General features: G+C 42.2%; 20 protein-coding genes across 28 annotated transcripts; 8 read left to right on the forward strand and 12 right to left on the reverse strand.

The window, feature by feature from the left end:
• Positions 1-7,279: 7,279 nt before the first annotated feature.
• LOC138602839 (uncharacterized) lies at positions 7,280-13,006 on the reverse strand. Its single transcript, XM_069674421.1, has 12 exons — positions 12,896-13,006; positions 12,627-12,733; positions 12,370-12,507; positions 12,161-12,272; positions 11,970-12,045; positions 11,464-11,532; positions 11,311-11,394; positions 11,130-11,216; positions 10,967-11,017; positions 9,303-9,392; positions 8,950-9,049; positions 7,280-8,864 (listed from the first exon to the last, which is right to left on the reverse strand). Exons 1-12 carry the CDS (start codon positions 12,987-12,989, stop codon positions 8,814-8,816), a joined length of 1,059 nt encoding a protein of 352 aa, XP_069530522.1. The 5' UTR covers positions 12,990-13,006; the 3' UTR covers positions 7,280-8,813.
• A 12,070-nt stretch (positions 13,007-25,076) lies between these two features.
• ppap2d (phosphatidic acid phosphatase type 2D) lies at positions 25,077-41,805 on the reverse strand. The gene is made up of 6 exons (XM_069674734.1): positions 40,990-41,805; positions 29,253-29,410; positions 28,823-29,112; positions 28,650-28,707; positions 26,841-27,017; positions 25,077-26,624 (listed from the first exon to the last, which is right to left on the reverse strand). The coding sequence occupies exons 1-6, from the start codon at positions 41,195-41,197 to the stop codon at positions 26,520-26,522; spliced, it is 996 nt and encodes a 331-aa protein (XP_069530835.1). The 5' UTR covers positions 41,198-41,805; the 3' UTR covers positions 25,077-26,519.
• Positions 41,806-53,822: 12,017 nt separating this feature from the next.
• Positions 53,823-57,633, reverse strand: tnfsf14 (TNF superfamily member 14). Of its 2 annotated transcripts, XM_069674685.1 has the most exons (5): positions 57,566-57,633; positions 57,211-57,430; positions 54,944-54,977; positions 54,790-54,858; positions 53,823-54,655 (listed from the first exon to the last, which is right to left on the reverse strand). In XM_069674685.1, the coding sequence occupies exons 2-5, from the start codon at positions 57,406-57,408 to the stop codon at positions 54,255-54,257; spliced, it is 702 nt and encodes a 233-aa protein (XP_069530786.1). In that variant the 5' UTR covers positions 57,409-57,430; positions 57,566-57,633; the 3' UTR covers positions 53,823-54,254. The 2 variants fall into 2 exon arrangements, with proteins under 2 accessions (XP_069530786.1, XP_069530784.1); XM_069674683.1 differs by lacking the exon at positions 57,566-57,633 and having other exon boundaries at positions 57,211-57,493.
• Positions 57,634-59,858: 2,225 nt separating this feature from the next.
• tmed1a (transmembrane p24 trafficking protein 1a) lies at positions 59,859-61,932 on the forward strand. The gene is made up of 4 exons (XM_069674921.1): positions 59,859-60,056; positions 61,056-61,153; positions 61,381-61,567; positions 61,711-61,932. The coding sequence occupies exons 1-4, from the start codon at positions 59,880-59,882 to the stop codon at positions 61,930-61,932; spliced, it is 684 nt and encodes a 227-aa protein (XP_069531022.1). The 5' UTR covers positions 59,859-59,879.
• Positions 61,933-62,609: 677 nt separating this feature from the next.
• Positions 62,610-92,120, reverse strand: dnm2a (dynamin 2a). Of its 4 annotated transcripts, none has more exons than XM_069674573.1 (21): positions 91,650-92,120; positions 85,665-85,738; positions 85,302-85,451; positions 83,780-83,983; positions 83,502-83,600; positions 83,264-83,424; positions 83,022-83,164; positions 80,904-81,039; positions 80,728-80,795; positions 79,997-80,135; positions 77,983-78,069; positions 76,706-76,776; positions 74,461-74,512; positions 73,459-73,470; positions 71,181-71,291; positions 69,442-69,551; positions 69,182-69,293; positions 68,354-68,518; positions 67,756-67,979; positions 67,156-67,419; positions 62,610-63,634 (listed from the first exon to the last, which is right to left on the reverse strand). In XM_069674573.1, the coding sequence occupies exons 1-21, from the start codon at positions 91,808-91,810 to the stop codon at positions 63,604-63,606; spliced, it is 2,574 nt and encodes an 857-aa protein (XP_069530674.1). In that variant the 5' UTR covers positions 91,811-92,120; the 3' UTR covers positions 62,610-63,603. The 4 variants fall into 4 exon arrangements, with proteins under 4 accessions (XP_069530674.1, XP_069530672.1, XP_069530675.1 ...); XM_069674571.1 differs by lacking the exon at positions 62,610-63,634 and adding an exon at positions 66,764-66,859; XM_069674574.1 differs by lacking the exons at positions 62,610-63,634; positions 73,459-73,470; positions 79,997-80,135 and adding exons at positions 66,764-66,859; positions 79,167-79,305.
• Positions 92,121-92,340: 220 nt separating this feature from the next.
• qtrt1 (queuine tRNA-ribosyltransferase 1) lies at positions 92,341-96,932 on the forward strand. The gene is made up of 8 exons (XM_069674634.1): positions 92,341-92,613; positions 92,744-92,812; positions 92,958-93,096; positions 93,198-93,392; positions 93,885-94,099; positions 94,196-94,305; positions 94,406-94,490; positions 95,506-96,932. The coding sequence occupies exons 1-8, from the start codon at positions 92,341-92,343 to the stop codon at positions 95,656-95,658; spliced, it is 1,239 nt and encodes a 412-aa protein (XP_069530735.1). The 3' UTR covers positions 95,659-96,932.
• Positions 96,933-97,745: 813 nt separating this feature from the next.
• kcnt2b (potassium sodium-activated channel subfamily T member 2b) lies at positions 97,746-137,746 on the forward strand. The gene is made up of 28 exons (XM_069674358.1): positions 97,746-98,003; positions 108,751-108,830; positions 109,862-109,964; positions 111,080-111,128; positions 111,578-111,637; positions 112,378-112,452; positions 112,680-112,763; positions 113,167-113,261; positions 113,886-114,066; positions 116,999-117,163; positions 118,040-118,176; positions 119,546-119,609; positions 121,441-121,549; positions 126,403-126,511; positions 127,755-127,907; positions 127,988-128,241; positions 128,673-128,997; positions 129,075-129,180; positions 129,265-129,437; positions 129,959-130,030; positions 130,242-130,376; positions 130,975-131,086; positions 131,775-131,876; positions 131,984-132,067; positions 132,143-132,271; positions 134,204-134,549; positions 135,596-135,680; positions 135,768-137,746. The coding sequence occupies exons 1-28, from the start codon at positions 97,915-97,917 to the stop codon at positions 135,883-135,885; spliced, it is 3,594 nt and encodes a 1,197-aa protein (XP_069530459.1). The 5' UTR covers positions 97,746-97,914; the 3' UTR covers positions 135,886-137,746.
• Positions 137,747-138,394: 648 nt separating this feature from the next.
• LOC138603206 (C-signal-like) lies at positions 138,395-140,510 on the forward strand. Its single transcript, XM_069674908.1, has 6 exons — positions 138,395-138,613; positions 138,702-138,756; positions 138,886-139,073; positions 139,176-139,337; positions 139,424-139,528; positions 140,282-140,510. Exons 1-6 carry the CDS (start codon positions 138,473-138,475, stop codon positions 140,393-140,395), a joined length of 765 nt encoding a protein of 254 aa, XP_069531009.1. The 5' UTR covers positions 138,395-138,472; the 3' UTR covers positions 140,396-140,510.
• LOC138603204 (E3 ubiquitin-protein ligase TRIM35-like) lies at positions 139,588-143,304 on the reverse strand. The gene is made up of 6 exons (XM_069674907.1): positions 142,641-143,304; positions 142,307-142,402; positions 141,503-141,733; positions 141,407-141,429; positions 141,196-141,314; positions 139,588-141,120 (listed from the first exon to the last, which is right to left on the reverse strand). Exons 1-6 carry the CDS (start codon positions 143,175-143,177, stop codon positions 140,561-140,563), a joined length of 1,566 nt encoding a protein of 521 aa, XP_069531008.1. The 5' UTR covers positions 143,178-143,304; the 3' UTR covers positions 139,588-140,560.
• Positions 143,305-145,013: 1,709 nt separating this feature from the next.
• Positions 145,014-149,250, reverse strand: gipc1 (GIPC PDZ domain containing family, member 1). The gene is made up of 7 exons (XM_069674235.1): positions 149,030-149,250; positions 148,027-148,590; positions 147,733-147,918; positions 147,386-147,566; positions 146,925-147,037; positions 146,750-146,831; positions 145,014-146,663 (listed from the first exon to the last, which is right to left on the reverse strand). Exons 2-7 carry the CDS (start codon positions 148,324-148,326, stop codon positions 146,512-146,514), a joined length of 1,014 nt encoding a protein of 337 aa, XP_069530336.1. The 5' UTR covers positions 148,327-148,590; positions 149,030-149,250; the 3' UTR covers positions 145,014-146,511.
• A 1,377-nt stretch (positions 149,251-150,627) lies between these two features.
• Positions 150,628-154,982, reverse strand: dnajb1a (DnaJ heat shock protein family (Hsp40) member B1a). The gene is made up of 3 exons (XM_069674690.1): positions 154,437-154,982; positions 153,103-153,686; positions 150,628-153,008 (listed from the first exon to the last, which is right to left on the reverse strand). Exons 1-3 carry the CDS (start codon positions 154,645-154,647, stop codon positions 152,778-152,780), a joined length of 1,026 nt encoding a protein of 341 aa, XP_069530791.1. The 5' UTR covers positions 154,648-154,982; the 3' UTR covers positions 150,628-152,777.
• Positions 154,983-156,964: 1,982 nt separating this feature from the next.
• tecra (trans-2,3-enoyl-CoA reductase a) lies at positions 156,965-163,931 on the forward strand. Its single transcript, XM_069674404.1, has 11 exons — positions 156,965-157,320; positions 157,994-158,045; positions 158,127-158,171; positions 158,277-158,380; positions 160,706-160,821; positions 161,012-161,117; positions 161,209-161,281; positions 161,360-161,403; positions 161,493-161,550; positions 161,643-161,731; positions 162,854-163,931. The coding sequence occupies exons 1-11, from the start codon at positions 157,153-157,155 to the stop codon at positions 163,025-163,027; spliced, it is 1,029 nt and encodes a 342-aa protein (XP_069530505.1). The 5' UTR covers positions 156,965-157,152; the 3' UTR covers positions 163,028-163,931.
• A 208-nt stretch (positions 163,932-164,139) lies between these two features.
• Positions 164,140-171,959, reverse strand: samd1a (sterile alpha motif domain containing 1a). Of its 2 annotated transcripts, none has more exons than XM_069674566.1 (7): positions 171,514-171,959; positions 168,630-168,984; positions 168,028-168,167; positions 167,847-167,907; positions 166,085-166,166; positions 165,693-165,807; positions 164,140-165,426 (listed from the first exon to the last, which is right to left on the reverse strand). In XM_069674566.1, the coding sequence occupies exons 1-7, from the start codon at positions 171,874-171,876 to the stop codon at positions 165,280-165,282; spliced, it is 1,263 nt and encodes a 420-aa protein (XP_069530667.1). In that variant the 5' UTR covers positions 171,877-171,959; the 3' UTR covers positions 164,140-165,279. The 2 variants fall into 2 exon arrangements, with proteins under 2 accessions (XP_069530667.1, XP_069530666.1); XM_069674565.1 differs by having other exon boundaries at positions 167,847-167,910.
• Positions 171,960-173,091: 1,132 nt separating this feature from the next.
• On the reverse strand, positions 173,092-191,690 carry prkacaa (protein kinase, cAMP-dependent, catalytic, alpha, genome duplicate a). Of its 3 annotated transcripts, none has more exons than XM_069673992.1 (10): positions 190,913-191,690; positions 181,776-181,837; positions 181,245-181,373; positions 180,619-180,717; positions 180,450-180,532; positions 180,239-180,365; positions 180,044-180,139; positions 179,754-179,876; positions 178,012-178,176; positions 173,092-176,173 (listed from the first exon to the last, which is right to left on the reverse strand). In XM_069673992.1, exons 1-10 carry the CDS (start codon positions 190,956-190,958, stop codon positions 176,048-176,050), a joined length of 1,056 nt encoding a protein of 351 aa, XP_069530093.1. In that variant the 5' UTR covers positions 190,959-191,690; the 3' UTR covers positions 173,092-176,047. The 3 variants fall into 3 exon arrangements, with proteins under 3 accessions (XP_069530093.1, XP_069530091.1, XP_069530092.1); XM_069673990.1 differs by lacking the exon at positions 190,913-191,690 and adding an exon at positions 188,684-188,807; XM_069673991.1 differs by lacking the exon at positions 190,913-191,690 and adding an exon at positions 185,219-185,342.
• Positions 191,691-192,323: 633 nt separating this feature from the next.
• asf1ba (anti-silencing function 1Ba histone chaperone) lies at positions 192,324-197,473 on the reverse strand. The gene is made up of 4 exons (XM_069674494.1): positions 197,116-197,473; positions 196,180-196,295; positions 194,852-195,028; positions 192,324-193,142 (listed from the first exon to the last, which is right to left on the reverse strand). The coding sequence occupies exons 1-4, from the start codon at positions 197,222-197,224 to the stop codon at positions 192,951-192,953; spliced, it is 594 nt and encodes a 197-aa protein (XP_069530595.1). The 5' UTR covers positions 197,225-197,473; the 3' UTR covers positions 192,324-192,950.
• A 1,042-nt stretch (positions 197,474-198,515) lies between these two features.
• crb3a (crumbs homolog 3a) lies at positions 198,516-203,981 on the forward strand. Of its 2 annotated transcripts, none has more exons than XM_069674738.1 (5): positions 198,516-198,759; positions 198,962-199,069; positions 199,359-199,565; positions 202,952-202,992; positions 203,081-203,981. In XM_069674738.1, the coding sequence occupies exons 3-5, from the start codon at positions 199,475-199,477 to the stop codon at positions 203,291-203,293; spliced, it is 345 nt and encodes a 114-aa protein (XP_069530839.1). In that variant the 5' UTR covers positions 198,516-198,759; positions 198,962-199,069; positions 199,359-199,474; the 3' UTR covers positions 203,294-203,981. The 2 variants fall into 2 exon arrangements, with proteins under 2 accessions (XP_069530839.1, XP_069530840.1); XM_069674739.1 differs by having other exon boundaries at positions 198,962-199,050.
• A 1,663-nt stretch (positions 203,982-205,644) lies between these two features.
• tubb4bl (tubulin, beta 4B class IVb-like) lies at positions 205,645-208,513 on the reverse strand. The gene is made up of 4 exons (XM_069674023.1): positions 208,367-208,513; positions 207,388-207,496; positions 207,148-207,258; positions 205,645-207,025 (listed from the first exon to the last, which is right to left on the reverse strand). Exons 1-4 carry the CDS (start codon positions 208,421-208,423, stop codon positions 205,968-205,970), a joined length of 1,335 nt encoding a protein of 444 aa, XP_069530124.1. The 5' UTR covers positions 208,424-208,513; the 3' UTR covers positions 205,645-205,967.
• A 2,257-nt stretch (positions 208,514-210,770) lies between these two features.
• Positions 210,771-213,963, forward strand: LOC138602853 (nuclear factor 7, brain). Its single transcript, XM_069674452.1, has 6 exons — positions 210,771-211,361; positions 211,629-211,724; positions 211,811-212,041; positions 212,128-212,150; positions 212,232-212,350; positions 212,453-213,963. The coding sequence occupies exons 1-6, from the start codon at positions 210,969-210,971 to the stop codon at positions 212,989-212,991; spliced, it is 1,401 nt and encodes a 466-aa protein (XP_069530553.1). The 5' UTR covers positions 210,771-210,968; the 3' UTR covers positions 212,992-213,963.
• A 117-nt stretch (positions 213,964-214,080) lies between these two features.
• On the reverse strand, positions 214,081-215,040 carry LOC138603222 (G-protein coupled receptor 183-like). The gene has a single exon (XM_069674922.1). The coding sequence runs from the start codon at positions 215,038-215,040 to the stop codon at positions 214,081-214,083; it is 960 nt and encodes a 319-aa protein (XP_069531023.1).
• A 53,356-nt stretch (positions 215,041-268,396) lies between these two features.
• On the forward strand, positions 268,397-277,085 carry gcgra (glucagon receptor a). The gene is made up of 13 exons (XM_069674538.1): positions 268,397-268,450; positions 268,898-268,994; positions 270,098-270,205; positions 270,313-270,407; positions 270,508-270,602; positions 271,670-271,859; positions 273,184-273,343; positions 273,509-273,569; positions 274,120-274,189; positions 275,767-275,855; positions 275,960-276,104; positions 276,559-276,600; positions 276,696-277,085. Exons 1-13 carry the CDS (start codon positions 268,397-268,399, stop codon positions 277,050-277,052), a joined length of 1,563 nt encoding a protein of 520 aa, XP_069530639.1. The 3' UTR covers positions 277,053-277,085.
• The last annotated feature ends 6,725 nt before the right edge of the window (positions 277,086-283,810 follow it).

The following is a 283,810-nucleotide window of genomic DNA, read 5'->3' on the forward strand; positions in this document are numbered from 1 at the left end:
TGCAGTAGGGCTGGGTATCAATAAGGATTTCTCAATTCCATTCGATTCCGATTCACAAGGTCCCGATTCAATATCAATTTGGTTAGGGGTATTTCAGTTAAAATATTAATGCACGTCTAACCTGGTGCATTATCAAAATTTTTAATGTTTACAATAAGAATTGACAGACACGAAGCAGTCAACACAATATTAACAATTTTATGAATTAGACAGCTTATGAACTTTTTTTCCAGTTTCAGATCTTTAGTCTGTACATCTGTCTCATGGTTTTGATTAAACTAACTGGACTTCAAGTTGCACAAGATTTGGCCACGAGATCTCAGCACAAAGAACAAAACCATATTGTATATAAACATAGTAACATAAACATCAGTGCAAAACTAACTTACATATTTATGGACGCACGCACGATAAAAAGAGTCCGTCTGCGATCGCTGATGTCTCCTTAGTAGGTGCAGTAAACAAGTCCGGGCATGTCTCCCTCACTGCCGTGTTTCGGGGGAATGAGCTGAGTCGTGCTGCGTTCGGGAGCGCTCAGATACGTGAGTAATCAGACACGTTTTTACACATATTTTTAAAGATCGATCTCGGGATTTATTAATCGATATTGGGTCATTCAAATGAGAATCGATTCGAATCAGGCAAATTGATTTTCAAAGCCAGGCCTAATCTGAAGATTATGGCTTGGAAATGACAAATGGCGTCGGAAGTCATTTTTCTGCCGATATTTTTCACCGATAAAACAACGCTTTAATTATGCCTACACGCTTGATGATTCCCTAAAAAAGATTGATGTAATGCTACGACATTAACTGCACAAGTGTGTGTGTACTGACTGCTCAAGGTAATCAACAATATACTAATAAAGACTAAAAAGTTACAGAAACTTGCGCTAATGAATAGAAGTTAAACAACTTTCACAACTCAGAACTAACAGTTACCTCACATTCTCGTCATTTTACCGGACTTAACAACATCAAACAAAGCTGACAGCTAACAGAGAGTAACATAAACATCAGTGCAAAACTAACTTACATAGTCACGGACGCACACACGATAAAAAGAGTCTGTCGGCGATCACTGACGTCTCCGTAGTAGGTGCAGTAAACAAATCCGGGCATGTCTCTCTCACTGCTGTGTTTCTGGGGGATGCTGCATTCAGGTGCACTCATAAACGTGAGTTATCAGACACCTCTTCCGTCAAGCATAAAGAAGGGTGCAAGATGTCTGCTTTATGGCAGTTTTTGGCCTCTACTATAACTCTTGTTGTAGTGGACAAAAACTGCCATAAAGCAGGCATGATATAAATTCCACTACGAGGGAGACTTGATGTTCTCTGCAATTAGGTGGAAAAAAACATGTGCCTAATATATCGGTATTGAATTCAGCAAAAAGGGTTGGAAAATATCGACTTTTCGGATATCGGCAAAAAATCCAATATCATGCATCCCTATTCTGAATGGCTGAAAGTTTCCAGAGTGCGTGTGTGGGCTGTGCACCAGACTTTTGTATGTGCACTAACATTTAAAAGGCTATTTTTTTGTGACTTGAATGCACATAAGACGAGGTGGATGCTCATCTCATCTAAAAGAGCTGCCATTACTTCTCCGCCTCAAATGGAAATTATTCTGTGGTGTTCAGGTACAAAGAGGACGGGAGGCATCAGCCTCAAGAGAGATAACCATATACCATGAAAATGACAAGCTGGGATGACCGATCGGGAGGAACATGTTTCCAATATGCCACCTTATGCGAGCGATACATTTGAGAAATTAGCTGTCAAGAGAGAGCCGCTCAAGAGGCTCCTTTCATCCAGCTGAAATCTGTCTGACCTTTAAAAAAACGGAGAGTTCTGCGTTATATTTATAGGTATTTGTTATGGTTTATTTATCAGTTTTTATGTATGTTTTTGGAATATTTATTCACATTGATTTATTTATGCATTGTTTAGTGTTTTTTTTTTTTGACTGTCTCCCTCGTAAACCTGTGCCTAGTGAAACAGTGGGATGTGTGGACTGAACGTGAGCAGAAAATAGATGCTTCCTCTGCAGTGTGACATTTGGCTAAGGCCTGACTGTCCCACTTCTAAGGGGAAACCCAAAGGACTGCTTTTAGCTGCGGCTCCTGGGGCTGAAAGCGAGAGAGGGGGTTAAAGACAGATAAGGGAGAAGGGATTACAAGGATTTGCCGCCATTTATTCTTGTTATTTAAATCACTTTTGTGAGTAACATTGTCTGGGCCGTAGAGCACGATGAGGCTCAGAAAGAAGGCCCCGGTATCACTACTTGAGTCATAGGGGGAACATGTGCAATACTGGTTTGATGGTACCTGACTCAGATTCACAGCTGAACCTGGGAGCTGTCTGTGTTTACAAATGAAAGGACAATATGCACACGTGTTCTGCTCTGCTGCAGCGTTTGACAAGGTGAGGCGCGGATCTTATGGCTCAGTGGCGGGGCATCGTACCGAGGCAGCACTCACTGGTCAACTGAGGACAACTGAATGTATTTTAACAAGCAGGACAGAAGATAAAACAATCCACTCCAGGGTGGAAGTGTTAATGCGAAACACAAGACGGCCATCATCATCTCAATCCTCATCACCATCATCATTAACTCCATCCCTCCCTCATTGTATTTGACATAATGTGCTGATGCTGATCTGCAGTGCTCAGCTGGGACCCGCCCCAGGGAGGAACGCTGTTTAGACAGACACTCCCCATGAGAGGAGGAATGTGCGTCACCTTGGGCCTGCTTCTGTGTTTTCCAGCACCTCCCAGCTCCTTTTCTTTTCCTCCCTCACCCCGCATCTCATCCCCATTTTAATATCAATCTCAATGGACTCCATTAGCGCAGCACTTCTTTGAGAATGTTAATTTGTTTTGTCAAAAGCTTTGTTTATCCCAGATTAATATCTCAATAAACAGAGGAGTGCTGCACTGTTGTAAATGATAGTGATTATACAGTAGAAGGTCTGCAGCTCATGCTGTTGGAAGGAGGCGCACACAATGGGAGTTTCTCCACCATTCAAATCCCTCTAAACCCCTGATTACAATAATAACACCGTGGGTGCTAATTTACTGCAGTGAACTCGCCCTCACTTTCCTTTCTGCTCTCTTCTTTCTGTCTCTGTTTGCAAAGAGTGAACGCAATTCCCATTCCATGCCGTGGCAGGCCTGACAGTGTTTATATGGGAAGTTGTTTAAAAGGTGGGATGCCTAACCTTTGACCTAGTGCTGTCTCACCCCTGCAGCTCAGTGTCAGTGGAGAGGGAGCTGCTGCATTGTTCAGTCTATCATTAGACAGCAGAGGTCCCAGCAGGCCTACAGTCCGCTTACTCGCAGTTGACCCTTTCACACACAGACTTTTTTTTTCTCTTTTCCAGTGATTTCAGTGACGCATATCACACCAGGAGGGCAGAGGGAGAGGAGGGGCAGGATACTGGCGTGTGAGTTCAACAGCAGAGGGTCTTTATGTCTGCAAAGGGGGTCCCAAGAGGTGGCCGGGCAGGGACAACATGAGCTGAGATGTCACGGATGTCACTAATTCACAGCTATGGGCAGTGAGAGAGAGAGAGAGGCTGCTGGTGAGGGGGGTTTGCAGAGAGGCTGTGCAGAGCTGGATGTGGAGATAAGGAGATGAATGTGCTACTTTGTGTCGGAGGGCTTTCTGTTGGTGGTTTGCAGTCCAGAGGTTATCACTTTATTGTTGCAGTTCATCAAGCTGGCGTGACAGATCTCAAGTTTATTCATAGAATAAAACCCGTTGTAGAGAAAGAAAGATGGTATGACTGATGTTTGGTCTAATGGATGCTTCCTTAAAATGTGAAATGATTAAATGGAGATTTTTAGAGTGCTAAAAATGCAACAGGATTTTCCTATAGAGATGATAAAGTAGTATTATTTTGTTATTGCTCTATTGTTACATGTCCACATGACTGCTATACAGTACTATAGAGTAGTTTTAAGAGTATAGCAGGGTATGGCATAAACCCAGAGAGGATTGTGCTGTATCATTTTTTTTGTTGAATATGCGTCTGTGGAGCTGTGCCTGAAACTTAGGCAGGCAGCCATCTTTGTTGCACAGGGTGGGACCGAAAACAGAGGGGCTTCTGGGTAGGATGGGGCCCATTCTATACAGAGATCCCAAGGTCCAAAATGAAAACAAACATATCTTTTGACACAGATGATACATCAGCTTGTGTAGTTTTATATCTTAAAGGGGAGAAAGACGTGGATCTGCTGTTTGCTTGTATCTTTCTTGATAAATTCAGATGCAGGATGAACCTGTAGGCATGCTTTCTGACATTTTCTTTCTTGTCCTTTCGCTGGTCGCACTGTCTCTGAGAGCAGGGATAGGTTGGATTGTGCCTGCATGTGTCTGTCCATAGCTATAGTGATGGTTCATGGGACCGGCCAGGAAATGTTGACAGTGGGTCATCAGAGGAAGAATAGCTGGTGTGAATGAGATATTCTGAGTATAAACCATGTGCTGGATTAATGACTGTATATAAAGATGGACGACACGTCTCCATCGGCTCTCATTGTACTAAATTGATGCCAAAATAGCCCCGCTAGAGGTGCTGCCATCTTGTGACGGTGACGTCATTTGGAGCCAGAGCTGCGCAGTAGAGGTCGTGTATTTTGATTTTATAGTTTGACTCATGTCCCATCTGTTAACATGGAGGAGGCGGGCTTTATGGCCTATACTGCAGCCAGTCAGCAGGGGGCGCTCAAAATGTTTTGACTTCACTTTTAGAGAGCTGTCATGTCGTCCATCTTTTTATACAGTCTATGAGCTTGATTAAAAAGCTTGGTACTGTAGAACCTGGTCAGTATTGGACATCCCTTTAATGCTTTATGGGAATAAATGATTGTGTATTGGTGGTTTTACACAGCAGGCTGTAGGCATTACGATGAGTACTGACTTCCTGCCATGTGGGGTTCTACATATAGCACCATTTCCAGAGCTGTCTGTGATTTTCCATCAAAAGGATAATTTATCATGTACCACTGAGACATGTGTAAACTAAGGGTTAATAACACCTTGATTCTGTTTTCTTTAAGCAATGATGTTCATATGTTATATTTGATTGCTTTGACAGCTGTGTGGGCCAAAGGGGATGATTTTATTTTTGTGAGTGTTTGCGTCATCGCAGGTCAGAGCGACCTTGTATCAGCACATATTAATAAAAAAAACATTGAAAGTATATGCCATTAATGCTTCGGGGTTTCTCTGGGAACGTCTTAAAGGGGCTCAGTTGTGGCGTGTGTGTGTGTGTGTGTGTGTTGATGTACAGCGTAATTGGTTGTGTGCTTATGCATGTGCCAGGGTGATAAAAGCATAGCAGCACAAAGAAATTATTAATAATCTTTCGCTTTGTCGTTTGCATATAAACCTCAGTATATTAACCTCGTGACTCAGACTGGAAATGAAAAGACATCTTAAAGCACTTATACAGTGGTTATGTTTTATTCATCGGCTGTCTTGCAGGTTACGACAGCGCTGTGCTGCTCATCTGTGTACCATGGGAAGCAGGGGACTGAAGCCAAGCAACCCAGCCCCTTCCTGAGTCAGCTCCCCCTTGAACCACACACTGTATGCATATGCAGATTTGACCTGCGGGTTGGGATGATGATTGTGTCAAACGCTGGTCTGTGTCCAAAGCACACTACACAAAGTGATCAGAGAGATGCAGGAAATAGCAAAGCTGTCAGTTTGGGAGACAAAACCCAGAGTCCCAGAAGTCTCAGTGTTTGTACAGGAACTAGTGAGAGCTTTACAGGAAGGATGAGAGGGCTGGTCCAACGCTTATGTTGGTAAAAGAAAGGCTTTGTTTCGCTACAGTGACCCTAAGTCAGTAACCAAGGCCAGCTAAAGCGATCCCTTCAACCATCTCATATGTGTCTCTTTGCTACACGCAGACCTGTGGGTGTACTTGCTCAGCTGGATTCAGCTTTACAAAGCATCAGTCAAGGTTAATTAATCATACAGTGAGGTGTGATCCCCGATGTTAACGCTTAAAAGCTGCCATGTGAATAAAGCTTACCGACTTCAATGCAACACCGTTTGCATGCAGCTGACTGTAAAGCCTCGACAGCACGCAGCAGTAGGCGACCTTTAATACACTCCAGAGTAACCATAAACATTGTGATCAACCGGAGATCAGTTAGGGATAACACACGAGTGCAGCCCAGCTAGCTCGCCTTAAGCCATCTTATCCCTGATGCGGTGTGATCTGTGTTCATCTCCTGCTGAGTTTTGTTTCCTTGACTGCTCGTAGCACCGTCCACAGCCGAGTTATTGGTAACTAATTAGCCGATAGCTAATTATTGTGTGCATCAGAGCATAGAGGATTCCTTCATAATTACAGCCTCTCCCATGTATTTTTTGTCCCCATGTCATGCGGTACACTGTACACGTATAACGACACGTGATGACTCACCCCCTACCCATCCACCCATCTGCCCAGCCCCCGCCTCACTCCTGTCCCCTCAGTGAAGCTCCCTGAGCGGGGAGGCTCTGAGGCCTTGACCATTCAATCACCCTCTTTTCACCGGCGGTTCAGTAACACTTTCACACACTGACATACCAAACATGAGCAACAAGGCCTCTAACCCCTTATACACTCTCCTCCTGGTACTCAGTCCATCTGAGAGGTAAAAAAAAGGGGGGGTTTTCTCAAGGTCATTGCACATTTAAGGAAGCAAAAATAGAAGCAGACATCAAATATCCGGGACTCACAGCAACTCTCAGCAGATCCCACGAGATGTATTAAATTCAGCCAAACCCATGTGTGTTTTTGTGAAACTGTAATTACATACATCCATTCTCAGAGGACGTCAATCTTTTAAGTACTGTACCGTACATATAACACTTAAATTACCCAGTGATGTGATTAATGAATCAAATCACTGCATTAGAAAATACAGACGGAATCACAGACACTGATTGCATTAAAAGAACACAATAGTCAATCAACAAGACTCTAACGGGGGCTGTAATTTATTGAAATTATTTATCCCCGCCCCACAGTAGTAAATAACATAAATAGAGTGTATAAATATAAGATATTTATTTTGTAGGTGTAAGTTAAATAATCTTTTTAAGTTATTACTTTTATGAATAAATAACCTTTAGTTAGGTTTGTATCTCTCAACAAAAGTAGTAAGAGGTGTAATTATGTTGCCTGTTACCTCACTATTGAGACTGATGTCTCTATACTGCCCCCTTGTGGATCTCCAGGTAAAGTGTTGCCTCCACAAAAAAAGGTAAACATATTCAGGATGGAGTAAATATTTTATTTCCAGTTTCATGTAAATTAATCCTGATTTCCTTACAAACCTACAGTTGCTATGAGTATATATTCAAATATAAAATAAAAGCAATGCAAATGAGTACAGAAGCAACAAAATAAAAATACACAATTAAAATAATCTCTTTAACACAAGATGAGATATTTAAGCAGAAATATAAATCAGGTGATAATAATAAAAGTTGCTTCTGCAGCCATAATAGAAAATGGAAAAAAGGTACATAATAGGTGCTTTTCGACCAAAAGTAACAGGAAATTTTAGTTCCATGAACTTCTCTTCGAGGGACTAAATGGTTCCTGTGACCCATTTTTGTCTGCATTTCCACAGCGGCCCAAAGTCCTGGGAAGATTATGCAAATCAGGCCAATGACGTATGGAGAAGCAATAATAATACCTGCACTTCACCACCGGTCAAGTAGGTGGCGGTAAGAAGAAGATGAAGGCCATACAACAAAGGTGACGCCATAAAACGCGACGAACAGGCAGGTATTATCATTTGTGCTACACTACAGTTAGCCTGTTAGCATGGAGGAGATTCAACTGCTGTTTTTGACTGCGCTTTATTGTATTGATAACAGTTGAATGATAACGATGGTAACAGTGAGTTTGCAGCTGCGGGTGAAATAAACGATGCGATTACTCGACCAATCAGAATCGATCGGCACTGCTGGCCCCGCCCTGACATTTCCTGGACCTTTGGAAAGTACTACCCCCCGAGCAGGAACTTTTTTTGTCAATTACCCCGGAACCCCGGTTCCTGCTATCGAAACGCACAGAGTTCCTTAAAAGGTTCCTAGTTCCTGGGGAAAGTTCCTGCTGTCGAAAAGCACCTTATGTAAGTAACAATATAAGTAACATATAATGTATGCATTTTAATGTTATAATGCATAACAAAAAAACATATTATTGCTACAAGGTATAATATAATAGGTTATTCATATGATATTTATTTCTTACTTTATAAACTATACATTATGATATAATAATATTCATTAATATTAAGCCTCACAACTGTGTATGTGGTACTTTTCTGACTGGTTCACCCATCCTTTGGTCAAGCTGTGCACTTTATATTCTCACTCACAAACATCCCATGTGTTTGTTTTTCTTCTTTTCTATGAGAACAGTGCTTTCCTTTCCATTGATCAACCTTTGATACGATAACTGTCACATAATGGAACAGTTTGGCCAAACATAAAAACATGTAGAGACCAGTCAACAGACAGTCTGTGTGACTGGTCATGAATCAATGAATATTCTGCATAATACAGAGACACCAGTTTCCACTGGGATTGTCCAAACTTCTTTCATCAGAGTTATTTAAAGACGTTGGAATGATGTTAAACTATGAAGGGTTTTTAAAAGATGTATCTTAGAATTTTCTGAAAAAGCTTGTCATAAAAAAACATCCCAAAGGACTGCCAGTAAAAGCACCACATACCAACACTGTGAGAACACTTTATGTTATATATAATATAGGTTATCATTATAATTATAAATCAGTTTTTTTTATACTGTAGTTCTTCGGGCGCTGAATCCACTCCAGTGTCCTGCAACAAACACAAAAATTGCTAATTTAAACAGAAACAACGTATAAACACAAAAGAGATTGTACTCACACGTCTTCCCACTTACCGGTGCAGGAGACTTCCTGCAGACCTGGTCGGGATTGAGGCCGCCTTTTCTCACCAAATCTGCAGCTTCACCTGTCATGTCAGAAGGTTGGATGGCAGCTCTGGAGACAGAAAGAGCAAGAAAAACAGCAAAGATTGGTTCATGTTCATTTCCCGAGCAGACCTCAGACAACTTGTGAAATTGAGACCGGCCCCTCAGGAGGGAGGGGGGGCAGTTCATAAAGTTACTACTGACAGCTGACCAAACAGCAGCAACAATAATGTAACAAGGTATGAAGGAGACTGGAAACAACAGAGATTACTCTTTAGGCACAGTCATGTGAGCAGAGAGACAGGGGACAGAGGATGTCTCACCTCTGAACGGGCAGCAGCGGCTCTCTTTCTTTCTCATCATCTTCAGGACCACGATCACCGTGAGTTCGGCCGTTCTGCTTTTCCATCAACCTGGAGAGGAATTCACAGAATCATCAGTGTGCAGGCGGGCAGACGAAAACCAAGGGTCAGTAAGTTATGTCAATTAATGTGCAGCCGGAAAATTACAGTAGATCCTGTCCAGTTTTGTTTCTGCTTTGCGGCTTTTCTTGATTGTTGTATTTTTTAAGATTGCAGTTCTTTTGCACCTTTGACAAAATTAGAAGTGGATTTTGTTTGTTTTGAAATCAATACATAGTGATTTTAATTACTTACACTAATGACTTGACTCTTTAACTGAAATATTTGTAATACATTGTTTCAACTGTCAGATTGAGTATGTGAAAATGTGGCTCTAAAGTTTGGGTTTGGGCAGGTTTGCGTCTGGTTTAAATTGCTCTATCATTTGTTTTTACAAGTTGTTGCCGCTTATTTTCATCTCACCTAATCATGTGTTTATTTTCATTATATATATGCTGTATATATATATTTTTTAATTTATTTTTTTTACTTCTCTTTATTATATTGTATTCTCATATGCAAACATCCAAATCAAAAGCTTAAGTAACCTGCTTTAAAATGAATAACTTATGAATTACTTATGAAGAACTTTATTTAGAAGACATACACACGTATTATACAAATTCATCCTTTATAGGACATATTATGACACACTGTTACCATTAAGGATGGGTATCAAGAACCGATAGTTTTGGTACCGGTACGTGATTGGTCAGTACTGAAAGTACCAATAAGCTCATGGACAAACGTTGCTCCTATCGGTATTTAACGTGAACATTCCGTCTTATTTAATGTTATTAAATCGTCAACCTAGTAATGAGGAAGCCGCTGGCGTCAGGCAACGATGTTGCATTGTTGAGGTTCTTAGGAGAAAGTCTAGTAAGTCTATACGTCAGACAGAGCAAAGCATTCGAAGGTTTGGGACCAATTTTAATGCTGGTGCATCTTTGTGCGATTAATGTATATTATAATATAAATAAGCCTGTAGTTATTCAATCACTGTTATTAGCACTTCTAATTTATGTTCCAATTTCATCAATAGTCAGCGTCAGTCAAGAAGCCCCAGCTTCATCAGCAGTGTTAGCAGAAGTCAGACACCCAAGTTAACCATTCTCCATCGCTGAACAAGGGTGAATGACACAGGTAAAAATGCAGACTGTCGCAGAGCTGTTGCCAAGTTTCCTGTAAAACATTTACTTCTCTACAGTGGTTTAGTCCAGTTGGTTTAGGTACGCTAGTGTGTGATAGCTCGCATAAGTGTGAATTTTGAGTTGCCACGACCGCCAGAAAACTATATTTGTATGACTGTAACTGTTGCTGCTGTTAATGTTAACTGTTGTTACTGTCGGGACATGACCACAGCCCTTAACCCCAGTTACAACCCCCCATCCAGAGGCACATTATGAGACGCCTTAATAAATAGACGCCGTTGTCTTTTGGTGTCATGCACTCCTACTAGATCATTCCTCAAGTTCCTGAGGCGTTGTTAGATATTAATACTGATTGTTTTTATTATATTATATTAATTAATAACAAGTATTAATAATAAACATATATACATCATCCATCTAATACTCGAAGCTTACCTGTGCATGTCTCGTTGATTAGAGGGTCCATCAGGAACACTGATTTCTTCACTGCAAAACAAATACAAGAGTGACTTTTAATCTCATTTCCTTCCTGCTCACGTTAAAGGGACACTTCACCTAAAAAAACATGACAGACGTAAGCAAAAAACAGCTCTCCTACTCTTTAGACGGCTGGGTTCCCTCTTTGCAGACGTTGCAGTCCAGACCTGGTGCTTGAGGAGTCTCCGCACCAGCTTGAGGATCAGTGCTATAGGGACAAAGGCAGCATTTAGCAGGTTTAACAGACTTTTAGCTGTTATAAAAACAGGTCAGAGTGGATCTTGTTGACATGGCAACCAAACCTTGGTACCACACTCTTGAGGGTGGTATCTTGCTTATTTTCAACACCTCCATTTGGACCAACAGCTGATTGCAATTCACTCATCCTATAATGACAAAGAAAAGATGAGCATGTGCTCGACTTCAATGACGATAGCTTCTGAATGTTTGCTCACCCGATACTGTTGTGATTCTGGTCCAGATCATGAACTGTGACCTCCTGAACTTCAACTCCTTCATGTTGTCTTAAAGGGAAAATAAAACATGAAGTTACATTACGCAACACTGAAAATGTGTTCCCGGAAACACGGGAGCTTCCGTGTTGGTACTCTGGCTAGCTTCTCCAAACAGGGGCCGTGCTGACCGTCATCTACTGTATGTAGTGTACATATTATTGTACCTCATACGACCCCAATTCAAAAATCTTTTTTAACAATTGCGCAACTTTTCCTCCTGTAAAAAGCTCGAGGAAAAGTTGGTCCTATCTCTCTATGTTGATGTGACAGAAGTGCATTAATGTGTGCTCAAATGCACAGTGCCAGTAGTTGCTCTGGCCTCGCCCGGCTCTATCTGGGAATTTCCCTTCAGACACAAAAGTGAAGAACTTCCTGAAGCAGGAAACAAAGAACAAGCAAAGGCCTAAAAGGACGGTGAATGTTTGAGCAAACAGATTAGAACTCACTTTTTTCGGGCTTTGAAGTAACACCAACAAAACACCCCGATACAGATGAGCACAAACACAAAAAGTGATACACCGACTGTGGGACAGAAAATATGCAAACATGTTACCATCAGATGTTCATTTGAGGTGTGTTACAGCAAACTAACTCTATTACAAACAACAGTATTGTCAGAAATGTAAGTGTGACTCACTGATGAGGCCCCATGGAGTATTCAGCACTTCCTCTCTCTGTTTTGTACAACAGGTCATTGGCTTGCCAATAACATTATAAGTCAAACGGCTCTCTTTCACATGTACCTTTCCCTGAAAAGCAAAATTAGAGTGTGTGAGAACAGTGTGTACAAAAAAACCCAAGAATTGTTTTTATCACATTAATATAAGAATAATATCAGACACTCACATTAGGAGATTCTTCAGAGGTAATGCACTTCATTTGCAGGCCTTGGCAGTGTCTCGTGAAGAATGAATCGTTGTTGATGTTTATCCCTTCCTCGGGCGGATCAAACTTTATGCCAATCTTAGCAAAAGCAATGAGAGTCTGTTGGGGGGAAAATTACTTTAGTGGAGGTAAGACGGTAAAACCATAAAACTTTTGTTAACATTATTTCATAAAGCAAAACCGCTACAGCTACAGACTTTAAAGGCAAATCAAAGTACCTCATTTCCATAGACATAAATCTGACTTCCGGCATGGCAGCCATGGGAGAACTCGAATCCTTCTGCAGTCTTAATGTCGGCGCAGGATATGTCCCTCTGACGGGTTTCTATGAGGTTTTGGAGTTAAACAAAGTATCAATAATAAACATTTTGGCTCTATTTAAACATCCAAAAACAAGCATTTTGACAGTTAAGCAGTCTCAAGCAGAAGGTAAAGAGAAAACCCAAAACAGGAAAGAAATACATATTAACAACACCCCATTCCTTACCTATCATTGCGCCAAGACAGGATGATATAGTCACCGTCAGAATCAGACCAATTTCAACCTTCATTTTGTCGAAAGAAATAACAACCTTCCTCATGTGAACCTCAGTGCACACTAAAACCAGGAAGTTGTTAAGTAAGGTAGTAGAGTACAAAAGCGCATGCGTACTATCTGCTATTGTAGTTTGCAATTTTAACACCAGGGGAGGCTCTCGTCCCACAGGTCAGACACACACATTGAACACCCTGCCATGACTGTTGAAGAGATACAACTGTACCACAGGGCTTTTATTAAATCTAAATGAAATGCAAATGGAGGTAAGATAGTGTATGTAAATGGACTATGTTACAAAAGGCTGTAGTAACGCACATTCTCTGTACAAAGGCACGCAAACAGATGTGTCATTAGATAAGCACGACATGCAGCATTGGATCAACTCTGTTTTGTGGCAGGATTTATTTTATCGCTCAGGTGGAGGAATTTGTTTTCATCCATGTAGGATTTGTGTTGTGTACATCCTCCTGTTAGAGGATGGCAGTGAACCTAACGTCTATCCATTAGAGAGCAGAGGGACAACAGAGGCCTCCGAGTGCTCAAAGAGGCCTCTGTCATTTTCCTTTCACTCACTCACACGCACGCACACACACACACACACACACACACACACACACACACACACACACACACACACACACACACACACACAGAGCAAGGATAAAGCAGAAGCCGCCCTGGTGCAGCACGCTTCATTTACACTGCATCTTCTCTGGTCCATCGAGAAAACACAGACCGTAGTCTGTGTCACTCAATATGGGCCCCTCTCTATCTCTTCAAGTCGGTCTACTTCCTCTCCTGCATCTCTCTCTCCCTCGCTGCCTCTCCTTTGCCCTCCCCTGTCCCTCTCACATCTCAATTCTCCACCAGCGAACATACTCTCAAGTTTCCATCTTAAACATAATTAGCTCATTGGCTCAGATGTGGGATTGGATAAAGTGACATTGAGGGAAAGAAGATTTACTTATTAGCCAGTTTGGTGTGGCTAACCAGTTTAACGTTGCATCATTCTTGATTGCTTCATCGCTCCTTGACAAGACCCTTCTGGGAAAAGATGACAGCATCACAACACAGTTAATGGACTTCGCTCAGGTCCCCTGGTGGGAAGCCGCGTGGAAGAGGACTTGTCCAATCATCAGATCCATTTTCCATAGATATCAAATAACAGCGAGCGGCTGAGATACCCGACCATCCCTCTTCACATCCACAGAGCCCCTACATAAACACAGCAGAGCAGCGATGACGCAGGAGAGGATGAAGACACACACAAAGATATGAACAGGCATGTCCTACAGCTTACACTCCCACAAACACTGTGTCCACTGCTCGGGACTGATGGAAGAAGTAAATTCCAAACAGTTTAAACAGGACGTCAAGTAAATAATTACTCTCCCCATCTGTCTCAATTCTTCCATTCCTGTTCTGTCATAAGAGCAGCGATGAGAGATAAACAGCTCTCTTCCCGTCTCACTGCCGACCCCTCAAGCCCTCATTCCCTATCCATGTGGATGAAGGAAGACCATAAGGTTGACATTTATGGCCCTGGTAGTTGGAAAGTTTCTTATTAACCAAAATAACCTCATACAGCATGTACACTTACTTTTCACGAAACCTGAGTTGAAAACAAAAACTGGGTGCACCATTCAGGGTGTGTGAGTTGTGGAGTCAGAGCCGAGGCAAAGCGACACCCTGGGAATCCTGAGTGGCTCGGAATGAATAGTGCTGGCTCCTCACTGCCCTGCTTGGCTTGGAGTTTGCTTAGCGCCACATCGGTTTCAAAATACACCCAGCAGAAAGTGGAGCGCATATACAGGCCGGGAGTGACTTCTATTAAGAGAACACTATCATGTTCACACCCGGAAAGTGAGTATTTCTCAATAGATAACACACATTTTCACATATTTACATTGACTCCCTGAACACTAACCAACCGCCAAAAGGAGAGGTGAGTTTCAAGAACAGCTAATCGTGCTGAGACTGTTACACACACTTTGGTCGGTCCGGTCTGCTCGGTGTGAGGCATGAAACCCCAACAGGCCCAGGTTGGATATCACTATGGGACGTCTAGGGGAGACCGGGGAGTGTTGTAACACTGGGTCAGTTGTAATACTGCCAGTTTGACCAGTTTGATCAGAAAAGAGCTGCGGTGATGACATCCGTATCATACACTGTAACTTCCTTTCTGAGCTAACAGGGGAAGTGGCATGTGTCTGTGAGCAGAATTGTGGGTTTTGCGACCAAGAAACTGATTTTCAGTTAAGAAAGTCAATTATTTTTTGCCTCGTGTCACCGTACCGCTCACACAATGATTTGGCCATTACGCTATGCAGGGTGATGAACCATGATTGGTTGGGAGTTCAGATGAATGGCTGTCAGGGGGCGGGACTGAGTGACAAGATGACAGTGACTGGCGGTGCCTCGGAGAGCAGCGAGTGGCGCTCAGGACATGGCCCCTTTCTTCTGTTTGGTGGATTATGTTTGTTATTTGTCTTCGTCGCACAATTAATGAACTGAAACAGGTGGAACGCCGTGAGAAAGCAGGAGCTGGCCAAGTGCCAGGAGATGAGGCTGGGAAGAAGCTACCGTCGGTGAGCATCGCACGTGGAGCTCTGGTCCACCGGTGGCTAGGTTAGACAGGTAAGTCCACTCCCCGGTATTTACCTGTTGCATCTCGTAATTAATATATGTACAGCGCTGCGCTCTGGACACCCCTAGACCGGCAACCGAACCAGGTTTTACAAATTGAAGCGGATTTCGCAGAGCTGGCCGGTGACCGTGACACCTAGCATTCATTGTGTTGTAGATACAATGGGTTCACTTACATAAACTGATGTAGCAGTTTCTCTAGTATAATTTTATGCATAGCATTCATGCTAACTTCAAACCCACATGCTTCAAACCCACATGCTAAAACAGTTAGCTCTGTAATGGCTGCTTGGGGTGGGAATAGTTGTAACAGTCCATTTGCCTCAACTGTAACAGTGATTAAACCCATATGTGAAACGTACACATTAAAGAATACAGCCCACACGTCCACAGGCAGAAATAAGTGTTTTTGTCAATTTAAATTATTCACCTTATTATATGCACATGTTTTCTGTCTGTCTGTTTAAATTGTTTTAAATGTATTCAAAACGGTTTATTCTTTATTCTTCAATGAAGTTGGAGCAGTAGTGAGGCAGGTTGTCACAATGGACCTCTTTGTATTTGACATTAACCCACATAATCTGTGATTGTGTCGTAGAAGTTCGAGTGAGTTTTATTTGTAGTAGACAAATATGGGTGGGATGTTTTAAACTTTGAGCGATCTAGCACAAACAACCTGCTGAGTTACAGATCAAACAACAAGTGTTACTTCCATCCCCGGTCTCCCCTACTGCTGCTGCAAACACAGGAAGCGCACAAACACCAACGCAAACTAACGTACTTACTCACATATAGATCAATATCTACTCTCGATCACACTATGTGGTCACATTATGCCACTTATAAAGGTACATTTGATTACAGTAGATGATCAAGTCTGAGAGGTGGCATAGGAATATATGAATGCATGAGCCTCACACAATATCATGTACACCCCCACCCCATCTTCTCCTCCTACACGCATGTTAAAGCCCCTTCCATAGTGGCCAAATCTCCCCCTCATTTCAGAAACCACATCTCCCCTTAGCAGAGCTTGGTTAGCCTGGGCACAGCAACCTGATCCTGCTGAGAAAGTCTTATAAAAGGAAGCAAATAAAACAAGCCAATCAGAAACACCTCTCCTCCACAGAGCCAAACATGAAAGATCTGGAAGTTTTCCTTCTAACAGACCAGCCCCTGCCTCAGGGCCCGTTGGTGTTTGGATATAAAGGCTCGGTGAGGCTGCATTATTAACCATAACATACAAACAGCCACGTCAGAGCTCAGTGCAGTGTGATGCACAGCACACATTCACATGGTGCTGAAGCACATGTTGTGCAATAACTTGGACAGCCTCTATTAATCTGTTTTCCAGCTAAATCTCCTGAGAGGGATCTCTGTCAGAAAACAAACCTCTCTGTTTGAAGCGCGGCCTCCAGTTCAACTTGTTCAACTTCTGCCTTTCTCTCCTTTTCACTCTCCTCCTCACTCTGTTTCTCTCCCTCTTTCCTTCTCAATCCACTTTCCCTCTCCTGTCATCTCACCATCATTCTCCCCCTGTGTTTCTTTCTATACTCCCTTCATTTCTTCTCTCCCCCCTTTGATTCATTGCTGGCGTAAGTCTCAGTATTTGGCTGGGCGAACCCAGGGTGAGCGTGTCTTGTTACAGCAGTCCAGGGCCCGCTGATAAAGCCCTGCATTGTGAAGGATAATCCCTCAGAAACAATCAGATTTTTATACCGTGCCCTCTGCTGTTTCTATAGCCTTACACTTAAATATGCACACAGCAGGCACACACACATACAACTCAACTCACACACGCAACCATTTGTTTTGACACACAAACAAGGGCATGTGCAAGCACCGGCATGCAATGCACACTAAGTGGACTCATGTGAAAGTATGCAAGAAATTCAAAATCAAATTACCCCATTTGGTAATTTTTTTTTAGAAGCTGCTCTCTCTGCAGACTGTCAGTCATCCTCTGCAGAGTCCAGGATTGTCTCTTTTAAAGCTATGAGTGATGTGCATGCAGTTTTACAGGACAGGGATTCATAAATGGGGAGTTTCTGCAGGGCTGTAAAATGTCAGTTAAGTCAGTATGTCTATCACTGTCATGTTTTGTTAAGGCAGCCCTTCTGTAGCCGCTGACACTCGACTGAGCTCTATTGTTAAATAAACAAAGCCTCGTGTTTGGTTGTGCTGCGGATCAGTGAGGCGATCAGGCGCTCACCTGAAAAAAATTGGAGTGGAACAGAGCAGCAGAGCGGCACACAGCAAGAGATGTACACTTTTTACACGCATAAAAGCTTTATTAAAACCAATGCAAAAAGCTGCTTATAGGACATATTTACTCAGCAGACATTTGGATATGTAATAGCACAAAATGCATAGGTCAAATAAGTAATAAATGGCTGCATGCCATTTAGGTGTGTCAGGTACAGGGCCCTGGTACCTTACCTGGAGGCCCGACTTGAGTGGAGCCGTAATAGTTGAAATACATTCCTTTCTTTTTTCATTTTTGAGACGAGGTTACTGACTTTTTTTTCTTCATTGTGCATGCTCCAGCCAAACACAGCTGTTTGGCGTCTAGACAGGTAGATACCTGTGTGGTTCCAGGTCGTCTCTCTGTCACTGCCATCATTCCTCATCTTCCAACAGGAGGCTTCCCTCACGGATTTTTCCCTGCCGTCACCTGTCACCGCGACCGAGGGGAAAGAGAAACCTAATTACAGGACAGAGGCAAACACAACTCGCCCCCCAACGTTAGCACTAATAACGACGGTAGCCTGCAGCTGTGAATGTCAGACTGACATTGTTCGACATTACACCAACTGAGCGTAAACAATGCGTCGTAAAAGTAGTCCACCTGTTGCTCAGCGGCACAAGAGAATCTTTTGACGATGTACTAAAACAAAAGAAGAAAAGACAACATGGGCATCAATTATTACAGATGATACCTGCTACTTACTGTACCAAACCCCCTGCCATCTAACTACCACTTACACAAGCTCTCCTAGGTGAGTGATGGTAGCAGATCAGCATTACACACAAATTACTCACTACTTCCCCTCATTCATAACAAGGAATTACAGGAATATTGTCAGGAGTCTGCTGTGTGCACACTCATTAAACCTTTGGCTTCAAGCTAGCATCACACATACAGTAACTAAAGTGCAGATGAAAGAATGTATACACACACAGTGAAGAGAGAGAGAGAGAGAGAGAGAGAGGCCTGCACTGTATTTAACAGTTTCCTGCAGATTCGTTTCATCGGCTCTCTGATGCTCTGCGATGTTGCGAGTGTGACCTCAGCACCGCAGGTTTTTTAATTCTACGTGTTATTCCAGCTGGTTCCCGGGGAGGACTGTAATTAGGAACGCCATCCTCACTATCACACTCTGTCCCACACTTACTCTTACATGCTCATACTCACACACACACACACACACACACACACACACACACACACACACTTATACTCTTCCATATTTACACTGGCCAACGGCGTTATATATCCTGAAAGATAAACAATAAGAAAAAAAATGTCCCACTACTTTTCCACTACATGTCGCATTCACCCTTTTACACACACATTCATACACATGCCAGAGGCTGCTATGCAAAGTGCCAATCTCCAACAGGATCTAGTCATTCATGCGTTGCCTTCGGGAGCAATTTGGGAGTTCAGTGTCTTGCCCAAGGACACTTCGATGTGTTGACTGTAGCAGTCCGGGGTCAAACCGCCGACCTTCCAAGTGAGAGACAACTGACTTTACCGCTGAGCCACAGTTGCTAACATAAGCCACCGTGAGATATTCATCCTACGAGACTAAGTGAGACATAGTAAAAAACATGAGTGTCATAGTGGATCATTTTAATTGTTTTTTTGTTGTTGTTTTTGTCAAAATGTTTTGATAATCAGCCAATCAGGAGCTGAGATTTTAAACCACCTTGTGAATCAAACTACCCTCCTTTTTAATGAATCGCTCGCTGCATGCATCCTTCTCTTTATATCATACTCACACATAAAAACACAATGGTATGCCCTGTCGCTTATTCTACTCTCATTGTTCATCACACAATCATTCCGTCTTTACACACATTAGTATACTGTCTGCAAAAAAAACTCAACTTCAACTTTAAAGCCCTGAGGGAAAATTTGTTTTGCAGCCACGTAAAACCAGTAAACATTTAGAAAGCACAGGCACAGACTGAGGCACAAAAAACAGTAATAGATCAAGTGACAACAGGACGTAGAGAGAATGTAAAACCATTTTTAGAACCATCATTAAAACCATAAATAGTAATAAACCAGGAGTGAGCAGGAAATTGCTTCATCTACTGGGTCAGCTTTAGAAGTTTATTGCCTGAGTGATAAAATAATTTCTCCTCCTGTTGGACTTTGCCGGCTGGTAATCTAAAACTCCTGCCAGAGGCCAGGAGCTGAAATTCACCATGTAGAGGAAGTTGAGGACTCTGTAAGATGTCTCCAGCCTTATGTTGCTCTCTAAGAGAGGGTGTGACACGGATCAATTTTATACCAATGATCTCACTGGCAACTTCAATGATCCATTGTTATCTGTTCTTGTCCCCTAATGACAGGTAACCAAACAAGAAAATCATGGCAAAGGCGAGGGCCGATCTACCGTCTACCATGGAGGTGTAGAAGAGAGTCATCAATCTGCTGCACAGCCCAAACCAGTTGAGTTTCCTGAGGAAGTGCCGTCTTTGTTGTGTTTTTTTTCAGACTGCTTCTGTATTTTCTTTGAAAGTGAGCTTGTTATCAATCACAATACCCAGGTACTTATAACACTGGACTTGTTTGACAATCTCAACCTCAGTTTTAATTGGTGAATATGACTCGCCCACCACTGGGCCAAGTGCTGTGTCCCTCCCCTGTAACAGGCTGACTTGAGTGTGTCATCTGCAAAGAGAATGTGTCTTCCTGGCTGCGAACCTCTGCAGTCGTCAGTGTAGAAAATGTACAAGATAGGAGAAAGGACACAGCCCGGTGGCGAACCAGTGGAGGAGAGCAACACGTCAGGCAAAGACACATTAACCCTGACACCAGTGAGTCAAAATATAGATCCTCCTGGTCAAATATTACTCCAATACAAGTGAAAGTTGCACAGTCAAATTATTACTTGAGTTAAAGTACTGGAGTACTTGCTTTTAAAAACTACTATTATTACAGTGTTAAAAAAAATCTCAAAACGTTGCATTTTCACAACGCATGGGCGCAGTCAAGAATACATGGTTGAATCGTCCTCCTTCTCTGTCGTAGCCATCATTACCACCACTAAAGGAGAAATCTAAAAACAATGTATGTGCATGTGACCTTCAAGGTGACAGCATCATCAATCTCTATTCTCTCTATCTCACCAACTCTGTCATTCTCTTCCTCTCCTGCTCTTTTCCAACTAGTGCATATATGTAATCCCAGTTACGCACACAATAATCCTCTTTTATAAACAACATCAATCTTGTGTGTGGGAGAGTACATTGGTGTATATGACAGATTATAACGGTATGTGCGCGGGTTAGTCTGATTTATAGTCAAACGACCTCCTGAATACGCATGCAGATGTGTATGCATGTTTGTGCATGATCACAAAACGACACAGATTAAACACACACTCTGATGCTTATACACAAATTAAGACACATGCATACACAGACCGAACATGTTTAATACACACAAGAGATGTTTTCTTAAGACGTGTATCGCTTGTGAGATCATCTCCTCAGAGTTATAGAGGAGCACTGAGGTCAGCTGTATACATCCCACTTTATGAGGTTCACTTGAGTTATATACTGTAGTTTGCTTTGGTGATGAATGGAGTGTTTTCATGATTCCCCCACTTGTAATAGCATGGGATGAGTGTCATGTCATTATTGTATTAACATTACGCCTGAGTGTGTGTGTGTTGCGGGAGGCTTGTTGACCTTGGAGGCCTGGATCATCCTCCCTCCTCCGTCAGTGACACCTCACTGGTCCGGGCTATTGTTTTTATTAGCATGGTCTTGTTTTCGCATTCCAGTTTGCGATGAGTAGCCTGCAAGTTATGGAACAAACATGAACGCACACACTAGAGTTATCTCCTGTTCAGACCACAAAATATAAACAAAGTGGTTTAATATCTCTATCCACGACGAGTCTCGTCTAGGCCCTGGCAGATAAGCTTGTGCTATTGAAGAATGTCATGTCAAAAGTCTCACTCGCTTGTTACGATTCTACTATTTAATTAAATACGCTTACAGCTGCTTTGTTTTACAGCTGACTGACACAGAGGAAGAGAAAGAGAAGCTGCAGGTAGCTAAGGTCACCCCAACCTGAAACATGCAGCTTGACACTAAATGGCATACAACACATTATGGCGCCAGGTCTTATCAGGTAACCTTTCTGAACACTTCTCCCCCTCCCCTCAGACAGCAATACGACCTCTAAGATGGTAAATAGTGGCTTATGGGTATGTTTTCTGCTCAATTTCCTCTGTGTCATGGCTGTCCTTAAAAGGCCAGTGAGAAAGTTCTTCAGGCAGAGACATTGTGACTTTTCAACAGAGTGCATGTATTATTCTATAAATTAGTGCTCCTGTAAGATGAGATTTGAAAGTTGTTTCCTTTTTCTGAGGTAATTAAGATCTTTCACATAATTTGATTTAAGGGTTAACATTATATTTACATGGTCTCTGTTACTTTGACTCTGAAAGGTAACTATTTGACACGGTGCACTCTGTCTGTAAGGTTACTGATGATTAAGATTGGCGTAGTGATATTGTTTTACAACAGTGAAGCCATGTATCACAGAACATTTAAGGTGTACCAAGACACACCGAAGCCCCCGTGCTTTTACTTCACCCACATCCCGAAGGTATATTCAATTAAAGCAGCAATTTGCCCCTGGAAAAAGCCACTGCCAGTCAAAGCTGGGGTTCTTTGTAATCAATAGAAGCAATAATATTTGAAATGGGTGCTATACCCGCAGAGAAAGTTATGCAAACAGCCCGTGGGTTCGCCCATTCTACATTCCTACAACACCAAACGTGCATTGCGCCCCTCCCTCTGAAAGGAGCCCAGCGAGAGATGCTGGAGTGAAATACTACAGTTTTTGCTGCAACGGCTCAGAGCGGTACAGAATATGAAATACGCAGATAAATATACTGGTGAATCTTCGGGTCTGCAGTCTACATTTCAAACTAGAATTCATGCAGGCTTCAAAAATATACTTCAAAACACTGCAGCCTCAGCTGACTGGCAGAGTACGTGTGCTGGAGGACAAAAACAGCGCCTTGATTTGCTCAGTGATGCTATCTTCATCAGATAGCACAATGACACTGTCCTCATCAGATAGTATGTGTATGTATGTGTGCATATGTGCTGGATTGATAATATAGGAATGCTTACATGTACAGAAATGCACAAACACATTTGGACATTTGTCAGTGAGTCTATGTGACGAGTTGATCCCCTTGTAGATCAGTTGTTGCGTTGATATCATTGCCAACATGGCTCAGTACATCGTAATCCCTGGAGAGCAAAAAGAGAAGGAGATTCATCTAACCAAGAACATACAAACGAATGTGTTTCACAGACTCATATCAGCACACAATATGCCCACTGGCAGTCCTAATGGCTGCAGCTAGTGCATTCACTGACTTTCATTACTGTGGGAGATATAGAAGCATGCATAGCAGTGAAAGCTGGGGGAGCAAGCTTGAACTTGAGCATACTAAAGAGCCCATTAATCCTTTTTAATTCTATTAAGAATTGGACTGCAGCTGGATAAGAGACCAGCAGAGTTCCGGAGACTGTGTCTTTAATGCCTTAGAAACCCACAGCGAAAAAAAGCACTTACTTAACAAAAATTCATTTGCAAGGAAATTTCTTTTCCGCACGGATGAATCAATTCACAGCAGTGAGCAGCTTTGTAAATAAAGATATGGTGAATTTGTGAGGAGCTCGGGAAGAGTTTTACATATCCATCAAAAGGCCTGTTTCATTAAGCAGGGGCAGGGTTTCTTAAATGGAATTTGGCTGAGCTGCAAACGCCTTGAATGATGTTATCAATGTCAGACAAAAACATGTATGATACAAGTGTCCTTTCCTCAGACAGGAAGAGATATGCAGGTGAGCTACGTGCTTTCCGCAGCACACCTGATTTAGATCACCACTGCGTAGCGTCCGCTCTTGTATTTTTGCACCTGTTCAATTTCACAACGACCATAATCTTATCCAGGAATTCCCAAAAATAAATATGAGGAAGGAGGAAGAAAGAGAAAGTAAGGATGGTTTCCTTTCACAGTAAAATATCCGGACAGTAATGGTTTTCACCTGTTCAGATAAGCCTTCAAACACCCCCCATTTTTAATGACCACAGTGCCCCGCTCCTGCTCCTCCTGTGTGCACAGTCACAGCAGTGTAAACAGTGAAGCCCTCCTGCCTGAACCTCAGTAATCTGAACATATAGAATGTGCCTCTGCTTGTCGACCCCTATTCATTCCTATTAGGGCAAAGGGTTAGTGAGGAGGATGCCGGTCACAGTGTAAACCAGATGTCATGTTTGACAGGCTGTGTAAGCTCTGCTCAGCGGAGGAGCCTGCCTCTGGCCTGGCTCGGCTCACACACCTAAACACAAGACAATAACAAGGAGGGAGGCAGACGCAGATAGACAAGAACCTGTCACACAAGCGCCTCCATCAACGTTGCTCAGGAATGAAACGTGTCTCCTTAGCGACAGTATTATGAAACAAAACAGGCCTGAAAACCACCATCACATTCCTCCCCACCCTGACACCCCACGCCCATCACCCTCACTCTCTCCCATATCTACCGCCCCTTCTGTTCTGCCAGCGGCTCCATTACTCCCTCCCTTCATTACTGGGCCTGCTTCCTGCTCGTCTGTCCCCCTTACCTCAGCGTTATGCTCAAACCCATTACCGTAGCTCTCCCTCTTTCTGATCTGGGTTAGCTTTTTATTCTCCCCCCTTATCCTGGAAGTGGATCGGGGAGAGAGAAAGAAGAAAGGAAAGAAAATGCCTCAGACGCCCCAACCTGTATCTGGCTAAGCATCTCCATGGTAGCATGACCCCCTGAAACAGCTCATCATGCTCCAGTGCACTCAAAAAGGACTGAGAGCGAGGAAGGGGCAGAGCGAGGATGGGTGTAAAGGGGAGAGAGAGGGAGGTGTATTGAAAGAAGCTAAGGGAGCTATGGAGAGGAGGCTTTCAAACACAAGAGGTTAAATCACTTATCATTTCTGTGTTTACGTTTTTGTTCGGCACAGTTTTCCTTGCCTCCTCGCAGCGTCTGCTATCCTGTGTCTAAAATAATAATGGCTGCGTGCTGGCTGACTTAACTGTGCTTGCGAGTAGCCAGAGACGGCAGAGATGACATAAATATTGTGACATTGAGATTAAGAATGTGTGTGTCTGGTAGGTATGAGACGGGCTGCGGTGCATTCCACTTTTCCGACTCTAAAAAAAAACATAGAGGACAGAAAAACATTCAACATTCATTTTATTGGTTTGGTTTTTTGAGTACAGTGGTTATTTCTGCCTTTCTGGCATTCACAGACGACACAAACAAATTATAACAATAACTGGGAACACAAAAAATATAGCTTTCTGATAATATCTGTGGCTCAGTCTAGTAGTTACAACAGATACAATAGTAACTCTCCGTACCTGATCGACACAAACGTAAATACAAACACTTAATAAACATGTAAAAACTGTCCAAAACTGGAACTAATACTTTTGAAATTCTGTGTAGTTTATAAAATGACATAGCTATTTACATTCAATTTGAATAATTATCATTTCAAGAAAAAAAAGACAAACAAACAAACAAACGTTTATGAGTCTGCCATTAACAAAAATAAACACTGATTATTCAAACGTGTGATAAAATATAAAATATTGATTACAATTAGAAGGTTCCATTATGTACGTTCAAGTGCTATTAATAAAGATACGCAGGAGGGCCGCTGGGGCTCTCCTGTCAGAGTGGCATAAATCAAGGTGCAGCTCAGAGATTCGGGGGGCAAAGGTCAAAGGTTACAAAATTCAGTCAAGCCTCCACCTCTGAGACACTGTCAAAGTGGTTAGTACAGAAAAGTGGTCGTGATGTGGAGGGTCAGAGTCCTCCACGTCACTACCTGGGTTACACAAAAAGAGAGTTAACATTGTACAACAGCACAAATACTGTGTTTTTCTCTGCTTACATACAGATTATTAAGTCATAGTGATTTAGGCAGTCTGATTAGAGCAGCGGCGCATCCGGCCACTAAAGGTAAAGATGGTTAGAAATGAAGCCAGTGCTTGTTCCTTATCACTTCCAGTTCTGTCACTTGGTACAGAGCTGTCTTTACATCTGAGGTCTGAGAGTCTCAGTTCACAGCTGCTGGGGGATGTTTTCCAAGAAGAGCAGGGGGTCAAAAACAAAGAGGAGGCTGGCGTTTTCTCCTCTCCAACCCAAGACAAAAGAGTTCAGCTTTAAAAGCTAACTAAATGCACTGACCAAATGCCTCTATCACAGAAATAAACAGGTTCAAACTGGAAACTATCTACATTAGCAGCTTCTAACAATCCTCTTGAAAAATAGACATTTTATTTTTTATATATAAAAAAATATCTGTATATTTCTATGCAGTTCTTTTCACTGGACGGCTTTGACTTACAGTCAAATGTGCTTCTTGTGTTTCACGTGTGTGAGTGTGTGAACATGTTAGGTTACTGTGTAAGTGTAAATGTTTGCTTGTGTGTCACTATGCCCGAAAGAACAAGCATGTGTTAGATTGTACTCTTTAATCGTATCCTTCTCTTAGATTGATTCCCTTTCTCTCTTGTCTCTCCTCCTCATGTGTGCTATCTGACATTCTCCCCGTCTCCCTGCAGTCCATCTTCTCTTATCTTCTGATTCCTGGAATGATTGCACGTGCCTGCTAACAGACCGTTTGCTGGCTGGACAGCGGGCTCTCCAGGGAAATGCTAGTGGGAGACAGGTCTGGACGGGCGCAGGGCTTAAACATGGAGGAGATGTAAAAGGCCTGCAGACACAGACAAAAAACATGTCAGGAAATATACACAGACCACACATGCTGTCAATCATTCATTGTTTATATGCAGAGATCACAGTGAGGAAAATGAAGGCGAGAGCCTATTGTTTAAGCTAAATCAGTCGACAGGGAGCAGAGAGAACAGATCCTGTGAAGACAGAGATAACTGTTTTTTAAGACTGTTTAGACAACAGTGACTCCACATACCACCCAGTATGCAGTGAGCCCTCCTTGGATGAAGCCTGTGAGGACGTCAGTCGGATGGTGACGGTAGTCGGAGATGCGGGTCAGGCCGGTGTAGATAGCGATCATCACTAAGAGAAACTGTATTAGTGGGCGCAACAGCCGAGCTCCTCTCCATGACAACCGCGCCTGCAGGTAGAACTGCAAGAAAGAAGATAAATATTGTAATCATGTTAGTGAAAGGGAAAAGTGAAAATGTACATGCTGGAGCTTGCGTTGCAGAAATATAAACAGATCATGAAAGTATTATAATTCAAGCTCTATGACACAGACGGAGCTCTTCCAGTAAAACACTGACTTCCACTCAGTCTGTTACCCAGAGGGGAAAGACGAGCTTGGCATGAGTCCATTAACACTATCCAAACCCCATTTCCTCCTTTTGTCCATCCTCCTCTCCTGCAGCCACGCTGCTGCAGCGCAGAGTGGATATTTGTGTCTGTAAAAATGGGGTCACAGGGCGAGCGCGATGCAGCCTTATGAGGTGGCAGGAGGTCTGTCTGGACCCGTCGAACACTGGGGAGCACGTGTCCTACATTCCTGCAGTGAGGCCGACCCTCGCTGGTCCTTCTCTCTCCCCTCTCCTCTCCCGTCTGAGAGCAGGTGTCACTGTTCCTGCCTTAAACACTAGCAGCTGGCCACGGTCCGGGTGGCATGTAGCTACAGGTTTGACGCAATCTCTCCAGGCTGTCTACAGTCTGCTGAAACACTAGCTCGCAGCAAACTTGCATGCCAGTCTGTGTGTGTGAAGAAACAATGAAGTGGGATGCGGAGAGGAGGGTAACACACTGAGGCCACTTTTTCTCCCCCTCAGTGCTCTATCCTTTCATTCCTCTATCCAATCTCCTTCTCATCCTTGTTTTTGTCTCTCTGCTGAGAGGAGCTGCTTTTCATTTGAATTGTATAGAGCACAAGTGCAAATAAGGACGGCAGTGATTTTCTTTAATCCTGCCTTTAAATTTTACACAGGAACATCCTTACTTTACTCCCTCCTTTATAGTCGCACACAATTCAATATTTAAGTTACCAACAACTATAATATGAGGCTTAAAGATGAATATGGACATTTAATGGTTAATAATGTGCTTTTGTCTCCCTCTAACTGTCGTTCCTTTCCCACAATGCACCATGAGCACTGGGCAGTGCAGTGTGACAGAAAGAGGAGGATGAAGAGATGGGGGAGGCTTTGGTGGGGGGGGGGTTGAAAGGGGTTTTCTTACTGAAAGAAGCCTGTCGATCTCTCAGCAGGCATATTCAGCCCTCCTCCCCCTCCTCCAAATGAGACCCACAACAAGGCCTCCTCTGTCTGTGGAGTCTCTTCATCTATTCATGTTCCCCCGTGGAAAACATTCTCCCTCATTCTCTAACTCCCCCCCTCCCCTCTCCCCTCCGCCCCCTCCTTTCCTCTCTGTCTCTCTCGCTCTTTCAGTTTGAAGCAGGATGCCTTTGGAGGCTCGCTGCACTCAAAGATCTCCTCCTTCATGATCAGGAAGTGTGAATGTATTTAACAGCACATGTCTCTGTGTGTGTGTGTTTGCGCATGTTTAATTAGCTTATCTAGCTCAGAGTTGCACAGAGTGTTCCTGGCCTCCAGGGAATGGTGTTGTGTCTGATAGCTGAACTGACAGTGAGAGTTGTAATATTCCCCCAACACTGTAAACACATCGTGGAATACTGTAATTACACAACACAAGCTCAGGTGAAAGTGAAGGTCACATTCCAGATGGTTGTATGTGTTTGCATGCGTGTGTGTGTTTAACAGTTGGTTTGACTTACTGCCAGGTAGAGCATGGTGTACATTGCGAAGGAAGCATGGCCGGAAAAAAAAGACTTCCTGAAAGAGAAGGTCAATAAAAGACGCTGAAGGTTACACATTAACTATATGAGCCAAGCACCTTTAGTAAACAAAGCAAATCCTTTCTTAGGAGGAAACACTCATGCACACACACCTTGCTTCCTCCACCATCTTCATAGGAGTATGTTTGTCGCAGTCGACCCGTGGCACGTAGCTGCCGGGAGTGCAGTTGATGGACGCATATGTGATGTTACAGACGGACAGGAAGTTGGGCCGCAGACGCCCCACACTTAGCTTGGCCATATTGGTGAGAGACATACCCACGCAGCAACCAAACATGAAGCTTCCCAGCTCCTTGTACAGGCACGACACGTAGCAGTTTCGAACAAAAGCCCGGGAGTGAACACCTCGGAAACGCACGCGATAACATTCACCCAGAGCGATCTGAGAAGGATACAAGACAAGAGAAACTGGTTAAGTCATACAGTACAGCTGAGCAAACACTGAAACTGTTATAGAATGTTTGTTTAACTAAAACATATACGCTCCAACATATAAGTTGAGTGTAGCTATGAATGACTTGCCGTTAGCCCAGTGATGATTATACCCCCAGCAATGAGCAGGCTGTCGGGGATGGCCTCTTTATCCACGTAGGGATAAGTGATGCTGGAGTCTCCGCAGAAGAAGCCCCGCTGGTAGGGAGCCACCGCCTTCAGCTCACACGCAAAGAATGGGATGGAGGCTGATGAGATGTGGGAGAGAAAGGGAGGGGATGAGGGCAAAAATCAAAAGATGGTTTGATGAATGTCTGTGGGCGTGTGGTCTGTGCAACAACAATAACAAAAAGAGAGAGAGAGGTCGACAGAGTAAGATTTAGAGATACTCCTGTCTCACGGGAGCATGAGGGGCGCAGCTTTTAAAGGTGTCAGTCATCTGGTGGCATGATTTCTAGAATCCTGGGGGATGAAGCATTCCACACATAGCTGCTTCTGGCAGAGGATCAGGAGCAGGGGAGATGACGGACAGAGGAAGACAAACAGACGGGGAGATGGGCATGACAGTGGAGGATTAAGATGAGGCAGGAGGAAAAAGATATGGGAGGGTTTTGTTATACAGAAATTTTAATTAGGCCCGAAAGATGGGAATAAACTCAGTGTAGGAAAGGCGAGGTCTTCCAGTGAAAAGCAGTGACACAGAGTTCAATCTATCTTATCTTAGATTAATTATTGTCCTACATGTGTTTCCGACTGGTAACTTATTATAAGTTATCTGTATCAGGTTAAAGGGTGTCAAGGTCTGGCACACTTAAGCAAACAAACCACATCATGCCATGTGGTTAGAGTTCATTGGTTACATTTTAATAATGACAAAATCATGTGATTTTATCCCCAAAAACAGGGGCTAAGCCGCACAGCTTTTCATTTGAAGGGTACTTAAAACTAATGGCCAACAGCCCCGCATAAGCCTGCTCCATTTCTTTCCCCCTTATCCCATGTCCCCTTGTCACCCCATGGAATGCAGCGAGGACATGGGACTAATCATTAACCTCTGTGCCTCTTCCTGTCATCCCAGGCCTGCTGGTTGTTTGGAACGCACCCAGTCCAAAACACTGCTCCTGCCAGGGAATCTCTCAGACTACGTGCCTGTATGCACAAGCAGCACACTCGAAATCAGGCGAAAAAGGAACGACCAAAAAACACACTAACATGTCCTGAAGCACGATAAATGTACAATTCGTGACTGACAAAGTGCAGGTAATGAAAACCTAACCTACTAAACATATTCATGTGCACTTTCAGATATATATACACTGGCTTTGTTTCAGTTTCAGCCATGAGACCTGTACAGTCTAATAATAAAACTCAGCCCCGCTGACCTGATTAACAACGATAACAAGGGAAACATTCTATAGGTTCGAGACTATCGGCAGAAAAACACGTGAACTCTTCACAAACGTGACTACAGCAGAGATAGCTAGACTAGATTGAGAACGTAATACTGTAGTCAAAAGCTTGCGTTAATGACCTCTGAAGTTAGAGTCATGCTGCCCTGACAGAAAGACACAACATAGATAAAAACAGCCCACTCACATATATTTTAAGAGGAGCTTTAGGGAGGGAACCATGTTGCAGGCAGATAGCAGGAGCTGTGACGCCAACAAAGAGAGGGAGATAGGAAACACCTCTTATCTGACCCCGATCTCTCACTCTTCTCATTCGGTCGCCACGTTTGCAGGCTTCTATACAAACACACACCTAAGTAGCTCAGCCATGGACTGATGTACCACAAACAGGTCGCTAACAGGTGCATCATAACCAATAATCTTATATTGTAAGAATCTTTCGTGTAGTGTATAATATATCTGGTAATATTGAAAAAGTGTTCTTAATGTTATATATATATTACATAACATATCTTGAGGAGTATCAGGTTATCCTGATTAGTTCATATCAGCACAGATTGTTGCATTATTAGGTACATACTCAGAATGTCTCTTTGTCATTCAAATCTAAAAATAAATATCCTGAACGTTTCCGGGTTCCTTCCTGCCACCTGCATAAAACGCACTCTCCTGACCTCCTAATCCTAATCTCCATATCTGTGTGTATCATACATGTGTCATCTAGTTCATGTCTGAGTGAGTGTGGACTTTTTGTCTGTGGTAATAATGCACTTTGAAATATGTTTCAACTGAGAAAAACATTACCCAGCAAACATTCACGAGTGGCAGCTTGATGGCCTGACAAGTCTGATTGTTTGCATGAATTTGCATGTGTATGTTTGTGTGTGCGCATGTGTTTGTACAATGTGTGTACACAAGAGAAGGAGGGGTGGAATGATTGTGCCGCAGAGAAGTAAGTGTTTGTGAGTATGATGAAGTGAAGTCACTTTGTTCGGAGTACACTGCAGTTAACATTTTAATTTTGATATTATAAATTACACTTAATAATGACGTCACTCTTAGTCTCCTGATTAGTTGGGGTTTGCGGAAACAATCGCAAGCGGCGCCGAGTTAGTGACGCGTTTTCCATCACCTCGTAGTGGTTGGTCTGCCAGAGAGGGTAGGCGGAGCGAAGCAGCTGCTTACACTCTGCAAGTGTTGTGAGTAAACAGTAATCTACTATGGCTGAACAAACGAAGAAAAGTTTGATGACTACAGAACAACATAAACAAGTAAAAATCCAAAGAAAAAGAAACAAATTCGACGCTCAGATGAAACAAACAGTCTAAAAAGGAAAGCGGCTGCCAGCGAGGAAAATCAAGAGTTACAACCGTTACAATCAGAGCCAACTGTGGACATCACAAATGCGACACTGTTTGGATATCTGGGAAGTGTGCGAAAGAGAACTGAGATCTTCGAGATTGCCACTTTAAATTAACGTCCTCGGCTCAGGTTAATTTGGTGCTTTCCATACCATCTATAAAGAAACTTCTTGTGTCCACATCAGTTTCCACAATAAAGCCAGTCCTCTGTCAATAATCAATATTTTCCTGCTTTGACAGAGAGGTAAGGACAGATTCTCCATTAAGAACAGAACACTCTGCTGTTGGTGTAGGAACATGTTCTTCTTAAAGGATGGTCTTTAATACTTGAAGAGGTCTAATGGGAAACATGTTGCTGAGCCAGATTGCAGCACATTTTATGACCGCCGGGCTTCACACGCTGATGGCTTGCATTGTTTTCCAACTTTTTCATGACGTCCACGGACAGACTTGGCATTAAAACTCAGAACCAAAGTTCACTTCACTGTGGCAAAGCTGTTTGCTAAACTTCTCAATAAGATAAATCCACCCAAAATAACCGCAACCTGAGTTATGTCACAAATTCTCAGAGTTTTGCAATAGGTAAAGAACAACGCGATAGTGCCAGAAACCACGTGCAAACTAATGTCCTATATAAATTACAAGCTCCTGTTTCACAGTCAACCTCCATGCTTTACAACTACATTAAAACTGTTTTCACAACAAGACACAAAAACCCTTCAGAGACCTTCGCATCATCTGTCAGGCAGCTGTGAGCAAACCTCTGCACCTGGCCAAGACGTGCTCAAAAGAGAGCCGGGGCCAGGAAAGCCTGCGAGGGGACCGAAAAGGAGGCGGAGGAGTGGGCTGGCTAACACAGCCGGGCCAAAATGTGCTGCTCGCTGGGTCTGACACTCAAAGCAGGAATGCTTTCAAATAGTCAAAAGGGATAGAAAGAAAGAAGGGAGGGGGGGAGAAGAGAGGGAGGGAGGAAGGAGAAGAGGAGGAATGAGAGCAGAGGGGATATGTGCCTCGCTCTGAGAAACTCTTCTGGTTCTAATTTACACATCTATGACCACAGCCCAGAATGAGCTCACTGTGAGAAGAGAACAACAACAACTCAGAGCAAAAGTGAAAAAGACTTGTGTATAGAGTGAAAAGGGCCGAGTACAAAAAGGAGAGCAGATGGTAGTTATTCATCGATGTGCTTCATGGTCATGTTGCTAAACATCTGCTGATCAATACAGTCAGACTGACAACTCGGCTAAAATGCGTGGCCTGAAGGCTAGAAAATTGACATATGGGGATGAGGGCAGTAAAATCGGGGTGAGAGAAAACTGGAGCGATGGAGCCAAGAGAGATGCAGCATGGGTTTCTCTACGAAGAACAGCAGACGGAGGCGATTAGTGGTGGTTCTGGAATGTGAGGGTCAGAGATCTGGGCTCTGCTGGGACCCGCTCTGTAAACACGACCCCACCTCAACCAGCAGAATATCCCCTCCAACACACATGCAGACTCGCATATGCAGAAAAAACCACACTGGGATGCAAACAAACCACATAGACTAACAGACAACCAAACAATCCCACCCAAAACCCACCAGCACCTCAAAGAAAAACGAACCAACCAAATAAACCACACTAAAGCCAAACAAGCCCAAAGACATGCATTGGGGCGAACGCACGCTGACTATCACAGACCTCAATGAACTCATGTGCATGCAGCCTGTGCAGCCTCATAGATTAGGATGACACTCAGCCTAAAGCTATATCAAAGCCCCAGTAATGGGCATCAGCCTCATCGCATCAATAATATTTGACTGTCCAGGCCTTGTTCTACTTTTTCCCTTCAATAGGACAGACAATAAGTGACCTGTCAACACAGGTCCATCTGGCCTGCAGCTCCGGACTGGGCAGCGCCTGGGCTGCAACCCAGCTTGTTACAGCACCCTTCAGGGGTGGTCCGTCCACCCTCGCTGGGCCCCCCACCAGCTCGCATGTGCCAATGTTTCCTAACGAAAGTTTAAGCTGCTTGTTTGCCTTTTGAGTCAACCTTGCAAAAAAAATAATAAGCTGGTGAACCGAACTGCGAAGTGTCGTAATTTGAATCTTTGCAAGCATGATAATCCGCGGTTACGACATTACAAGAAGCAGTGCGACTGCCTGCCTGACATGCTCAGAAAACAGCAGTCTGCATTTGGGCAGGATGGGCTTGTTCAATTATTCATGCAGTGATGACTTTCACTGCACAGAGCTGTCTCCATAAGCTAGCCTTGATTTGTTCTCTCATATAATCACTATTTAGTTTGAGTCAGGTACTTTAAGGGCAAAGCCAAGTCTTTAATGTTCCACCTGATAGCAAAAAAAGTCTTTGTTTGGGGACGCAGTCTGGGAAGAGACTATATGCACAAGCACACACACACACACTGTTGTACTGAAGGGCAGGTAACACTTAAACAAGAGGTGAAGTCATTCGTACCAAGGCTGTGATTATCATCCTTGGTGGCCCCAATCCAGGTAGTGAAGAATTTGGATAAGGGGGATAAGGGTGAGTGGTTGCCCCTTACTCTGAGACATCCATTTCTTTTCTCCTAATTGGCTGGATTGCTCTGATCGCCTGATCTGTTTGGTCTGCCCTGATGGCGGCACAAAGAAATGAATCAGTGAAGAACAAAGAGACACTGAGGAGCCACAACAGTCCTAGTATCAGCTAGCATCAACATCTGCTGCTGCAGGACTGCAAACAATATCTTTAAGGAGACACCCACTGCACTGTGTTGATATCAAATTCAGGTGATCCAAGCTCATATGTTGGTCCTACATATGGTGCATGTATCCACTTTATATACAGTGGGCAAAAACAGGGCATCCAGAGCAAAACAAACAGCGAGCTGCAAGTGCTCTGCTCACCAAAGATGCTATTATTTATTTAAGCTTTTGATGCACAAACTAATAATCTCACACAGAGCAAAGGGCAATGTTTCTGTACCTGTACCCTCCACCATACACAAGGAGAGCTCTTGCTTGCTCCCTCCATTGGTAATGTTACTGCTGGCCAGTGGAGACATGCTTCCCACAGCTGCTTCTGTTCTCTCCACACTTCACTGACCTGCTTCCTGGAGCCCGGCTCTGGAGTTCAGGGCATGAGCGGTGAGGTCTAAAGTGGGCTGTCTGTCTGCTCTGTCTGATTCAGCAGGAACATAAAGGACCCGCCACTCTGGTATGCACCTTGGAAACTTTTAAAGCAGCTCTCTGGTGGGTTTTGCGGTGTGAAGGTAAGGGCGTGCGCTGTGAGGTGAGCGCTGGGTTGAAAGTACAATGCGAGAACAACACGGGGTTGTGGCGAGACAGCAGGGGAGGTATTTGGCATGGGGCGGCCTGGTTGTGCTGGTGCTGTAAGTATGGAAAGAGTGGAGGGCTGCTGGGTTGTTTTGTCTGTCTGGTTTTGGTTTGCACAAAGTTGGAACAACTTCAGAGTGAATCTTGAGAGGACGAAGGGAGGGAAGGCTCCAGCAGGTGAAAAGTGACACAATGATAAAATAGTCCTGATGATAAGTTAGCATGCCATGGCGCCAAGGGGGGGCTCGCTAAGTCTCCTAATGGGGGGACAGAGAGAAGACGACGAGTCATTAGTTCTGACAGATGCAAAGTATGCGCTACAGGCTGTAGTGGGACTCAGGTAGATACTTTGATAGGAAACCTTGCCAAAGCCATTCTAGCTAATGAGCATTGAGTATTATAGTAGCGCACACATCTTTATTCAATCATTACAGCTAATACTATGGACAACCTCGGGCACTTATGGAACCGTCATCAAGGAGAAGATTACAGCTGCCTCATTAAAAGTACATTTGAAGCTATTTGCTGAACAGTTCCTATCCCTCTCAGAGACACTTCCTCACGAGGACAAGAGCAGACAGCTGTGGATAAGTTCCCTCAGGCGCCCCAGGGTCTGACTTCTGACCCCTACTGTAAATCCTCAACCCCTTCCCTTCTCCTTTTCCACACCTCACTCCACTCTCCCACCCCGGGGCTGTTCACTCGTTCAAGCTCTCACTTGCCCCTCAGCCTCCAGGCAACTGAGACATTTCTTAGGGCTTGAGCTGGCTCTGCTGTGCTAATGGCTGAAGGAAGACGTATTGACAGCAGAGTACATGTGCCTAATACGTCCAAGGAAGGGTGCAGCTAATGGATTCCTGAACCTCTGCAGTAATGTCAAATGGGAAGGAGATACATTACTAACGAGGGAGAGTACGCAAAATCACTTCTTCCACCGGCTAATGATTTGTCTGAGCCATTTTTAATGGCTCTCCATCTGTCAGCGGCAGAGTGACGCCAGCGTGTTCCATAACTTCAGAGCGAGTGTGATCAGGGCCTAAAGCGCGCAGCAAAAACAGGACCGGCAAATTTGTCAACAAACAGCACGCACATGGCAGCCGTAGTAGGGTGTCCGCATAAGCAGCTATGATGACGCATACATACAAAAACACCCACACCCACACTTTTACTCATAAACACACACACACACACACACATAGGAGACAATTTAATATCCCCGGCTCTATGTGCACCGACATGCTGTGACGTGCTGTCCTCTCGCTGTCTCACTCACTTGGCAGCTTTCTCTGCCAAAAGAAAAGAAGCAGGAATCCTCTAACATAAACCCGCCATCCGCCCAAAACACACATGCAGACATAAAACACACACACGCACTCACACACCTATTACATTGCTGGAACACCTTCAGTCCTAAAATAGAGTTCGCCTGGAGAAAAGAGGAGGAAAAAAAGGGGACAAGGGGACAAAAGCAGAGATTAGCCGGAAAGAGGGGGCCCTTTTCGGATTCAGATCACTGAGGTAGATACAAGTCCTCTGGTCCTGGCATGCTGCTTCACGTCTAGAACAAAAACACACCATCACACAGAATAGTGATCAACGGATTGCAGCTTGTCTCTCTTTCTACGACTGACTAAAATCATTTGTGATATATATCTACAGTTTGAATCACTCTCCTGTTTGGAATTATTTCAACACAGCCTGTGAACGTGTGAAACTATTTCCCAATTAACCTCTACACAAAGGTCAAGCCTAGGCACTCATAAAGTTCCTCTCAGCTGTATAAGCTAATGGCGGGTTTTCAAGTGCCAATTCCAATTGTTTCCCAATGACTCTTAAGAGAGTCAATAACTGGCTTTATTGGGGTGATGACAGAGTCAGGACCACCTGCGCAGGAGGGAGGCCTGTCCCTGCATGCTCAGCAGATATGACAAACAGCAGACACCTCCTGACCTCTGGGTGGCTGGACGTTTGATGTTAGACGAAGCCACGGGGCACAGATTCTGTCAGCTCTCTGCAGGTTAGACCCCTACAGTCGCAGCTGGAATGCATGCACGCATAAAGACACACAAGCAGACACTTGCAATCTGCAGCTTCCATGCAACCCGCTGACACTGAGCTGAACCAGAACGATCCGTCTCTGCGAAGCATGTGCATGTCAGGACAGCCAGATAAACAGCAGTGACTTATTACTGTAGTACACTGTCAGACGGGCCCCATGTTGAGCAAGAGTAGGTAACATGAGTCAAAGCCTCAGTTAATGTCTCGAATATGCCAGCATTCCAAATAAATTAAAGCTCATTCATTATATCACACTGTACTACATTTGTGTCATATTGTGAAGTTACACATGAGACGGTGCAATCCTCAGATCATGGTGGAATCCCTCTTCAGCTGATAACAGAATGACGACGGGACGCTTCAGGGGAAATTCCACACGGATATAAGTGAATGAGCCCCTTTGCAGGAGGAATAATGCCGGCGGGTCAACTGTCTGAGCCACTCTGATGATGCCATTTTTTTGGGGGGGAAAATTGAGTTACTCATAGATAAGAGTGTTAAGCTAAATGAAGGGCCCAATTCATTTCTAATAAGTGAGGCATTCACTGCAGAATGCCCGCAGATGAGTCAAGATCAGGCCTCTGCAGATAACTGAGCCATGATGGTTAACAGGGCAGAGGCAGACAGGAAGCAGCCAGTTATCTGTTAGTAATCTAATAACTCAGGCAGGGGCAGGAATTGGTGTAACAATACGTGATATTGTGGTAGTATTGCACAGAGTATAAGGACTTAATCATCACATGCATTGTTTAAAGTGGTTTTAAAAGAGTCTCAGTTTAATGCTGATGTCTCTGTGTGACCTAATAAAGCAAACCAGATCACAGGTGAGAAGGCTGGCCATCACTATAAGGTTATTCCTCATGCCTGTCGCCACTGTCACCTGGTCTTTTACGGCATGTAGACCGACGAGACAGTATTGTTATGTTCCATGGAAAAGTTTTGCAGCAAGTAGTTCTTTAGCAAGATTAAAGGCGGCACGAGGAGATTTTTCTTTCGAGAAACCTCTGCATGCAGGGCCAGATCAGAAAAGAGATAAAAAAAGAGAATTGATTATAGAACTAAAATGCAAAAATGGACGTTGATAGACTACAGGCGAAAATAACCTTGGTTGGAAACCAATCCTGATTTCATCCTCCTAAGTAGGTATGTAATCTTTCTATTGTACTCATGAATGACTTGCTAAACTTTGCTATGGAGGTCATAGGTAATTTGACTGTAAATCAAGTGTCTCATTACATAGCAATCCTGTTGCTACAGACTTTTATCTTGCTGTTAGCTTATCGTTATGAAGACGTAGCAAGCTAATAACAACAGCTTTATCAACAATATCTGTTAGCTGTAGGCTACACTAGGTGTATAACCAGTACTAAAAAAGTTTCCCTCTGTCATATTAATCTCAATCTCATAGCTACACATCCTTCATCCAGCTGTTTTAAAAAAACAATCACTCTTTCTTTCACTCACTTCTTAAACAAATATACATGCTAGTAGCTCGAACAATATCTGACATTTGTTTTGTCCACATGAGTCACCAGATAAAAGTCCTTCATGCTCTTTTAACAGGTTGTAAAAATGTCAACATCAATCAAATCAAATGAGGACTTTGGATTATAGCAAGGTGATTCCCTTTATTTAGCAAAGTATATTCAGTCACAAGACTCACTTACTCATAATCCTCTCAGCTGTGTCCAGCTTGAGGCTCAGTGGCTCAGTGAGTGCTGTAATCTAGTAAGATGGAGATAAGAGCGGCCACCGGCCAGGCCATGAAATTTTGTGAGAAAGCATGTGGCGTGCTCAGCGTGTGTCTAAAGAGGAGAACTGAGAGACACTATTTCCTCTGTCGCGGTGACTGATTCTGTGTCACTGCTAGCCACTTCCTAAACACAAAACAAAGCTGCTGAGTGAACAGCTAATAGCATACCTGCAGGGGTCAAGAATAACACGACAATGAAACTAACTGCCTCACACTGTTGTTTTTTTACTGCCAGGCTCCTTCTTCTGCTTTAACTGCCAACCAGGCTGAGACCTGTCCGTCTGCCTAGACGAGTTCCACCTCTCGTGTTTGCTCCTGGTCCAAATAACCGCTCACTCGCACAACACCGATGCTCCCTTCCCTCTTATAGTCATGTGAGATTACGACATAGAACTTCACTAAATATTACAATTCAGCACAAAGCAGGTGCAAGAGTGAACCTGAGAACCTCCAGTAGTGTTTCAGAGGACGATTACATCACATGATTATACATTACATACAGAAGAGGTGGAAAGTAGTTAAGACATTTTACTCCAGGAAAGTAAAAGTCCAGGATAAATACCAGTACTGGCATTTTACTGGAGTATTCCAAATTAAGTCAGACATTTACACCACAACATCTAAGAGAGAAAATAGTTCATTTTCTGCTCTACATTCCTCTCACAACTTCAGACAGTGGATTCTTGACTGATTCAAATTACACATATAAACATTAAATCATTATCTCCTTAAATATGATGCATTACATTAAAGTTATCTTTTTTTGGATTGCTTTCAAGTATTATTGCTTTACTTTTTTTATGTAATATTTTGACATTTTTGACAGTTTGTATGTTGGTTTTGCCACTTCTGAAAACTTTCTTTCAACGAAAGGTTCACTATCACTTTCAAAACAAGGTATTAACTAAGGGAACAATGAGAGAAGGGGAACTGTATTTATTTCCTTTCTGAACTGGTAATTTAACCTATAAAAGTGACTTTTTTTCTGCTCCAAACTGAATCAAAACATGTTTAATCACACAGAGGTCTCTGAAATAGGCCTACATGTTTGCACTGCTACTCTTCGTTCTATGTTTAAGAGGTGACTGCTGGCCGATGCACAAAATAAGAAAGGTCATCGTTGCATTTTGTGAAAGTTGGCACTCTAATTTAAACATGTGTCAAATACAACAAGTGAGTGATTATAACAGTAATCGGAAATAGCTTCTTAAATAACTTCTAAATGGAGTCTTAAATAGAAAAACTTTATAGAGAAATTTTTGACCACTCCTTTATTATTGTGCTGACTGTGGCCCCTATGTTGTTATTTTGTATAGAATTATAAGCCTGTGCAGCCTCCCAGCTGAGCACTGTTAATTATTTGTGGCTGAAACTCGGTGATCCTGCAGTGAGAGATGCTAAATCGTTCAGTGAACAGCGGTCACTTTCGGCACGACAACACAAGCACGGGGCATGTTTTTATCCCAATTCCCACGTTCTTCTCCAGGGAACTTTGGGGTTTCCATGGGAACTGATGAATTCCCGGGACAACTCCACTCCTGCCAGCTGAGCCCCCCTCCACCCTCCCTCCCTTCTGCCCCCACGTGCACAGAAAGTTTTTCTGCCTTTTTGACCAGTTTCAGTTTGACTTGTGGAAAAATGCTTTGCAGCTTCGTTTACTTTAACAAAACCTCATCCAGTGTTTTTTTCCAACCGAAAACCAGCTTCGTTTAACCTCCTTCTGACCTCTAAGAAGTTAATACTAAGCTGTTGACATATATATGCAACTAAAAGACAAGGTGACAGAGGTGTGTGGGTCCTTCCAAATATCAATAGTTGATTTAAAGCTTTATAAAGGGGGTTAATTGATTTTTATTGCATTTAAATTAGAGTAATGGTTGCTGAACATGAAAACTTTTAATTTAATTGAAGTAAATACACCCATCTTACCGACAAAAAGACATATTACATCCAAACCGACGAGCATCCTCCTCTTGGTGCAAAGCGATTTTTCCTCCTCAGGTTGGGCGAGGAAATGATTCCCAGCACCGTTCTCTTTCCCTTCTCCGGCCCCTCCAGTATCTGCCAGCCGAAGCTGGAGCTCTGCGTCCCGGGGCAGTGTGCTGCTGTTGGTACCGGTGGAATTGAACTTTTGCATGTCTTTAGCGAAACAACCTAATGACAAATTGTTCAAAAAAGTAGTTGCAACGACTTTGTTTTGTCGTGGCTAGCTGGTGTATGATGAAAATTCCCGAAACTTTTCAGTCCATCCGTCCTCGGTGCAACAAATCCATGTCAACGAAAGTTTGACAGCAGCAGACCCCGGTCAACCAGCCAACTGCTAGTTACTGAGGTAACGTTATACGCCTGACAGTAAAAAACTAAATAGAAAAGAAAATGAGAGATGGGCGCTAACTTGAAATAGGAGGGGAAACTAACATCCGAGTTAAATCCAACTCAGTTCTTACTGAGGGGGAGCGCGTTGTTCTCTGAGCTCTCAACGTTCTGAACGAACCAGCATTCACGTTTTTGTTAAACAAACATGAATGAACAACAAAACGTTTTCAAAATAAAGCGCTCTCATTGGAGAACGTTGGTCCCGCTGTTGGTCGAGTTATTACGACACATTTATTTTGGTAGTAAAATCGCACAGTTTCCGGTGTTATTCAGTTTAACTTGACGCAAATACAGTCCTGAAAAGCCTCCGCGGCAAATCCCAATAAAATCAATGTGTAACGATGAGACTGGAGCTCACAACATGTTCCATCCACCTGACCTGACAGCTGTGTAACGACTGCCCCTCTTCACTGAGATGTCTCATGGCCCATTAAACAGTCCCACCCATGTAAAGACACGTCCCACATACAGTTCCAGCCCTTCTTTAGAGTAATAACGCATATGTAAAGGGATTTAAAGTTTCTGTGCAGAAAATGAACATCTTTAAACAAAGCTTTCAATTGTCTAATATCGATAATATCGGTGGTGGTGATTTCATTTTTCCAACTCAACAAAAAACGTAATTTTATCGTACGTAATCGAGGCCTAGGCTATTTATTGCACCGTCAGTGCCCTTACACGTGCAAGACTGCCTGGATATTTAATTTTTCCACAATATTGACAGTTGTCTGCTGCTAATGTAGTAAACAGATAAATGGGCCTATAGGCTACAGACAAATCACAATATGAACACATGATTAAGTATTTCCCCTCAGGAAGCTCATTACAGACTTACATTTATTATAGTTAATTAAATGCATGTTGCACATTATTTTATTTGTGAAATTAATCAACTGTATATGTCATTTGATTGACCTACTGATTGATCTTCAGTGATGCCTTGTTCACTGTGTGTGAAGGCCTGTGGGTAAGAGTTTTTCTGCCACCTAGTGTAAAGACAGAGGCACAGCAATCTTTTTTTGTGTTAATGACAAATATTTTTGAGCTTTTACTCAATTTGGAAACAGATGGCGTTACAGTATAGTGAAAGCCAAGAGTATGGAGGCCAAGCATGGCAATTTTTTAGATCACAATTTAATTATCTTTTCTTGAGAATACAAACTTGTCACTATATCACATGTTCACAAAAACAAAAGGTTGTTTCCTCTTTTAACTATTTATATTATCAGAGCTATGTCAGCACAAAGATGGTGTTATGACCATAAACTGAAAAAAATACACATCATGGAGTATACATTATTGTCAACGCATAAGACTGCACTACAATGTAGGTCTTACACAGACTGTTCAGTTAAAGTCCCCCTCCAGTGAAAATCAAGTGTTTAACCTTGTAAACATACTCCATGTGGTATTTTTCATGTGCTACAGGACATATCAGGGACAACATAAGCAAGTCAAGTCAAGTCAAGTTTTCAGATCGTAGAGCCCTGGCAGGTATATAAGGAGTGATTAGAGGTGATACGTATGATGGTGCAAATCCGTGTTATATTTTGTAGGTTAACAGCCAGTGTAATGAAATAAGAACCAGGGTTATATGATCAAGTTTGAACTAGTTGTAATTTTCTAGTAGTTGATTTTGGTAGGCCGGAGAAAAGTGTATTACAATAGTCAAGTCTAGATGAGATAAAAGCAGGAATAAGTGTTTCAGCATCAGCCATGGAGAATGTGACGGACCTTGGAAATGTTTTGTAGGTGGAAATATGCAGTAATATTGTTGACATGTTCTTCAAATGAGAGATTTGGATGAAATAGGACACAGAGGTTTCTATACGAGTACTTCCTGAAATTACTGAGCCAAACCTGTTCAGAGTGAGATCACAGAAATTTGTTCTAATCTGGTTCGGACCAATAATTATCATTTCTGTTTTCTCTGCATTTAGAAGAAGGAAGTTAGCTGACATCCATTGTTTGATTTCGGGGACTACGCTGATTCAGGAATTTTCAATGAGGGCGAAGGAGGATTTTTACAAGGTAATTAAACATATTTTGCAGAAAAAAACATATCAGACACAATTTATTATTTCAAATTTTTATATGTCTTAAAACATGACAAGCTGCTCTTTAAGAATCCCATCATGACAGTGATCTTGAAGGCTAAACTCAACTGTGATCACTTGAACCAGAAGCTCATTTTTAATCATTATTCTGTGATATGGAGAAATAAAGTTATTTCCTCATTACAAAGTGTCTTATCTTGAGGAATCCGCCTTGTATTCTCTCAAGATAATCAAACAATTGACTTCTGATCCAGACATAACAGCATTAACAAAAATCATTGCAACCACAGCTGCTTTTGGCTTCCGTACAAGTGTGATAAACTATATTACAATTAGTTTTATAGCCTAACAGTTCCTATTCTCCAATATAATGTCTCTCTATTTTGTGCATTATTGATTAACATCCACTAGATGGTGGTAAATCATAATTTAGTAGCAATATCAGAGAAAGGTAACAGAGCAGTCATTAGGAAGTGAGTCTAAAATGGCTGAAGTGGCAAAGATCCTCCTCTATTGTTTGCTGTCACTTTGTAATAATGCATATTAAAGGGCAGCGAGATGAGGTCTTCAACCAATGGTGTAGTAATACTCTAAATATCCCTGTGTTCTGTTTAGTAAATTATAGTATAATATCATATTAGTATCATCACCTCCAGACGATTCGAACTGATTGCTGTCCTTCTTTGTCACCGTTTCCGCCATTTATTTAGCCCATTATTTATCAGGTATATCCACACTCATCCACTCTACATAATAAAGTTGGATCAAAGGTCAATTTAACTCATTTTCAGAACAACGTTTCCTCTGTGCATCTTCAGTGAGACTATGATTCATTCAGGGTAAAACCATTTGTCTTGGCTTTTGTTTGGAAAGTGTTGCGTCACATGAAAATGCAGAAGAAGGCCACAAACACCACTGAAACAGTTTTATTTCCCTCTGCCTTTCAATCATGTCTGTCATCACAGGAAAGAGAAACCAGGAATTTCTCACTGTTTAGTCAATGTGCACATGACTAAACAGTGGGAAAGAGAAACCAGGAATTTCTCACTGTTTAGTCAATGTGCACACGACCGGACGCTGCTGACTTTCTGCTTTTCGGATTCAATTCAAATTATGCAATTATCTGCCGTTATTTAATGAGACAATCTTACTATTCTACAGTGCACATAAAGCTTTTTAACCTCTGTCACTTAAAGTCCAGTCAAGGCAAATTTATTTATAAAGCACATTTAAAAAGAGCAGCAGCTGACCAAAGTGCTGTTCGGTGCCTAAAAGAAACTATGCATCAAAACCACAGCAATTGTATGGAAAGACGAGACGGAACAAACAACAACAACAAAAAGCAGGCCGCCTTTTCAGGACGAGGGGACTCAAACGCTAACATACAAAGTAAGTCTTGAGGTGAGCCTTGAAAGACTCAACAGAGGGGGCAGACCTGATCTATGATGGAAGGCTATTCCATCAGTCGAGGTGCCTTGGCTGAGAAAGCGCGGTCAACTCTAAGTTTAAAATTACAATGGGGGACTGAAGGAAGGCCGGTGTCACATGATCTAAGGGGCCTGGAGGTTTTGTATAGGTTTGTTTTAAAGCAGCGCAACCTTTAACATCATTCATGAAGCAGACTGGAAGACAGTGAAGAGAGGCTGGAATGGAACAAATATGATCCCTCTTTCTCGAACCGGGCAGCAGCCTGGCTGCAGCATTTCGGACCAGTCGCAGACGGGACAGGGACGACTGGACGATCCCTGTATAAGTATATTTTAACTTTGAAACGGTTCTGCTGGTTTCCACAACTGCTTTTGCCTGGGACTCAAATGTAAAAGTAGTGTCAAAAAAAGTTATTGTAAGTGGAGAGGTGACCTATTGGGGGCCAGTTTATGGCATCTATATGAGGCCAAAAAAACACAACATTAATTTTGCTGTGGTTCGGTTGCAGAAAGTTAACGGCCATCCAGGTTACTTACTAGTAACTAGTCACTAACATTTTTGGGCATGTTGATTGTGCTAGTCAAACAACCACAACAAGACCCACAAGGTCAACCACTCGGGGGGGGAGTACAGAATCGTTGTTGTAGTAGTTTTCTGTGTAATCTTGTGTGTGTTTTCGAGGAGGGGAAGTGTATTTTGTTTTACGGACCTGCCCAGTGACTACAGGTGGAAATTAGCAATTTGCTAAAATCCGATGCAATACATCTCTCCTTGTTTTATGTAAGATTAATGTTCTATGTACATCGTCCCTGCAAACATTTTGAAACATTACCTACCATAGCAGGCATCGATAGGTTGCCATTTCAGTCTGATGACACATACCTTAACCCGAGGCCATCCTGTTTTGCTGCCATAAACTTTCCCCAAGCAGCACAAGTAGCCTCCATTCGAGTGAAAGTGAAACCACATCACTGACCTCAACCAGAATTCATGAGCAGGTGGCAATTATTTTCAAGAAGCAGAAATAGTAAACAAGACATCATGACATTTTGTGTGTTCCACTTGTAATTTGACTGTGACACTTTGTTTGTTTGATGCATATGTTCTACCATCCTGCTGTGACAGATCTGTTATCAGATATAGATAAGAAAGTGCTGATTCTTTAAATTTAGTATGAACCCGGTAAATAAGTACAGGTTTGTAGCATTACAAAGTAGTATAAGGAAGGGATTAGCTTTTACACAGTAAGGGTGTAATTTTCCCCCATGGGGACAATGGGTTCTTAAATGTAAGCACCCATTCATTTAAACCTTGTTTAGTTTTTTATTTTTGGATATTAAAGTCTGTAATTGAGAAAAATGCTCCATATTTAATCTTTGTGTTTGATGCTGAATAATGAATTAGATTCCTGCTTATTTGCTCTAATCAACCCTTACTCACATTATTAACATGTAATTAAAACTACCCCGACACTCTATAAAGTCTAAATAAGGAACTGCGTGATTCATTTTATAAAGAACTCACTCCCTCCTTCCTTCCTAATGAGTTGTGTTCCTCTCTTTATGGTGAGTAGGAGAGAAGGGCCAGTCCCAGGATGTAGAAACAACCTGGGCCTGCTGTGTTTCCCTAAAGGGGGAAGTACCATCTGGATTGGTCTATAGATACTCAGGGCACGGCAGATCGCAAGCAGTTATCAAAACTCCCTCATCACATGCACACATTGAGCTCAGGAAGCAGACACACACAAACAAACACACGCACACACACACACAGCTTTGCTGCACAGCAGGAAACTCAGGACGTGTACAGCCGTCAGCTCTTAACATCTGTCTTCCTTCACTCCCCAAGCTCAGGCGGCTCTGAGCTCTGCCTTTCGGACTGACGATGCCCCAATCTGCACAGCATTCCCTCATCCAGATCATACTGTTGTGGATCACCATCCTCACCATCGTCCAGGTTGTGTTCATCGCTCTCTTCTTCACGGCTGGACATCACGGCCTGGTAAGAAAAATATACTCACATTGAGTTTAGAGTATACAGGATGAATGTCAGCAGCGGTATATAATAACACCTGTGCAGTACATGTGTTCTTTCTTGTGGTTTAGGCAGTAGCACAGCTGGTGAGAAAGACACCCATGTCTGTGGCTTGTGCTCCCCTATTGACAAGTTTAGTAACCTTTACCTAAGAAATGACGGGAAATATTTTGCATTATGATTATTAAGAAAAGGTGTTTAAAGTCAGTTGTAGTAAGAATTATCCGAACCATTTACAGAGCGTGAAATACTTTTTAGGTCATCCTTTATTCAACTGCACTTTTGCTTTTGTAATATTTATTAAGAGTGAATCTTCTGTGATTCTGTTTCCTTCCCCAGTCTCAGAACAAAAGCTCTGTAGCACCAGAAGCAATGCTATCCACGGCAAACAGAACTTCGGTAAGAAAGCAACAGCTTCTCTTTGTGCGTCTCCCCTTGACCTCACTGTGTTCTGTTTCTCATTATATCGACATGTAGATTATGGTGAAAGGTCATGCTGTTTCTGTGAATATTCAAGACACACAAACCTTGCACACAGAGCAGATCTAACTTAAAGTCTGAGAATTTGATGTCAGACAGTGTAACCGCTCTCCTCACGTATGGGAGGAAGCACATTGACGTCAAAGCCACATTCGGGGAAATGCAGCTTAAGTAATCTGTTGTCTCTTCAGTTTTCTTTCTAAAGATAGTACTTTTGTTCTCGCTTTTAGGATGGGGTTGTCAGTGAAATCGCCATATTTAAAACTTCCTTCTAAAAATGACATCCATGTGGCTGGATTGTGTTTCACTGTGGGAGCCATGCAAGCACATCACATGTTATATAGTTTATTAAAACCTGGAGATTAATTGATCTTTCCTTCCTTCTGCAGTCGATTTCTGAGAATGGGCTTCTCCAGGGAAAAGGCAAAATGCTCACCTTTAAGGGTACTGGAGGTAAAACCATTCTATTATTAGAGTTGTAGTAATAATATTTCCTTTCTCAGAATGTATGACTAAGGGAGTATTTATAAACTGTTAAAAATACAGACAATGATCTGGTCGGAGGAAACATGTAATTCCAGCAACCACAATTTCCTCACATATAATTTCATCACTACTAGCAGTGTCATTTAACACATTGTACTCAAAAAAACAAACAACTCTCTCTGTCTCCAACAGGCAACAGGACAGTTAAATGGGAACCAAAGAATCCAAGTAAAAACCTGATCTCAGCAGAAGAAGAAGTCTTGACCATAGAGAAAGATGGATATTACTTCCTAAATCTTCAGATCACACTGAAGGGTTGTAAAGATTCTCCTTTACCTAAAAATCTAACGGAGCCCATTGTCACAGTGATGTGGAAGAACAAGACAGTTCTCCTAAAGGGTTCGATTAATAAAAACACCTGCAGCACCGGCCTTCTCGCCAGGGTGACAGAGCTGTCTGCAGGGGGCACTCTGGTGGTCAACATCAACATGGAAACCCCTAATATTGACGAAGAGGAATATTCGACCCACTTGGATATCATCTACATATCTAGTTCTTTCTAATTCATCTATTCAGATGCTAAGAAGGGAGCGTGTTTTTGTTGTTCTCTCTTGTGACCAAACAGACCCGTCTCTGTCTTTGGATCAACAGATCAGCAAATCCCTTTACCAATCTGGAGAGCTGGACTCAACAATAAAGGACTGTCCTTTACCCACAGGCTGAAAAAAACCCAATTTCCTTTAAATTTGGCTCTACTAAAGAAAGTAAATCCACCATCAAACTGTATTTTCAATGTCTGAATGTTTTGGCCAGTAAAATAAATACACTGTATACCGGACGAAAGCTGAACGCATCACTACACATCTGTTTCCTGTGCTGTTGTGTTTACGGAAGACATTTTTAAAGTCAAACTTTAAATCTCAGTTATATAACTAACTGAATAACGGCCAGCGTATTGTAGTTTTGGGGGGATTTTCATATGTTGCCAATTGGATTGTTCTCTTGTGCTTCTGAAAACGCTGTGATCAGGGAGCACATTTCATTGAACAAATGTTACTTGATTGTTTAAATTGTATTATGTGTCTGAGTTTCTTTCATTTGAAATGTTTTCCGCAAACAGCAAGAATGTATTTTTCTGAAGTGTCATTTGCACAGCTCCTATTTGCTAAGTGCTGATTTATTTCTTGATATGTTATGAAGTTTTTGAATATTATATTTATTTATTGTTTTGGCCTTTAATATATACAGTTTACAATACGTGTATATATTTATTATAAAGTAAAAACATTTTATGGAGAGGTCGGCAAATACCCAATGAATGTACGTCACCGTGTGACTGTGTATGTCATTGTGTGGCATACACAATTTATACTGTGTCACTAGGATGAATGTGTTTTCTTTATTAACTGTTGCAATATTATAAAGCTGAAATTGTAACTCAACAATAGAGTTGGTATGTGCTTTTCTGAAAAGTCTAAAAATGTGGAAATTATTTATTTGTTTAGACAGATAAATGGAATACTTTCAAAATCCTTCTTAAGAAATTGAATTCACTTATATGTTAATCATATCAAAACAAGTACCGCCATCACATGAATCAGTTTTCCCTTTTTCATTTTCTGAATTTAAAATGGAAAGTGAAATGACCTGACAGACACAACCTGAAAATCCTGTTTTAGTATGCGTATGACATATAATGAGACATGAAATCACAGCTCGTGGTGGTTTATGCGGAAAGTTTCATATTACAGATCAGACAGACATCAGGCAGACATTTGGTTTTGTCAATGATTTGCAGCTGTTTTTAATGAATCGAGGAATTGCATGTTCGACTGTTGATGAGTGTACCATTTGCTCCTTTTGCTTGGTTTGAGCGTTGTAGTCAATACAATTGATCATACCATACCAATTGATGGACTTGAGAAATGGGTGGGTCTCTCGGGCACAGTACTTGACTGGTTTGGTTCATACTTGTGACATACTTGTGTTAGTCTTGATGAGTCTGTTGCAGCAACATTGAATATGGCGTTCCTCAGGGAAGTATTCTAGGTCCTATTCTCTTTTCACTTTATATGATCCCTCTGGCCAAAAGTAATTAAAGTCATAATAATGTTTGATAAATTATTGTTACGCTGATGACACACAACTATACATCTCTGTCTCATCTGACCACAGTGCTTTAAATTCTCTTTTTAACTGTCTTGAATATATTCACCTTTGGATGAGTAAATACTTTTCTAAGTTACAGATTTGGGAGTCATTTTAGACTCTGATCTTTTTAGACTGGGAAGGTTGCAGAAATATAATTTTTTCATGTTAAGAATATTGACCAATTTTACTCATCTACAAGGCCTTATATAATTTTGCATCTTCTTATATCACTGACTGCCATTCATTTTATATCCCGACTTGAACTCTCAGATCTTCCACTGCTTTCTTTTAGAAGCGCAGAGTATTAATATTTTAATTTGGTTCTAATTGTTATTGTGTGTTTGTGATCGTGTTTTGTTAAGTACTTTGGACTGCATCTCTGCATGAAAGGTGCTATACAAATAAACGTATCATTATGATTATCCTTATTGTTATCATCATTATTGTTATTTGTTGTATCATCATTGTTAAGTGTAACTATGCACTCAAAAACACATTGCATTTGTCCTTAGAACCTTTATTAATAAAGTGTCTTTAAGTCTGACTATATCCCCACAACTGTTGCTTTTTGAAAAAAAATAATAATAATAAATTCTATATTTTCTTCAGACTATTGTTTTGTTTGATGTGTTTAAAAGCCCAAATATGGAGCTAAACAGAGCAAATGAAATCACAATGATGAATAAGTGCTTTTGATAGTGAGTCACTTTCGAGACCCTGGTTAAAAAGTGAAAGTGACAGGTCATAAGTTAACAGTGGGACCCCAATGATAATGAGTCACTAATAGAAAGAGTCAGCGGGACCCTCCCAGCAGTATGCTGTCGAAGAATACTCCCCCCTTGACAAGGAGAATAAAATTCAGGGCCTTACACAAAAATCCAACATCATATCAGCTTATCTATACAATAGTGATACAGCACAAAAAAGGTCACAGGAACATGATATTAGTCATCAGAGCAAAGACAAAGATTTTCCAATTTACTGAGGTTTAATCTGAAAACTCTACTTTCCAACTCTTCACCGCGGAACCCAGAGCTCTTGCCGCTCCCTGTATTAGCTGTTACAACAAATGCTTTCGATTACACTGAAGAGAGATCCAAGATGTTGACTGCAAATGCAGATCACAGACATAACCACTTACCACCCACTCTGTCTCTTTTATTAGATGATATCTGTGTGTGGTGGTTTGTTCCAGCTCTTGCTTTCCACTGCCTAATTTGTAGGTTGTGAATCCTCATAAAGATCTGGGGCAGTTTCTGTGAAAACCCTCATCATGTCTTTCCATCATTTCCACCTAAATGTCACTGAGACAGTGTGAGACATGCAGTCAGCAAATAACATGCTCTTTTAGGCCCTCCTTTTATTTTGTAGTGACAGTCAGTTAATCAATGTTTTTTTGGAGGAGCATAAATCTAGCCACTGGACTGCATTACTTGACTCAAAATGTCATGTATGTAACAGAAAGGTATGTATTAGCAAGAGAACCAGACTCATACACACTTGCTGTTCAAAAGCGCGATACAGGAGGTCAATCCTACCTACCTCAATCAGACTCTACCACATATCTGCCTATGCCAAACCTTCAGACACTGAACTACTTATTTTTTGCACTCACCACTCTGCCTTTTGTGTTGGTTATGCCACCAGGTGCAATTTGGGGTTCAGTGTCTTGCCCAAGGACATGTAGCCTGAGGGAGCTGGGGATCGAACCTCAGGCCTTCCGATTGACAGATGACCGACTCTACCACTGAGCCACAGCCGCCAGTGTATTGGATTACATTAGATTTTTCAGGTGTACCTAATGAAGTGGCCGGTGAGTTTATATTTATATCTATTATGTTGTGATATCTTATATTTTATATTATAATATATCCTATCCCATGTGGTGGCCCATGTTGACCCCTGTCCACCGCTGAAAGCGCCTACAGTGAGCTTCAGATCTGTACCACGGAGCAGTGGAAGACCTGGTCTGGTCTGATGAATTACAATTTCTTTTAAATTTATGTGATGGCGGGGTGCGTGTGCGTCGCTTACGCTGACATGGCACCAGGATGCACTGTGGGACGACGGTAAGCTGGCGGAGGCAGTGTGATACTTTGGGCAATGTTTTGGTGTCCTGCCATCCATGTGGATGTTACTTTGACACGTACCACCTACATTATTGAAGACCAAGTACACCCCTTCATGGAAACGGTATTCCCTAATGGCAGTGTCCTGGTTCAGCATGATAATGTGCCCAGCCACACAGCAACAATGGTTCAGGAATGGTTTGAGAAAGACGACGAGTTCAAGGTGTTGACTTGGCCTCCAGATTCCTCAGATTTCAATGCAATCGAGCATCTGTGGATCCATGGAGGCCCTACGTATCTATCCATCTATCTATCCATCTATCTATCTATCTATCTATCAATCTATCTATCTATCTGTCTGTCTGTCTATATATCTAAAGTGTCTTTTGTACAGTGTCTTCCCACCTGCTATACAGACCAACACAAGGTGCCAGTATTTAGCTGTGGTCTGTCTGCTAATAGCATGACTACCTTTCAGTTTTGCTTTGCAAATTAAAAAAACCCATCACTTTAGGTCTCACATGCTGTTTCATGGTAAGAAAAATGTGTAAAAAAAAAAACCCTGTTCTTTATTAATGGAACATTTTGTTTTCATATGTGGAAGTATGAGTAACGTGTGTGATCATAACCGATTGTAGTGCATTCTCGCCCACACAAGTTCACAGTTGAAGTCAAATGTAGACTTTAGAACTTGAATTAAGAGAAAAAAAGTCTGAATCCAAAGCGGTTAAAGCTTCCATTCCTCTGCTCCTACAGTCTGTCACAGCTCACAGGTCAGCCAGCACTGGAAACAGAATGACTCACACATGCATCGAGAAGCATTCATGAAAGTACAAAGATACCGTATCGAACATTATAGCCGAGGTCATATCACCCATGATTTGACGTATTTGTTCACACATTCACTTTACATACTACAGCTCGTTATACAGGCATGAACTCGTAGCACATGCCTGAGGGAATAGAAATTTGAGGTTTACTTTTCCTACACTCCCACCTGTATACACACACACACACACACACACACACACACACGCTGCTCCCCGTCTCTGGGGTTGGAAAGTGAGTCAGGCAGACTGCTTCTGACATTGCCTCCCCACCAGCGGCCCCCACTACCACTTCCTTTTCAGTTTACAAATATACAGTCCTGTGGGTGTTTTCGAGAGCCGCTTCTTCGAACAGACCCAGCTGAAGAGAAAGCGCAACAGTGACTGCATGACAGACGCAAGGGAGAGGAAAAAAAAAGCTTCTGACTTGTTGCTTGGGCATGCATGCTTGCCACCATCTAGCATTACAGTTAACTAGTATGCTGAGTGAAAAGTGTAGAATGCACATGTTACAGTAAACACCTGCTGTTCTCTTGAGGGTTTGGAGGGACATTTGACATATTGAAACTTTAGCGAGGGTATTTTTTTTCTCAGTGTGGTGTTATATAAAAAGCAATATGAATACTGTGTGTCGTGCGGTTGGACTGTGTGGGTGAAAAACATTGCTGCTGCTGAGACCACTCTGCAAAGGCTCCACCGCGTTCACCTGACTCAGCAGGAAGTGCACACAGGAGCTCACTTCAGCTGCGTGACGGCATGACGAAAAGGCCTGAGAAAACCAGCCACACGACTTTAAAATCACTACATGTTTATTGAATTGCTTTTAATACTTTATTATACATAAATACAGCACGGTTAAAGCAGTTATATCATTCAATCTATCATTAGAGGAATAAATAAATACATGGATTATGTGTTACAGCAAGAAGACAGTCACAGTTTTTAATTCTAACATCTGCGTTTATACTCAGCGACAATATGAGGATCAGGGTATAAAAATAATTTGTGCAACATTCAAAGGAGTAAGTGCACAAGAAAGCAAGTGAAAAAAAAGTAGCTGATTTGAAAGTACGGTGTGAAACAATGTTACACCACCAAACGTGTCAAAGCCACAAATGCTAGTCTGGCCTTCAAAAACTCCAAGGTGCAACAATTTTTCACACCTTCCTCTCTTTCCGGTGTCTGACCTTCTTTTTTTTATTACAGAGATAATGAATAATCCCTGAGACAATGTACTTTTATTAATTCTCACTCCAATCCCTGAGAAATATCAATTTCAGCTTTATTTATATCATATAGGCACCGAAGATGTTCTCACAGTATTTGTATCTTGCAATTTGGGAGGTATTGCTCACTTTGACAAAAAGGGCGTCATTTTCGTAGAGGTGAAACACTCCCCCCAGGTAACTGTTGGATCTGTTATCTTTGATCTCCTTTCCTTTGGAGATGTCTGCGTTTGCCCTGGACACCAGAAGGGCGATGCTTTTACCTTTGTATCGATTCGTTTTCACATGAACTGAGTGGTTAAACGCATGATTGTCAAAGAAGGAAACCTTGGTATAGACATAGTAATAACCCTCCCTCTGAATGATAATGCTTCCGTCTTTGTAGTCCATCTCATAGAGGAGAGGGTCCGCAGCCGTGCTCCATGCCATGATCTGTTTTTTATGATGTGCATCTTGTCCATCTGTGAAAAAACAGGGACAAAATTAAGAAAAAGAAGAAAGTAATAAACAATTATAGTAAAAAAGGCGATTATAAATAATTAATTTATAATTGAGCTGTATTTGGTAATGGAAAGGAAAAAAACAGTGATCTCACCTGTCAGGTGTGCAACCGGTTTGGAAGGAAGAACGTCACGTCTGGGTATTTTAGTGGGAGTATCCTTATCTGTGTGAGGAGGACCAGACATCATGTCTCTGATGTAGGTTAAAGAACAAGAATTTTCAATTGGATAAAAAGTGCTGAGACTTACCTGCAATCTGCATGGAGGATGATGCTGAGGTGTCCTGCAATAGACATAAAAAGGGTTTTATGGCAAAAGTAAAACAGGTGACCAGCAATCAACAAGCACTACTGGTGAGTAGTCGACAAAGTTATGAAAATAACTACTGTTCTATAACTGTATGCTTATCTTTCAAACATTCTGCACATTAATAAAGTTGTAATCTCGAAGATCTCAGTTCTGTTCTCTTGGGCATGCATGTTTGCATGCTTGCAACCATCTAGCATTACAGTTAACTAGTAAGCTGAGTTAAGAGTGTGGAATGCACATGTTGCAGTAAACACCTGTTGTTCTCTTGACGATTTGGAGGTTTATTTGTCATATCAAGTTTTACTTTTTACCCAGTAGGGACACATTTTGGTTAACGCAGATTCACATACCTGCAAGTGGCGTTCTCGCAACACTTGCAGAGACTGGAAAATGCGGCACTTACTAGGCGCCGGTTGTGATTCTTTCCGTGAAAGTCACCACAGACACCCAGTCCGTAATACTACAAGTGTGAAGGCTTATGTGGGCCATAGGCTCAATCACCAATGTGTTACCTCATTTGATGATAGATATTGACTTGACAGACATTTATTTAAATGAAAATGTTGGAGATTATTACTTTAAATTGTGTTTAAAGTAACAATGCCAAAAATCTCACATAGGTGCTTTTGAGCACCACCCACTGGCAATAACTTGTTGTCAAAGGAGCACACTTCCCAATTTAACCAGACGTCTACGGCTGGCTCCCTTTGTCATGGTTCTAACTCTTGATTTTCCTTGCGTTCGTTTGTAGACTGTTTGCCTTCATCTGAGCGTCGAACTTGTTTCTTTTTCTTTGGATTTTCACTTATTTTTGAAGTTGTATCTGTAGTCATCAATCTTTTCTTTGTTTGTTCAGCTATAGTAGATTACTGTCTCCTCGCAATGCGTCACTGTGCGCCGCTTGTGATTTTTTCTGCAAATGTCACCAGTCCATAAAAATACCATATACTGCAAATGCAAAGGCTTTCGTCAGTGGGCCAAAGGCTCAGTCACCATTGTGTTAAATAATTCGGCGATAGATAGTGACTTAACAGACATTTATTTAAATGAAAATGTTCGAGACTGTTGCTTTAAGGACGTATTTTTTCATGAGGTTATCTTTCTGCAGAACAAAGTAGGACAGGTCTTCAGACGGCAGCACAAACTCATGCAGTAGGAAATAAGACCACTTCCGTTTCTCCACCGTCCCTTGATTGTCGAGTACATACTCTGTTTGCTGAACAGAGAAAGCAATGCCCCCCTCCCTCCTTCCCCTATGTAGCCTTGTGACAGCTGGCCTATCAAATAATGACAGGAAACTGAGTCACAGTGAATTAAAGCTGTGGCCATCCACCATCATGGAAAATAAAGTGCAACTTTTGCCCCAATGGGACGTCAATGGATTTCTCCGTAAATGGGACGGACTATCATCTACTTCTCCATATCTGCCCCTTTCTTCCCGTTAATAGTAAATTATTTCCTCATCAGCAGTTTTCAGAGAAAAAAAAATCTTGTGATTGTTGTACATGCCAGTATTATAATGAGGGGGTTTACTGATGCCCGTGAGACAGCTGTACAGGCAGTTTCAGGCAGGTAGCATGTGACTCTGAGAATGGCACACTATACATTAATATACGTGACAATGATGGTAACTGTCCTTGTGTTTCGACATTTGCTTACTAAAGCTCACAATGTAGAACATTTTAAATTGTTTGGTAATTTTTTTAAGAGCAACATATGCCGTGTGCTTTAATATGTCATGAAGGTCACGTATTTGAATTTTGTCATGAGATTTACCTCATCGACATCTAAATGTAGTCAACTTTTGTAGAATATTAGCAGCAGTGCAGAATAATTCTTCAGAATGAATAAAAGAAAGACTGAAACAATGTTTAAAATATAAAAGAATATAAAAGTATTTAAATTAAGATCATCATTCAAAAAATCAAGATGTTACTGAGAGACCCAGAAGAATCCAGACTTCAAAAGAAAATTAAAGGTGACATTTACGCGGGAGGGTTGTAGAGATGGTGACGGAAAGGAAAAGGGGAAAAACCCAAGAACACCAAAAGTGAAAATAAAGTGTTAAAGCTGAATGAAATCTAAAGAGGAAACTGAGATTTTAAAGGAAACTATACAAAACAGTGAGTCCGAGTTGATAAGGAATCACAGGATATTATTGTAACAGTTCACAGGTGCACAGACTCAGAGAGGAGTTCTATACTTACAGATTCAGATTTGTAGAGGCGGTAGATTAAGAAGGCTTCAATGACCATGCCGCACAACGCCAGGCTCACCAGCAGGAACAGCAGGGTCTGTGCCACCCCGGTGCGCTGTCGTCTCTGGCTCAGCCTTGGTGGCACTGGAGGCCGGGTGGTGGTATGGGTGTCCACGGTATACACAGAAGGATATCCAGCTTCAGGCATAGCTACAGTGCTTTCTCTTTAACTGAAAAAAGAAAAAGAAATGTGAGATGAGCTCTGCAGAAGTTGTCAGAGGGTGTTGCTTAAGAGGGGCTGTGGAGACAACAGAGGCAAGAGAGACAGAGACGGATGACAAAGTAACAAAAATGGGTGGGCTTACATGTGGTTGGTTCAAGTGCTGTAAGCTCACTAGTAGTCAGATGAAGAATAGACTCAGACATAGAAATCTTGAAATGTATCACTGAAGCACATTCTAAAGAGCCCCCGGTGTGCACTCAGTCACTGCAAACACCTAAATGATACTACATGGCATGTGAACTTTCCAACGCAGCTGCAGAACCTGACAATCGAAAAAGCTCCAAGTTACAAAAGCTCAAGGTAGAAGGCGATGTTCCCTTCGTGGAGACCAAGCACAATATATTCCTACCCCCCTCGCACACCCACACCCACCCCCATCCCCACTTTGCTGTAACAGCAATGTTGAAATATCTCCATTCAAACTTCCTCTCACATGCATTCTCGCTGTGGCTTGACACGTTGTCTGACAGCAACAAACGTGTTCAAGTTAAACATACGAATCTTCTCACTTTGTCATCAACGTTTACCTGCGTGCTTTGTTGTGGGGGGGTACAGCAAAGTTGTGAGGCATAAGCAGGTGAAAAAATTGTACTGAACATCTCATTATGCATAAGGTGGTCCAGTGGTTAGTGCTGTCGCCTCACAGCTAGAAGGTCCCAGGTTCAAATCCTAGTTCAAACTAGGCCTTGCTAGGTGTGCATACTCGGACTTCCTCCAACAATCCAAAGACATGCTCATTAGGTTTATTGGTGACTCTAAATTGCTCGTAAGTGTGAGCGTGAAAGGTTGTATTGATATTTTTCTACTGTCAAGGAATTCCCTCTTTCTTTATGTGTACTTCAATGAGCTACTTGCGAATATCTGCATGATCTGTATATGTATGCTTTTAACAATATTGTCGTTCTTAACATACCGTGAACATGAGCTCCACTCTTGTTGGGGTCGCTGTGGCTCAATGGAGTCGGTCGTCTCTCAAGGTGGGAGGTTGGGAGTGCGATCTCTGACTGCTACAGTCCACATGTTGAAGTGTCCAAGACACTGAATCCCAAAATGCTCCCGCATAGCCTTAGGTGAATGAATGTGCATGAATATTTAGATCCTGATGGGAGAATGGCACTTTACATTGCAGCGTGAATGTGACATGTAGTGTAAAAGCGCTTTGAGTGGTTGGAAGACTAGAAAAGCACTATATAAAAGCAGTCCATTTACCACTTCACATAAAAAATAAGGAATTACTGTAATGGGTGTTTATGTAAACTCTTAATAATAGAACAAAACTCTGGCCTGTGTATTGCATAACCACTGCATCATTCAGGATGATTACTACATTTCCTCATTAGTTGTTGCTTAATGTCTCACCAGTAAATCATGGATAAATCACAGTTACTTTATTATGTGTGATGTACATGTATAAAAGCAGAACAGCAACTGCTCACATGATGCTGTTTTATTGAACTGGTCACATGCAAACTTCTAAATAGCTCTGAATACAGTCTGTATGACATGTCACAACTCTGAATATCAATATTTCCTTTCTTTCTTTCTTCCTATGTTGCACATACGTACCTACATCCATACTGGTCTTGGTATATATACTGTATGTATATATAAATATACAGTATATATATACTACTTTACTCTATCCTCTATACTATACATTTATATGGTTATATAATGTTGCACAGATATCTATCTATCTATCTATATCTATCTATCTATCTATCTATCTAACTATCTATCTATCTATCTATCTACCTATCTATCTATCTATCTATCTATCTATCTATCTATCTATCTATCTATCTTTAACCTTAAACATGTCCGTCCACCCTCCCCTGATTTCTCAACAGACACCAAGTGCATCAATTTCTCTTTATGCAATTCACTTCCCTTTCAAATGCCTCTCAGGACGTCCATTAATAAAGGCCTGATTTCTGAATGCTTTTACCCATAGCTCCACCTACTGATTGGAAAAAGACATGACAGTTGCAACATTTTTAAAAGGGAATTAATAATGCTCAAGAAAAATAATAAAATATTCCAATTCAAGTCAATACATGAGCTCTGATATGAAACAAACATATATATTCTCTGGCTGTGCAGGCCTTAATCCTGGAGGCACTATGAGGCCCAGTATGATAGAGTAAACACTGCATGATCACTTTGCACCTTGTCACCCCTCCTTACATTTGCATGTGGCCTAAGTCCAAACTGCAGAGCGCCTGGTCGGCACAGACAATGGCTCCACTCATTCAGCTTTAATCCAGGAACCAGTTACTGTCTGTGGGATTATGAGAGGGAGCTATTTTACTGTAAAGCTGACATATTGTACATGTGTGACATAGAGCAAAGTCTTTCAAAGTTGGTGAAAGTGGACTACGCACTGTAAGCTCAGGATGATGAATGTGCCGGCAGAGCTCTGTTTGCTGGCGTGTTTGACTCTGACTGTTGGCTTGACTTTGGGTTTGGGGCCAAACCAAGACGTAGTATTTACATTTCTATTACCTGCTGGCAGCACGGACTGTTTTTACCAAACCACCGAGTGGAACAGCAGCATGGAAGTTGAATACCAGGTAAATATAATCTATTTCTCTCTGTCTATGTTTGATACAGTGACAATGTAAGGATATAGTGTTGTGTTTAAAGATGTTTGTGGCTTTATTAAAGCTTGTGAATAATGTCTAACTGAAAAACAAGTGAACAGGCTTCTGGACTTTGGTCTGGAATGGAGAGAGATAAGAAAACTACTGCTCCTGTTGCAGAAGATACCTGTCATCAGGTGGTGCAAAGGGGAGAGAAACTTAATGATAAACCTGGCTCAATACAAGTTATTTATGCATCTTAAATAGGAACAAGCATGCTTTTACATAACACTATCTATACATCCAAAAAACACATGCATGCCTAATTCAATATAGAAATAAGTAATTTTGCCATCATTTTAAACTCCTGCAAACAATATTAAATCAAATTCAATAGCACAATTGCTGTCCTATGAGCTTTTTGCAATGTTTTATTGACCTCAGCACTTTATGGCCATGACCTTTGTATTGCTTCAGCTCCTACCATCACACCCCACCACATCATAACACAACCGCTCCCTCTGGTAGCTGCAGCTGTAAGTGTAAAGTAATTGAATTGGCTCTAAATGTGTTGAATCAGAGAGGAACTTTGCAGGATAAATGGCTCCTCACTGGTACAGTTGACACGAGATACGACAGCCACAGTGAAAGATGTATTTATTTGCAGACTTATGAATGTGTGTATTTTTACAAAGAATGAGAGACTGAACCTGACAGGTAGATTGGTGTGATAAAAGCAGAACCATGAGATGGTCACTGAATCTTTATCTGCCTAATTAGTATCCCTGTAGCATGTGATGTGAGCTGGCTTGTTGCTCAGTGTACTATCAGGGCTTTAATTTGAATTCCACACAGCCATTACCCAGATAGTCTTATGAAAGATGGAGCTGTGTGAGCTCCAAGTCTAGTGTGAAAACATGCAGAACACAGTACAAATGTAACTTAAAGTATCTTGCATCACTGACCTCAATCCTTGCGTTTATTTTGCAGGTGATAGCAGGGTCAGGTCTGGATGTTGGCTTCAGCCTCATCTCACCCAGCGGATACCGGCTGGTCTCTGACTTCAGGAGATCAGATGGCATCCATATGTGAGTCACTGAAATTCTTTACAGAAACCCCCGCTTTTTATGCGTCCTCAATCCCTCTTCTGCTCTTCCCAGAAATTCCCCAAATTACAAAAACAATGGACTTTATTTCAGATCTGCACTTCCTGTTTACGCTATACGTTGCTGTGTCATTATCGTAAGTGGTTTTAACCATGATGTTGTTGAGTCACCACTTTCCAAATACTGACACCAAACTGTTCCTCTTGCAGGGTGCATCCCACAGAGGATGGAGACTACAAGTTGTGTTTTGACAACAGCTTCAGTAAAGTGTCACTGAAGATGGTGTTCTTCAAGGTGATCAGTAATAATCAGAACAGCGCAGGCGGAGGCCGCGATCAGTGGCCGGATGTAGCCGGAACAGAGAGCCTGGTGGAGTACAAACTAGAGGACATAAGGGTGAGCGGGAAAAACAAAGAGCCACTTCCTCTGCTGCAGCCATGAATCCCCTTCAGACAAAACTTTAATCACCTGATGTCATTCTTTTTGATTTCTACACATCCCGATCTGACTTTCATCTCCTCCTTTGCTTCCTCTTCCAGGCGAGAATGGACTCTGTGTACCGGCACCTGGAGAGGAGCCGTCAGGTCCAGACTGTGCTGCGGGCCTTTGAGGCGAGGGACCGCTACCTACTGGAGGACAACCTGTGGCGGGTGTCCTTCTGGTCCTGCCTCGGTCTGCTTGTAATGCTCACAGTCGCTGTCACCCAAATCTACACACTGCGACGCCTCTTTGATGACACCAAGCACAAAGTTTACAGATAGTCAAACCAAAACATTAACCAGCATGTGTTCACGTGACACTGACATCTGTCACTGAGCTGAATTTAAAGGGATAGTTCGAACTTTTGACACTTCATGCACTGAGAACTTTTTTTTTAATTGCAGCCACAGCGGCTGTTTCGAACCGTTTTAATGTTTAAGGCAGTGGTTCTCAACTGGTCTAACCTCAGGACCCACCACCACCTCCTTAATGACAATTCGTGACTGTAATTTCAGAAAACATCACACTATATCACAAAACACAACAGTGTAATGTTGAACCAAAATGACCAGCAGGTGGCAGTGCATCAGAGGAAATTATTCCCTCTAACATTAATTCAACTAAAAGCATTTTTTTTAACAGAAATAAACTTAAATAATGCAACATAAGTGCAACTACGGTAGGGCTCATTAAGTTTCCTAAATGTAACTGTAGCTGGGATTACCAAATCAGTGGAAGGAAAGTGAATCAACTACGCTACTAGTGAAAGCTCGTCATTGGAAACTCTGAAAAATAAAAGCGCAGCACATATTCGCGACACACTTTCGGGTCCCGACCCACCAGTTGAGAACAACGGGTTTAAGACATACATAAAGTATTCGTTTATGGACACACAAAATACTTGTTGCACTGATACTTGTAAATAATGTAATGTGTAAGCTTAGAAAACCACAGCTGGTCTCACTTGAATGTTATTTTATTGAAGTTTCGATGCTACATTTCACATGACATTTATAACCCTAGGCTACGTTTTATCAAATTAAAAGCCAACAACCAAAAAACACACCCAAATATAAAATAATCTTGCCTCCTGAGAATGTACTGTAACTTTGTTTTAACTAAGTTTAAAACATCTCATCTAAAGTCTTTAGTTTACTACAAAAAAGACACGTTTTCACATTGTCATAACTGCAGTCTCCCTGATCCATTTCTCCATCTGGAGGTCAAATAGGCAGAAAACAGAGAAGTCGTGCAGATGGTAAGTGAGCTTTGGCTGAGTCTTTGGAATCTGTGCTGTTATGTAGATGCTTTGCAGCTATTTGTTTCATGCAATTGCACTTGGTGGTAAAAACATACATAGTGCAGAAGGCAACCTACTGTGCATTTCAGTCACAGGCACTATATCTTTCTGACGCTATGCTGAAACTTCCCAGGGATGCTTAGCTTCATCATTCAACATGTTGGTCAGTTCTGTAGCCGTCCTTCACCATTTAAAAGGCATTATAGTAGATATAAAACATGTTTAACTGTCTTTGACATGTAACTTTGTTCCGTAACTTTTAAAGTGTTCAATCATGCGTTTGGTTCAAATAAATAATTAAGTCATCTGGGAGATTTTGCAGTTTACACTAAACTAAGGAAAATATCAGCATTAGGTTTGCGTTTAATTCAATTTCACACTATTACAAATTGGTTTTAGCCATCTATGAAAATGCTTAAATATTTTAGTGCTCAGGGCTATTTTAGACATCACAATGGAGAAAATAACTTACTTACTCTGACGCTTCAAAAACTAAAGAAGGCAGTTTGTAGGTTTCACTGACAGTATCACACAGGCTTGTAACAGAAGCTTTCCTTTTAGAGTGAACTGAAAATAAGATATGTAGTTCTCCTGCAGTCCTGCTGCTGCAGCGGATTGAAGTCATTTCATGTTCACTTCAGGCTGGTCGAGGTCACCACTGGTTTCGACGTGGGGGCGGGCGCCTGTTCAGGAAGAATCAACCAACATTAATCTCTTGACCGTGTGACATGCTCTTTGACAGGTAATAACACGACAGGATCCAGTCACGGGAACAGCAAGGTCATTTGTAATACGGCAGTCTCTGTGGGTAAAAAGAGATCATCCTTCATTCTCATCAGGGGATATAAAAGACAAACCTGGAGTCATGTGAAAAGTACTTTTAACAATCTTGTTCTGCTGGGAATTTTTACTTTAAATCTGAACAGGGGTAAACTCTATTTATAGTGCCTATATAAAACATACTCTCTCAAGGAAGTTTCCATGTTTAATCATCCTGCAACTATGCATCAAACTAGACCTGCTTTTCTTCTGTTGAGTAGTGCGAAAAAAAGCGTGAATTCTTTTATAAGCAATGTAAATGTTGATCCAACTAATTCATACACAAAAATAAAAGGCTACTACTATTATTTCATTGGGGTTTTTTGTTCATCACTTAACACTTTAGGAAAAACGGCATGTGTCGACGGTAAAGCCCCCGTTTTGTGCAGGCAGCCTGCCAGTAGAGCGTTACCATGGAAACACTTGCGGGCTCATGTCTGTCTGTATTGGTTTAGATGAAGAGAGGGAAGAAAGTGAGGGGAGGCAAAATCAGAAGGGGTGCTACATTATCTGAAAGAGAGAGAGGGAGAAGAGAGAAAGTGGATCAAACAGGACACAAGGAGACACCAACCACCAGAGCCAGTCCCTTTATTGTACACAACACCTCTTTATTTACTCGCCATACTAAATCAGTTCATGTTTATTCAAATCATTAATTGCTACAGAGGCACTTGACAAGGGTTTGCAAAACAAAAAGAAAAAAGATTTTTGCAGGTTGGTTTCCAACCCCTTCTACCAGATTCAGGCAGGGGAGGGAAAGAGGAAGGAGGCAGGGATCATCCATTAGGTAGAGATGCAGCACGACCTAATGTTACAGGGGATTTACAGTCTGGGCTTCTCAAGGGCAGGCTGACGTGACAGGCACAAGGGATTGTTTTTTAACAAACTTAAGCCAATAAGAAGTTTTCTCACATGAAGTACTGATGTTTGTCTTTTGTGGAAGATCTACTGTGAATGGTCTTTAATCTAAAAGGTCTTCCAGGAGATTATTCAGCTCCTTTCTGCACTGTCACTGAAAGCCAGACCTTCAGAGAAATACAGGGGAAGAAAAAGCACACTCTGTCTCTGAGTCTGTGATGTGGGACAGTTTTTGATTTTTTTCTTTTAAGTTTCTTATCTTCAGGGTGGCTGATTACGTTTCTCTCCTCTGTAGTGAGAAGAAAGACAATTCTTGACAGCCTCTCTAGACAGGGTGTGCTTTCATACACCACAATTCCCACCACCTGTTCACCACCACTACTGATCAAACCAAAAACAGAAAAACATCCTAGGCGCCCAACGTCACTCCCTGCTTTGAAAAAGTTGTTTTGAAATTGGTCAAATACCCTCAAAGAGCAATCAAGATATTCATTATTATCAAAAAAAAATCACAGCTGTGTAGGTAACTTCCAGCCCCACGTGCCCTCCCAACATACAACACATTTAGACATCTAATCCCTGTAGCAGAACCCCCAACAAACAGTCCAGGAGAAGCTGAGGAGCCGAGTTGTACAGAGCTGACACATTTGCAACCAAAAACATGAAAAGAATTGACAAATGCCCAGGTTATAAATAATGCACCAGGAGATGACCAATCTCATTTTCCCTACACCTGAGTCTAACCTATGCAGGACAGTGTTAGTGCTTCTTTTAAAGGGACGACTATGTATTTTAACACGTTGGGCTTTGAGTATAATCATAAGCATGTTTTTGTCATTAACCCTGCAATTAAAATGAGTTACAAGTGCTAACTCTCCAGAATAGGCAAGCTATATACAATGAGATTTTAATGCATGGAAGCAAAAGTGGTAGTAATCATAGAATGTCCATGACAGCTAAGCCCAGATAGAGATGTGCCAACTCCTAAATGCTTAATACCATCTTTATACTCTAAATCACAGATACATCTTCGTCTACACACCCCACCACTGAGTTTGATCCTCTCTGAGAGGATTCTGTGCTGTGTGCTCCGCTCTATAGGAATCGGCTAATCCAGGAATGAACAGGAATAAAGTCTACCTGAAAGATGAGGGACCCAATGGAGTTCAACTGAGACTAACGGGATTACACGTCTTTATCAACTTCTCTCGAATAAGTGGAGAGAAAGCATCCCACAAAGTGCACACAGCCTTCAGTCTATCTCCCTCTCTCGGGTTTTTGTGCATAGTGTTCTGGTTAACGGGTGACAACACCCATGTTATGTTGTTCTAAGGATCGGTGGTTAGAAGTGCTTGAAATGTAACGGTCAATCTGTCTGGAATTGTTTCGTCTTCGAGAATAATTCACAAGAGTGGGGTGCTGAAGCAACTCTCTTCGTTTCACACAACCCTGCGTCCCCTGTGTTTAGGATTTAATTTATAAAGCTACATTTATGACGCTCGTTTAAAAGGACAAAGTCACTCAAATAAAAGAACACAAGGGGGGAAATTGTAATCGACATCTCCAAAATAACAACAGTAACAATAGGCTATTGTTTTTCCAGTATGAAATCAGTTAGGAAATGAAAACCCAGTAAAACATTAAGAACGGGTTAAGTGTGTATATTACAGATCGAGGCTGGGGCATCAAAGCCAATGTAAAAAAGGTGGAAGGAGGGGAGAGGAAAGAAAGCCTGTAACAGTTAATAAGTTATTGATCGAGCTTCTGTCCGGAACTATGTCAGAAGAAATAAACTAGTTGTTTCGATAAGAGCGCTTAAACTGAAATTGAAACACCGTACCCTACTGATAGAAGCTAAATGCATCTCAGAAATCTGCTGCCTTGTATCTGTATTGAACAATTTCCACAGCAGTCAAATGTAATATTCAAGTGGTTAAGGGCTTTCTGTCGCTCATGTGCACTGATAAAGACGGTATTAGCAGCTTATTACATTGCTTGAAGAGACATATTAATACGGCTGGACAATGCACATTATGCACCACTAAAAGTCGGCCCCTCCCCTCTCGAGCCCCTACCCCCCCCCCCCCCCCCCGGCCTTTAGTGTGCAGATACACACACCCACACACAAACACACGCTTAAGTGGGCTTGGCCACGGGTCTAGTCTAGCAGGGAGGGCTCAGCAGGGCGGATAATGGTGGGCCGGTGAGAAGGAGCGCCAGGGGGTCTTCGGCTGCAACGGGGAGAAAAGATACAGAACAAGGGGTGAGACATGCTCACGTAGAGACAGCAGAGAAACCAAAACAACCCGACAGAGGTGGAAAAAGGTGGAGGTGAGAGAAAAACAAACAGAGATGAACATTAAATATAGAGATGTGAAGACTGGTGAGAGATAGGACTGTTAAACGATGCCTGTGACACTTTAGAGGCAGAGGATCATGTGATGTTAGTGCAAAAAATCATAAATACAGTGGAACAAAAATTGGACAATTTACACACACAAGGTATTAGTATAACAGGAAGTCGTACCTGGGCACACCGGGAGGGACGCGGGCTGGCCGGGAGGGGATCTGTGGGGGCGCACTGAAGGGATCCTGGCTGCTGTTATAGGCATTGATGGATGGGCCCGGGCGAGAGGGGATTGGTGGCGCACCAAAGGCAGGAGATGGGTTAAGAGGAGCTCCAAAGGCAGGGGAAGGGTTCAGAGGTGGTCCCGGTGTTGGGCCCCGAACAGCAGGTGGACGGCTGGGGGGCGGGGCTGTAGAAGGGGGCGGCCTGCGCTGAGGGGTTGGGCTGAGGAGGATATGATTAAATGAAATGGACATCTTAATAATCACATGAAGATCTCATTTATTCTCCTGTAGAGGTGAGGAACAGGTGAGGGACTTTATCTGAGCCCTGTCGAGAAGAAATTCAATACTTGCTTGATGCTCTTTATTAAATAAGATTTCTATGTCAAATAACTTTCTTAAATCAGGAAAGTCAGCAACAATAAGAGCAGGAAAGGATTTGCTCACTTTATTGCTGTTTCTGATCTCATACATTTATAAAAGGTTCCTGTGTGAAATAGGAGGTGCTAACGGATGCTGTATTTTCCAGCTGTTACACTTGCAGCTGAACTTAGCTCACCTGGCTTCTTGCATCCAGGTGTCATTCACGGGCGGGGGTACTGGCGTGGAGATGGTGCTTGCGCTAATGTCGCCAATTATGTGCAACGCCTCCTTGAGCGCATGATACATGCGCAACATTTCGTCTCTGCGCTGGGCCTGATCAGCCGACTCCTCCATGAGGCTGTTCTGGTCCCCAGACGAGTAGAGGTAGGCCAGCAGCTCCGAGTGGATGAAATCCTTCGCCTGAATGCAAGTTATTATTCAATTAAAAATCAGATGGTGGCAACTTTCATCTATTGACAGTGAGAATGGTTAAATGTGGAGCAGCAGAAGCCAAAAGTGAAATGATCAGAGGGTTTATAAACTGTAAAAATGTGTATTTATATTTGAGTTTAGGGGCAACATCAATTATAAACTAGAAATATTTGATCCTTAATAAGTAAATAAACAAGAAAAATAAATAATATTCTGCACAGCTCTTTGCTGAAAATGCAGGTCAAACACAGCGCCCAGTGTTAAGACTCAGATGATCTCTTTTATTTTACGTCTTTGTCAGACTCTGCTGACACCATGTTTGTTTATGGATTGTATCTGCTGCTGGGGACTTTTGGACTCACACTGTTGATCATGAGATGCATGATGGTCTTGGGCACGAGGTCTCTGGTGGATTTGTTGATGATGCCAATGTACGAATCCACCAGGTTGCGGATGGTTTCCACCTGCCGCTCCAGCTGAGGGTCCATAGAGAATGTGTCTGCGGGGGCCGCGTCTTCATTATCCGTCTGTTGTTGTAGTTGTAGAAACAAACAAACAACAAAGATGAAGTAAATACATACCATAAACACATTTTTATAGTTGCTCTGTAGAAATAGCAATTAAGACCATTGTCTTTATGTGCGAACACAGAAATATGGAGGCAGGTGTGCTAACCCCCACTTTGATATCAATACTTCACCGATCTCGGATCCCATCGGCTATAGTCTGGCGGCGATATAGCCTCTGGGGACATGCCGGGGCATGTAGCTGACGGTTAGTGATAAACTACTTCCTTTACCACGTGCTGCATTATTTTACAGAAAAATAAACTCTTGCGATTTGCTTGTAATTAACTGGTCTTACTTCTGCTGAAATTTCAACATCATGATGCAGATAAGTAAAAAGTAAAAATGAAGCTTTGTCAGGTCTGTCCTCAAGAGGAGAAGAAAACTACTTTTAAAATGCTCGTTTATTGAACGGAGGTCGGATCGATCATTCCTGATGCTTTCGAGGATTCTTACATTCCGTCTGCTTCTGCTCTCTACACAGACTGCTGATACGTGATTGGTCAATATTATTCGGACTAGAAGCGTACCACAAACAGAAACCAGAACACTTGCCGTCCCAGAAATCCACGTCCCTGTAAATAGAGATTACTACTTCACAAACAGAAAGCCCCACTCACGTACCTGGTCCTTCTCCGGATAAACTCCTGCCCTTAGAAAGGACGCTTTCCAGCTATCGACATCCTCTTGAGAATCGCAAGCCAGTTCTATTTGGCGAAGATCCTTGTACACGTTCCTGTAAGGATACACAAAACATGTGTTTTTGAGTAGTGTAGGCCTACCCAGTACCACAAGGACAGGCATGCACAAAAAAACACAAAGAAAAGGTGCAAATCAAATCAGTCGGATTCACATGCATCTTCACTTTAGAGCGTAACCCTGACCTCTGTTCTGTGTTGAAGATTGCAAAGATGTGCTTTGTTGACATGAATCCTTTCTCGACATCTCGGATTTTCAGGTTATCCAGAGGAAGCATATACTTCTTTTCCTTCTCCTATAATAAGACAGAAATATGTATTTACAGCAAAACTGAAACAACAGAGAGAAGTCAAATCTTCATGAAGGAAGCATCGTATACATTTTGATAATGAGATGACAACAGAGGACAGGAGGGCTAACACTTCTCCACCTATGAGCAGACAACATGCAACGCGTTTCCTCGGCATGGACCACCAGCAGGCTGGTGACATGCAGAAATGCATGATGAGGAGGAGAAGGAGAGAAAATGGAGGAAGAGGGGGAGGAAGAAAAGGAGGAGCATGATGGAGTTTTGGGGGGGATGGGGTGCCAGCTTTCACTGTTGAGCAGAGACATCTGGAAGCATTTACGTCTGCACTAACACAGAGAGTGGCGCAGGCCCAACAGTTACATCACTCACAGTTCCTTACAAACCCCCGCCCCCCACCACACACTCGAAAACACACAAACACACACAATGCTTAACTGCACGTGCAGAGACAAACAAACATGTGAAAGCATGAACAACACGCGCACACACATCAAAGGATTTGTGTGTGCTAAAAACACGCGTACAGATATGAGCATTTACACAAACACTTAAAAGACACCAGAGAACTCATGTGAATTGCATACACACATGCACACTTGTACACACACAATCACACCCCCCCTCCGGCCCCCGTAACCCAGTACGATTTCCTGCAAATTCCAAAGTCAGATCCCGGCTGGAACATTTCAGCCCGCCTGCCACGTCAGTTTGCCTCCACCATCCTCCCTCTCTCGCTCTCTTTCTGTCTCTTTGCTTTTTCGCAAAAGGCAACCGACATGAACATGCACCGTTTCTAGTTGGTGTTTGGTCGGACTGAGGCCGGTGGACTATAGCTCTTAAGCTGTGCTTGTACTCGTATCTTATAAGGGTCTTTTATCTCACATATGGAATTGATACGATTAAGGCCTTGGAAGGAAAATCAAGCGGTGAGTAACTACATTGCTATTTATGCATTTTATGCACTAAAAGTCATTGTAGACAATTTATTTCTTTATCAGCATTCTGTTTAATATTGAAACTTCAACCATCAGTGCACTGACACGTCGCTTGTACTGCATAAGTCCTTGAATGCAACTTTTGAAACAGTCTATAATATAAACAAACTGTAGAGCAGAGTTTGCTGGGTGTGAACATACTGTAGGATTTTTTAACCACTAAAGAATGCAGTCCAGCTGAGTCTACGTTTATTTGCCTGAATTGGTTGAAAGTTTTATTTTGAAGTTTAGTATAACTTGTATTTTAAAGAATAAACGTTCATCAAGTTTCTTATATATCGGCCAATTCCGTGTTTGATATGTGCAATTGTTTCAGTGAGGTAATGTTTGCTTTCTGTGCCCTTTGTCCTACTGTCCTAGGGTAGCAACCTGCAGTCGATGTGACCTCAGGGTCTTTCCTCCCATCAAAGTCCTCCTCACCCCCCCGCCTGCCCAGTGTTCAGACTACCTGTTCATCAGGCTACAGCTGAACAGTAGTCTGCACATTGGTTAGGCTGGGCTGGGACGCACACACCTCCAAACTTCATCTTCATTGTACTGCATGCCCGTCTGCTATGTCTTCTAATCTTAGCTAGCCGTATCCCCCATATGTCTAGTAAAGAACAGAAAGTCCTCTCACCTCCTCATCTTTGTACCAGGACAGGGTCTCCGCGGTCAGGACAAACCAGTACTCCTTGGAGCCTCCCTTCATGATGCTGATGTTGATGGTTAACCAGCCTTTCCGAATCACCTGTGCAGCGAGGAGATGTGGCGGAGAGAAAAGGGTGGTAGGGAGAGGGGGGTACCAGGAGGATGGAGGAAAACAGCTTCATTATTCAGGCTTATGCACTGGTGACGCGACGGCCCCTTTAGTGTTGCACCAATAATACTGGGATGTAATTGACACTAATAAAATCCTACGCGCTTACCTGCAAGGTAACTGCATTACTTAATATTCAATACTGTTGTGTCCTGGGTCTAATATGAACTAAATAAGCACTAAAATTAAAGCTCTAGCACAGATTTAATTCAAAACTTACTGGAGAAAAATGTCAACTGTTTACAAAAGCATCAAAAGGTTTAGTTGAAAATGCTGAAAACCGGATGTAGTCCTTGTTCTTTCTCACTCGGCAGAAGAGAAATCTTTAAACCAACAAACCGGTCCAGATGGTGTCCGGACCAAGCTATCTACGACAACGGGGTCAAAGAGCAAAGGTCGGCGGTGGTATGTTACTGTCAGTGGGTCAGTAAAAGCTAGCCTATGTACTGGCTGTTTAAAAAACAAAGCAGGATTAGTGGAGTTAAATTGACTCGGATACGCAGAGTAAAAACCTGGTTAGGTAAAAGAAGGGACGGGAGTGCGAGAGTCAGGAGAAATTATTACAATGAAAAAGATGAAACACTGAGGGAAGTTTCTCTAAAGATCTAAAGATGGAGAGGAAGAAAACACATCAGACCGAGAGGCCGAGTAAAGAGAATCACTCTGTGGAGGATAAACCATGCATTTTATATCTTAGCTGCAATGTCTCAATGTTTCCCATAGGACTAATTTCAAATGGAGGAGACTATCTGTGAAAATTGTGCTCCTAAATCAAGTAAAGCTAAGGGGAAGAGAGCCAGCTTGAGGCCTCCTGTACTCCCTCTCCATCCAGTAGGGGACTGGAGTGAGTTATGGAAAAAAAAGTTATATTAGTTCAAAAGCGCCAACACAAACATAGGAGAGGAGGCAATTACATAGGAGCTTAACTGGTAGTTTGCCTTGGCGAGGAAATAACTTTTCAGAACAAAGAAGTTTTAAATTCCCCGAATCAAAGTGAGCTGGAGATGTTCACTAAGTTTACGTTAAAAGAGCGGAAACGATGAGATGTGAGGATGTTACAGATGAGATGCTTTGATGCTGCGTTATTTCACAGTAGTAGTCACCTGTCAATGTTCAATTTCGCCCAATAATAGAGATGCGAGTGGTTTTTAATGATTAGAATGAAAAATTTCAAAGTGTCAAGATTGTTGTTTGTAAAAAAAATGAAGAGGTTTTAAATTTTGATTGAATCATTGAAATGCATCCCAAAGCCATGACCGGTCACCGCTAAACACACGATATTGATCCGCTCTGATTAAAGAAAAATCACTTAGAGAAGTGGAGACAGGTTCTTGTTTTGGATATGAAAGGAGTTTCAGAACGGAAACACTCTGACATGCATTTCATCTTTTCACGAGAAATGAATAAAAATTCAAGAATAACAAAATGTACTGAATTGTGTGTTACTGATTTGCTTCCCCCTCCCTCCCATGTTTTTGTCCCCGGTGATGTTTAGGATGATTCTCACAAGGCAAACTTTTGAGTCACCATGCATGAGGCGGCAGCAGAGGTATAAACCTGGAGACATGAGAACTGATGGCATCCGCAGTCAGTGGTGGAAGATTCTCTCGCTCTGCGGCACTTTATAGCACACAGTGTTATAAAGTGCAACAATCTTTTGTGGGGGTAAAATTACTTTTATTTAAAATGTTAGTAGCAACCCAAATGTACAGAATTAAAGACAATTACAGTCTTATTAAAATGAGACCAAAATTACAAGAGCGAACCTGCCGTGTGTTACTTTAGAGACAGTTCCAAATTACTGGTAACTGTGTGCTGATGCTAGAACTGATAGCAATTTGATCAGTCGTGCGACTCTACCTTTTCCTCGTGGACCTCTCCAAGTCCGCCAAGCTGCAGAGGGGTAAAACAACTCAATAAGGTGAAAGGTATCGAGTCCTGTATTTGCAGGAAACCGTTTATCCTGTTATCGCACAGCAGTTTGTCTTTACCACCCTGACCATATAGGCTGACCTGTGTGTGATGGCCTCAGTTCTTCTGTATGGTCTACCCCTGCTGCCCCCTGGCAGGGTGTGGTTTAAATCTGTGGGGTACTTACCAGAATCTCACCCTGCAGTAATAGGAAGGGGAGGGGGAAATTAAAGCAAAGGGGGGATAGTGTAAAATCAAAGCCAAAAGAAATGAGAGTGCAAGCGAGCAAAGATGAGGGACAGACAGGAGGAAGGTGGGAGGGAAAGAGGAGCCAGAATGAGAGAAGGGGATTTAAGAAGAATGAAAGAGTAGAGAATGAGTTGGGGAAAAAAAGGGTGGAATGGTGAGAGTGAAGGTTTCCAAGGGAGAAAAAACAGAGAGCAGGAATCCATGAGACAACAAGAGAAAGAAGACAGCCAGGAGAGAGAGAAGGAGAGAGAGACAGAGCAAGAGAGTTACATGCAATTAGAATTACTTCAAGTACATCACAATTTGGTTATGTCATATTTGTTGCTCAGTTGACGGGTGCGAGGTCCATGCACATTCTGAATTTCAATACAAAAAATGCTTGTGAGTTAATGGGGAGGCAACAAAACAACCATCAAAAGTCTGTTATTAATTGTTGCTTTGGTGGAGAACAACATGCCTGGGTAACATGCAAATAGCAATTATTAATAGCCATGGAAACCAATATTTCAGAAAAGCGGAGGAAGCAGGGTCTTCTTTGGGTTCAACTCTGTCCTCACTGAAACTGAGACCTCTGAATATGATCAGCAATATTATAATACTAGTGTTTCAGGATTTTACAAAAACACATGAAATTCAGCCAGCTAAATATCAGCCTGAATAAAACAGAAGGAGAACCCGCTTTATAACATTGTGGACAAAGACCAGCAAGTTCAATGTGAGAAGTAGGAAAGACTGGGTACAGTCAGTAGTTACGATGATGTACAGTGGAGGGATCGTTGACAGTTACATGTCGAGATAGATTAATGGCTAGGGGATAAAAATCATTGCTGGTGGGAGGTATATTCACATCATTGATTAATAGACTAGTAATAGGAGGTATCAGTCAAGGGAAATGAAATCTGTGATTGATGAAAAAGCAGGAGCTGAGAGATGTACGTACCTGGTTGGGGATGGCCCTCTTCTTGTTTGCAGCCGTGTTCCGTTGCTGGGCGCTGTCATTACACGAAGATGGACAGGGAATACAATAAATACTGATGACAGCACACTAAAACCATTTAAAATTAACGTGCTTAATTAAAATGTAATGTTACATAGAGTATGTTCCAATAATTCATTTCCAACATTACTTTTTATACTGTTATAGTCTTTAGTACAGAATCCCCTGAGAGGCAAGTGAGAAAATAATCTGGTGATCAATTTCTGTGTCTGACCAAATAGTTTTCTCTGCTATGTTTTCGACTGAGAACAGGCTACAAAATGTTTTTCCATTTTTCTATCTGTTGAAACAAATATGTGGACAGGTGCAAAAAAATGCATTTGGTGTAATACTCATATAGGCCACAAGAGGCTGAAGTACTTAATTTGACCAGAGCACTAAACGAGAAAATCACCCCTGGAATAAGCTGTCAGTCAAAGCTGGTGTTCTTTTTTTTTTTTTTTTAAGTGGTATTATTATATTTTTGGCTTTTTGCCTTTATTTATAGGACAGCTGAAGAGAGACAGGAATCGTGGGGAGCAGAGAGTGGGGGATGACATGCACCAAATGATCGGCAGACCGGGAGTCGAGCCTGGGATCAGTGCGTCGAGGACTGTGGTCTCTATACATGGGACGCCTGCTTTACCAACTGAGCCAAACCAGCGCCCCAAAGCTGGTGTTCTCTGCAATCAATAGAAGCAATCCTATTTGAAATTGGCGCCATAGCTGTGGAGAAAGTTGTACCAACAGCTCGTGGTTTCGCTCATTCTATTCCTACAACACCCAGCATGCATTGCGCCCCTCCCTCTGAAAGGAACGACCAGTGCGAGAGACCCATTGGAGAAGCAGATAGCGTCCACCGAAGGCACAGAGCGAGACTGCATTTTTTTCCTGCCATAACGTCATTAGCTCCCCATAATAGCACGATAGGACTGAGGTTGAAAATTGGCGAACTGGCCCTTTAACGTTTTCCTACAGTTGAGTTTAAATTCCTCCATGCAGTCTTAACACAAGGAACATACTGTTTATTGTTTACTAGCTAATTATGTAGCATTACTAGCATTTGTATTGGATACATTTCTACTATAAAACTTCACTTGTTACACTGATAAAAAAAACAACTGAAGGAACCCTCTCAGGGCTTCCGTACTTATAATGTAACTCTACTGTCTGGATAAGATAAATATGATACGCACATAAAATAAAAGGAAGTGGATGGACATGGAGGGTCAAACTCTCTCACACGCACACACCATACACACAATACTACATCCTTTCTGTTAGCCCACCTGTTGTTGCTGTACCCTTGGGGGCTACCATCATCCAGCCTTCTGTAGTCAAGACTGAAATTGACGTCATGAGAACCGTTAAATAGCCCTCTGTGGCCTCCAACACATTACCGCAATCTATTTGCCATGCAGAGGCTAGGCAGTAAACCCTCACACGCACACACACACGGGGGCTTGCTTTGTTATTCGATCAACAGCACGACCCACACATCGGGGGGGGGAGCTTCACTCGACTACATGTTACTGTGAGTGCTACACTAGGGACTACGTGAATTTAACCATGACTTCTTAACCACTAAGAGACACACTACAAAGAAATGAAAAGTAACAGATGCTTTGCAGTGTGCGAATGAGTTTTCAGTGCACAACAGCAGCTACAAGTAAATGCAGTAAATGTTTCCATTGCTCTGTCTGATGGTACAGTAAGCATTCTTTATACTGACAGTCAAACAGCCAACAGCAGACAGGAAGTTCATCTGTCAAGCAATCAAGCACGCTTGATTGACTTTGTTTGGAGGGAAGGTAGTAATGGTGCATGCACGGAGGAGAGGTGGGCAACTAGTGCAACCTTGATCATTATGGCATCCACCTCCCCTACTGGGAGACACATGCTCTGATGGGGCTGGATCACTAATTGGCATGCTACATCACACTGATGCACCGCAGCTCACAACATGTGGCTCATTAAAAGCAACACTCAGATTCAGCTACAGTGAAGTGCTGGTGATTCTGTAGAATTTATCAAATGGCAGTGAGGGACCACATTTATGTCGTTTACTTTGTAAATACACAGAATCACGTGTTCCATCAGATAACAGGCAACACACTGTTAATTGATAATAATAACTGTAGTGAGACGGTTTACCGGCAACAAGCTCTAGGTTTGGCTAGAGACGGTTAGGGAGAGGAGGGGAACTTACTTAGCAAAGCCTATGAAGTCCTCATGGTTGGTGTTGATGTAGGACAGTTCAATGTCAATCAGCAGCAGGACCTTGATGAGAGGCGGAAAATCAGGATTAGGATGGAGAGATCTCAATTTAACTTACAGAGAGCACAAAGAAAGGGGTGCTCTCTTCTGGTATTTCACTCTCGTGCACTGAACTAGAGATAGACCGATTTTTTCAGGGCCGATACCGATTATTAGTAATCAAGGAGGCCGATAACCGATATTTGGAGCTGATATTCATTTGCAGCAAAAGTGAAAATATTGGCGTCAAAATTTTGAATAATACGAACTCCAACACTTAACTTTGTTTAAATGCCTTTAAGCATATGTTTATTAAACAAACAAACAAAAAGCGCAGGGAGTTCCCAGGGTCAGCAGCATCTCTTATAAAGTGAACTGAAAATTTAAATAAATAAATAAATAACTTCCTGAAGTTTTATTAAGTAAATTTAACAAAGTTGAATAAAATTTGCAAAGAAATGAACTTTTTCTCCTCTCCGCCGTGTGTGCAGCTTTCACTGCTGATTGGCTGTGTAACCAATCAGTGCTGTGGGTGGGACAATGCTGGAGACAGAGTAGTGACTGCAGACAGAGAGGAGCGGCTGCATCAGAGCCCAAAAAAAAAAAGGCCAATGCCAATATGCATCAAAATGCCGAATATCGGCGCCGATAATCGGTCTATCCCTACACTGAACAAAAACAATCCCTGACAGATTAAATCAAAACCTAAGAGTTTACAAAGCCATACCAATATGGTACTTCAGACTTATAATATATATACTTATTACTTGGTGGATTGAGTCAAAACTTTATGTTTGATTTACATCCTTGGTGGAAGAAATTCCACAGCTCAATATATCACAGGACACATTTCTATCACAGGATTTTTGTGCGTTGACGTACAGGCAGTGGTGCCAATCAAGGTAACACTCATGCCTCTGTCAACAAAGAACTGCTTTCATAATATGATGCATAATGGTGCTTAGCTTAGGTGTAATAATAACAATGACTAAATGATGCAGTAAGTCAGAAAATAAGTTAACATCTGTGATTGATTGCATTTTGTTTCTTCTCTGTTGCCAACTTATCTTATGTCACATGGAACTCCCCCTCCTCCTTTACACAATAACTGGCTAAGCCAAGCTATGACACATAAATTGCAGCTTGTACTGTATTTTTTCATGTAAATGAAAGCTCGCTTGTCGTGCTCCAGAGCCACTGCTCTATATAGTTTAAATCCTAACAACTCACCTGGTCCTTCGTCTTCCCTTCTCTTTCTCTGACATGGGTGGTCACAATCCTCTCAGTCTCCTCTCTCAGTCTGGGGTAAGAATTGAGCTGAAAGGCAACACAACACAAAAACTGCAGCTCTGAACGGAGACGCACAAAGTCACACACTTACATCTGAGCTTGAGCTTAGTGAGACTTACCACAAAGTATCAGAGAGAAACAGGGGTGAGAAGTAGTGAGAGTAATTAAAGAACAAAGAAAAGGGAAAGAGATAGTCAAGTGACATTTTAGTGCCACACGTATCCAAACAACCAGAGAAGAACGCACAGGTATAAACAGACTTTAAACACAGTCACTGTCTGTTCTGCAAAGTGATTATTGCTCAGCCAGAGATGACCTCGTGAATAAAGAACCAATCGGATAATGCTGTCATGCAATGGAATTTGATCAGCAGCCAGATGTTTTATGTTTTTAGAACAAGATGTGTTAAAACATTCAAGACATCATCTCTAGCTTTAAATATTAGTGAAGCCTGAATGAGAAGGGAAAGTGACAGAATGAGGTAAACCCGATCGACGGAGGGAAAGGATGGCTGGGTCTCGGTTTGCGTTTCCAATCATTTTCTTGTGTGCAGGGTTTTCCTCTTACCACAAGATGGCAGTGGAGCACAGTTGCTATGGAAACGCTTTATTCAAGCTGCAACCAGGTTATTCCTACCATCTCTCCCCCTGACATTAGCTGCTTTCCATTCGGTTCAGCAGATAGCGGGTTGTCAGTCTAAATGCGGGTCAGCAGGGGAGCTCAGCTGGGCTCTGCTCTGCCCTGACTGACAGACCAGGCTGGGTCTCGGGCAGGGAGAGAGGGAGGCAGTAATGGGGAGGTGGGTACAAAACTTAAATGAGCTGATGCTGAGGTCAAACAGCAGGTGGAAGCTGGCTGGTGGACACTTTGAATTGTCCTTGCAATATCAGACATGGGTTGCAAGTCAATGCTCAGTCTGAATGGTATGGAGAAGTGAGAGGGGAGCAGGGATGGGACGATACACATATTTGAAGCACCGGGCACAGTGATGTAGTGGCAAGGATGGAGGGTGGGTGAGGGCATTTCACTGGGTGACAATTTCACTGGGATGTCAGAGATAGACATTTAGAGAAAAAAGGAATCTCTCTTCATGCCATCGCCCCAGAGGTCATGTCCCTGGTTACCTTAACAGCACACTTCATGACGAGCGCGGTGAGCTCGGACACCACAAGGTCCACACATTTGAGGCTGGGTTCTTTGAGTTTGAGGATCTGCTTTTTGACTATCGCCTCGAAAGCCAGGTCAGGGGTGAAGAGCCCCGTCCTGAAAGGTCATGGGTTGCATTTTGTGTCGGTGACAGAGAAAGAGAGAGAGAAATAACAGAGAGGGGTAGGCAGAAATTATGGACAGAGAAAAAGAGGACAGACAGGAGAGAGAAAAGAAGAAATAAAAAGAGAAAAGGTCTTTGTTCAGTTAGTCATTTCTAGTTGTTAACAAACAAATCAAGCAGCGGAGAAGGACAAGCCACAGGTGTTTCACAGCCTCTTTCCTAACAAGCTACTTCCTCCTACACTGAGTCAATATGGTAGAGAGTCAATGTGGAAGTCATGTCCAACTCTTAACCAAATTACAGCTTTTACCAACCCATATCTTGCTGGCTATGTGTATCGAGCTGTGAGACCTGCAGCTTGTCCAGGAGGAACCTGAGATGCTCAGACAGTCCCCGAAACATCTCATATATCCACGGCGACACGTCACCCGTCACAACACTCCACAACACGACAGCACTGCCTGCACACAGGGCTAACAGGGCTGGGCTGGGCTGAGGGCAAACTGCACAGACAGATTCTATTTTTTTTTTTTAAACAAGAGCTAAACTGATGAGTAGAGACTTCTCTCGATATTTTAGGCAGCTGCTGCCTAATAGTCTGTGTCAGCGTACTCTCTGCCATACCCATGGTTGCCCCAGCCCCATGTCTTGGCTGGGTCGGGAGATGCTGGACACCTGCAGTACCTTGTTGGAGCACTGCCTGACTGTGTTGATGAGCTCCTGAATGACCAGATCGATACATTTGAGACAGGGCGTTTTCAGCTTAACGATCTGCTTTTTCACGATGACCTCAAACGCCAGGTCTGGAGTGAACAGCCCCGTTCTGAGGATGCACAGAGAGACAGAGGCACAGCGGCAGACAGATGGGACAGTTAACGGACACGTAGGCTAATAACGGATGAATAGACGGATGATTAGGTACACAAAAAGACAAACACCTGACTGGAGACGTCTGAAGTTACGGACCCATAGAAAGACATTGAGAATTAACACAAGGACGGCTAAAACAGGGGTAAGAAAGAGCCAAGGAAGGCCAGGAGGAAACAGAATAAAACACACAACCACAAATGAGATTTGACAGGCAGAAGAGTATCAGTAGGAAGAAACATGACATTATTAGCACAGAAGGATAAGATACATGTTACACAGACCTTCATAATTATTGAATGCTTCAGCTAACAGACAGAAAGGGAGTGGGTGGTGTTGCGGTGAGGAGATAAGAGGATTGGTAGAGTAGTGAAGGAAAGTACAATAGTGGAAATACATAGCACATATAACAAAAAACACTTCCCTTCTTTGAAATATAATTTGAAGACTGTTTTTGCTTGATTGTTAAGGTTTAGTTGCAGTAGAATAACAGCTCTGTGGGTGGCCCGTAAAGAAGTCATGTATGTTTTTGTTTCAGCTCCACTTGCCTGACACCATGGACGTTCTTGATTGCATGACTGATTTCTCGCCTTAGCTCCTTCTCATCAAACACGATCTGAGGGGAGAAGATGAAAATAATGCTTCATAACTCCCATGTAGATAAAGAGCCAAAACACAGTGTCAGTAATATCAGACATATTAAACATGTTCATGGCGCACTAACCTTGACCAGTTCGAAAGGGAAGCGTTCATGGAAGATACGGTTGATTTTGGCGCCACCCGACAGCTCATTGGTGTCCACCTGGTCCCCGGAGCCCTCGATGCACTTCTCAAAGTCCACACCGAACTGCTGCACCATTCTGATGAGCAAACAAGACATGCAGTCAGTGACAGTAATCTTCTTGCAGTAGTAGAACGTCCCAGTTATGAATACATTTCACCCATGCATGCAAAATAATGTGGTATCTAGGTTTACTGCAGTGGTGTAACAGAACATAGTGGATCCAGGATCAGTGAGAATCACACTTTATAGTTTCACACGCTTGTGATTTGCTGATACTATGCTAATTTAACACAGTTATAGTGTGACTGCTGCTTTGTCTAGAGGCAGAGTTGAAAGAAAAAATGGAAGTAAAAACTATGTTGTGTTTCTAGGTGAAGTGCATTGATGTGAACGGTTCTGCAACCAGGAAGGACCTCAACATAAATTGGTCATTAACGGAAAAGTTGCTGCAACACGAGGTAGTAACATTAGTTTTAGGTGGGATACTTGTTTGCTACTTACTCCTGTGTGTCAGAGATCCACTTTATTATTAAACAGGCCAGTCAATTTATATTGTATATGTGAGATGTGTGCAGCCCTTTATACAGAGATAAGACATAATATGTTAATATTTCATGGACGGTATAATTATTACTTTGTTTCAGACAGGCCCCACGTTTGGGTCTTGATCACCATGTCCCCATTTATGTTGGCGGCCCAAGCTGTTGGGTGCTTGTGATGACAAACGATTGCTTAACATTAGAACCTTTATTCCATAGCCTACAGCAATCTGTAGCTGTTAACCATATAACACAAACTCAGTTGAACAGAGTTGTGTCGGGTCCACAAACTTAAGACATAATCCCAAAAAGAAATGGCACCGATTGTTGTTTTGCCTGACTAACACAACGCTTTTGTGTCAGGTGTAGCAGATACAAATAAACATACACTGTTATGTGAAAACCCTATGATTGTATGTGAAATTACACTTGTAATGCGCTATAGGATTTCTGTTTAGTTTTTGTTATGTTGATAGACTGGGGTTGGTCACACAGATACTGGTATTGGAAAGATAAATAAAGGGTAAAGGGTAAATTGTAAATAAAAAGGTGGTTCAAATTTGTCTGACGGCTTGCATACATTTATGAAAAAGTGGTCATAGAAAATTCATAATACCAGACAGTGCGTGGATGGAGTTGCAATAAGATCATTCGAGTAACCCATCTTATCTCTGCAGCCCCTTCTCTTATACAGTTAATGTGTGATGCTTTGAAAGTGCTAACCTCTAGACAACAATATGTTTTAGCTTCCTTACTGTAATGTTTGGTGTATAAGACGCACTTTTAATACTTTTTTTTCATCTAAAAAGTGGGCTGTGTCCTATGGTGCAATCAATATACCAGTAGAAAATGCAGAGAGAGGTACGTCACTGTGTTACGGTAGTTTACCCTGACAATCTGGTTGTTCAGTGATGACCTCACATCTCTGCAACTGTTTGCAGGTCCAAGCCGCTACAACACCTCCTATTTACAATATGCCGCAGTGCTGTTTTGTGTTTTCCTGTTTTATCCATTGCAACCGCCACCCTCACAGCAGTCAACGTTACCGTAGGCTGCTAGCTACAGCACCGGTACCAAACTCGAAATGAAAACAGATGGTAGGCTGTAATTCGTGTGTGTTTTGAATGAGTTTTAAATATAAATAAATAGTAATAGTGTTGAAATAACTTGCATACATAAGTATGTTTTTTATTAAATAGCTATAGAAAACCTTTTTTCCTTTGGGATACCCCCCAAAAACAGACTCCGTCTTATAATCCGGCGTAACTTATATTCAGGATTTTACGGTAATTGGCTCTCATCTACTCATCAAGCTATACAGGGCGATAACTTCTAGGCATAAAATGAATACTATCATCCTTCCCTATTGAGACCATTGAGTCACTTGCAATTATCTGCCCTCAGTTACAGTTGTGGTGCAGCAGGTATCAAACATGGCTCTGCAAATTAAATCACCCCAAGCTATCTACTGTAAATAGTGACTGGATTTTTATGAACAGCAATATTTATGGGCACTTACTGCAATAAGGCCTTGGTCTTGCGTGTTGGGTCATCTGGACGAAAGTTCTTGTACTCCTCCACCTCCTTCTCCAGAGAGAGGAGCTGGCTCTGCAGCTTACTGCGCAGACCGGGCAGGGTGTCCCTGATGTGGTTGGTCAATTGCTAATGACACACAAAGACAGTGCTGTTATTTCAGAGAATCAACAGCATGGCTGGAAGATTATTATATTTTACAATTTAAAAGGGAGAGTGACAGCAGACCTGGTTGAGTGTCTTTTGTAGATGCGCTGTGCCCATACGCTCTGCTATATGTCTGTAGGCAGGGTGAGACAGGAAGAACTTCCTCTCTGCAGCCAGAGCAGCACGAATGTCCTTCTTCCCATCAATGTCTTTCTGACTGCGGTTAACCACACCAATGTAGCCTGCACACGACAGCAAACATAGTCACTCTCATGTCAGTAGTGAAGCCAGGGATTTATATCTGTGTGTAAATTCTCACCTCGACGCAGTGGCAACAGTTTATTTTCCAGGATGTCCTTTGCGTCCGTCCCCTCATCCATCAGGTCCAGTTTTGTTATAACACCAATGGTACGCATACCTGCACAAAGGCAAAATGTGTGACTACTTTAATTCAACAGATCTGTTTTATACTACATGACTTATGTAATAATACTATGAGGACTAAGAGTCTAAAAACATTTTCCTTGCAGAGGCCTGACAGTTGTTTTTTAAGGATGGATTTTTGATGTCTGAACTTCCACAACGCTACATGCTCACCCTGTGGATCCACCTCCTTGGCGATCTTTAGAGCGTCCGAGTTGGCCAGGTCAGTGTTAGCAGGGGTGACGGCCAGGATCAGGCAGCTCTCCTTGGTGATGAACTGCATCAGCATGTCCCTGATCTGGTGCTCGATGTCTACGGGCTGATCTCCAACAGCAACCTTAGTCATTCCCGGGAGGTCGATGAGGGTCAGGTTCAGCACTGAGTCACATGAACAGAAGTCATAACAATGAAGGGAAGAATGTAGATTTATAATGAAACAGGCCTAAAAATATTAATACACAACAGTGACTTATGGAGTCATTATTGGTATGTTTTCTTCAGACAACCAGATGTACATAGAATAAGGGAGTCCCGCCAATAAATGACGGGTTTAACATTAATAAATATGGATCTAAATGCCGGTCTTGTCATTGAAGATGAAGAAATAGTTTATTCATATGCAGCCGATGGACCACAGGCTTATAATTATGAGCCTGTTAGGCGTAAAAGAGACCAGGAGCAGGCCAGGATTAGGAAAAAAACGGCCGCAGGAGAGACATTTAGTTGTAGTGCGACGAGAGCCAGTGGGGAACTGGGCAGGTGCCGTGATATCTAATGTTGTGTTCACATCACACGATTGTAAATAGGGATGAACGATATTGGATTTTTTGCTGATATCTGATATGCCGATATTTTCCAACCCTTTATGCCGATTGCTGATTTCGATACCAATATATTAGGCACATGTTTTTTTCCACCTAATTGCAGAGAACATCAAGTCTCTTTTTTAGGGAATCATTGAGCATTTAGGCATAATTAAAGTGTTGGAAGATATCAGCAGAAAGAGGACATTGTATTTTATGTTTGACTACGGAAATAATATCTACATAATACCAAAAGACTGCTCAGGCTCACTACCACTTCTGCATGTTGAGCTAAGGCAGAGTCGGACACGGCAAGTCCCTCTTGTGACGTAATATGACGCGATGTTGAAAAAAAAAGAAGCAGTTTTTTAGCAGCTTTATTGAAAACGGCCACTTTTTCCTCTAAATTTGTGCCTTTATGTCTTGTAAATAATATGATATTAAGGATTAACCTTTTCCACAGCTTCTTTTTAGATTGAGTATTAATGTAGTAAATAATTTAACCTGCAATTTGCTCCTTAAAAAAAGACACATGACCGGTCCCACTAAGAGTTAAACAGATGTTTGTCACAGCCTTTCAGTGATGTTGTTAGAAACACTGTAGAACATTATTAGCTTTTAGCTTTTTGATGCTTGACTTAAACACCTTTTCCTATGTCTTAAAAGGCTCTCTGGAAAACTCATTTTATAGACAGCAAGCAGAAAAACTGTTTTCAATAATCCTTTTATTATGAACTAATGCATCCAGAGATATTAAAGGGTAGATACCCACCATACAAACTGTATAAGAAAATCATATCCTGGTTTTTGAGTCTTAAAACATGCATATTTAATTTACAAAGCAGAGGAGCAGCAAGTGTTCAGAGGATGTGTGCTGCACAATAAGACTTTACCGTTCGGGGAGTAGACCCTGAGGTTAATTGGGATGGGGGAGATGCCTTTGTTGGAGCCCGTTATCCTCTCGGTCTCTGCCTCAATTTCCGACCGCACCTCATCAAAATCCACAAACTTCTTCCCTTTGCAGTGCAGGAATTCAGCATATTCTACACACAGGGGCAAAGTGACGTACATAAAGAGGAGGGTCGAGAAAGAGGACAAAGAGAGGGAAAGGAGAGAGATACAGAGAATATCAAATTAAAAAAAATGAAGGGTACGAATAGTGAGTCTAGCTCGAGGCACTGCGACAGAGAGGCCATTTGCAGAGCCGCGATGAAAGTGGATGGTGAGGGGGCTGTGCACAGGACGGAAACACTCACCTGCTTTATTGTTGACCAGCTGCAAAATGAGAGGTCTGCGGGTAACAATGCCTGATCCACGTGGAAGAAAGTCCCTGAGAGAGAGAGAGACAGAGACAAGAGGAAGAGAAAATTCAACAGGTGGGCAGGTCGGGTTAAACAGGGGTGGTTTAGGACAGAGAGAGGAAAAGAAGGAAAGAACGTTTAATGATTCACTACACTCAAAGTCCACTTCCTTGCAGCATGACCTCTGTTAAATTGATGCACACAGGGGAATTTCACGCCTCCAATTAGTCTTGCAGCAAATCGAATGTGACAGTCATTTTCTGTCATCTTTAAAGCTTTAGGGATCAATCCACGAACACCCAGTCTGCTGTCACCAGGATGATCTGGACTAAAATAAAATTCCATTCACAGATGTTATCGCTGTTCAATTCAGTTCACTTTTAATTTATGAATTTAAAAAAGTCTCTGATGAACAAAACAGATGGTAATGCTGCTCAGCAAACACTGAATAATGGAACAACCCTTACGACACTGACTGCACAGTTGGTGATTTTACAAGGATATTAATCGACTTTGATACCACATCTTAACGCCTCCATTCAAATGACCTGTATTTTGATGTGACATCTCAAACAAAACCGACCAAACCACAAGAATATGTGCACATTGAGCAGGTTAAATTCCTAAACACATTTTATTCTCTCTGCTTTAGCCCTGGAGCTTTTCCTCAACAGTGACGCAGAACAGCCCAGTACGACAATGCCAGTTAACATTAAGAAGATAGCCTTTAGTCCTCTCTAGCTTTTCACATTTTAAATACACAGCAGAATACAAACTCAAACCAGTCCATCAATGACAAAACTGATCATTTCTATGTATTTAGTCAGATGAAGCGATTTACTCTGCCTTTTGTTTACATTTTCCAGGGCAAAAATTTTAAGTGATCGATACATATGACTGTTAAAGAAAAAAACTGCACTTAAGCATGTACAGGACAAAATCAGCAAAGAAATAAGTGGTACGTCTTTGTCCACAGGGGGCGCCAAAATCGACACAAACTGAAAGTTCCTCACAGGAGCTTCAAACAACATCAGGACCATGAAAGATTGCAGTTTTGCTGTTTAAAAAGAGGGCGACAAGATTTAGTGTTTCACAACAACCATTGTCTCTCTGAAGTTCTTCAGTGGACACAAGAGAGGGAGATTTACTTATTTTCTTTTTCAGTAATGACCGAAACTAAGAAAGAACGTTCTATGTCTATGTTTTACAGTGTAATGCCAGGCCAAACAACAATGATAGCAATCGTATTGCATCCATTGAGGGTTAATAGTTTACAACAATGAAAAATCACACAGGATTTGGACGACAACTCTCGGCCCACACGCAAGATCGGGTGTCTGAATTTCTCTTGGGAAGGAAAAAAATGGTATCAGAACATCTATTGAAAAGTTGTTCCTCCTGAATAATCTCACTACTCTATTTACTGCCTATTTAAAGGACAGGCCCAGCCCATGATTTCAGCTGGCTGCAGCTTTGTGAGCATAGGCTATGTCAATACAAGAGATACTGCCCACCATAACAACTAACCACAGTAGACTCGACAGTGTCTTGCTTTGTTCACCGCATCTACAAACTCGCAATATGCTACAGCAAATTGCACAATGTATTGCACTACAAGCATAAGATAACAGTAAACAAGCATCATCATAATGCTATTGGTTCAACAGTGTGTTATTAAAACACAGGCGGGAAGAATCAATGAGAACCTTTTCTCACAGTCCGCTTGTCTGTTTCTCTTAAAGTGACCGTGTACCTGAGCACAGCCAAAGCTGCTTAGTCAGCCCTCCCACAGATGAGGCTCCCCCACCCAGTCTTCTTTACTCTCCTCCCAATTCTGAAGGCCTCTCTGCAGCTCTGCAAACATACTACATCTGGTGGCAATCACCAGCCTAAGTCCTGAAACAATCATAGCAGAGCTGAGCATGTCACTGACCAACATTCTCCTTTTCTTCCCTACTGCCAGACCTAGTGGCCTGAGGGGGACTATATGGCAGTGCTCAGCCTGCCTGCTGACTTCAGACTGGAAGCAATGCTTCAGACACAGGACAGGAGAAGAGAGAGGAGCTATGATACTACATACTGACTCCTAGACAGCGGTCCTGTGGTGAAACAGTGGGAACATTCTGGATGTTCCTAACATCAGCAAAAATCCACAGGTCTGTGGGTCAGCAGTGTTGCTGTGTCATGCACATAATGTGAAGCATGCAGGCATTTGTCCACATGGCGGACAGTATAGAAAGGTCTGGATGAGAAACGGGAGTTTGGGGAGGGAGGAGATAAAAAAACATGTGGCTATAGGCTGAGGGGAGGAATAAACACTGGATTTAACTTATGGCAAAAGTTCAGAACAAGTACCTCAAAAGACAGACCAAGATATCGTTTGCTCAAAAGTGCTATCCTGAGAAGATATATCACCAGTGCAGAAATGAACCATTCAGTCTTAATAGCCAGAATTGGATTAGCAGCAATGGCATATTGAATAGAAGCAAGAGGCCAGGATTCCATTATTGATGCGCTGTAAATGATAAACGAGGCAGAGCAGATTGTGTATCATTTCATGCATTATGGATGGCCAAGCAAAGAGCATCAGTCTGCGAGCCTCCCTCCCTCTAACACAAGAGAAAGCAAAAGCGAGCGAGAGTGGGGCAGTGCGAGAACAGGAGCGCCAACTCCCCTCCCCCTGCCCGCCTGCCCCGGCAGCCTCTGCCTCTTACAAACAGGCAGAGCAACTCTGAGGAGCCTTAGCCCACAGCTGATCTCCTCCTCTTCAAATGTGCAGAGGACTGGCAGGGTTCATTTTCAAACTCGGAAACCAGCGTGTGAAACTCTGAGGTCATGGAACGCTCTCATGGCAGGGTATAGTACACAAAAAAAGTGTTTGTGGTTTGTTGGGACTCCTCCCAAGGGTCTATGGTGTGGCAATGAACATATAATTATGGAAACCCGCATTCCCGCACTAGTCTGTCGCTGTGGGTACCAAGAGGCATCATTGGGCAGCAAATCCCTTTCAAGCAAAACCAAAATCCAACTGCTTAGTGGAAAATCCCTTCACTCGCTGCCACTTGGCTGTCTGTGGCTCTGTGTACTTTTTCTTCACAGTGATGTCTGCTTTGCTACACACGATCCAGCATCCAGAATGGTGGCCATTTTTGTCCAAATGCCTTTCTATATATTATAGCCACCATCCCAGTGATGAAACAGAGATGGTTTAACATTAACACTCGTGAAATATGTTTAAATGATGCGACTAACATTGTCATATTTTGTCTTACACTTTAAATACTCTCTGTAGAGTACTTGCCACAAATCTGATAAAAGAAACACCACCCAGACCAGCTTGCAGCACTAGATATGACGTCTTGACTCCCTACTGGGACAATGACATAACAACACACTAATGGGAGACCTGCAAAAAGTAAGGTCCTGCATTAGGTTTCTGTGATACAAAGTTATACAAGCTCACACACCCTACAGAGCAGACAACAGACAGAAGACACTAACATTCACAGAAACATGAGGTTGATGAGCCAGAGTGATTTGATTAGCTTCTGTCCAGCAAAGTATGCAGACCGGCCGGGCCAATGTGATCTGGTCTCCAGTGACAAATTTGAAGGGGAAATCAAATCAACAAGATGGGCTGAAAAGCACAGAGAGAAATCACAATCTCACCTGACAACTAAGAGACACTGTAAAAATGGTCTAGCTCTAATTTCCCTATATCATTAGAACCAGGAAATGTAAATAAGAAACAGCTCAACCACAAACAAACATATTCACATGACTAAACACAACAGAAAAAGGAGGAGCATTTCCTTTCAGTGTGTGATCTTGTCTTTTTGACACTTTTCTTTTTGTAAGGGCTTTGTAAAAGGGAAAGAGGGTTTTATTTTTCATGCAAGTGGAAACAGGGCTTAAGCCAGCCTTTCACACACAACATGGACCTCACGAAGGAAAACCAGAGACTGATGGTATAGTAGCTCAGTGCTCTTGGTTAAAGCTGGCATGAAGCGACCTTGCAACTTATTATCCTACAACATTAATTGTTTGATGTAAAAGATAACAAAAACACATGATTTAGATTGACTCCCTCCTGAGCTCAAACAAGCCCTTAGTTAAACAATGAGTCATCTCAACATGAACACGACGGTTGCTATAGTGATATGCGACACCTCCCCTGCGGTTCCTGGCTGAAGTTAGACTTGACCTTGTAAGTGTGAGTTTGACCCGTAGCTATAAGTTCACCTGCACAGTGCACAGCAGCAACAAGCAGCTGACGTTCTTCTATTGTCAGGATAAAAAAAAAGTAAAGCACACCAGTCGCATAACAGGATGCATGTCGACGTGTGTTACTTCAGTGTTGGTGCAAAGCACTTGTGTAACTTTACAGCAACCAGGCATATGTCAGTCCTGTCTACAGGCAGAAAAGGGAAGGCCTGCACAAACAGTGGAAGTAGGTCGCCATGTAAATTCTTGTGTTAATTACAGCTGATATGTGTCAAGTTCTCCCTTCAAAGTCAGACTCATCTGTATTAATGTGCATGGAATCGTAGTCTAGTCTGCATGTATGTTCTTGTCTGAGAGCAGTTACGTCACTCTCCTCCTAGTGTGTTTATAACCAAAGGCCTGTCTGCATGCCATCTTACTAGCCGACGTACTTCCTATTTTCTGATGGCAGGCCTGCATGCATGTCTATGATCGTGCGATCCCTGTGAGGGTTGGGTTACACACATAACCACATACACCGATTGTTGCTCTATGGGTTGGAAACCTGCTAAACAAGCTGCTTTGGGGAAGGCTTGCTTTGTTGCTATATCTGCAGGGTGATCTCCTTGATGTGGGAGAAGACAACAAAACCAGCCTGGTGAGGACGACAGGATCAACCTGTTGAGGAGCATTGTAGCTTAACCTTAACACCACAGAAAGACTAGAGAGACTTTAAATGTATTTCTCTAATTTGCTTAAATTGGTAACAAAAGATGAAGATGGTGATGGGAGTGGTGTCTGCTACAGATGTGAGCTTGGGTTGTTTGACAAATGGTTTGAGGTCATGGACAGTGAATCATCAAAATGCAATGGGACTCATTCAGCTGCAACTATCCAAGCCCTAAGGAAAAGATGAGGCTCACTCCGCCTCTGCTGTTAAACTGACCAATGACATTTTTGTACTCCCACATTTGAAAGAATAAACATACTTATCTAATTATAAACTCTTTTGTGACACAATAAAACTCAAATTAACAGCTGTGAGGAACAGGCAGAAATAATTTCTGGTAAATTCAAATGCTTTAGCAACTTCTTGGTGTGGCATGGAAATATAAATGAAACCACACGAAGCATTCCTATTCAGAACTTAGGTCAAACAGACAGATGGCAAAATCAGACACTTGTAATTCACTGTAATTTACTGAAATACAGTGTGCCAATGTACACTTTACAAGAACAAACTTGAGTTATATTGTTATTTCCTGAAAGGTCTCAGTTTGTGAGGCTGAAAGTGTCAAGCTGTAAACACAGTACAAAAGATATTTACAGACAGTTTTAGAAGGCATATACTGTGCGTGTATTGACAATGATCAACAGCATATTCTAACTTCTGTATCCATCATGGTTTTAGTATTGACAAATGTTAGACAAGAGTTAAGGGTGCACACAAACGGCCTACTGGTTTGCCACTTAAAGGGATTATTACGTGGAGAAGTTAAACCTGCAGTCCATTTATTCCATTAGGGTAGTTTTACGTCAAAGGCGTAACTTACTATTGACGTTGCGTAGTGGAAGAATGACTAACGTTCTCTTAGCTATACGGCGAATAGCGTTCATAACTAATAGTTGAACTGCTGTACAATGCAAAACAACAGTTTGAGGATAACACACCAAGTAAAAAAACAGTTAATTAAGTAGTTAATATAATGGTTACCTTAACTAACGACAATCACTTACCTGCCAACAAAATTTTCCAAGACTGAGCTTTTCCCAGCGCTCTGTCCTCCGACCACAGCAATCTGAGGAAGGTCTAAATTGCAACTTTGGCCAATGGAGCTGAAAGCGTCTTGAAGCTTGTTGATCAGGGGAATCAGGTCTTCCATGCCCCGGTTCCCCATTGCTTCGTTAGCTCAGAGAGCCCCTTCAACACAACGAAAACCAGAGGCTACCGCTGGAGTTAGCCGCGCTAACTATGTAGGTAACGCTAGCTTAGCAGCAAGGTGCTCTCGGGTTACTCTGAAGTGTTGAGTTCCGCCGCTTCAACAGCTTGGGCTTTAATTTTCTTCGTGAACAGTTATGCGGTTACCGGCTATGCAATTTACAGTATTATGATTTCGTGCTATTTTTAAGCGATTTAACTAAATACTCAGCCAGTCGAATCGGACGGAAAACTCGCAAAACAAAACTTCCTCTACTCGAACACCATCCGGTCCGGGCAGACGACATCCGAAGGAAACCGGTGAGTATAGACCCGCCTCTTCTTTGCAAAACTAAACAGTCTATTGGTTTATTTTGCTGCCTTTCCAAATAACTCATATTCCGATTGGATATCTAAAAGGCGTGTTCTTAACTCTAAACAAATCGTTCGTCTCTGATTGGTCAACACGGTTATCAGTTAGAGCCGCTCACGTCACATGTTCATTGCAACATGGCTGCCACCACAGAATGTGGGGCTGAAAACAACATGTCCATTAAGAAAGCTCTCTGCGCAGCTTCTCCCCTTACTTTGCGAATCATTGCTGAATGTCCAGTGACAAAAGCGAGAGCTTGTGATTTAATTCTGCCACACTGTGCCGTCAGCACCCCTGTTTTCATGCCTGTCGGTACCCAGGGGACTCTGAAGGGAATCACTGTGGATCAGCTGGAGGGTCTTGGATGTCAGATTTGTCTTGGAAACACATATCACCTGGGAATGAGACCGGTAGGCAATACTACTATAATAGCAGTTCTTCTTGTCTTCTGAATTATTTGACTTTATATGAATGACAATAAGAATCCATTAGAACTTCTTCTTTAAACTTGTCTTTCCATTTTTACTCTACTGCCCACAGGGACCTGATTTAATCGAAAAGGCCAATGGGTTGCATGGGTTCATGAATTGGAGGAGGAATCTTTTAACTGTGAGTATAGCTTGAGGGAGATCGTTGTAGCTCGTAAATGAATCCATCTATGAAAAAAGGAGTTGAATGCATGAGTTAATATTTTGCATTAAAAGTATGAGATGTAAGTGGTTTTGGTGAAATCTCGTGTCTCCTCTGTTCACAGGACAGCGGGGGGTTTCAGATGGTGTCTCTTGTTGAACTCTCAGAGGTCACTGAGGAAGGGGTAAAGTTCAAGTCCCCCTACGATGGCAAAGAGATCCTGCTAAGTCCTGAGAAATCTATCAGCATACAGAACAGTCTGGGTCAGTACGGATAATGGTTTGAATCAGGATTGAGAGACTTTGGCCTTCCCCTCAATTGTAACTAAAAAACATTCTTTATGTCTTTTTCTGTGTTCTTCCAGGGTCAGACATCATGATGCAGCTGGATGATGTGGTCAGTAGTACTGTGACAGGACCTCGGGTGGAGGAGGCCATGCACAGATCTATTCGCTGGCTTGACCGCTGCATCGCAGCCAATAAAAATCCAGACAAACAGAACCTTTTTGCAATCATCCAGGGAGGGCTGAATGCAGAGCTGCGCAAGGCCTGTCTAGATGGTAAATAAAATCTTCTGCTCTGTCTTAATTACTTTTCTTTCCCCACATACCACGCAGTGACAAGCATGCCTGAGAATTTATTTGGATAAAGGCTAAAAACATGTCTCAGAACATGTTGAAAATCCAGTTTGTGAAAGGGATTTGGAAAGTGGCCATTCTAAACAGAACATTTAAATTTCATGTTTCTTTACTCCATTTTGTCATGAATGTAAACAGGCTTTTACATACTGATCCGATGAGAATGTTAAGTAAATTGAGCAGGTGGCTTGCAGCTTAAACAGCTTGAAGGCTTGTTCAAAGTGTCAAAATGTGACAAGAAATCCAGTAATACAACATGCTTACTTCAAAGTGAGGAACATAAATATTACAGCTGTCTGCATTTTGGCAAGGATAACAGAAATACATGTACTTAATGTAATTCCAGGTATGTAAACATGTTCTTAATGGTTTGACTGTGATAAAGGTGATTGATATCTTATCCCCCTCCTGTAGAAATGACTCAGCGTGATGTTCCTGGTTTTGCTATCGGGGGCTTGAGCGGAGGAGAGGAGAAGGACGACTTCTGGCGGATGGTGACGCTGAGCACCGATCATCTGCCACGAGAAAAGCCTCGCTACCTCATGGGTGTGGGGTATGCTGTGGACTTGGTGGTGTGTGTAGCTCTGGGATGTGATATGTTTGACTGCGTATTTCCCACCCGCACTGCAGTAAGCTCACATACTATAAATTACCTTTTATAAGCAGTTATAATTCAGTATGATATCAACTGTGTCTCTAAAAGAAATCATGTGTCTCTCCCTCAGAGGTTTGGCTCTGCCTTGGTGCCTTGGGGATCTCTCCAGGTAAAGCAAAAGCAGTATGCTAAGGACCTCCAGCCCATAGACCCAGACTGCCAGTGTCCCACCTGCAAGAGGTAAGAAGAAGAATAATTGTGTGCGCTTGGAGGTTTGCCTAACATGATAAGTGATTTTTAAGAAGAAGGTTGTAAGTAATATTACTGTTTTCTGTTTCAGACATAGTCGGGCTTACCTCCATGCTCTGTTTAAGAGTGACACTGCAGCCATGCATCACATCACAATCCACAACATTGCCTACCAGGTCAGTATTAGAAATGCGTAAATTGCTCCCTGTGATTTACTGGCGATCAGTCCAGGGTGTACCCCGCCTCTTACCAAATAACAGCAAGGACTGGCTCCAGCCCCCAGTGACCCTGAACAGGATAAACGGTATAGATAATGGATGGATGGAAATGTTTAGATATAATTAACAAAAACATTTTACTGTTTAACGAAATAAAGAAAAATCTGAAGTTATTTTTATGAAGTAGCATGCTTTTAAAGTTTTTTCGTTGCACTAATTTAACTTGCCACCTTCATTAATTTAATATGGATTATATCTTAAACAAATGTAAATAAGAAATTCAACATGGGGCCGAAGCTATATAGATGGAACATGCTAAATTATTGGTATGATTTTACTGCTAAAACACTGAAGCTGAATATAAATGTTATTAATTATATTAATATCTTAATCAAAAGTGTTTTTACAGTCCATTAGTTTCCTCTGCAGTCCTGCTACAGAAAGATATCAACCTGAGCCACATGCTACATAATTTGTTTCAGAGTCAAATTGCTCTGACAGAAATCTGACACGAGTTATTAACCTTAACAAATCTATGTGATATGATCCAGAGTGTGTCCTCGCCTTTTTTATTAAATCCTTCAGCCCTTTTTACCTCAAAGTGGCATTAACTTGCTTTGCTTCTCTGGCATTATCAAAACAATAAAGGGTCTCCTCTCCTGACAGATGTGTCCCAAAACATTATGTTCATGTTTATGTAGCATGACAGATAATTACTGATTATGCAACATATTAATTGAATTATGTCTTTTCCGATTTACTCACACAAGCTTGGGGCTTTGGGAAGGTCAACGTTGTTGGGCAGTCACTTGACCACTTTGATCCATAGTAAAATGCCAAGACAAGTATTTAATAATTGTGAAACATTTACACAGAATTTTGCAACGGTTAATAGCAGCATGTAACCATTGTTACTGTAACCTCTGAGGATGGTAACCTGTACACTCACTATTTTTTTTTATTCTCTTTGCAGCTCACCCTAATGAGCTCTGTCAGACAGAGCATTGTGGAAGGCCGTTTCCCTGAGTTTATACGGACGTTCATGAAGCGAATGTTTCCTTCTCGTGACCAGTACCCCGGCTGGGCCGTGGACGCTCTCGCCTCCGTCAACATTACTTTGGAATAGAGCTTTGAAGGCAACCGCTCTGCTCTAAATGGACAGAATATCAGTGACTGAGAGATCTTTTTAATAACCTGTTTTTATATTTCCTACTCCTTGTTTATATTTATGTGTTGCCAGTTTTGTCGGCAATGAGGAAAATGGCTTTTGAACCGAGGGATAAAGCCAGATTGTCTTTTGCATCAACCTGCTGTACTCGCTCTCTGCAGATTATCCTCGGAAAACACATTATGATAAAGTGAGGCTGAATGGGGTTCAAATGAGGTTTAAAACACATGAACTGTCTCCTCTGATATGCTCAGACACTTTTTTGTTGTTACCATGGCTACACAGCTAGGCCCACCCACTTGTAATGAAATGTTATGCCTTCCTGACAACCTTTTTGTAACGTGTTGTGCCCCAGGGCATTACAGTGAGGTTTCTGTTTTTTTAAAGGCACACGATTAACAAATGTGTTTGTATGCTGCTGTTTTAACCTACATCGTAACGGACTAGTAGTTATCAGCTAACTGTTTGAACAGACGCATGTTGAATGTAGCTCACTGCTGATGGGTGCTTGTGTCATGTTGACCACAAGAGGGCAAAATAGACAAAACCAGGGTCTGGCTTTTAAACGGGATAATACAGGATGCTGTGTAAGTTTATACCACAGTTCAGTCTCTAAGTGAAAATTTTAATTAAACAAAGATGAGGTATGAAGAGCTGGAATATAGATTAGCACAAAAACATTGATATCAAAATAATTCATAAACAAAGTCGGCACCCGTTGCAAGCCATTCTTATTTATTGTCATTCTCCTATTTCTCATTAGTTAAATAGGTAATAATCCTTTTTGACCCGCTGAGGCAGGGTTTTGTTTGGGGCTTATAGAGGTGCTGCGGCTTTATCAAGGCTCAATTGTGGGTGATTAATATTAATAATTGGAAGTTAATTTGCATAACACCTGTTGTCTGTGGCTTTGAGTCAACAGTCCTCTTAAGCACCACATTTGAATTTCATTAGAGCCTTTGTTGTGACCACAGGCACTACAAGATTTAACCTGCGACATAAAATGAGTGGCAGCCTACTAATATCGAGTACATGAAAGACAGTGTTGGTTCGGTGCACGATAAGAGCTGCTTACAAGTGCTTTTACCCCAATTTACTAATATACGTTTGTTACAGTAACTTAAATGTTCAGAGGGGGGTTGTGCCATGATAATAATGACTTTTTGTATTTTTATATTATACAGGCTACATTTAGAGGAACTTTTAGTTTTGAGTCTTTTTGTTGTTTAATAATTGTGTTGCTTTTAAATAAAAGATTCTGGTTCCTTTGTGCTCGTGAGAGGGGATGTTTTTTCTGTCTTCCTTTCACTTTGTCCTTTTGGTTAAATTTAGTATGCTTGGTGAGAGAACAGCTCTCAGAGCTTAGTTGGCAAGCTTGCACAAAATAAATTGGATGTGCTCTCATGTCTTTTTCAGCAAAGACCATTCCAAACATGTTCTATGTGCCTCCTTAGCTGGCTCTGAGAAGTTCTATAAGCACCTAATATTGAATAGAACCAAACTGTAGCTCTCCATTCAAAAAAATAAAATAAAAGCATCGTTACAGTCACGAGTTGCGCGCAGCTCTCCTCAGAAGTAGGGTAGACATATATGGGGTCACGTGGATATGTGTACAGTTATATTTTCATTCAGATTTAGAGTTAATCTAAATATGCTCTCAAAGCTGTGCGATTTTTTTGAAGACCGCTATTTACTATTTTTTGTGACTGTGTGAGAGAGAGAGAGAAAGGGAGGGAGGGAGGGAGAGAGAGAGAGAATTGATTTTTTTAATTGTTGCTTTGTGGTTATTCCTGATATAAGCAGTACAGTAGTCCCCACCAGTAGGTGACACATTGGCATCCAGTGCGTCCATGCGTAGCTCAGGCAGGTAGGATGCTCGTGCAGAGAGAGACAACCAGTTGCTCCCCAGCTGTCACAGTAAAAGTGGAACCTCCCCAACGCGCCGACGGATGAACATCCTCGACCTGTTGCCTCTGCGAGAAGAAAAGTACATCTGCGTTGTGACGGGTGCCAAGGAAGAAAGTAGATTTTTCTGTTTTTGTGGGAGGTCGTAGAAGATGCCATGAGGTGTATCAATGTGCTCGTTATTTATCTACGTTTTGAATAGCAGAAGGAAGAGGAGCGGAGTTGGTTTTGGGGGATCTACCTCCTCTGTGTGGAGAAGCATTTGTCGGTGAAATCTTTCTCCGTCTCTGAGCTTTGTGGAGGAGGACCATGGTCGAACTGGAGAAGGAGGTGCTCCCGCTGCCTCCTCGGTACCGGTTCCGAGACCTGTTGCTCGGGGACTGGCAAACCGACGACAGGTAAGGATGCAGCGACTTGCATCGTTTACGCACGGCGCACTGAATCCGTTGCGCAACTGTGCGCCATGAGAGCATCACACCACAACGTCTAGAAGTAGCATTTCCTCTCTGTGATCTTGTTAATTAAAGTGCATGAATGTGTTGGGAGTATTTTACTGCCAGCTTTGCAATAATTGTTATGGATGCTGCAACAGGTTTCCTCGTTGCCCTGTGTGCTAATATAATGGTAGTAATAGTAAATATACTCTAATGAAACATATAAGAGAGTTAATAGTTACTCAGGAATGTTTCATTTATTTTCATTTCATGCCTCTTGGTGGCATCAACCGAGGGAATGAAGAATGATCTAGAAGGAGGGCTGTTTCAATGTTTCTATTTATGTTGCTCCTCATGCCATAATTCCTGGGATTTACAGAGAACCGCCTGCCACCTGGACAGGCGATTTTAAATGGATGCTCTCACTAACTGGCAATTAACCTTTGCCTACACTCCATTTTGCAGAGCAGTAGATCTGACGCGCTATATTATATGCATTACTTGATTTGAGTATTTCATTAAGCCACCTAATGGAAAACCTTAACCTCTATTTCACGCATGGTTTCTTTTTGTTGCTAGGTGGAAAGGAAGACCAAAAACACTCACTTGACTTAGCTGTTTTCAGTCTGATAATCGGGGAAACTTTCAACTGAAAGCATGAAGAGATCAATCCAAGAGTGGTCAATAACAGAAATGACTGAAGGCTCTGCTGAATGCTACCATAAGGGCATGTCAATAACAATTAGCAGAATATTAAGACGATGTGAAAACATCGATTATAACGTGCATCTGTTCCCTACAGATCATACTTAACACAGCTGGGTCCAAAATGGGCCTGCTCACTCTGGGCGTGCTCCTCTGGCCTTCTGTAATTCGTTGGCTATTACCCTAAGGTCTAATGTCTCTGGTCCAGAGTGCAGTTTGACCTCAGTCACCTGATTACAGGGGTTCAGTGACAGGGGGGTTGCTGCTTCTTTCCTGGAAGGAACAAAATGACTCCTTTATAGTCCTGGAACCGTATCGTCTAAAAGAGGAGATGAAAAAACAAAAGCAATTGACAAAAGCATTCACCAAATAACTACAGAAATGTGTATACTTGCAGTGTGGTTGTGAGAGGTTCGGTCGGTTTGAAGCTTTGCCTTGAGTTTTCTTCAAAGATATCCTGGTGTCCATCACTTTAAGGGCTCGAGCAGGTTCTGAGATTGAAATATAACTCTGTGTGGGCTGTGTGTTACATTTGTTTTGTCATAGTGCAGAGCAGTAATGACCAGCGCGCACATGCTCTTGGTTTAGCGTCCTAATTACGAGCTAGCAGAGAACAAATTTGATCCTTTGTGTCATGCGTGCGCTCTTGATATTTGTGAGGAAGTGAGAGTGCGACTGACAAGAGGGTCAAGTTGTTGATCTCTGTGCCCAGAGAGTACTAAATGGACTGATTAGAAGGAAAGAAGGAGATTTGATTGATAGAGACAGAAAGCCTAATTATGCCTGCCATGGTCTATTAATGGAAGAGAAGTAGCCTATAAGCAACATCCTCAAAGAACCAGGTGCACGATGAGCTCCTTACAGTAGGACCACAACCAAGAACAAGCACCCACTAATCCAAATGTCAACATGTGCACGCATAACATGACCCTGACACATTGGTTGCACTCTGGGAAAACATCATTGAGCCCTATCCTCCATCACCCTCTGTTGGCCTCCTCCCTCTCCACCTCTCCTCTTAGCATGCATCCCTCTCGGTGTGTGTGTGCGTTTGTCCATACGTGGCCCTCTTTTACCATCCCCTGCTCCTTGACATCTTACCTTTGATTGAAGTGCTTCCAATACCATGTTTTCCCCCCCGTTTCAAGAGCTCTCCTGTTACTCAGTGGAATACATTTGGCTGTAGCTGTTGAAAGGCTCTCAGCCGAGGCAATTTTCAGCACAGACGTTTAAAGATGGGAATTGATTTGATAATTTATTTTACACACAGGGATCTCCTATCCTCTTGATTGCACTATTATCACCTGTAGAGCCTCTTTTTACTTCTTGATTGTTTGACCTGTGTCTTTGGGGTGCTGTAGTTGGAGATCGCAGTGGCGTCCCTGGCCTTTAAGTATATATTCATAAATGTTGTTAACATTTCTAAAACTTTAGACTTTTTCTTTGACAACCCACAATTGGCTGAAATCGATTTTTTGTGAAATTGGAACAAACACAATATAGATGTGGCTCAGTTTTGCCTGTGGAGCAGAAACTAGCTTTCACTCCCAGACCGAATTTAAAGAGGGGTCTCAAAGTTAGGTAACCACTGCAAACTGTTTTTTTATCTGTGTACTTCCCATAAGGGATAACCGTATTTAAAGATGTTATCTCGAAGATTTCATTAACGTTCTCTTTGGCGGCACCATTGGCGATAAACGGGAATTGGAGGACAGTTCCCACTTTAACCAGATGTCCACGCTTGGCTCCCTTTGTGACAGTTGTAACTCTTGGTTTTCCTCGCTGACGGTCTCTTTCCTTTTTAGACTGTTTGCCTTCATCTGAGCGTCAAATTTGTTTCTTTTTCTTTGGATTTTCACTTATTGTTGAAGTTGTATCTGTAGTCATCGATCTTTTCTTTGTTTGTTCAGCCATAGTAGATTACTGTTTACTCGCAACACTTCCAGAGACGGGAAAAAGCAGCCGCTTAGCTCCGCCTACCCTCTCTGGCAGACCAACCACTGCTGGGTGATGGAAAACGCGTCACTAACTGGGCGCCGCTCGTGATTTTTTTCCGCAAATGTCGCCGCAGACACCCAGTCCATTATACTATAAACTGCAAATGCAAAGGCTTTCATCAGCGGGCCATAGGCTCAATCACCATTGTGTTACCTCATTCGGCGACAGATAGTAACTTAACAGACATTTATTTACAAGAAAATCTTTAACACTTTAAGGTGTTGCCTGATAATTGATTATAAGGGGTTTATGTGTAGATTACTAACATTACTGTTGTGATTACACCGACACCATTTAAATGCAGAGTATAGGATAGGATAGGAAGTATAGGATTATGGCAACAGTAAAAGCGATAATGAGCTTTGAAATGTATGCTTTCGGTTGCCTGGTTGTTCATATTAGCAGCAGTCTTTAACTTTCTTTCTCTCTACATTTTTCTAATTTCTAAATAATGCACTTTCTGGCTTAATATACAGCAATTATGTTCATGCATTGCAGAGCAATTTTCCTTTCCGCTCAGAGTACGCTCATAACAGCCTATAAACACACAAAAATCGAAGCTCCGCTTGTTTAATTTGTTGGAAGTAAAATGAAATACAACAAAGTCTCCGTTGCACCACAATAGAAAACCTCAGCGGGAGCTTCCCTCCGAGGCCAGGATTATCATACAAATGACAGCCTTTTGTCCTTAGAACAATCTTTTATTGGCTGTCGCCTCCACATTTTCTCTCACTCAATCTTTGTCTGAGTCTTCTCTCCAACATCCTTTCCCCCCTGTTCTCCCACTCCCTCTCCCTTAATTCCTCCAGTCAAGCCTTAATCTTGCAAGGCCGATGTCGAGCATGATCCATCAATATAGTCAATATTCATACCAGACTTCACTGTAAGGTGCACGCTGACGTTCCTTAGAAGTTCAGACATTTCATTTATGAGACACTTTAGGAGCCGTTTATTATACGTCATGTCTGTTGAGCCGGAGCTTGCATAAAGGGGAGTTATTAGCAATGCACATAGCTTGTATGGTGAGAAGAGTCACTCAATGAAAAGGTGACTGGATGAAAGAAAAGGGGTGATGAGGGAGCATGCAGACCTCATAACTTATTCCCTGACCTGTAAGCATGTTCTCATAGCCACATAATGTAACTGCTGAACAGTGAAGTCGCCTTTAAAACACACAGTTGCTAATGGAAATAAATAGTAGGGCTGCAGAGTGATTGAGGAAAATGGGAGCCTGGAGTAAGGATGACTAACAAACCAAAGCATCAGGTTTCCTATCAATTAGAAAAAGCTTTTATCATGTTCATTAATATTGGCAAAGAGGAAAGGTTTCCGGAAGGCCTGAACGTTAAAGATAGGTCTGTATTGAAGAAAAAAAGGGCATTGTGGGAGGATAGAGGGCTCATATACAGTCTGAGCATGATCCTGCTGAGAGAATATTGTGCACAAAGTGCTGGGTGAACACGAGCCGCCGCCCTCTCTGTGAGGTGGTTGTGTACAGTACAGAGAAAGACGTAACCTGAAGGCAAAGTGAGAGACACTTCAGTTTGCTCAAACAATCAGAGTGTATTACATTTGATTCCTTGATCCTTGTACTCAGGCAACTCCTGCATCCTGTGGCTAGGTAAAGATGATATTAACAGTATATACAGTGAAAGATATTGAATATATGTTCAAGCTTTTCCATTCTCTTTTTCATTGTTAAGCAACAGCCCAAGGCTGCAGAGAGGACAGAGAGAGAACAGAGTCCAATTGTGTCATCATCTAGACCCACTGGCCTTTATATTTAGACCCCTTTTTTGACCACCAAACTAGATATTGAATTCCCTAACCCCCCCTTTCAGTTACATGTGCGCTGTCAACACTTAAGAGCCTTCCTGCAGCAGATACTAACACAGCCATGGGGCTGACTAGCATGTGTCTGAGCTTCTCTGCTCTCTAGCAGTGTTCAGTGTTGCTGAAAGGCCTCGTGTTATCAGAATGGGGGCAGGGAGCTGCTGTGCCACTCTGTTGTAGGGATCAAAAACACAGTTGTCCACTGATCCCAGCTCCCCTATTCCCAAACTGTTAGTTTAATTCAGCGCTGGATTTTCAAACCCATGCAGCCCCGCCACGACAGGAGAGGCCGAGGAGATGACTCCTCTCGTGTTTCACTCGGTTAGCGACGCACATGTCATTGAAGACAGCTTTGAAACAGATTGATATCTCACGATTAGATCAAATGTTTAATGTCTATGCACATCTGTTGCTAATGAAATCTGAAGGGACAGGGAGATAGGATGTCATGGGATGGCTTTTGATAGACTTGCACATCAAAGCCATATTTTGTTTCACGCTGAGGGAAGGATGGAGTGTGTGTGTGTGTGTGGGGAGGGAGCTGTTTGTAAGCAAATCACGGACCTCAGTGATGTGTTTTGTGTGAATTCAACAGCTTAGAAGAGCTGAAAAACTGTTGTGTTCTGTTCCTCCATCAAGTTAACAAAAGAGACTATGTGAATATGTCAACAGATCCTCCCAGAAGCAATAAATAGTGAATGATGGTTTCAGGAAAGGATGAGGCAAGGCTGGGTTACGTCAGGCAGCAGGGGAGGGGGGAACGGTTGGAGCACTTCCGCCGATGATGTATGGAAAGTTTGAATGCATGGGAACCCAGGGGTCGTTCAGGAAATTGCTCAGAGTACAGGCAGCATTGCACGCTCTCTATATACTGTGGGGTATGTTGCACATTTCTTGTAAATGATGTCTGTCATTCCCCTGCTATGCTTTGCCAAGGCTCGTGGGGTAGACGGAGACCGCTGGAGGCTACAGACATATGTACATATATACGCCGCAGTGTAAACTGGTGCTGGCGTAGACTGGTTGACTTTTACACAGATGAAAAAGTTAAGTAGATAAGTAGGCTCTTTAAAGGTCTCAGTCATTATTAAGTTATTAAGGAAGCACTTTCTAGCCTCATTGTGGTATTAAAATCAATTTCATGCCAGCAACGAGTGGTATTAAGAAATTTGACATTCTTTTCATGCGACTCTGAAGTCAGCATGAACTCGTATATTATTAGTTTTAAAAGAAAAATGTGCCTTTTCACACAAGAGATAGATCGTTCTATAGCAGGCATGTGGTAACATATTCTCCTTTTACATGCATTTTCTTCGCCACCTGCCATTAACATGCTCTTATGTGTGTGTCGTGTATATGGGTCAGGGACAGTCTGTCCTGCCGACCACTGGCTGGATGAAGTAGAGTACACCTTGTCTCTGTTAAGCTGTTAGAGCGGCCCCATGGTGATGTGCAATTTATTTTCCTCTTGTTATCCTGTTGAATTTCTTCTGCCCTCATTTGTAGTCTGCGTATAAGATTGTTGTGTGTCTTTTTCCGCTTTTTCCATTTGTTGTTGTTCTCTAAGCTGCGCCTTCTTTTCTCAGAGAATCCTCCTCACATCCAAGGTTTACGGCCATCATTATTTCTCCTTTAAGTGGTTCTCATGTTATTTCCAATGACAGCTTCTTTTAAAAAAATAACACTTCCTCTGGTGTTTGTCTGCTAATTATATTTGCAATTTGCAATGAAATAAATGCGAGGACAGTCATTTTCCACGGTGGTCCACATTACATGATGCAGACGTGGCAGGCGGCCACTTATGTATCCATATTTATGATTGATTTTTCTCGCTCTCACAGCATGTCTCAGTATTAATTGTGGATTTTTTTTATTTCCAAATGCATGATCCAATTATACATTTGCATTTTTTCTTGCTTTCTGTTCATTAAAACAGAATAAACCTTAATATCATTGATTTGTCCGCGAAGCCTACAGGGTGGAATTTTTCACTTGTTTACCTTACTTTTTGTTTTTCCCCCTCGCTGACATGCCTACTGTTTCTGAGATGTGTGCGGAGGCCGTGATGAGCCGATGCTGCACTGTTGTGCGCATATGGATTTGGGTTTCTTTAGTCTCTTCCACTGTGTCATTAGATGGCCAGTGCTGTGTCATTATAGAGCACAGGCATGGGTGGAAGCAGCAGGAGAACAAGTTCATCTCTCTCTCTCTCCCTCTCTCTATCTCTTAGAGATCCTCCTCCGCATGTCCCCTTCTGTCTTTCTGTCCTTCTGTCTGGGTCTATTTAACAGTCTGTATTTGTGTCTGCTCTCTCTCTGTCACACTTCAACTCTCAGAGTGTAAATGCAAATGCCGAGATGTAAATTCTGCCCCCAGGCTCAGGTTTGAAATGTTATGCCATGCCCCCTTTCTTCCTCGTCTGTTGTTTCCAGCTGTATTTGCTTTAATAAAGCCCATGAGTACATCTTAGATGCCTGAGTAAAAATGATTAATTTAGTGAACCTATATTTGAATAATGAACCCGAGCTGAGAGAAAAAGAGGGGACCTCTTGAGGGTTCTTCTCATAGTGAATTTTAGGCGATAAACTGAAATGGTTGTTCCTTAATACAGCAACATATTTTCTGTGCACCGCGTCCCAGAGCACTCTCTCTCAACAATAATCTCATCATTTACTTTCCCTGTGATTTTTGGAGACCCCCTGAGGGGCTGATATGTGGCTATTGCCCAGAGGTGCCGTCGTGATGTGCTTGTGCTTCTTTTGTTTTGAAATGGTGCTCTTTATGAGTTTTTAATGTGTTTTTCTCCCACATCCTCCCCTCAGATTAAAGAAACCGCCTCTCAATCTATCCCACAGCTCAACTCTTTATTGGGCCATATTTCCACTTTACTTTTCATCCTTGGTTGTACACTCAAGTGGAAAATCTCTCGTTTAGAGAGGCGCATCAAGGGCAAAATGACCTCAGAAATGATCCCTCTCCTGTGTAGCAGATTCTCCTCTTGGAGTTTGAAGAGGCTTTAAGCACTTTGATGAATGGAGAAACACACGATTGGATGGATATAGGAATGTATGTCTTTGGACAATAAAAAACAGCCAATAAGAAACTGGAGACTTGGCCAAGGATAGAAAAACAAACATAGTCATAGTCAGTCAGGGAGGCGCCGTGATGGATTTAGTTGTAAAAGAAGACATTAGCGTGTGAGGTTGGGAACGTTAAAGCTTCAAGTTTCTTTATGAGGATGATCAAAACCTGCCAAATTGGAGCTCTGCAGAAGACCGTGTAAAAATGTCACCCATTGGTTTCTGGATGAGCATTTATGAAGCCACAGGTTCTGAATGTGGGTAGGCCATCTTGGTTTTTAGAGCCACAAGTGACCATATTCAAATGAGACATTGATACCTGAAAGGTCCAGGTTAGCCATACAGCCATATCTTTAAATACATAACTTTAAGCCTTAATTTATATTATGGACAGTTAAGTTGGATAGAAATGTGCTCCCTTTACAGTCAAATGGGAAAATTCGAAGACATTGTAAACATGTTTATTTCTAGAGCAAATGGGGATTGATTTTCTCTTGGAGGCATATATGTATGTATAATTATGCTTTTGAATAGACACAGGAGACCATAGTGCAGGCAGGATGAGCCGTTCTTTTGAATGGATCTCGGAAAGGAACAGAGCCATAAGATCCCTTCGTAGAACCCTGATTCCACTATACAACACATAATGAACTTCATTATGTTGGATACATTTTTATTGCTTTATGATAAATATGCGCAAGAAGAGTGCATGTGCATACTAATGGGGCGACGCCTGCGAGCTAGTTCAGGCAGACAACTAGAGCTGCACTGATTTAATAATTGATATACGTCACTTCCACATCACCTGACAAACTCTTCCTCCCAATTGGCGGTCTATTTAAGCTGCAAGATTTCCTGTCTCTCCCTCTGCTCTGTCATTGCCATCGCTGCCCTGCACCAGTACTGCGCTCCTACTTTCAGCCCCACCACCACCCCAGCATCCACCTGTAGGCTCCGAATAGGGGGTTTAAGATAGTATCTCATCACTCCTCAATTTCTGCATGTAAAATAAATCAGCGAGGAGTGATGAGGTCGGAGCCCAGACGCCAAACAATGTTCTGCTGCAATAAACATTTCAAACTAAAACAACGTTAGTTGTCTGACTGAAATAAAAAAGAAAAAAAAATCTACTTTCTGATGTTTTCCGAGTGTGATATCTGCGAGTGGAAGGTTGTATCGTTCTGAAATGTTGAGTGACTCCTTTGGTGCTGCCAAAATTTCCATCCCAATCCCAGTCTTGGATGTAAAAAAATTCCCACCCATAATTTTTTTAACTTCCTGTAAAATCTTTCCAACTACATGTTTTCTTAGTATGGAAATAAATCCTCATCACTCCTTCCTGCCTGAAAGTACTGCCTGTACTTACCTTCCTTTCATTTTCATTGAGTTTGCCTGTCAGTGTTAAACATTTGAAACCAATTTCAATCAGGACCTTTTGAAACTTCTCTCTGAAACTCAATTAGATGAATTTTGTAAATAAATGACAACAAGCCGATCTGTGTACAACTTCTAAACTCCTGTTTTTCTTTATCTCGATGACTATTTCTTTAGAAACTGGTTATAATGGTTCCCTGTGCTTAGTGTCACCAAGATATTGACTGTTTGATGGCTTTATGCATGAAATAACTCATGCAGTCATATGGTCGATTAACCAGGTTCGACTCACCACACGCACGCACACACACACACCAAATCTTTCTTTGCTTTCAGTCTAAGACTGAAAATGCAGTCTCTGCAATCTCTCCAACAATTCCACGAAAATCATTTTCTAATCAGCAGCTGCAGTTACACGCCCCTGGGCTTTCGTGACCCCGGGGAAACGTCTGCATATCTGCATGTTCTTCTGTTTTCCATCATGCTTGCAAAAGCCTTATTGTTAGCCAGCTGTTCTGAGCAAAGGGAGCCGTCGACGAGCCGGAGCGAGCTATCGGCTTCGATGGCTGAACACACTTCACAAGTATGTGTTTGCTCACATCTGCTCATGAGGGAGGGAGGGCAAAGACAACGAATCCCATGTTGCCATAGCAACAAAGAGGAAACTTACCCCCCACCCCCCCCCAAATGTTGCTGGGAAAGTGTGCTGTAGGTTTTGATGTGTGTCTGTGTGTGTCTGACCATGTATAGAGTCACCCTGGAACCCTGGGAAGACGCTCCTCCAACACACACACACACACACACACACACATACGCACACAGCATCCCTTCCTCTTCCTGCAGACAGGAGAATAGATTGCAGTGTTCTGCCTCTCTTTCATCTGTCTGTGTGTTGTGAGGAGACCACCAGCGAGCAAGGCCTGGCGTTTTTCATCCGCGACCTGAGTCATCCACTTTTCCCTCCATAGGATGAAAGGAGAGCTACTGAGAATTCTCCCCCGAGGTGGTCAGACAGGAAATACAGTCACCCCCAGTCTGTCTGGCCGCCTGTACACATGTAAGAGGTGTCTGAAGAGGGTTTCTTTGTCATTTTCATCATGTCTCTCCATGTGCGTCCATGTCAGATGGGCATGTGAATGGTCTAATAATCCTAATGACCCGTGCTGCAGTCCTGTATTTTAGGCCTGTGTGCGTACAGTAACTGCTTGTGTGTTGGCGTGCGTGTGTGTGTGTCCCTCTAACAGGAGGGTGCCAGAATAGAAAGGGAGAAAGAGCAGTAATTATGGCCTCCCATGTTCAGCAGAAACATCAGAGGGAAGTAATTTGTTGCTCTATATTTAATCAGTGGAGATAACGAGACTGACTGCGGCTGTCTGGGACTATGGGCAGAAGCAGAATCACCATTTCCTCAAAAACCCATTAGTCTTTAATGCAACCAGACCCCGTGTCTTATTTCCATACTCTCCACTGTTCAAGTAATCATTATCACCCTTGCTATCTCCAAATTGTGCCCTTTTTAACCATTTTCCCCGCACCTTTAATCTCTTCCCTTTAATCTGTCTCCGCTTGTTTCCTCGATTCTGTCTTTTGACTCCAAAAAGTATAGCACTCATCTCTTCAATCACCTGCAGCGCCTCCTCATCCTTTTTTTTTTCCACCTTGCACCCTCCTTACTTCTTTATCTCTTTTTGTCTATGCCTGTGTCTCCGTCCCTCTCTTAGGGTGCAGGTAGAGTTCTATGTGAATGAGAACACTTTCAAGGAGCGCCTCAAGCTGTTCTTCATCAAAAACCAAAGATCCAGTGAGTTGGCTTTGTTTGGGATCTCGTTTTCTCTTTGTAATGAGCTGGGTGAATTTCCTGTCAGCTGCCTGTTTCCTTTTCACATCAGTTCCCCTCATCTTGTGATTGAAGAGACATGCTTCATTTTGTCGTATGATGTCATTCTTGCCCTGCATTTCATCACCTGTTGTTCTTCTTGTCCACTTTTTGTGACTGTGTAGCAATTTGAATCATTTGTGGACTCATGTGTTTTTATACATTTCTCCTGCATGCATAAAGTCTTTTAAAATAGATGTTATGAAAAACTTCAGAATCGATTATATAAGGGTCTATTTTGTACATAAAAATGAGTCCAAATCCTTTTCATTAAGGGTCAGATCAATGCTTAAAGTTGTAATCTCAAAGTTCCCAGTTTCGTTCTCTTTGGCGGCACCTATGGCGACAAAACAGTAATTGCCGGAGCACACTTCCCAGATATCCAGTGTTGCATGTGTTACGTTTGGATTTTCACTTTGAAGTTGTATTTGTAGTCATCCATCTTTTCTTTGTTGGTTCAGCCATAGTAGATTACTGTTTACCCGCAACACTTCCAGAGACTGGAAAAGCAGCCGCTTAGCTCCACCTACCCTCTCTGGCAGACCAACCAGTGCTGGGTGATGGAAAACGCGTCACTAACTGGGCGCCGCTTGTGATTTGTTTCCGCGAATTCGCCACAGACACCAAGTCTGTAATACTGCAAATGCAAAGGCCTTGCAATCTGTGCTTGCATTTGGCGATCGATAATTACTTAACACACATTTATTTAAATTAAAATCTTCGAGATTATCATTTTAAGCATATGAGCATTAGCATACCATCATTTTAAAATAAACTGGGATGTAAGAATCTTAAGATATATAGGCAAAATAAAATGCAATACATTTTCTGTTATATTAAGCAAAGTATTGTCCAACATTTCACGTTTGTTTTGTGACTAATTAAGATAAAGATTATAGAGAATGTGTCAGCTGCCAGTGCTTGTTGTAATTGACCGTCTTCTCTCTGCATTGCAGGTCTGCGCGTGCGAATGTTTAACTTTGCTCTGAAAGTGCTCAGCTGCCTCCTCTACATTGTCAGAGTCTTATTGGACAACCCGCAAGAGCAAAGACAGGACTGGTGAGAGCAGTGGTGATAACATGATCTTAATGAGTTGAACCAAAGTCTTTGTGACTGTGGAGGCCTGATAGCAGGAACAAGTGCAACAGGTCAATAGATGAGATAAGGGTGTGTATAGAGTATCCAGTAAAGGGATTGAATGAGAGGGTGGAGATGCAATCAGGAGAGTGAACTGATATTAGCACTAAGCTGGGGGTCAGTCCAGTTTCATTGTTGGTTTTGTGTTTTATTTTTTTCCCCTGGCAGTGTGAGTGGAGTGAACTGCACCCGACAAAACACATCATCCCGTCCCTGGAGCGAGTTTGACTGGTAAGTATGTGAGTCTCTTATTAGAAGTGACGGCTCCTCCCTGCAGAAAAGGACCCTAACACTGCACCACCTGAAGGACTAGCATCCGCGGTGACGGCTAACTGGTCGGAAACATTGTGCAACCCAATCAATGCAACTTCACTTAACTGATACAATTCGCTATGGTGATATTGAACATTTTAGATCCACATTCATTTGTCACAATCCAACTGCATGGATTACCTGTCAACGTAATATGTATGTAGTGCCTGTGCCGCCTAATCAACGGCGATCTAGTGGAGATAAAGCATGTAATATACAACAGCAGAGGGAGGGAGAGAAACCAGGAAGTGTAGGAAGACTTGAGGCGATGCCGATGTCTCCTGCTCAGGGATCTATTGATCTAATTGGTGGCTGGTGACACTGGCTAAGCTCTGGCTCCACATGAATAAGGAGCCTGACAGAGTGAGCTCAGGAAGGGGATGGGCCGCCTCCTGCTCCAGGCATCAGACTCGCAGGAGCAAATCAGAGCACAGGCAGGCAAGCGGCCATGATAAGCCCCAGGGTGTCTTTAGGGAAAAAAAAAAAAAAAGAATAATTCTGTAAATTTCCATTTGTCAGTGTGAATATAACTTTTCTCCTACGTTATTAATCGGCAGCTATGAATGTCACTGTTGTAAACAGCATAATTAAATTTAATGTAGTGACATGGACTGTGTGATAACGGTTCATGTTGAGTGGGCAAAAATAATTTTGATATTTAATCGCATCCGTCTAATTTTTGTGCCGTTTTATCTCCCTCTCTTTCCCTTTCTTACACTCTGCAGGAAACTGATCATCTGGGTGGATAGACCGCTACCGCTGTGGGCACTGCAGGTCAGATAGATCAGTGCTTCTGTGCAAACAAGACCTCACACTGTTTACACACACATATCTGCACACATGAACGCACTCCCACACAGCGGCACGTCACGATTTCCGCATCCATTTCATTGGTTCGTCAGCTTTTAATTTAAGTCACATGATTTCAGTGCCTCAGATCCATTTCTCTGGCACAAGTATTTACACTCACAGTAAGACTACACACACACACGCGCACACACACATGCACAGTCAGACACCAGACTGTCTATTGCTTCAGTTAAACCTGTTCCCTTTCAAGCTCAATCATCAGCACGCCTTCTGATTCCACCCACGCTCTGCTCTTCCATCCCTGCGACTCGTAATTTCTCTAAGCTCTCCGAATATCTTCACTCCTCTGTGTGTGTCTGCTCCCCCTGTTTGTCTGCGTCTCTCATTTTCTCTACTCTCTCCGTTTTTTGCAGGTGCTCGTGGCTTTCATCAGCTTTTCAGAAACTATGTTGCTTGTGTATCTCAGCTACAAGGTGAGTCACTCATCGTGGCCCCCAGCGGTCCATCTGAGGCCTTTCTGTGGCTATGATGTCAACACGTGTGGCGTGTGTGTGACGTACCTGTGTGTGATATGCTTGAGGGAGGTGTTTGTCCACTTTGCTCTTCTCTGTGTGTTCATTCTACTAAACTAAAGTTACCTATGTCCCCTGATGCTGCTCCTTTGCTTTCGTATTTGCAAAGCATCCCAGCGGGGCTTGAGGCTTCCTCAGCTCCGTCCTGTTATTGACACATCAGACGGACTTTAGGGGGAGGCCCCTGTGTTGCTGTTGTGGGGGGCCAATCCATCAACGGGTTGCCCTGCCTTTGATGTACCTGACTCTATAAGCCCATAAAGGCTCCCTCTGCAGATTACTCTGGAGGCTAGAGGCCTTAGCATTTAGAGTTGACTGATTCCTGTGGACATACCCTGTGCCTGTCCACCTACACTAGTCAGGTCAGTCATATGCAGGTGGCAGACACATAAAACGACCATGGCTGACATCTTAATTGCACGGCAAAGCTTAGAGGAAACTGAGTAATGCTTCCTCCTCTCTCAAAGGCCACAAGGGAGTCGTATAACCCTTATACATACCGATCTATTATATCTATTTTGCAGAAGCTTGGTTAATTTGTCCCCTTCCACTCTCCGCAATCGGCCCTGTTATGCTGTAATCCCCTGAGGTCGCCATGACAATGGAGTTTCCTGACCCCTCTGTGTGGTTTTTGTTTCCAGGGCAACGTTTGGGAGCAAGTCTTACGTGTCCCCTTCATTCTGGAGATGATCAGCGCCATCCCCTTCATGATCACTGTAAGTGGGGGGATATTCATTGCAGAGCGCCGACAGCGCTCAAGCGCCGCCGTCCTATCCTCCCCACTTGAATGCACACATTTAGCGTCTGCTACAGAGAGGGTATCACAGCAGGCACATGCTCACACACACATACACTTTCCCCATGAGAAATCCTGTGACATACGGAAAAAAAATATCACGAGACAGAGAAGCAAGCAGACTGAAGCCTCTTCTCCTCTTGACAGGTGATTTTGCCCTCCTTCAGAAATCTCTTCATCCCTGTATTTCTCAACTGCTGGCTGGCCAAACACGCTTTGGAGAACATGATAGTGAGTGAAGCACTATCTCCTTATCCAATTATTTCATTACTTCCATCTCAGCAGCTCGGTTGTGTTACTCTTTTGGCATGCCATTGCCCCTCTCTGTCTGAGCTCACCAGCTTTATCTGCCACAAAGGTAAATCAGTCACAAAACATTTAAGCACTTTAGGATTGGCATCAAAGCTTTTCACATTCCCTGCCTCCATCTGTCCTGTGACATCCAGATAACTAAGCTTGCTCCACATTTCTTAATAAACTGTCTCCATCTCATATATTCCCACACTTTTTAAATGCATTCCACTTTGTTGCTGTCTTTCTTTTTTTCTATACATCAACTGCACCGCATCCTCGTTTCACACGTTAATGAAGCAGCACTTAGTCTGTTGTCGTTTTCATACCTGTCTCTATGCAGAATGATCTCCACAGGGCGATCCAGCGGACTCACTCAGCCATGTTTAACCAGGTGGTGATACTCATCAGCACGCTGGTCTGCCTCATGTTTACGTGGTGGGTACCTGCGCTGCTGATACTGAACTGAGTGGGGGGGATACAAAGAAAAATAAAGAGGGGAAAAGAGATATTAAAAGGAGATTGGGCAGGAAGTGAAAGCTGTCAGAGCCTTGCAAAAGAATAAAAAAAAATCCTCCTGGGGCTAAGAGAGAAAAAGAGAGCAGAGAGGTAATTGGTGACTGTGTGAGTGAGATAGTGCTCTGAAATGACAACTGGCGATTGCTTCAGTGCAGTGGAGGATGTGTCAGCTCGCTGCATATCTGGTGTGAAAGCCTGAGTTAATCAAGAAGATCCTCCACACAGCATGAAATAAGCTCTCCGGTCATTCCAGGGTTGACATTTGCCTGTTGACTCATCCATCCCTTTAAGAACATGATAAACGCACAGCTTGCACACCGATATACACAACTGTCTCTATAAAGGTGGCCAACTCAAGCATGCATCTGCCCCCAGTCTCCACACGCACAAAGTCACACATATAATAACAGGTGTGAAATACAGCTCTACATGTATAATGGCCCCCGCAGGCTCCTGTACCAGCATGTGAAGTCTCTTTCTCACTGATGTTTACTTGCTCTTCTTTCCCTCTCCGTTTCCTCCCACCCTGCCGACCTCCGTTAGCATCTGCGGTATCCAACACCTCGAACGAGCGGGGAACAACCTGACCCTGTTTGACTCGCTCTACTTCTGCGTGGTCACTTTCTCCACGGTGGGCTTCGGAGACGTCACCCCGCAAATCTGGCCCTCGCAGCTCTTGGTGGTCATCATGATCTTTGTGGCACTCATTGTTCTTCCAATCCAGGTGAGAAACAAAATGGTGATAACCTCTAAAACAATCGCAGAGAGCAGCTGCAAAGTTTGAATGCAACAGAAAATATATAACATCATAGAAAGTGAGTTTTAAAGTGGTTCCAAAAACGAATCGATTTGAAGACTGAGCTTCTGACGGCAAAGACCTGTCTCACATTTTATTTTCAATTTAATGTTTAAGGAGGCCGACAGGGCTCTGCATGGCTATCCTTCATTTTATAAGGAGGTGGAAAAATCTCTGATAAACACAGCACAGACGCGCCTTTAAAGTGGTAATCTCCAAGATCTCAGTTTTGTTCTCTTTGGTAGCACTCACGCCGATAAACGGCAATTGCGTGTTGTTTGTTACGTTTGTAACTCTTGATTTTCCTCGGTCACTTCTCTTTTTAGACTGTTTGCCTTCATCTGAGCGTCCAATTGTGTATTTTTTCTTTGGATTTTCACTTATTTTTAAGTTGTATCTGTGTGGTTTTTCTTTGTTTGTTCAGCCATAGTAGATTGCTGTTTACTTGCAAGCCCCTTTTACACTCCTGGTTCAAGGCGGGATTATTACGCCTCTGTTACGTTCCGTCTTCTGTGTAGCACGCACAGAGGCGTAATGGTGGGGCGAAGTCGCTCTGCCTCTGAGCCGGCATCGGAGGTAGTAACCGAGGCGAAACGACGTCTGCGTAAATTATGTAGCCGGCAGGGTGGAACAACGCTGTGTGTGTGTATTTGAAGCACACGCTGTTTGTTGACACCTCGCGCACGATTTGCTTGGTCCAATGTGAAATGACAAAGGTGGCATGAGGATGGAGCTTCGTTGCGGCGCTGAGGCGGAACAGCAGTGTACAAAGGGCTTTAGACGCCCAGTCCATAATAATGCTAGATAGATAGGGACTTAAATGACATTTAATTAAATGAAAATCTTCGAGATTATTACTTTGAAGTAACATGAATATTCTTTAGATCATTTATAAAATTGACAGACAGAGGATAGACATGCAAAAAAAAGTGTTTGTCAGTATTTTCCCTGTTAAGGCTAATAATCTGTATATTTCCCCTCTTGCTCACTAATGTGATGACTCATTGCATCCTACGTAGATTTACAACACTATTTTTACTCGGAGAACAGAGAGAGTGTCTTTCTTACTTGCTCAATTCCCCAAATCCCTCTCCTGTCATTTAGCTGCTCCACAGAGGGAACTTCAGGAACAACATACACACGCGCACACGCTCTCCATTTGTGCAGGGAGTGATAAAAAAACAGTGCCGAACATATCAGTTGCATGGTTCCTCATATTTGTGCAAACCCTCTATCCCTGAGGTTGCTGGCGTACCTGTGTGTCGCCCCAGAAGATGTGAAAGTGCTAATCGTAGGAATTTCCTCTGTGTGCTGTAACCGCAGGCGGAGAAGAGTCTCTCTGGGCAGGAAATCACACTCACACATGACTTGGTTTACTGACATTTCTGTTTTGTTGTAAATTGGATTTCATTCGTGCTGACGCTAAAAGCCTTTTTGCTTTTCGTTTTTTATACATGTCACATAAGCAGTAGGCGTAGGGCTGCATCCTACGCACGTCTGATCAACTAAACACGTTAGTAATGTTTTGTTTTTCCGATCAGGAAAAAAAAACAGGTAGCACATCTCTTCCCCAAACATTCTCAACAAGACACAACCATGCGGATACTTTTGCTGAACTTGCAGCAGCTGACTCATAAAGAAATGGCGACCTTCGAATCAACAACATGGGTGTCATGTCATCCTCCCCTCTCTCTCTCTCTCCCATTCTTTCATCCATAAATACCCCTTGACATTTTGAAACCAGCCCCCCTTTGCCCCAGCACCACTCCACCCTGTGTGTGCGTGTGTGTGGGCCCGTCTCTGACGGCTCTGACTCCTGCCATGAGCAGTCTCCAGGCTGCAAAAGGGAGCTACAGGGCACATCAGGATTCAGCTACTGAATTTTTCTTACAGCTCCATCTATAGGTTTTAGTTTTAGCCTTTAAAGGATATCTGTATGCAAATAAGACTAAGGTTTTTGCATCACAAATCTACCACAGTTGGTGCCATCGAGTACTAGCTGTATGCAACTGATGGCTGAGTAACAGCATGGGCTGTTGCCTCACAGCTAGAAGGCTCCTAGTTTGAACCCCGGTTCGGACGAGGTGGGCCTTTCTATGCAGAGTTTGCATGTTCTCGCTTTGCATCACCACAGTCCAAAGACATGCTCGTCAGGTTACTTGGTGACTCTATATTGCCCGTAGGTGTGGGTGTGAGTGTCTCTATGTTTCGGAGAGACACTGTGATTGATCAGTCCATGGTGTACCTCGCTTCTCACTCAGCTGAGACTGCTGAGATCGGCTCCAGCTCCCCCCCAGAGACCCTGAACAGAATAAGCGGTATAGACAATGAATGGATTGAACCAGCATGATCGCAGCTCCCAGAGTATCCCAGAGAAAACGGGCAGAAAACATGAAATGTGTCTATTAAGTTCTGTTGACGTGGCCGAGCTTTATGTATAGAAACATTATCAGCTGTGTCTTTGTGACTGTGGCTGCTAAGGAGCATCAGTACATCCATCTGTCAACTCTTTAGTATCAGCTTTATGTCACACAAATCAAGAAGATTCTTTGAAAACAAATGGAACTAAAGAGGAATTTTTACCTTCAGGTTAAATGAGGTTAACAGGTTTTATCTATGTAGCTCGAGATGATTATTTATACGTTCTCAGGCCTTTCTTATCATGTTCCACTCAGCCACCATCCTGAACCAAATCTCTTCTTTCCTTAATTCCCCCCTAACACTTTCCCTAATCACACGGAAACATTAGACAGTACATGGCATCATTTCTTTTCATATACCACCTGGCTCCTCCCTGTACTCCTGCTAACTTAATCCAATTTCCATCTGTTGAATGTGATGGATGTCATCCTGAATGTAGTTCGAGCAGCTGGCCTTTCTGTGGATGGAGCGACAGAAGTCTGGGGGGAACTACAGCCGCTACAGGGCACAGACGGAGAAGCACGTGGTACTGTGTGTCAGCTGTCTCAAGATCGACCTCCTCATGGACTTCCTCAATGAGTTCTTCGCACACCCCCGACTGCAGGTCTCTCCAAATGGTTTTAAGTAGGACTAAAGGGGGGGTGTGGGGGTCTTTTGTTTGCATGTGTTTGTTGTCTGTAATCCTCTTCAGGAGCCAGAGCAGCTGAGGTTAAAGCAGAGGATTTATTCAGCAATACCGTGGATCAAACTGCTGTGTTATTCATTTTAGAGCAGATGTGTGTGTTTGTTTGAGGGTGCATCCATGTGTGCATATCTCTTTGTTCAATGTTATTATGTGTGTGTGTAGGGAGCGCTCTTTTTTACAGAATCGCAGTTTAAGATGTCATCATTAAAGCAGGATTTTTATGACATCAAGCTAGTTTGGGCCCAGTATGCAATAAAATACGTACTGTGAGTGTAATTTCAAAGCTTAAGCCTCCAGTGCACATACAGCATGTCAACAGATTTGCTCTAAGTGTTCTGGTTGTATCAGTTCCAACATGCCCTCAATTACTTGTTTGGCAACACCACGAAAAGGCCCCAAACCTGGTGAGCCCTACCTGCCATCCACGTTGGCTTCATTACTCCTCTGCAGTGTTGCCTAATCATCTACATGGTTGGAGCCAGCCCACTCCTTTCCTTTCCCTGGGTTGCCAGCTATGCACTGAGCATGGGCCCAGTTAATTTCGTTAGACAAATAGACACAGACATAAAATAAATAAGACACCTGAAGGATGAGGGTTATGTCCTTTCTGCATATAAAGCGATTCCACAAAGTGCATCAAAGTTCGGAGCTGGTTACAGACTGAATGAGTTCTGTTGAATATGAACACAGTAGATGCAAAGTAAGCATGTGCCTTAACACACGTCTCAACCTTTACGGTTAAACCCTCTTCAGCCCCAATACAAATTGCGTGTTTATGTTTGTTTGTGTGTGTAGGACTACTATGTGGTGATCCTTTGCCCTGCGGAGATGGATGTCCAGGTTAGGAGGGTGCTTCATGTTCCTCTGTGGGCCCAGAGAGTCATCTACCTGCAGGGTTCGGCCCTCAAAGACCAGGACCTGATGAGGGCCAAGTGAGTCACTCTGAGCCTATCTATCTATCTATCTATCTATCTATCTATCTATCTATCTATCTATCTATCTATCTATCCATCAAGCCATCCAGCCATCAAGCCATCAAGCCATCCAGCCATCCAGCCATCCAAAGTATCCATCCATCCATCCATCCATCCGACAATCCATTAATCTAATAATCCTTCCAGCAGTCCATCCGTCCATCCATCCCTCTGGTTATTCATTCATGTAATCATCCATCCATCCATCCATCCATCCATCCATCCAAAGTATGTCTCCGTCCGTCCGTCCGTCCATCCATCCATCCATCCATCCATCCAGCAATCCAGCAATCCATCCATCCATCCATCCATCCATCCATCCATCCATCCATCCATCAATTTAAAGTATCCATCCAGCAATCCATCCATCCATCCATCCATCCACCAATCCATCCAGCAATCCATCCAGCAATCCATCCATCCATCCATCCATCCGGCAATCCATTCACTTAATCATCCATCCAGCAATCCATCCATCCATCCATCCATCCATCCATCCACCAATCCATCCAGCAATCCATCCAGCAATCCATCCATCCATCCATCCATCCAGCAATAGAGTAATCTGCCATCAAGAAATCCATTGATCAATACATCTATTAATTCATCAATCAATTTATCCATTAATCCATCCACCTGTCCATACATTTATCCATCCATTAATCCGTGCATCCATCAATCAATTATTCAATCCAGTAATCCAGTAATCCAGTAATCCATCAATCCATCAATCCATCTTTCCATCCTTCCATCCAACCATGCATCCAAAAATCAATCCAACAATCAATCAATCAATCCAATCCATCATCCATCTGTTAGAGCTTTATTATCACACACTAATTCTGCACAAACGAAGCCCTGAAACCCCCCAGAACAGACCCATGTGAAATGAAACCCATGTAGGAGCTGCAGCTCATAATTAACAACTGAAGCACCCACAGCCTTGGAATAACTGCTGTAATTACGATTTGAATCTTATTGCTTATTGTTTACCTCCCAGCTTGTGATAAAACAGCTGCAGCACCTTGGGCTTGTTTTGTCACAGAGAAAAAATAGGAACAAATGCCTGTATGCTTAATCTCCCTGTCCCTGCGCCTCCTACTATCTCATCCATAAATGGCGTGGGCTTGAAAGACACGTTGGTTTGTTTGTTGTTCTATTGTCCTGCTTTTTTCTCTTTTGTCCTCTCACTCAATAACATGACAACACCCTCTTTCTTGTGCCTTGTCTCCTCACCGCTTCCTGATTTTCTCTCTCTCTCTCTCTCTGTATTTATTTATCTATCTCTCTCGCTCCCATGGCCACGTGCTCTACTAACTGCCTGCAGGATGGACGATGCTGAGGCCTGCTTTATCCTCAGTAACCGGTTTGAAGTGGACCGCATTGCTGCTGTACGTTCCTCACTGCTCCCCTGTATCGTCATGACTCCTCACACTACAAAACATCCACATTAAGGCTTGTTGCTAGATAATAAGATTTAAAATGTATCTTTTTTTTTTAAACCAAATGAAAACGTCTTTTTGAGAACATTGTGTCATAAAAAACTAATTAAGCAGCATTCAATGGAAACAGGATGATTTAGCTCACTGCATTGAGCTGAGTTTTTGTGCTTGTTTTTTGTGGTTGGGGACTTTTTATAATTTTCCACTTTAACGTCAATTTCAAAGTAAAAAACAACTGAAGCTGTGAGTAGAGGAAAGCCAGGCTTGACACAAAAAAGTTCTGGCATATGTGCAAACACTTAACTTTACAGGTGTTGTGTCATACAGCCGCACATGCAATGACAATGTTTCATCAACACTCGAATGAACAGACTGGAAATTTATGAAAAGCAAATTAATCTCCAGTAGTTTTGTCAGCAGGAAACACCAAACAACTTTATGTTATATAAAATGGAAGTGACAAGTTACCCTGACTGCGTCACATGTGTATGAAGTTAACCAAAACTGTAGCTGCAATGACTATCTGACTGAGAACAGAGAGAACACAATGACTTACTATATTTTCGCAATTACGGAAACCCTAAGCGGACATGCATCCATACATTTTATTTACTGTTTTCTCAAGATCTCGACTTATTTTTCTCATTAACTCTGGATAGCAAAGCTTGTTTTCTCCTGATAACGAGATTATTATCCGGTGATCTAGAAAACAAAACAACAGCCTGGTCACTGTGATATTACAGACCAGGATATGTCATGCTGCCATCGCCAGCACTAATAGGGTAATTTAAGCCTGTTTCGATGTTCATTTTGCGCTTTTGCAACTCTGGGGATACGAGTTATGATCATCTGACGTTACGGTGGAGCAGCGTTGTAATCTCGAGATAACAGGATAAATAAGTCAACATCTCGAAATTACTCGTCATCACGGGAAAACGGAGTAAATAAAATGTATGCTTAGTGCTTCCATATGTAATAGATTACCTGTTTCATTAGTTATTAATGAATATTTGCTGGTTCCAGCAACTCACACGTGAGTATTTCCTGCTTTTTGAAGTAATTTGAAGACGTCAATTTGGCCTATAAAGTGTAACGAGCGTTCTTCATAATTTGTTTGATATTTTAGAGACTCAATAATTAACCTTGTAGATAATCACTGGATCAGTTGCATCTCTGAACAGCACAAAAACATTTTCTTTTGAAAGATGACATCTTAAGAAGTAAGCCTGTTAGCTATGGTGACAGGGCTTTATAGACTACAGTGTCAGGAGAGCATTCAGGCTGCCACTTAGGTCTATTTTGATGGATCACAATAAAATGTGTCCACAGAGGATGAATCCTATTAACTATGCTGATTTTACATGCTGAACCACCACGAGACGAACCATTTAGATAGAATAGATTAGCCCTGAAGAGAAACTACAACACTATCTTAATTATCCCTTTATTTTTCATCTCCATCGTCAGGTTAAAATGAAACATCTTTTATACAGTGTATGACGAATACCTGCAAACATACTAGCAGGAACTTAAAACTGTAAATATGGTGATAAGAGCTATCTAGCAATCACAGGGACAGTTTTATTCCCTTCTTTTTTTGCCACATGTTGTGCAGCCTTGAATACTTCTCCATATGTCAGAATTTCATTACTCTGAAATGCTCATGCAATACCTCTGTGCAAAGGATTATTAGAGAGGGGCTACAATCTGATGCTGCTAATGATGGGATTCTACCTCTCACCATCCATCTCGCTCCACGCTTTCATCCCTTTTTCCTCAGGATCATCAGACCATCCTGCGAGCCTGGGCAGTGAAAGACTTCGCTCCAAATTGCCCGCTGTATGTCCAGATTCTCAAGCCAGAGAACAAGTTTCACGTCAAATTTGCAGGTGGGCAGGGAGTGGGAAATCAAATACACTGGTTGCCATTTGAGGTGTCAGCTGAAGGAGTGTGTGTCGGTCGTTTTTTTTGGATGCGACTACTGTTATTCGATCACTTCAGGATGCAGGAAATAAAAGGATGACATCTACAGAAAAAAACTAAATCTTCACGGCTCAGTTTGACAGGTGATTTTGTGCAGCTTGTGCCTGGCATTGTGTTTTCACTAGCCACTGTAGACGATTGGTTGAATTGAGAAGCGTTTTGTTATGCCATTAAAGTGTTGCACTGGGATGACGTGGGAAACTGAGCTGCCCTGTCTGCGCTGCACCTGAGTTTGTCAGCTTGATTTGTAAGCCTGAAAATAGTCTCCCTCAGCGGCGTGCCTTTGCTGCAGCAGCGCAGCTCTCTGTCCTCCCAGCTCAGAGGGAAGTGCTGGACAGATTGGCTCGGCTTGGCTGTAAGCCCACTGAGGGTTTTCTGTGAGTTTTTACATTGCCTTTTGGAGAGTGTCCCTTCTTCTCTTGCCAGTCTTGCCAGTCAATCATCCAGAGTGAAGGAAGAGGAAACCAAACTCTCTCTCACCCTTTCCTCTCCCTCTCTCTCCCTCTCTCACATGTCTCTGCCTACAGCCCTTGAGAACGTCAAACTCAATTCTAGCTCGCCGCCCTCATCCCAGCTGTCTCTATCAATGATTAATGTTTTACTTTGCTACCTTTGGCAAAGAAAATCCCCTTCTTTTGATGAGTTCTGTTCTTACGCTAACTTGGCAGACGAGCTCTCCCCGCAGGCGATCCTCCTATGCCCCTGCAGTGCTGTTTAAACACCTCGCTGCTACAGCCAGACTGAGCCCTTTGTGATTTGCAGAGCGGGGATTGAGATGAATTCATGTTCATCCATGATAACATCCATTCTGTTTTATGAGTATCAGGTAGCTCCCCTTCCTGTCGTCGGAGTCAGACAGCTGTAATATGTATATGAAATGGTTCGATGCGTTATCTTTGTACTGACATAGTGTTGGAAAGGTTTGACAGTCACTTTTGCTGACTCTAATGTCCCTCTAAGGCTGAAGTCACCATGGGTACACTTAGAGAAATCAGTATGCAGTCACACGGGCATTAATGTAATGCATTCGCCATGTTTTGACACAACTTAAAATATACTCACTAAGTGCTAGTGTGGGAGGCGTAATGAGCAAGAGATACAAGATTTAATTTGATCTGCAGGAAAAGCTTAATAACAGCCAAGCGTTCATTAGGAGAGATCTGTCGGTATGATGCGGCAGCAGGGCAGGAAACCCTGAGTTGTCCGAGTAACCAAACAGAATTGGTTACAGAGTGTCGATTCATTATCTCCCCAGTTTATGTTTTGAACCACAATTGCCGGTCGCCCCCGCTGCTCTCGACTCATTGTAGCCGCACCGTGTTGATAGCAGCTGACTTATTCAAACAATAATGCCCTACTGATTTAATTAGCTCAACCGATGGACCCGTGGTCAGGTTGTAATTGTACTCCTGCAGAGGGTGCATGTAACCACACATACGCAAACAAGCCTGCCGACGCTGGGTTACACCTTCAATACCAGCCTGTGATAGGAAACAACACAACAGGTACAAAAACACAGATTCTTCTGAGTGAGGGCGACAGAAAGAGACAGAGAGTGTGTGTGCGTGTGCGTGTTCTCGGTGTGTATAGGTCAGTAATTGGTTTCTCTCCTGATCGGGGTCCACGCACTTGAAGGACAGAGAGCAGGATGGAGGGGCCGTGGTGAATGGTAAGGGAAGAAGAAGATGGGAAGTGAAGGGATCACAGTGGTGAAGAGAGGTTCAGGTCCACCAGTGGGTACGTTTGCGCCTCGTGAGTTAGTAATGTAAGAGGGAGGCGGAGATGGTGTAACATGTGTGTAATGAACTCTGCTGCTGCGTAGATGCATCACAAATGTTTTTGTGTCTGCCTCTGCGGGCTTTTAGATGCTCATTGCTCTATAAACACTTCAAAGAAACTCACTGGCTGAATAGGAAGAGACTGCTCAGTGTGCTTCTGTGTGAGCTGCATAATGATGTACTGTTCTGCCAAAGGAACATTGCTACCTCAACAGGAGATCCACAATCAGCTGTTTTAATTGTTGTGTTTCTCACCTGCTCGACTCCAGGCACAAACAGACTCGACTTATTTACTGCGTTTGTCTTTCAGCTGGCCTCCTGTTCCTCAGTCTGGCAGCCGATCGAGTCTTATACATCATGTCGGGCGCTGACGTTTCTCACCAGTTACTGCTTAGCGCACAGCCATGTTGTGCTGCTAAGAGCAAACATTGTTGGTAAACAAGGCAGCTCTCATACGCCTGCGTGCTCATCAGTGAAGATAATGCAATCACGATTAGACAGCAGGAGGAAAGGATGCTCACTGGGTCTGATTCATTGATTGGCTTACTACAAACAAGAATCCCTCTATTGGTTTTTCAAAGAGGAGGCTGTGTGGCAACAGGTTAAAGACTCGACTGTCATGTGTGTTTGTTCACTTTGGTCTGTTTGGCTCACAGGCAGCAGGGCTGCATTAAGTGTTTGATGCTGTGAGTGAAAGGCTGTTTAATAAGGCGTGCTGCACTGGCTTATTGCCAGGTCTTTTCCACCCTTCCCAAAAACGGAGCAGTGGGCCGCAGCAGCGACATCAAATTGACCCCACGGGAGTAAACAAGGAATGTGTGGCAGCGGGAGCAAGAGGATGATGGAGGATTTCTGACACAGCTGTTAGTTGTTCTGTTTGATTCATTCATGTTAGACAAACATCAAGTTACATTTAGATATTTTCCAAACTACAACAGAGACATATTTGTTTGTGTGCTTGTGTCTTTTATTGGTAAGCCGTGGACACATTTACACAGTCTAATTGATTAATGCATCATACATTATGTGTGTTTGTAAGAGCCAGAGAGCATCTTCAACAACAGTATTTATTCTGAAAATATTTTCAGCAGAAAGTAGGTCCTGTAATGATTCATGTAATAAGGGTGTTCTTTCCTACCGACAGCGAAATTAACTATTACGATAAAGAGATGAATGAATGATCCCGGTGTGAGAAAACAACCTTTGTTTTGTTTTTGCTTTATGGTCCTTGAGGACAAATGATTGCAAGCGCGGACCTTGAATCATTTCCCTGATAATTGATTGGCAGAAAATTAAATGACAACAGTTTATTAGACCCCATCGAAGCTGTTCGAGTTGAGTTCACACAAACCCCAGAATGCTGGCGATGTAAGGATGGGGAGGGTACACTGACTCATATTTTTTGGAGCTGCCCTGAAATACAAAACAGGTCTGAAATTCACACAAATCACAGGGTGTGATGTGCCTTATTCTACCAGTCTGTATATTCTCTGTATACATCCCTCAAGCACCTCTCTTCCCCTGAATGGGTTCAGACTGCACTGATGCTGCGATGAAAGCTTATTGTCTCAGAATGGAAGGCCCCCTTTACTCCCCTTGTAAATCTTTGGCAGTTAAGTAGACTAGCCTTGAAGGAATGCGTGTCATATGGAGTCATGGCTGTATGCATACACTCGGCTCTTAGTCTCTTCTCTCCTCTCTTCCCTCACGAATATGAGGGAGCAGGGGGAGTTAGAGCGTACAGCCCGGACAGGGCACCTCACCCTGGCTCTGCCTTCCCCGTCTTCTATCTAACACGCCTCTATCTACAATCTCTTTATTTGTCTTTATTGTGTTTAATTAAAAATCATTATTGTATCTGCGCTGTCAATACCTGGAGCTTGCTTGACGTTGAAGTTGCTGCTTGGGTTGCAGTGACCACTGAGGGTCATGTGGGATGAGGACAAAAGGGGGAGGGGCTTCGTCACTGAGCATTAGGACACAAGTACCTTGTGTTTAATTCAAATTCATGTACAGGGGGCGGCTGTGGCTCAGTGGTAGAGTCGGTCGTCTTTCAATAGGAAGGTCGGAGGTTCGAAGTGTCCTTGGGCAAGACCCTGAACAAATTGCTCCCAAATTGCATAGCCAATGGGTATGAATGTGATACTTAACGTAGCAGCCTCTGCCATCAGTGTATGAATGTGTGCGTGAATGTGACATGTAGTGTAAAAGCAGCTTTCAGAGGTCGCAAGGACTAGAAAAGCGCTATTTAAGTACATGTACAGAGTGGAATCTCCACCATTAGAGGTACAGACTGAGGTGTATTAATGGGGTCTCTATAAATCTCAGATGCTCTCTCTACCTTTTGTTTGTGTGGCTGTGGAACCGCAAACTCCTTTAATTTGTCACTGTGTTTGTTATTGCAGAGCCTTTTTATTTTGTAGGGGTGTCTAAACTGTTCTGTATGCAAGTAACCTTCTTGTTGATGCCAGAAAATGAATAAAATGTAAATCAATCCCCCCAAAAACGTAATAAATGAATAAATTAAAAGATTTTCATTATGAAATTGTATACGCTTTTTGGTTCAAGCTTTTTGAATGTGAACAATTTCGCTTGATTGATATCAGCTAAATTAAATATACTGAGGTTTTTTAATGTTGGTTAAACAAAAGAAGCAATTTGTATTATTGTTGTTTTTGCACCTCAAGTGAAATTGTATTCTCTCTGTCATATCGAGGGAAGCATAAACTGAGATCATCTGTGATTCAGTTAATCTTAAACCCTGATCCCTTTATGTTGGTAACACGTGGATTAATGGGAGGACACCATCAACCTTGTCTGTCACTCACTTACACACGCTGTCAAGGGCCTGGAGAAACACCTTTGACTTCCCTGCAGGGCTCTCAGTGCTGAAGATTTTATGAAGCTTTGAGTGTGTTTATGTTTTGCTGATGCATGTGTGGCCTTGGTCACTATGTTCCTCTCGTTGCCTGCTCCTGCAGATCATGTGGTGTGTGAAGAGGAGTTTAAGTACGCCATGCTGGCTTTAAACTGTGTGTGCCCCGGTACCTCGACTCTCATCACTCTATTGATCCACTCCTCCAGAGGACAGTGAGTTCACTTCTTTCTCCCTATTCCTTTTGCTCTTTGATTCTTCTCTGTAGGGTTCTACAGTTCTAACAAATATACAGCAGAAGTAGTGCTTGGCAGTGAGCTGCCTCATGATTACTTTTTTGTTTTTGTTTGTCCAGAACGGCACCCCAAGAGGCCTTCAAGCAACGTGTAGGAGCCTTTCAAGCCCTCAACAGGTAAGAAGCGTCCGACCTGTCATCTCACCCAGGAGTTCATTTATAAAGAACTCTAACTACGCTAACTTCTGATGTTCAAACTGCATGTTTTATGGATTTGAGATATTCCAGAAGTCACGGTAAACATCAGTGAACCGTACACAGCATGTCATGTGTGTGAAGCTTTATACAAATCTATACGAGAGCGGCAGGGAAAAAAAGACTCCTTGTTTGAGTTGGTGGTTCAATCATAGCTTTCACTTGCTGGTCGATGCGACAGTTTGGTGTCAGTTTATCATCTGATGCAGGAGCGACCACGAGCAGAACAAGAAGTTTATATGGGCAAATTGTTCAATGCACACTATCTTAGTCAGGCAGAACTTCAGCAACTGTCTACTTTTCTTTGGTTGGATCTCTAATTAGGACTGTCATCTGAAAGCCACAGTCTGTGATCCGTACATTAGCAGGGCGTTGACAGCATCTCATTTATTTTATGTGGGAATACATGTAATTGGTTGTTTAAGAAATACTCTGTGGCTTGCGTCTGACGAGTTAAACAATCAAACTCAGGTACTTAAGTACGCTTCTATATCTGGAGCTGCTGCCATTTGGTTTATCGTCTGTGACGAAGCTACAGGAGATTTGTCCTCCTTCTCCCATGCCTTGCTCTTCGTTCCAGCAAACTGCTAATTTACTATAACACTTGCTTATATAATGCAGTCTTTGTAAACAGGCTACCCACATTCACACTTCCCCCACAACCTCGCTTTCTGTTATCACCTTTTAGCCTCCACGTCTTAAGCCGTATCCCCCTGAGAGAAATGCTGTCCACTTAGCTGTGTGAATGTGTACATCTGGGACCTATTGTTCAAACAGACTGGGTGTCCTTGCGTACATTCATGCGCTGATTGAAGCATTGACCAGAGAGAGATGTAAGATGTCACCTCTGAAACCTTGAGCGGACAATCTTCAGATGTTGCCCTGGCATTGAGCTGGATGCTTTGTATTAAATGTTTTAAAGGTCAATCTTTCCCCACGTGGCCAATCAATCCCCTTTTCTGTCTCAGGGAGGGCGGCGCGTGTTCCGCGGACCAATGGCACAGAACCTACCGGCGGTGCTCGGCCAATGAGGTGCATCACATCCGCCTGGAGGAAAGTAAATTCTTCGGGGAATACCAGGGCAAGAGTTTCACCTTTGCCTCCTTTCATGCTCACAAAAAGTAAGTCAAAAGGACAAAGAGATAAGAAATTAACACACACGCACCAACCTGCTGAGCTGACCTTGTCTCCACGGCTGCAGGTATGGAGTATGTTTAATCGGAGTACGCAGATTGGACACCACCAACATCCTGCTGAACCCTGGTCCCTGCCACATCATGGGGGGCTCTGACACATGCTTTTACATCAACATCTCCAAAGAGGAGAACTCGGCGTTCGTCAGGGGCCAGAGGGAGCCAACGTGGGGCGGCACGGGAGGAAATACCAGGGGAGTTCACCAAACCATTTACCACGGGCTCACCCGCCTGCCAGTCCACAGTATCATCGCCAGCATGGGTCGGTGACATGGACACGGCACAAAGGCTGTGTAACATTTACACACTGACCTTCTGTTCGCAGTTTCTATGTTGGTCAAACATGCAAACGTGTTATTAAACTGTTTTAGACAGCATCACAGTCACAGCTGTCAGAATTATGCATTTCTCACATTTAAAACATATCTGGGTGATAAAAATATTCATAGCTTTCACACAGAATTATCATGTATCTGATTGGAAGTCACATGCGTGATAAGAGCAACTGAAATGTCAGATACTGGGGGTTTTACAAACACACCACCTGGTGGACGACAAAGAAACTGTCCAGCTCACGGGTTTTAATGCTCTCACTGCAGTATGTTTTATCAAGGATCTCTGCAAACATATCACACCTAGTGTTTGAACCTTTAGCCTGATCTCTGCCAGTCACCGTGGCTGTGTGTGTTTCAGGCACAGTCGCCATCGACCTGCAGGACTCCAGCGACAGCAGCCCAGAAGGCCAGGACCAGGGCAGCACCGGGCTGAACAGTGGAAGAGGTAGCAGGAGCAGCTCCCGGACGGAGATGAGTGGTGCTAACACTTTGGCCCTGCCGGTGATGGGAGAGTCAGCCGAGGAGAGGCGGCACAGCATCGCCCCCGTCCTTGAGCTGGTGGACGGCGTCAGCAACCCGGCCTTTGACCTGCTGGGAGACCAATCAGAGGACGAGGGAGGAGAAGAGGGAAAGGAGGACAGCGACAAGGATGAGAGCGCCCACTGGTGGGGTCGACACTGCGAGTAAGTGATGAAAATGCCTGTTTTTTGTTCATGATCAAGTGAATTTGTTCAGAGGTAACTGTGGGATTGTGCGACAGGTGGGTGAAGGGATACCCGCTGAACTCTCCATACATCGGCAGCTCACCTACGCTGTGCCACCTTCTGCAAGAAAAGATGCCTTTCTGCTGCCTGCGCATGGATAAGGTAAGGGATTAAAGTGGCTTGCTATCTTTATAAAACGTGTTGACGTTGCTGTAATACTCCATGGCCACATTCCTTCTCTCCTAGGCTTGTCACCACACCCTTTTTGAGGACGCCCGCTCCTATGGCTTCAAAAACAAATTGATCATAGTGTCCGCGGAGAGTGCAGGAAATGGTCTGTACAACTTTATCGTGCCTCTACGGGCCTACTACCGACCCAGGAAGGAGCTCAACCCAATCGTACTGCTGCTGGAGAGCATGTAAGGAAACGTCTGTTATTTGGTGTGATAAGTTGGCCCTGCAAGTAAATGCAGTGTCAACCTGAACTACATTATATGGTCGTGTTGCTCTGAATTCATGCTGTGAGCAAGGCCGCGATGCTACAAATCAAGGCTGCACAGGATGGTAAAATTGGTCCCTCCTGAAATAGCCAGCAGAGGAGGAAAAAGGAGCTATTTAAGGTCACTGTAAACATGATTTGTGAAATGCCGAATGCTTTCGGGACAAAGCGCTCCACAATCCTGTGTCGTGTTTTGTGGCCTGTACACAAAAGCAGTCAGCCAAATGAGAGTTGAATCCAATAAAAAGGCAATAAAATGCTGAGTCACTCCCGTGTTGTGCGGTTATTTTCAGCTTTATCCGCAGGCAGGATTGCCTGTGTTGTGTTTCTCAGGCTGAGTGAAAGGTCTCTGTCTCTGTGGGGACGGGAGCCCTTCATCATGTCACGTATAAATCTCTACTGGTGAGAACCTCAAGTCTATTTGTGTTTTGATTGGTTCAGACCTGAAGCAGACTTCCTGGAGGCAATCTGCTGGTTCCCCATGGTGTTCTACACAGTGGGCTCCATCGACAAGTAAGACAGACCAAAGCCCACTGGCTGGTTCCATTATTTATATTCCCCCTTTCCATCTTTTACTATTTCCTTAATCTTTTTTTCATCTATGTGCTTTTGCACCTCTCAGATTGCTTAGTTTAGTCTTTGATTTATTTTTGCTGCCCCTCAACACTGATCTTCTTCTTATTATTTCTGCCTACTCATGCTTCTCTCTCACTCTCTCACTCAGCCTGGATAGTCTGCTGCGATGTGGAGTGACGTTCGCTGACACCATGGTGGTTGTCGACAAGGAGAGCTCCATGATTGCAGAGGAGGACTACATGGCTGATGCAAAGACCATCGTCAATGTCCAGACCCTCTTCAGGTCTGCTTTGCACAAACTTACTCTGCAATCTCACACTCTAGCTGGTGTGAGAGATGTGTTAAGTCACTATCTGTCGCCGAATGAGGTAACACAATGGTGATATTGAGCCTATGGCCCACTGATGAAAGCCTTTACATTTGCAGTATATAGTACTATTGTGGACTGGGTGTCTGTGGCGACATCCACGGAAAAAATCACAAGCGCCTAGTAATGCGTTTTCCGTCAACCAGCAGTGGTTGGTCTGCCAGAGAGGGTAGGCGGAGCTAAGCGGCTGCATTCCCGGTCTCAGCAAGTGTTGGAGTAAACAGTAATCTACTATGGCTGAACAAACAAAGAAAAGATCGATGACTACAGATACAACTTCAAAAATAAGTGAAAATCCAAAGAAAAAGAAACAAATTTGACGCTCAGATGAAGGCAAACAGTCTAAAAAGGAAAGCGACTGTCAGCGAGGAAAATCAAGAGTTACAACTGGCCTTAGACGTATGCGCCCACAATTGCCTTTTGTCGCCATGAGGTGCCGCCAAAAAAAACCATATATCTTTAAAGTCTGTCGGTTTTGACCAATTATTTTCCGTCCTTTGCTTCTTCCTCCCAGACTGTTTCCAGCTCTGAGTATCATCACGGAGCTCACCCACCCAGCCAACATGCGCTTTATGCAGTTCAAAGTCAAAGACCACTACTCTCTGGCTCTCTCCAAGCTGGAAAAGGTAAAAAGCTTCAAACCTCCAAACCGCCTCTTTCTTTCTCTCTCGTTTCCTTCAACCCAGACTTCAGAGGTCATAGAGAAAAACAATGAGCAGACACTGCAGGCTGTGTTGCATTATGACGGCCACCCTTGTTTAGTATTCTCAGTGATTTTAGAAACGCATTCGATGAATCACAGCTAATGTCTCCTCCATCACAGCTGCTGCGAGTGAACATTTACAAATGATTAAAGCCTCGCGTGTGTTTTTTTTTGTTCTTTTCGCCAAATAGCTGCTTCTGTTTTTCTAACAACTGATGTTGCCAATGTTGCCCCCCTGTGTGGCAGCTAATGAATTCGCCTTTTGGGCATCAATTACATTTATCAACAAATTAGTAAAGAGATAAGCATTATTATGAGATAGCAATTTGTAGCAGAGCTGCCTCACAGCTGGAGGGACCTCTTGTTCATTTCAATCCTTTATTTATTAATTTTTTTGGGAACATGCAATTTATGTGTTTTCTCCTGATATTTTCTGTTAAATTATCTTCACCTACTTTAGAAAAACATGAACGTGCATGCAGGACCGGATGCTTAACTTTGTGAATAAATAAGATTTCACATGTTGCAGGTTGTGCATCACAAGTGTGCAAGGACCAGTGTAATTGGGGGAAATGTTTGCTTGTGTGTGTCTGCATGTGTTTGGTCTGCAGAAGGAAAGGGAGAAGGGCTCCAACCTGGTGTTCATGTTCCGCCTGCCCTTCGCTGCAGGGAAGGTTTTCAGTGTCAGTATGCTGGATACTCTCCTCTACCAGGTATTTTTTTTTTAACACAAACCCAGCAAGAGTCCTGTAACTCAATAAAGCAATATCCATCACATTTAATAAGCTTCAGTTAAATTCTTGCTGTGCTCTCCTGCCAGTCATTTGTGAAGGACTACATGATCTCCATCGCCAGGCTGCTGCTGGGTTTAGACTCCATGCCGGGCTCAGGTTTCCTTTGTGCTGTAAGTGTCCAAAAACACAGCGTAAAGTCAGTTTATGCTGTGCAGCGGGTGATTATATTGTTGTTTGTTTTCTAGATGAAGATTACAGAGGATGACCTGTGGATCCGAACCTACGGCAGGCTCTACCAGAAACTGTGCTCCTCCAATGGAGACATTCCCATTGGCATCTACAGGACAGAGGCGCACAAGCTTCCGGTGTCTGAGGTGAGCTGCTTCTGTTACTCACCTCTAGTTTAAGTCACTGGAATGGCTGGAAAAACCAAGAAAGGTATTAAAATCAACAAGCACGCACGTGCGAGTCGAGTCGAAAAGTGCCCTTAAATGTATAATAAGTAGGATTTTCCTAGAAAAATAAAATATAGACTTTTACAAATATAATATAATATAAATCAGCAGTTATGGGCCTCTATACATGTGTGTTTGTGAGTGTGTATGTAGACCCTTATGAGACCCTTCCTTTTGCATCTACTCTGTTATTTTGCTTTGCATGGGACGTTTTCAGGAGGGGCGCTGTTGTGGTTCCCTGAGCCAATCACAGCGTACAGGTGAGTGTGGGAGTGGTTCAAATTAGCAACTGGGCCCCATTCAGACCAGTGAACATGGCAAAAGAGCAATGCAGACTTCAACCAGGTAGGACAAGCGCAATGGTAACCGGTGGTTAGCATGCTAGCGCAAAGGTAATCGTGATGCTGTCAGTGTTTTGCGAGTGAGAGTGAGAGTGAGCTTCTGGTGATGAAGAACCCAGGAGGAGGGGCCCAGTTTGAATTTGTTGTTGACAAAAAGAAAAATCCTACTTATTATACCTTTAAATTATTACTATTATTTATATTCCATCAAATAAAAAGATGGAAATGTAAAGTTTTATCCATGAAAAATATGCTTTATCAGTTCAGGAAGTATTTCGCATTAAATTTTAGTTACATTTCAAATGGTTTCGATGGTTAGTTTAAAATATGAGTTTTAAAAGTGTATTATTGTTTGTGATTTGTGAATTTCTGTTTCTGTGATACAATCTGTAGAGCATGAACCATGCCACATTTCGGAAGTGTACATACTAGAAAGGTGCGATCTCTTTGAATGCCCTTAAATTGCATCCTTCCTAACTGTCTTTCTCAAAGACACCACTGATCTATGGTTTCTTTGTGGAATAATGTGATCGAATATAAACAGTTCCTATGTTATCATCATAATGTGTGATTATTAGTGGCGGCATCGGGGTGGGAATTAGTGCATGTTGATGGGGTAAGTGCCCTTGGAGCCCCTGCCCCTGAAAATGTCTGTGCACGGCCCTGTCAGCAAACTTCAACTCTAAGGCCCTACTAGTGTGCCCCCAGAGCCAGAGGTCACAGGGTCATTGCAACCAACAAAATAACTCAGAAGAATTTATATACTGTTTTGTTTGATAAACCCACCAAAGAGGGAAGATTCATTCAATTACCCACATTCAATTTACTTGATTATAACATTTTCTTAATATTTTCTTGAACTCTCAATCTCTTGTTTTTAGTATCTACACTGAAACAATGTCTCACAATTTCTACTATTAAATAGAAAATATATATTTTAAGCAGAAATTTCAGTCTTTCCATTTTAAAGGGTTTTTTGTGCCATTTTTTGATGTAAAGAATAATGAAAATTGGCAGGATTTCCCCTTAAAGTTTCATTAAAATAGAGGCCTCTCAACCAATGTCAATTAGAGTTGGGAGGACATGGGCAGGTATAAAGAAATGTACATGTTAGACTTGCCATGCTTGTAAATCAGGTAAAAGTAACCCGTCAGCAACAAATCTACATATTAGATGTGATGCAGGATTCATTTTTTAATTTCAAATGTGGAAATGATATCCGTTATTAGAAAATGAAAAGTTAGGGGCTCAGTAGTTATGATGGAAACACAAGGAACGTAAGCTTCTTCAGAATATTGGACTTTTTATTACTTTTAAGAGAGTTTTTCATCATTCTTTAATAATAAATGATGAAAAAGATTAGAATATAAATTCCTCTTTATTTAAAGAATGAAGCAGCAGCACTTGGGGAAGAACTGATTGAATAGAACAAGTGTGATATCAGGTTGATTACGCTGCATAAGGGAATCTAAAGTGTGAGTGTGTGAATGTTTGATTATGTGTGTCTCAGTCCCAGGTATCGATCACAGTGGAAGACTACGAGGACACCAGGGAACCCAGGGAGCCCCTGTTGTCCCGGTCCGGTGCTCATCGTAACTCCACCTCCTCTGAGCCCATCTCCACCTCGTCCCACTCCTCAGACCACCCGCTGCTCAGGAGGAAGAGCATGCAGTGGGCACGGCGGCTGAGCAGGAAGGGGGGTCGGAGCTCCAGTGCGGCCAAGGGGGGCCCGGGCAGCGCAGCAGAGAGGATCAGCCAGCAGAGACTGACCCTGTTCCGACGCTCGGAGAGGCAAGAACTCAACGCTCTGGTGCGAACCAGGATGAAACACTTAGGCCTTTCTCCAACTGGATTCAGTAAGTCTAAATCACATGTAACCAGTGTATAACTTTATACATTTACTGCGCTGGAGGACCATCCTTGTTTAATTCTTTCCAACCTTCTATATACAAAAAAGGTTGGAGATTTTTGCTTTGTTTGTGGATCACTGTGCTTTACACATTTGACTGATTTGTGTTTGATACTGTGTCTGCTTTGTCACTTGGATGCAGACTGGTGTGCGCCAATCTAGCCATGGATCAAAGACCATTAGAGTTCAGTGTTAAGCTTTTTGTTTAAATGCACCTAAAACTGACGAGATTCCAATTTTCAGGCAGACAACACCCTCAACTCGAATGCTCACAAGGTACACACAAGAATTAATCTACTTCTTATTTCAAGTTATCTATTTCCTGCTGTGCAATCGGGAGCATGCTGTCTCAGATCATGATAGTGCTAGGTTGGACTTATTACCGTGCTGTGAAACAATTAGATCACTTAGATGGAGATTCAGCTCTTCTACTGGATTTTCAAAGACTAACTTTTGGGGGGGGTTGACGAATTAATAACTACACGGAAATCAACAGCACCATCTGCTGGTGTTGTCTGGAAGACACTGCAGGCTTAAATTCAACATATGGCTTTGCAACTCACCTGTCTCGATAAAACGATAGAAGTAGTTGAGATTAATCTGAAGCAGTCTCCTTCCTAACTCGGGAGAAATAATTCCTTTGAATCTAGGGATAAGGCTGAGAAATAGATGGATTCTTTTAACCTGCAATCCAGATTAATCAGACTGAAACTGATGGAAATATTGCCTAAAATATTTTCCCATGCAAGACAAAGGACCTGCAAATGTTATCAGTGAGAGTTATCAATGTAATACAAGCATTACCTTGAGGCCAATCAGTCTCTATTTCTTCTATTTGTGTCTATTATTTTTATCTTAAGTTGACTTCCTGTCTTGTGACTCACCGTAACGTAGGCCCAGTTCATTCTGTGTGTACGGATGTTGCACAGCCTGCTGTATATCCTGCTGCTATTTTATTTCTAGCCTTACTCACCTCTTTTCTTCCTGTGTCAGATGGGATGACAGACCAAGGGAACAGACTGTCTTATATCCTGATCAACCCGTCTCCAGACACCAGACTGGAGCTGCATGATGTTGTGTGAGTGCACAGCCGCAAATATAATTGATCGCACCGTAAAAGATTTGTCGTTCTTACTTGTCGCTCCTGTCTGTGCCTGATTTGCAGTTACCTGATCAGACCAGACCCCCTCTCTTTGGTACCAAATCAGGGCAGCGGCAGAAAGTGCGGCGCCGGGCTCTCAGAGAGCCACAGGTTCGATACGCAGGACAGCACGCATCTGTGAGCCACAAAAAAAAAAAAGAGACAAATATACAGTCAGAGCACTGCCAGTGAGAGAGGACAAACAACAAAAACACACTCATGAGAGAAGCAGAGATCAGGAAATGGCAGGATGGAAAGGCATGCGGCCAGATGGCACACGGGCCTCGCATTTTCTCCACATTCAGCCTCTGTGAACTCAGAGGTGCCGGACATGCATGGACCTTTTCTATAACACTGGGAATGTTTTATTTATGCACCTTCCTATTTAAGAAGTGGAGAGCTGAGGACACAGAAGTGCATTTAATGAAGAACTGTATGTACTTATATCTGTGTACGTGCATGTTATGTACTGCATTATGTGTGCAGTGTGTATGGTAGCGTGTGTGTGTGTGTGTGTGTTTGAATGAATGTGTATGTGTGCTTATGGATCAAGAGCAAGACACTGCCAATTCTAATCCGGACAGCCAAAGAAATCTGCTGCCAAATGAAGGTCGACGGATGTTATTTTTGTGTCCTTCCTGTGTTGTCGGTGTGTTTAGTCACACTTAATGTTGTCACATGTATTTGAAAGAGACTCTACAGTTCAGACCCTGAGAAACTTTGCTTTTTTTTGGTTTTCATAAAGCCTTTTTTTAAACTTTTTACCTGTTGATTTTACCGTCAAACACACTCCTTTCACATTTTCGTACACATTTTACTCTCACCAGCAGTGGAGGAATCCAAAGAGAACCAGTCTCAGTGAAGGATGTGGGCAGACAGCCAGGACACATCAGCAGTGCAGGGCATTTGGTCACATTACTGTCTGAAGGACAGTATTTTATTTCTTTCACAACAAACCTGTTCCTCACTTTATTATGTGCCTGTTTTTTTATTTAAGTCCCGCTCTCTCTGTCTCTGTCGGTCAGTTAGTCCTGCCATTAGCTCACTTTTGCTGATATGCATGTTAGAGATGCAGCTGATGGACAAAATGACAGGAAAACAGATCATTATATCCTGCCATCCAGTACAATAGCCCTGCAACAATTACGACTTTTGTGAAGCTTATAATGTGACATTTTTCAAGACAGTGTCTCAGTTCTGACGCCGACTTATAAGGTTCACAAATAAACATCTTATGTATCTATTGCACACTGCACTAAATATAATAGGGATGCACGATATTATCTGCCGATTATTGCTTGAAAATTACATATTGGCATCTGCATTTTTCTGCCGATATTTTCCGCCGATACATCAACGCTTTAATTAACGCCTAAATGATGCTCAATGATTCCCTCAAACAGCTTGACGAATATTACAGTTTTATTTTAAAGGAAGCCTTCCTTTCAGTAGTAGTTTTCTCTGCAATTAGGTGGAAAACAACATGTGCCTAATATATCGGTATTGAAATCGGCAAAAAGGGTTGGAAAATATCAGGTATCGGCAAAAAATCCAATATCGTGCATCCCTAAAATATACACTTTTGAAGTGATATGTTTGCTATTTAAGAATGAAAATCTATAATTTAATTTGGTTTTCCATCAGAAAACAAAAAAATGTGCCAGTGGATTGAGATGATCCTGCTTGTTTCTTTCAGAGTAACCTTCTTTATTTCATAGATTGTCAGTTATTTTAAAGAAACATGACATTTTAATCTGCTTTATTGAAGTAAATGACTTGTAAGGGTGGACATTAATGCTGTTTGTTTACCAACGATTTGTAAACCTTTTGTTAGAAATTCTGAATGTGCCATTTCATACAGAAATGGTGCAGCCATGTGGAGGGAACGCTAACCGGCATCCCCGCCAACACCACTGCTGTAGCTTTAGTGCCATTATTAAAGATGAAAATATGTATATATTAAAGTCAATCATTATAGTTAGTCACTGCTTCTTTGCTTGGTGTCGATTTCCGCAGCTCTTCAGAAGATTTACTTGTAAGATTCAAAAATTTGTTTGTGAAACTGACCTTAAAGTAGTCTCGTTTTTTATGTTTTAATGACACACTTAATTGTCTGACACAGTGTGTCTTTTGTGTGAATCACCGAGCTCACATTCCTGAGCTCTTTCTGCTTCAGTGCTTCAATAATGTGCGTAACTCCTGCTAAATGGCCACAATTCATCTACTGTAATGTTTACACGCTTTCTAAATACCAAACAATTCTGATAACAGCATCAGATTATGTATTCATATGACCAGAAGTCAGGGGTATGAGGTTGGATTAGTTCTACGTGGAAAAAAATGCAGAGTGTATTTTTAACCAGCGCTCTGCTCACAGGACAGGAAGTTCTTCGCTGTTGCTTTCCATTGTTGTTCTCAGAGCTTTGAAAGGCTGCAATAACTGCAGCCCTTCTCTTGATCCAGCCCAACCATCCCGTCTTCTAATCGGCATGTAGCTAAGCACATCATGCATGACTTGTCACAGTGACTTGCTCAAATTTTCAGGTGGTGCTTGCACATGCTCTGAAATGATCAAATGGGTGTGGCCAGTATGAAGAAAGTACATTTACAAAGCCTTTATAGAGGAACTAGTTCAGTGGCTGGGGAGTGGCCAGACTGTAGATCCTACATTGCACAAAGGCCCAATATAAGAGCTCAGGCAGAGAAGTGGGCAGACTGAGATTGGAGAAATGGCAGCTAAAGCGGTCAGCGTGCTCATCACAGGAGCCAACAGGGGCCTGGGCCTGGAGATGGTGAAGCAATTGCTGGAGGGCCCCTTAGACAGAAAGCTGTTCGCCTGTTGCAGAGACCCAGATGGACCAAGGGCTGAGGTGATTAATAGGGCTGGGCAAAAAATTGTGTATGTGTGGTTCTTTGCTTCTTCTAAATGACAATCTTGCCTTCTTTGTGTATTTACAGGCCTTGCGAGCACTGAAAAAGAAGCATCCTGACAACATCGACATCATCCGTATGGGTACGAGCTGTTATATTCCTGTTCTCATGTCCAGACACAGCCTGGCTTTGACAGAACCCAGTGTTGTTGAGATTTATTGTCTGCCACCGACTCGCGGCTGATGTTTCACATTCTTTCTCTCTCTATCAGATGTCAGTGACCTTAATAGTATTAAAAAGAGCGCTGAGCAGGTGGCCACTAAGTTGGGAGATGAGGGTCTTAACCTGCTGATCAACAACGCAGGGACCATCAGCAAAAGTACGCTGCATGACTCCACTGCAGAGGACATGCAGAATATATTCAACGTCAATGTCATAGGCCCTATGAACGTCATGAAGGTAAGGCGGTCATGTTGAATACATAAAATATCACTGCTGGGTGGAGCTTTCGCGCTGTACATTGAATGTTTTTGGCTTTCTCTTGCTGGTGTGTATCTGTAGGAGTTCCTGCCTCTGCTCCGTGTTGCTAAGGAGGCCAGTAAAATGTCAGGGATGTCCTGCAGCAAAGCAGCAGTCATCGGCATTAGTTCAGTTCTGGGTTCAATGGAAATGGCGAAACTGTCATATTCCTCCTTTCCTGCCCTCCCTTACCGCATCAGCAAGGTGAGCTAACCTGACGTTACCTCTAACTTTTATTAAGTGGAACTGCAGACACTCTGACACTGTTCCTCCTGTTCCTCTCTCCTCAGGCGGGTCTGAACATGCTGACTCTGTGTGCTGCAGCCGAGAACGATGGGATCCTGTTTTCTTTGCTGCACCCTGGCTGGGTGCGCACTGAAATGGGTGGAGAGGACGTGAGTCAGCTGTTTTTTACTGACCGGTCTCATAACGAAACAATGAAAGAATGCAGCTCTGAATGATAGTTTACTTTATTAAGAAGCACAATATAAACATCATGCTGTCTGATTTTACATCTCACACAGGGTGCCAATCCACTAATGAGGCAGACTCTGAAAACTGCTACAGTTGTTATTGTTGAATAAATTTATATAGTACATATATTATATAATTTTACAATGTTGAATGTCCAGACTAAATGTGGGTGAAGTTTCAGATCTGTAGCTAAAAGTATGTTGGAGTAATCCCCCGGGTTCTCAGCTCAGTCTGCACACAGGTTTTTCTACACGCTGCACTTTGTGACATCACAGCAGATTTCGGAGAGCTAGCCAATCAGAAGAAAGCAGGCTTTGTAGGGGCGGGGTTTCTTAAAGGGTCAGAGGTGACTGAGTCGTTTCACGCAGAGACTGAAGAGCACCGAACTGTAAATTATGCCAAGGTACTCCACATGCATCACAGAGTGAAATATGAAGCTTGAAATTAGCATAATACCCCCCTTTAAAGACCAAACTTTTAATAAAGTAGGCTTTATTATAATGGCAAGTTTCTGGTACTGAGAATATATGGTAAAATAAATTAATTAATTAAGAATTTCAACTGCAGAAATCCAGATATTACAAATAACAAACATTAGATTGTCTTTTTCTTAATTTAGAGTTAGCTTTGCTTGTGTGGTGCATTCATGCTAACTGTGTGTTTCCGACCACCAGGGGGAGATCGATGCCCCAGAGAGTGTGGAGGGGATGCTTTGTGTGCTGGCTACCCTGACTGAGAGGCAGAATGGGGCCTTCCTGGATTACAAAGGCCAGACTGTCCCCTGGTAGTTCCAAACAACTGTTGTACTTCAGAAGCTGCAGTGAATCACTGAATGAATGACTGCAATAAATCATCACTTGTTACTTTGCCTGTTTTGTGTTCATTTCACACACAAACGACACTCATATGATCTTATATTACTTGATCTACATTTGGGTATTTAAGAGATCAGATCACCATGTGGCACTGTTCCACACTGCCACCTTGGCGGGGCAGATCTTAAGAGGGCTGAGGTTATTCCCATTGATGTTGGCTCCGGGGCAGAAGAAGGGGTACATCTTCTCAGTGAAGAAGTCGCTGAAGGTGTAGATGGGAGTCATGCTGATAGGGTTGGAGAAGGTCACCTCTCCAGAGTCGTAGTCCAGCTGCACCCTGACTCGGGTCAGCTCACCCTGTGGATCCAGCGGGGTGCTGGGCCTCGTCATGGCTGAGTATTCGCCCTCGTAGTGCGAGATCATCCAAAAGCCGCCCTCGGGGCAGCCGGAGATGCGGCCTTTCCTGTCAATTGACTCCTTGACCACCCCGAGCATCCAGTCCGCCTTGTCACCCACCTCAACCTCCCACGCGTGGCGGCCTGAGGTGAAGCCCTCCGAGCCCAGCACGAACACAAAGTGGCCAAAACGTTCAGGATTCTCCGGAAGCTTCTTTAGGGATCCACTGTTGGCCACACTGGTGAAGTCTGAAGAGAGGGACAACCAGGAGTAGGCAGTGTTGGGGTCCAGAGTGATGGGTGCTGAAAGAGAAACAGACAGTCTCACTACTTATTGATCGAATTATTTAAGCTCCATAATAACAAGCGAGTTCTTACTGTACTGAACCAGTTCCACCATCTTCTCCCACACATGGTATTTTAGGGAGCTGACATGCTTGGCCACATTTATCAGAACACCTGACACCTTTTCTGGATCCTTCTGCGGGATCTGAGCTCTGAGAGAAACAAAGTCACACACACGTCTCCAACAATGTCCCACACCTAGTGAGCTGATTTAAAGACATGCAGAGGATGAGAAAACTGTTACCTTTTCTTTGTGTTGGCATAATTCTGAAATCAAAACAGACAATATTACAGACTCTTATATGGCCAGATAAATTCAAAGCAAAAATAATTACACTACCTTAAGGAAGAGAGCATCATTGGAAGCAATCTCATTCTCAATGGCAATGACAGCGTGAGAGAAGATGAGGATACCGCTGGTGATGCTCTCCGACTTCCTCTTCACCAGCTCTTTCTTCTCTTCGTCCTCCTGCTGCAGCGCCGCCAGTCGAGCCGCCTCTTCCTGCTGCAGAAACTCCCGCAGCTGCTCGAACTCCTCTTTGATCTGCTTTTCTGTGGCCTGAGTCTGATTCTATCACACCGTGGAAATACAATGAATGGACACAATGTTGTTGTATTAGCTCATTTGTCTTGTACAAGTCTGCCTGTGTTTGCTAGATCTCCTTTGTGGTCGCCATAATTCGATAAGGGATGATTTGATTTTTGATTTGATTAAGCTGTGGACATATTAAAAGGAAGTGGCATTATATTTTATACATTAAGTTTATTCCCTGGCCATAAAACAAACTCACTGTAATACCTAATTATGAACCTGCAACTCCCTCATTTCCTTGATTTAGTTTCTCTTAACTGCTCAATCTGATGGATTTCATCTGCCTAGATTTGCCAAGAAACAGCTATATCTGATTCAAAAAGCATTTTCTAAAGAGTCAAAATTGTCTTTTTGGATGCGGAAATTATAAAATGTTTTGCTCTGAATGCTTTGTTTGTCAAATGTGCGCCTTAAATGGAAAGGAGGTTGCTTTCTAACACCTTGGCTGTCATGTTTACACACTAACAGACGCATGGATCAACTTCAGCCGCAGTCATGTCAGAGGTCATGCTGGTCTTCTAGTGTTTCATGGATCTCTGTGTTTGTTGATACCTTCATGTGCACAGTTGTGTCATCACACTCCTGCTTGGCTTCATAGAGGCTACGTAGGTGCTTCTTCAGAGGGATCAGCTCTGTCTTCATCTCCGCCTGAGGGGCGAAGGTGCGACAAGTGTCAGACTACATTTGATGACAACAATCAATTATTATCATTATTTTGACAATGTTCCTGACTTTGCAGGGCTGCTAAGAAGGGACATCAGAAATAACCACTGTTCTGAGTTTCACTATAATGGTGTGAAATAAATAAATAAACGGATGATATGCTTAAACACTTTAATGCAATTCCCCTTATAATTAAAACATGCAGGTAAGAGGAACACATCACCTTAAGGTCCTGAGCTCCCTCATCCAAAGGACACACTCGGTGTCCCTGGTGCTTCTTGGAGGTGTGACACACACAGCAGAGGACTTCAAAGTCATCCAGACAGAAGAGCTTGAGAATTTCCCCATGTGTGATGCATGTCACCTCCACTTGCTCCCGAGCCCAGTCATCCTGAGCTCCCGTCCCAGCTGTCCCCGTCCTGCGCTCCTGCTCCCTCAGGAAGGTGTCGGCTACGTTCTTCAGCGCCAGGCTGACCGTCGGCTCAGTCAGGGAGCACTTCCTCCTGCAGATGGGACACTCGCGCCTGGCCTTCTTCTTGTTCCAAAACTGCTGCAGACAGGCTCGGCAGAAGCTGTGGCTGCACTTGAGCACTACGGGGTCCTTGAAGATCTCACAGCAGACGGGACAGGACAGCTCCTCTTCCAGCATGGAGCCGGACCGCGAGGAAACGGCACGCGGTCGAAGGGCTGAAGCCACCTTGGGACTCTGGAAGAAGGAAAGTATCCCAGGCTGAGAGGAAGCTCGTGGACGCAGCGCCATGGCAGGTTGCTGTTTGCGGCAGAGTGCACTGTTAGGAAGAAGACGTGTGGTCTCTGGCTGCAGCAGGAGTCCACTGAGTAATCTAGGCTTATGAACAACCAGGGTTATAGATCAACAAGGACTTGAAGAACAGGTTTACTTCACTTCTAGTAAATAAAGGACATGTCACCACCCCTCATCTGCCTCCCACACAGGCAGAATCCCCTGACTTTAAAAACATGTTTTTCTTCCTTATGGAGAAAAGAAAAGAGAAAGCTATTTGACTGAAAAGACATTACATCTATAAACATACTTCTAAGGCACTCAGTGTTGGACTGGTACAAAGGCTCCCTGATTGACCCCGCTGAGCTTCACCAGCATGATCGAGTTTACTAAAGTGGATCTTATTACATCACCTCTGCTGACACTCAAAGTGATTTCACTGTCTAGTTAAATGTCATGTATAATTCAGGAGGACACAGCAGGGAGAAAAAGCACTGCATTGTTTCTTTCTGTAGCAGTAGCATCAGTTTTAATCTGATCTAAATAAACTAAAGGTTTTACAGCAGCAACAGGTGTGACGTCTGAATGTACAGATTGTGGGATCACATTTCCTTGCGTGTGACTAAAAGTGAAAGATTAATCTCTAATTATTTTAATTATGGGTTAATTAGAGCTTTTTTTTCAGAATAAAAAACGTATCATTTTTTTCTGTACTTTAATTAACTGTAAAAACAAACTAAATGAACTCAGTTGTGAGGAAAACAAGACGTCATCTAAAGCTTTGGGAAACAGTAATTGACATCATTTCATGGCCGAACAACTCATCCATAAATGAAGCCAATAGCAATGGATTATTATTAAGGTACACATATTCACGATCAATTAGTTGCTGCATATTAGTAGCATATTGACTCTTAATTAGTCATTATAAAGCACTTATTAACACCTTATTCTGCATGACCATATTCTACAACTACTAGGCCACTAAGTAAGGTTTTCCCTTAATAACCTCCTAATTTCTGCTTGTTAATGGCAAATAAGGAAGCAGTTATACATTAATTACCATCTTAATATGCTTTGCTCAGTAAGGGCCTTATAAGGTGGCAGTACCACAAAAATAGTCGTTCTCTGTTAATAACACTTGATAAATATGGTCTTTTCTTGTGTAACAAAACAGTTTTAATAGAGTCCAAGTGACTCTAAATTAAGTCTGTCTATATTACAAAATATATTAGCCCACACAGCTTCCCTATTCTAAAGTTGCCTCCTCTTCACACTTGTCAATTCATTATAGCGCACAACTACTGTAACCAACAGACCTTGAAAAAACATAGAGATCTATTGAGATACACAGGTTCTATTCCCATTCAGTGGAAGGAGAACAAAGAACATCTCTATTAAAAGATTTGTTTGAGGCTTATAAAATATACGGCCTAATCTTGCTATATAATTTACAGCTGACAGACATTTTTGGTGTGTAACGAATCACACAGATTTTTAACCATATATGTATGTATTTATATAGGAGATATTTGTACTTGTGCTGACTTTGTTCTTCTTTTCTTCCCATTAATAAGCAGCATTAGGAGGTTATTGATGGAAAACCCTGAGTTAATGTGCTGGTAGTTGTAGAATATGGTCATGCAGAATAAGGTGTAAATAAGTGCTTTATAATGATTAATTAAGAGTCAATATGCTACTAATATGCATGCTTATAAGCAACTAATGTGTACCTTAATATAAACTGTTACCAAACAGGGTTAGTTGCAGCCCTAAAAAGGACAACAAAGAATCTGCTCATCAAACTGTGTTGTGTTTTGGAAACACCAAACAGAAGGGAAACTACCATGTCGATGTTGTTATTGCATTATAATTGGACATTGACAACAGTGTAATACAAAGCCATCAAAATAACTTGTTCTTCTCAGTGTTACAGTGTTCTAGCATCAGTTTCATTACATGACCCAGTGACATATTCATCAACTCTGCAGAATGAAACAAAACTAAAGAATAGCTTCATACATTTGGATATAATTAAAAGGTTAACACCGAGAGGTTTCTTAAGACATGTGTTTACCTACACTGAGTAGTAGGTGCAGCGTCGCCTCTTCTTCTTCTTCTCTATGAACAACAAGTCACTGCATCACACGCTGGAAGTAGTTTGGTATCATTCTGCTCCCATTCACCGGATGCTTGTTTTTTCAGCACCATGCACCACAATGCAAAACTTCTAACGAAAAGGAATTTAAAAAATGCATGAAATGAGAAGAAACGAAGGCATTTTGTTCCTAACACACTCCCTTTTCTTTTTTTACACTCCATCTCCCGACTCTCTCTTCTTTTAATACTGCCTTCTGTAATGCGTCAAAACGATGAAGATCAAATTCTTCATCGGTTACACAAACATGGTTTTAAAATAGACATCACATCACTTTATATAAAAACACTAGCTATAAAAAAAAAATAAGTCGACACACTCCACAAACTTGGAGACCTTCTCGTTCTCACACAAAGACCTTCAGTAAAAAGGTTCAATAACACTGATTTTCTGTAACATCAAACAAAGTAAGACAGAAATGTGCTGCAGGTAACTTTCCTTACAGCATGGAGTGTGTTAACGGTGATCAAACACCACTGGTCCATCAGTCAGAGAGCTACACTTTACTATGAGCCTTGTTGCAACTACAGTTTCCTCTTTTACTGAAAATGAAAAGAACATAAAAACCAGCAGAATTCATTAAAGAGATAAAGATATAACAGCACATGCTTGTAAAACTCATCCATAACAGTAACATTGAGTGGTTCAGGACAATACTGTCATTCAGGTAGGCCTTGCAGTAGCTGTGTCGCTCACCAGGCGAGGTACAGTGCGATCTCTGCTCAGTCCTGTTGTTGGTCTACAGCGCAGTGCAACACAGTGCAACGTTGGGGATTTAAATCACATTTTCTTTTGCTTAGTGTCAAAGATCTACTTTGTGTTAGCTGTTGTCTTTCATTTCTCCCATATTGTGCTGTTCTTGTTCCACTGCCAGCAACTACAACAATGACATGCAGGGTCATGTGACGCGGTCGAAGGGAAATGCTCATCAGCGTGCTTGTAGTTTCTGGAAAAAGCCGGAAGACGAATAAAGCACTTGGGAAATCATCACAGTTGCTTCTTCTCCCGTTCCCTGCCATTATCCTCTCTGTGCAGGCAGAGTCTCCCAATAGAGTGCACTCTAAATTAAAAATAGTAGGAGTATACACTGGAATAAAACAAACTCATGACGGTAGTGTTGTGGTTCCTAGTAGTGCTGAATGCTGTGGGTGTCACGCACACACACAGGTTGTTCTGTTCCATTAGTGTTTGTGGTTAAACCCGGCCGACCTTTGCGTCGCCGATGGCACCCCAGACGTCGAAGACAAACTCGTCTGGGAAGGCGAAGTCTCCCAGGGTTTCATCTAAAGCCTCGGCAAACTCGTCGGGGTTCTTCTTGTCTTTTCCCAGCTCCACCATGGTCGCCGCTGAGGAGACAAAGGAGGTCAGAGATCCTTTAGTGAGCACAAAAAAAAATGATGGTGGCAAACTGCTGTAGTGCTAACAAACATACCCAGCTCGCTGTCTCTGATGCCCATGTAGCTCTCCAGCAGGTCATCCACCTTCTCTATGGCCTTTTCCTCAAACGCAGATGGCTGCAGTGAAAGAAGTGAAACACACAGAGTTAATGTAGCATGATTATGTTTTCTAAACGATACAGAGTTCACAAGTGTTGTAAATACACACACCAGTTCCTCCACAGTAGCAGGACCTTTAGAGCGCAGCCGCAGAGTTCCTCTGCCGGTCCCCAGCTGCACCCCAGATGCTGACCTGGACCCTCCAGACCTCTGGCTGATCATATCTGCACACAGAAACAAATCCCTTTACCTGCTTTGAGTGATTTTCTAGCTTTGACAAGGAAATACATGTACTGGAAGCAGAAGCTTGTTAACCTGTGTGGAAACTCCTGTGTGAACAGCCAGGCTACTGCTGACACGAGAATTTACATGTCACAGAACTTCACAGCCTCGCTTCTACTCTAAACCCAGTGTAACTCTTCACCAGTCTGTACAAGTTTCCAGAGACAGCAAGAGAGTCCCGGACAGACGATTCAGTCAAACAACATCTGTGATTGTAGAGCTGAACTAACAAACACCAGGAGTCAGCCCATCTCTGGGATGACTCCATGTTTTCCTCCTCCCATACCTACCAAAGGCCTTGAGAGGCTCCGTGAGCTTGATGGTGAACTCCTTCCCTTTGGGCAGCTCCTTCAGCATCTTTGCCACCTCGTAGTGTCGACACCCTATCAGGCGATGGCCGTTGATCGACTCGATCATATCGCCCACGTTGATGACCTGGATCTGGTGGATGATGCTGCCCTCTCGGATTCTCTGAAAGCGGCAGAACTCAAATAAATAATCCAACACCACTTTAATCAATTCATACTTCATATTCCATGCAGGCAGCCATCATCTCCCATAAAGTCCAAGGACGTACTTTTACTGTATCCTTGAGTCAAAAGAAATCAATTTTGTTGGCTATTTTAAAGATCCTCACCTTGATGAAAGCATAGCCAGCTCCATTATCTGTGATCGTTAATCCTAGAGCATCCTCTCCTTTGTACACCTCGATTTCCTTTCGCTGTCCTTTAATGTGGGCAAAAATAAAGTCCTCTAGCCCGATCTGGCCTCCCAATAGTTTATCCATGTCCACCTTGTGAGTGTTCAAAGTGCAAAACATAACCTGTGAAAGGCAAAAAACAAAATATTTACTGCAATGTTTTCTCCCCTGGTGAACTGGAGCAAACCTGCATTCATAGTCACACTTGTCACAATCAGCACAATGACTCACCTCAGATGGTGGTATCCCAAAGGCCTCTCCAATCTTGGCATAGAGCTCCCGCACATTACTGAAGCCCTCGATACGGCCTGTGGGGCTGCCATGGGCGAGCTGAGTGTGAAAGATGAGGCGAGGTCGCATGCTGCTGGGTGGAGGAGGCAAACCTTCTGAGGTGGCACCTTCTCCCAGCCCAACGACACCTCCATCTAGGCCATCCATACCCGGCACATTGAGACCTGCACGGATAGGCTCCGCTTCCTCGTTCTCCACTAACGGAGAGGCCTTCTTCCTTCTTCCCAAGCCCAGAGGCATAGTAGTGCTGCAGGGGGAGCAGAGGGAGGGGAGGGAAGGAGGCTGCTGTGGAGAGTTATTCTACAAACCAGGCCAACATACACCTGTTCAGCCAAATCAGCTGCAGGTCTGTTGGATGTTTACGCCAATGTAACAGAAAGGTCCTCCAGACCAGCTTGATAGCTGTCTCAACCAGGAGCTGTACGGATTTGCAAGTCCACACATCAGAGCAGTTCACATAGCTGGATCTGTCATGTCCAGCATCCTGCAGTGGTTGGTCTTCAGCTGTAGAACAGAGACAAACACCGTGATTTTCATTTGACCAGGCAGTGAAATCTCAGTTTCAACTGTGGTTTAAATATGCTGCGACATTAAGTCTCATTTAAAGTATTAGCTATAAAATGTTGCTACCATTTAATGAGTGTCTCAGCATAGCTTTTCTTTCATACCTTTAATTAGACTGTTAGAACAGCAGACAGAGCGTATGTTAGCTGCTAGCTGTGAGGCACAATTTCCACATATCTTTCACTTCTAGCAACACGAACACTGACAACTCTCAGCTAGCAATTTAGCATGTAGCTGCCAATATTTGTTAAACCCCTTCGGCACAGGGTAACGCAACCATTTTAAAGTGGCTTGGACAGCTGAGGTTAGTTAGCTAGCTTAACGAGAATCGCTAAATGTGAACAGAAGGGAGTAAACATGGCAGGCCAATCATTCTTACCGGAGCAGGAGTTTATGCTAACTGTCGTTAGCTATTCCTGCTAGCGTAGCCAGCTAATGGTGCTGCTGTGAGTTGTCAAAAATAACGTCACGCTTGCAAAGAAAGTCCAATATATTTTCTCCTCCGCTCCAACAGACTGACTTTGCCTGGGCAGATTGTGTGGTAAGATCAGTGTCTGAGTGTCGGTATGCTGCTGTAGATTTAGCTGTCTGCGAGCCCAGCAGGGGAGTAACAACGATGCATTCAGGTTCCCTCGTAAACCCTAGTCTCCCAGTGGAACAATTGTTATCCGTCCGTGCTTCAGCAATAGAAAAAAGAGGGGTTTAACATGAGTATTAAGTGTGCACTTTTAAGTATTTTTATAAGACCGTTGTTGTGAATGTCCCAAGTATTAACATTATATAGGAGGCATACTTTTAGGAACAAGATTGGAGTGGCTCTTTCCCACAGGACGTGAGTGTACACTGCCCTCTGTTAGTTTCGGTGCATAACTACACCTCGGTCTACTATAAACGTTTTAGTTTGAAGGTTATAATCGGAGGTGTCACTATGCTATTATGTCTCGCTTGATGATTGTTGCCTTGTAGTTACACACTATGACCAACAGAGGATATAAATATAAATCATGTCTGTAAATTTAATGAGTTCGTCGAGCTCTAAAACTGGCCATTTGCGCTGCACAGTAAGGCTCATACTGTAGGAAGGTAATCAGTGGATAAATGTAAACAACTGTTGTCTGTAATTACTTTCTTCATTAAAAGCAACAACAGTGTGAGGTTTTTAACTTTCTTTTTTAAATTCACTTCCCTTTATTTAGTTTCGACAAAAGTTGTTACAATGACAAGTTTCTTGCACTCGAACGGCCACAGTAAGTAATAGCTTTCGTAGCTTGCCTACATCGGCTGCCGAGTGTCACTGTATGAACATGACTATTTTAAATAGAACCACTAATACAGATTAATTTTTTAGTTATTGCAAATTGCAAAGAAATTGCTATTTTTGTAGAAACGTTTTTTTGTTGAAAGAAAATATGAGGTAAAGAATGGAATATTAATTTAGACAACATTTCAGATGTGGGAATGCAAATCAACACAACATAGGAAGGATTCATTGCAAAATTTGCTTACAATATTAATTCATAAAAGCTGTGCGGATAGCTACGTGAGTAATTTCTAAATCACACAAACGAGGCAAAATAAATCCATGCTTCTGCGTCTTACCTTTAAACAGCATAACGATTTGAGGTTTATAATAATATGTGTTTTTCTTTCCTCCGTTTCGTGTCCAAGAAGTTTGACAGGGGTGGTGACAATCATTAGTTACGTGCCCTCTAGTGGCCACGGTGAGTTATTGCAACGGCACTAGTGTCAAGCCACATACAGTAATGAAGCGAGACTTCCGGTGTAAAAACGTCAAAATAACAAAATACCTAACCACTGTAGTTGCACCTTTGCTTCTACGGGGCAGTGTATGAACATTAACCTCATTGTGTAAAACAAAATTTAGACATCTGAAAGAAGTGTGTGGGGAAAATGCTTTAAATGCTAAAATGTCCTCAATAACTTTAACATGAACGCAAAAATTGATTAGATAGCCAGTCTCTTTAATGTTGAAATGCAAATCAACACAGCATAGGAAAGATCTGTTAAAAAATTCTCACATTATCAATTCATAAAAGATTTATTTTTAAAAATGAAAATATCTTGAATCCCAACCTGAGGAATTTCTAAACATAAACAAGAGGTAAAACATATCAATGCTTACGCCTCATTCCCTTAAAAAGGAAAAACAGCACGAAAAAAAACAAATATCCTTTTTTTTAAACAAAAAAAAAGTTACACGTAACAGAGATTACACATCTCTACATTCATGTTAATCACATGTTTTTGTAAAGTTTAACTTAAAACTCCAGCAGGAGCAGGATGAAGTCAACACTGCCATGACGTTTTGACAGTCAACAAAAAAATACTTCAAATGGGAAAATGAACCAACTGCTTTACAAGCTTCAATCAACACAATCAAAAGGTGCACAGGGCTGAAGATGACACACAGTTCAATAGTATTTTTTAGGATTCCCACTGAACTATGACACTACATACTGTATTTCCAGATACTGTACATCTTTGAGCAAATGCCATGAGGTATATGATATAAGATATCAAACTGAAATATGTTGTGCAGACTTTCAAGTCAGGGGCTCAAACTTCTTTTCACATCTCAGTCTTTGTGATATTTAATGCCAGACTGATGCACATGGTTGAAACCATGTTGGTTAAAAGAAAGAAATACTCACTGGCTGTAGATTAAATAGGCAGTCAAACAGACAGAGGAACGCAAATATCTAACAAACCCTTCTGTATGTTGCTTATCCTAAAAGGGTCAATCTTTTAGTAGTTTATCAGTCACACATGACAGGATAAAAACATGCTCTCAACACACTTGTGGACACACATATAATTACATAAGGGGCAATTATTTGGCACAAGTCTTGCTACAAACATTTTTCATGAGGCTGTGTACTCCCAGATAAACAACATATTGTAGAAGTAAACAAGAGGTGTCATCTTAAACAACAATACAATTAGTTTTCGTCCTGATAGAAATTTGATCCGTAAACTCAGATTAACTGAGCTGAGATTTTAAATCTGTATAATCCTGCCTCACAGCATGCAACGCTTGATATGTCTTAATTATAACTGGAGCCCCATACACAATTAGAGTTTTGTGCATATTTTAATTATATTTTCTTGTCAGTGGCCCATTATAACTGACTAAGTGTAGAAATCTGAAACACTGAAGCGACATCGACAAAGTGTAATAGCGTCGCCAGATCTGGCCAGACATCGGCAGTCGTTTGATGGATACACAACACTTACTCTTATGGTGCTTGGTCATTGTTTACAATCTGACAAGCAGCTTGAAAAAGACAGAATTGGGTCGGAGTTTAGAGCGCACATCTACAGCAGATTATTATCGGCATTCATATGGAGATATTGGTTTTTATAGAGATTTAAAAAATGAAGAAAAAGCGAATCGTCGTCAGTGTGGGGTTTTTTTTATAATGCTTTCCACCTCTTTATCCCTCCGCTTAGTTATTTCCTACATGCAACCAAAGCCAGCTCTAATATGATTGCATTATACTACTTGTACTTCAAACAGACTACAAACTAAATAAGGAACGCTTTCATTACACAAACTTGTCCCTCGACCTTCATATTTGTGCATTTTCTGAAGATATTTGTTTTCAGATGTTACATCTTGATCATACTGATCCTCTTCAGTCAGTATTGGTCACAACAGTTTATCCCATTTCTACCTTAAAGCACACAAAAATCAATTCCTCAGTTACTATACTAAGTTTTTGCAATTTGACAAACTTAAAAAAAGCACTCTGGTTTCTATGATTTCTCCTTCTTGGTGCCAAACCATGACCCATCACCTCATCTGTATACATCTTACATTTTCTAGTAACTTGACCTCTCTCAGTTTGTCATTGTGGCAGGCTGTTACCTAATACTGATACTGAACCTCAGCTGAATGCCAAAACCAAGCCTAAAGTAAGCTCTTCTGTCTAAACACACTCAGTAAACTGACAACATACTGGGTAAGCATATGGATTTGGTGCTCAGGCAGCTTGAACCAAATCTTTCCTGAGCCTCAATTGCTCAGGCTGAAAGCATAAGAGAGCGTCACTGTAAGTGTTGTTACTTGTTAACTTATTTTTGGCGCACAATTTGGTCACTTCAAGTCAGGGTGGAAGGATCTGCTTGAGTGCTTCTCGTGTGTTTTGGCCCAGTTTGTCAGGGAATTTTACTGTAAAGTCCAAGATCATGTCTCCTCTCCTCTCGGGGCACTTGGACAGAGGGAGCCCTTCTCCAGCAATACGCTTTTTGGTTCCAGGTTTGACAACGTCTCTGGAGGTCACAGTGATGGTTCGGCCGTCCAGCGTCGGGGCGTTGACCGTGCATCCACACAACGCCTGGAGGGAGACAGAGAGAGGATGGAAAACAATTATCAGACGGTAAAGCCACTAATATTTGGTATAGTTAGGATAATCAGTGATATTTACTTACATCTCTTAGTGATATTTTTGCAGGATAAATTATATCGGAGCCCTCTCTTCTGAACACAGGGTGGGGTTTATCTTTTACTACAAACACCACATCTGCAGGAATGTTGCTCGGAGTTTCATCCCCCTCCTTGGGAAAAGTGATTTTTGTCCCCTCCTTCCAGCCACGCTTGATGTCGACCGTTAAAATCTTGTCTTCGCTACGCATGGTGCAGCCGTCTGGGTTCAGTCTCTTGCGGGAAATCTTCATCTTTTTGGTGCAGCCCGAGAAGACCTCCTCAAGGCTCACCTTCAGCTCATGCACTACGGGCGGGTCCTTCTTTCTCTCTTGCGCTCTGCGAGGGCCTCCTGGGTGGGATTTAAAGGACCTGTGAAAGCCACCCATGTTGCCCATTCTTCCCATGCCAAACGGTGCAAAGGGGTCGTTGATGTCCATTTCATCCTCCCCATTTTGTGTGAAGAAATGATCAAAAGGGCTGCGGCCGCCGAAGAACTCAGCGAACATGGCATGAGGGTCTCCATGGAAGGTGTAGTTGTAGCTTTGACCGCTGTGTCCTCCGCCTCCACCGCCAGAAGAACCCTTTAATCCTAAAAAGGATGCAGATGAAGGAAAGAAATAGAGCATAGATGAGTTGATAACATTATCACATATAGCTTTCTCCACAGGTCAGCTGATAGCAAACAAGAAGAACAAAAACCCAGTCTTAGTCGGGCTATAGGAGGTCAATTCACACAATGAGTATGAATAAAACTATTGCAAATAACCCAATGATTTGTACTCTTATGTAAACATGTAGACATAATGGGTTGTCAGTAGAGAAAAGTATATGTTACATGAGTTATTTATTTGACAGAACTTTAATATGATATAAATTCAGAACATTTTGACCTGTTTATTAGCATATGTTAACTTTACCACTAAATCCCCATTAAAATTCTATCAATATTCTGATTGATCGGATCTCCGTCTCTGTCCGTGCAACATAATAATGCACACTGCAGCATTTCAGCCTAAAGGCACACATATGTGCATTTTTGACCTGGTTAAACCTGAATTATCATTCCAGCGACAGACTGACAGGACAGGCAAGAACTCGCTGTTTCCAGTAAGTTCTCCATCCATTGTGCACACACACACCCCTTCATTGTCTGGCTACTGAAAGATTATACAGAAGCAGCAATTAGTAGGATGCATCAATGCATCAACTAACAACATTTCACAGAATCGGGGAGTGCAAATGCATGCTTGCAAAATAATATAGAAACATCCCAAGTTGTATAAAACGTGTTGGCACAAGTAGAAAAACACAAAGTTGTCGTGAAGAGGAGTTCAGTTACCTTCTTCTCCAAAGCGATCATAAATGTCCTTTTTCTTGGCATCACTGAGGACATCATAAGCTTCAGCAATTTCTTTGAATTTATCTTCAGCTCCGGGAGACTTGTTTTTGTCAGGATGGTAACGCAGGGCCTGTTTTCTGTACGCCTTTTTTATCTCATCTTCGGAGGCACCTTTGGCTATTCCGAGCACTTTGTAGTAATCTTTACCCATTACAATGACCGGTCAGTCCCTCTTCAACTTCATAAAACCATTTCAGTGCAAATACTTCAGCTTTTGGTCAGCGCAACCAACACATCCAGCATGTCCGAAGATTGGGCCAGGTAATTAAGCTCCTCAACCGCCGCCGCAGCTGTCACCGCTGCGGAAAATAGCTAGCTTGCTGACTGTCAAGGTTAGCTTCTCTCACATGTCACACACAGTTGACAACGTTCTACTTCTCAAGACGACGACGAAAAATAATATCACGTAACTAAAACCACGCAACATAAAACACCATGTTCACAAATTAGCGTCTGTGTGTTGCTGCCGAGCTGAAAACCCTGCATGGAAACTTCTGGAAGAAGCTGGTGCTGCTGATGTGGGTCATCGTCATCACTACCACGCCAAGAGAATTCACTACCTACAACTTCCGGGTTCGCTTGTACAACGTTACAATGTCACAATTATAGACACAAAGAAGCGGCAGAATCAGTCTTTATAATAAAAATCAGACTAATCCATTCATCAGCAATCCTCCCGAATTATTTTATTTCTTGGTTGAATTTCTAGAACTAATCAGCTGCTTTCTAGATCTGTCATCACCCTTTTTAGTAAGAATTTAATTACCACGCATGCGCAGTCGCTTTCCTTTTTGGTGTTTTTGCTTTCCATAACCATACAATAGGCTTAACTTAGCAATGTGCCTTAGTTTTGATGACAGTCATATTTCTAAGGTCAGAAAAACTTAAAGTAAGTTTAATTAGACTTGCATCAACTCTTTTCCTGACCATCATGACTGTATGGGTAAAACTGTATGTGTAAGTTCATAATCTGTAAGTGCAGTGAGGTGATTTGGTGTTTAGAGGTTCTTGGATTGCTCCCAGACTTCATGTCGCCTATGGTTTGTAGAGAGAAACTGTCCTATTTTCTACAGCAGACTTTCTCTACTTAAAATGCTTGTAAGATGCTGTATAGCGCCCACCAGAGGGGACGAATTGAAGTGATTTATGTCCAGAGTGTGAGGGGTTTGCAATTGTTTACCAGGCCTGACTCAGGAGGTGTACATGTGCTGGAGGCTGGGCTGGTTAAAATCAGTTATTATACTTTTATTCAGAATTACAGACATCTTATGAATCTGAATCTGATTATAATGAAATTAGTTTTTCTTTGATTACATTAATGTCAAATCTTTGATTATGGTAAGAATACAGAGGTGTTTTTATTACAGAGGTACACAAGTATCATAGAATCTCCAGATAGGTCAAATAAATTGTGAATGTGCCAATATATCTACAAGAGAGTAAAAATGACGGTTCCTCTAACTAGGACACTCTGGGGATCAGTGGTCTCCAAGAGTGCCATGTTACAGCATTCCTCTCACGTCACACCTAAGTGTTGCCACCTTTAAAAAGGAGTTCAGGCCGAGTTAGTGCATTTTTAAGGTGATAATTTCCACATCAATGTCTGTTCACCAACTTAAAACGGTTTAGGTTAAGCACAGGGTTTTATTTTCAAATACAAGAGTCAAAAGTGATCTTGTAATGCAAACTGTGATACCGCTACATGCTGCTGGCTCGCACAGCTCCTCCTGGTTATAAATAGAACATAGAATATAGATATGCAGTTGGCTATGTGCGGTGATTAGTTGACCTGGCGTGACGAAAGGCATCTCTGATCTTCTCCCAATCAGCATTTTCTTCTTTTCCACCTCCTCCTCCCACCACAAACCTACCTTCAAGTATTTTAGAAACCGTGTTGTTCCTTGAGAACACAAACCTTCAACAACACAGGCCCTGAAATAAATATGTTTGGAGGTCAGGAAGAGGAAAGGATACCAGCCACACAGGTGGTCGGGGGAAGGGGGTTGTGTTGGCATGTGGAGGTCTTTCATCCCATGGATCAGGCTTTTAGTGGGGCCCTTTAACTGTGTAACAAAGCAAGTAGCAGAGCAGACAGGAGATGTGTCTGTCTTTTAGGTCTAATGAGAGCACATTGGCATTTGTCACTGGGAAGGGCTGCATGTGGCTGCCCAAGGTTACTAAGCTGGTGCAGAGCAAATCAGGCAACTTATATTTAGCCTTGCAAATGGCGCGCTGTGGATTATGTCTTGGGGCTCTCCGGTTTCGTCTTCAGTGCGTTTTGTTGCATGAAGGGGGGCTGTGGATCATGAAGAGGCTTCTATTCAGGTAAGAAGCAGGTTCACTTCATATTTCTCAGGCCAAGTCTCCTTCAACTTCCCCTCACTTTATTTCCTCCTACTCTCTCACACACATGCACTCCACCCGGGGGGGAAAAAAGTGTTTATGATCTAACTTATTTCAGTCACTCTTCTCCTGGAGGTGGAGGGCTATTCGGAGAGTCCCAAAGACACCGAAGACGACACGCTTGAGTTGGACTGACAGTTGTGCACAGGGTGAGCAGGGGGTTGCTTTCCATACCAGCAGAGGACAGCCAGCGTCACTGGACATATCATAGATTATTTCTCCAGGCTACTGAAGTTTTGGATCAAACTCTATCATGGATGTCCTCGCCTTAGAGGCAAAGAGTGTAAATGGAGCAGAGACTGATAAGAAGTCTGCACCGAGGCCAAAGCCGAAACCTCCTAAAAAGGCCAAAAGGATTGTTTACTTTGAGGTGGAGATCGTTGACCTAAAGACTAAAGAGAAACTGCTGCTATTGGACAAGGTGAGTGTCAGGATGATGGAAGGTTTCTGATTACACTCACCTTTTATATTGACCAGGATGATTTTTTAGAAGACTTTTAATATTGCTTTGATGCCTTGTGGTCACATGTTAAAGTCTGATACAAAAAGAGTGCTCAAGAACTTAGCATTCCATACATTTTATGATCAATTACTACAGTTTATCACCTCCCAGTGCATTCGTTTTAACATTTTATGCTTTAAACGTCTTACGTGTGTTCTAAAAGTAGCACAAGCAGAGGATACGGTGCTCAGCGGAAACATGTTTGTTTTAGCTCAAGAACTTCAGGGTCATCGCGGTGAGCAGACGGGTAATTTTACAGATAATCATCCACTTCATAGGCGGCACGGTCAAGTGCGGCCATTATCAGTTACGTCTCTATTGAACGATGGTTGCAGTTAGGAGGTGAGAATTCCCATTTCATCTGGTAGGAATTCTCTGTTCCAGCTACAGCACATGCCAGTGCTGCACGGGACCGACTGGCAGGCAGACACACATGATTAGCAGCTTGTATATTTGAGGAAGTATAAATGAAGAAAATGCAAGTCTGAGAAATTCAAGAAGTCGTGAAAATTTCTGCAGTAAAAACCGGTAAGCCTGCCCACTAATCATGCTGATACTTCTTATTTAAAGCATGGCTTTATTTTGATTGCAGGTGGAGCCGACTGCAACTGTTTTGGATATTAAAGCTTTGTTTCAAAAATCATGTGAGTATGTTTGAGACATGATGATAATAATAAATGATCTCTCAAGCATGCAAAGAGTAAAGTTCTTCTCTATTTCAACAGATCCAAAGTGGTATCCAGCCAGACAATCCCTGCGTTTGGATCCAAGTGGGTGTGCTTTGTACCATAAATTCTGCATTTATTGAACTCAGTTGATTGATGGGATTACTTTTGTGTTCTCTGCTGATTGTTGTGGACTGTGGTGTTTTTTAGAGGCCAAGAGTCTCAGGGATGAGGAAGTGCTGCAGACGCTTCCTGTGGGAACCACAGCCCATTTTTATTTCAGTGACCTAGGACCCCAGCTCACATGGGGAACCGTGAGTCAACATGTGCACAGATACACAATGTTTAGAACCATACAGTGGTTTTCATGTTTTAATCCAGTGAATCATGTTACGTTATGCATGCCTTACTTCACTGCAAACTTCTATCCATCCTTCATAGTATTCTTTCCATCGTGTTATTAGACTGAGTCTCATTTTCCAACTTCTTTTGGTAAGTAACAAAATATACTTGCCAAGGTTAAATATATAATCTCCTAAATCTACATCCTACATCTACCGCTGAATGAGGTCACACAACGGTGATTGAGCCTGTGGCCCACCGCCTTTGCATTTGCAGTAGTATTATTATGGACTTGGTGTCTGTGGCGACATTCGTGGAAAAAATCACAAGCAGCGCCCAGTTATACCTCTTTCCCAATTAAATTTAACGTGTTGATGGAGGTTTTTCAGATCCGGGAAGACCCACTTATAAATGCCAATTGTCTCTTTTCCCATTGCCAGTGGAGTATACTCCTTTCGGTCCTTTTTCTGCTGCGTCACCATCTGATGTCACAAACGCGCCCGAAACAGGGTTAGTAAACAGTGAAGATATTACGTTAGGTCTGTTTATCAAACTCTGAGCCAACAAATTTGGAACGATGTTCGAGCGCTGCTCGGACGGAGACGGGCAGAATTTGTAGCTGAGATGACAAGGAGTCCCAGAAGTTACGGACAGAGCATAGCATCGTGCCGGAAAGGGGCAGGAGATTAGCATGTCGACACAGGGTTTGTGTTCCCATTGTTGCTTATCACCTCGGCTCTATTAATTGTCTACTGCAGAGTCATTTGACCTGGGTCTGAATGCCAATTGTAACCTTTCCCACTAAGCAAAAAAGCTGTATGTTAGCGGGTGTTTGTAGTTTTTTTGACCAGTGGGAAAGCGGCTTTGGTGACGCGTTTTCCGTCACGCAGCAGTGGTTGGTCTGCCAGAGAGGGTAGGCGGAGCTAAGCGGCTGCTTTTCCGTTCTCTGCAAGTTTTGCGAGTAAACAATAATCTACTATGGCAGAACAAACAAAGAAAAGATCGATGACTACAGATACAACTTCAAAAATAATTGAAAATCCAAAGAAAAAGAAAGAAATTGGACGCTCAGATGAAGGCAAACAGTCTAAAAAGAAAAGCGACCGTCAGCGAGGAAAATCAAGAGTTACAATCGGAGCCAACCGTAGACGTCTGTTAATCTGGAACTGTGAACTTTGACATTATAACTTTAAAGTGTGGTAATTTAGTTTTGAGTATGTTTTAAAAAAGATTTTCAGGCATCTCGACAGCCTGGAAGAGCTGATCCTCCGGCATTAACCTTTTTCAGTGGAAGAAATAATTGTGTTCACATTTTCCTTTTTGCAAAACTATAGCTTAGAATGCAAAGTTTGATTGTAGCTGGAAGTCAGGGAAAGAAATGAGGCGTTCCTTGCAAATGCTAAAGGATTTGTACTTAATCAGCTAAAACAAGCAGACCTCCTGGTATGGTCTTTCAAGATTCTTGTACTTTAGATATAAACAGACACTCTCTCACCCACTCAACAACTCTTGAATATAAATATCAACCCACAGTGACAGATAGAGGTGGTTTGCTGTGGTTCGTTTTTCTCTCACCTCCTGCACCGCCTGTCCTCTGTCCTCGGACATCTAATCCCATGACCTCATTTCTCCCAAAGGTGTTTATTCCCTCTGACCTCTCACTTGCCTTTCACTGTGCCTCTTTACTCACCCTCGCCCACCCAGTCTCTACATTCCCTGTCCTTACCAACCCTGGCACCACTCCCAGCACCATGCCAGGCCTCAGACTAATGTCACTGAGGGTGGAGGGGCATGAGGTGCCACAGCAGAGACCACCAGCAGTAGCTATTGGTCAGGCTTGCTGAGCCGGGGCTCTGCTTGAGGTGCTGATTCAGGGATCGATTTCACTCTCGGCTGTGCTGCTTCGCTTGATCATATCATTTGTGGAAAGCTGGTATTACAAGCTGTCTTCTCGTCTCATGTGCTCCACGGGCACATGTTGAATACTATTATTGTTACACTAAATTGTTGTGAGTGCTGAGGAGGAGTACATGGAGAGCCAGTCTGGTGTCAGTTGCATGTTCTGTCTTTGGCAGAGGGTGTAGACCGCAAAGTGCTGATCTAACAGGGAGAAAATACTTTAATCTCACTGGTTAGTGTATTTATATAATGGGAATTTATATTAAGAGCTGTTAAATTTAACGCTGTTCAGGTATCCATTCATGACTGCTGTGTTTTGTGCTATTATCTGCACAGTTTTGCACTTCTCTAATCATGAACAAAATGAAGCATTTCTGTGTTTTCTTTTCTCACTTCAGGTGTTCCTGTCAGAGTGTGTTGGCCCACTGATCATCTACTTAATGTTCTACTTCCGCCTTCCCTTCATTTACTCTCCGAAATATGACTTCACCAGCAGCAAGCACTGGGTCGTACAGTGAGTGTCAGCTTGCTCGTGTATTCCAGGAGCGATTGCGGCGATGCTGCAGTGTATCAAACAGTCCCTGGCATTGAACAGATGCCGACTAAACATGACAAACACTAATGCAGAGCCAAGCGTAATGGAGCACGGCGGGGCAATTTATTGATGATAGATTGATACCTGAGTGTGTTTATTTGTGTTGCAGCTTGGCCTGTATGTGTCACTCCTTCCACTACATCAAGAGGATTCTGGAGACTCTGTTTGTCCATCGTATCTCCCATGGGACCATGCCTCTGAGAAACATATTTAAAGTGAGTGACCTTTGTTTGTGTTTAGTGCGTTGTTCAATATAGAGCCTTTTCTTGATAGTCTGACTTATTATAGTCCTTCCTTCTTTTCCAGAATTGTGGCTATTACTGGTGCACTGCAGCGTGGATGGCATACTACATCAACCACCCTCTCTACACCACGCCCTGTAAGTGCACAACACTGCAGATCTTACTTTAACTTATCAGTCAAAGTTGACCTCCATATTTCTTTGACACAATGACAGATTACGGGCAGCAGCAGGTGAATACAGGACTTTACTTTTTCTTGGTAAGTTTTATGAATGTTAAAGTAGTTTATTTTTGCCGACCTCCAGACATGTGTCCTAACAATCTATTTGGATCTCTTTATTCCTACAGTTCTGTCAAGTGGGCAATTTTTCCATCCATGTTGCTCTTCGTAACGTCAAACTACAAAGTGAGTATTTTCTTACCATCCATGTTGTGTCAATAAGCATTTTTCCATGAATGCAGTACAATCTTTGTGTGTGTGTTTACACATAATCGCAGGTTCAAAATCCAAGAAGATTCCATATCCAACGAAAAATCCCTTCACTTGGATTTTTTGGCTGGTCTCTTGTCCGAACTACACATATGAGGTAAGCAGAAGAAATCTACACTTGCATAACTTTTATAGGAAAAAAACAACGTAATTGCTTTTGAAATGTGTTTCTATGAAATAAAATTACAGATAATGCGCAAAAAATGTTTTAGCTTCACGGTCTGTTCAGTCAGCTACACAGATGGTCAGTGTGTAGCTTTGATTAAAGTGTTAATCTCGAAGATTTTCATTTTAATAAATGTCTGTGAAGTCACGATCTATCACCGAATGAGGTAACACAATGGTGAGTGAGCCTATGGCCCACTGATGAAAGCCTTTGCATAAGCAGTATTATGGACTGGGTGTCTGTGGCGACTTTCACGGGAAAAATCACAAGCGGCGTCCAGTTAGTGACGCGTTTTCCATCATGCAGCAGTGGTTGGTCTGCCAGAGAGGGTGGGCGGAGCTAAGCAGCTGCTTTTCCGGACTCTGAAAGTGTTGCGAGTAAACTGTAATCTACTATGGCTGAACAAACAAAGAAAAGATCGATGACTATACAACCTAAAAAATAAGTGACAACCCAAAGAAAAAGAAACAAATTGGACGCTCAGATGAAGGCAAACAGTCAGCGAGGAAAATCAAGAGTTACGACCAGAGGCAACCGTGGACGTCACACTTGCAACACTGTCTGGATATCTGGGAAGTGTGCTCCCGCAATTACAGTTTATCGCCTTAGGTGTTGAAACTGAGATCTTCGAGATTACAACTTTAAACTTTGATAAAAGAAACAGTTGCATCTTACATTAAAGGTTAGGTTCCTACATTTTTTAAGGCTCTTTAAACATTATTCTGGTAGCCACTTGAACTCTGAAGCAGGTTTCAGTCCTCTTGTTCATACTGGACATTCGGACATTTCTTCTTAATATGATGGGGGACAAAATCCTCAATCCTCATCCAGTGCAAAAATGTTGTTGTCAATTCTGTTTAATGACGAAATACTGAAGGCAACAGTGTTTTTGTCTGAGTAGCCAAGTACTAGTACTCAACTCAACAGTATCTGTTACTCACTTGCATCAGACGCATTGTTGCTGCCATCTACTGGTTACATCCTGCACATCAATCTCATCTCAGTGCCCTATGTGTGTGTGTGTGTTTGTGTTTGCAAACTTCTTGCCCACAGCTGGGCTCCTGGATGGGCTTCACAGTGATGACCCAGTGTGTGCCTGTGGCTTTCTTCACCCTCGTGGCCTTCATCCAGATGACTGTGTGGGCCAAAGGCAAACACCGCAGCTACTTGAAGGAGTTCAGAGATTATCCAACCCTGCGCTCTTCCATCCTCCCCTTCATCCTGTAGAGCCTGGCACAGAAAACAACGGTTGCTACACACATCCACCACATCCCTGATCGGGTCCTTTTTTTTAAAGGGCCTCCAAATCCACTGGATGTCAGAAAGTATGTGCTACAGTTAACTGCACGGATGGATTTTGGTCATATGGACTCCATGTAACATTTTCTTACATGTCACTCCATAACACGGGGCGGCAGTTACTCTGAGAGTCTGGTGAATGCAGGACTGTTACAGGTAAGCCTTCAGAGTTTAATGCAACAAAGTCTTAATTTTATGTTGTATGGGATCTTGAAGAGCAAGAGGATGAAGTATTATTTTGCTACTTTGATGACAAGTTTGATTAAGAGTGTTTAGTTTTTAAAATATCCCTTTATTTTCAATGCTTTTGGTACTCACACGGTTCCCACACAGCTGGGAGGCTAATTTGCATTGTCAGACTAGTGTGCAACCCGGCAGCTGACAGCTTTGTGGCCTCTTGCAGTACTCGACTGATCTGACTGATTCAAGTGACCTTACTCTAATGTACTAGTGATGTGTGGATTAGAAATTGTATGCAGATTACAACATTTTCCACCTTAACTTTTTGTTTGTACATGGATCAAGTGTTTGTGGTACAGAAAACAACACAGCTGACAGCATTCACAGACTCGTAGTTTCAGACATCAAACCATCGTCTGTGTACGGTGTGTCTAGTATAAAGTTATTGTGCGTTGTCAGCATTGTGCAGTTGTATTGTTTTTGTACTAATCTGAAGAGCTGTGCGGACACGAACACAGACAGAAACCTGGTTTGACGGTGCTTCCAAAATTGGATGGAGTTATTCTCTGAAATGAAGAACTTTGATTCTGTTTTATAAATTCTTTAAATTATTAAATGCCTTACATGACGTTGTTGTAATTCTTGAGCGAGGGGAACATTAAACGTGGAGCAGGATGTTGATCTGAAGTGGACAGTTTGTTTACAATATTTGATTGTGACGGTCCTAGCACCCTTTCAAGGTGACACAGACCCACTGAAACGATTGTTTTGATGCGCATTATTGACATGACTGTGAGTTTAATAAAACGAGTGAATAGAGAGACACAAGCTTTATTCGTGACTCTGGAAGAAGTGTCAACGTTACAGATAAAAATGACAGGAGATACATCGGAGATGTAGACATCATGGAATGTTACAATTCAAGAGGCTGACTTACATCAGAACACAAATAAACACTGGACAAATTAAACATGGATAACATAAAATATTGCATTTGATCAAGGTATCTGCTCGGTAAACGGGCGCTGACCAGCGTTATTCAATTTAAAACACTATATTTAGTATAACAATAACTGTTCCCCTAAGTTTATCACCCTATTTTGCTTTCGTATAAAAGTAAATTCCATTAGGCTACACATTTCCTGGTCACACCTATCTGCAGTTGTTTCCCAAAATGTATTAAGTTGGACCTCAGTCAAATCTAAACAAGATAGAAAAGGGGGAAAGAAAATCCAATATATTGCCTTGCCAGCAAGTGGAAGTATATAATATCACTTATACCTCAAAGACACTGAAGACGTTATCCAACATCAGCAGCTTTTGGTGGCATGATAAGTCAGGAACAGACTCCTGATGCAGATATGTAGACTTCAGGAGCACTTTGAAGACATTTCATTAAACTCCTCTCTTGAGAAACGGAAAAAGCACATCACATGTGCTTTATGTTTGTCTGTTTCGACAGTTTCTGGACATAGAGATGGTACCGTAATAGACAGAGCAAGTTAAAGGGAGAAATTATAGAGCCACAGCGAAGCAACGTTTTCTTATGGACCCAAAACTTTCACACAAAAAGGTCTCGGCTGTATGCTTTCACGTCTCTGTGGGCATGTTAGCCCATAGGTGGTCTAATTGGAGCAAGGCTCAGTCCCCTCCGTTGGCTTCATTATCGATCTCTTGCAGAAAGGTCATTGGTCCTCCGTTTAACATACTATGGACATAGCTGTCATTTCGTTTGACGATGCAATGTAACGGCCACATACGTGAAATGAAAATCATTTGAAATCCAAAGACCATAATGAGAGGTAGGATGAGTGTCTTTCAGTTTCTGGTCATGTTCACAGTGAAAGTTAATTCCACCGCAGCCTCCCCCCTCCACTCACCCTCTACATAGTCCGTATATGAAGGTGGGTGGCAGGATCCAGATGGGAGAGGGCACTGCATGCACTTTGGGGTCACTGCAGCATTGTCTGTCTTTCTGTCTGTATCGTGATATCATCGCTTCAGATGTCTTCGTATTCCAGGAAGTGGGTCCTCTGCAGCACCTTTACATGGCGCTCGTAGATTTTGAGGGCAGGGCCGAGCCGGATGGACAAACCGGTCAACACGTCACTGCGCTGCATTAGGAGAAGGGACTTCCCATCAATTTCCTGTTGGGGAGAGAGAAAATGTTCTGCTCAGTAAGCGTCAACTACTGGTTTCTATATGCTGAACATCTGTGAGTGCACCTACTGTTTTAAATGGACTCTCTATATACTAACTGTTAAATTAGCTATACAAGGCTACATACATGTGAAAAAAACGACTTTGTTTTTCAAGAGCGACTGTGCAACACATTTTATATTCGTTGCCTGTTTGTGTGGTTTTTAGTGAACTTGGAGCGCCCTCTATGGTAGCTTTGTGATGGTGCACTGACCTGTGTTCGAAAAGCCACAGCCTGCTCTGGAAAGCCTGCAGCTGAGAAGTAACTGGCCACATCTGCAACAGTCCACAGCAACAAGTTCTGCCCCACCTTCTCTTTCTTCACAGAGCTGGAGGAAGATAAGACAACAGTGAGTCAGACACATGACCGCAGTGTGACCTGTCTTCACGTCTCACTTTGTTGTGGTTGAAGTGAAATTTGTGGTGCTTAGTCATTATGTTTAAAAAAGATTTTGTGCCTCAGAAATGTTAATTATTCAAGACATTACTGAGAAGTAAAATGTAAGAGAGGGTGAAAAGCTCTTGTGAGGAGGGAGGGTGTTATCTTACGACTTTGCTAAAATGCATCTCTGAAGGAGAATTAAATACTTATTACAGCATACTCACATTTCATCACCTTTACCACCATTCAGAAGAGCGTCTCCGGCTGCTGTGAAGGAGGATATATCTATCTTATTCTTAAACGTACCTGTGAACAAAAAAGAAGCAAAATGACTACAAATGTTCCGCAACTGTTGCTACAATGAGTTTAAAGATATCACGACAAGCTCCGGGAGAAACATCACCTAAACAGCATGCAGCATTTATTTCACTGTGACATTTTGATAGAAAGTCGGAGAAACACTTCAGTATTCTGTCTCGTCCTAGAAAATGAGAACTTAGCTGTGCTTAAAAACACATTTACATTTCATTTGAGAATGAGAATCATCAGAAAAATCATCTGCATTTGTTCATTTCCCAAAAAAAGCTATTATGCCTCGCATTGCTTATCATATAAATGTGCAACAAATGGCTACAGCAATTCAACATTTCTGCCTCCAACTTTGGTATCATACATAAAAAGGGCCATAAAAGGGGACTACAGTAGCAAAGACGTGTTTTCTTAAGAGAGAAGTTTAGTATCAATATGCAAAATAAAACTAAAATGTTAACTTAAAATACTTTCTTCTGTAGATATAAACCACATCCTTTATATTCAGTGGTGTGATGCTGAACAAACGGCAGCAGATTTGTGATGAGACTGAGGTGATGCCTTTTCCTTGCTGCTAGTATGCGACCCTGAGGCCTATACTGTCACGGTACAGTATGTTTTCTATTAAGAGTTTGTTCACGGTTCAGTATAGTGAGGGCACCGTGAATGAGTGTTGATACAGCACAGTTCTGCACCAGGATGCTGGCAGGGCTGTCTTCATATATGTGACACATGACAGGGACGAAGTTCCAGTTTTTAGATGGGCCTATGTAGCAAAGCCGTATCAGGGCCCAGCACAAGTACAGCATGCAGTGGCATGGTTCTTGTGCAGTGATCAAAATGGTTTAGCGTTGTTTATTTCTCCTATACCACAAGAGAATAATTGTTTAGATGTCTCCTGGCAATGTTTCACAAAGGAGGGAAATCTATAACCACTTCTTTTGCATAAAAAAACATGGAGGTCATATTTTAGGTTTTTAACAAAGAACTAATGTACTATGTAAGCATTCCACTGACAACACAACATACGTTTATTGTATACACAAGCAAGCTTCTATGAGGAATCAAACCATGGCTCTCTAAGGTGGTGGACAGCAACTTTACCCTAATAACTTTTCATCACCTTTCATTACAGGGCCATTCAAAAATCAGAAATTGTTGAGTTGCCATACTTATTGAAAAACTTATACATACTATTAAAGGGACAAGACCTTTTCTGAATAGGAGCAACTGTAAACTTGTGCAGCTGCACATTAATGTAATGGGAATGTGGTGATTTTTCTTGACAAGAAATCACGATGCATCATGCATGAACTGAATAAAAATGTATCCCGTCTGCAGATTTCCATGTCTACCAGCAGTGCAGTTAATAGTGCAGTATTGCAGAAGGACAGCATATTTTGAGCGGCGACTTTAACGGTTGAAGTGAGCAACCTAGATGCAACACAGCCGGACAAGTTTGTGAAGCATTCAAAAAATTTTGAGAAAGCCTCGAGGCAAGTGCTAGCTGTAATAGCAAAATAACAACCAGTATGGTATTTGAAGAATAAGCTGTCATTTGTTGATTGCCTTAACATGTGTGCATCTAATTAGAAACCATTTCCCATAATGAGAGAGTGTTTTTAGCAGCACAGATGCAAGCTTTAACAACAGAAAGTGAGACAGTATGCTACTCACAGTTGTCAGGCGGCAAAGACAGTGGCTGTGGTTTTCCATCAGATGCATTCTTGGTCTCATCCTGCTGGCCAAACAAAATCAAACAAAACAAATGAAAACGTCAGGTGTGAAGCAAGAGCTCAAAGAAGCAGAAGACATACAGGTGGTGGTGTTTGACACAAAAGGGATAGAGGCCAATTACCAGCCCTGCTGCATAGTCTGGTACCAACTGGTCAGACGAAAGGCTACTGTCCTCCGCCTTGCTGCCATCTTCTTTCTTCAGGTTGTTCTTTAATGCAATGGGGCTGGTAGTTACAGGCAGGAGTGCAGGCTTGGTGACTGCTGCTAACACAGAGTGAAACATGAACAATACATTAGGGCTGCAGTGAAATTATACGCTTGGGTTATGATTTAAGATTAGTGGGAATTACCAATTTATATTTTGACAAAAGAATCAACTATTCAAATTCTTACTTATACATTATTACAAGCTGATATGATCCATATTATCGAACCTGACTTTATTTTAGCCAAATTTTAGTTATTTTGTTATTTTATTTTGTGTGTTTTCTTTACATACATTAACATACAAACAAAATAATGAATTTCTTGCAGCAGGGAGCAATATAAATGCATTATTTTCTCTGCAACTCGGCATTACCTAAGGCATTTCTACTGTCAACAAGCATGTCACCTATTCAGCTCCCATCCTTCCTTCACATTCATTGCAAAAATTCACTTAAGCTTGCACATGAAACAATATTTGAGTGCTCCAAATGAGACCGTGTGTAGCAGGGTGAATACCTTTGTCTCTCTGCATTCCTGGGTGCTGGCGCTCTGCTGGGCAGACAGCAGAATGATAGGCCCAGTCATTGTGTGCGAGGGCCCTGGGGCTGGAGGGGGGCAAGGAGCTGGGCCTCTCACCAACCTTCTGGAAAGAGACACAGTCCAGACCCAAGCCAGGGCTGCAGCCGGGGCCGGGGCCAGGCCGAGTGCCAGAGGGGGAGCAAGGGGCAGAGACAGCTCGCACAGAGGAGCAGTGCACGGTGGCATCTTCATACGTTCGGCCAGGAGAGGGTCTGTCCTGACCATCCCGGCTCTCATCAGCCCCCTCCTCATCTGCATTACTGTCTGTGTCCATTGCCATTGATGTGTCAGCCTGCAAAACAGAGGCATCATACTATTTCATTGCCACTGATTTTTTTTCTCATTATCTCTATTGATGATTATGTGATAAAATATTTCTAGTTAGGTGCCGAATGAAACAGACATGTCCCTTTTTTTCTAGAATCCATGAAGACAACAAGCTTGAGTGAATAAGAAACATTTAATGCAGTGAAAGAAAAGCAAACATCAACAATTTTTGTTCATTATTTGACATCAACTTAAAAGCCTGCACTGTTACGGGGGATTGTTGTCCTGGCTGACTACTAATTGTAGGCTGAACGTGTTACACGTAAACATGCTCATACAGATGTCGCAATTTGACCGCTGTGGTGGTAAATTATTGCCTTTGAATGCCTTCGTCCCCTTTCCGCGGTACAGTGTTCACTCCGGAGACAGATTGTGAGCCCTTCTACCATAAACAGGGCTTCCTCGCGTTTAAACACTTGTTTTGCAATGTTATCTGTTTGCATGTAACTAGTTTTGGAATACGCACGCATTCCTTTCGCTGGGGTTTTTAGTCGATGGCGCCCCGAGTAAAGAATTACCTTGTGTGCGACTGCGTGTCCAAGACCCAGCAGTCGAGAGCACAAGAGCGCACTAAAGCCCGCCCCGCTCCTGTGAAAAGAGCCGCCTGCACGGCATTCACCCATCGCACTGCATTTCACTTAAGTTTCACCAAGACACGGTCACAAAACACAATGCCCCCTGAGGATTTCAATCCAGCAGGATTTTCACCTCGACTGACATGAAACAGATGATATGCTCGCGCGTCCCGGTCTTTAGAGGCCTTCTTGATTGATCATTCTTTCACACGGGGAGCAAAGAAAGGGCCGATGGGAGGCGTTTTTGGTTTTACTCAAATTTCCTCCAAAGTGCGCATGGAGTTGGGAGCCGCGGTAAAGAGCTCGCCATTGTGTCTGTGGTCTTAAACGGAGCGCTTCACGGGGCCGAGTCACAGCAAAAAGCAGATCCGAGGAAAAAAACGAGCTTTAACTCGACGGGCAGATCAACGCAGCACTCCGAGCAGAGCGAGCTGCGGTCACCTCGATCACTAGTCTACTTTGACTTTGCACCGGGTCAGCGATGTACAGTAGAAACCTCCGAACATGAAGAGTAAAGCATATGAGTCCGTTATCGGACAGGTCACTCGCTACATTTAACCCTCGTATTCGGATAAAACCTTGATAACAAGCCCCGACAAGCAGTCTGTCCAAAGCAACCAAGCTTGTTCGTTTTTGTAGCGACACGCACGCCTTTCGGAGAACAAAGTGAATTTGATCTCAGCTTAACCCAAATCGGATGGAGCATCCAGCAGCTAGCGCTGGACGAACAGTTTGCGGTCGCTTTGCGTTAGTTCATGTCTCACCGTGTTATCGGCTTCCACACATTTTATTACTTTGCAGAGATGTGGCCTCTCTTTAAATGCTGTCAACAAATAGTTGCCAGACACAAAGAAGTGATGTAATTGCTGTACGGGACGGGAGAGGCCACAACAGCCGACACCAAGCATTAGACGTGACCGAGCTTGGCTGCATGTCCGATAATGGATCTAGGGCTTCGACTTTATGCACTGCGTCGGCAATCGTCCATCACTCGAAAAATAGCTGCATTTTCAGAGGAATAACTGCACACACCTTATTAGGGAGTACTTTTGAAGCGATAATAATCGATTTGGTTGCTGTTTAACAGGACTGAACATAGTGATGAGCATTACTTAAAGTCAGGAGGAAGAGGTGAAATCTCGTCATGGGCATACAAACTATGCAGGTCTCTGATATTTTGCTTTTGCCTAGGGTTGTTTTTCTCGTTTTACCCAAGGTAAAAAAAACATTCAACAACCCAACAATGTCCTAGATTCCCTCATTAGGCTCCTACATCCTCGGTGTTTCAGACTTTTTCCCTTCACCCACTCCCACATTAACAAGCCCGTGAGAATGGAAACATGCATTTCCAGTTGCCGCTTTCAAAATAAAACCTTATCTGCTGAGCTGGCTTTTAGACGCCATTATTTTGAAGGGACATTTTTCAAACTTCCAGGCAAGTTTTACCCACATCTTGCTAACTTGGCGGAGTCCCCCTCCTCCCTTCGCTCAACGCCGAGTTTGGGGCTTGAAAAGCGCTTTCTGCTGCTGATAATGGTGGCTCGTGTTGTTGCGGACGAACAGGACGGTGCAACTTTTACTGTCTTCTATTTGTTCGTTTGCATCGCCCGTTTAAAGTGCTTTCAAACCGGCGCTGTGTAAAATATGCCACACTCTCACTACACGCGCACCTTCCGTTTTTTTCCGTCTCCACCTCGATAGCGCTCGAGCGAGGTCCAACCGCCGCTCCCCGTCTGCGGCAGTTTTGGGTGCACTTGCAAATCACTCCCCTCACCACTCCCCGTGTAGACACAGAAAGACGTGTTTTAGCAAAACACATACTACCACCCGCGTCTTGCTTTTACCTCCACCTGTTAATTTTGAAAGATGACAATGAGATGTGAGCTAGTTAAGCATGCCTCCCCCTCGCATCAACATACCTCCAAATCCTCCTCGTCTTGGTCTACAGGACCGAAAGCGCTGTCCCCGTTGCTCAAGTCAGAATGACTGGCTTCTTCCACCGTGCTTCGTCTCGCAGCCGTGGTTAACGTTACATCGTCTTTTTTTCTGCTTCTCCGCTGAACCTTGGCGGCGTTTCGGTATGAAATAGAGCCCTTGTAGTTAACTTTCAGCACGGTTTGTTCCTGAATTAGTTTCTCTAGTTCTGCGCAGGTTCGGTCGGGCTCGGACCCGTGTCGTCTCCGGACCATTCGGCAAATCCTCTCCAAGTCCGGCCGGGCTTTTCGCGACCGCAGCGAGTCGATAGTGTCCAGGATCCACTCGCGGTACTTTGATTCAGACATCGTAACTGCTCGGTGTGTTTGATTTCTTCTTGGTTTTTTCTTACCTTAGTGCGTCAACCTTTTGCATTACACACCGTGTTTTTTGTGAGTCGCGGTCCGAGCCCAACTGAGAAGCGGAAACCTCGCTGTACGCCTCCTGCGAGTGCGTTTGCGTGTGCGCTTAAGGTGGACCGACGGAGTTGCAGCGAAAAGTTTCACTCGATGGGGTTTTTAAGGTGGAATTTGCAGTCCTGTAAAGTGACGAAGGCGCGCACACGGGTCCAATGTGCGCCATAATGGGTGCAGAAGGAGGCTTTTTATTTCATGAGTTACAAAGTGTGACACCAACAACTAATTGATGAACTCACTGAAGCTAGATCACATGTGGCCCAGTCTCTTATACTTACAATGGAATTAAAGACGCAGAGGCGTAGCCGTGAATTTTGGGCTACACGAGTTGCCCTACCATAAACTCAAACAAAAAAAGTAGACAGTTTAAGAGGTATTCAAAACGATAACACGTGAATAAATTAGCATAAAAAGCACAAAATAGAAACGTTTCTTTGCAGAATCGAATTTAAAAGACGATTGAAGCGTTTTGACAACTAAAATAATCCTTTCTCCAATTGGTAATAAAAACGTAAGCAAAATCCATGACAGAACTTGAAACTGCTGTCTCCTAAATAAAATACCTTTCAAGACATTGATTAAATTAGCTATTCTGTATGAAATACGTTTTTGATCACAAAAAAGTAATTATCTGATTTACTCATAAGCAGCCATTTCAATTTGTCTTGTTCAACTATCAGGGAATTACTTCATAACTTAGCATTCTTTGATGGACTCATTCATAACGAGGTCTCGATTGCTTGAGAACCATCTGGAAAGCTCTCTAGGTCCTTCACAGGTAATTGATGTAGATAGATGCAATGCAATGAGAATTTGTACAGAGTGGGGTGGTGAAAGCTGGCTGATAACTGATCCAGTATCATGACAGGATGAACACAACTCTGCATTATTCAATTGCACCTGCCAGCCTCTTAAAACATTCATAATAACAAACAGACCAGTTGAAATAATCGGCCCTCACCTACCAACAAGTATGTTCCTCTGTTCCAGCCATGAGAGAAGCCTGAAGCTGCATATATCTTTCCTGACCTTAACCTGTAATACAAATATATATTTTGTGTGACATTGTGCAGAGTGAATAGAGAGCTCACATATAACACAGACATATTAGTCTTAACAAGTAAAAGTTTATTGGAATGATACATTTTGCAAAATATTACTTTATGTATATTTTTTTAACATACTCATTGTGTTCTAAGGGTTTCTGTCAAGTTCTCCAGAGGGTAAGATAGTTAAGACTGTCAAAGGCAAGGATATACAGTATTGTTTCCCAAAAGGTACAATAGACTACACAATCACTGTACCCAGGTCATGAGGAAAAAAGATTAATGTTCTGTTTTTGCTTTTTTGCTTTTTTTTGAAAATACAATTAGAAAATATGAACGCAAAACATCTCAGATGTAAAAAGTGTTATGTTTAAATGAGTGTGCAGAAACTTGATGAAAATAGAAGGCAAACACAGGAGAAAGACTCAAAGTTAGCACAAAGCAGTTGATACTGTTTAGCTGATAGAAGAGAATTAAAGACAGATAAGAAGTTTTGTATGGGGGAAAAAAAAAAAGTTAATTTTGATGGCTTCAGTGTCTGAAGTGGATCAAGTGGTGTTGCCTTCTACCCACCAACTTTATGTAGGACTCATAGTCATGTGTCAGAACATAAAGATATTACATGTGCTCTCTTCAAAGCATTACATTGCGTCTTAAAAGTTTCAAATAATTAGCACAAATCAATAATATAGGACATCTGAAAGGGTGCGGCATGTGCTTCACTATTTGCAAAAGATTTTAAAAGTTGCTTGTTGATCCACTGCAATGTTCTATGTGATGCTCTAACAAAACAAAAAGATAGTTTAAACAGAGATGAGACTGTCGGCTGTGGAAACAATAATTTCTCAAACATGCCTCAGCTCCTGGAGAAGTCTTGCCGTTGGGTTGCTTTACCACATGCAAGAAGAACCAGGCTCACCAGAGAAACATGTATTATACAAAACACACTGCATGTTTCCAAACAGCTTTGAAATATTTCCATCAGACAATTCAAGACATTCAAAAAGGTATCCTGTGTTTGATCTCAATTACATTAAGAGACTGTCAAAATGATGACTCAAGCCTACTGAAATTATTGAGAGTCAAAAAACATTCTCAAAAATGTCATGTTACAAGACTATGACAAATAGATCGATGCACATTAAACAATTCACAGAAGCTTTTCAGTGAGATGGAAAAAGTCTAGCACCTAGGGCCTATGGAGGGTGGGGTGGGAGGAGGGGGCGAACATCCTTCATCAAACCAAAATAATGTGTTCAGTCAACAAACCAGCAGTAAGATTTGGTCTGCGATTGTCTTGCATCCAGAGAAATAAACTTGGCAAAAGGGGACAGCTTTAGTATAGCTTCCTTACTTTAATTTGTTACACAGAAAGCTGAAAAACTGAAACAAAAAAAAACAAACAAAAGAACACTCCAATCTCAGCACTCCTAAAAATTTGGTTGGACTGCGAATCTATCTGAAGGTGTTACATGTACGGTATATACAAGAGAAAGGGATAGAAAATTATCAATGTGAGAAGTTCAGTGAAAATGATCAGCAAACTGATGCCTAACAACTCAAACACAGCCCAGAAGAACCTTCTGACACGTTTAACTGGGCCTCGTTCCATCTTCAAAATAGAGCAGCCCAGAGTCCATCTTGACAGTTAAGCGTTTTATCCATGATGCCATGTACCTCAGCACAAATAAAGCATGATGCTCCGCCATCTTTCTTTAAAAGTGATATTGTACAAAAATAACATGCACATTTCGTTGAGACGTTTTTGCTACTTTTTTTGCGTATTAAAATCCACCACCATCATAGTTACATACAGAAAACTTTGCAATGCTCTCAGTTTGCAAATTTGGCAGAATTTATATTAGTTTATTTGTTTATTACGAAATCTTAATTCAGTTTCACAGCTATGAGACACAGTTGAAAAAGAGAAAAAGATGGATTAATTTATATTCTCTATCTTTATTTATATATATATTTATATACACAGATACACACATAAGTAAAGATAGAGAAATCTATTATAAATGTACTATGATTTAAATAAACAATAGTCAGGAGTGTGACCATAATGTTAGTTGCTGCTCAATCACAGCTTTTTAAACCCACCCTTGAGCACTAAGTAACACACAAGCACAGAGATCGACATAAAAAGGACAAAATGATCACCAATAGGATTCTTAAAACGCTCTAATAAATTCAGCTAAGAGAAAGACAGATTTCAATGCAGACCTCATGTTTACCATTTCTCACAGGTCCTCGCACGGAGTAAGACCTAGACGAAGTGTACTTTGATAAATCATATTCACGCTGATCAAAGAGGTCACCACTGCAAGCAGTGAGTGCATCATCTACCCAATAATCATGCCACATTGAGCAGACAAAGGCAGGCGCAGAGTGTGTTCAAGCTTTAAACCAAACGGGCGCAAGGGCTGATGCCACCACGGCCAAAGCTGTGCGCCAATGCTTTCGACACAGTTTTCCAACCAGTTGGCATTATGATAGGCACATCTGTTGGACTTGGTATTGCTTGGACAGATTCAGGATAGAAAGATGAAAGGGGGGGAACCAGGATGACGAGATACAACAATCACTCTTTGTGAAGCTTGTAGAGATGGCCCGTTAAGAGAAGGAGCCGAGCAGATTCAGTACCTTAACAGAAAATCAATGCCTCAACCTGCGAAGACTGAAAACATGTCATTACACCATCAGAAAAGATACAAGTATAGCTGGACAGCCACAACCTATGCCTGTTCTCCTCGAGCCCCTGCCACAAACACAAGAGGGGTAAATAAAATGAAAAGGTAACAGTTGAGAAACAATCAGAAAAGGCAACACTGCTGGTTCTGTTGGATCTTTCTGCGCTTTGCCTACCTTTCCTTGTGGGGGATTTTACATTTTTGTCGTCATTACAAATAAGCAAGTTAGCAGTCCACCCTAGAGCTTCCTTCCTTTTGACCCCCTTTGACTTTCTAAATACCTGTCTCTCTCTCTGTCTCTTTGCTACTCATGGTTGGAATCTAGAACTCGGCAAACTCCTTTGCACACTTCTCTGTGAAGGAGACTCTGATTTCCTCTTCCTCGTAGTCGTCGAAGTTGCTTGTGTCACCGGGGCCTTTGCACTTAGGAATAAAGGGAGCTTCAACCTGGAAGACACAGGACAATCATATCAGAAGGATGCAGTTTGTTCTGATGGAGAGCGACAAAGCAACATTAACTACTGGATGTCATTGGAATAGGCTCCAAGAGATGGAGAGAAACATTTTTAGGTCTACATAACAAATGTAACGCCTTTCAAATGTGGGTAAAACAAACAATAAGAAGAAGAGGTCATGCTTAAATTCAGCCTTGTTAATTAACCAATCTGAGGTCATGTTGCAGGACTAAATTGGTGATCATGAGCTGTCATTTGCTTTCCCTGAAGCCAACTCATCTAATTAGAAATTTTGTAGGATTCCTTAATTTAATTTTAAACAAGCGCATAGGGAAAAAACATTAGTTTTCTGCTCTCACTCCCATAATGTGTAGGCAGAGAACGATGTTTTTTCCAGTTACAATCAATTGGCACTTGAAGTTTTTAGTCTGCGTGTGTTCTCAACAGTTAACCTTTGTTTGAACACTGTCCATACTCATTACATGCCTGACTGCCCTGTTGAGGGGATCCCTCTCTGTGCAGCGTTTTTCCCAGCATTCCCTGATGAGTCCAAAGTTAGGATGGGGTCATCTCAACATGTTCCTTCTTTATGATGTAAACTTTGAGAAACCCCACAACAAGTGTTACTGATTAAAGCCTTGTACAAAAAAGGTGGGGGGGGGGTTCTTACTGTATGCATATTGTAACGCCAAATAAAGACGTAGTGGTACTTCAGATTCTTATAGTTGTGCAGTAATCCTGCTAAATCTACCAGCTTATATACACGGCCTTGCCAAAATAGAAGTCACCACCGCGATTTAACTGAGCAAATTGGGAAAGGCCTTCCATTGAATATTTACTGCAGCGATTAATATGTTTCAGCTGGCCACAAGTTATTTAACCCTAACTGATGCAGTGAGTAGACATATCCTGTGGTTGTGGAAAAGATGCAACTCTGTTTTAGAAGGGTCAAATTACAACCAAGGAGATGAAACTACTAAAATTGGGTTAAGAACTGTCTAACGCATTATCAAAACCTGGAAAGATAGTGGTGAACCATCATCTTCAAGGAAGAAATGTGGTCGGGAAAAAAACTTTGTGATCGGAGATCACTTAAAACGTTTGGTGAAATCAAATTGTAAAAAAATCAACGGTAGAACTCATGCCTATGTTTAATAGTGAAAGTAGGAGCATTTCCACACACACAATGCGAAGAGAACTCAAATGATTGGGACTAAACAGCCGTGTAGCCTTAAGAAAGCCACCTATCAGTGAGGCTAATCGGAAGAAAAGGCTTCAATTTGCTAGGGAGCATAAAGATTGGACTCTGGAGCAATGGAAAACAGTCATGTGGTGGAGTCCAGATTTACCCTGTTCCAGAGTGGTGGGCGCATCAGGGTAAGAAGGGAGGCGGATGGAGTGATGCACCTATCATGCCTAGTGCCTACCATACAAGCCTGTGGGGGCAGTGTTATGACCTGGGGTTGCTTTAGTTGGTCAGGTCTAGATTTTAGATCTCTGCGAAAAATTAATGCAACTCTGGACGTAAAAATATATATTGTGATATTGCATAAGCTTATCAAAATGATGCCACTGCAAATGCTTGCCATAATCAAAGCTAAAGGCAGTCCAACGAAACATACGAGTGTGTGACTTTTCTTTTGGCCAGGCAGTGTATAAAGAGGAGGAGTTTGTTTAACATTCTCATCGACTTCCAACACAACTTAATCGCTGCACAGATGGTGTGAAAGCTACAGATGTAGATGAAGAAACGTCACTATCAAAAGTTTAATTGAAGCCATTTTCCATTATTAGCTTTACTTTTCATCCGGCCCTCTGAAGGCATCTTACCTTCCTCTGGTAGATGGCAATCCAATCAGTGGTGGCAAACCACTTGTGGCCCTTGATATCATTGACTCCATTCCTGAGGTTGCCAAAGCGCTTGGTCAGGTCCACCTGCAGCAAATTTCTCAACAGATCCTTCAGGTCCGAGCTGAAGTGGGAGGGAAAGCGGACCTGCAACACAGATAAGAAGCGTGAGTGAGTGTTATGGTTTTTAAATAGACTGCAGACTTAGACAGATGCAAATTGGTGCAAGCCTAAGCGTGTGTGCAGGACTATGAGTGGTGCAGTCTGAAATGTTGAATTTGGATGTGATTTGCCTGATTGTGACACCTCTGCTTTCCCCCCATTGTTCCACTTTCCTTTAACCCCTCTGCTGCATTTAGTCAATTTAGTCCACAGCATTGTTAGTTTTTCCTTTTCTCACCAAAGCTGACAAACAGCCATGCACTCATGCCAGGAACGATGGCCATTTAACAGCTGCTAAAGCTAGGCCGCCTGCTGTTAACAATTATGCAATGTTCAAAGTCACCGAGGACACTTGTTTAGTTCCAATGCTGATGAACATGATGCTGGGAAAGCCGTCAGCCTGATATGCACAGTCAAAAAAAATGACAAAACGACTTGCTGTAATGTAGCGTTTGAATGTCAGTGTTGTTCTACATCAGAAAATGCAAATCTGTGACTGTATACTGCAGCTCATGTGCCGTGAGAGACGATATGCTACAAGTCAAAAGTTGCTTCAATACCAGTGTCACCCTAGACAAGCACAGAGGTAATTTGGGAATAAATGATTTTGTGTACTATGTCATGTCCTGCTGACTCTGATGAATTTAGAGCAGTATGTTTCCCCTATGCTGATGATGCACAATCGGTGACTTCTTTTAAATCCCTTCTTAAAACTTGCTTTTATGTGATGTGTCCTTTTTAATTTGCTTTGAATCCATTCATCTGTTCCTGAGTGTTCTCTGATGTTCTATTCTTACTGTCCTGTATTGCTTTTATTTACTTATTTATCTTTTCCTTTTTTTTGTTAAATCATCTTTTATTGCTTTTATTTATCTCTTTATTTGTATTGCTCTGCTTTATTGCTTTAACAGCCTTTCAAGATCTGCCTGTTTATCACTTTTATTTGCATTTATACTTGTTGACCTTTTGTGTTTGTATTGTGTTCCTGCCCTTTGAGGAATTTTTTTAGACTACTCTGTTTGGCCTGACTATTGACTGATTATTCCGTTATCTTTTTGAGTTCCCGGCCTTGGTTTGGCCGTCAAAGCAATTTGTAAACATCTGTTTTTAAAGGCTCTCTATTATAATGGTGATGAAATAGTGCCACAGTTAAATTAGGGTCAGTCAATTAAACCGTCAGTAGGGTCCTGATGACAAGGTTTAAGGCATTTAAGACGGCTCTTAATTTGTTATTATCAAAATAAGACATTTTGTAGTTTCTTATGGAGAATCCACTTAAGATAGAAAGCAAAAGTTCCCTTGTTGGACAGTTATGCTTAACTGTTAATTTTACACTTGAGGATTGTGATACCATTTACTATCAAACTCCATTCACACCTGAGGAAAACAGTACTGGTGTAAATGATGGACTTGAAGTAATCTTTTTTAGTTTGCAAATAGCTTGTAAAGCCAAACCTCCGATAAGGTAAAAGTGTAGAGTTGTGCACTGTGCTGTGAGAGGACGATCTAACTACATACAAAAATAAAAAAGGCATTATTGAGGTAGTATTCTCTTTACTCACCTTCCCTGATACAATCTTCTCATAAATCTGAATAGGCTGGTCTGCGAAGAAGGGGGGGTAACCAGCAGCCATCTCATATATCAGCACTCCCAGAGCCCACCAGTCCACTGCTTTATTGTAACCCTGAAACAAACAAAGGAAATAAAGGGCGGTCAGATGTGTCATCAAACAAAACACTCACACATAAGACAAATTATTCTTTTGATTTCTGTCCGTGACACAGTTTCCTAAATGGAATTCCCTTACAGTGCCTTTGTGAAATAAACAGCAATGCTGAGCTGAACACTCACCTTACTGAGGATGATCTCTGGCGCCAGGTACTCAGGGGTCCCACAAAGCGTCCAGGTTCGGCCCTTCACCCTTTTCGCAAATCCAAAATCTGTTACCTAAGGAACAAAGTGAACAGTTCTGAGCACAAACTGCGAGAGCACAGAGACAAGCCAATTATAACTATTGTCAATACCTAAGGAAACAAAGATCCTTACCTGTATGTAACCTTGCTGGTCAATGAGCAGGTTCTCCGGCTTAAGATCTCGGTAGATGAGATCCAGTGAGTGAAGGTATTCAAAGGTCAGTACAATCTGGGCTGCGTAGAAGCGGGCGTGTGGTTCACTGCAAAACATATCAGGCGCAACGTTTACAGTCAACCCCAGTGGTGCATGGAAACATTTAGGAGCTACCTTCAGGTCAACTTACCTGAATCTACCAATTCTCCTTAAGTGTGAGAACATTTCGCCCCCGGGCACATACTCCATTATCATATACAGATTACTGTTGTCCTGAAGAGAGACGAGCAAATTCTTACTTAACATGCAAAAACAATGAATGTGTTAGGAAGACGAACTGTAATCTTCGCATTGCATACCTTAAACGAGTGCTCCAGTCGCACCAGGAAGGGAAAGCTGACAGCTTGCAGGATACGTTTCTCGTTCAGTGTGTGTTCTATCTGCTTCAGCTTCACAACCTACGGGATGAAATAGGTTGTCAAAATAGCATATTAAAGACAAAAAACGATAACTCCTTTATTCCTTACATCAACATGTAAAGCAAAGCGCGTTTGAACTTCTACTACAAAGTGATCTTTGTGCCCTTCTAAGATTGATTCGCCATCAGATGATGCACTTGCGCTGCTGTTAAATATATTGAATTGTGTAACAGTCACATGAGTCATTGATTAGAGGGAACTGTGACTTCACACTGGTGATGAGTGTTCAAATGTAAAGACCAGGTTGAGCAAATGTGCAATCTCTACTAAATCAATTTCCCCTTTGAAGTAAGCACCATCCTGAATACTTGTAGTGCATATGGATTATTCCTGCCTCTTTGGTTTAATTGCTAATATTAACAGTCATTTAGAATAAGTCCAAGGCTTAGCATACTTACAAATACAATGACTATCACCACACAGAACTACAAGCTGAATCGCCTAGAGTAAAGCATTCAGCATTCACGTAGTGTCTCTCTTGAATATCCTGCCTTACGGTACTGTACCTTCTGTTTGTCAAGTATTTTCATGGCAAAATGCTGGCCCGACTCTTTGTGTTTAACCAGCATGACTCGACCAAACGAACCAGTGCCTAAGGTCTTCAAACGCTCAAAGTGATCCAATGCCGCAGTTTGCTGAGAGGAAGAACAGAGAGGCAGTAAGAGGAGAGAGCACAGAACATCCATACTTTAGTGCTTACCAAGTCAATTAAAAATATACTGTCATGTCAATACCAAGTAGTTATATTAGAATCACTGTTGTTTTAATGTGAGTTACACATGTTGTAATTTTGTTAGAGTATATAGTGAATGTATATGTTTTTACTATAGCCCAGCAGAGGGTGCACTGCCCCTCTTAAATAAAGGACTTTACTTCTACATGGGCGGGACTTTTTCCATTAGTCTGCCTGTGTGTGTGACCAATCATATGAAACATAAGCCATACAGCTGTATCATCATAATAATAATTATGTTAATTGAATCAGTAAATATTGAAAATAATTAATGAACAGAAATGGAAATGGATCATTCTCTCACCTGTGCTGGATTCTCCCATTTCTTCAGGAAATCTTCTTTGGCTTTTGCAAGAAACTCCTTCACTGTAAGTAAAAAAAAGTACTTTATAAATAGAGAGTTTTAAGAGTTTTTAGATCTTTTTAAAAACAATTAAGTCCAGACTTAAATTATATTTTATAAAAGATTGCCTCAGTAAATCAAGACCCAGAGAAGACCAAAACACTGGTGCTTTCCAATAACATGTGGAGATGGGAGATTCCATCCACTTAGCAAAACATATTTTGTGCCTATGTGTACAAGAATATTAATACTGTCTAAGTTATCAGCTAATGTCAGTCTGTAATAATCTCATCAGCTTGGAGTGTCTTTTCTTTGATGCCGGGATAAATAATTATTATTAAAAAAATATTACTGAACTAGTTTTCTTTTAGAGTAAAACAAATAACAACAAATTGATTTAAGGTTAGTCCTACAAAAAAATACAAAAAAAGTATTGCTATTGTTAGTATTTGTCCTGACACATAACCACAGCTTAATCATCACATATAGAGAATGCTTTTAAAAGCCACAGAGGTCACCTGAGGTCATCTGTAAAACGCCAGGGTGTGAGTGTTAACGTAAGTGTGAATACACCAGTAAGCACAAACAGCTGATGAGTCACAGTCCTTACGAAAGATTCGATGAATAAAGACAAAAGAAAGTTCAAATTGGGTCTTGTGACGGTGGCTTTCCTGAGGCCTATTAAAACTCTGAAGAAGCTACAGGGATCCATGGCTCGAGATGAGAGAAATTATACAGACACCAACAGTTAGCTGGATGCTTCCCAAGTCCCCGGTTTATAACAGAGAGGCAAAGAGAGAGCCACTGATATGACATCACAAATAGTGTTTCTCCAGAAGGCATAAGAGAGACTTTAAATAATTGGAAATGGCGCTATAGTCTAATTAAACATAAAACCACCCTATAACCATCACACTTAGCTCTGTTCAGTGATCCAAAAACTGGACTTCACCTCATCATCCCCAGCAATGTTGTGGGGACTTCCTCTCTGCAGCAGTACCTGAGAGGCTTGTAAAACCGTAAGGGAAGGAATCTCTGCGTCCTACCATCTGTCTTTCCATATCTCAAGAACTTTCCAATTGACTTCACACCTGTAAGACTAAACAATGCTGTGAGCAGCACTTCCTACATCCAATCAGCCTCTTCCAAACAGGCACACGCACTGAGTGACCACATGCTCCAAACAGGCATAGCCCCTCCCCCCTCCCAACAACGATACAAGCAATAATACTGGGAGCCAAGCAATGGAGCAACACCCTGGGCACACCCTGTGCCCATGAAAGGCACACCCTGAATGGGCACTAATGTTGGTGCAGTGGTTGGCGCTGTTGCGTCAAAGCTAGAAGGTTCCTGATCCATTTCGAATCCCGGTTCGGACATGGAGGAGTTTGTGTGTTCTCCCGTGCCTGCGTCGGTTCCCTTTGGGCACCCCGGCTTCCTCTCTCAGTCCTCCCTCATTGACTGATAACTGGTAGTTTTAATTTGTCATTGTGAATGCGAGCGTGAATGGTCTCTATTATCCCTTTCCCACCGAAGTTAGTGCATTGACGCAGGTTTTTCAGACCCTGGAAGATCTGCTTATAGATGACGATTGTATCTTTTTCCATTGCCAGTGGAGTATACTGCTTTCTGTCTCTATTCTGCTGTGTCACCGTCTGGCGTCACAAACTCGCCGGAGACAGGGTTAGTAAACAGTGAAGATGTTACGGTGGTTAGGTCTTTATTGTACCTATTCCTCATTCAATCCGTTTATCAAACTCAGCGCCGACAAATTTGGAACGATGTTCAAGCGCTGCTAGGATGGAGACAGGCGGAATTTGTAGCTGAGATGACAAGGAGTCGCAGAAGTTAGCATAGCACCGGAAAGGGGGCGGAGATTAGCGTGTTGACATGGGTTTGTGTTCCCATCAATGTCGATCAGAGCCGAGGTGATAATTACCCGGTCTACTGCAGTCATTTGACCCGGGTCTGAATGCCAATTGTTACCTTTCCCAAAGCCGGGTGTTAGCGGGTGTTAGCGGGTTTTTTGACCAGTGGGTAAAGGGCTTATGTGTCAGCACTGTGATTGACTGGTCTCGGGTGTACCCCGCCTCCCGCCCAATGACAGCTGGAATTTGCTCCAGCCCCCCGCGACCCTGAGCAGGATAAGCAGTAAAGATAATGCATGGATGGAATAATAAATTGATCTTGTTGAGAGTTTGTTGAATACAGTTTATGACTTAGACACACACATATGCCATAACAGACATGCCGGTAGACAGATTTTGACAGCTTGACACACACTGTGACATATGCAGTAGTTAATTTTACATGCCCTCACCTTTATGGGGCTAATTACGATGCTCTGTGGGAACATGTAGATAACCAGTCCTTCCTCATTCCTTCTCACTCTCTGTGACACTAGCTGTCCTAGCAGATGAGGGAGCACAGCTTTTGCTACTCTTTGTCTGGGACCCAAGTTGGTCAAGGCTGTAAATATACATCTTTGTAAAAAAAGAGAAAGGACAGTAGTCTAAATTCTATGTGTAATTACTACAGTGAATATCAAGCAAGTCAAATCTCATGCTTAAAATGATATGCTATAAGACTTAGACATGGCTGCTGTAGAAGTAGTAACTACATTACCACATTACTTATCCCCTCCCTTCATTGACAACTGAAATTAAGCAGAAATCATGTTAAGCTTTTCAGGATAATGTAGGATATCTATCTGCCTGGGTTATTGATGCCTACAGCACAGTTTAAAAAAAGCCGGTCAGCTGTCAATAACGAGAGTGCGTGTCTCAAAGCCCCGTTAGAAACTTTTTGTACAGTGGCGTTTGTGCTTTTGGATCTGTTCAAATGTGAAAACTGAGATAAATATTATGAAAACGTAATAAACAAATCTCTTTAGACACGGAAAATTCCACTTGAAAATATTTGAGCATTACTCACACACATGCACATGAAAACTACACAAAAGCTAATCCTGATCCAGCTAACGTGATTTCCTGCTAATTCTCAAAAGACCACAAGCTCCAACAATAGGATGGGAGAAAGTAAGCACTGAACGGCAAAGACCAAAGTTCGCATAAACATGTCAAGAGCACTTTTGCTCCCACAGAGAGCGATGAAATCAGACTGGTCGACAAGGAAAAAAAAGATTTCCAGTGTAAGTTTCCTCAACTCCGACTACAGAGAACCAAGAGCAACAAATGGAGCTAGTCCTATCAGAACTGGGTGATGCTCGAAAGACAGGTGTGGGCCTTGCCTGCAACAGTAGCCAGGCGTTTAATGGTCAAATCAAAGGCAAAGTCTTCCCTTGCTAATAGAGACTGGGCTGCCAAAACAGCCATGATAATTGCAGGTGAGGTGATCAACTCAGGATCAACACCTCAACAGTACTATGACCCTAAATTTCTTACCATCTGGGATGACTATGGGTACTTCTGGTGCTGCACCATCTGCCGAGCGCGACCCTGATTCACTTGAGCGCGAGGATGACTCCCTCTTCCCTGCATGCCTTCTGGAGCTCTTCCTGTCACACATTAGCCCTGCAAAGTCTCCCCTGTTCTTCTTCCTTGGCCTTTTCCCTCGCAGTCACTGACTCATGACCTTTCCTTCCCCTCTGAGAGCACTCTGGTCAGATCAGCAGCCCCGCTCATCCACAGAAACCAGTCAACTGTCCTTGCCGACAAAGCGTCTGTCTTCCGTCTTCCTGCCTTGACTTTGCTGGGGACCGAGTTCAGAAAGTGCCATCCACATCCAGTGTGTTGTCAAATTTAGCATGGAGAGCAGCAATGCTCCCGTTACACTCACAGATCAATTGGACCCTTGCTTTGGTTTGTATCAATATTTATTCTGTGCACAAAGTACTCTCTGTCGCTCCCTCCCATGTCAAACACACACGCAACCCCACACACACACACACACACGCTTGCACACACAGAGGCTATATATTGATCAAAACAGGGACATGATCACCAGGGGGAGGGGCATAGAACACTGGCTGGTATATTTATCCAACCCAGAGAGGAAGTTCTATGGAAAACTAGGCCTAAGTGAGGACCCTTGGGATGAACCAGACACATCTAGATGCAACTAAAACTTTCCCTAATTAGCTAAACCAATCACATGTCACATCTGCGATAAAAAAACTTTCAGAGTTGATCCTGCTGTTTTCTAAACATAAAAAATGACCTCTCTCTGGAGAAAATAGCAAAAGCGGGAACGCACAAACCACAGCAAAACTATTTTCCCCTGCCCAAATGCACCACAGAGTCTATGTAGTGCCAGCGCTGAATCGATCCTCGAAAAAATCAATCATACATCTCTCCCCTGGGCCTCACTGGCCCACTCTGACGCAAAAACAGAGGGGTTATATTAGGGCGAGCTGACCGACATTTAGCTGTGAAGCGCGACAAATCAGGTCCCAGTCTACACAAGGCCTTGTTCAGATAGCAGACATCCCCATGTGGTGCGCAAGAAATCAGTCAGAAGGCGAAAAGAACTGCTTGTAAACCAGGAAGGTGTTTATATAGGTGCAAAGGTGAGAACTGAGCGATCAATTGTAGTCAACTAAATACTGGCATTGGATTTTTCTGTGACTGGTGAGCATGAAGTTGCTAACAAAACCACCAATGGGAAGTTACTTTACATCCTACGGTAAGAATTGATTGGTTAGTTCACTTACAGACCAATTCAAAAGCCATCATCTGTTACACTTTCATGTTTATTCACCTCCATTTAAATGCATGTGGAGGAAAGGCTATGTGCATGCATCCATCTGTCTCACTGTGTAATTGAAGTTGATATTATTAGGAGATGTGCAGTATCACCATGGACCCTTGACTGTCACACTTGGTGTATTCCTGTATAGGTTACAGGGTATTTAGTCTGACTCACATGATATGGACTGTGCATATGAGCCTATTTCAGAAAACCTTTACCTTTTTCAAAATCCTATTGTAAGTTGCAATAACAATTTTTGACAAAGATGTATATTGTGCAACAATGCAGGTCTGCATATTTGTTTGGGTGAAGTTGCCATTTAAATCCAGGGCTCACCTGCACTCATGCAAATGCTCCACCAAAAAGACGTTTCCTACCAGTACAACTTTGCAAGGGCAACTTCACTGCATCCTGGACTTAGCAACGCCCAAGACTTTAGTGACCGGTTTAAAAAAAACTAAAGTAGGGACGCACCGATGCATCGACTGAACATCGGAATCGGCCGATACCAGCCGTGTTGACCGACATCGGCCCATCGGCAAATAAGGTGGCATGCGCCAATGTTTTCATTATTTAACTGCTTTAATTGTGCAGTAATTTAATTGTAACAGTATAGTATTTATGTATTCAGAGAGATGTGCGTTTGGCTATGTAAGCACTGAAAATGTAATGTTTGTGCTACGACCAGGTGATTCTAAAACAGACTACAGAGGCTTTTCGGGCAGTTGTTTTTTGAAAAAAAAGATTATTTTTATGTGAAAGAAGTTTAAATAAAAAGATGTATTGGGAATTTAAAATATTTAATTCTTGCTTTCTCAAAGAGTGTGATGAAGGCCTGAATAAAAGTTAATTTTGGACAATCCAGACAAGGGCATTAATAATTACAAAAATTACAGTTATTGAAAAAAACATTGGCATCGGCTAAATTGTTGTTTTAAACATCGGTATTGGCCCTGATTTTCTCAATCCATGCATCCCTAAACAAAAGTGTTTTTTTTCTTAGTGTGGAATTATAATTGGTTCAGCCAGACATTTTTCAGCAATGTGGAAATGGCTTGGGTAAAGTTTTAGTGCGATTGATTAGGTGTGGTTAACTGATTTCTGCAAAATGGCTTTATAGCATGGCTTTACTTGTTTTAATACAAGGGGATTTCAGAATCACTGCTTTTAAGTTTAACAACCGCTTCCTGTTGTGTTAAGAGAAACCAAAAGGAAACCACTCTCTCCTTTCAAATCGCTGAACTCCATCTTCAGCTTTTGCTTTGCTTGCTGCTGGATTGCATCTCAAGACCGTTCACTGACCGTATGTCAGCATGCCAACTTGCCAGTTAAGTGCTGTAAGCTTATCTGAGGTTAATGATTGGCATTTCAACAGTAAGGTCCGCTGGTAATCAGTGCAGGCGTTTTACAAAGCCCCTTTAACTGCAGACAGGAAGTGATGAACGATCCAAACACAACCCTGCCCCTGTTACACAAACCAGCTGCGTGCATTGCAGGGGCAGGACATAAACCACACAGATATTTATAGAAAAGAGAGCTGCACTTTGACAGGGTGCCACCTCATTATATATCCAAAAGAGAGACAAGATTTAATGAAACAATCCCTTATGGCAAAACTGGCAGTGCTCATGCTCTTCCTCACGTGTGTTAAGTACAAGAAAATATTTCCGAGCCATCAAGCACACACAATCAGGAAGACTTACAAGATGCCTGCCAGTAAAAAAAGGACAATGGGGCTTTCTAACAAAAAAATAAATAGTGTGTGTTTGGAGAGGTTCATTATTACACGGCGTAACAGATTATGGCTGAAAGTAATATCATGTGCAGCATGTTACCTGACAGATACTTCCACTGAGAAATGCCTTCCTTTGATCTGTAACTAGCAAAACAATAGGCAAGGGAGCAGAGACAAACAACAGGCTACACATATGTACACACTCATAGTCATAAATACCAGTACAACCAATGCCAGTTTAAAATATCCTTCCACCAAAGCCAAGACACACTCAATCACTGGTTGGTAATAAAAAAACAGCTTCATTCACTGTAAAAATAAGAGTTTGAGCTCAGCCTGCGACAAGCTTAGCTAGTGGGACATAGCCGGAACTTCGGCTCAATCCGTAACCTATGCTCCTGTCCAGCTCCAAGTGAAAACTCACTCCAGCAGCAGGCCTCTAGCTCTTCCTGTGGTTGGTCATGTCTGCCTTCTCCACTGCTTGTGTCCCCTAGACAGGGCCCAGCTCGTTGAAACAGCCTTCCTGCCAGTCTGTGAATAACAGACATTATACAAAACAGGAGGAAGCCAGCGGATAGCCAGTGCAGAGTCTCCAAACTTCAGTATTTCCAGTAGTTATAACAACTGTAAAATCCAGAATATGTGATATCAACAGCGTCTTAAGGGCCAAAACTTTAGGTTCTCCTGGCCAGCTATGTTTAGTTTATAGTGCAGTAGAGGCGATGACCAACTGTGCAGAGCCTGGGCTGGACCTTCCGCGCGCCATAACTTCCTGCTGCAGTCCACAGTGTCTGTCTGTCCACCCTGGTTCCTCCTTTGGGCCAGAAATCAGCTTTGTATACTAGTTCAGCGGCTCTCTGCCTGCTTGTCTTCTCCAGCGTGGAAAGTTCAGGGGAAAAAGACCCTTCGTACTTGAACAAGCTCTCAACAATCTCTTTCCTTTTCTGCAGAAACCAAAACAGACTTCAATGTTGACATTAATCTCTAGCTGCTCTGTGGAAAATAACGTGCTCGTGTGTTTGCTCTGAGCCCCTGGTCTGCACCTGTCTCTGGGGATCAGGGTGGACCCTCAGCGATCAAGCTGATAAGGATGTGAAGCATGGCATGTGGACAAACCTCCCACCAGCAAAGGCCTCCTCCCTCCCTGCATCTTACCTACCAATCCCCTAATTTCCATTACTTCTTGAGCCTGAGGTTCTGTTCTATAACACCTGAAAGTAATGGGTCTTGTTACAAGGGTTACCAGTGATGGGTTAATGTTACAGAGGGGCTAGAGGCCATTCTTCACACATGCTCTCTACCAGCAACAAGGAGCTGACACTCATTTTGCAGATACCTGTTCAGACTTTGCACTCTTGAGTGTTATTTATAGAGTCACAGATAGAAACATAAAATGTGTGTGCCAAGGCCCAATCAAGGGCCAGAGGTCAGCCCTAGAGAAGGCCTGGAACAGAAATTGAAACTCAAACATCTAGCCTGAGTTAATAAGCTTTTAACTGTTAAGGCCTACTTAACAGTTCATGACTGTAGGTAATTGTCATGTTTTGTTAGCTTACTGTTGTTAGCTTGTTTCCTTAATCATTTTAATGTTATAATAATAAAAATGAATCAGAATCTGATGTTCAACAAGCACATTGACAAAATAAAAAGTTTTGGATCCACAAGACAATGGGTGAGACCAGAGCATCTCTTCCTCTCTGCAATACAAAAAACATGCATGCGTGTGCGCGCACACACACACACAGCCTTAATGACACATACAAGTACCCTTGTTCTAAATGCTGCTCATCACATGATGTTCAAGAGACTCCTCAACTCCCAAGTTTCTGCCTGGAGAGGATCACCCTCATGCATCATATGACCCCATCCTGGTGGCTCTTTCCTCCTGATAACAGCCAACTCCCTTCTGCTCACTTACTGTCAAACACAGTCTGTGGGACTCAATGGTTGGTGAAGTCCACATTACAGCAAGACTCAACCCATCGCATATATGAACATCTTAACATGTCTGATATCCTCTCTTGTGTATGTGCATTTAACGTTTTTTCTTTGCACAAAGAGCAACTTTGTCTAGACAAAATTATTAAAAAAGTGCGCAAGAAAACTTGAGGGTTTAGTTTTGCAATCGTCTTTACCTTATTTAAGGAAGGGTAGGAAATAAATAAATAAATAAATAAACATCCAAACACATGACCCACAAAGCACCCTATGACTGTTGTATAATGTTAGTTGTTGTCATTCGAACTTGTACCTCTGAATATAACCGGAGGCTTTTAATCACGAGCTTTTCCACAGACAAGGAGGAGAGAAATTATAACATGCTCTGCTGTTCTGCTAAGAATAACTGGGTGTCGTAGTTTAACAGCCTGGCTGAAGTTTAACTCCATTATTTTACTTTCATGTGTTTTCATCTGAAGTGGCCGACGAAATAAAGTTTAGCACATTCTGCAAAAGTACTTCTTCATTTCAGAATAGACGTTAATATGGTGTCACCGTGGAGGTTCTCTGGGCCTTGATGCATTATACAGGTGTTATGTTTTACTTTTTTTATCTGGCTGCCATTATGGGTAACAGAAAAAACACAACTAAAAGATCCGAGAACAGGCAGTATGGCAGAGCTACCTGCTGCAGATACGGGTTAAAAGGTACTCACCGCTTTCCATCTCATTGCCCTTCTTTGCGGTGGGCGTGTTGCCCATGATGGCAGGCAGATGGTTGAGTCCCTGGGTACGGACTGAGTTTTCCCTTTACAAGTCGTTGAGTGATGCTACACCGCTAACGCAGTCGCTAGGCTCAATGAAGCTGACAGCTAGCCACTAGCTAAGAGCTATCATTATCGACTAACGAGTATAAATATTTTCCTCAAATACCTCTCCTCTGTGTGCAGGGAAACTCAAACCAAACGAGAGACTGTATCCAAAGTAGGCAGCTAACACTAACGCTTTGCTAGGCTAGCAAACTAGCTATCTCTAGCAGGGATTGCCAATGGATGTTAGCTGTGTTGCGTTAGCTCGTCAATTTTTAAACGAACATCGGCAAATCAAGATTTCACTCTTGTGTGCTTTAATCCCAGATACGGCTTTGTTCATCCAAAATCCAGTCCAGATCATTAAACAGCTCGTTCAAAGACGTTTTTCGTCTATGTTACGAGTAAGCTAGCATTAGCTTTTAGCGTCCCTCGAAGTCGTATCCTGGCCTGAACCAGGTGCTATCTCCGTAAAGGCAGGCCTTTTCAAGTGAGACCTGGATAATAAAAGTGCTGTCCAGGTTATTCGTCTTTGCTGCTGTTGGTGTATTCAAATAGATCTTTCTCCGTTCGCTTCGAAACCAGGCATCAAGCACACCAGTTTCCTGGGACCGACCATCTGATAGCCGATTCTTAAGATCAACAGCCCCCTTCCATTAATCTTCAGACCGCAAGGGAAACTCCAGTCATCCATCGAACGAGTCCCACCTCTGACTGGCGCTGATTGGCTACATACACAGATACCTAGGCGACAGAAGTCAGAACTCAAGTGCTGATTGGATAAGCATCAGTACATCTAATCATTGCATTGATACGATTCGCCAGTCAAATCGTTTCGTCCCACCTCCCGGACTTGCTAGTAACCAATACGCCCAAAACTGTCAGTGTGTTTGTTTCTTTCTGGTGCAAATTATCAGCAGTTTTTATCCTACTGAATTTCATGCAAGAAATAATTCAAACGCAGTCGAACCTTACAATCATCAACCTAAATGCAGAGCAGTATTTTCAAAACCAGTCCAGTACCTTAGCCACCCCGTGTATCCTACCGATCTTTGATTGGTTGTGACGTTCACACAGGCTATTTTTAGTAAAATGTGAAAATATATAAGGATACTCATACTGTTATTTTGCGTTTCAGAGTTTGGACTCTGTTGTGTGAAACCTCCTCAAGAAAATCATACACATTGCACTGAATTGCATTTAAAACGGTTTACATTTTTTCACTGCTTCTGTAATCAAAATTGAAAAAATATAAACTAAGAACAGTAATGAGGAGTATAATAGTTCACCATCAAATATATATTCATACACTGATAGATAACAAATACAATGTCTTTTTATTTAGAACACAACATTGGGGGAAAAAAACAAAGCAAAAAGAAACAAACAAAATAACACACAGAAGTAAACAATAAAGCCCATACAAAGCCCCAACAAAACCCCACAATCTAAGTGGGAAAAGGTTTAAGTGCAAAAGGAATTTGAACACATATAATGGTGGATTATCAAATTCCTGTACAGCAACATATTGAAGTTTAGTTACCTATTGCTTCAGTGCGGAAATCCTCTTAAATTGTTAAGTTTTGTACAGACAAAATGAAGAACAGTAACTCACAAGTCAGCTTTATGTTATGCTTCTATTCAGCTGTCATGGTAACAGATTTCCCTTGCATGAGTTAAACTACTTCAATACTGATTTTAACATTGTGAAAAGAAACTCCCCATCTGAAGGTGTTGATTATACCGGTGAGATGTTCATAATCTTCTTTGGAACAAACTCTGATCTGATGCCCAAAGTGAGGGTTTGTTTTGACAATCTTCAATAAATGTAGGCAGCTGTAAGGCAAATATGTCTGTTTGTACGTCCAAACTAGAATGTCCACAGGCATTCCTCAAAAATAAGGTCTGGTGCTATAAATTATCACCTTTGGGGCAGGGTTGTTCTCTATAAGCAGTCCATAGAGTTATCTGGTAGTAGACCCAGGGGTGGGGCCTTGCCTGGGAGACAAGATGGAGGGAGCATGGAGTTTGAACTGGGATCAACATTTTCAGAGTCTTCCATTCGCTCTGCACAGCCCTCCCAGTTTATATGGAACCTAGTGACACGTGGGTTTGATGCCAGAATATTTCTCTGGAGCTGAAAAAGGAAGATGGAAATATGGTTAAATACTTTGTACAAATGAATGGATTCATCACGGAGTATGTGTACACTGCTCCTATCATTAAGTAATAAAAACTACTGTTGTATCTAGACCAATGACTTGTATACATAGATGGACAACGCGTCTATCTGCTCCCATTGTAGGAAATTGATGCCAAACTAGCCCATGTGATAGACGCAGCCATCTTGCGATGGTGACGTCATATGGAGCCAGAGACTGCGCAGTAGCGATCGCCGTGTGAAGCAGCCATAGCCACTTCCGCTAACCCAAACAAACACCTAACTTACTGGAAAAAAAAAAAGCAAGGATCCCGCACGCCGGTGTGTTTAACAGCAGAATAGCTTCTCTGTGTTGGTCTGAGGTTAACGTTCACAGATATGGAAACTTCTATGACTGTACTGATTGTTTTAGTTTAGTGTTTCCATTCGCGGATCGTCCTCCACTCTGCTCACCCTGAACTGATTGGCTGCAGGAGCCAAATTTGTCAACAGAGCTGTCAATCATCATTTAGACAGGAACTAATTAAAAATAAACTTGTCAGAAAAATGAACATTTGGACGTAAATCAGCATATTAATAACTAGCTATAATGACAGAAACCATGTTTGAGAAAAATTGATCGGCCGTATATTTTGATTTTATAGTTTGACCCATGTCCCACCTGTTAACATGGAGGAGGCGGGCTTTATGACCTATACTGCAGCCAGTCAGCAGGGGGCGCCCGAAATGTTTTGGCTTCACTTTTAGGGAGCTGTCATGTCGACCATCTTTTTATACAGTTTATGATCTAGACTCAGGGCAAGAAAACGTGACCCATGTAGATAAGAATGGTACAAAAGGTCCAAAGTTGTATTCCGCGGACAAGGTATAATCAATAAAACATATATATAATACTCTATATTAACAGCAATTCTGCAACTGTAATAATCACTCATTGAAATATTTTTTCATGAATGACTGAATGTTTCAAAGAATTTGTTTTTTGCACCTGATAATATGAAAACTTAAAACAAAATGCTTCATCATGAAAGCAAAACTCATAGTGGCTTATTACTGAAGTTCTTTAGAACATAGCTTCTGTAATTGGATATTTTAGCTTGTTATATAACCAAAGGAATTTGATAGGATTATCTTAGCAATTTTTGGTCCAAAGTGCAGGCTCCACAAAAGGAAAAGCTTAGAATTCTACAATGTAGTAGTGCACAATACTGATTGACGACTACCTCTGTTTTGGCTTTTTACAGGTTTAATTAAATAAATATGTGTTCTTAAAAGGCTCGGGTTGTTAGGGGTATTTTTCTTTCACCAGTTTAAAATGAGATGGTTAATTTATGTTTGTATGATGACTCAGGAAATGCAGAGAGAGAGATACAGAGAGAGTGAGGGGTTGACATGCAGCAAAGGGCTGCTGCGGTAAAGAACATGCTGCACACTCTTTACCTGATAAGCTGCCAGGGCAACCCCGGGTTAACTTTTTACAACATTTCCTTAGAACTCTTATCTAACCAGTGAAAACACTATGTTTTAGTTCATTAAATTTAGTTTCCCAAAGTATTATTTCAAACCAGTTAAAAACAATCATGGAAACATAGCATGGATTATCCAGAAATCAACCATTGCATCTTGCAACCCACAATTTCCCAGTTTGTGACCAATAAAGTACATCTATCTATCATTATTCTGACCTGTGTGTAGTCTGGCTTGATTGGGGGATTTTCACGAAGTTCTGGCTCGGTGTATTCATTGTTCACATAGTAACCAATCCGTATAAACTCCTGGCCGCGGTATGTGCAGGTAATCAGCACAACAGTTACACCAACAGCATCACTTTCGGGAATCAATCCAGTGTTTGGGGCATCAGCCTGTTAAAAGAAACACAATGCTTAGAAGTGCAAAAGTATAATACATTCATTTAATTTAAAGTATCTACTCATCAAAGGGGAATTATGGAACGAGGTAGAGATATGATTACTCAAAGTCGGTCTTTATGAAATACAAACTTCACTGTAGTTCACTCTAGTTTGACCATTTATTTATCTGTAAGTGGACAATAACATGGTGAATTTAAATAGGCAAAAGGGGCTTTATTGTACTTTAATAAGTAGTGTAGATATAAATCAATAGTTATATATATGCAGTTAAATCAATCAGCAGAATGACAAAAATAATTGCAAATAAAGATTCAGAGCGCTGATTTCTAAAAGATATAAATGTTACCAAAGTAGATTTGCATGACAGATGCATGAAACGGCTATTTTGTCATAAATATTGGTGAGGCAAATAAATTCTTAAAAAATGTTTCCATTGACAATTTCTTTTCTGACTGATTCTGCACCATCAAGGTTTCACAGGCAGTTTTTGATCCTGTAAAGCCTCATCAGAATTCAGACCATGAATGACAAGAGGCAGTGGCTGGAGCAAGCGGTTCCTTCACATGCTATGGAAAAAACAGAGCCAAATATCTAATTTTAATTAAAAATCACTAAAATTGGATGTAGAGTGGCTACTTTTTTGCACCAATACAAAACTATTCGGGCAATTTTTGATATTGGAGTCTATTATAAAAATTAATAAACATTTTAGTAAAGGTTCACTTTCAATTGTTTATTTATTTTTTTGAGGAAACTGCAACCACGACATGTACTGGACAGGACATCATACAGTTGCCAACTGGTTTAAACATTTCTTTGACATTTCTGTCTTACAATCTGTTGTCTTTTATGAACTTATTTATAAATGTTACCTGTATATGCAATAAGCTTATTTTGCTTTTTGAAAGATGTTAAAGTGGCTGTTTGTCTCTCATGGCTCTATAAACAATAAGAACACTGGGTACAACTTAAGGAGAACTGTGCAAAAATGTAAACACAAGAAGAAGAAAAAACGGCAGAGCTTGAAAGGTCATAGAATATAACAGGTTTGTATGGAATAACTGTTCCCAGTATAAGCCAGTTGGTTAAAACACCACAAAGCACTGTTATGATTATATTCAGTTAACCCCAGCAGAACTCACCTGAAACACAAACATATGTCTCCCAGCAGGTACTGGACCAACCAACACAGAGTCAAGAACCTGGTCATACTCTTCACTCTCTGCTGAGCCAACGTAGATGATCTTCCATTCAAGGTCTATTTAAAAAAAAGTAATTGAAGTTATTATTTAAGATGAAATAAAAGGTTATTAAAATGGTGCTGAGAAAATCAGCCCATCAATCAATTAAATGATCAACTGAGATAACAGAATTATCATGTAACTCACTTGGAGTAAAAACACAAAACACAGCATCAGTAGTTTTTCAAATAAAGTCATTATGTAAATACATTTTACAAGTTTTATTTTATGTGATTTCAAATTCACTCCATAGCAAATGCTTACATGATCCGCAAATATGTCAAAAAACATTTGCATTTGAATCTTGTGTTTCTACCGATCTACAGTCACATTTACAAAGACTGAACAAAATGTTCAAGTCGATGTATTATCTATGCAAAAGAAGGCACTCTATATGTGAACAGTGTAAATATGCTGCATAATGTGATAGATAACTTATTTAAAAACGTTGTCACTTGTACCAGCCGTCACTTGTAGCATTGCCACCAATTGTTGGACTAACGTTATGTGCGGTAAAATAAATTAAAGAGACGATAAACTGAACTCTGTGTCCATAACAATCCAGTACTGATTTTTAGTTACATTTGATTATTATCATGCAACCCTTTTCATGCTACATGAAAGACATATACTGAATGCACTTAAATTCATCACTAGGAAATTGATTCGTTCACTTAAAAATACTGGACGACTTTTTGAGTCAAGTTAGCTAATGTATTGTTAGCTAACCTAGCGTTAGCAGTTAGCAATCTCTGGCACACGGACTGAACAGGCAAAATGCTCAAGCTTTGGCCTCAAACACACAACAATGACAGCTCTAATGAGATGGTAACTTACCTTCGGGGAGGTCCTCCATACACTCAAACGTTATTTCAAACTGAAAGGGGTTTCCAAAGGGGCTCGGGTTATCTAGGACAGCTACATTCAACACCTGTACCTTCGCCATTGTTGCTGAAGTACCAAAAAGGGGCTAACCAAAAACAAACGTTCAAAACAGTTTCCCGGGGAATGCCTAAAAGCAACACCACAATAACACAAGCATTTAACAGTCAGCGGGATTATTAGCCAAATGGCTTTGTATAATCCAAACACACGCCTTATTTATACGACTATATGCACATTACTCGCTAAATTAATGATCAGAATAACTGGCTTTTACTATATTTTAAGATTTATATGCCACTCTCCCGCCGCTTTCACTGTGCTACCCAGGCTTCACCGCGCTTACGGCAAGCGAGTGGCGCATGCGTAACAAACGAGCTGTCTCCATTAAAGGACAGGCAAAGTGCCTCAATCGCCCCCTAGTGGCATGGTAAGAAAGTCCTGGGCTTTCAAAAAACTACTTTACTGACTGTAATTATTCGAAAAAAAATAGTTTCCTACTGAAGAAATATTGATAGGTGTGATATTCACAAAGGTCATATTTATTGCAATATTAGTATGTGACTTTCATTGTTTATGTGATGTTTCCATACACTAAACCATGTGCAGTCATAGGTCATGGTACAATTAGCTGTTTCAGGCTTTCTGTAGATATATGCCTATATGTCATAATCTGATCAAGAGGTGATCAAATTAAAGGATTTTGAATAAACATGAACCACTTACAATGAACAATGAATGCATAAATAGAAAATACAACAACACACTATAGCAACTTAATTAATCATAGCTTTTCTAAATTGAAGACAGTAAACAGTCTGCATGGGATGTCAGGCCTTATTTGAAATGCAATCCTTTATAAATAAAGTACCTTATCCTTACAGAGCACGAATTATTCCTGAATATTTTATTATCAAAATACTGAATTACTAGACAAGGCAGTGGTCATATAGGGGCCTCTCATCAAACCAAGACAAACTCACTTCACTGCTGTATTATAGGAGTAATTTTCCATAGCAGTTTCTTTGCTTTTAGCAACGCTCCACTGCCCTCACACACTGTCCAAATGAAAACTATCTGACCACCACAGATTAGGCCCAAAGCAGCCTACATTTTCTTTGCCCCCTGAGTCTGAGAAGGGGAGATTAGGTGAGGATTAGAGCCCATTGGACCAGCTGGCTGCCGAATTCATCCTTCAAATATCTCAGGAATGTTCATAACCTTTCTCATGTTGGGCAACATGAAACCTGAGGGAGGCGCTATTTCATGCCGCCACAACCACCGCCAACACAATCAGGCAGGTTGCTAGGTAAGTGCTGTGCAGGGAGTGCAGTCAAACACTGAACTCCGGCAAGTGGGAGCAACCTGGTTTCTCGACCAATTTAGAAAAGTGTAGTTTAAATCAAGTATCAGGAGGTAAATAGGCGCAATGTGACACACATGAGATAAAAGTCATTATTAGGGAACACACAGTCTACTTTAAGAAGTATATTGAAGTGGCAACAGGAGAAATCGGGTCTTATGTGCTTCAGTAAACCGGGTTTCTCTTCGACAAAGGAGTATCTGTCCGCTCTGCAGCAGGTGGATAACTGCGCTCAGGTAATGTAACACGAAACTGAACCATGTGACCAATGGCGATTTGAAGAGTGGACGAGAAAAAAACTGTTTTACATGAAACATCAACTGCTAGTGAGGGCGAGGATGGCAGTCCTGTTCTGAATCCTACAAAGTAGCTTGTAATCCGTTTTTTTCTCATGTAGTGTTACCTGTCTTTTTCATGGGATTCAACCATTTGTTGCAGTTTCATTTTTGACAAGGTGAGGCGGAAGCACTGTGGTTCATGTGCGAGGAATCTACCTGCTCGATGTTCCCGTTTTGCTTCGATCACCTGTGAGCAGCCTCATCAAGGGTATCTATGGCAAATGAACTTTACAACATATTGTCTTCTTTTTTTATTTGTACAATAATACTGTTAGAAACGAGGATGGATTGAACTTTAAAGCATTCAGTTTTCAATGCATGTGCTATTAATAGCTTATTATTATCATGCGGCCTGAGCAGGTTTAATGGTGATTCAACATCAGGCTGTCTCAGTAGCCAATATGTATGGTGGTAGCTTCCTGACTCAACCTCGGATTAAAGGAGTCTTTAAGAGTGTTAAAGTGATCTCAAAATAATTTGTTACAATGTGTCTTCAGCTGTTTAAGGAGGGAGATAAATCCACACAGTGAATGTTGGACCTAATGAATGGACTGGAGCTGATGCCCCAAAGTCCCAGTCTGCCCTCACTTGGCCCTGCTGGTCCCAGGACGAGATGGCAGCGAGTCCGGATATGATGGCTGTACCTGGAGGAGTCGTGGTCGGGAGTGTTTTACTGCTGGTGCTGAGCAATAATCCTGTATGGGGTGAGTCAATAACCATCCCTTTATCTTCCACACTCCCACACAAGCAAAACATCTGACCACACCTACACACACACACACACACACACACACACAAACACAACATAATATCCTGCAATGATAAATAACATAAAAAATACGGGACATTCCAGGGTGAAACTGAAACAAGCGCTGGCTTGTCAGCATGTTGTAAGAACGTTTGACTAAAAAGGAATTATGAAACACATAGGTTTAGCCTAACCATAATTACAGTTTGGAAAGGATACAATTTCTCCTTTGAGCATGGCTGCTTCCTTAACCCGTGCTTTGTGTTATCAAGTTGAACTTATGTCCTTGCAAAGTTTACTATTTACCCTCGTGAATGATTGACTCAGAAAACGGTGGTGAAGAGTTTAAGTTCCCATAACAAAACCTTCTTTTTAAAGTGATTTTTATCCCTTTTAGTGCTTAATTCAATCAAATATAACATTAAATTAGACCCCCCCCCCATACTTACAAGTTATAACCTATAACTGCGTCAATGGTCTCATCTGACTGTGTAGTAGACTCTGCATTCCTGAGCTTCTCCTCCTCCTCTTTCACTCTCCTGGTCAAGTAGTTACTCTGTAGTTTCGTGATGTCCCTGAGTAATCACATGGTCGGTCATGAGTAAAATGTGTGGAAACGGCAAAAGACTGGCTGTATAGCTGGTGTGCTGTGTTTCTGAATTTTTTAGGCCTTAAAATGTGCGTACGGCTAACAGCAATCTCTGCTTTGCTGTTTGTTCCCATTTTTATGCCTAATTAAAATAATGTTACTGCTGGAATAAAGGGGAATTTATCTTTGATGAGTCATGAGATTTTAAAGGTCATAGTAGATTTAGCGCGGCCTCCAGTTACTCACTTTGGCAGTCAACTAAAAATATCACAAGTCACATAAACATAGTTCATAGCAGATTGATCTTTTGGCCATTTTTCATAAGCAGAGAATGACAGTCATATCTGAATTAATAAAGTGCAACAACAATTTTGCACTATTATACAACTAGATGTTAAAGATCCTCTATGTATCTGTATTGGCTCGATTGTTTGTGTCTGCGATTACATGTTCTTAAAAAAAAGTTCAACATTTTAAAACTTCATGATTTGCTATCTTGACAGTAGTCTACAATCGAGATGAGAAGATAGATAACATCATATGATAACCATCATATTTGCATGGTAAATATGTGGCAAATGGCAGCAGCTGGTTAGCTTAGCTTAGCTGGAAATAAAATAGCTTGCATGACTCTGTCTGAAGGTATGAAAAAGTCAAGCCAAAGTCAAAAAGTCAAAAAGTACTCACATTTTATTTTGACTGTGTGAACTGGTCTCAGACGGAAAAGTTAAAATATTCATTTGTTGTTTTTAGGGGGGTTATGTACTGGACCACTACACTGCCTGGAAACTTTTCCAGCCAACGACTTCAATTCCCAAAATGTAAAACAATTTCTTAAAAGTTTTGAAAAAAAACTGGTATGGACAAACAAGTCACAACACAATTTGGTTATATGTGCTTATGTAACGGGTGTGATCTTGCGTTGTGTTGTTTTAAAAGAATCACAGACGAGGAGTCCCAGGTTGGTTGTTTATTCTGGTGATGGACAAATAAGGCAGTCTCTGGAATGTTCTCAAAAATGCATTCAGGATGATACTCTTACATCGGCAAGTTAAACTGGGCTATAGCCAATAATACAGTAATGCAATCCCTGGAATGTTCTCGAACATGCATTCAGGATGATACTAGAAAACACGCATAAACACAGCTTAGCAATTGGCTAACTTAGCTAACTTAGCTAGCAACACAGCATAGATGTAGAACAAATATAGTGAATATGCAAATCTGCAAATACGTCTTTGTCCATGTCTGAACTACTCTAGGAACACCATATATGCATTGATACGATAACAAAAAAATAAAATCTCTAAATAATCTGCACAATGCTGTGAACATGACCAACGTCTTACATTAGTAAGATAAACTGGAAAGAAGTCCCTTGTGGACAACCACACAAGTATTTTAAGTGACAGAACATTGAATCAAAATACATATACAAAATACATAAACATAATACACATATCTACATCTGGTAGCATGGCAAGTGGAAGCATAATTAATAAATTTAAATAATGTCACACTTACAGGTTAACATGTGCTTTTGAAGTAAAACAACCAGATGAAGAAATGCTATATTATAAGTTTACTGAGAATTTAAAGCTTGGGTAAGCAACTTGTGTACCAGAAAGAGTCAGCTAGATTTTGAAAGTCTCCAACTGAGAAAATTAGAAGAGGCTTGCACTGCTTCATCTCTGCTGGTGTAGGAAAAGTCAAAGTGTGAGGAGAGCAAGGCGCAGAAAATCTTTCTAATGTGTAACCATATCCAACTACCTTTCTCTGCCATTCTTTTGCAAGTAGCGTCATAGCTTTTGGTTGTGGAAGACTTGGCTAATAAGTGTGAGCATGAGGACAGGTAGTTATGTAGACAGGAGGGAAACCGTCCTATCATTTTATTAGGTCCAGATCAATGACTGTATAGATGGACGATGCATCTCCATCTGCTCTCATTGTACGGAATTGATGCCAAAATAGCCCCTGTGATAGGCGCTGCCATCTTTGGAGACAGAGTTGCACAGTAGAGATCGGTGGCGCTGTCGTAGCCACTTCCGCAAACCAAAACACACAGTTACATTTCTGGAAGAAAGATCCTGCATGCCGACGTGTTTAACAGCAGAACAGCTTCTTGTGTTCGTCGGAAGCAAACGTTCACAGATATGGGAACTTCAATGAGTTAGTGATTGCTTTAGTTACGTTTCCTCTCGCCGTTCTTCCTCTACTCTGCTAATCCGGAACAGATCGGCTGTAGGAGTCGGATTTCTCAACAGAACTGTCGATCATCCTTTTGACAGCATCAAATAACTAATTAAAAATAAACTGGTCAAAAAAATGGACTTGGACATAAATCAGTATTATAAGAACTAAATATAATGACAGAAACCATGTTTGAGAAGAATTTATTTTGTATTTTGATTTTATAGTTTGACTCATGTCCCATCTGATAACATGGAGGAGGCAGGCTTAATGACCTATGGTTCAAATGATGTACAGACTTACAGACACCAAATGTTTTTCTTTGGTTATCAGGACTTTTTGGGATTGTTGGATTGCTGTTCGGATGGAAATAGAATTTATAAGAAAAAAACAATTGTTCATTGAGTTAACTACTCTGGCTTTAATGGAGAGCCAAAAGGTACCTCAGCAGTTAGGAGGCTCATACCTAACTGTATGTAGCATAAACAGGCAAGCAGTGAGACTTTGCCTAAAATGTTTGCATTGTTACCACACTGTTCCTGACATGTCTTTTCTTTTCGCAGGGAATTATACCACCCTTGCCCCTAAAACTGACCCTAGTAATGTAAGTGAAGCTCTTTTATCAATGCCAATAAATAAGAAATTCTCCACTATCACCAGATTGTTTATCGTCCTGTGTTCTTTATTTGCAGGGACCTAACATCGCAGCTATTGTGGCCCCCACGGTCACCGTGGGTGTTCTGGCTATAATAGCCTTGGCTGTTCTCGCCTGGCTCTTCTGCGTGGTGAAAAAGAAGAGACAGACTGAAGGGACGTATAGACCCAGTGCTGAGGAACAGTCTGGTTCATGCAGCGCAGCAGCACCAGATGCCTTAAAGTTACCAAAAGAGGAAAGACTCATATGAGATTTTGTCTGTTATGTGTACAAAATTCTAAAAGGATGTGTGATGAAGCTCAGCTCCTGAGCAGATGAATGAAGGAAAAATCTCCCCATATTTTTGAGAAGGACCGGTTGCCAAGTATGTCCACCAAACTGGATGTCTTTACTTTACTGCCTTAACTTCAACAAGCATTGACTGGTTCCTGCATGGCACGGTGGGGAAAAACACCTGGATGTTTGGATCAAGTGGATTTAAAAAATCGAACATTTCAAGGAGGTTTTTAACATTTCTTCTTTACAAATGAAACAAGAGCTGCAGTATTTTTTCAACACTAATTATTTTAGCTTAGAGATATTTCTGTTGCCTAAATATATAATATTAACTGTGTACCTGTACTTGATTTGATTCAGTCTATTATGAAACACTGTCACCTACATTTCTTTATTGATCTTTTACCTCAAACTCTTTGCTGCTGAAAGTCCTGATAAGTCCATTGAGTTTTCATTTGAAACTGTTTTATTAACCTTATGATAAGTGTAACTGAAAATCTTATCTTAAGTGCAGACTCCTTATTTAAAAAATAGCTTTATACAAAAGAAAAGCAAGCAATTGTTTACACTTCAAGATTCCATATGTGATCAAACTAATTTAAAGTCAAACTTGCACTGCATAATGCACCATAATCAAGCAGATAATGTATTTTTGAATGCCGCATGCCTATTTATGCTTTTGTCAAATAATAAATGATTTTATTCACCATGTGCAATCCGAGTCAAAACTAGGCAACAAGAGGAAAAATGTGAAATGGATCATGTGTGTTTGTACAGTTGGTCTTGAGGATGATGAAACAGCTAAGATAAGGAGAGAGAGTAAAAAGTTCAGCTCCCGCAGCAGGACTGTGCCTGATAAAGACACTGAAGTACTGAAGCACTGTTAGTCTCTCTGGAGACGAAAAAGTTGTACATAATGGAAGAAGGAATTGTAGAAAGATTCAAATCTTTTATGTTCAGGTATTTTAGAAATCAATACATTTAGTAACATGAAAAAAGATGGCCAAAATGAGTTGTAGTGGACTTATAGTAAACACACATACATCTCCAGATTGGAAATGACTATCAACATTCATATTTATCTGTACTGAGGTTAATATAATGGGTGCTTTTGATCCAAGATATTCAGTTTTAATCAATTGCCTTAGATGTCATGACACCATTTATGGATGTTGGCATGGCACTCCTGCTCTCTGATAAACATGAGTAATAACAGGAAAGTACCTTTGGTTTTCTCATTATAACACGTTGATTATCTTAAGTTAAAAAGGCTTTTTTCTCAAGATAACAAAAGAATAACATTGTGAAATAATTGCAGGCTTGCCTGTTCGCAGCTTTGGCACAGTTATCCAGCCAGTGGTGGACATTAAATAACACTACGGTCTTATTTGGTTTGGACTGTACAGAGTTTGTTTTCATAGTGTCGGAAGGCCCCAGTATGCAGTGCAGACTGCAAATCAGTGAAGCTCAGGAGAGACGTTGCCTCTTACTTAAATTAGAGAACATATCAAGGCAGGATTGTCCCATATTTTGTTAATACTAGACTACCAGTAACTTGCTCAGATTTATGGGAATATATCTATTTTATTCAGTGAAACACTGCACTGATAAGGGAAGCGTATCTAAAGTTCAGCTGAGCACAGAACAGGCAGGGCTTGTATCAACAGCCCAGAGTGCAGTTCCACAGGAATTATGTATGAAAACTGCTGATAAACTTTCCTCCTTTCTTAATCACGGGAGCTGGATTAGTTTCACAAAGATTAATCATTCCTACTGTTCATTGTTCTACTAACTTACATTACACAGTCGGTCATCTGACCGGGAGACTTTCCGCTGATGGTATTCAATTTGGGAATTCAGAGCTTTATGCTTTTATGATGAATACTCCCCTATTTTTATTCCTAATGTAAGAGTCAGTGTTGACTTTAGTGTGATATGAATGGACATTATTTGTGGTATTAGAGCGAGAATATTAGGTGCGGAAAAGTAGTGCCCCTGACTATAAACATTTTTATAGTCAGGTTTTTTCTGACCTTGTTTTCATCCTCATTTTAGCATCACACTTTGTTCTTCTGCCAAACTAATTAAAGTCTTTTTCCTTTTTTAGATTTAATACATTTGTAGGTAAGATGTTTAAAGGCAATTAACTCTTCAGCATTTAAATGGAAGATTCATTTGAAGAGTAAAAACAGGATTTTGTGGACCCATGAATCATGTTGCGACCTTCACGTTGAGAACAAATCCTGTCAGCACTTTGTAGGTCAGACACCGAAGTGCCGTAATTATGTTCGATGAGACATTAATAAAAACTCAGAGGCAGTAAAGTGAGTCTTTTATTCAGGTTTTAATTATCCTCCAATTTCAAGGCTTCACAGTTTAATCACTTGCTTTTGAATTTTTGGCATGGCAATCACAGGACAGATGTAAAGGGTGAAATAATTCAGTGCATTGACAACATATGGAAACATTCCAACCAAACCAAACTTCACTAGTTTCATGTAACATCAAAGTCTAACACTAGAGCATCAGCGACCAAGATGGTGACAGTTCTCAGTGTGGTGGGCCATTCGATTTATGACGGAGAGGGATGAAAGGGATTGACCTCGGGGATGTATGATATGAAATGAGGTAAGGGAGCTGGTTAGGTTTTAGGCGACTTCCTCCTCTCCCTCTTCCTCAAACTCGCCTTCCTCAGCGGTGGCATCCTGGTATTGCTGGTACTCGGACACCAGGTCATTCATGTTGCTTTCGGCCTCGGTGAACTCCATCTCATCCATGCCCTCGCCGGTGTACCAGTGGAGGAAGGCCTTACGGCGGAACATGGCAGTGAACTGCTCGGAGATGCGCTTGAACAGCTCCTGGATAGCTGTGCTGTTGCCGATAAAAGTGGCAGCCATTTTGAGGCCACGAGGTGGGATGTCACAGACGGCTGTCTTCACATTGTTTGGGATCCATTCGACGAAGTAGCTGCTGTTCTTGTTCTGCACGTTCAACATCTGCTCGTCAACCTCCTTCATGGACATGCGGCCTCTGAACACTGCTGCCACGGTGAGGTAGCGGCCGTGGCGTGGGTCGCAGGCGGCCATCATGTTCTTGGCGTCGAACATCTGCTGGGTGAGCTCTGGCACAGAGAGGGCGCGATATTGCTGGCTGCCCCTGCTGGTGAGGGGGGCAAAGCCTGGCATGAAGAAGTGCAGACGGGGGAAGGGCACCATGTTGACGGCTAATTTACGGAGGTCAGCGTTGAGCTGGCCGGGGAAACGCAGGCAGGTGGTGACCCCGCTCATGGTAGCGGACACCAAGTGGTTGAGATCTCCGTAGGTGGGGGTGGTGAGTTTAAGTGTGCGGAAGCAGATATCATAGAGAGCTTCATTGTCAATGCAGTAGGTCTCATCTGTGTTCTCTACCAGCTGGTGGACAGAGAGAGTGGCATTGTAGGGCTCCACCACAGTGTCGGACACCTTGGGAGAAGGCACCACGCTGAAGGTGTTCATGATGCGGTCGGGGTACTCCTCGCGGATCTTGCTGATGAGCAGGGTGCCCATGCCAGAGCCGGTGCCGCCACCCAGGGAGTGGGTGAGCTGGAAGCCCTGGAGGCAATCGCAGCTCTCAGCCTCTTTCCTCACTACATCCAGGACGGAGTCCACCAGCTCGGCTCCCTCAGTGTAGTGGCCCTTGGCCCAGTTGTTTCCAGCTCCACTCTGACCTGTAGTCAGGATCACAGTTTACTGATGTAGGAAACACAGGCAAGCTGTTCTTCGCAAAAATCAACACACTTAGATCTGATGTGATTACAGTTAAGTGCATCACTAAATTCCCTTAGCTTACCAAAGACGAAGTTGTCAGGCCTGAAGATCTGCCCAAATGGACCGGACCTGACTGAGTCCATCGTCCCAGGCTCCAGATCCACCAGGACGGCTCGGGGAACATACTTTCCACCTGTAGTGGGTTAAACACACCAACATTGTCATTCCTTGTAAATCTTATGGAACATGGTGATTGTCAATAACTGACATAAAACACAGACTCATATTCAAATCATTTTGCATCGCAGGAGAGCCTGCTTACCTGAGGCCTCATTGTAATAGACGCTGATCCTGTCTAGCTGCAGATCGCTGTCTCCATGGTAGCCTCCAGTGGGATCAATGCCGTGCTCATCACTGATCACCTCCCAGAACTGAGGAAAAACCGTGGAACAGGAGTGGAAGGAGGGGAGAGGAGACAGATGTTAATTTAGCCCAAGGTAAAATGTGCGATATATATTGATACAAATAATTTATTATGCTGAATAGTTGAGGTACCAAACTCCAAACAGCCTGTAATTAATACAACATGCTTTATAGGAGGCCAAGTATTAAACATGCTAAGCTGCAATAGGAAGTTTAATTGTCTAATGCAGGTTGAAAGTGCGACAGTTTCAGGAGGAATCAAGCAGATGGCAATAATCTAATGAGCAACGTAATCGTTGATGCTGCGAAACACAATGTACCATGAAAGACCAACGAGTTCAAAATGCTAAAAATGGAATTAGGCTTGCGTTAAAATGATAAAATAACAATTCAAATAGGTGAAGGAAACCATTTTTTTCGATAGCTATTAGCTTGCAAAAAATCGTAGGTAAAAATAGGTCATAGAAGTGGAGGGGGAGGGGAAGCTGATCTACGGTGGCACAATGGTTACATTATTTCTGCCGTTAATCGTTCATATAATCGCTTTCAGCACTCTATAAAAATGCAGAGAAACAAAAAGCTTATCAAAACGTAAGCTTATTACGTTTTTTGTACATTGCGTTGATCAATGGCCGCACGATTCTCGTGCCCGAGGTACGCCCTGCTGCGAAAGTGAAAGAGCGAACCGTCTATGTTAAAATTCCGTTTTCAATTCATTTTACGACGACGTTTCAATCACCACAGGACAGCACTGGGTGGGTTTATTCTAGAGAATTCTTGGAAGATGGATTAGACGGCTCCTCTCAGCGGCACAGCTAAGCCGCATGCACGAAGTCAAAACCGAGCAGAGAAACACAAAACACATAAAAAAGGTATACCTTTGCTCCGATCTGGTTTCCGCACTGACCGGCTTGCAAATGCACAATTTCGCGCATTTTGGAAGGATGGATACGAAGATGGTGGAGCAGGAGACGGATATCACAGCAGCAGAGCCTCACAGAATGGTGGTTCTTGCGTCGAATGACTGGGACTTATTGCACCGCCTCTAAAACCGTCTACTGGGCTGAATCAGTGGTGCAATTTGACGTCATTGCCATGGCAACCAAAGACCGGAGGAGAGAGGGAGGGACCCAGAGCCGTGGAGATGGCGGATAGGGCGCGAGGAGGAGCTACATCACTTATCGATAAGATTCTCATTATTCACACGGGCTGAGGGCACCCACACCCTCTAAAAAAGACACACCTCCACACACACACTTACACAAAGTAGACTTAAGTGTTTGAAGCCTAGCTACGCACTTTTGCATCAAGGTCGTTGTTTTTCAGTTTGAACAGTGTAACACATTGCAAAGGCCACTGGGTTCATATTCTCACGTCCAACACACAACATCAATCAGTCATGGCATCACAAGACTAGAACAACAAACATGTATCAACTAGAGTCAGGAGAATACTGGATAGGCTACTTCTTAAGAGTATCAACTTGTTATTATCCCACAGTGTGAAGAATGTTCTGGCAACCTGATGTCTTCATGTTTAAACAGGACACAAACAGTTTAAAGAACTCTCTGCAGGGCCTCAAATTGTCTTTGTTCAAATGTTTTCTGTACTTCTCTTGAAAACTCTTTCAATGACAGAAGCCCGTTTTTATGTTTTACAAATAAAAAGGTAACAGAAAAACACAGACGTGCTTATGGTTATATAGAAGGACACACTAAGCAAAACAAGTTAGATAGATTAGCAGAAAAAGGTCATGACATTTCATGAATAACTAGTCCAGTATGTTGTAAAAATGGGTTGAAGCTTCATAGTTATTTATAATAAGCCAATTAAATAATAGGTTAACAATTAAGTTGGTCTGCTGAGTGTTTCTCTTGTTTTCTGGATATTAAAAGATCTCCTTCTTTTTGAGCTTTTATTTGAAGTAATGGGGACAAAATCCACAGCATAACATTGTTATTGTTATAGTGAAAATATATCCCAACAGTTATCCTGAGTTTTAAAAAAGATGCCTTTTTAAAATTAGCTATATTATATTAAGTAATAGACTTTGAAATTCATTGTTTTTATCACTATGCTTTCAGTGCAGTAAACAGGAACACATAAGGGATCATTCTTTATACGAAAAAACTTTTATTTTGAAATGATTGTGACGTTTTAACCCATCTTTGTAGAAATGAGCCTGGATGGACAGCAGTTGATTTCAACATGTATGAACCACCTGTATCCTCCCTCTAACTTTTGTTGTTTTGCATGTAAATAGAATAGACTGTAATTTAAAGTATAGGTTTTCAGGAAGTGAGGTAACAGGCTCTTGGGCCTAAATGGCCAGTATGAACAGAGAAATTATCATAGCAAAACCAATTTTCATAGAGCACTCATTCTACGGTATGTTTTAAGACCCATTTAAAGAAATGTAAACCATCCTTTAGTTTTTATTTGATCATTTCTTACTTTTGACAGTTTGACTGAAAGCTAACCTGGATACTAAGTTTAATCCACCTCTAGGCTTAAAGGCAAACACTCCACTGCACATTGTTGGGTTTCTACATTCAGAATCTAGGACACATCGAGGATTATATTATTCTAAAAAGGCGTCACTTGGAACAAAAAACTGCCTCCACACGTGTAAAAACAGACTCTTCAGACGTCCCAAAATAGGCTCTCAGAGTAGATGCTCACTGTGTTCAATCTAATTTTAGCTGCCACCTATTTCACATTTGTCTGTCTTCTTTTAGTAAAGAAAAAAATATAAGGGAGAACATTTTTGCCTGCATTATAAATGTGGTGTGTTATTGTCATTTAATATTGTCTTGTACATCACATAAATAAGAGGCAGACATGTCCAACAAAGGATACAGTATGTAGGTACTGTCATTAATCTGTAACATCAATGTGTTTACTTTAATGAGTAACTTGTGGGTTTGTTTGGTCAAACAGTGCTAGTGTAACTGGCTCAGCTAGTTTAGGTCAAAGATAGAAACCATACTGTGAAAAGTATTAAGTTAAGTTTTAATTGCTTAATGGATAATAGTAAACTTACATCATGGAGCACTGTTAAAGTTTGATAGTCTGCAGCCCTGGGTCTTAAATGGATCTCAACACTGAGGCCTCCATTCATATCCTGACTGATGACATTCCAAACATGCAGCAAGTTACCAACCAGTTTTTTTTTAGCTATCCAACAACTGGCCAATGGGGCTCTATTTCCTGTTTCCCAGCTCTGCTACATACAGTGTCGTTTCACACGGCTGCATGATCTAAGTTACTCCCACAGAAGTCATGCAGGAAAACCAAGCACAGCATTCGCTACTTCATGTCAAGAACAATAGGAAGGCGGTTAGTGTGCTCTGAGGCTTTCAGGAGGCGAGTTTTACCAGGCACGCTTAATTATGTTGTTGATGGAGGACTCATTAGGGACATAACTTGAAGATTTATGCTGTTTTAACTGCTGGATTTACTGAATTGCATGTGACAAGAATGTCACTCCCAGAGGAGGATCTTACATGTCCCATATGCTGTGACATCTTCACAGACCCTGTGTTGCTGGCATGTAGCCACAGCTTCTGCAGGAGCTGTCTGAAGCGCTGTTGGGAGACCGGGTTACGTGAGTGTCCAGTGTGCAGGAAAAAAGCCTCCAAGTCCAGTGCTCCTTCTAATTTGGCTCTGAAGAACGTCTGCGAAGCTCTTCTGGAGGTCCGGAGGCAGAGCTCAGTGGTGGTGGAGGACAATACGAGCTGTAGTCTACATGGGGAGAAGTTAAAACTGTTTTGTCTGGTTGACAAGCAGCCCATCTGTGTGGTGTGTCAGTCTTCTAAACTGCACAAAGCCCACGAGTGTTCGCCTGTGGAAGAGGCGGCGCTGGACTGCAAGGTGAGAAAATAAAACAAGCAATGGTCACAAACTGAACACAATCGTATCAATGTGTTCCTGACCTACATTGCAACAGCAACCTCATCAACTGACTGCTGTTTTTATTAGCCTGAAGTATTTAAGGTAACACCTTAAGGTAGAATGTGGTTGCACAAGTCTGTCCTGATTATAGCATTTGATCTCTGTGAGTATAAAGTACTCCATAACTGAAACATCATTCTGTTAATCTGTTTGATTTCTGCTGACCGGAGCCTGTTTCATTTTCAGGATGAACTTTCTTTATCCCTCAAGAGCTTGCAAGTTAAACTGGACAACCTCAAAAGAATTCAAACAACCTCTACGGACACGTGCAAGTACATCAAGGTAAACTGTAAAGCATAGACAGGAAGTTAGGTTTGCATAAAAGAAATGGGTCAAATAAACTGTGAATGTGTGATTATCTTCCTCAGACACAAGCGCTGGAAACACAAAAACTGATCAAGAGCCAGTTCGAGCAGCTCCATCATGTCCTCCATCAAGAAGAGGCGGCCAGAATAGCAGCTGTGAAAAAGGAAGAGGAGGAGAAGATTGCAGGAATGAAGGATAAGATTAAAGAACTGTCAGCAGAAGTGTTAAACCTGACAGAGATCATATCAATCATGCAAGACCAGCTGAAAGAGGAGGATATGGTCCTGTTGAAGGTGTGCAGCAGTTCTTTACACATCAGCCTTTTATTTATTGTTTGCTAAACCATCATACATTGACAGTGAATGTTTTTTTCCCCCAGAATTTCAAAGCCACTCAGGACAGGTAGGTCAGAAAATTCATGTATTTCCAGTCTGTCTTGCTATGATGTGTTGTCTCAGAGTGAAGTTTCTGTTGTTATCACAGAGGACAAAGTGTTGCACTTGGCTCAGACATCATGTCTGGGATACTGATTGACGTGACCAAGCATGTTGGGAACCTAAAGTACAGAGTCTGGGAGAACATGCTGGACCATATTGATTATAGTGAGTGCACGTAACTTTCTTTAGATTCAGAGGTTTAAAGAGAATGTTCAATCTGAAACGTGTTTAACACATCAGTGTTTCTGCTTATTTCCCGTCTTTCAGCCCCGGTAACTTTGGACCCAAACACAGCACACCCCTGCCTCATCCTGTCTGACGACCTCACTTCCCTCCACTACTTAAAGCAGGCCAGCTGTTGCCCTGACAACCCAGAGCGCTTCCACATCAGCGCCGAAGCGGTAGGAATGGGCGTGCTGGGTTCAGGAAGTCACCACTGGGTCGTGGAAACAGGAAGTAATCATGACTGGCTCCTGGGCGTGGCCTCTTCGTCTGTACCCAGGAACAGCGAGGTCTCCGCTCGGCCTGAGAATGGCTTCTGGACTTTGTGCTTGCGGGATGGAGAGTTCAGGGCGATGACCTCGCCCCCCACTCCTCTGACAGTTACAAGACCTCCCAAACAAGTCAAAGTGCAGCTGGATTACAACAAAGGGACACTATCTTTTTTGGACCCCAGTGATGACACGCTCATCTATGCTTTTACAAACACATTTACAGAACCTTTGCTTCCATATTTTTATACACAGAGTAGCCATCCATTAAGAATAATGCCAGAGAAGGTACTGATCACAATGTTGCGGCAATAATTTGGTTACATTAGAGTAGCTTTGTGAACAAACACTAACATATGGTGAACAATGAAGCACAATTATAATGGGATTCCGATATTGCTTCGCTGCAATAACGGTCGGGGTCAAAAATTTGCGTTCACACATGCAGCCCACCCAGATAGTGTCAGGAAATGTTCAGGAGTGCAGTGGGTGTGAAAGGGGCTTATGTTATGTTATATCTTGCTTGTGTAATCTGTGCACAAGTGTAAAACCTAATATATTGGGATGTATAATATGGACATAGCTTGATATCTAATTTGGGGCAAGAAAACGAATGAATAACATGCAGAACGATTTCTTTTACAGCAATGATCAGACAATCACATCACAGATCTTCAGTCGTTAAATTGAAGTAATTGGCCAATGGGGCTGTGCTTATTTCTGTCAAACGTCCTAAATGCTGCATTATATACACTTTTAAAATAAGCTGCAATGTAAATATGAAGAAGATTTATGAAGATCCATAACTGGCCTTTCCTTAATCCCTTATTCTTTTGAATTGCCTGCGTTATTTACATGATGAATGATAGTGCTGTGCAGGTGTTCTGTGACTGCTCTGCTGATGATGTATTATGTTGGAGTGTGCTGGGAGACAAAGCCAACCAGCAACATGCACTTTAAGATGCATGCACGCACACACACACACACACACACACACACACACACACACACACACACACACACACACACACACACACACACACACGTTGTTAATTTGAGTAGGTAAAGACAAGTAGCTTTGATTGGTACATTTTGTGGGATAAGACTCCACAGTGCAGTTTATTCATCTCTTTGTACACATGGTGGCGCCACAGTCAAACAAATATGAAGGATTTTTTTTACAGTTCTTTTAATATATAAACCTCATGCGGGTAAAATTAAAGAATCAAGAACATGATCAGTATATGAAATCATTAAATTGAAATGTTGATTGTTTTGATGATAATTTATTCAATAAAAAAATGGAAAATCACTGTATTCAGTTCCTTCTCTCACAGCTCTTCTTTAGAGATAAATGTAAAGCTGAGCATCACAGAGGTTCAATATGTGAATAAGATCTAAAGCCTAAGCCGGTGGGTTTTGTGCAGGTGGAGTTTTGTTCTCTGCAGACACACAGGAGCACCACTTCTTAATGTCTGAGAGGAAAGGCAGCTTCTCCAGACGGGACAGGTAGACGAGCGGCTGGATGGTGCTACTGATGTTGAGGAAAGCGAAGCCCACAGGCTGCACGTAGCAGCGGAACACATCCGGGGAGTAGTAGTCTTCAAACGGAAACAGCACTACAAGCGGCAGGTAGTTACACACAATGATACAGAGGATGGAGAGCACCATCTTGAAGGCCTTCTTCTTCATGGGGTGCATCTCATCCTTCCCTACACCACGTGACTTCTTCAGGGCCCACAGGATGCTTACATTACACACAACCATCCAAGTAAATGTAGCCAGGACCTCGCCAGTGAACACCTTCTCGAAGTTGTGGAGGCCTCCCACCATTTTGGCTGATGAGTACGCAAAGGTGAGGCAGAGGACCAGCACTGAGATGCTTAACCTGTACTTGATGGGTTTAAGCTGCCCGAACAGGATTGGAAAGAGCACAGCTATAAAGCGATCCAGGCAGATACAGGAGAGAAACAACGGCCCGCTGGTATCTTTCACACCGTAGGAGAACTTAAGCGCGGACCACACTTCTTTGCTTTGCCAGTGGTAGAGGTTAAGGAAGATGACAGGGGTCATGGAACCGAAGTAGGCATCCATGAAGGCCAGACAGCCCAGGAAAACGTCTGAGGTGGAGGGATCTTTGCGGTTGTTGATGAGGATTGCAATGACAAGTATGTTGGCAGGGATTCCCACAACTACATTGATGCACTGCAGGGTCAGGTCAAAGAGGATGCCCTCCACCTGATGATCGCAGCCGTCAAAGACGCTGAAGGGCTTTACTGTGGTGTTGATGTCAGTGGTGGTATTGAAGGGGAGCAGAGTGGGGAAAGAGGTGGAGTTGTGTGGTGAGGATACATTTCTCTCCATGACTCTGAGGGGAAAAGAGTAAGATTAATGACATTTAAAATCTTCTGGAATTCACTCATATAATTTCCTTTTAAACCAGGTCTGTATCAAGAGGACTTCCTCTTGTTTTCCAGCTCAAAACAACTGATAGAGCCTGTGCCATGTCAAGAGGTTCATTAGGAATCCTTCTTTTAACCTGCTGTGTTGTTTATTCTCAGTTGAGTTCAACTTTAGCCGCAGAGCAAAGCGAACCCAGAACCCGGAGAGCAAAAACATGTCGCAAACACCGTCAGGGCTTCTCCTCGGGCTGTTATCTTGTTATTGTGTCTGTGCGGACGTTCCTCGGGGAGCCGGGACTCCCAGTACGCAGGGACATCTAACTCACTTAAGGGACTTATACTAATAGCCCCACCCTTTCACAGCAGAATAAAAGGACGGCTCTTCTCAAATTAAAAATGACAAGGTTTGCGCGTAGACAATTGAATGCTAATGTGAGTTAGAACAGAGTCATTTCCTGGAGCCTTTTAAAGCCTGTTTCTGACATTTAGCTACTTATAAGCAAAATCAGACCAAAAGAGGCTGACGAGCTAAAAAGTAAATGTTACAATGGCTGGATTCCTGTTTCCTGCCTTTGGCACACAAGTGGATGATTTGTCATGCAGTTTTTTCCAGGACTATGTACAGCAGCTCTGAGTCAGACTGATTCACACAACCTCTTTGAAATATTGACTCCTTACATGCAGCACACCTGAGCTCCCTCCCTCCCTCCTCTGAATGGACAATCGGAGCCAGAGGCTGTGATCGTTCCTTGTACAGCCATCAAGGCCTATTCTGGTTTAATGGTGGACCCCCCCCCACTCTTTTGCTCCCTCAGTGGGTGACGTTTCTCACCTCCCTCTGCTGCCAGCTCTACCTGCGGCCACACACACTCCCGAAGGACTAATCACAGCGATGGAGGAGTGAAGTTCTTTGCCAAGATGCTCGTCCCTGGAGGTGGCAGATTTAATCAATCGTGTTTTTCTTCGGGCATATCTGCTGAAATAGAATAAACAGAAGTGAATATTAAACAGTATTTTGGAGCCTTTAAATAGTCGCTGAATCCCCTATGGTATAATTAACTCTTAACTTGTTTTCTTTTCAATGTTTAAAGCTTACTTTATATTTCAAGACAAAAACTAGAGTCAAGTTATTATGTTGTGTGTTTTGTTCCAGGCAAGTTTTTTTATACTGTATGTATACATCAGCCTTCCCCATAGTATCATTATTGTTGCTGCTAATGCTAAATAGTAGACCTGTTGACTTCAACTGTTACAATTACGATTACCTCAGCCTTTATCATTACTCTGCTTCTCTCGCTAATTTATTTATTCATTTATTTTGCTAATCTTCACCCTAGTCTACCACTGTTATTGGCATTGTAACCATAAGTATGTGTCTGTTGTTGTTCATGTAACAAGGACACATGTTGTTGTTGTAACAAGGACATATGTTGTTGTTGCTCTCTCTGCCTGTCTCTATCCTGCATCTCCTTCTATCCCATTTTCGGCCCATCCAGTCGAGGCAGATGTTCAACATGAGTCTGGTTCTGCTCGAGGTTTCTGCCTGTTAAAAGGAAGTTTTCTGCCAATGTGCCGAATGTTGCTAAGTGCTACTCATGGTGATTCATGTTGGGCCTCTCTTTAAATAACTTAACAAAGAGTCAGTCTAGACCTGCTCTTCCTGTAAAGTGTCTCGAGATAAGGTTATGAGGTTATGATTTGGCGCTATACAAATAAAATTTGATTGATTGATTGATTGATTGATTGATATACTATATTTTATATTACCATTTGTATTAGTTAACAGTGCCATTTATTAGATAACACTTAAGACATTTTACTGCATTTGACATTTTTTCAATTATTCAGCAACTTCAATTATAACAATAAGAATAACTACAGTGGAAATATCTCTGCAGCTTTTGGAAAACGTTTCGAATTAAAAGTGCAGCTGTTCTTACTGAAAATCTTAAGACTTAAGATTAAAAATACTCTGTTTCATCATTGAATATAACTATTCTATGCAAAAAGAGCTTTGTTCAGCAGTGAGAGTCTAAAATGTTTTCACTCACATACCCTTATTTTGAAGTTGAAATGGATGTGAGGTGAGCGTGAAACCCACTTGAACTTTTCTACACAGCCTTTTAAAAAAATAGTTCCATAATGGAGTTAAAAGCTTCTCTAGGGTCACATGAATGTCAGCAATATAAATGTATCGTAATAATTTTAAACGGATGCATTTTAAACACATTCTCAATATCATCTTGACCTGTGGAGCGTTATTAAATTTCACTCACCTGTGTGGAATATTCTTCTGAGCGGCGCTGATGCAGTGTGTGTGTCAAACATCAGTGTGTGGTATGTCAGGAGGCATTTATAAGTTCTGTAAGGCGTCCTGGATTTGACGCTGACCACGATGGGAGGATCTCACGCAGTTTTTGATATCCGGAGAGAATAGTGACTCTTCCCAGTTGAAGCCTTGTTTTTGAGATGCCTCTATGTGTTGTGGTGTCAGACTTGTAAGAGGTTTCGCCTTTAAACTTCTCAGATGTTTCTCATTCAATGAAACTAATCTAAACAGTTCGAAGGCCAAAAAAGGGTCAAATTAAGAAAGCTTATAGAAAACAGTTGAGAAAATGAAGACAAATAATCGTCTCACAACCCCATGATATATTTTGTCACCCACTGGAGGGGGCCCAAACCCTTGCTTGGGAACAACTGGGCTAAACCATCTGACTAACGGATGCATCACTGCTAAAACTATAGGGTCATATGTAATAATATATAGTGACTGAGTGGATAGTATTTCTATAAAGACATTTTTACTTAATTGCTGTTTACATCGTCCACTGCCCTCAAACTCTGCCAGAGGTTAAAAATATGAGTGCCGCTCTCCCTCTCTCTCTCACGTGTCTCCTGGGTTGTCATACTGAACTTGACAGGTGGATTCAAAGAGCATCATGGGACCAGTCTGCTGATGATGCTGCGGGTTTCCTCGAGCGATATGTGTCATCCTCCACTCACTCGCCTTTCAGCCCCGGTACGGAGACCATGAGCACGGGTGCACGAGAACAAATGTCAGCGGTGTCTGAGCTCGTTTGGTTTAGGATGTAGAAGATATTTGCACTAAAAAAACACTGCCTGTGTAGCGACAGGGACGTCCTCTGAGGTGTTCATGACTTAAAAAGGGGAGATGGAAGAAGACACTGCTTGTGTAAAGCCTGTGTGTGAGTATGTGTCATGGTGTATTGGGATTGATTGTTTAACGGGGTGCTTAATTACATTTTAATCCCTGCTTGGGTGAATAGAACCCAATGTCCTGTTCCCTTGTGAACACAAAGACAAAGCCCACATTGACCCATCCAGTGTGTTACTGATGTGAAAATGACCAGATAGAAAGAGACACACAGAAGGTGGTAGTCTAATTTGGTTGCATTTACTCTTGTTGGCCTAAGGGGGCAGTAGCGGTCTTCATTCTGGGTAATTCACGAGGACAGCAGGGCTTCACTTTGTCAGACTTGACGTGATATTTACAGTATATTACAATCCCCAGGGCAGTCTGAGATCCTCCAGGCCGACTCTCTATTATTCATTAAACATTTAGACTGTTTCCTCAAGGTACTGCTGACCACATAAACATCTCTCATGTGTCGTATTAAACACACACGTATCCTAGCAGTGACAGTTATAGATCCGTACAAGTACTTACACCCTTGTCTCTTTGTACCAGCTTTGGTTTTATGTACACCTTTTTTTTATACTCCTTATTTAGGTGGTGTATGTCCTGTATTTAACATATTTTCCTGAGAATCTTCTTGCCTTAGAGACAGACAAACCTTTATTTAGAGTCACCGATGAACCTAACGAGAATGTGGTTGGACTGTGGGAGGAGGCCGGAGTACAAGGAGGGAACCCACGCATGCACGGGGAGAACATGCGAGCTCCACGCAGAAAGGCCCCCCCTCAGAAAGCCTCTTCTGGCATCACCAGCAGCGTCAGTGTTGCAAAGTTAAAGTAGGAACATCCAGTAAGTTTGAAGTACAATAATTACATACCCAGTGGAGAAAGAGTTTATACGAGTCAAATGAAATAAGACAACGTTGGACAATGTACTTCAATATGATATTTTTAGGATCAGTTGTTTAAAGCACTGAAACATGGGAAATTCTGGTCTGCAACATGCTTCATATTATTGTAACAGAGATGACTTACCTCTTACATAAACATATGGTAAAATCATGCTGTGAGGAGATCTCTCCCTATTTCTTATATTTCCTGTTTCAAATGTATCAAATGTGTTGTTGTATAATGCAGGAGGCAGCGTTCTGTATGTCAGAATCGGGCTGATTGTACATGTTGCTGTGTGAATACATTTACCACAGTACAGGTTAAATAGAGTTATTCCTCCAGTGTGAACAGCACCAAAGAGAGGCAGGTAACTTCCTTCATTTTATCACTCTGCAATACACCACACACTCCCACACACTCCCCCACACACAAACACATACACAAACACGCAAAGAAATGACAGTACAAAATGTCAGAGTGCTTGTTGCACAAACGTCCGAGTAGAAGTGAAATAGATATGTACCTAAGCTGGTGCATCCCTCTAAAAATTTCAATCTCAACCTGTTGCTCCACCTGTTTCGTCTTGACTAAAACATCTCAGCAGCTATCAGATGGATTGCCATGAAACGTTGTCTTGGTAATCACCTGACTTTTTCCCTGCATCAACAAGATATTAAGCTTCACTTATCCTGAATAATACTTTTACACAGACACACATGGTCCCATGAATCCTGATGAAGTTTGTGTTCTGCTTTCCTCTAGGTTCTGAGGTTGACATTTGTAGTTCTCCTCGACAGCTCTTGGATGGACTGCCACAGTTTTTTTTACACACATCTTTTAGTTGTTAGGAAAAACTTTATATGCTGACACTTTGACTTTTCTTCAACCATCAGGTCATGAGTCTGTATTTTCTGTTGTTTTGTCGCTGTGTATCTGTCTCCCTGCCTGTTTGTTTCTTTCCGTCTCTCTCTCTTTCTGCCTCTCCCTCTATCCCTCTGTCCCTCTTTCTCGTCGCATACAATCACTGCAGATGGCTGTCCACTGCAGGTTTCTGCCTGTCGAAAGGAAGTTTTTCTTGCCACTGTTGCAAAGTACTTTGTACATGATGGATTCAGGTTTGGTCTCTGTATATAATATAACAAAGAGTATGGCCCGTACCTGCTATTTTTATTATTAAGTGCCCTTGGATAGCACGCCAAGGCCCCCGCCCTTGCCCGCCACCCGGTCTGCAATGCACCCGACCCCTATGCCTACCGCTGCGGGTGGTGGGCACTCAGGGCTGAGCCCGGCTGGGCCCCATGGATGAGACCAAGGCCAACAGGCGCTCGCTATTGAGCATCCCCTGGCTCCAGGGGGTAGCCCTGGTCTCCCTGATCTGGGAGGAGGTAGCTGTTCCCCGGGACAGACCTGCTCGCTGGAGGGATTATATATCCCGTCTGCCCTGGGAACGCCTTGGAATACTCCAGGAGGAACTGGAAAAAGTTGCTGGGGAGAGGGCTGCCTGGGTCACCTTGCTTAGCCTGCTGCCACCGCGACCGGGAAGATAATGGATGGATGGAAAGCTTAAACTTTTGTCATGTGTTTTTCGGATCATGTAATGGGAAGTTAAAATAAATCCAAAGGCCGAATTAAGGTGGAAGGTAAACGATCAGATATTTGGTCAGAGGAAAAGGATATTAGAAATCTCTTTCCTGTGTTTTTTTGCTCCTTTCTGTTGTTCTCTGTAATGGATGTGAGATGAAATTGGCTGTAACAGAAACCTGCGTGTTCATGGCAGTCGGGAGATGGAGAGCTGGATTTGAAAACAGGACTGAAACTTTTCTGTAAACTGGAGAAACTGTCATTAATCATAAACTCTGCTGTGTAATAGTGCAGAGGAGAAAACGACAGGGACACAGAGAGAGAGAGAATAGAAAAACAAGACAAGAAAGGACAAAGCTTTTTAGATTAAATACATTTAACGTACAGAAATCGAAAGCAATAAGAGCTTTTTAGTATGTGGTTTGGTTGATAATATGTCATGAAAGAGGAGAGTAAAAGATGTCTTTATCGAATATTTCCTTAGTATAAGTGCAGCCGTGTTTTAATTTCTCTCCTGGTATGAATGTCACTATTAAATGCTTCCGCTGAGCTCCAGAGGATGAACAGACGTCTGTGTGCGATGAGCAGCTACTGAGCTAACTCTCTTTAATGGGATTTTGATGTATACAGTGGAGCTCCATGCGGCATGGCCTGTAGCCAAAATAAGAAGAATGGGCTTCCCACCAGCTTTACCCCCATTATTACGATTATGCCACTCTGAACATGGAGTAATCACCATAATTACGGCTTCTCAGTCTCAGGGCGGCTTACTTACAAACAAACAACCCAGAGTTTTATTTAGCAATCAATTTTCCTAATGGGATTAATTATGAAACGGGAAGTGATTAAACATCTTTCAGTTTCTAAAACTCATAAAGAGCTGCAGCTTCAGCTTTGAAATTTGACTCTGGGTGTCACAAACATGGGTGTTTTGTGATTATCAAACTTAATCCAGTTAAGTCATTTATGTTAGAGGAATAGATGAGCAGAGTTCTGTTGAAAAAGCACAATCTTAAGATGCAAAAGTCACATGAAAAAGACACAAATTCAATATCTGTCCAGAATCACACAGCGTACTTAAAGAGGGGGTATTATGTTGTTTCACATGTTAATGTTACAGTGTTGGATGTCCATACTGAACGTGGGTGAAGTTTCAAATCTGTAGGTAAAAGTATGTTGGAGTAATCCCCAGGCTTCTCAGCTCAGTCTGCAGGCTGCTGTGTATGCCAGGTTTCACACAGTTTTTTCCACACGCTGCACTTTGTGACATCACAAAGCGCAGCCTCAGCAGGCTTCAGAGGAGGGGCGGGGTTTCTTGAAGAGACAGAGCTGACTGAGTTGTTTCAGGCAGAGGCTGCATGAGGGCCTGCACAGAGCACCAGTGTGAGAAAAATGAGTTTGAGTGAGTTTTTTTTTACTGTAAATTATGCTAAGCTACTCTGCTCCACAGGTATCACAGAGTAAAATATGAAGCTTAAAATTAGCACAATACCCCCCCTTTAAAGTATTATCGAGTCAGAGCTGAGTGGCATCAAACTGAAGTCAAATGGGTTTTGTAACAGGGATCTTATTGCATGAACTTCCTCTTGAAGGACTTTTGTTCATTATTCAATTAATTAACAATATCCGACATTTTAATACGGCTGTTATCTTCTCTATCCACCCTTCACAAATAATTGAATTCCAAGTGATCCCGTGCACTGAGAGCCTGTTAGGTTAAGCAGCAGCTCAGCTGTGTTTGGGCGAGTGATTAATTCAATAACAGTGTTGATGTTCATGATTTGAGTCAATACAGCTGTTCGGGCTGGTTTTAAAAACGCTGTTTTGCTGATTTTAATTGTTTGATGATGTATTTTGGAGGAACATCTCACAAAAATCATGCTGACAAAGATTGTGTACTGCTTAGTGAGCGATTGATTGTTTTCATTTTTGCAGTGATGACAGGATACGCAAAAGCTGTTTGCAACCATTGGCAGATTTATTTGATTGTATAAACAGCGCAACACAGTAGGAGTGTTAATCTGTCAGAAATACAAAAGTGCTCGTCCATCTGAGACTCTGCAGTAGATTAGCATTTCTGCATACAGGCGCAATTTCAATGAGTGTTTGAAATGCTGACATGGGATGTATCATTGACCGGGATTCAGCTGTGTGAAAAACAAGGCACTAAAGTAATGCTGCCGAATACATTATTGGAAATAATTGGATGTTATTGAGAGCTGGCATGGCTTTAAGTGTGCAACATTGAGGACAAGGGGCAGTAAAAGTGTATCTGTGTTGCTCAGTAGTTGCGTGAATAGTCTGATAACACATTGCTATTTTTACACTCTGGGACACGGGCTGCTGGGCTCCATTGTGCCTGTGTAGGCCACAGAAATAAACACCTGCCAACGTTCTCAGAATAATTATACACAGTTTGCCCTGTCAGGGACTTCAGAGCTCACCAGCTAGAAAAGAAACATTTCTTCGGGGTAGGAGTAGAAACCGTTTTTTGATGTTTAAAAAGGAATCATTAAAGCGCCTTTGTCATTTACAGAAGCGCTTCCAAGTGACTGACCTCAGCCTTCATCCTAGTTTCACTGTTCCCTGTTAAAAGGTAGTTAGTGTCTGATAAGGGCTGCCTCCCACCCTGGTCTGTGTCGCTGACTCCCCCGAGTCATGCTCCGGCCAGCTGGCTGTCAGAGGTAGCAGGGTGAGAACAGAGCTGATAGTCTTTCAGCTTGACTGTACACCTATCCGCTCCTGTCTGAACACTCTGCCATTACTGCTGCTGATGGGAGTCTGGCTGCAGAACACTCGGGCCATCAAATGAACACACACAAATGCATGAATGGAAACACACACTCACACACACACACACATTGGCCGTTCATATAGCACCTAGATGTTTGGGAATGTATGTGTTTTTCCATTACGTGTTGCTGCACCACTCACTTCACTGACCTCATGCCATTCCTTCTATGGACTCTCTTTTCAAAGTCAAACTGGTCAAAGTTTATTCATTTGATTTGCAGCTTATTCTGTTTCATATTGGTGCTGAATCAGTGAGACTGTTAATAAGAGAAAAAGGTAAAAGTATGGAACGGTTATGAAGCTGAACCAAACTTTTATTGTATTGGAAGTAATGATACATTAAATTATCCTCCAAAGTGTTCTCTGCAAAGCAATTTCATTATCCCCAATATTGTTTCATGCACTGTGGGTTTATATACAATAATGTAGCGTCAGCCCATAATGCCCAATTTCCCATCATGCCTTGCGCTGGGCTGTTTTGAATATGTTAATGTTACTCTTTTTTCAAGGTTTTGTTTTTTGGAATTATGGGAAGAGAGAGTGGGGATGACATGAAGTAAGGGGCCGAGGCGGCTGCGTCGAGGGCTGAGCCTCTGTGCTTGGCGCACACACCTTAGCCCCTGAGCTAAACCAGCGCCCCAATGTTACTCATATTTTTGTGGGTAATGTGTGTATTCAGACAATTATAGTTATTTTGTGTTAGTCTGTTGTCTTTTAGAAGAAGGTATACTTTATTAATCCCAAAAGGGATTTTTTTTTTCACTCTGTTAGTACAAACATACAAAAAGAAAACTATAGAATTAATTGATTTCAGGAAAAACGGTTTGAAACCCAATGCCAGCTTAATTCATGAAGATGTCCAAATAGTAGATACATAGAAGTATCTAGGAACAGTGTTTGACTCTTAATTGAAGTCAAGAGTCGATTGTAAAATGTGGACAACAAAGACTTCATTTGATGCCGAAGCTGAACTCTTTCAGTGTCTCTGAGAACATGTTACGTAGCTTTTATCATTCTTTTATTAAAAGTCTTTTAACATTTTCTTTTATCTGCTGGTTTAGTGGGTTGTCTGTGAAGGACAAGAACAGTCTGAATTACTGTACATTGTTAAAGTCTACTCCAAGACTCCAAGAGTCCAAGAAACGTGTCATATTTGAATTCTCTTTAATGCCCTCAGGGCGGCATGATCTTGCCCCACCTAGGAGAACAAACAGATAATCCAACTCTCTTATTCCTTCTGCTATTAGACTGCTAAATGCTCAAACTCAAACCTAAACATGCTACACACACAAAGGCCTGTAATACACATGCACAAAACAGAACCCTATGGACATGCATTAATGGAGAGATGTCAGATTGAAGGGGCTGCACACGGACATGCGCGCCGAGCAGTTGGGGGATTCGGTGCCTTGCTCAAGGGCAGTTCAATAGTGCCCAGGAAAGGAAGTGGCACCTCTCCAGCTACCAGCTTTACAGCTTTTATAGTTTACAGCTACCCAAGCCAAGTCCTGACAGACTGAGCTACCGTCTACCCATCTACATCTCTTTTGACCATAAGGGGGTCGTTGTAGTTTTACAACACCAGCTGTTCTTCAGAGGTGTACCGCTTTCAGTTTAAACCCCTGTACAGAGTAAATAAAGTGATGATACTGTAATAAACTGCCTTTTGTCTGTCTATCTGAGTAACTTGCTACACCAATATATGTTAAGACCTATATAAAAATGGCACATATTAAAAGGGGGGGAAAAACAGAAGAGACCACATTAACCAAACAATTTGATTGACAGGGTGAAATAATTACCTGTTACTGATCTAATTAGAGCCTTTATGGTACAGCTATGACATAGCCCTTATTGGTGCTCTATCTATTAAAAACCTTGACTACATGACCGTAAGTTAATGTGTTTACCAATGAGGAAGTGAAGCGTGAAACATTTCACAGGATGCCATTTATTGTTGCTTTATATGAGCCATGTGCAGGCTGGACTTTAGTATCTGCCCTGAATGTTTGTGGCAAATCACTGTATCTCCCGAGCAAAACCAAGCTATTACATCAAAAGCCTATGAATGAGCTTTGTGATGCCACAGTGCACTGATCTCATTGTCTTGCTTGGAATATGCCATCCTGCCAAATGCCAGTTTAATGGCCAGAGTCAAAGAGCATGACCGGACTCTGCAAACAAGCATGTCTCTGAGGGAGCCGAGGACAGGCCCCAGCTGACCCAAACACAGAAAGCACTGCTATGTCCCGCGCCCCGGCCTGTTTGTTCCCGCTGCCAGCTTGCTTTTTTAGACCTCTTTCCACCTCGGTGCTGGCAGCTCCCAACACTGTAAACCATGTGTAGCAGAGATTTTCAACCTTGTAAATCTCTGCAGCAGTGTGCCCCACCGCTGAGATTTGCATTAGCTATTTGTTCTGATGTTAACAAATACCTTGACAACAATGGAGGTTATTTTTACCTTCTCTGAATACAACAGACGAGCATGGTGGCGTGTCAGGACTGTATCACTTGAGCTTTTTACGTGACTCAAACAGTTGTTGCAGCCACATTAAACCTGCTCTGTTATCTCGGCTACAGCTCTTGTTTTTGTAACCTAGTGAGGCTCCAAAAGCAGAAAACATTAAGACTACCTCAACTTTTACATCCAGTGTTTACATTACCTTTTGAAGTAGGACTAATCTCTCTTCAAATATTAACCCTCTGCAGTTGCTGACAGACGTGTGGGATGTAATGCAGACAGTAATGCGGAAATTGCAGCCTGCAGGGACAGTATAGTGGAAAGAGCAACAATATATATGTGTGTGTTTTTATGCATTTGAGATTGTAATTCAGTGTCATAACGGCATGTCTTGTTACTAATATTAATTCAGCTGTCTCACTGTGTCGGCTTTGTGCCACGGCTCCCTCTGTTGGATGGTCTGGGGAATCCTGCCCAAACACACACACACAGGCACACAATTTCACTGCAATTCAGTCAATATTGCACAGCCTTTTCTATTAATGCCCAGAACACTACTGCATATGTGAATTTTTTCTTTGCTTATGTGCTACTTTTGTGCTAGGCCTATGAGTCTATAAATGTGCCAGTAGGCTAATTCAGATGCTGATATTAATAATGCCTCAGGTGATGAGGGGGACAGATGCACATGCGGCCCTTGACTCAACTTTCCATTATTTTCTCCTGATTAAAAAGCCTTTCCATATAGAAGCACTGATGCCTGCCTGATGAATGCTACTGTAACATCTTGTATGACACTTTAAGCTCAGAGAGCTTGAGGCGGTTTTAGCATCCCTGCTCAGTCAAGCAGTTTTCTTGCGCAAGTTTCAAAGCAAGAGGACAGAAGTCGCAGAAGCTGATCGGTGTCTCCTCTTCTGTTCAGTGCCGGGCCTCTTCAACTGCTGTTAAGGTACAAAACTTGGAGACATTTTTCAAACTGTGTTTAGCAATATTATATTTGTGGGAGAATTCTGTCCAGCAGATCATTGCTTCATCTCTGCAGAGCTTATTGACTCATGCACAAGGTCCTTGAACCCTGTTTATGGGCAAAGTTCATGTTGAAAATTGCATGTGTGTGTTTTCCAAGTGAAAGAGTGTTTTGTTCAGAGATTTACAGCAACAGAATACAACTGTCTCCCCCTTACTTTCTTTGTAAGTGTTGTCATGAGAGGGATTTAAGTCACAGTGTGATATGCAGTCAAATTCATTGCAAGGTGGCAAAGTACTTGTTTAGTGGGTAAGGGGTCCAAGAAAGTCCCCAGACTGAGCGATAATATACTACGAAGCCCTTTAGAGAGAAAAAAAAATCATATTTTCCCATTTATTCTGGAAACGTTGACATCTTTCCATGCATTTTAAGTCGCTCTCATTCTGTCTAATCCCTTATGAACACATCCATCCGACCTTGTGTCACAACACAGTCCACATGTCGTATGTGATTGATTCTCTGCTTAAAGCATAAATTAAGATTTTAAGGCATTTATTATTTCAAGTTGGCATTTCAGAGGTGATCATGCCAAAGTCAACCCTCATTTGCAGTAAAAACTATGCCTGCACCAAATCCCTTTTATAAATTAACTGGTTCTGCACAGTATAAGAAATGGCCTTGTCAAGGGTAAAATCACAAAACTGTTTTGTGAAATGTCAAATGACATCTCATCAATATGAGGCGTCCTGAGGGAGCAGCGCAAAGTTCACTCAATTTATTAAACTATTTATGAAATTAGAGTGAAGGTCCCATAGAAAATAAATTAATAAATACATTTAATTTGATTTAAGGGTAGGGAGAAACAAAACACAAACCCCATCAGCAATTATGCACTATCAAGGAAGTAGTCTGACATTGAGAAGATCGATAACTAGCCTACGATAACTAGCCTACCGCTCTCATGTATGTGTGGTAAATATAAAGCTACAACCTTTGGCTAGCTTACTTAGCTTAACACAAAGACTCAAAACAAGAAACAGCTTGCCTGGCTCTGTCTAAGAGTCACAAAATCCTTCTACCAGCAAGTTCACTGAATAATGTGGTATCTCCTGCTTTAATTAATACAAAATTAGAGGTGTACAAATGTTGCTATTATACCGGGATATTTCTTGGCTTGGACCAGTAACTTCCTGGATTCTCCTCTGGTTGCCTGGCAACTGGTTTATGTCAAAATTCCCACCTTTTATTTAGAGATTATAAGCTGTTATCAATTAGCCTAGTCAGTTTTAGCTGTGCTGGTAGATTTGGTTTCCTTTTTACAGAGCAAGGCTAACTGTAACAGTATCTGTTTCCAGTCTTTATGCTAGGCTAAATTAGCTGGTGTTAGTTTAGTTTTGTCAGATATAAGCATATCCACCTTCTCAACAATAAACGATAAAGTAAATTAGTGAATGAGTCCATTCTAAATGAGTGAATGAGTCCAGCTTTTGTTGCAACAAAAAACAGACTGCTGCTTCTCCATTCAACAAACCGTGATAGAGAGAATCCTGCCAATTTATGAAGTAAAGCTGGCAAACTTTCACTAGACACACGCGCACCCGTCCTGTGTTTGCATACTCCCCCCTCTCTCCCTGTGACGTCACACAAGTGCAAGGAGCGCAAGTTAACAGCGGTGTGGCTCGCGCTCAGTCAGTCAACTACAATCACAGAGCTTACCCGTCTTAACTTTTTATTTAATCTCCAATTTAACCTTTAATTCAAACCAGAAACTGTCGATTTATTTTGCAGTCGCTGAGAGGACAGAGGACTTGTTTTCCGAAGCTGAACGAAGCAGTAATTTAATTTTGAAAGTTGGATTATACACGAAGCCACTTGAACTGAGAGGAAATATCATCTACCAGATGCTGCTCAGAAGATGAGCAGAAGTGGAGGACGGATTGGAAACTCAAGCGGAATCCCCGGGCTGTCACCGGTAATTTTCTTCTGTATATTTCATTCAGTTAGATGACATTTCCACATGTGTTCTCGTGAACTGAAAATGTCATAACTTGCACGGCAAAATAGGCTATAAAATTGCGACTTATTGTTTTTTTTTCCTAAATATAAATCATACTTCTTACAAGCTTCTTATTTAGAGATACAGACACAATGTTCGTCACTTTGGACTCGTGATTTTTCTTGTGGTACAGGTTGGGACAAGGTTTAATTATTGGAATCGTTTTCCTGAATTCCAGCAACTGCAGTTAGTAACACATATCGCTCCTGTTCAAATATAGTGTTAACTAATCTCTACCTTCAATCTGCACTTGGTCCGCTGCCTGGTTTAACAACCCACACGTGTGTTTATAGCTAAGTGGATGTCAAGGTAAATGCTGTTCACGACAACAATAATAGTATTTTCTAAGTGTTTATAGCTCTTACAGGGCTAGATATATGTGTAAATATACAACAAAATGTGACTGTGTGCAAGCTAATTGGCTACATTTTTGTTAATTTGTTAATTAATCTTAATGAGGATTAAAAATAACACCAGGCTGCATTGAGATAAACACTAAAGCAACACTTGCACTTGTTGTTTTTTTGCAGCTTATATTTAAAATGCATTGAAATACTTTGATGAGAGGAGAGATTCACCTTGATTTTGGTGTCTTAAAATGTGTTTGAATTGCAATTGGTGGCAATGTGTTTCTTTAATTGTGCCCCCCTTGTGAACTGGCTAATAAGGCAGACTGTGTACTCCTCAGACCACTCCAGCTCAGTCAAACTGAACCCCAGTCCAAGACCAAAATGAATTCATGCTCCGGACAAAAACAAGACTACACATCCGGAACTTAATTAAGGTTTGTGGAACAACAGCAAACCTTTGAATAACTAAATGAGATACTCTACCCTCCTGCAAAGATAGCCTTTCTTTCACTCATTAAGTAAACATTAAACACCTGAGGCCAGGATGTGTAAAAGTTCAGACCTTCAGGCAAATATAATGGAATGATTAACTTTAAATGTATTGATTTATTATTTCAATAAACAATAGACGGCAAATTAACTGTGGACATCCTGTGCCGTACATTACCAAGAATAAACACATCATGCTTCTCTGTCACGCTAATACTGAATAGAGTTTAAACGTTCGGGGAGTTAAATGTCCAGCAGTGATTTGGATCCTAATTAGTCCCACTCAGGCAGCGTCACGTAATGCACAACATGCATGCATCTACATGTAGACCCTTGGCTCCTTTGTGCTGCATCTCGCAGAGTGTAGCTTATGTGCTTATTGTGAGGTAAACACCTCTCACATAACCAAACAAACATATTCATTATTACCACAACGCATCTGCTGGTGACATAAGAGATGCAGGCTCGCTCCTGAAGCAGATGCATCAGCCTTGCAGGTGCTCCACATGAATGAGTGATGCGTCGTATGTTGTCTTTGGTGGTAATTTGCAAACATTAGCGGGTGGCCCAAGTGCTTCAATGCATAAAAAATACACATTAATTCAGTTTTGTGATGAATAAAGTAAACCCCTGCTTTCTAAGTGCTACTACAATCAGCAGGGTGAAAATTATGGTCAAGACTTCCATTATGTATGTGGATGCAAATGCTGAATGTTAATAGTGGTTGTTGCATTAGTAAATAGGTTATATTTGACCCTCATGCATGCAACACATTGTGCATCGCTCCCCAGCGATATGGACTCAAGGGGCTAAAACTGAAAACAGAGAGTGCTTTCTGATCTTTTTACCCTCCAGAGTCCATCGGCACTGTAGGGCACATGAGACTGTTCAGCTGCAGCTTCTCCACGTCTGTCAAAGAAGGGCTGCTCCACTGTGCCACAGCTTTATCTGCTTTAGAGAACGTTCTTTTTTTTCATATGGAATTCATGTTAGAAAAGACGCATCGAGCCTTGAGCAAAACAGCAATTGGTATCATATAGTGTGATGCCAGCTGCGATTTGTCATGAATATGCTAGTGTGCTTATGTGATATAGGGCTGATAAAGGTACTCCTGAGGGTGATTTCTATCCACACATACACAAACAGCTACTCTTTCAGTGGTCACCTGTTATATGACATTGTACGCCACCGGTGAGAGTGTAGTGGATTTGTGCTTTGTAAGGATGAGGCTCTGCAGCCTTAAATCAAGATGTACATGTACATGTATAGTAGTTATCTGAGCAGTAAACCAGACATGAGTAATAACAGGTGGTTACAGTTCACTTATAGTATATACTGTATGTCATACATGCTGACAGGGCAAGGAACATCTTAACTGTGAACGACGAATTTAATTGTCGATAATAGTCGGTTAAGTCATCATGTGATTTTCATGCTGTGCGCGGACATTGTTGTTTGGAGCTCAGTTTGCTGAGGGGTGAGCCATCTCGCATCCTTACTATCTCTGCCGAGAGTTGCACATGCAAAGCAGCGAATGGGAAGCAACAGGTAAACAAAACATAGCGGCGCCCGATGCAACCGCATCCTGTCTGTGAGCATTTCACCCTCAGAGCTGCACAGAAAAGGATAGCCTGCAAGATTTTAAAAGCGGACTTGCTTATCACGGGAGCACGTTGGTAATACGTGAACGAAGGCACGTTGGACTTTTCGATGACGCAGACAAGATTTGCCCAGATAAGATAATTAGCTGCTCAGCTGGTTAACGTCAGCTAGACGGAGTTGTATTGTCTTTTAACATTAATCTAACACTAAAGTGCTCAAGAACCTGAGGCATTTCTTTTTTTAAACATCAACTGTGACATTCAACCTAACAGCCACACTGTGTGATTTTTCTCTCATTTACACCTAAAGCACTTCTTATCTCTTGTTGTTCCTTCTTTTATTTCTCTTCTGATCTTTCAAATCAGCAGCAAAGTTTATTGAAAGACACATTCTTTAATGAAGAACTCATTTACTCTCTTTCTTGTTAGTTCAGACAGCTAAATGGAAGCTAAATAATTTAGCATGTTGTCACAGGTTTTTCAGACCCGGGAAGGCCAAACTTATAAATGCTGATTGTCTCTGTTCCCATCTCTGCCAGTGGCATATCCTGCTTTCGGCCTCTTTTCTGCTGCGTCGCTGTCTGATGTCACAAACACACCGGAAACAGGATTAGTAAACAGATGTTACGGTGCTTAGGTCTTTATTGTATCTATTACTCATTCAAAGTGTTTATCAAATTGCGCCGACAAATTTAGAACGATGTTCGAGCGCTGCTCGGACGGAGACGGACAGAATTTGTAGCTGTGATGACAAGGAGTCGCAGAAGTTACCGACAGAGCATAGCATCGCGTCGGAAAGGGGGCAGAGACTATGTGTTCTCATCGATCGGAGCCCGGGTGATAATTACCCGGGTCTACTGCAGAGTCATTTCACCAAGGTCTGAATGCTGATTGTAGCCTTTTCCATTCAGCAAAAAGCCGGGTGTTAGCGGGTGTTAGTGGGTTTTTTAGCCAGTGGGAAAGCGACTTAAGAGACATTAACTAATCGTGCAATTAATTATCCGATTAGTCGACCAATCGTTTCAATAATCGTTGACTAGTCAACTATTAACATTGTCGTTAGTTCCAGTCCTACTACCAAGCATAGATTTGTATTTGTTTTAAGAAAATAAACCTTCACAACTCAATGAGTGTCCATATCAAAATGTTTGTGGTGGCCAGGGGGCCTGCATCTGAACATCCTTTCCAGGTTAATAAGTTCTTCTTTGACCCTTCTCTTGACACAACATGTCAGAATAATAGAACAATATCTAAATGGGTACAACTTGTTCACTAGTGTACACCAGGTTAAACCAAAGTGCACCATTATGAATGAAGTAAACATTAAAATACAACAACCGGAAGAAAAATATAAGATGGCAATGTCTTTGAAGTTACACTCAGCCATGCTTTCAGACCAAACACACATAAATCACAGTGCTTGCTGCAAAGCACTTTTAGGCTTTCTTCGTTCACAAACATTTGCTCTTCCTCTACATCTTTGATCTACCTCTTACTGAGTCGAGTGTCGGATTATCAGGCTGCCAAGACAGGAATCTTCCTGTCCGTAAACATCCAGCTTTCTGTGTGTGGCTGAGGGTAGCAGGGGTTAATGGATGGGTTAAATGATGCTAAACTTTCATCCAGGAGACCGGGGTTCAAGGTTTATTTTTTGTGTGTTTTTATTTACAACCAGCAACCTTTTCACATTTCTAACCACATAGTCCAAGACATAGCATTTATATTTGACAACCTTGGCTAAGAGTGGGTGCTCAGAACATCTTCAAACAACTGTTTGCCTGCCTGCCATTGTTAGACACACTGTATTTGCTTTCATCATTTTGATGTATGTTCTTAGGATAGACTGCCGAGGAAGAAGAAACATTTTCATCTCACATTAATGCGTTTGCTTGGTCCAAGATAATCTAGTGCAGTACATAATTGACACTCTGCAGGATTGAGGTTAAAGAGAGGTGAACAACACTACTCGAAGCTTGCAGAGAGGAAGAGAGAGGACAGCCTTACATTATCTGTGCTTTTTGTGGTTTCCTGATTATGTGTCATCTCACAAGATGAGAGTGAGTGAGAGACAGAAGATGAGACGAGAGAAACACAATGGCTTTAGCTATTTCTTGATCTGCTCCCTCTTACTTTTCTTTGACAATACCACAGAGAGCAGAGATTGGGGGAGAAACACAGTGACAAGAAGCGAGAGCAAACAAAAGAGACAGAGCTAAAGAGAAAGATCAGGAGAGCCTGCGCTGGTTGTCAGCGTGCGTTGGTGCTATAGACAGGTGTGAGGAGGAGCGTAGGTGTCAGCACCCATCAAGTGACCACTGACTTCCTGTAAGGCGCTACATGCTCCAATTCAAACGGACCCCCACAAGGGACCCAGGAGGGCTAAGAATAGCTTCCACTACAAAGAGCTGTCACTCTGGATTGTAAGGGTCCATCTAGATATCGCCTGGAGGCTCCACTTTGCCGTGTGCATCCAGCTCGTGACACTGTTTCCATAAACACACACACACATATTTTGTGTTCAGTATATGAGCAAACACACAAAAAAAATCTCCAGGCAAAATATTATATTTTAAGATAATAAGAATAATTCACCCCTTCAGGAATGATGCAGCCACCTCACGAGCCGAACGATAGCAAGCACACAAAGTAGGTTTTCATCCTTTTAGGAAACTTCAGCAAAAAGCCTGTGCAAACAGATTTAATATAATGTTCCTATGTCAGTGCAATGATACAAATCATTAGCACTTATTTCAGTATCAAAAACACAACCCATCTTCAGATCAAATGATATTTTATTCAATTATAGCCATGCATACGGAGCAGTAATCTCACTCTCTTACTTCCTGTCATATAGACACACACAAGGATACATGAGTTTACCATACACATCCGTACAGGAACCAATCCCTCCCCATAGTGGCAGGAAGTACCTAGTCCTTATTAAATAGACATCGACTCCCATGTTGCTGCGAGCCACAATTTCATGGGTTATTTTGCTGTCCAACTCTCAGGCACGTGCTGCGTTAACCAGATAATGTAAGAGTTAATTAAATCTTCCCAAGTGCACCTAACAGTGTTAAAGCAACTGCAGTTTAATAAAACCTCTTCAAAACAAGCTACAGAGGAAATCTTTTTATATATATATATATATATATATAGAGAGAGAGCAATTACCAGATACACAAGCTGCTAGAGCAACAGAAAAAATGACTGTTGAGAGTGGGCAGCGGGAGCCGTACACTTTTCCCATATTGGAGATTTAAAGGGATGTTTTTATTCAGAGATGTTGCAATACATTTTTTCCCTTCCTGATTCTGAGTCAGATATCTGAGCTTGTTTATTGGCAGATAATGAGAACTAATCACATGGTCCATTAAAAAAAGATTATACACATTATTATGTAACAGCTGTAGACTTATATTACTGACCCTGTATGGCAACAGCATTGCTAACAATCCAAACTAAAGCTTTCCATATTGTATACTAACACTGTATATTTACTGGTGGGATTTTTCAGTGTAAAATATTGCTTTACATTACGTTGTCTGCTAGCTCCACGCTGTTGTAGTTTGCTTGCATTATTTGATATACTTCTTGAAATCAGTTCTTCTTCTCTGCTTGAAAAACGTAGCCACTAGTGACACCCATAATAAATCCAAGTTGGAAAAACACTGCAACTTGCTTTAGGCTACTGTTTTTGAGTGAAACAGCATATTTTTTATTCAAGGCTTATAAATTATGGTGTGATTTTTTTTGTTGAGACATTTCTTAAATGAGGCTAAAAATGTGTTTGCCGTCAGGTCTGTAGTTGTCCTCATGTAGGCCGCAGCAGTGAGGAGCAGACTGTGTTCTTGTTCTACGCTGTTGAAACGATTTCCCCCTTGGCCCATCCGAGCCGTATCCTGACGTTGCTCCCTGGTCTCTGGGTAGCGTCTGTTGCCTTTCCTCCATGTTCTCCTCTCAGGACCAGAATCAGATATGAAGTGAAGCACATTCCATCACTTACTGGGTGGCTGCCAACAGCTTACCTTCCTGCCCCTGTGAACAAATCCAGACAATGTTTTGATGTTGCCTGCTCTGCAGGAAAACGACAAGATTAATCACTCTGACTGGCTGAAAGAGCCGTGCATGCCCTCGTGGTGGACGGTCTCAATTGTTTCTGCAGCGGTGGTCAAAAGGAATCAGCTAAACAAGGAGCTAAAAGTGTTTTCAAATCAGTTTTAATGTAGGCTTATAGAAGGCGTGTGTGCCACAGTCAGAAAACATTACATCATTCCTTTTTCTACTTTCACCCGCAGTAAACATAAGAAACCTATTCTAGTAAAGTTAATAAAGTAAAACCAGAGATGCAGAGTTCTGGAGAAACAATGCATCGTTTCATGCCTGGTTCTGTAAGAGGTTTGCTCTTTCAGCCTTTTCAGCGTGAAGATTCACCACCACATTCCCTCTGGGTATCTACCAGACACCAAAGCACTTAAATAATATCCCCCCTGCCTTCACCAGAGAGCCCCACAGGGAATAGTTTAAGGATGACAGCATCCCTGTTTGCTTAAAGTTAACAGACTGATAGTTAGATCTGGTGCTGTAAGAGAAGAACATATTAAGATATCCATTAAATTAGATCAAATTTAATTCAAAATAAACGCTGCTCTCAATCACCAGTCTCCTGTGTGCCACCCTAAGCTGACTTTATCAGTCATCATACGAGCCTGTAGTGCTGTCATGGTAACAGATATGTAAACTTACAATACTATTTAATTAAAAAAAGATGCTCCAAACATCTTTGGACAAAAAATCATTGTGACAAATGTTATTATTTGCCAACCTGTGAAAGAGAAGATGTCTAGCAGCAGCAGGTGTGAGGACAGGCCAGAGCAGAGAGGACAAAAAGCCGGCAGGATGAAGCACGGCTTCGGCTGCATGAAGAACAAAACCTGGCACCTTCCTCAGGGTTGTGCAGAGGTGTCAGCGTGTTAATGTGTTCTTTAGAGCAGAACCACTCTGACACAATATTAAAAAGGTTTTAGTTCTGTGATTTACCTCTTTGTTCTTCGATTCCTCTTCAGGTCCCTTTACCACTTCTGAGCTGTGGGTTTAAAAAACATGATATTGAAAAATTACTACACTATTTAACATACTAGCGACAACTGGCTAATGGGTGCAAGTGCGAGATGCGTCATTGTAGTCAGAGCAATGCTGGAACAACAGCATGACAAAGGTAAAAACCAACGCTCTAATAATCAGGTCTCAAAATAACCATTAACCAAAAAACATAACTGTGATTGAAGCTGAGAGGTGCGGCAGAAACCCGGGGCAGCTTGACCCTGGACAGGGCGAGACAGGGCAGTGTTACTCACGTCTGCCTGCTGGCCAGAAGTCATTCTTTTATTTAACCTTTGTTTTAGCAGGAAGAATCCCATTGAGATACAAAATCCTGGCCAAGACGGCACTTAAAAATGTTTCACATAAAGAACTAACAATGGACTAATACAAGCTAACTAATAAAATGCTCTATTTTTGGCCTTTTATGCTTTGATCAAGTGAGAGGACAGTGGATAGTTCTGGGAAGTGGGGAAGAGAGAAAGGGGGATGATGCGCAGCAGGGGGCCGAGAGTGGGAGTCAAGCCTGGGGCCGCTGCATCGAGGACTGTAGCCACTGTGCATGGGCCAATGTTCGGCTGAAGTCATGCAAACCTACTTTTAAACCGGATCCTGTTTAGTAACAACATGTCTGCTTCTGTCCACTGTGATTGAGAGTTTGACTGACAGCAAGTCCAGCAGCCTGGCAGGAGGTGCGATGCTCCATGGTGTGCTCAGATTTTGACAAATGACTTACAAATGACAGAACAACAGACAGCAGCAGGAGGGGGCGGCGGGATGATGGAGGGGGCGGCTTTTAAATCAGGAGCTTACAATGCTGGAGAGCTCCGTGGTTGTTGACGATCAGCACTCAGGGATGGTTGATGGAATGCTCAATTGGCCCAGCCTAATACTAGGGAATGTTAAAGGGGCTATATGTCAGATTTTACATATATTCATCAATCAAATATCATGTTTTATTGCCAATGTGTGGAGGGATAGTAGAGGAACAGCCTTAACAGCCTGTGGGCTGATTTTTATGTGAAGCACTCAGGCCGGTTTTTCCGGGAAACAAGAGTACGTGAAGTATCTGCGCGTTTGCGATTACCTCTGCCGATAGCTCATTCTACGCCACTACAGTCAACAGTGTATGACGCGAGCGCGTACAAGAAGGTTGACTGCAGTTTCCTCAACGGCCGACCGTGTCGCTAGGAATGAGGATTATCTGAAAGTTACATATAGCAGCTGTAATTTTGGCTCATGTACTTTCTATACTTTCTGATACATCTGAGGCCAAGTCTACATGTACACGGGTATTATTGAAAACTGTGTTTTTGCCTCTGTTTCCAGAGACCCTGTCAAAAGTCTGAAAAAATATATCCTGATGCCTTTGTTCCTCAATATAGTAGACGAGTAACTGTACATATGTGTAAACATGTAAAAAAGTCCTGTTAAGCATCACTATTTTTGTCACGTCCGTCATTTTGCAAGGAATGTCGCCTCATTAGTGACGCGTCACCATGGAGATAACGGCGCACAGCTTGACGTCACAAGCCAAAAACGTTACAACGTCGTACGTGTATGTGTGGACATGGCCTGAAGCGTTTATATACTCACATAGTGCTGTGTTCGTCACACATTATAGATAGGACAGCTGCCTGTCCAATATCGGAACTCTCTGTATGAAGCTTTGATAAGCATGCATTTGCAGGCATTAGACGTAAGTCTGTTTAATTCAGCATAAAATCCCAGTAAGGATGAAAATTGATTTATTGTTGATCTCAGATTAACAAGCAGTTAGAAAGAAATTTGAAGCGTTTTTTGAGAGATTTTGTGTTAAACAATTCTAAAGTCGTGTGTATTAAACTGTCAACATGTATGATATGAAAATGACCAAGGCATGGGAGTGGGAGCGGGGGCCATCTGTCTTTGATGTTCGAGCTCAGAGGACGTTGACCAATAGTAATTTACTGCCCCCTCCCATATGTTAATACTTAACTTCTTAGGGTCTCTAGTAAAAAAACAGAAAACCTACCTGCCCGTTAAATTCTACAGAGCTTATGTGTTGTAAATGAATTGAGGTATGTAACCTCACACTCAGGAGGTCATGACTGGAATGATCTGTGAGGGCTCAGATAAGTCATGTTGGCCTGAGAAAAGTCAGTGGGTTGTGATGATGGAAACACATCACTGCTGCTGTCTTGGCTCCAAGATAAATCACACAATCAGGCTCAAAGTGGCTTATATGATTACCCACTAATGACCAACCTACACGCCCTGGTGTTGACTGAACAGGGGCCATGTGCACATGGTTCAGGGTTCAAGTTGTGGATCAGATTGAAAGGTGGCAGTTGTGTTCATGACTTGCTCGCATCTCGCTCAGTGGGTGAGTTAACCTGTGCGTCCTGTGGGAAGTGAATTCCTCTTCAGTGCACACACAGACATTTCCATGCAGGGTGGAGATTGGAACAAGAAAGATTTATCGCAGGAGAATCAATACCTGCAAAGGGTTTGAAAAATAAAAGCTAACAACAAGGTTTTGCTTTTCTCTGAACTGCTTTGTAAACCCTGGAGGGGGTAACGGTATCGAGCCTTTTTCTGTTTGCTCAGATCCACGTTTGCGAGGCACTAAAAATACCCCCTCCTCCCTCACAACGTGTGTGGGTCGAGGGTCAAGTGTAGCTCCCTTTTGCTCCCCAACAAGGCCTATTATCCCAGTACAGAGCACAAACAACAGCCGCTTTATCTCAATAAGTGCTCAATTGGAAAGTGTCGCAACCTTTGTTGTAGGCTTTGGGTCGCACTCTGGTCACATGACAACTTTCCTGCAAACCACACTCAACTGATCTGTTAATTCTGGTCCAGCACTCAATTTTTCAGTGAGAATTTCTATTTCCTTTACTTTTAATTACACTTCTTTATCATCCCTTCTCTCTATTTCTGGTATGTTTGTTTGTGGAATGATAAGAAAGAAGATAGAGCTTCAGTTCTGTCCCAATTCTATCATCAATAAATGAAAAATTAAAACATCAATCATCATTTGGGAAATCGATAAAGGGTGCAAAATTCAGACGATGAGATCAGAGGTTTATAAATATTTGTATTTATAAATAATAGGCTGGAGCTCATCCCAGCTGGCATTCGGCGAGGCGGGGTACACCCCGGACTGATCACCAGTCAATCACAGAGCTGACACATAGAGACAGACAACCTTTCACGCTCCCACTCACACCTAAGGGCAATTTAAAGTCACCCATGAACCTAACGAGCATGTCTCTGGACTGTGGGAGGAAGCCGGAAACCCACGCAAAACTCCACACAGAAAGGCCCACTGCATCCGAACTGGGATTCGAACCAGGAACCTTCTAGCTGTGAGGTGACAGCACCACATGCAGTGGTTAGCGCCCAATTACGACCAAATTGAATACGTTTCATACAGATTTGATGTCCCCGGGCATCTTTATGTATGTTGTGTTTCCATCTAAAAAGAATGTAAAGAACTAAATCCCTGCAGTTTGCTGTATATGTGGTCCTCATGCAGTGTTGCCAGATCAGGCTTCTTTTGATTACCTTGTGCTGGGGAAACTAGAGTTGGGCTGGGAGATGAATTTTGGGCCGCTTCTGTCAGCATTTGGTGGGTTTTTGAACACCAAACAAGCTGTCACTTTATGGTCAAAGACAACGATTTTGTTGCTTCCACTCACTCATTGTTTACCCATATGATTGACATGAGTTGTATTCAATCCTATGAATAAGGGGAGGACCTATTTTGTTGGACGTCATTATCATTGACAATGTGACATAAGTCTTCTTTTTACTTTTCTTAAATCTGAAATATCAATTTAAGACACATTTTATCATTAAAAAAATGCCGAAATAAGGCCTTATTTTTTAAATACTTTTGGTGCATTTAATGGCATATCCATTTATTTATATTATTTATGTTTGATTGTTTCATTCCTCCACAATCTTATAGTTTTAAAAAATGTTGAATTTTGGTGTTTTTTGTTTCATGGCAGTATTTGATCACTTTATTGTATACCTCTTTTTTGTATTTGTATGCCTAACTGCACTCTTTTGGGGTTGCGATAGCATATTTATCTAACATTCATCTCTGGTTATATGATGCAGATATGAAGCTTTGTATGCTGTCTGTTTTCTATTGCGTATGTAATTGTTTCACGGCTTTACACGGGTTTCTGGCAAGGTTATGCTTTGGGCTGGTTTTTATTGAATTAGGCTGGTTTTGAGTTGTAATCAGGCTGGAAGCTGTTAATCTGATCTGGCAACACTGTCCTCATGTGATACAGCTCTTGATACAGAAATATGTGAAATATGCTGCAAATGATGTATCAACTAAGTCAGAAAGAAAGCCGTCTTTAAACTACAGTGTGATTTCTGTGCGGACTTTTTTAATACTGTGGAGCAGAAAAATACATCGGTAAAATTAAAACCCAAATAATGAGCACTAAAAGGCTCTTCACTGTGAAAAGCTTTATTTATAAGGTTGTAAGGGCGTAATTTTGCTGCATCGTTTGCTCTGCATTGAAGGGTCTTATCACAACTGTGTGAAAATCTGTGAAGCCAAACAAGCCATTCACCAAACCACGGCCCATCAAAAGGATTGTGACACTTGAGGACTTTTTAGAGGTTTTTCACATGTGAGAGTTTTGCCTATCCATAAAAAAAAAGATGAAACAACAGAAGGAGCTTTGGTTAGATTGCATGGTTGCTTAAGTAACATACATGTATGTGAAATTTGACAAAAGATATAATAATAATAATAATAATACATTTTATTTAGAAGCGCCTTTCAGGACACTCAAGGTCGCTGTACAAACAAGAGTAAAAACACCAACAAGAGCAACAACAAACCAGATAAAATACATTAAGAGTAGGACAGTGCTGAGAGTTAGGGAGAGTAGGTAAGGTGGAACAGATGAGTTTTGAGTTTAGTTTTAAAGATTGGGAGGGTGGTACAATTTCGGAGGTCAGGTGGCAGAGAATTCCAGAGCTGGGGAGCAGAGCAGCTGAAAGCTCTGCCCCCCATGGTGCTGAGGCGGGCAGGGGGTACGGTGAGGTGGATGGAGGAGGAAGACCAGAGGGTGCGGGATGGAGTGGCAATGTGCAGGAGGTCGGAGAGGTAAGGAGGGGCGAGGTTGTGAATAGATTTGAATGTATACAGAAGGATTTTGTAGGTGATTTGTTGGCTGATAGGGAGCCAGTGGAGTTGCTGTAGGATGGGGGTGATGTGGTGGGAAGAAGGTGTTCTGGTGATGATCCGGGCGGCAGAGTTCTGGACAAGCTGAAGTTTGTGGAGGGCTTTCTGGGGGAGGCCGAAGAGAAGGGAGTTGCAATAATGTTTGAACTGTGAGTGTAGTTAATGCATGGTATTCACAGGAGTGGAGACTAGTCAGACTCGATAAAATGTGTAATGTTTTTTCTAAAGCTCATATGCACAATAGTGTGTAATGGCTGTACAGACATGAAAAAGAATATATATATGAGTATGTAGGACATTAAAATGCATCTGGAAGAAAAACCTTATGTTTAATTTATGGCATAGTCACATTAAATATAGATTAACATTCATATGATACTATAATGAAATATTCTTCTTTATCTTATACTCATCTAACTGTCTAAAATATCCTCTAGTGATCGCAGGAGTCAACACTGCCGCTGTGCTGCTCGTTGTTACGGCTGGAAAAGGTTAACGGTTTGGAAGAGGGGCTGGACGTATATTAAAGGATCGTAACTGCACACAGTGTCAGACTAATGTCTTCCACAGGTCTGGTTTCTGTCTGCTACCCTTCGATGAAAGAAGTCTTTCTCCTCAGTTTTCAGTGCTGGTGATTGTTAGTTTGAGGTGAAAAACAACAACTCCGCCTGCGTCACTGAAGAGACTGCTGATGTCAGTGTGTTTTCGAACCCGAGGGGCTGGACACGGGCCTCCAAACGCTGTGTACACAGGCAGGAGACATTGACCTCGATCCACATGTGACACACACACATACACTCACTCACACTATCTGCAGAGGGCTGTCTGAAGAACACAGGAAACACCCACAAACTTTGGTGTTGGTTTAAGTGACTCAAGCAACCCTCTGTACATGTCTGTGACAGACATCGAAATATTGCTTTTGGCTCGCTAAAGTAATTTATGAATGCTTCACTGGCATCTGTCACCCTGCAAGCCATTATTGCTATTCTCTGCACTTTATAAGGTGAGTGATGCAACTCACTCTTACTCGAAAATAGACTTTTTTTATGATTCATCATCCGGATTATTATGTTGCCTATGATAATGTCAAACCAACAAGTGTTGGTTCTTACAATGCGGTGTCCTACGTAGTTGGAAAAGCTGCCCACAGTTAGATTCCCAGGAGTGTTCAGATATGGGGATAACATTGCACATGCACACAGTCTTTCCTGGAAGTTATTTATAGTGCGGCAGCCGACGTTACAAAATCATTGTGTAAGAGTGAGGTAGAGGGATTAGTTTGAAGCCCCGCTCCTCACCTTCTCACCTCTGCTAAGCTGGCCAATTATCGAGGGAACTGTTTGTGTCTGTCTGTGTGAATGTTGCTTTTCGCAGTTTCAGAAGTGGTTGGAGGCTTTTCTTTGCCACTGTTGCCAAGTTGTTGCTCACGGTGGATAAATGTTGGGTCTCTGTACAAGTAGTACGTGTAATGGTGCTCTCTATATAAATACTGTCCCTTTCTACATATTAAATCCTTATAACGCCCTAACGAAGCTACGCCGTTACTTCACCTCTGTACTTTTGTGCTGGACCACACACACACACACCTGCTCAGCGGCGGAACGGCTTCGACCCACCATTTTGCTTCTGTGATTTTGACTTAATAGGCGGCTGTGGCTCAGTGGTAGAGTTGCTCATCTCTTACTCCGAAGGTTGGCAGTTCAATCGCTGACTGCTCCTGTCTACATGTCAAAGTGTCCATGGGCAAAGACAGTGGAGCTGAGTGCACCGGCTGGGCATAAAGAAATAGGTATTTTCCCTTATGCCCATACGGTGTACATATTTGGACATCCTCAGGTCTCAGGTGGCTCTGAGACCTGAGCATGTCCTAATATTTACGCCCGGCTTAGCTATGACCGAGTTCTTGGTTCGAAATTCACACCAGTGCACCAAGCTTAACTGACACTAGTCTAGCTGTAGCCGGTCTTATGATGCACGTCCACGTAAACACTTGCAAAGCGGCAAGCACCACGCTTCTCCTCTCTTTTAACTTTTCCCTTCAAATTATCTACAGAAGATATAGATTACACAAACCACAAGAAAATAAATTTTATGGATAGGGAGATAAGAGAACTCAGATAGTTGTGTACAGAGCATAAAAATGTTTACACACACACAAACAAACGCTATCGACAAGGAAATTGATCACCACTGCGTTCTGTTGTTCGTTGTGCATTTATCATATCTCACGGTGTTTGGAAAGGCCCTGTTGGCATACAATCTAATTGCTATCAGCATCAGTAAGGCGGGGACACTGCACGTTTGTGTGCCAAACATGCTGTAGCTGAGAGGATAAGGCTCTTTAGCTTGTTCGAGTAGATTTCTAGTGGGTTGGTCCGATCACGGATGACTCTCTCTCTCTCTCTCTCTCTCTCTCTTCTCTCTCATTAATCATCCTGTAAGCAAGAAGCGCTGCCAGTGTTCTTCTTTTCAGTTTTGTGACTGCTACTTTTTTTTGTTTTAATTGTGGACTTAAGTCTGACCTTTGAAACTTAGGCCTGCTCCATGCTCGGCATAAAAGACACAGCCGGTTGCAACACAATCAGCTCAAGTCTTAATGGTGCACAGGGCATCGCTTACAGTTTGTCGTAACTTTCAGCTCTAGCTCAGACGTAATGCTGTACCCAGGTGTATGCCCAGCTGGTGCGCTCGGCTCCTAAACCCCAAATTGCTCCCCACATATGAAGGTGCATACATCCTGAATGGAGATTGGCATAGTAGCCTTTGGCATCAGTGTGTAAATGTGTGTGTGAAAGAATGAATGTGACATGCAGTGTAAAAGCGCTTTGAGTGGTCTGAAGAATGTTAAAGCGCCATATAAGTGCAGTCCATTTACCATTTAACAGTCCTTGTCTTGAACAGGCTGTGTAAAAGGGGCTATTGATTGATTGAATTGATTGACTGAGAAAGCCTTTCAATAATCCAGCATCAGACAGATGTGGAGGGAGAGGGTTCATGAAGCTATGTGTTAATCGACAAGCAAATCTGATTGGGCGGCTTAAAAGTCGATCCAAATTAGCAGCTGTTTGAAACTGTTCTGTAAGGCGCAGCTGATGCTTTGAGGTAGATGCTAAATTCAGCAAGTTTAAAAATGCTAATAAAGCTACTGCTTGGTGGGTATAATGTGCATATTCACCATCTGGGTTTAGCTACTATCTCTACTATGTTTAAAATTAAGCAGATTTAAACTTAGTACAGCTGATGGAAATAATATTGCTGTTGCTGGTATTAAGTCATACACTACAGTAGTTCAAATTTCATAGTAATACACAGAGCTGTGGACTTGGTGACTCTCGTCACTGTTTTGATGACTTGCAACTTGATTTGACAAAAAATAAATGACTTGGACTTGCAAGTTATAGACTTGAGAGTTGACTTGACTTGAGGCATGATGACTCGGATGACTTGAGTGTGTTCATGAGATTGAATGTTAGCTGTTAAATATAAAATGATATAATTCAAATTTTCTAACTATCAAGTATGTACTCAGTGCAAACCGGGAATCATGATTGGACGAGTCAAAAAGCTCCCCGGTATGTGATTGTCATGATTGGATGGATTGGATGGATTGGCTGTCAGTCAAACTCCTCGCTATGGCAACACGCAACATCAAAGCCCCCGGCTAGATGATGTTTTTTCCCCAAAGAGAAGCCTCATCAGTTGCACTCATTACTCCTCCATACCGTCTCAGACCAGACCGTCATCATGGCTGCGTCTGTGCAAAGATAATACAGATACAATTCATTGTCATACTTTTTGAACAGGTTATATAAATTGGCCAATAATGTCATTATTAGACAGGCTAGTGATACCTTGTCTTTTCTCTTTTGAAAAACTAGATACTACAGGTAAGAGTGCTGTATCTTGGGTGGGGAAAAAAGTGACTTGGGACATGACTTGCCTTAACTAAGGACTTGACTCGACTTGACTTAAAAGAAAAAAATGACTTGAGACTTAAACAAAGATGACTTGGTCACAACACAACATCCCATTGCTGCTGCAGACATTTAGCTCAGAGGGGAAGATATAAAACATCATGTTACAGGAAAAGTCATGGGATCACTCTTGGCACGTGTGCACCAAACTTCACGGCCTTCCATCTAATAGTTGTTGCAGACCAACATTGCCATCCCTGAAGCCAAGAGGCAAAATAAATAAGCAGGAAGTATGAGTCGTTTTTTCCAACATGCATAGATGAATAATACACTCTAGATTGTAACTGCACATGCTCATTTGTCATATGTTCTTCCTGTATGGGAACAGCTTTTGGATCAAGTGGAAAAATGTTCACTTAACATTACAATTATTTAAAATCACTGAACCTTTATTTTATTCTCATTATACTGATTAAATACTGAGGCAGTGTTTAATAGTCAGGCACGATTAATCAGCAGTTTCTCTGTTGAATGCTAATTTCTGTCTATTTTGAGCAAACACAATTAGTCTGGGTTTATGAATGAGAAAGATAATTTCCTTTGAGCGTTTCATTAAACACTGCGTGAGAACAAAGATCAGAGAATTATCGGGGCATTTCTTTTCCTTTCATGACCCCTCTCTCACCTGTCTGTATCTGACAGTGCACTGCTTCATGCCTGTCTCCTCGGCCCTGCTGCTCTCCCCTGTCAAACATTGTCTCTTCCTTCTTTGTGCTCGTACTGCTCTCCACCCTCCCCCGAGCTGCCTTGTCTTAAACTAAATACATCTAATATTCATTACACACCAGCACGCTGCTGCTGTGAGGTATTTTTCATTCCCTCCACAGACGTGCTTTGAATCGCAGAGGGTCTTTTAAGAGCTGAAGAAAGGTGACGACAACATCCATTTAACAGCTCTTTCAACAGATCTTATGTGCAAACACATGAGCTAGTTATTTCAGTCCCCCTCGTTTTTAGTCTCACTTCTCGTTCTATGCCCTTTCCTTGCGTGTTTGGCTGTCCTGGCTGGTGTGTAACATTTCTTCAGAGAGGCTGTAAAGGAGGTCAATCAGAGCAGAGATACTGTCCAAGTTCTTTGTCAGAGCCAACTTGAGTTTTATCCTGCCAAGTTTGTATTCATTTATTTTTGTGAACTGCTATTGGATTGAAAGTCAATGTAGTCTATAGTCCCCACAAGAACAGACAGGCAGGAATGTGTGTGTGCGTGTATATGTTTGTGCGCTCATCTATTTTACTGCCTAACTAGCCTCTGTTTGCTGATTTCATTACCTGCATTACATGACCATCTGACAGCCGTGTTCCTGCAGGCTGACGTTACTGCAGCTGTGACATCACTGCAATTACTTTTTTTCCACCCACAGCTACTTTTCAACGAACTAAAAAAGTTCAATGAAAATTGTCAAAGCTGCCTAATTCTATAGTTTTGTCCAAACATATCACCTGCAATCGAGCATAAGATCCTTTGCTGCTCTTCCTTTGAGAAAGTGAGATTGACATCACCACTTCCCTCTCAGTGTTATATAATTAGAATACGACAACAAGCACGAACATGATGTGCCTGTTGCATAGTGCTTTGTAACATCTGACATGCCCTTAATGACTACCTTGAATTACCTGATAATGATGACATTTTCAATGAAGATATTTTAACACAAGTCTGTGAACATCAGAAATAGAGGAATTCAGGCTCGCTGAAATATTCATTAAATCAACATTTCTGTCTTCATGTAAATTAATACATGTTCCAGCAGTAAACAACACAGCGAAGGAGTTCTTCTCTTTGTTTTAAGTTTAATTTATCTGCAAAAAATTAAACGTGCAAGATACTAATGTGGAAGGCAATTGGTGTTTATTTGCTTTGGCTCAATATGTGGGACTAGGGCATGTATTTGGATGATGTTTGATGTGCGCGGTAAATGTTTTCAGGTTTTTACACAGTGTCACGGTTGTAGTTAAAGCAAAAAGTAGAGAGGACCCAGATGCAGACAACGATTTAAGTTTAATAAGAAAAAGGAAAAAGGCAACAAACAAAGGCTTACTGTCCAAGGTTTCAGGCAAACAAAGTCCAACAGCAAAATATCCAACAAAACGGGTAACAAATAATCCAATTAAAAAGTACCACGGAGGGTCAGAAAACATTGGGAGACATGAGGTGCAAGTATACTGGAAACACTGACAAAGAAACAGGACGAAAGTCGACGACATATTGACAATGAGACAGGGGAGCACAGAGACTAGGCTAATCAGACACAGGTGAGACAATCAAGGGCAGGTGAAATCAATAAGGGCAAGGCACACAATCAAGCAAGCAGAAAAAAAATCCACTGAAAATTAACTTTAATAATATATTTATATTAGGGCTAGCAATCGATTAAAATATTTAATCACGATTAATCGCATGGTTGTCCATATTTAACTTGCGATTAATCGCAAATTAATTGTACATTTTTTACCAGTTGTAAAAGTTTTTAATACTCTTATCAACATGGGAATGGACAAATATGCTTCCTTTACGAAATGTATGTTTATTATTATTGCAACATTCCAAAACAATGACAAATACTGTCCAGAATATTCTACAGAATAACCTCAAAGGTGCTGCATATGCTGAAAGCATAACATGGCAATCATCGCATATATCAATGATTTCTGTGAGAAGCACATCACATGTAGACTTACTCAGTCTGGATTACCCTCTTTCTAGATGATTGTTTCTTACTTACTTATTTCTATCTTCCACGGTTTAATTGTACTCTCTACTTCATCTTAATTCACGTTTTAATTCACAAACTACTTTAATCTGATCTCTTTGCTTTGCTTCAGTCCCCCCAACACACCTGCACCTCTGCTCTCTGCACAGCTGCTGGCCCCGCCTCCTCTTTCTGTCTGTTTCTCTGTCTGCTGTGTTGACTGTCTTCATCAGCAGTCTATTTAATTAAGTCACAAAAGCTAAGTATTTTCTCTCGCAATTCAGTTATTAACTCATTAACTTTGACAGCCATAATTTATATATTTGAGTTTGGGACCGTTTGTTCCAATATTACAAGAAATTTGAAGATGTCACATGGACATTTGTATTTTAAATTTTTTTTATCTATGCATTTATTGATAGAGAGGACAGAGGATAGTGGCAGAACAGGGGGACGAGAGAGTGGGGATAACACGTGTCAAAGGGCTGAGGGCGGGAGTAGAACCAGGGGCCGCCACATCGAGGGCTATACCCTCTGTACATGTTCGCCGATTTAACCGCTGAGCTAAATCGACGCCCCACAATGGACATTATTAATCCATTTGGTGAAACTACATCATTAATTCATCTTATCTATACCACTAATCCTTTCCAGGGTCACGAGGGGGCTGGAGCCAAACCCAGCTGTCATTAGGTGACTGGTTCGACAGTCAATCACAAGGCTGATTCATAGAGACAGAAAACCACTCATGCTCACACTCACGCCTACAGGGAATTTAGAGTCATCAATGAACCTAAGGAGCATGTCTATGGACTGTGGGAGGAAGCCGATGTACCCAGAGGAAACCCACGCATGCACAGGGGAGAACATGCAACCTCCACACAGAAAGGCCCACTTCGTCCAAACCGGGATTCAAACCTTTTAACTGTGAGGTGACAGTGCTAACCACTGCACCACCATGCAGCACCTAAATCATTAATCAATAATATAAATAATGGTAAATTGCCAATACAGACAATATAATCTATAGTGATATATTAGTATAACTGGACTGCAGCAGCATAGAGCCCCAAGTTAGAATGAGCAGACTGTTGGAGGATTTAAATTTATTCCAAATATAATAATAAATAAATTCTGCTTCCAAGATATTCTTCACCCCTTGTTCACTCCGCTGCTCACTCTTGCCTGACATGTAAATATCTTGTTTGCCTTGCACCGCACTCCCTCATGAGTGACTGAAGATGTTGACGCTGCACCGCGCACGTCGTTCCTCCTCAGCGCTGAGAGGGAGGATATGTTATTTTACAGTCTATAAAACACATCACCAATGTTCAGACATGGGAAATGATAACGACGTGGGCCTCGCCTGCCTAATTAAATGACTGAAACGAACCAAACCAGGGGCGTTTGGTGACGCAGAGTTTCCCTGCATCTCAGGCTGAGTGTGCTGGTTCGTGTTTGTAGATAAAGTCTGTGGCTGTGACCCAAACACTTTGGCGGTTAATTCATTCATAAGTGGGGTCAGTTGCAACAAGTGAACCCAAAGCTCCTCGTGGGAGAATAAATGACACTTTAGGCCTAGTGAGGTATTCCTGCAGCTCAGAACAACAGAAGCGTTAGCACAGCGGTCTTACATGCGTCACACAGGCTTTGTGCAGCACAGACGGCTCTTTAAGATTAAATAAACTGAGGCACACTGGTTTACTTGTTGCTAACAAGCAGATGGAGTCAACTGCGTGTTAAAAAACCCAAATAAGGCACCTCTGGTAAACTAATTTGGGAGCGTAAACATTTGAGGCTAATTTTACATAACGATGGTTTTAAGTGTCTGATTCTACTTCAAGTGTATGTTTGTGTGGGTGAGATGAGTGAGAGAGACTGAGCAAGCATAATGTGTGTGTAACTGAGACGATGGAGCGGCAGATAAGTCCCTTTGCTTTCTGTGGCGAGAGAGGAATTGAGATCATTTAGATTAAGGATGATAGAGATGCAAAGAGGGGGAAATGGAGTGAGATAACACAGTGAGGGAGAAGAGGAGGGGCTGTGGGAGCATAGTGGTATGGAGATAAATCACCTCGATTTGCTTTATGTTTCACAGTGGGAAAGTCCCCCCATTATACCAACAAATTATGCATTAAGATTTACAGCTTTAAAACTGTCTTGAGCGCCTGCATACGGCCAGAGTATAGCTCAGGAAGCAGTTAATTCATAAGTTACATTTACGGAGTCACTCTGTGCTCAATATTTACATTACTGTAGGTACAGTAGGATTGTTTTCAGGGCTTAACAGGAGTCATTCTTTTCTGCTTGGGAGGACATTGCTGACAGCTTAGAGGAACCTCCCCAGTTATTTTAGGCACCTGCTGTATACACAGACACACACACACGCACATGTTACATTAATATCGCTCACTGTATCACTGTAGTAGCCTGAAGGTCACATAAGGCCCTTTCCCACTGGTCAAAAAACCTGCTAACACCAGCCAGCACTCGGCTTTTTTGTTAAGTGGGAAAGGTTAAAATCGGCATTCAGACCCGGGTCAAATGACTCTGCAGTGGACCCGGGTGATTATCGCCTCGGCTACGATCGGCAACGATGCGAACAAAAAACCTGCGTCGACACGCTAATCTTCACTATCATCTCAGCTGCAAATTCCGCCTGTCTCCGTGCGAGCAGTGCTTGAACATCGTTCGAAATTTGTGGGCACCCAGTTTGATAAATAGACTGAATGAGTAATCGATAAAATAAAGACCGAACCACTGTAACATCTTCACTGGCCTCCATGCTGCTTACCAAAGAGTATAATGTAAGTTCCTTGTGTGTGCTATTGTTTGCTAACCCTGCTTCAGGCGCGTTTGTGACATCAGACGTTGACACAGGAGAGAAGAGACCGGAAAGAGTAGCTTCACTGGCAATGGGAAAATAGACAATCAGCTTTTATTTGCGGGCCTTCCCGCGTCAACTCGCTAATTTTGGTGGGAAAGGGGTGATAAAGACCAGCTGGGAAAATCTTGTTGAGCAAAGTAATAATTTACAACCTCTTCAATAAAATTAAAAGATAAGGCTGCTGTTATTTTATATTTTTGTTCTTTATCAACAAATCCAACGTAAAGTTCTTATTCAACAATTAATTTAACTTTAACGTGTTATAATATATAATTTGGAAGAAATATATCCATATAGAGATAGATTATTAGTATTAACATCATTTATTGATGTAAAAGTGGCAGTACTCAAGGTAAAGAATTACAACTCGTGCATTTAATTATTTGTGTGAAAGTACAGACGCTTTAGACCCAAAATGTCCTGAAAGTGTTAAACTCATTATCATCATCATTTATTTATTTATTTAATTCATCAGAAACACATTGAGGGAGACTCCTGATGTACAATGGTGCAGAGGTACAGACAACAGTGGGCTTGACTTCTAACGGGAGGAAAAGCACAGGTGTTAATAACATGTTTAACAATGGTTATGTTCTTCTTCAATAAGCAGCTAAATAGAATACAGCCATCATTAATGCTACAATAAACACCTGCGCTTTTCCTACTGTGATGCTAAAAAGTCTTCTGTGCAAAGCGCCCATAGATCAGATGCAAAGAAAATCATGTCCTGTGTTGTTTTATGCAATATAAACGTTAGTATTAATTTTAACATGGTACTTAAATGTTGTATTTGCTTAGAGTTCAGCTAATTTAATGTACTTTATATATCGTTAAGTGTATGGACTTTCCAGTGAAGTAGGAGATTCCTTTATTTCATCAGTTAAACATTTCAAATATAATACTTGAGGATTTTGTTATTGATTTATTTTTCACTAAAAATGTGCTTCTTTAAAACTGGATAACAATAAAGTGTTCAGATGTATAACTTTCCAGACATAGCAGACTGAGGCTCCCACCTGTTTGCAGCAGATGTTGGTTATGTTTTTTTCTGTGGATTTAATGGTGACAATAAAAACCTAGCAACAATACCAGCCTCTCTATTACAGCAGTGATTCAGCTTCATAACTTCTATTATATGTGCTGTATGTCCCTGGGTGTAAGGTTCCTCTTTCCTGCAGCACCAAACAGCCACTGATGCTACATGGACATTAAACTGCTCTGGCTGTTGATATAGTTTACTCAGTCTTGGAACCAGCTACCATGTGTTGACAATATAGCCTTTGAGACCAACGGCGAACTTTTCAGGAAATCCAGTGTAGTCAGCGATTAGCGATAAGGCCTTCTTTTTCCGTGTGCTGCATTGTTTACAGTCTAACCAGCAACTTGAGAAGCGAGAGCGGGTTCAAATCAAAAGTGAAGCAACATTCGGCGCTCCAGATATGTCTGCAAAATAAACGTCATTTTTTGTCCATTCTTATGGAAACCCACCAGCTGTTTCTGATGAGTCTCAGTTCCACTGTAAAGAGTTACACAGGTCTTAAATTTGATAATGCAGATTTGTAAAAATGCAAGCGTTGTGAGGTTTGTCCTCAAGAGGAGAAGAAAACTTTTAAGAGATCACCCAGGTCCTTTCATAATCCAGCAGGTCTATTTGTTCTACTTGTTTGTTGAACGGAAGTCGGATCGATCATTTCTGATGCATTCCAGCAAGACGGGAAATCTGAACGCTGAACAGCTTCCTCAACAGTGCCAAGCAAATTTGTTGTCACTGTTTGATCTAGACACAGCGAGACAAATACAAAGCGAAGTCGAAGTCGTCGTCAGATGTTCGTTGATGGGGGCCGGGATGGCATTACAGCTGATCACGTTCTTTCCACATGGACTGTTGAGGAACTCTTGGAGTACAAACGGAAACCAGTCCTATAATAGAGATTATAGTTTACTAGACCTGATGGTGTCCTTTTAAACCAACAGTGCTGAGCTGTATTGCTAGGCCTATTACTACTTTTCAAATGCTCTGAGTTGGTTTCTTTCAGGCAGCCTCCAAGAACACAGTAGAAACTCTCTCTGCAGCTTCTACCTTGTAAATAATGTAATATTCGTCTATTTTGTTTTGGGGGCAGAGCTGCCTTGCTTAATAAGGTTCAAGAAATTCAGTGTATCTACTGTATGTATAGGGTCCTATGTGCTGTGCAGCTTTGCCACCGTATAGGACAAACGTCCCCTTCCTCCGAGTGTTAAAATAAATTCCAGGCTGATGGCGGCGTGACGGAGCAGCGCATAGTACCTCAGGGGATTACTGCACATAAACAGTAGCTGCTTGCATCCATAAAAGCTAAACATACAATAGAGCCGTGTTGATCGGAGGCAGGGGAGACATGGCGAAGGGATCACCCAGGCCCGTTCATTATTCAGCAGGTCTATTTGGAGTTGCCTCATAAACATTACAGAGGGCATTGTCGGGGAGGAGCTAGGTGAATGATGGTTGCACATATAACTCCTTTTCTGTGTGCAAAAAGAAGCTTATTGGGAATATCTCTAATTGTTGCAACAAGGAAAGGATATTATGTAAGGTACTGTACATCCTTTGTGACTTTATCTCTCTATATCTGTCCCCTCTCTATTGTTTGTTGTGTTGTAGAGCCTCATTTCCTCCTTTCTGTTTATAGTATTTCTTACAGTCCTATTAGACGACCATACAGCACTGTTATAGGAGCAGACTTGCTAGTGTAGGAATTAGTCGATGCCATTGTCAAGTAAGTGCTGATTTTTGAGCTCTTGGAAGCTGTGTTGATCTGCTTTGTAACACAATCTGATCCGTTTTATTTTCCTTCCCTTCTATGATTTCCTTGTTTGGTAATTTTCCTTGGTGAGAAAATGTGTCCAGAGACATTGAAAGGCATTTTTTTTTGTCTTTCGGTAATCTCTGTATTTGTTTATTTCCCTTAACAGATATCGTCCCCATCGGACTTAATTAGGCAGGTTTATCGTGTGCTCTTGAACTGATAACAGTGTTTGTTTGTCAAACAGCTGCCTTCCTCTCTGAACTTAATGTATTAGAAACATAAGTATCATACAATCACTAGGCTGTTGGAACCACTTCCTGACCTTTATCAAGTCACATACTTTCACGAAGGCTGTTGACATCACAAACTGTACTCTTTTGGTACAGATAATGCTCTCAGTAAATGTCACAGTATAAGGACACTTGTGTGTTATCGGACAGCTGAATCAGTGTGTTCGACTCGTCATGCTTCCTTGCAAGTGCTGACAGGTGGAATAGCTGTGTCGGCCCTGCTCCTCGCTCGCTTGTTTACACCAAATCTCAGGCAATTGGTGTGAATGTCACAGGGAGATGTATTGTCGAGACCAAACAGTCCTTTTTAGCCTCAAGAGACAACTCTGAGATGTGTTCCTCATTTCATAGACGCAGACACAGCTTGCCGGTTTGCATTCGATGCCCTGATGAAATCATTTGGCAGGTTTTGATTCAGGAGCTGAATTGATTCAGGCTGTATATATATCCCTTTGTTATTTTGCTCCGGGGACTCAGAGTTATTGCAGGTCAGTGTTGAATTCCTTTTTTATTAGAAGCAGCAATTTACTATGCCATTTATACGGTGGCTAACAAGGGCTGCAACGGCCTAAGCGGTTTCAATTACCCTCAAATTCCACAGGATCCGTCTCCGGTGCGTTCCGTGTGCGCTGGAACCTCCGGAGTCGATTGCACCCATTCAAGTCAATGCTCGTGATTCCACAGCATGCGCCGCGGTCTGTCTCCGGCGCTATTTTTGACGAAGGCTGCTTCAAGCACGCGTCAAGCTGAACAGAGCAGATCGTTCCAAACAGGAAGTCACACATGAAAACAGCATACAGCATCCGGTCTTTTCAAAATAAAACACCATGTACAGACCAGTACAGACTCCTGTTTTTTTTACACACTGAAATCTTGAAAAAAGAACACTTTTAATGAAATAGTGTACTCATCCATGGTAGAAGCACAAATATCACAAAATGATATCCAAATGAGCAGATAATCAACCTGGGAGGTGCAAACTGAACTGTTTTTTGTGTGTTGCTCAGTTTACAGTTTTTCTTGATTGCTTTGATGCAGCAGTCAACTCAAACTCCACATTTTCAATACAGTTAACACACAGGCCGAAACAGTGGCACTCATGGTTGAAATTACTCATTTTGTTTGCAAAAGGCTCTAACCGTGCCAAAAGATACAACAAAAGCAAATTTTGCCTTCAAACAACACAACTTGCAAACAAGTGTGTGAGCTCTTCCAATCAACCATTACACAGTGGACGACAAAATACAAAATACAGCACTCAGTGCCAATCAGTGCACCATTGCTTGTCATTGTAGCCTATTACTGTACGTAGCTGTCATGCCAGTGCCATTTGTTGTCAAATATGCCTTCTTGCAAAGAGTTGGATCCAGAATCAGAAATGTTTTGATGCAAATTTTATTGATTCCATTGATTCTTTTTTTCAAACTGTGGCTGAAAACTGAAATACTGTAAATATTACACAAAATACATGTAAACCAAAATAAAATCTATTAGAGTATAAGAAATTAAGAAAATAAAAATAAAATCTATTACAGTAAAGTATAAAAATCTATTACTGTAGAGTATAAGAAATAGCCACTATTGATACTCAGTCTCTTCTGTCTTGACGATGGGGCCACATGGCCTCATCCACATCACATTCAATATCCTCTCTTGCAATGCACCGAGGGAAAAATCTTCTTGTATGCCTTATCCAACCTTGACATTCCTCTGCACCTATTTCTTGGGCAGCAGCAGTCATTGCATTCAGCAAGGGCATCTGCTCATAGGGACGGTGATCATAAACCTTCCACCTCCAAGCACTGAAGAACTCCTCTATGGGATTCAAAAATGCTGGAAGGAACTGCATCATCATTTGAGGGTGTACTGCAAACCATTCATTGAAAAGGCGAGGGTGGTGGAACGCCACATTGTCCCAGATGTTGATGAAGAGTGGCATGCCAGGCCTCAACAGCCCTCTCTCGTCAGGTGGGATCAGCCTGTCATGAAGTGCATTCAGGAATGTTATGAGGTGCTCGGTGTTGTAAGGGCCAATTGTGGGGATATGGCATAGGACACCATCATTGGAGATGGCAGCACACGTGGTTATGTTGGCGCCCCTCTGTCCTGGAACTGTGATAGTGGCCCTGTACCCAGTGAGGTTACACGTCTCCTCACTTTACAGAGATTGAAGCCGGCTTCATCAACATAAATGAAGACATGATGTGCCCCCTCAGCTTCTCTAAGTAAAAAAAAGTCAAAATAACAATGAAAAGTGACTCCACTTGACTCTAACTGCATGATATGACAAGGCATTACAGTATACTGTAGTAATGTTTCCTTACCTCCACATATTGGCATCTGGCCTCCTTCACAACGTCAGAGTTCCTTTGAAATGGAACAGTATAGAGCTGCTTCATGGCCATATGGTTCCGTCTTAGGATGCGGTCAATGGTGGTCACGCTCACATTGTTGATGTTCCAAAACATGCCCTGATCTACGATCACTGCTGCCCTGATTTCACGCAGCCTTATGGCATTGTTTGCCACAACCATGTTCACAACGGCTGCCTCCTGCTCAGCACTAAAAATTCTCTCTCTACCACCAGAGAATGGTAAACTTTGGATTCTATAAAGAATACATGTAACGAGAATGAGGAAACAATTACATAAAGTATATCACTGTAGGTATATCTGTATATACTGTACAACAACATTACCTGTTTTCCTGTCGAAAAATTCTGACAATGGATGCGACAGTGTTTCTGTTTAGAACAGGTTGGACTCTTTGTCCAGCCTGTCTAAGTGAAAGGCCATGATTGATCAATGACAGTTGCCTGAATTTCATCAGAAACCTGAGCCCTTCCAACTATACCTCCACCTCGCACTCGGACTCCTCTTCCTCGGACCCCTCTACCTCCTACTCTCACTCTCATGTGCCTTAGACCTCTTCCATCCATGTTGGCAAAGAACGACACAGACGCTGCACCTTTGAAGGCCTGCAGACTGAGTGCTAATTGAAGATTTGTGTGAAGGAGTGTCAAACAGGTGCTTCAGTGATTTCATACTGATGTAGGTAGTTTCTAATAGTTAGGAACAGATGATTTCTGTTTGGTTACCATAGCTAAAACAATTTGTTTATACTGCTTGAATGACATCCGTGTTTACTGTTCTGCAAAAGGGTGGGGAAATGTGTCAATCCAATGAGAAAGGGTTAACACATTTGCAAGAAGTGTCTTGTGCTCTGCTGAGACAGTGATGATGAAAACCCGAGTGGATCCCAGTTTCTTTAAGCAGGTCAAAGCAATCAAGAAAAACTGTAACATTGATTTTATTGCGTGATTTCGCGAATCCAGCTGCTTGGGCCAGTGCTCGGCTGCGCTGTGGATCAGACACACTTCCTGTGGGCGAGGGCATTAGAAGAAACAGGCTGCAAATTCAAAAACGATGCAAATACAAAAAGACATGCAAAAGTCCAAAACAAATGCAATGACGGAAATGCAAATGCAAATTAAAATGTGCTGCAAAAGGGCCAAGACAAATGCACTGAGCTCATTGTACAGGCCTTAAGGACATCTGTTGTGTTGGCTGGATTTGCAGTGTTTTTCTAATGCATGTGTTTTTTTGGGTTTGTGTGTTTTTGACTTAACATCGTTTCTGTATTTGCAGTGCGTTTCTTTTTTTCATTTGCAGCACATTTTGGACTTCTGCATGTGTTTTTGTATTTACATTATTTCTGAATTTGCTGTCCGTTTCATCGTAAAACCTTTTGGGCCGTTGCAGCGCTTTTGGTGGTTGGCACTACCAATGCATTACAATAAGCAGCATTTGCATGTTTCATGGTCGGTTGAATCAATAATAATGTACAAATTCTATAAAGTGATCAACTGTTTAGTATTTAAACACCTAATGTCCATGCACACAGGTGTTTTCACTTATAATGACTAATTAGACCTATTTGCAGGGCAGTGTGAGTAGATGATTGACATCTTCCTCACCTATGTGTTGGTTATGTTGTATTTGTAGGGGCGGGACTACTTACCATCATTTCCTGTTTTAAGCCCGTCTAGGCGTTTTTTATAAATACAGTGTGATTTCCTTTGGCCTCAAGACTGTACTCTTTATAATATCATTGAGAGAGATCAGATACCCACCGTGATCGAGCACTTGTAGACAGAGACAAGGAAAAAGTAGATTTTGCCGACATCACATAACTTCACTCTGACAAGAGGTCTAATCAGCCAGCGTAATTGAGGTCACCTGTGTGGGCTGCAGACCATTTCATTCACTAGGTGATTATTAACTAGAGCTGTTAAATAGATTGACAGTTTATGCCCAGTATTTCTTTTTTAAATCTAGTAGCAGTGCTTCTGCTTCTCAACTGTAAGAAGAGATGTATACTACAATACTACAAAATTTTAGGTGCAATACAATTAAATATTTTCTTAGTGGGACTCATATTTCTCTCTGATTCTTGGCTTATTATTTTGGCATGTGTTGTGCAGACTATACACATGTGTTGGCACATGCGACCAGTCATGCCAGTGGTTGTGGCTCCTGTGTGGGCTGCCTGCATGGCTGTTGAGATTTAGGCCATGTCTGCATGAACACGGGTATTATTGAAAACTGTGTTTTTGCCTCCTTCGTTTCTAGAAAAAATCCCGTCCACACAAGCACGGTTATAAAAAATCCTCGTCCAAATGAAAACGCAAAAACACAACAGAAACGCTGTCAATGAGAATGCCACACCAACAGGCGGCGATATAACCTGCAAAGAAGAACAAGAAGAATCACGGCCAATCAAATCTCTGAAAAAATCTATCCCGACGAGTAACTGTACATATATGTGTAATGTAAAAAGTCCTGTTAAGCATCACTGTTTATGCCACGTCCGTCATTTTGCAAGGCATGCCGCCTCATTTGTGACGTGTCACCATGGAGATAACGGCGCACAGCCTGATGTCACTTGCCAAAAACTCTATACGTCTCCGTGGAAACTAAGAGTCTTCACCCTGGCTGGAGTTTTACAAAAGATCTGTTTTCAGTGACCTAAAACTGCGTTTGTATGGACAAAAGGACAAAAATACCCGTGTATGTGTGGACATGGCCTTAAATTGAACGTGGAATCTGTAATGGAGCAGGTTTGCTATCACAGAAACAGTGAATGCAACACAGATGTACAAGTTTTCTGCATCTTTCTGCCAGCTATGGCAGTGCATCTATGCAGGTGTTTCATTATTACTGTCAAATCATCTCTGGTGACTTATCATTGTTTAAGATGGTAAGAGACTACAGCTCAGTTGGAAACTGTTGGTTTTTGTCAGGACGTGTGATTGGCGGGGCTTAGCTCATGATCAATATAATTCTCCCTTTAACAGATGTTTGCTTTGTGTAATTGGACTTACAATGGAGGTCAAACATCACAGTCCTGGTTGTACCAACACATCATTTTTCCCAGGGGAAAGCTGATGGCTCTGTGTGGGGGGATAAAGAATCACCTCTATTAAAGCAACAGAGGGCTGATGGTGTTTAATCTTGAGACATAAAAAGACTTGTCCTCTACTCAATGTATGACCCAGTTCAGTGATAAAATAAGTGGCTAACATCCTGTAAATACTTATCAGTTAAGAGACAGTTTGACTAGACAATATTATACATGGGAGAGAGGTTCAAATTGTGTGTTTAAGTCACAAAAACATCATGCAGGGATTGTGTACCATGAGATCTGTAAACAACCTGTAATCACCAACACCAAATTGCACTGCAATACATTTGATTGTGCTTAGTTCTGTACTAAGGTTCGGACTGATACTGACTTTTTGTGACTGATATCAATATTTTAAAGTAATAACATGAACATTTTAAAGTCTTTTTTGTGAAACACAGTAAAGCTTTTAACTGGATGACTTCAGACAATCAGTTGAGCAACAAAGTAGCACAAGCAGTGTAGGATGAATATGGACTCTAATCAAAGGCTCCCTGTGGGGTTGTTGTTGCCTCACGGCAGGAAACAGATCAGAGGTCCTCCTCACCTCATGAAAGACTCCATGAAACATCATCCCCCCCGGTGACAAACACTTCCCACACACATGCACAGGTACGATACTTAAAAGCCCCATACGCTCGAACTCACACAATACAGGTACATCTTAAACGTTACACAATTGTTCGCCATTGTTTCCCACCCACATCACCTCTGAATAGAAAAACACGCAAACAATTGGTACACAAAAAGAGGCTTTGAGCGAGCATCCGCCGGGTCATCGGAGCTGCGGCACAGATGGTTTGCACTCACACACATTGTAACAGGGTCAGGGACAAACAATTCGAGCAGTACAGGCACATAACACAGCTGTTTTTCATGTGTTTTGAAGCCTCAGTGCCATCAAGAGCTGACCAGCGTCTGTCTGTTTCATTGTTGTTAATATCTTAGATACAGCTGGAGAGAGTAATTTCAATATGGTACGAATGCCACTTCAACACAAGGATGTACCGTTTCATTTTGGTGGTCTAAGGTCAAAGGCCTCGGTCACTGTAACGATCTAAAATAAAGAAATCATTTTGGCAATAACTTAAGAATTTCTATGCTAATTATGACACAATTTCATGTTAATGTCTGATAGGATATAATGATGAAGTAATGACATTTTTTTTAACCAAAAAGGTCAAAGGTCAACTTCACCTTGACATCATAGGCTGCATCTCAAGTCTCTTAAACTGCATCCATGCATTCCTCACTTGCATCTTTTCCTTGCCTCTTAGTCCCTTCCACCAGAGATGCAAGGAGAGGCACGAGGAAACCAGGCGACGCGAGACGAAAGAGGACATTTCTTTTAAGAGACATGAGACGTCCTTTCCTCTGAAGCATTTTGACCAACAAAATCTGATCAGGTTATCTTTGTTTGTGCCAAATTAGAAGAGGCAGTGGCTCAGCGATAGACTCTGTCGTCTTCCAATCGGAAGGCGGTTCGATCCCCGACTGCTACAGTTTATGTGTCAAAGTTTCCTTGGGCAAGACACTGAACCCCAAACTGAATGTAGTTAGTCCTGATTGGAGATTGGCACTCTGCATAGAAGCCTTTACCATCAGTGTGTGAATGTGTGCGTGAAAGGGTGAATGTTGCACTCTAATTCTTGTTTAGGTGACTCTCGCTCCATATCCTGCACACTATCATTTCTGTCATGTGTTTGTTCTACAAAGAAACCATTCAGAGTATTTGGTATCATGAAAAAGTGCGATCGGACCAGAGGCTGTACATACTGCATGTTTTCTTCCTTGCAGCAGAAACATCTGGAAACTGGGAGAGGAAGTGATGAAAAATCAAATGTCTCTGTGTGTTACTGTTAATATTCTGTACATGTTTTTTTTTTAATGGTATAGATGTGGTAACAGTTAGCCAACAAACCTCTGGACTGAAAAAGAAGAAGTTACAATATTTATTTACTCCATTTGCATATTAAAGTGTTGATCCTTCAGCAAAGTGTACAGTGTTGCTGCCGACACCGCTGACTTGCTTTTTCAAGTACAATGTCCCACTGACTCTTTGAACACACCTCTAAAATGCATGCGCACATGTAGGAGCAGCTGGAGCCCCCGTTGTGGAATATTTTAGCAGGCTGGAAAGAAATACGCTTTAGCAACATTTTGTCAAAATGTTCGTGTTCACTCAGTTGTGGAAAAGGTAAAACGTAGAGGTCTGGGTGAGAGAGACGTTGGGCTTGACACATTTTCCAAACACCTTTCAGCAGAGAAACGCCAGCAGGCAGCAAACGATCTGCAGAGCAGTGCAGGTCACATCCCCTCACAAATCCAACAGGGCTGACAACTAAATCCCATAGACAGGACAGACCAAATTTGGCCAAGACCATGATGGTTACTTGGTGGAGAGGGAAGAGTGTGCAACATGTCTTTACCAGTGGTGCTGTCCTGAACGGCCACATCCTGGATACAGTAGATTTTGGAGAAAGTGAGATAGCTGAACTTACAATTTAATTCTGTATCTGCTTTGCTTCTTTAATGGAGCTTCTTTTGGTTCAAACCAACCAGGGGGAAAAGTGGGTGATTATTTATTTGACTGTAATTACTAAAGTTTTAGTGGGATAAATGATTTCCTGATGCAACCACTGACTCATGCTAGCTGCAAGAGATTTGCCCCACAGGAGCAGTTTGTGCTGCCTTGTAATTTGGTACTTTGGCTGAAGATGAAGATGACGATGAATAGCCCTCTTGCCGCTTTTCAAAGATGCATCCAAATGCACGTGAGAGGCCGAGAGCCTCCACAGCAACAGGCTGCACCAGACATTTGTCGTCGTGACAACAATAATGAATACATGATTAATGCTGTGTCACGGTCACAGTTTGGTCAGGCTGTGACACTAAAACTACTTAAGTTAAATTGATTGTGGTTTTAATATATATTCCTTACGTAACTCACATCACTTGAAAACGCGTTACAATAACCCGGTTTCCTGGCTGACAGTCCTTCGTTTGTTCACCCATTCATCCACCCCAACCACATCCTCAATACATTTTTTTTCTTCATCATCTGAGTTTTCTTTCCAATAGGTGTTGCCCACTCAGCAGACAAAGAGGTACAGAGCCGTTCTCTCTCATATATATGCTTCCAGTGACAGCTGTTTATTGTGCTGATAACACCTGAATAGGCGCAGCCTTAAAACTTAACATGAAAGGGACCCACCACACTCAATTTGCTGCCCGAATCTCTCCAACACTCCAATTTGCATACATATTCGCTGTTGTCGTCTTATAAATGACCCTTCTTCTTCAGCATCGGATGCGTCATCCTGTTTGTTGTCGCTCTTCTGGTTTCGTACCGGCCACATGAACGTCATCAACACGCCCATTCGCCTGCAGTTCACACATCGGCTAATCCAGTCTTCTTGCGGACACTTTACCAGGAGGCTGGCAGGAAAAAGTCTGAATAAAGTCGGGGTGTAAAAATTCTGCTGTTTGCGTTCACACATGCGTCCGAAGCACCAGAGTAATGTCAGTAAATTTTCAGGAGCCGAGTGCATGTGTGAAAGGGGCTTTACTGACTCACACTCCACTTAAAAAGAGCTTTTATTCTAAGTGTGAGTTTGTTGAGCAGCTGAGCAAAAAGCTTTGATTGTAATAATTGATGCCAGAGGACTTTTAGCTACAAACCGCTCCCTGGTGCTTTTGTCCTTTAGCGAGATTTTGGTGCCAAATCTGCGTGTCAAACTGAATCACTGATCTGCCGTAATATTTTTTGCTGATATGTCTTTCTATGAAGTAGGAAGTAGGGCATCAACAGGATGTTGAATTTCCTGTGAGTCACAGTAATCACAATTATAACCTGGCCTTGATTATTCTGCTTTGTTTTAAAGATGCGTTCCTCTTAAAAACACTCTAGGTATGATGTCTGGGTTTTTTCAAAGAATTTCTTGGGAGTGTTGAAAACCCACTCTCTGTAGGAAGACAGGTAGAGAAAGCAGATAAAGCACTAAGACAACATCTGGAATGCATTTAAGGAGATTTAGTCCATTGAGATTTGACCGGTGATATGTCAATAGGTGCAGAACATTACATTACACAGATTGAGAAAACATTACTTGTTACACATCCCAAAAGTCAGATAGCTGAAGTTGACGTTGATGGAGCCTTCGCACAGTAACAGATAAGTATGCTATCTCCATCTTCCGTGCTGCAGCTAAGTCGTGGAGCGTGTTGTAGCATGATGCTCCATCTCCTGTGAACTCTGCTTTACCCCATTATCAGATACCGAGGCTCTCATCCAGCACTGTCATGCTCAGTCTGACATCTGCAGCCTTGAGGAATGAGCGTGGCGTGCTTTGCCTTGGTTTATTAAGTCAAAGAATTGGAAGCAAGAAGAATACGTAAAATCTGCTTTAGCAATCATCTCTTTTGATTCATGCGTCTGTTAGATTTCTCCAAAACAAAGCTGGAGTAGAGTGACCCTCGCTTCAGGCTTAATAAAGACAAACAGGCTTCATGAATGGCATGCAAAGCTGTGTACGATGGATGATGCGGGAGGATTCTGCGTTTGCAAAGGCTGCGTGATAGATCGCTGCTCGGGGGCATTTTAGTGAAGCGGACTGTCATTGTGTTTTCAAAGAGGTTTGTTTTGTAATCCTTGCTGCTCCCCTCTCGCCCGCATTCATGCACGCACACTCTATTGTAATTGTATTTGTTAGACAGTGTAATCGAATGAAAGGTAAGTACTCTTGAACAAACAATAGTGTTAGGGGCCTTTGCATTGAGCCATCCAACATGCACTTCAACACAGAGCAGTTTCGTGTGTTGTGTCATTCTGGGAACATCATCCATTCATGATTCTCTGTGTTTCTTACTCTAATAAAAATGAATGAGGTATTGTTGTAACAAATAGCTGTCCCTTCTTTCAATCATAGGGATGATGACCTTTTGTTCTAGTCAAATTGCATCTGTTTGTTTTTGTCTAAGCATCACTAAATAACTCCAAGGCACAGCTTTAACAATATTGCCGTTATCTTTTTGAACAAATGAGCATTACATCATTTTTCACACATTAAACACACCCCCAGGCAGAGGTAAAACATGCTGGCTTGTCTCGGGGTGAAATGAAATAGGCCCACACACCTCGAGGGGCCTCTCAGCCTTTGCAGTTCCTCTTCAGGTGTGTGAAGTTCCACCTCAAATCAGATGTGCAACAATGGCGATAAAAGCTTGAGGTTGTTTCCTGGAACGGAGAGCCAGTGTGGCTAAACAACACATGTTCCAGCAGACCTTCGTGTGCTCCCGATCCACAGCGGCTGCAGCTTTGGCAGCTTATCGTAACAGCAGAATATACAAGCCTAATTAACGTCACACCTTCAACCCCATTAGTTCCACTCCAGCTTCCACCAAATGGCCGATGTGATTCCCGTTATCCTGCATGAGAGGCATCCAGGCAGACACATTGGATGTGACAAATGTGCACGAATAAAGCATGAGACACTTATGAATGTGTGCCCTCAGGGGGAGTCTTTACGAATCCTGTCCGTCCTTTTATTTGGAGCGGCGAGCAGTGCAGGAAGCGAATGCTCATTTAAGGAAATTTTGGGTCCAGCTTTGGGGCATTTGGTGATGTTATATCTAATAATGGGCAGACGCAACATGAGTCAGGGCATAAAACTGGCAGATCTGTGATGTGAGACTTTGTTAATTGGTCTAAATTTAAAGGAGTGTGAGAGTTAGTGTAAAGGTCAGGGACGAGGGTTAAACAGAGAGGGCACTTCAGCGTGGCATTAACAGTTAGTCACCTTATTACAGGAAATATAGTTGAATATAGTTTTTTCTGTATTATCCCTTTAGGAAGACTTGACAGATCATTAAATATATAACGCTTTATGTTATGAATTATGGGGCTTGAAAATGGGGTCAGGAGATCAGAAAGCATTGAACCCCCTCTCTCCGTCTCTCTCTCTCTCTTTCATAATCCCTGTTGCAGCACTGAGTCTGGTTAATCATTGCTCCTACTTGGTGCAAAGTTGCAGAAAGTGGTGCATGTAGGCTGCCTTGGTGGGAAATCAGTCCCTATGTGTTTGTGGGAAAAGAGAGAGAGGGGAGGGAAACCCTTGCAAAACTGTCACACACTCACCAACATGTGTCAGCCTCTCCAGTGTACTTGGATACACGCTTACATCTTATGCACCCACAGAGTAATGCCTGATCACTTTGTCTGGTAAGAACATACATGTATCTGTCACATTTCCGCTACAGTTGTTTGGTATAATAGAGCTGTTATGTAGTTTTGTGGATGCAAAGCTATTAGCTTACTCACAAGTCCCGTGGTTGGAGTTCTGGCCGGTTCTGAGTGTAGAAAGTAGTTCCGGTGAGATGCCAGGGTCATGAAACCAAAAAGTTTTACCCTACAAAAACAACACGCAGGCAATAGTGATCCATTTCAAGCAAAATCATCATCCTTTGGCCCTATTTTCTCCCTTGAACAATCCAGTATCACTACGGCTGCGGCAGTCCGGTTTCTCAGGTAAGCAGACCTAGTTGCTGATTCATGTTGATTCTGACTGATTTGTGTCACGGTTGAAGTAACCTCTGAGATTGAGAGATCTTGCAACTTCGGCATGACCAGCTCCCATTCCTGACAGCAGTAGCTCTCCAACTCTGTGGGCATTGGCTTGGCACTTCCCACAAGTGCACCACCAGTTTTGGTGCAGTCTTCAAGCAGCGGCAGGCCCTTCCTTTGCTTGATTCTCTCTCTCCTTTCTCTCTCCGCCTGTTCTATGTTGATCTGACGAAGCTCAGCATCAGTATATCCAGGCTCATAGGAAGCCAGTGAATCTGCTTCTACCTGTATTTCCTCAGTGACAACATAGTCGTCTCCCAAGTTACTAATTCCAGCGTTCTCTCTTACAAACAGCTGATTACGCCGCGTGAGAAACCGGCCTGCCGCTGGCGTAGTGATATTGGATTGTTTAAGAGAGAAAATAGTACCAAAAAAATGTGCAGTATATGAAATCCTGGGATGATGATTTTGTCTTGGAACTGATCACCATTGCCTTCATGAAACTACTACTTATTCTACATTCGGAGTCAGCCAGAACTCCAACTACTCTGTGAGTAAGCTAATAGCTTTACTACTTTGTACTTTGTATTCCATACAACTTGGTGTCCAAATATCTGAACTATCCCTTTAAGCATCAGTTTAACATGAAGCAGATGCATTCAATGTTGTAATAAGCCGTGCCTGAGCTTGGAGTTTTTGAATCATAGCCAACCTCTGGGAAAGACATACCAGATAAGATTCCTAGTTTTAAGCCGCTAATGCTTCTGTTAACAGGTTTGTGACTTCACCATGTCTGATGGTGTTAAGGGGAAAAGAGTCAGCGCTGTGATCTCAGTGCACCAGTCCTGACCCGATGTCAGACCAGACAAGAGAAGCTTTGATCCCTCACGCGCCCGGGGCAATCAGTCAATCTGGACTATAGCTAATGCTCACTGCATCCTGTGGTCATTACACTGAACAGGCCATTTAGAAAATACGGCTCTTTGCTTTAGATATTATCTGGAATCCTGCTTCATGATATATCGGGTGGCCCTTTATGTTGGGACTAATGGTGGCTCGTAAAACCCAGACTAAAGAAGCTTGTTGACATGTTCAATCAAAGCCAAGGCTCTTTAATCTGAATGCCGGCTTTCTTGAGCACATTAAACACCACACATCAGTCACGACACATTGTGCTCCTTTCTCTGGAACAAATATCTTAGCCAGAGTAAACGAAAGAAAATCCAAACACATCAACATGAGCTCGACCTCCTCCCCCAACACGAGACTGGAACAGAATGGAATTTGAAACGTTTTAGCCAAAAATGTTTCCATGGTCAAGGTGTTTTTTGCAGAAACGTTTCAGATTTCGTTCCGTTCTCCGGCTTCATCCTAATCTCTCGGGTGGGAGTTTGTGGCGTCCGTCGACACACAGGTGAGTAACCTCTGGCACATGCTGACACACTCAGTCAAATACTGACGGAGAAGACGAAGGTGGACGGCGGCCAACTGTGAGTTACCGAGTGGGCGCAGCTGTGCCGAGCCGCAGGTGTCTCACAGATGGGACAAAGAGCTTTTCCTGGAGGTTTTTTGGTTCCCTTTTTTTGATGTCCTGGACAGTCTAGTGTTGGATACAGCTGCATCATTCAGCTCACTGTGGCTATGTTTGCTCTAGATGAGTGGAAATAGGATTGGTCAGGCTCCCAATGGATTTCCTTTCATGAACTAGGTCTGTTTAGGATACAAGATACACTCACATATTCTCTCCATTCACTTGTACGTCTTCTGCATGCCTTTATATCTCGGTGTAATTGTCGTGCGGTAGATATAACCCAGCCTTTTTCCTGTTTTGATCCCCTTTGTTTCACACGGCCAAGTTGAGCCAAGGTAGCGAGTAGTGTTTGCGCTGAGCTTTGATCGATTGTGTGTCTCTGTGTCATCCAGGCAGTGTGGCGAGCGTAGATAAGCCCCCCTTATGAGGTGAAAACCCTTCCCCGTCCTGCAGTATCCGCTCCCAGCACCAACAGCAGGAATAAGGGATGTCACGGCTGTTCTTCCTTTTGGCAATACTTATTTTCTCCTGCAGCATCCAGGTGGGTCCAGAGAGCATGCAAACACACACTTAAGCAAGTATGCATATGTACATGTACACACTTTCTCCCAGAGGTAAACAGCCACTATGCAAGTGTGTGTCTCTGGCCTGGCAGTGAGGGGGTGGGTGTCTTTAGCTCTGTTGCCTTCTGAAACAAGCCAGAGAGTCATTGTGTTTAAGCCTAACCAAACTGTCCCATTTTTTAACGACATGAGTGTTGTTACAGTAGCAAGACAACACATTAGAGTGGAAAACTCATTATCTTAATGGATTATATCCCCATCTTGAGGACGGGTTGTTTACAGCTCGGGATAAATGTGTTAATGCTGTTTGTCTTCAGGGTTCTTAACATCTTTCCTGCACACCTGCTTACACTACACGAATAACAGACCTTCCTTGTGTGACTTTTCGTTGCATGTTCCTTTTAATTGCTCGACAATGTCCTTAGGTGTCTCCTACTGCCACTCTGGATAAGCTAAAGGAGAGTTGGACACTGTACATGGAGGAGTGCGATCGCAACAACAGCCGAGACCCACCGACCACCGGTGAGCTGAACACAATGTTACTTTATTTCAATGTTTAAGTCTGCAATACCTTTTTTTGCCACTTGGGGCAGCAGCCAAAAAGTGTTAACACTACGCTGGTGTATTGTTGATAAGGTGAACTTTGCTAGCGTACAACTCCTGTTTACACATCAAGCAGATACAGTGTTGCTAACAGGCTACGCATTCATTTTAAGGCATGTTTCCAGTGGCCTGATGATTGAAATTGTTTGCTTTCCTTTTACCTCTGTTTTGGTCTCCACCACCTCCTGGAAGATAAGCCTAGCTCTTTAGCTGCTCAATGCTGCGATATATTCACCAGCTCGATATGTTCACCAGCGTGTTGCTAAATTTGTCTGTATGTTAAATGCTGGACATTTTTCATACATTGGGTTTATCAGAGATTAACAACAGCTGCCAGCTGCTTGCAACAAGCGGCTATGAGAGCACGGAGAGTAAGCCACATCAGTAAAGTTACAGGCTGTAAACTAAAACAATGCACTAAGAGATGCTATAAATCACACTCTGAAGTGGCAGCATTTTCCCTCTGCTCAAACCACTGTATAATCCCTCAGCTTGCAGCTTCCCAGTTTCCGATTTGCTGCACCACACACTCTGCTTTTGCTCACACGGAGAAAGAACTGGCTCCAGTTTTCTCCACTGACAGAGTGTTTAACTACATGGCAAATGCGGCTCTTCAGTTGCATTACCGTCTTCCTGCTTGTGAATTACAGTCCGATGCTCCGACTTATAAAAAAAAAGGCTGCTTCCCACACTGCTCACAAATCACACCACTCTGCAGCCCTCATGCCATTTCCTGAGCGTAAGAGCAAATTAGCAGGCGTAGAGGTGATGGGACAGACCACTTTATACGCCTGAACATTCACCTATACCATCAACCATCACTGTGTACATCCTCTGTGGGAAAGATAAAAGGTTTGACATGAGCAGAAGGTCATCAATGTAGGACTTTACTTTGAAGTCAGGATGAAAGTCCATGATGTGTACAGATGACATAATGGCCACCAACAGCCATCACTTCAAAGACATGATACTGTAGCTCTGTAGGGTCTATGTCACCCATATTTCATGTTGTATATCCTCAGGTCTTGTATGCAACAGGACTTTTGATAATTACGCGTGTTGGCCTGATGGACTCCCCAACACCACCATCAGTGTGTCGTGCCCCTGGTATCTGCCGTGGCACCATAAAGGTAATACATGTGTGGTTTAGTAGAGTGGAAGTTGTGTTCATGCACAGTTTAAATATCCTGCAGAGAAGGACAGCTGTCAGTGATACCTGTTATGTTTATTTGTGTAGTTAAGCATGGCATGGTGTATCAAGAATGTGATGCAAGCGGCCAGTGGGTGATGACGAAGAACACCAGTGAGTGTGACTCTAATGATCCAAGTCAGGTAAGAAATGTCTCCTCTTCTCTTTTACTCTTTCTTTAAGGCAGTCGACATATTTAACAAAAACAAACAAGAATGTGTTTGTGTGTGTTTTCATTTGCAGCAGTACTATGGCCATATTCGTATCATGTACACAGTGGGCTATTCCTTATCACTGGTGGCTTTGGTGTTGGCGCTTGGCATCCTCATATTCTTCAGGTAATCACGATTTTTGATTAATTAAGCGACTTAAAAGGAAACAATTCCAGCTGAGCGCATCAGTAGAATCTACATCAAACACAGCAGGAAGGGGTCATTTTAAAGTGTATGTGAATATTTACAGATTTCACTCTATGATACCTGTGGAGTAGCTTAGCATAATTTACACTGCTGCTCTGTGCAGGACCTCATACAGCCTCTGTCTGAAATGACTCAGTCACCTCTGTCCCTTTAAGAAACCCCGCCCCTTCAAGCCCACTTTCTTCTGATTGGCCAGTTCTCAAAAGCCTGCTGAGGCTGCACTTTGTGATGTCACAAAGTGCAGCGTGCAGAAAAAACTGTGTGAAACCTGGCGTTCACAGCAGCCTGCAGACTGAGCGGAGAAGCCTGGGGATTACTCCAACATACTTTTACCTACAGATTTGAAGCTTCACCCACGTTTAGTCTGGACATCCAACATTATATATATCTCTTAAAATGTGATACAGCATAATACCCCCTCTTTAACTGTTTTGGCTTTTGGTCAAGAATAAGATTAGAAAATTGATACAATTCTCATATCTGTCCATGTAGTATGGAGCTACAGGAAGAAAGCGGTTAGCTTAGTTTAGCTTCTTCTTAGCTTGGCAAAATGGCTGTAAGTAGGGGGAAACAGCTAATCTGGCTCTATCAAAATCTAACAATATCCACCAACGAGCAACTCTAAAGGTCACTTTTTTACATATCACTGTGTGTCATTTCACTCAGCAGTAACTTCCTGGACTCTCCACTAATTGCCTGTCAACTGTCCCCAGCCAAGAAATTGTCCCGAACAAAACCCACCCCCGTTAAATAGCCCAGTGACACTTTGACATTTGTATGGCTGGAACATATAACACTTTAATTAACCAGCTTTAGAGGTGCTGGTGTATGAAAGAGGTATTAATCTCCTCCACTAACTTACTGTAGGAAAGTGAACAACCTTATTTCACAACATGTCAAACACTTGCTTTGAGCAGAGCGTTGTATTGCAGCTGCAGGTTGTCTGTGAATAATCACTGTGACAATTGTTGCCTCTCATTCATCAGGAAACTGCACTGCATGAGGAACAACATACACATGAATCTGTTTGCCTCCTTCATCCTGCGAGCTCTGTCTATCCTCATCAAAGACGCTCTGTTGGAGGCCAACATCACATCCCATGACCTCAGCAGAGAGCAGGAGCAGGGATTCCCCCAGGCGTCTATGCCTCCAGTGGAGCTGCTGTTCAACAATGAGGTCAGTAATGGTCTGACAACAAGGCAATGTTTTATAGTGAGCATTAAACTACAACACATAAATTATGGGGGCCCTGTTAAAATGAGATATAGTGCATGGTCTGAAGGGAATGGTGCAAGTGCATTTGGGGAGTGTCCAAATAACATGCTATTACCAAGAAATTTGATTCCTCGGTCTCAAAAGGGTTGCATAATATATCTTTATATTACATTACTTTTTCTAAAATAATGTTTTTTAAGTGTTTAAGGATGGAAATAGGGCTGCACGGTGATGCTGTGATTAGCGCTGTTGCCTCACACCTAGACGGTTCTTAGTTCAAACCCCGGTTTGGACGAAGTGGGCGTTTCTGTGCCGAGTTTGCATGTTGTCCCTGTGCGTGCGTGGGTCCCCTCCTGGTACTCCGGCTTCCTCCCCAGGTTAATCGGTGACTCTAAATTGCCCGTAGATGTGGGTGTGAGTGTGGAAGTTTGTCTGTCTCTATGTGTCAGCCCTGTGATAGTGATAGCGACTAGTCCAGGGTGTACCTCGCCTCTCGCCCAATGACAGCTGGGATAGGCTCCAGCCCCCTTGTGACCCTGAACAGGATAAGCGGTATAGAAAATGGATGGATGTAAGGATGGAAATAGTCGTACCAACCCATATTGAGCAAGAGGGTGACCCTTTTTTTCCTGGGGAGAATTAACCATTTTTAAAGCTTATATATAACATTTAACCTCTCTTCCATCTACAATAATTTCTATAGAGGCCCATGGAATCTTGAGACTGTGAAACAGTTGCGCATTCCCGCAAATTACTGTCATTAATAAGGGAAAATGTTCTATATTTTCTTTATCTGCAACTTGACTATGGTTGGTATCCAAGTCCTTGCTAACATTCTTATTTGATGTGGCCATTATGTTTGGATACCCTATAGATAGTATGCATGATAAAATATTAAAACAAAACTTTATAAGGTCTACCATGTTACAAAAATATGTCCAAAATATGTGCTGCTATTAAAAGTATTTGTACAGTACAGCTATACGAATGTAAAGTTCAGATGCATGTATGCAAAGAAAATAATAATTATATAATAATTGTAGCAGCTTATTATCTGTAAAAGGGGTGAGGGTCATACATGTGGGTTCATGTGTAGAATTCTTGTGTTTGTGTGTTTGCTTCACAGCTGGCTGAGACCGAGGTTAAAGTTGCCACTCTAATGGCTGCAGCCATAATGCCTGAATATGATGTTCCCATCTGCTGCAGCACTGATCACTCATACCTAAATAATGTTTAACATCAGACAGCTTGATTGTTTAACTACTTCTCGCTCCTGTCTTTGCAGACAACGATCAGCTGCCGGATTGCCGTGGTGATGATGCAGTACAGCATCATGGCCAACAGCTATTGGCTGCTGGTGGAAGGTATCTACCTGCACAACCTGCTGGTCATCACCGTGTTTACAGAGAGGAACTACTTCAAAATCTACCTGTGCATCGGCTGGGGTGAGCTGGGTATTTCTGTGTGTGTGTGTGCGTGTGTGGTAATTATGTGGTGTATGATACATTTAGCCTGAAAGGAAATTAAGTCAGAGCTGATAAAGGTAAAAGGTTATTACGCTGGTGTAAAAATGACTGCTTTGCATTTAGACGGCTTTCATCTTTTTACAGGTGCCCCGTTAATATTCCTTGTGCCGTGGGTTGTAGCTAAATACCTCTATGAAAATCAAGAGTAAGTCTTCACAACACACTTGCTCTCTATCTGTACTTCCTTCCACTCCTGTCTCTGTAGCCTTTGACCAACATTTTTAGCTCATCTGTCTTGTTGGCCTATTGTCTTTCTCCTGAGTGTGAATGTTGACACACAGCAGCTCATGGTTACTACACCAAGACTACTTTTCACAAGATGACAAATATGGAAACCATGTGAGGATTGCAGTTATGTGTAGAACATTTTTAATATTTCATGTTGGTACTTGGCACCTTCCTTAAGTGTTCACACTAAAGCAGCAAATGGGGAGGAAAGGGCTTTTCAGAGCCAGACTCTCTAAACTGCTGACACATTGTGTTGCTGCATAAAATTCAAGGTGAAGTGTGATGGAACAGTTTGTCTGTCACTCTGTCACATTTCATTGGCCAGGAAGAGGAAGTATTCTCCCTTTGCAGGAGTTTATAACGATGTAACTGTGTTACAGAGTGAGTCTTGATTTGAAGCATGTAAGCGTGTTTCCTTTATCGCATTGCTCCTCACTGACTTTCCCTCTAATGTTCTTCTTCTTCAGGTGCTGGGAGCAAAATATAAACATGAATTACTGGTGGATCATCCGTTCCCCGATATTACTCGCAGTTGTGGTAATTTCTCCTTCCTCTCTCTCGCTTTATTGCTGCTTTGTTGCTTTTTTACTGCCGTGGCCTGAGGATTTATGTGTTTTGGGTTGTCCGTACAACCCATTCGCGTGAATGTGATAACTCAGGACTGGCTGGTGTAACGTCCCTCCTCTGAATGATTGTGTTGCAACCTCTCCTTTTTAATTTAGGCCTGCTTATGCTGTTGTTTTGTTTTTTAGTGTAAGGTCTTCCTTTAAAAATGATCAATATACAAATCCCCCCTGCCCTGTCCCGGCCACAGTCATTCTTTGTGTAACACTGATGGATGAAAACTGTAACTTGACTGGCTGACCCTGACAACATGACCCTCATCATGTGCCATATAAGTTATTTACAAGTGTTCGTAATTTAGAATACATTGGCGTACAAAATCCTGCATGTTCCTCCAGAACTGGAGCCTTTTTTAAAACTTTCTTTTCCCTTTCATTGATTCTAAAATATTTAACACACCTCATTTATTTATGAGGTATAAAAGGCTGCCTGTGCTTCTGGCCTAACACGAGGGAAGCATCTTAAGAGTCAAAGGTTTTTCAGATTAAAGAAATATGTTCTTCTTTTTGCACTGTTACCCACTTCAAGGTTAAGCTTAAACCCTGTCCATGCTGGGACCAGCCCTCTTATTGTAGGTATGTCCTGAAAGGTCAGCTCTGTGCTTTTATATAAGTGCAATTTGTCATGGCTCTTATGTCAGGCCAGTTACACAGACATCCCGGCTTTTTCCATGCATTAATCGTGCTGCTAAGTGGCCTGTATCTCACAGGAATTCCTGTGTTTGAGTTGTTGTAGGGACGGGGCGGCTGGTTCCCATTTCCACATTTCCTTCTTTATCCTGATCCTGCCGTGGTCAGGCCGCACATCAGAGTAGAAAACTACACTCAGTTGTAGACACTCTTACATGTATGTGTGTGTGAATGCCCTTTAGTATTTAGTATTTTGCTTTTGAGAATAACACACACATAGATGTATATAGGTACATGTTGCAGTGTGTGTATACGGAGTAGTTGATGGTGATGAAGATTACAGAGGTTAAATCTAGGTTTAAGCAACCTTGCAGTTGTACTTTATATGTTATATATATATTATTTTTCTGTTTAGTCCCAACAATATGTTGTTTATTATGGACATGGCTACGAGAAGTTGAAGATTCTCATAGTTGGTTCTTTTTTAGCCTCTTCCTTGGCTTACAACTTTTGCTCATTCCTCATTCTGAAAGATCATAAAATGCCTGGCTAATAACTTTGTGTACAAATTGGGAACAGCTCCCGTAAATTACCGCTAACGATAAAATGTCACATCATGAAGGATTTTCATCAGAGGAACACCCACTGTTTCTTGAAATGCCATCTGCTGTGATGGTGATATGTGTTCCCTGGTGTGTGCATAGTAAAGTTAAGGGGTCATTTCACCCTAACATTTTGTGTTCTGTTCTCCATTCTGTTGGTATTAATCTTCACACTTAGATTTATTCCAAAAGTTTTTAGGTATTTATCTTACATTTGTCCCATTTTAGTAAGTACGAATGTATGCTTTGTCTTTCACAGATCAACTTCCTCATCTTCATCCATATCATCGAAATTCTTGTGTCAAAACTTCGAGCGCATCAAATGAGATACACCGATTACAAATTTAGGTGAGTCCAAACCTCCGAGCAGTTTTTCCTCTTTACATTATTACATTATTCTCTCTCTTTATTCTGTGTTTTAATCTCTTCGTCTCTTATCCCGTCTGTCTCAGGTTGGCTAAGTCGACCTTAACCCTGATCCCTCTGCTGGGTATCCATCAGGTGGTCTTCATCTTTGTGACAGACGAGTCCACGAAGGCGACCATCAGTCTGCGTCTCACCAAGCTCTTCACTGACCTCTTCTTCTCCTCCTTCCAGGTTGTATCAGTTGAGAGATGAACCAACACTGAATTTATAAATGATAAACTAATTGAACATGTACAGCAGAAGGTTATATAACTGAAGTTAAATGCTAAAAGAAGGACTTTCCCTTCATGCAGACAACTGATAAGTGCTGTATTAATTAATGTGTCAGGAGGGTTTACATTAACATAACACGCTGTTTGTGCTGCTAACTGGCTGTGTCACACTGTGACATAATGACAGTGACCTTTTAGCTACGGGGACACAGATAACGTGTGTCAGGATTACAGCTAAACAACAGGGGAGGAAAACGACAGAGAGAGGAGGAAACTAAGAACCCCAGAGAGAGAGAGAGAGATGACAGAAGTGCAGACACAAGGCTTTTACTTGGCTTTAGACGTTGCATTTGTGTGAATATCGGAGCTGCATTGAGTTAATGTAGAGGGCTGACTGTTGGTTTTCTCCACAGGGTCTTTTGGTGGCCATCTTGTACTGCTTTGTCAATAAAGAAGTGAGTCTACTTGTTTGCAAGACAACCACATTTGTCAACCCCCGAGTTTCTTCCTGTCATCACATTTCGTGCATTTGTCTCCGCCCTCTCCTCAGGTGCAATCCGAAATCCTGAAGAAGTGGAAGCGCTGGAAGCTAGGGAGGAATATCGAGGAGGAATACCGCCACACCTACAGCAATACACCCAACACCAAGACGGGAAGTCTTTTGAACCACGTCTCTCGACTGCCTCATCTCCCAGACATCGCCAAGAGCTCTGCCCCGGTCTGCAGCCCGGAGGAGACGCTCATGCTCGTGTCCGGATGCCACAACGGTATGGTGAACAGTAAGGGGGAAGGCCAGTGCGGGAGTGAGGGAACCATCAGCAACTGCACCCTAGAGGAGGACATCAGCCTCACAGACAAGGTGGAGGGCTACGAGGTTCAGAGAGAGAATGTGGAGAGCGACTTGTGAAACGTGCAGAGAATGAGAACTCGGCGAAGAAAGTTGGAGGGCCTTGCGCTCTCATCTGGCTCTGACATACTGCCCTGGGTGGCTGTGAAGAGCTGATAGAGTCATCTGTCAGAGCAGCCTTTGCCCAGAAATCAGTGCCACTGGGAGACAGACACTCAGCCCCCTCTGCAGCCTGAACACGGAGAATGATACAGCTGACACCCACGCTGAGGTGTCTCATGTGCTGTGAGCCTTGTGAATGGATTTCTGTAGATGTTTGTCAGACGGGGGAAAGAACCTGCTGCATGTTGGACAATGCAACAACATCAACGCGAGGGTCAAGACATGTTAAATAATAAGAAAAAACCCTGAAACCTCAAACAGCATTAAAGGAAACAAAAGAAGACAAAAAAAAGACACAGGGTCCTTGCTTGAGCCTCTGCTTTAATTTGTGCTGTGTATCAAATGTGTGTTCTGTGGTACTGGAGGTTAAAGGCAAATAGGACATTGAACTGTACACACAAAAAAAAAGACCAAACAAGTGAAACTAAACAACATGGTAGGAGAAGTTTTTATCAGTGTGCTCTGATAGCTGTTGCTTTTTTGTTTAATACTGTTGAAAATGTGTATAAAAAAAGAAACATTCTGTTACCTCGTACAGTAAGGTGACCTCAGTGTTGTTGAACTCATCCAGGGCTCATTGGAAATCGGCAGCTGCTCTCATCAGGACATTCCTGGCCTACCAATGACTGTATATATAGATGAGCGACGCGTCTCCATCTGCTCTGATTGTACGAAAGTGATGCCAAAATAGCCCCCGTGATCTTACGATGGTGACGTCATTTGGAGTTGCGCAGCCGCTGTAGCCACTTCCGCTAACCAAAACACACTTGAATTACCGAAAAAAACAGCAAAGATCCCACACGTCGGCGTACTTAACAGCAGAACAGCTTCTTGTGTTGGTGTGAAGCTAACGTTAACAGATATGGGAACTTCAATGACTGTAGTTTTAGTTACGTTTCCTCTCGCCGATCATCCTCTACTCTGCTAATCCGGAACAGATCGGCTGCAGGAGCCGTATTTGTCAACAGAGCTGTCAATCATCCTTTTGACAGCATCAAATAATTATTAATGACGTAAATCAGCATGATAAGAACTAACTATAATGACAGAAGCCATGTTTTAGAAAAATGTATTTGCCATTTTGATTTTATAGTTTGAATCATGTCCCATCTGATAACATGGAGGAGGCGGGCTTTATGACCTATACTGCAGCCAGTCAGCAGGGGGCGCTTGAAATGTTTTGGCTCCATGTCGTCCATCTTATATACAGTCTATGTGGCGTATAGGCATTTAAAAGAGGTCAACAGATAATTAGAGATGAATTATGAATAAGCTAAAGTAATCGGCACTTGACTTAGTGACAGGAGGTGTTTTAAAATAGAAATAAATCTTTTTTTATATCCAGTTAAACGTGCCAGATGTGTTTTCAAGGTGAATAGTTGCAATTCTGTGCCATTAAATATGTTTTTCATCCCCCTGCCAACAAGATGTCGCCTGACTCGCACGCCTTGGCTTAATGTGTGAACTTCAACGGTGCACAGTGCACTCAACCAATGAGATTTAGCTGATAAAGGAAACCTGGCACTCAAAACAAGGATAAAAATACACAGCATATACACAGGAAATGTAAAGCCACGCATTCATAATGCATGAATCCAACACTGTGATTCAAAATAACATGCCGTCTCTGGAGCGAGAGTGTTTTTATAATGTAAAATATAGGCTGTCATGCATGCAGACTGCGCAGAGATGAACTTATTAGTTATGTGAATCATTTGCGGAGGATTCATGCAGTGCAGCGCCATCACATGAGTACCTCCACTGTGCAAGAACCAAATAGCCAGAGAGGCTGCGTGTTACTCTAAAGACAATGTGTATTATTCAGCTTTATCCTGTATCTGAGAGGCTGTAGTGGGGACTTAGAACAAAACTCTGCCTCCTTAAAGTAGAACAAAACCTCTCTCGTAAGGATTCGAGTGACAGTGAAAGATGAGGTAGTATTGGTACATTTGCTTGGCAGCCTCCTGCGGAGCATTCATTCATCTTTGAGTTGCTAATATTCTGCCAGAACTATATCAACTTGACTGTGTATGTATGACTGTTTGCACAATGTTAATTTATAATTGGTAAATCCTGTGTCTGTGTATATACTGGTTTATACAGGTGATTTATATGATTGCTGTCATTATATTTCATGGCATATCTACGTATATTTTCAAGTGGGTATGAATGTGTGTATTCTCAGTATTCCAAATATGTGGATGTGTTACAGCGGGATGAATCGATTGCTGCAGCCAGATGGTTGGATATAAAGCAGGCTTCACACGGAGCACAGAGGTCAGAGGTCGTCACGAGTCAGTCCCTCTGCAGTATCTGCGCCGCATGACATTCCTAGAAGTCATGCCTATGTAAGGCACAAGGAAGACGCAGCTCTGTGGTGAATAATGGGAGCTGCTTTCTGTGTGATTCCAGTGTCACTTTATAGTGCAGCGCTAAATTAGAGCACAACAGGGACATGCTTTCCATTCAGATAATAGCTCTGAGTATTTACACTTTGCCATGCTGGTGTGGAGTCGGCGAAGAAGAAATTGCAGGCTGGGGCTATTTTGTAGGTAGATATGGAAGGCTCTGAATTGAGCTGGGAGCGTGACGCACACTGCCGCTGCTGCTGTTGTCCGGAGGTGAATTTGCAGTGTTTTTCTTGCTCTGCAAAGCAAGAGAAATGTTAGACACTGACACACTAACAAAGGAATGTTGTTGAGTAAAATGGTATTCAGTAGAGTAAGTGGTTAAAGTATATTGCTAATTTTGTTTTAAAATAATACATGTATTTTAAGCTGTGATCATAACCATGTTTGTTTTTGAAGCCAGCAGCGTGGGTCACTCCCCTTTCTGGACCAAAGCGGTTCTGTCTGAATGTATTCTTTAAGAGGCCCAAAACAGTTTGTTCCTTTTTATTTTCTCTTCAAAGTAATTATGTACAGTTTATTTACTGTGAGAACATCAGTAAATAAGGCCTATGTTCAGGTGTAACCAGTTCATCATATATTGTGTCTGCTTATTGTCCAAATGGTGAAAGAATAAATTACTATGTAAGTGAAACAGGACTTTAACTTGTTGTGTCTGTGTATTGGGGAACATTCATAATGTTAAAATCAGAGAGCATGTGCAGATGGACTTCCTCTGCAATGTGCCTGTTGTTGTTTCAAATTCAAACTATCCCTAAGATGCACGTATTCTCCATCAAAATTGCTTGTCGGGCCCAATCCCAATCTCCACCCTAAAGCCAAAGCACTGAACACTCACAGACTTTAATGGCATCAGGCGTGCAGTGCGTGAGTCTGTGAGGGTTTGAGAACTGCATAAAAATGAGGAATGGGACACACTATCATGGCATCACACGTTGCCTGGAATACAGATGGGCCAGGAAAAAAAGCCGACCTCCAGCATGTATTTGTGTGCCTTACAGTGTTTACGTATTTTAAGATAAGATAAGCTTTATTTAACAAACTATCAAAAGGCCTTAATGTTCATCATTTGCAAATATGTAATTGTTGTCACTTACAGATAAACGTATTTGCGGATTCCATCCCCGTCCACGCTCACATTGTTTACATTTGTTCAAACTTTATTGAATACTACTTCAGTTAACAAACATTTGTTTACATTTCGTGAGGGACAATCACGTTTGTATACGTCCCACTGGAAAATCTGCAGATATGCGGACTGACGGAAAGTCTTTAATTTGGCGTTGAAGCACTGAGCACTCATACACTTACAGGGAACGCGCCTCAAAGTGATTCCGTAAGTGTGGAGATTGGGATTGGCCCTCGGATGTTTGAATGACTTCCAAAACCCCCTCCCCCAACACCTTTTGTGAAGTCGTTATTACTGAGGGCTGTGTCAGACTATTTCTGTTTCCCTAAACCCTTATTTATACTCACTTTATGCCACGACTGAACAGCTTGGCATAGGTAAGAAATGAGCCAGGAATGAATCACAATATCATCCTGAGCATCATATGAGTGTTTGCAATAAACACTTTGCAAAAGTCTGAATTTATCTATCTATTTTTACCTATTGGATGGAGCCCTTGGTCATACTTTCACACCATTCTAAATGGTTAAATGGGCTTATGGCACTTAGTCTTCCGACCCCTCAAAGCACTTTGACACTACATAACATGTCACATTCACCCTTTTACACACACATTCACACACTGATGGCAAAGGTCTTAGTGCCAATCTCCAATCAGGAACTATGCCCATTCACACATTGAAGGCGAGACCTTCGAGAGCAATTTGGGGTTCAGTGTCTTGCCCAAGGACTCGTGACTGTCGCAGTCAGGGATCAAACCCCCAAACCTCTGATTGAGAGATGACCGACTCTACCACTGAGCCACTTCATGTTGTCATTGCAATGCTGCAATTGCAACGTAATTACAGTTTTCTCATCTTTTTCAGGCCTAGTTTTAACTTCTTTCTATTGCTATTTTTAAAAGACTTTTTTACACAATGTTTTCTGTCACTTTTCTCGTGTAAAACTGAATGCAGCACCATGCCCACTGACCCAAAATACTTTTTGTGATGCATAATCATTCCAAAATAAAGCATTATAAAAGTATATAAATATTTTCCCAGAACTAACAACAGTAACATGTCCAAAAAGGAATTTTTACATAGGCAAATTTTGAATCATTTGACTCCCAAATGAATGAACGAAGTGCCATGTGAATGGATTATTTGTGCGCCAAGTGAAGTGATGGAAACAGCATCTTTTCTGCACTCCATAATGCTCAAGGCAATACATTTATTAGAGGGGAAAGGTCAATAGATGTAGTGTAACTGTTTTCTCCCTGAGGCCTGTGAACTGATCGTGTGTCCTGATATATACAAACAGAATGTGTGTGACAGCTATAAAGTCACAGTGTTATTCTCCACCCTCATCTCTCTGACAGGTTTTCAGGGCTGATGTGTTTCTCCCCGTGCCACCAACACTTCCCAGGATCCTTAGCGTGGCGCGGCAGGATGTGGGTGTACATTTGTGAATGAATATTTAACAACCCACATATCTCGCAAACTCACCAAGCTACTTAAATTATATATGTCGGATCGCAGTGCGAATATTGCTGAATTAGTCAACACTGTGGGCTGTCTGAAATTATTATATCACAAGAGATTACATCTGTGTTTTAGATCAAATAAAATCATTGAATAAGCTCATTATATCTCCCACAAGTCTCATGTAGTATATTATAGTTTCTATTCTCGGGTGTTATATCAATGCAGCCATATTCTTCTTGACGTCTTAATGGGTAAAAGGTACTGCTCAATATCGTCTGTCTCTCTGAGGAGGGGGTTGTGTCCCAGAATCCTGAATTTGAACAGACAAACCTTTCAAAACAAGCCTTAGTGTTGCAGTTGTGACATTGCCAGGAGCACTCGGGCAAGACAATTTCAGACATCACTTTGTTAAGATGAAGAGGACTGTGCTCAGGCAGAGTGTATTGCTATGAGCACCGTCTTTTCTGCTCTCTCTGTGATCTCCGTCTGTCGTTCTCAATGTCTCTGTCTGCTTCTGTCATGTTTGTAAAAGCGAGCAGGAAGTGAAGAATGTTTCTCTACTTTTGACAATCACAGGAAACCACTTAAAACATTGCCGTCTTATCTAAACCAATCTTTTCTAACTCCGTTAAGCTATTGATCACTGTCAACTCTACAGAGTCAACCATTACAAGTTTCTTCCATTGTTGGATGAATTCCTTTTCAGCCAGCTCCCATTCATCACACAACTCAACCCACACTGAGTGAGGGGGCATGGACACTACTAGTCTCAGAAACAGCTCATACACACGAAAAAAGCCGTTGATCAAAAGCTGTATTCCTTTTCATTAATTGTTTCATTTCAATAATTTTGACCAAAGATGACAAGATGATTTTCAACTACTAGTGTATTTTGGTGTCCTTGGATCTGTTCATATTGAAAGGATTTATCTGGCACAAATTGTTCGAGGATTACCAGACCTATTCGCAAATGAAAATTACTTTGAAACCTCTAAGTTCATTTTCATTTTCAATGTAGTATTATCAACAGGTGCAACCAAAATAACTCAAACGCTACATCTAATCAGAACAAGACTAGGTCAAAACCTAGTATGTGGCTTAGGTCAATGTTTGCTTTTGTTGGCAATGTGTCAGAAGGACTGTCCTTATGAGGCCGATGACAACGCAGACGTAGGCGAGGACAGCGGACGAGCAGCCCCGCCTACTCCCTGAACAAAGTATCCAGAGCCGTTTAGACAGAGAGTTGCGTCAGTGGAGGTCCAATATGCTCCATGATGCGCCATTGCAATATCGCAACTCTCTCTCCCTACGGGGCTCTGAAAGTACTGTCACTCAGTCACTCAGTCAGTTACTCAGTCACATACAGACCCATGTATAGGGCAGACCCCGACGGTGACATAGTGTTTGGCTGCTACGCTAATTGGCAAGTTAAAACATAGAACTTGTAGGCTATTGGCTGTAGTTCAATATTATACACTGGAATTTGGCATGACATCATTTCATAGCCAGCCCATTTGTACGTAACTTGAAGTGCAGTCCAGGTCCTACTCTGCTAACATGATACCCGATTCAAAACAGCACTTTAACTCACCCCATATTTGACAAACGGTTGTGATTGGTTAGAAAACTTCAGATCAAATCTGTGTCAGAGAG

The sequence above is a fragment of the Semicossyphus pulcher genome, unplaced genomic scaffold (genome assembly GCF_022749685.1).
Source record: "Semicossyphus pulcher isolate SPU_LCO1_2020_fin unplaced genomic scaffold, fSemPul1.0.p SCAF_23, whole genome shotgun sequence".
Classification (NCBI taxonomy): domain Eukaryota; kingdom Metazoa; phylum Chordata; class Actinopteri; order Labriformes; family Labridae; genus Semicossyphus; species Semicossyphus pulcher.

Coding starts and splice junctions, on each gene's coding strand:
- LOC138602839 (XM_069674421.1), bottom strand. CDS start 12,989: ATGAGGAAGGTTGTTATTTCTTTCGACAAAATGAAGGTTGAAATTGGT. Junction 12,734..12,895: donor CTGTCTTGGCGCAATGATAG/GTAAGGAATGGG, acceptor AAAACCTCATAG/AAACCCGTCAGAGGGACATA. Junction 11,395..11,463: donor CAGAATCACAACAGTATCGG/GTGAGCAAACAT, acceptor TTGTCATTATAG/GATGAGTGAATTGCAATCAG.
- ppap2d (XM_069674734.1), bottom strand. CDS start 41,197: ATGCAAAAGTTCAATTCCACCGGTACCAACAGCAGCACACTGCCCCGG. Junction 29,113..29,252: donor TAATCATCACTGGGCTAACG/GCAAGTCATTCA, acceptor TATCCTTCTCAG/ATCGCTCTGGGTGAATGTTA. Junction 28,708..28,822: donor AAGATGGTGGAGGAAGCAAG/GTGTGTGTGCAT, acceptor CTTCTCTTTCAG/GAAGTCTTTTTTTTCCGGCC.
- tnfsf14 (XM_069674685.1), bottom strand. CDS start 57,408: ATGCCTGAAGCTGGATATCCTTCTGTGTATACCGTGGACACCCATACC. Junction 54,978..57,210: donor GCCTCTACAAATCTGAATCT/GTAAGTATAGAA, acceptor TGTCTATTGCAG/GACACCTCAGCATCATCCTC. Junction 54,656..54,789: donor ACCGGTTGCACACCTGACAG/GTGAGATCACTG, acceptor GTTTTTTCACAG/ATGGACAAGATGCACATCAT.
- tmed1a (XM_069674921.1), top strand. CDS start 59,880: ATGATGAATGTGCCGGCAGAGCTCTGTTTGCTGGCGTGTTTGACTCTG. Junction 60,057..61,055: donor GCATGGAAGTTGAATACCAG/GTAAATATAATC, acceptor TTTATTTTGCAG/GTGATAGCAGGGTCAGGTCT. Junction 61,568..61,710: donor ACAAACTAGAGGACATAAGG/GTGAGCGGGAAA, acceptor TTCCTCTTCCAG/GCGAGAATGGACTCTGTGTA.
- dnm2a (XM_069674571.1), bottom strand. CDS start 91,810: ATGGGGAACCGGGGCATGGAAGACCTGATTCCCCTGATCAACAAGCTT. Junction 80,796..80,903: donor TCCCTTTCGAACTGGTCAAG/GTTAGTGCGCCA, acceptor TTCTCCCCTCAG/ATCGTGTTTGATGAGAAGGA. Junction 67,980..68,353: donor TGCATCTCATGATCAACAGT/GTGAGTCCAAAA, acceptor ACTTGCATTCAG/GCGAAGGATTTCATCCACTC.
- qtrt1 (XM_069674634.1), top strand. CDS start 92,341: ATGGCTGCCACCACAGAATGTGGGGCTGAAAACAACATGTCCATTAAG. Junction 93,393..93,884: donor GCGCAAGGCCTGTCTAGATG/GTAAATAAAATC, acceptor CCCCTCCTGTAG/AAATGACTCAGCGTGATGTT. Junction 94,491..95,505: donor TCCACAACATTGCCTACCAG/GTCAGTATTAGA, acceptor TTCTCTTTGCAG/CTCACCCTAATGAGCTCTGT.
- kcnt2b (XM_069674358.1), top strand. CDS start 97,915: ATGGTCGAACTGGAGAAGGAGGTGCTCCCGCTGCCTCCTCGGTACCGG. Junction 108,831..109,861: donor CATCAAAAACCAAAGATCCA/GTGAGTTGGCTT, acceptor TCTGCATTGCAG/GTCTGCGCGTGCGAATGTTT. Junction 111,129..111,577: donor TACCGCTGTGGGCACTGCAG/GTCAGATAGATC, acceptor CGTTTTTTGCAG/GTGCTCGTGGCTTTCATCAG.
- LOC138603206 (XM_069674908.1), top strand. CDS start 138,473: ATGGCAGCTAAAGCGGTCAGCGTGCTCATCACAGGAGCCAACAGGGGC. Junction 139,074..139,175: donor GCCCTATGAACGTCATGAAG/GTAAGGCGGTCA, acceptor GTGTATCTGTAG/GAGTTCCTGCCTCTGCTCCG. Junction 139,338..139,423: donor TCCCTTACCGCATCAGCAAG/GTGAGCTAACCT, acceptor CTCTCTCCTCAG/GCGGGTCTGAACATGCTGAC.
- LOC138603204 (XM_069674907.1), bottom strand. CDS start 143,177: ATGGCGCTGCGTCCACGAGCTTCCTCTCAGCCTGGGATACTTTCCTTC. Junction 141,430..141,502: donor ATGATGCTCTCTTCCTTAAG/GTAGTGTAATTA, acceptor TTTTGATTTCAG/AATTATGCCAACACAAAGAA. Junction 141,315..141,406: donor TATGCCAACACAAAGAAAAG/GTAACAGTTTTC, acceptor TGTTTCTCTCAG/AGCTCAGATCCCGCAGAAGG.
- gipc1 (XM_069674235.1), bottom strand. CDS start 148,326: ATGCCTCTGGGCTTGGGAAGAAGGAAGAAGGCCTCTCCGTTAGTGGAG. Junction 147,919..148,026: donor TTGGGATACCACCATCTGAG/GTGAGTCATTGT, acceptor TGCCTTTCACAG/GTTATGTTTTGCACTTTGAA. Junction 147,038..147,385: donor GGAGCCTCTCAAGGCCTTTG/GTAGGTATGGGA, acceptor TTCTGTGTGCAG/ATATGATCAGCCAGAGGTCT.
- dnajb1a (XM_069674690.1), bottom strand. CDS start 154,647: ATGGGTAAAGATTACTACAAAGTGCTCGGAATAGCCAAAGGTGCCTCC. Junction 153,687..154,436: donor TGATCGCTTTGGAGAAGAAG/GTAACTGAACTC, acceptor CATCCTTTTTAG/GATTAAAGGGTTCTTCTGGC. Junction 153,009..153,102: donor CAAAAATATCACTAAGAGAT/GTAAGTAAATAT, acceptor GTCTCCCTCCAG/GCGTTGTGTGGATGCACGGT.
- tecra (XM_069674404.1), top strand. CDS start 157,153: ATGGATGTCCTCGCCTTAGAGGCAAAGAGTGTAAATGGAGCAGAGACT. Junction 157,321..157,993: donor AACTGCTGCTATTGGACAAG/GTGAGTGTCAGG, acceptor TTTTGATTGCAG/GTGGAGCCGACTGCAACTGT. Junction 161,282..161,359: donor CCCTCTCTACACCACGCCCT/GTAAGTGCACAA, acceptor ACACAATGACAG/ATTACGGGCAGCAGCAGGTG.
- samd1a (XM_069674565.1), bottom strand. CDS start 171,876: ATGTCTGAATCAAAGTACCGCGAGTGGATCCTGGACACTATCGACTCG. Junction 168,985..171,513: donor AAGACGAGGAGGATTTGGAG/GTATGTTGATGC, acceptor TCTGTTTTGCAG/GCTGACACATCAATGGCAAT. Junction 166,167..167,846: donor GTCTTTGCCGCCTGACAACT/GTGAGTAGCATA, acceptor TTTTGTTCACAG/GTACGTTTAAGAATAAGATA.
- prkacaa (XM_069673990.1), bottom strand. CDS start 188,807: ATGTCTGTTATTCACAGACTGGCAGGAAGGCTGTTTCAACGAGCTGGG. Junction 181,374..181,775: donor AATGGGAGAATCCAGCACAG/GTGAGAGAATGA, acceptor TCTTCCTCTCAG/CAAACTGCGGCATTGGATCA. Junction 178,177..179,753: donor AGAAGATTGTATCAGGGAAG/GTGAGTAAAGAG, acceptor TCTGTGTTGCAG/GTCCGCTTTCCCTCCCACTT.
- asf1ba (XM_069674494.1), bottom strand. CDS start 197,224: ATGGCGAAGGTACAGGTGTTGAATGTAGCTGTCCTAGATAACCCGAGC. Junction 196,296..197,115: donor TATGGAGGACCTCCCCGAAG/GTAAGTTACCAT, acceptor TTTTTTAAATAG/ACCTTGAATGGAAGATCATC. Junction 195,029..196,179: donor GACATATGTTTGTGTTTCAG/GTGAGTTCTGCT, acceptor TTCTTTTAACAG/GCTGATGCCCCAAACACTGG.
- crb3a (XM_069674738.1), top strand. CDS start 199,475: ATGGCAGCGAGTCCGGATATGATGGCTGTACCTGGAGGAGTCGTGGTC. Junction 199,566..202,951: donor GAGCAATAATCCTGTATGGG/GTGAGTCAATAA, acceptor TTCTTTTCGCAG/GGAATTATACCACCCTTGCC. Junction 202,993..203,080: donor CTAAAACTGACCCTAGTAAT/GTAAGTGAAGCT, acceptor CTTTATTTGCAG/GGACCTAACATCGCAGCTAT.
- tubb4bl (XM_069674023.1), bottom strand. CDS start 208,423: ATGCGCGAAATTGTGCATTTGCAAGCCGGTCAGTGCGGAAACCAGATC. Junction 207,259..207,387: donor CTATTACAATGAGGCCTCAG/GTAAGCAGGCTC, acceptor AACCCACTACAG/GTGGAAAGTATGTTCCCCGA. Junction 207,026..207,147: donor GCCTGACAACTTCGTCTTTG/GTAAGCTAAGGG, acceptor TCCTGACTACAG/GTCAGAGTGGAGCTGGAAAC.
- LOC138602853 (XM_069674452.1), top strand. CDS start 210,969: ATGTCACTCCCAGAGGAGGATCTTACATGTCCCATATGCTGTGACATC. Junction 211,725..211,810: donor ACACGTGCAAGTACATCAAG/GTAAACTGTAAA, acceptor TATCTTCCTCAG/ACACAAGCGCTGGAAACACA. Junction 212,151..212,231: donor TTCAAAGCCACTCAGGACAG/GTAGGTCAGAAA, acceptor TTGTTATCACAG/AGGACAAAGTGTTGCACTTG.
- LOC138603222 (XM_069674922.1), bottom strand. CDS start 215,040: ATGGAGAGAAATGTATCCTCACCACACAACTCCACCTCTTTCCCCACT.
- gcgra (XM_069674538.1), top strand. CDS start 268,397: ATGTCACGGCTGTTCTTCCTTTTGGCAATACTTATTTTCTCCTGCAGC. Junction 273,570..274,119: donor TACCTCTATGAAAATCAAGA/GTAAGTCTTCAC, acceptor CTTCTTCTTCAG/GTGCTGGGAGCAAAATATAA. Junction 276,105..276,558: donor TCTTCTTCTCCTCCTTCCAG/GTTGTATCAGTT, acceptor TTTTCTCCACAG/GGTCTTTTGGTGGCCATCTT.